At 45.3% G+C, this 204,348-nt stretch overlaps 1 protein-coding gene across 2 annotated transcripts; it reads left to right on the top strand.

The window, feature by feature from the left end:
- Window positions 1-33,601: 33,601 nt before the first annotated feature.
- grid1a (glutamate receptor, ionotropic, delta 1a) lies at window positions 33,602-182,934 on the top strand. Of its 2 annotated transcripts, XM_084709488.1 has the most exons (17): window positions 33,602-33,825; window positions 35,642-35,797; window positions 127,269-127,553; window positions 137,245-137,450; window positions 155,274-155,327; window positions 160,388-160,561; window positions 162,055-162,216; window positions 163,920-164,039; window positions 171,095-171,196; window positions 172,484-172,681; window positions 173,501-173,831; window positions 175,650-175,788; window positions 177,947-178,142; window positions 179,230-179,396; window positions 179,688-179,928; window positions 181,154-181,292; window positions 182,500-182,932. In XM_084709488.1, the coding sequence occupies exons 1-17, from the start codon at window positions 33,747-33,749 to the stop codon at window positions 182,907-182,909; spliced, it is 3,159 nt and encodes a 1,052-aa protein (XP_084565614.1). In that variant the 5' UTR covers window positions 33,602-33,746; the 3' UTR covers window positions 182,910-182,932. The 2 variants fall into 2 exon arrangements, with proteins under 2 accessions (XP_084565614.1, XP_084565615.1); XM_084709489.1 differs by lacking the exons at window positions 33,602-33,825; window positions 35,642-35,797; window positions 181,154-181,292 and having other exon boundaries at window positions 127,280-127,553; window positions 182,500-182,934.
- The last annotated feature ends 21,414 nt before the right edge of the window (window positions 182,935-204,348 follow it).

Raw genomic sequence — 204,348 nt, 5'->3', positions numbered from 1 at the left:
GTGTGTTCTCCCAAAGACGACATCCTGAAGTGGCATCAGTCTCGTGTTGACAGACAGGGGTTTAATGGAAACAAAGGATGCCTTAAGGTGCTGCAACCTAACACTTATAAACCTACAGAATCCTAGAGAGGGGTAGGGAGAAAGGGGGGAATATTTGAATATCTGGCAACCCATATCCTCCACAGCAGGGGCAGAGCACAGAGATACAAGATAAACATGCTGCATCAAAGGGGAGGGGGGAACAGAACAGTGGAATGGAAGTAGGGTTAGGTCTGTGGGGTTTATACAGAGAGACACATTATAAAGGCGCGACAGGTTTATTTTATCTGGAAAGCAAGACATCAGTCAATATCACTGGGTGTGGATGCTCTCTTGGTTGCTGTGTGTGGTGGTGGGTTCTTAAATTAATTGAATCCTGTTCATTCCCCTTCGGAGTACCTGTTGAGACACGGTGGAAGAGAGAGACGAGAGAAAAGAGAGCAAAGGGGTGAAATGTCCTCCTTCCCCACCTGTCAGTCAGCTGGGTTCTGCGATGTGCCACAGCCTGAGGGGGAGATCTCTGCACCTTCTGTCCATCTCACTCACCCTAACTGGGGTTGAGTCTCTACATCTTACCATGTACATCTGCCCAATCCTGCTTGTTCCTCTTCGCTCTACTCTCCCTCCTCCTACGCTGGCTGTGAATCTGTCTGTCCATCTGTCAGTCCGCTTCCCTCTTTCTGTCTGTGTGCTTGTTTGTCCGGCTGCCTGTCTGTCTGTCTCTCTACCTTCCTGTCTGCCTGCCTGTCTGCCTGCCTGCCTGCCTGCCTGCCTGCCTGTCTGTCTGTCTGTCTGTCTGTCTGTCTGTCTGTCTGTCTGTCTGTCTGCCTGCCTGCCTGCCTGCCTGCCTGCCTGTCTGTCTGTCTGTCTGTCTGTCTGTCTGTCTGTCTGTCTGTCTCCCTGCCTGCCTGCCTGCCTGCCTGCCTGCCTGCCTGCCTGCCTGCCTGCCTGCCTGTCTGTCTGTCTGTCTGTCTGTCTGTCTGTCTGTCTGTCTCTCTACCTTCCTGTCTGCCTGTCTCCCTGCCTGTCTCCCTGCCTGTCTCCCTGCCTGCCTGCCTGCCTGCCTGCCTGCCTGCCTGCCTGCCTGCCTGCCTGCCTCCCTCCCTCCCTCCCTCCCTCCCTCCCTCCCTCCCTCCCTGCCTCCCTGCCTCCCTGCCTCCCTGCCTCCCTCCCTCCCTCCCTGCCTGCCTGCCTGCCTGTCTGCCTGCCTGCCTGCCAGCCTGCCTGCCAGCCTGTCTGTCTGTCTGTCTGTCTGTCTCTCTGCCTTCCTGTCTGCCTGTCTCCCTGCCTGCCTGCCTGCCTGCCTGCCTGCCTGCCTGCCTGCCTGCCTGCCTGCCTGCCTGCCTGCCTGCCTGCCTGCCTGCCTGCCTGCCTGCCTGCCTTCCTGTCTGCCTGCCTGCCTTCCTGTCTGTCTGTCTGTCTGTCTGTCTGCCTGTCTGTCCCTTTTTCATTATTCTGGGCTCGGCAGTCTTGCCAATTCTTTTTGTGCATTCTTTGTTTCCAAAGGGTTTGGGGCTGCATATCACCATTCCATTCAACCACTGGGGGAGGTGATAAACACACTGTTGAGACACTTTATACTTCAATGTGGTGCCCTGGGAGGTGCACCAAGACCCTGGTAGCACAGTGCCATGGTACAGTGGTCATGTCAGGCCCATGGATGCTTCCCATGTACACATCCAAACACCCACCCTGGGATGAGCTGCCTGCCAACTCAGGCTGTCATTACAACAACACCACCCCCTTCCCCAAATCAAGATGACACACACTGGCACCCACCCTGCACACACACACACACATCCAACCCCTGCTCTCTTTTGGCCTACTGAATGAAAATGTACTTTCCTCTGTGGAGGTAAATAGAAAAACTGGAAGCTGAGGCTGGCTTAGATGTGTACCTCGCTCTCTGTTCTCCGCCTGGCCGGTGGACGTGAAGACCATCCATTACAGTGCAGGTCACGTACGATCAGGGATACAGATGGGCTAGTGAGTCTTTCTGCTGTGTCAGTCAATGATTTAAGGTAGGAGATTAAACAGGAGCCCTCTGTGTGTGTGTGTGTGTGTGTGTGTGTGTGTGTGTGTGTGTGTGTGTGTGTGTGTGTGTGTGTGTGTGTGTGTGTGTGTGTGCGTGTGTGTAGGTGCCTGTTAGTGTGTGTGTGTGTGTAGGGTGTGTGTGTGCGTGTGTGTAGGTGCCTGTTAGTGTGTGTGTGTGTAGGGTGGGTGTGGGGCAGGGGAGGTGAGAGGCTTGAGAGTACACAAGCCGTGTGTTTTGTATCTGTGGGCTGGAGCCCTCAGGCTGTGGCAGAGCAGAGCTCTACACTACATCAGAGGTGTGGTGTGTTCCACATCACCACAGAGCAGAGGTGTGGTGTCTTCCCCCCATGGCTGGGGTCTCTCCTTCTCAGCAGATACAGTTATCCAATGAATACTAGTTCCTTTCTATGAATAGTGAGAGGTTTCCAATATAGTCTATCGATTCAGACTGAAGGTTTGAACTTCAACCCTTCTCACCTTGTGTGTGTGTGTGTGTGTGTGTGTGTGTGTGTGTGTCTATATACATGCATGGTGGAGCCAGTGTGTGATTAATGATGTGAGGGTTTTTAAATGATTTGGAAAGTCATGGTTCTTTTACTTAACTGAATGTGTATCAACGTTCAATCACAGTGATTGCTTTGGGGATTGCCCTTTTTCAATGCATAACAAAACAGGCGTAGGGCAATGTGCATTCAGACCACACAAACAGTACATACGCAGCACGTACACTCTCCATTCAGTGCATAGACAAACACATTGATATTCAGTCTGTTACAATCCCAGAAGTTTTACACATTGTATTGTGTGCTCTCTATTCAGACAGAGGTTATGTATGTGGGCTGCCTCTTAATTCTTGAGGGAGGGACTGCCTCTGTTCAGAGGTTAAGGGTGGAAGGTGTTCCAACCGAAATAAGCTTCACATCGAATTCCTTAGATCCATTGTAAATTAAAACATTTCAGTCTGTTTAATTATTTTGATTGAGAGAAATATTCATGTCAACAATTTAACAGTACCTCTCTCTCTCTCTCTCCCTCCCTCGCTCTCTCTCTCTCCCTTTCTCTCCTTCCCTCTCTCTCCATCTCTCTCCCTTTCTCTCTCTCCATCTCCCTCCCTTTCTCTCTCTCTTTCCATCTCTCTCTCTCTCTCTCTCTCTCTCTCTCTCTCAGTGGTTCTGCTTATCTGTGTCTTTGATCTTGCTTCCGTGTTTTTCTCAGTCTAACCCGGCATCACCCTTGCCCCAACCCTAACCCTCTCCCTAACTCTTGGGTAAATCTCGTGTTTTGCTGTTTCATAGGATGTACTCCGACAAATAAAACATAGTTTCTCTTCATTCTGTATAGCACAAAAATAAATCGGAAAATCGTGCTCTGGGACACGATTCAATAGACATGTTTCTTTTTGAGTCTATGAGCATGAAAAGCATGAGTCAAGATTGCTTGATCTACAGTCAGAGTCTATACCTCTGAGCTATACCCATATCCATTGATCTGATTTGCTGACATCAGAGGGGCTTTTTTGCCATGTTACTGGTGGAAACACCAGTGGCTCTAGAGGATTCGGGAGCAGTCGCTAACATCCAGCTTGTCAGAGGAGCAGACATGCCAAGCTCAAAACAATCCTCCAAAGGACTCAAGTCTTTGTGAACCAAACACTCGAGCAGGCACATCTTCCGTGAGCGATGTTGAAAGATGACAGTCAGAGTTTTTGATATTGGGGTTGTGTTTGAAGGCCTCATCGCAGGGGGCTCAGTTGGATTATGTAGCATTAACAGTGGGGTGGCTGTCCTCTCGCGATGTCCAGCCCTCATTCATTCAGTCTCTGCAGCTGCCGACGTCATGGCTCCCCAGTGTCCAACACGAAGGTGAAGAGAAAGTGCGGGCCAAAAGGAAAACAGCCGTCAGAGAGGGTGCTATTTTAAAATGCGGATTCTTTGAAAGGGAGAAAAACAGACCTGAAAGACCTTCTATTTGCATTATCTTGCATAATTGAATCTCTGAGTAATTCAAAAGGAATTAATATTAATCCTAGCTTGTGGCGGGGTGCCGGTAAAGCTGCCAAGCCTGGAGGGGAGAGGGGGACTCACAGGGGAAGGCTGCCCACAAGTGTATCAAACCAGGGAAAAGTAGACCAGCGCTCTTGGGAGGGTTTGCTATTATATGGATGTGGACCAAAACTACCTTTTGTGTCAACTGACCTGGTTTTCCCCCAGGGCTGGCCCTAGGCATGATGAGGCCCTTAGCAGGTTATTTTAGGAGCTGGACTTGGTTGAATTCAACACAAGGGAGGTCTGAGGGAGTTGGACTTGGCACAAGGTATAACAAAACAATAAGCAAGTTTGTGCTGTTATGTTTGTGTACACAGATTAACAGTTTATCAACGACTCACGTGGTTCACAGTGATGTTTTGGACCCAATGTGGTGGAAGTTAATTTAATTGTTCTTGACAGCGTCACTGTTACCTTGACCATGGCAAGGTTGCAAGGCTTAAAAAGATTTCAGAGGTCAACATTGTTAAGTCTTTAAGAGCAATGCGTGACTAAAACCTTTCCATGCAAAGCCCAAACACAGCCTGTCCTGTTTTGTCTTCTATAAACTCCCGGTAGGATTAAGTCTGCTTGGTAAAGTATGGAAAGTTCACTTAAAGTTCCTCCATCCTGTCTGGTCCAATTTACCTCCACCTTCAGGCATGCAGTTACACCTGAACTAGAAAACTCTCTCAAACGGAACAAATGAACCATCAGAGAGGGTAAATCCCCCTTTCCCTTCTCGTCCTTTCTTCTCATATTCCACTCTTTTCTTTCATAATTTTCCTTCCAGACACACGTTATGCCCTGAACCACAGTAGGCCTACTTAGTGGTTATATTTATTTGTCCAGTACCAGTGTTGTAGAACTCGAGACCGTTCTTGATCTCACATTTTGAAGGTGTCTGTGTCGTCTCGGAATTGACCCCATTTTCATTCGGTCTTGACTCGGTCTCGGACACAGAGGACTCGGGATTTGAGGTAAAGACCGGTCAAGACTGCAACTGGGGCAATATCACTAAATTGCCTGTACATTGTTTAATTTATGTGTTTATATATATTATTCCTGTTATTGGATGTAAAACGTCATGCTTCAAATGCAACCAATAATTTCACAAATGTACATGAAAATTACCGATCACCCCTTCTCGCAGCCCAAAAGTAAATGAGGAAGATAGGTGAAACAGTGGCTGTCTGAAGATGTCGGCCAAATCAGATAAAATTTGACCTGGTTACCTGAACCCAGTGCCGTCGTTAAGGGGTGAACGGTGAAGACAATTCGGGGAGCCCACTGCCCAGGGGGTGGCCACAAAAATCCCAGTAGCCTATTATGTAGGCTTCCTTTTGTATGATTAAATTATAATGCATAGGCCTAACTAATACTCATAGGAATGCATGAGAGTAAAAAAAAAAATACACAGCCACACAATCAAGCAAACTTGAAAAGAAAAGTTTCTATTTTCCGAGCAATAACACCCTTCTTAAAAAAATGGTTTGGTCCATGGTTCGCTCGTCTTTTGAAAATGTTCGCGTTACGTTAATGCTGCTCAGTAACTGCAGCAGCAGCCAGGTGGTTACCTGTATAGAACTGACAATGCCAAAACAGAAACATAAATCGGAACGCCAAAAAAGAGAGGAGAGGAAGAAAGGAGAGGCCAGGAGCACATCAGGAGCCCAGAATATCAGTGAAGTTTTTTCGAAGACAGGTGAGAGTGTTAAGCTAGCTGCACAGGCGCCCTGTGGTTCACGAGAAATAGCATAGCTCGCCTCGTCCTAAGTCACGATGTTTGAGTGACTAATGTTAGGAACTACCCAGCTAACACATGACGTTGCGGCAACGTTGCCAGTAGGTGCTCAGTTGGTAACCCGTGACGTTACCTTCTGGCAACGTCGTGGCAAGGTACGTTATAAAGGGAATGTTGCCAGTTGGTCCCATGGACAACGTTGCCACGACGTCGTTCCTTGGTCGGCTGGTTGCGTTATTTTTTAGACCTATAGGCAACGTTGCCGCGACGTCGTACCTTGGTCGTCTGGATACGTTATTTTTAGACCTGTGGACAACGTTGCCGCGACGTCGTACCTTGGTCGGCTGGTAACGTCATTTTTAGGTCCGTGGGCAACATTGCCGCGACGTTGTACCTTGGTCGGCTGGTTACGTCATTTTTAGGTCCGTGGGCAACCGAAACGAACGTTCAACGTTACGTGTGGTCAGCAGTGTAAAATAATCGCCTGAACAGGCTGACATTACAAAATTATCCACTAAATATAATCCACAGAAAAGGTCAGTAAGGTTATGATTCGCCAAACGTTATAATATGCTGTCAAAAAAATTCCATTAGGAGTAGCACAATTTTCCATTCATACATGAGTGTTTATTAAAAAAAAATACGAATTGGGTGCATTGCATCAGTCACTGTCAAGAACATAGAGAAACAGAAAAATAAATAAAAAATACACAGTCTAAGAAAAAAAATGGTGTAAGATTGGTCTTTGGCGATAAAGTCGGGGGGGTGGGGGCCCACACCAATATTCTTTCAGGGGGGCAGAATTCCTAGCAACTGCCCTGCCTGAACCACAGAGTTTAGAATAGTGTTTAAATTCTACAAAGAGGCGCTCACTTAGACGGCTGGGACTGGGACTAGGCCTACATCATACCTTTACCGGCATTTAGAAAGAAAACATTAAAAAAGGTAAGCTAAACATAAGTGACGCTAGCTAACATAGCCACCGAGGCTAACGTTTGCTATCTGCCTCTACCAAAACTCTTCAGAAATCCCCCCCTCCCTTTACACAATGAGATTTAGCGAGTATAAGCTATGTAACTTAATCAAAAACATTAATTAAACACACTTTGAGCACAAGTACTGTAGTGATGGAAATCTACGTCCACCCCAATAACTGTCATTGCTGCTTGATTTAAACATGCACTTAAATAACACTCTCAACAAGTTTCACAATAATGTAAAATGCTTTCTTTCATGCTAATCAAATCATGAAATCATGGCTACAGAAAGGAACTTGTCTCGTTTGTGTGTGTTTATTTGTACAAAGTCCTGGACCCTCCTGTGTGTCTGGAGTAATCTGGGGATGCCAGTGATACAGCATCAGGGATTCTTATAAACTTTACACCCTCTTTCTTCGTTTCCCCCCCTCATACACTATTAATAGAGCTCTCTCACTCTCTCTCACTCTTTCTATCCCTCCAGTTGTAATTACCCTCTCCATCAGAGCAGTTGTGAGGCAGCCCAGATGCAGGTTCCCCCCCCCCCCGCTTCCTCTGGGCGGGAAGGGGGCTTCTAATTTTAGGTCTGCTACTCAGCCTCACAGGAATGTACCACAACAGTGACTGTGCACTGTAGTCCCCCGCACTCGTTTTTGGGACAGTTTCATTGGCCTTTGGATGGTGCTGTGATCTCTGTTTCACGGTGTCTGGGGCAGGCTGGGGCTTTCATGGATATGGACACCAGAGATGGCGAAAGTATACACAACACACATCGTTCAGTCAAGTAGAAGTACAGATACTCGTGGTTAAGAAGTTAAAGAAGTATAGGCTCTGGCATTTACTTAAGTAGCCACTAATACTACTGGATGGACCTCACATCATATTAATGCAAAACTACAGTATTGTTACGCAGCACATTTGCCAGGAATTCGAAGCCAGGCAGGCTGCAGTGTTTCGACACAGACAATTTTAAACATCTCCCTCATGTATGACCAATATTTTCTGAATTTTTTTTTCAACCCTTCAAAACAAAACCAAAATATGTTTCAACCTTTCAAAACAAAACCAAATTAAGTTTTCAACCCAAAAATATTTTCACTTTTTTTTCCCTTGTAGCCTTGTTCCTTGCTCCATGGCACAACAAATGTTTTCACAGACTCACTGGTGAACATGTTACCCCTTTGCCAAGCTTATAGAAGAAAAGCAGTATATTTTATTCAATCTTGCTTCTGTAGTTTTAAGTAAGTCATTAAGATTGATTTGACAATTGTAAAATGTGATAATAAGAATATGTTGTTTTGTCTCATGTTGATCTACTTATGCCTCTGGTTTTCTACTGTGAGGATAGGAGGGACTGTTCACGGAGGGAAGATGACTAGAAGTCTCACTAGTTGCCATGGTGTTGTAGAACAGACTGAAATCCAACTCATACATAGAAGTATCGATAGCTCAGTGCAAGCTGTTTCTCTCTCTCTCTCTCTCTCTCTCTCTCTCTCTCTCTCTCTCTCTCTCGTGCTCTCTTTCTCTCTGTTTCTCTCTATGTTTCTGTCTCTTTCTTCCTCAGTTTGTCTCCTTCATCTCGTATTTTACATTTCTCTCCTTCTCCATCAGTCCTCCCACTGTGGGTGCCGACTGTACCTGCAGCAAACCCTAAAAAATAAAATGTAAGTCTCCAGTCCAACCCTTTGAAATGCATTGTGTGAGGCAAAATCCAATAGGCATCAAAGATAAAAAATATATCTTTCAAGTTGATACTTCTGAGGAAGCAATAATAATTTCCAGCCTCCCGTCAATGGGAATAGGACTGAAAATCCACTCTAATGCCTCTCTCTCTCTGTGTGTTGGCTGTGTAGAATCAAGTTCAGGGGTCAGGGAAGGATGCAGGACCTCATGTTCCCGTGCTGAGCGGGGAGGGACAGGGTTATTAAATCAAACACACCCTTTCTCCCATGACGAAACAGTTAACTCCATACTCTTGGAGGCTTAAGGGCGTATGTGAAGCCCTCTGTGACATGCTTGCGTGTAAAAAGGGCTATACAAATAAATTTGATTTGATTTGATTTAAGGCATGTCAGATACTTAAATCATCATGGTGCTTTGTAGTAAATTACCAATGTCCAACACCTATTACATGACAACACCCTGCACCCGAACAGTCAGAATATCATGACTGTAATAATTCATAACCATTCAGACCATTTAGTTATCGTTAATATATTTAATACACCTATTTTATGGTATCCATTTTCATTTAATTATATATCTCAGTGATGTTCACTATATCAGATATAATCAGAGGCTGAATATTGGATCTGATTAACAATAATATCTAATCTAGTTTAGGTAATGAAATGCAAATTCAAAGATTTCTAAAACTCTTCACCGTACGTGGGGGCCTGTGTACATTCCCTAATGGCATCTCAACGACTTCAACCACCAATACTCCCCAGCATCATTTGCAAGTCTGATTCATAAACTTTGCCTGTGGAAAATTGGAAGACTTTGCAGAAATCCCATCTCAACTTCTTCATTTCGGTTTGCACTTCTACAAAGAGACGGTTCTGAGTGTAGCCAGAGCAGCCTATGCACTGTCAATCACTGACAGCCTCTGTGTCTTGGTAGATTGGTGTTGAATCCATATCAGTGGATATAACAGCAGGCTTATAGACATGGCCATGTCTCCCCCCTAAAATCTAAAAGCCTTTGTTTTCCCCTTCAGTTTCAAGCTGTTTTATAGCATCCTCCCTCTGATCATGAGCCGCCTAAGTAAAAGAGCCACGGCAATCTCCGGCCTCATTGGCCACCGGCGCCTTGAGGGACTGTTGGTGGTAATAGTCTGGGCACGCATTTTCACAGCGCAGTTACCTGACCCAGACCGTTCCCTGGGTGCAGAGCAGCACATGCGTGCCCACTCAAGGGCCTCTCTCTTGGGGGGTGGGAGCGAGGTGCTTGCCCCCTCTGGAACAACATCTATGGGACATGTCGATTTGGCAGGATGACAGCCAGGTGTGGAGGTCTCAGTGTTGGAGCGTTGCCCACATGTTTGCCAGCCTGCATGTCAATGATGAGTTCCTGGTTAGCTGTTTTCTAATCCTCTATCCGTCCTCCTATTTGATCTGCATGTCCCTTTCTGTTTAGGACCCTGTTACTATCTTTTTATATCCCTCTCTTTCTGTGTCTCTTTTTTTAGAGTTCAGATGTGCTGTATGTTTCCACTGTCCTTCTTTGTGTATGTCCACCTCTCTGTCTCACTCTCGCTATCTCTCTTTCTTCCTCTCCTGTCTGGTCTGACTTTCTCACCTCAACGCTCTCTCTCATTCTCAGTCTCTCATCCTCTCTCTCATTATCTCTCAACCTGTGTCTGTAAATTTCCATCTCTTCCTCTCTCCCTCTTTCTCTCCAGCTCTTGTGCCTTCTGCAGTGCCCCCCCCCCCCTCCCCCTTCTCCAATGATGTTCCATTTCCTTGCCTAATTAGTAATTCCCATAGGTTATGGATCAGTGTTTACTGAGAGTGGTTCAGCTCAGGGTTTCTGGGTCATACCAGCAGAAAAGGACGGGGACAAGCTTCAGATTGTGCTGAACCACTTGGTAAAGCTGCATTTGTCAGGATCCTTTTCACGCAGGGGCGCAAGATCTGTTGTCTTTTTGCCTCCTCACCTAGCAACAGAGTGTGTACCAAGGAACACAAAAAACCGCAAGCGAGGGATGATAAGAATTTTGGTTAAGCACATTAAACATGTGCTTGTGCAGTAATCAAATGGTAGGGTCAACTCGAGGACATGTATTTAAATAATGGACACGTACAGAAGTAAAGAACAGAGGCACTTACGGTTCTGTTTTGTGTACACTTTCACTGATTATTGTGTTGTTGAGGTATCAGGAGAAAGTGAATCCTACCAACGGCAAAGAGAGCTTGGAGAGTCCGTTTGCTACAGCGCGTTAATCATTAATAGAGGAAGTGCAGGCGACGGAGCCAAGCTAACTAATGTACCCAGTGTGTATTTATTCAGATAAGAGACGGGCGACGCGGGTTAAGAGCACTGTCAATTTGATCAACACAAATTGAATGAAGCCTCCATTCCCCAGGGGCACAGGAGCATGCTGCAGTCGGCAGGTGATGCAATTAAAGAATTCCCAGCACAAGCCTTAGGACGCGTTGGCTTCCCGGAAAACGAGGTATCAGGGAACTGGAGATGGGGAGAGCCTTATTTCTCCAACGTGGGCTTCAATATCTTTCATACACCTGAAGGAACTGTGATTTTATAGGTATGTGTCCGGCATGATAAAGACCTGATTTAAAATTGGGTCTCGTACTTTAGGTGAGTGTCACTTACAGGGGCTTTCAGCCCTCTGGATGGTTCCGCAGGGCATGCAGAGTGTTTGTGTATCCAGTCTTCTCTGTTATGAACGAGATTTAAGTTTAAACATCCACACTGCGGGTGCTCTGCAAGCTCAAGAGCTATGTGGTTTAATCATACCCAGTGTAGGGAAACATTTACATTTAGTCATTTAGCAGACGCTCTTGTCCAGAGCAACTTGCAGTAAGTACAGGGACATTCCGCCGAGGCAAGTATGGTGAAGTGTTTTGCCCAAGGACACGATGTCATTTGGCACCACAGGGAATTGAACTGACAACCTTCAGATTACTAGCCGGATTCCCTAACCGCTCAGCCAAATTTGGTTGGGAAGTTGGGTCCGGAGGGTCTCGTATTGGGAACAACTACATAAAACCAGGATCTCGCAGACCAATGAAATTGCCAGGGCGGGCTTTATACGATGATGGACAGATGATTAACAGTAATGTAATCAACAACGTCACGAAAGAGCCCTTGGGTTGAATTAATTTTCAACAAATAACATATTACGTTGCTCTGATTGGTTGTAGGTCTATCCAATTGAGCGAAGAGGCATTTGTTTTACGAGTTCGGTTGAAACACGCCCCGTAGTCACAGCCCAACGGAGAGTTTTCAGACTCATATTCTGACTAGAATTAGGAGTATGACAACGTCAGTGTAGACAATTGCAATACTTCACACAGGTAAAGTAAGTACACAGGAGAAAAAAAGCCCTCCAATGTATTAAGGTCCGTCTTCAAAATGCAGTTGCCAAAATTTCCTTTGTGTGCTCACGCAAACCGGGTGTCTATTAGTATTGGTGCGTGCCGCTGCCGGCTCATTCACATCGGAGAGACAGTGACCTCCATCTCCGAGAACACATCTTGGAGTTCCTTCAGCATGCAACAGGTCGAATAGGACAGCCAAACTCAACACATCCATGATACTACAATATCAACGCAGCTCCCAAAATAACCCAAAATTACTAAGACAGTTAGGAATTTGGGCTATTTGGCACCATGATAGTTTTCCTCAGGACTGGGGGAGTACTGTAGGCTCTGGAGGCTCAGTATGGGGCTTGAGGGGGGCGGAACATTTTGCCCATAACGCTAGGGAGTCAGATGGCTGAGCGGTGAGGGAGTCGGGCTAGTAATCAGAAGGTTGCCGGATCAATTTCCCGCCGTGCCAACTGACGTTGTGTCCTTGGGCAAGGCACTTCACCCTACTTGCCTCGGGGGGAATATCCCTGTACTTACTGTAAGTCGCTCTGGATAAGAGCGTCTGATAAATGACTAAATGTAAATGTAAAATGTAAACGCTACAGCACCGCAGCTTTTAACTTGCTGTGGTACAGCAGATCAACAACGTGTTGTTTTGGGTAGTACAGAGAAGGTTGAAGACAAGATAATGGAGTTCTGTTGTGATCCATGTAGGTGTATCATGGCAGATTTATGCCTCATCTATGGAAAGAGAAGGAAATCATGTTACTCACCAAGCACACTGGCCACCATGTTGTGAATAATGCAACACCCCACCGTATGTTGTATTACATCCTCGGGCAATGGTTTCCCTTCTGGGATTCCACTGCGGGTATTTGCATTTCACATAGATGCTTTCACATGAATCATGGACAGGGCTTGAAAGGAGGGTAAAACCAGATCAGTGATCCTGCACAGACTTTTTTGTGACTAAATGTGTTTTACACGTGCTCGCAGATAATTGTGCTATGTGTTTGAGATTATAGATATACTTCCAAGAGTTTTAATCTCAATAAATAAGTTTTATAGTTGAGGAAGCACAGATGGATCAGATATATGTTGGACCTACATCTCTATCATGGATACAGGCAGATCATTATCTGGGGCCCGTTTTCCGTACAACGCTTATTACATCCGAGATCAAATGACACATCCAAGAAGACATTATCTTGCTAATCATGAGCTGGCTTATTCGGTTCTTCCAACACCTTTGTTGTTTGATTAGTATAGCTGGATTGAGTTATGCGTTGGTGTAAAAGGGGGTATGTATCGATAGTAGAAACCTTGATCAGCAATGCTGCTATTGGCTTCTCACATAAGTCTATGGCTGCTCACCATGGCCAAAAAGAGCGCCCTGTGTTTTCCGCAACAGAGCAAGAGCTTGCCCGAAGGCTACTCCAAATTGGAAGATTTAACCAAACTGCAGGGAACACCTCAAAGTCTGCAAAATCCAGGAGAGGGCTGAAATTCGACACACAAATATTTCAGATCTTTCATATTCAAATTCAGATACTTTTGTCAGCTTCCTAGCTCCATAGTAAAGCCACAATCAAATCCTGTTTACACAAAATAAACCTGCTCCCGAGCAGGTACAAGCTTAAGGACCTGTTGCTATGACAGCAAGTCCAGGATGAGCTTCGAAGAACCGAACAATCCAAGATCATGACAAATCGTCAACAATCAAATGCAGCTCACTTGAGTTAGCGACGTACGGAGAACGGGCCCGAGGTCTAAAGGTAGCCTCCATCTGTTGCATGTTTACTGAAACAAGCTTTGCGATGTTCACCTGCTATAAAAATAAATAGTAACAATTCAGTAGCACTTTACTGGAAAGGCAGTCTACATGTCCAGCTTCATCAGACCATTCTTGACACCTTTGTGTGCATACATGAGCGAAGCAGGTTCAGGTATGGCACTCGGGCAGCGCGCGTCATACCACCTATCGCCGTGCGCTCAGGCTATAGGCGTAGCTCGATAGGCGGTGCTATAAAGTGGCTCCATGCACGCACACGCATTGTCGAACCTGCTGTCTGCGTTGCTGCCACCCACCACCGTCCCCTTCACCCCCGTGTGGTCTGTCTGTGCTCCCCGTGAGGGATTTAACTCGTTGCTCCCTGCCTCATGTCTTGCATATGCAGTGAAGGCGGGGAGCGCTTTCCCATGTACATCCATTGCGCCAATGTTAAACCATTTGTCACGTGTATGAATAAATGGTGAAATCAATCACGTGAGTGTCTTGACTGAACTGCATTCATGGCACTTTCATTCAGTACAAATTCAAAGTGATCCTCAAAATCAAAGCTTTTAAATCTGAAGTGGGGCTTTTCTGCCTGAGTACTCAACTGGTGATCAATCTGCAGTACATTATTTTTAACAATAAAACCCAATTGCACAGCTTGATTTTTGGCCACGCTACCACTATGTTGTGCAGCCTGTAGTCTGAGAAACAACAATGTCTCCCTCAGATCAGCAGAGAGCCTTCAGCGTTTCCTCAGAATACTGAAGACGATTCGCTGTGCAGCCAATCAGATGTTCTGACAGTTCTGGCAGGACTGTGAGGGGTAAACACCTAGTCGTTTCTCCAGGAAGCCCGGTGAGGACACATTAAATATACTTATGTAAAACAGGTCTAGCAAGCATAAATACTAAATAATATATTTGACTGTGTTTGCGGTCGATGCGGGACAGAGGGTATATTTCAGCTTGCGTTTGGGGCACGTCACTCTGAGATGGATAGACAGACAGGGTGCTGGAACGTACCTCTGTTGAGCACATGAAAGTAAACAGTAGGGGAGGGCGGATCGATCTTTCAAGCTCACTTTGCCCCTCCCCAACCTCCCCCACCTCCCCTGCTATGCTGGGGGTTGTTTCCGGCATGCACGTGCAGTAACACAACACACAGCAGCACACTATACTAACAGTATTTTAGACAAAACTCTTTGTCCTGTGTTTCATTATGATCATGATCAATCAATTAAAGGAAAAAATCACAAAATCATTCAATGATCATGAAAATTCAAATTTTCAATTTTCATTTAAATGTGCATATTGATGATGCAATCACTTCATAAATTATGGAGCATTGCTTTCCCCCACACGAAAGTAGATGAGATGATTTTCAAAGTAAAAAGTATGGCTATTGGCCATACTGGCCCTGTATTTACTTGGTATCGGATGGATACCAAATCATGCAGTATCGCACACCCCTAGTAAACACTGTTGCATGGTCATGCGGCTCCACTAGAGCAGGTTGAGACAGACATAATGCATTTGATTGAGAGCTTCCATGGAGAACAGAGGGGGCAGAATTGAATCACAGATACTAGCCGAGGGCTGAGTAAGTGTAAAGATCTCTGCGTTTTCCTGGCTGAATATTAATATGAGCATCCTTTCCCCTCAGCTGAGCTGCTTGCATTGCAAGGACGAACGAAGAAAAATAGAGGGGAGAACATGTTTGATTCTCTCGTTCTCCAATCCGAAGGTTTAGTCAAGCATTTTTCGTGTGTTTCCAAGCCTGACCCTGCTGTAGTCTGCCATGCCTGACCAGGAATGGTGCTTACTGACATCCGTTCAATGATATTCGAAGTTTGCTGCGTTTGCCTCAGAGATGACACTTGAGGGACTCAAGCTACCTTGCTATGGTTTTACACGATAGGCTTCAAACTTCTTTTGTGGAAAAAACATCACACTGTTGTAATTATGAGGATAGGTAATGATTATGGATTTATGATTTAACCATGTCAGTTCACTGGCTTGTGAGCTGTTATGTGAATAATGTATAGATTTCTGTTACACCAGCATACTTGGTTTTGCTCTTCTTAAATACAACTCTCTCCTACTAATTTCTCTGACCTGGAAGAGATTATGTAAGAATAGGACTCCACAATTTAATTTATCTTAACATGACTTTTATTGAAGTTGGACCAGGCTGCCTATTCTCTAGAACCTAAAGCCTTTTCATAGCCTCTGAAGAACACAGTGCGTTTGACAATGGATACAAATCCTTTGAGGACACATGGATCAAATGACTGTTCAAGTTGAGTCAGATGAGGACTTCCTTTGGAAACATTTAATATGCAAATAAGAGAGTTGGTTTGTAATTGTTAAACTGGTGTAATGACTGGGGTGTGCATGAGAGTGTCATTCAGTATGAATGTCACTGTAGAGTTTGACATTTGAGTGCATTTTTACAGCAAATGCATGATGCATGAACACATTCTTTATTGTTCACTGTTTCCTGTTAAACTTGATGTAGTAAATACACAGCTTTCACCCTGATTGATGCTCACTGCATATCAAATAGCCAGAGCAACAGTTGGGCTCCAAAAAAATTATAACATTACATTTGTTGACATTACATTTGTTGACATTACATTTGTTGACATTACATTTGTTGACATTACATTTGTTGACATTACATTTGTTGACATTACATTTGTTGACATTACATTTGTTGACAGTACACACATTTGTCTGGCGTGTTTGGTTCTGCTCTCACCTGCTCTCTGTATCGGAGTCTATTACATAACCAGTAATAACCATAACCCCCCCCCCCCCCCCCCCTTGATCTTAAACACGTTTCATTGTTTGGGTGGATTGTTTCAGCGGGATTCTGCCTGCAGGCCAAAATGTTCTTAAACTAAATTTTAGCAAAGTTTACTATGTGTGTTAAAGTGCTGTGCTTTGAGAAAATAAAACAACTCCTAAACCATTATTTTCCAGAGAGAGGCGATAACAGTTGAATAACTTTTATGGAACCAACACACAAAGGTAGAATCATTTCTGATATTTAATTTTAGTATAAATACTTTACCCTCTTCTCTAAGAATTATTGTAAATTATGCTTCAGGTGGACACAGGTTAGGTTATGTGTTCCAGGCTAGCAATCTTTTGTTAGAAGAATGATGAAACTCACATGTCAGGGTTGACATGATGCTTGACTAAAAAGATCATCTGTCCATCTGAGACACTGTATGTCTCCCGCTTTAACGAGCGAGCACATACAGTCCTCCCATGGTCATTACACACGCCTCTGAAAGACTTCCTCACCTCTAAGTACTCGACAACCCCAGAGGCTATACGTTCACAGTGTGTTCTGGCAGTCCTCAGTGTGCATTGGTTTGATAAGGGTCATGGTGTCCCTTCCTCTATTGTACATATAGCTATGAGGGGTTTATTTCTCTTCTCCATTAGGGAGCTGGAAATTGCATTATGGCTCTTTGATGGCAACACATTGACCACTGACGGTCTGACTTCATAATCAGGGCTCCATTATTCTTTGTCGGCTCATCGGGGACAGTCTGAGCCCTGCTTAGATCATCTGTAGATAGTTTTCAGTACTTCCGTGTGCTATTTTGGGGTTAGTTGTTTCCGGTAATTACCACAACGGCTGGGGAACAGTTGCTGTGTGGCATATGTTGTCAGAAAGAAAAGTATTTTACAGCACTTCCGGGGCGGGAACATGTATATTTGTGGGAGATACTTTCAGGTAATGGAGTTTGCATTACAGTAATGGGATATCAATGCTACAAGAGCATGTGATTTCACAGCATTTATTGCCCTCGCTGACTGGCCCATGCTTTTAGATATAATCATTGTGTGTGCGACTAGACGATGCCTGACCTCTGAGTGATCGAAGAGCATTCAACAGCAGGCTTCTCTCTTACCTCTGCAATGGTAATGGTTGTGGTTAAGACATTAAAGGTGATTGAGAGAACAGGCAGTGTCCTCAAGGCCCAGAGAGAAGCCTTACTTATTCAATACACCTCCCTGGGCTACACTCAGCAGGGTGCTTTGGGGTTTTTTCTCTTGTCGCCTTTTGAGCGCTATAATTTTCCAGAAGGAGTAATGGCGATAATAACACAGAGGAGTGTTGTCCATGCGACTGCCGCGTGGACGAAGGGAGGAAGACCGTTTGCTCTCCTCCACATCGCCAGTGAGGCTGGCTGTGGACGAAGGGAGGAATACTGTGTGCTCTCCTCCACATCGCCGGTGAGGCTGGCTGTGGACGAAGGCAGTAGAGCCACACACAGTAGCAGACAGAAGATAAAATGGATGTAATGACTGGCCTTGGGAGAGGAGAGCGACGCAGCGAAGGTAGAGAGAGAGCAAGAGGAAGAGAGAGACAACGAGAGAGAGAGTTTGAGAGGGGGTTGCTGTAGAGGAAGTCAGGGGAGACGTCACTGAGAGTTAATTTCACAAAGTGGCAGCATGAGGACGCAGGGATTCCTCAGACTGCGTGGAGCTACGAGTTACAAAAGAAGGGGCCGAAACTGCCTCACGTGTAGCAGAGCAAGTGGACCCAAACAATGTGTTAATCATTGTGCTACAAATTATTGCCAGTGACCCAGAGAGACATCTCACCAGTGTTAAAAAAAAATAATCTTGGCCCGTTCTTTATCTAATTTCCTACCTGTGAAGCTGTACCACTGTACACTGGGTGGTTCTCCTGTAACACATAGGTCAAACACATCTTTTAAACAATATATTAGTGACATTATGCCTACAATGCAAAGACTAAAACAACTCGCACACAAATCTATTTAGATAACGTTGTCTCTAGATCTCTCTTTTCATCATTTGGCTGACTTGGGAAATCAAAATGGCAGACACTCAAATAATAACTGACATGTTTTTGTGCTCTGTTATGATCTTACCCGCGGGTTGCAACTACATTCTTCCTCACGTTGCCTCTCACGCACTCTCTACATCAACCACAGACATCTTTAACTTATGAACAGGTCAATATGTTCTTTTGAATAATGACAAGGTAGTACATGATATGAGTGCTGGTCTGAAAATCAAATAACCTGTTCTGCAATAACCTCAACGTGTTTAGACGGGTTAACACCACCCCAGCAAGTCAACTTAACCATCTCTGTTACACTGACCTGGAGCTAATAAATAACTGATAAAGCCCTGTTGACGTGCCATGGAACTCTCTGGCTCTCTTCATTATGGGGTTGTAGATCTCCTACAGTAGATATACAGCTGGAGGTGGAGTAGGGTAGTAAGTCTCTTAGCCTCTTGGGAGACATTGTCTCTGGAAAGCCAGACTCTACCTCCTGTATCTGGCTCCACGAAAGGAAAGGAACATCTTATTGGCACCTTGCTTCGGTTGGCAGTTGAGCCTGTGTTCAAACTACCCAGAGGTTGTTGGTGTGCTGACGGAAGGAACGGCATGGAAGATGGTTACGATTGTGGTTGTGATAATTATGTACGAGTGAATGGTATTGTGTGTTCCTGAGAGGAAAAGCACGTTGGCATCCAGTACCTTCTGGGCGACCACAGAATGAGAACATGGATCAAGATGAAAGCACCTTGGTTCTCAAGGGAAATCGTCTCTCTCATTCCATTACACTGAAAACTGACTTTGTAGCTCCCTGGGCCGTAGGGCAGTCCTTTTATGAAGAGAGATATATCATTTATGCAGAGATTCTCTCTCTTTTCAAAGAATACAACGTTTATTGCCAGACAGCTCATTTGCTTTTACTTCTGGTGTTTTAAAAGCTGCCCAGTCTACCATATCAAAATCTATTGTGAAACTACTTTTTAAATATCCCTTGAAAGGACAAGATGTGTTGGGAAAATATGTAATATAACAAAAATAAGAAGAAATAAACCACAGGTACTGTACAACCTTTTATTTGCAACTCAACTCTGTTAGATCATTATTTACAAATAGAGTGTAATTTTTCCACATAATCCCTTTAGAATAATCCTTCTTTATAATCCCCTTGTATGATTAATAATCCCATGTATGCTTCATAATCTCCATGAAATCCCATTTATCTTGTTATACTTTAAAAGCCCACTTGTACATTATACTCCTTTCATATATTTGTAAACAATCCTTTTGTACTGTTTTTTTTTCCCTCCACTTTTTAAAATGTCAATATTCTATTGTGATTGGTGCTTGTTAGTGAGTTAACTATCAAACCCAGTGACATTGTGTGAAACCTATCGACAATGTGTCTGCACAATCATATTTAGAGTAGAACATTCCTCTCTGAAATGCACCTCCTCATATTTAATCCTCCAGAGACGTTTTTCTTTTCTTTCGGTCTAGGTTAGATCCATGTGTGGCATTTGAAAACGGTTCTACAAATAATGTTTTTATTTGATTGAATTTGCAGTGGAAGCCAGATCAATTTACAATACAGATAGGGCTTGTTCCATCTAGTGTTGTACAATCGTTTTTCATATCTGGCAGAGACAGGTCTTCGTGCAAACTATTCGCTGGAGAGAATGTACAGTACTGTACATGACTATCAAACGGCAAGGAACCATTTTCTTAGTTTTATTGGTCTAATATATCTTTTTCCTGGAGCTTAGAGTTGGAGAGCCGCAGTTTAGGATTGGCTGGATGGTTAAGCTGTGTTTCCCCAGGTGAGCTAAATAGGAAAGCCACAATGTTATCACTCCCCTCAGACTCTTATGAAGCCTGGCCAGTGCTGAAGCTTCATGGAACATAGTGCTGTCCCATCCCCGGTTGCGCATCAAACATTGTGAAAATCACTTTTTACCAGGTCTTATACAGTAGTTCATGTACATGATGTATTCAGCCTGATTGAAAAGTACCATACGTTTGTCTGAAACAATACCCTCGGCTATTCAGGATTCTCATAAACTGCGGCCTGGGCCCAATTCAGGAAGCCAAGGCCACTGTTTCTATACTGTAAGGACAGAGGACAGAATGTTGTTTTCCTTCTGGTTCCTAACATAGTTTCTCCGGTTGAATACACTGTTCATGAATTCAATCTGAAAACGACTCAGGAAATGCCCTATGACTGTCTTAAGGACTGCTTCAGCTCTGGTCTACAAAAGCACAACAAAAAAAAACAGCCTGGTGAAAGATTTTCCATTTTCTCTGAGCTATCGACAGGCATGTCCTATATTTCCTTGTAGGCGACCTCTCACCTCTCTTCCCCTCCAGCGAACTGGTCCTTTCTGTTTCTTTCCCCTCATCATCATCTGGTCACACTGCCCCGTTAGAAGGAGAAGAGGAAGAGTTGTTGTAGACCGCTTCCCTCTAAAGCTCGTGCAGCTTTGACCTCTCTAGTGTTCCGCACCATTGGTCTATTGATTTTAATTCCCCCCTCTCTTGTTTATTTTAAGTAGCACTTCATGATTCATGTAAACATTCGACTGCCAGATCCCACCGTGTTGGGCTTCTCATTAGGACTGGTGATGCATGTGTGTGTATGTGTTGGAAACCAGGCTTTAGTTCTCTTTAATTTTCTTCAATGGCCCAACTGACAAATTTGTTTGTTTTAACCAATCAAAGCACGTGTTCTCCTCATTCATTACTCCCATAAGTTGTGGACGATAATGGTTAGCTTGTGCAGTACTATCGATTGGCAATGTTTACACAAGCTCACAAACCAGGAATATTTATGTTCTTGAGCTTTTCTTGTCCTTAAATAATCAGATGTATAACCATTTTAATGTGTTAGATGAAAAGTGTGGGCAGAAGGGTGGGTCAGTTATTAGAACAGAAGATACCATGAATCAGAAGCTAAGATTATAATTCTGCAGTATTTCGGGAGGTCAAAGTCAAACAACAGTCTGTGTTTACTAGCCTTATCACCTAGTAACCTCATCCCATCTGCCACGCAAGGTAAAAACAAAATAATATTACAGCAGAGCAATAACATCTGAAATACTTAAATACAGTGGGACAATAACATCTCGATCACAGTAGCCATCTAATCAAAGTATTTTGAACAAAAAACCCTAACTAGATGGAATTGCATGACTTAACTGGAATTCTGAGCATTTTCCCTCACGGTTTGGTCGTCTCGATCAAAAATCTCTCTCTGAATTCTGATTGACATCACATACAAACACACTCCCAATGTTTTTAACATTTGGTAATTTTTCCATTCTGCTTCAGAACCAAAACTGGTGTTATCTTCACTTAAGACTAGACCAGTGAATGAGACTGCTCTGGAGCGTTTATATCTGTGCATGGAGACAGTTTGTATGTGAAATTGTTGGAGTGCTGAGAAGAATACCAATAGAGTCAGAGCTTTGGTTGGATATCTACTGAGCAGCAGCAAGCGGAGAATTACATTACCATGCCCTGTAATCACAGCGTTTACTGATTGTATTTACCTACTTTGAAGCGACGTATCAAGCCCATAGAAGCCCACACAATTAAACACAGTCATACACACACGCTCACAGTCATACACACGCACTCACACACACACACAGTCATACACACACACACACACACACACAGTCATACACGCACACAAACACTCGCACACTCACATAGGGTACATGCAATATCTGCTTTGTGAATATTATCAGCAAGCAGTTGAATTCAAACTTCAGAAGATGGGTATACCCATAATATTATGATTGCAATATTTTAGTGTTTCTACAGAGGACATGATCTCTGCAATATGATCCCGCATGCTTTACGTTTTAGAAAACCAAAATCATAGTTAACGTCTACGACTCACAAGAGTACATTTGTAGTCTTGAATGAAAGGTGGCACTCTGCAATGATGTTGGCTGTCATCATATGCAATTAGGTTAGATGTTGAAATATGCTATTGTGAGTGACAAGGACAATACTGTAACCAGGCAAGGCACTGAAGCGAGACTGCTTTCATTGAGGTTTCATTTACAGTAAACAGCTATTTGTGGTTATCACAGGTTATACATTTACAGTTAGTCATTTAGCAGACGCTCTTATCCAGAGCGACTTACAGTAAGTACAGGGACATTCCCTCCGAGGCAAGTAGGGTGAAGGACACAACGTCATTTGGCACGGCCGGGAATCGATCCAGCAACCTTCTGATTACTGACTCCCTTACCGCTCAGCCATCTGACTCCTCAGGTTATTTAAAGAAGCAACCGAACAGCCATGTTATTCTCTCATTCAAACTTCTTAGCGATAGACCACAGACCTTTCCCCCTATGTACATTCGAACATGTCTAACACTCTAGCAAGTTTACATTTAAATACACAGTCCAATAAAGGCGGTTTTAGCGATGTGCTGCATCGAAATGAACCGCTTTATTTTTCCCTCTCATGCGTGTATTATAAATGAAGGCCAGGAGACATCCGAAGCGCATATAAAGCAGACAATGTAGCCCATTATGCATGTCGAGAAGCATCATTTATTGATGGGGAAAAGGGAACAACCTGCTTATTTAAGCTTTTCTGGCTCATTTAAGATGAAAAGGTTAATCACACAAAATATCGTCTTCCTGCGAAATATTCGGGGGACGGGTGTGAGCGAGAGTGGTGTTGAGGTGGGGAGTGTTACTACAGAAGAACAATTACCAGTCTTTAAGTAACCCTCAGGACATGAAAACTCATTTCAGAGACCATCCACAGGACACGGACAAGGAAGGAGGAAATTGCTTGCCCGGAGACTCGTTGAGTCAGTGGTTTCTGTCGTTTTATTGGATGGCAAGGGTGGTAGGATGTGAATATTTTGAATTCCCTCATATAATCTTCTACAGTAGCCCATTTCTCCTGGCAGAGGTCTGGTCATGTTCATCGCCATGTTCTTGTGTCACACTATACTGAGTTTCCCTGGTGTCCAATTTGTTACAGTCTAATTGGGTGTACTGTATGTCTTATGATGTGGACTATGGTAATATGCTTAATTAATTTCTGTGGGGTTTCTTTATTTAAGTATAACATTTTTGTTCTATTAAGAAGTAGGCCTGGTGGAATTCACACAAACTGTGACGGTGTTTGACTTCTGTGGAGTTTAGAATTTCCTCAGCATTCGCTCATTAAAAGTTCTGCAAACTCCACAACAGCACTTAATGAAAACGTACTTAATGAATTGTGCCTTGAATCATATGAATCATACATTCCTTTCCATGTGTACAATAGCGGACAAAATGTATATCACTATGACTTGATTCTTGGCAATGCCAACCCTGTTTCATTAACAAACTCATTAATGTACAGACAAAGCACAGACTGCTACACTTCGCATTTGGCATTTTTATTTCATTTTTATTATTGTGAAGATAGATCTGTAACAAGCCTCCTGAAATAACTCATCCTGGCATCCATTCACTGGTTGGCGCTTCATCTACAGCGCAGATGAGCGAAGGCTGGGCCAGTGCAGCACTAACCCTCCTTGAGACTGGAGTCTTTCTTTGGAACCACGGAATGCACGGACATTTTTTGTGTCCACCGATTCATCTTTTTGCGCCGACTGCTACTTCTCTCATAGTGACCTGTCGTCCATCCATCTTGAAACATAAAACATGGTTGACTGAGCTGAGCCAGAACACCAAGGATAAAAATCAATAGTCTTTGTCACAGTTGTCATCCTTCTCGATGTAAAACCATAGTCCAGAGGGTCTTCTGATCCAGATAATGGAGTGATGATCCTCCTGTGTCTTAAAGGGTTCAAACTGGGTTTACGGAGGTGCAGACAAGCCAGCACAGTGGTGGATGTCTCTGTTTTGATGGCTGTGTCCATCGATATGTGTGTTTGTGTTTGGAGAGCCTTCTGCACAACTGTGGGTCATCAGAGTCGGATGCTGTCTTGCACTGTTGTCAACCACTGACTGGATAACGAACACACACACACACACACACACGTGCTTTACACACCACTGTGAACCACTGACTGGATAACGAACACACACACACACACACACACGTGCTTTACACACCACTGTGAACCACTGACTGGATAACGAACACACACACACACACTCACACGTGCTTTACACACCACTGTGAACCACTGACTGGATAAGGAACCCACACACTCACACAGACAGTGACTGATCACCTCTTCTCAGTCACGCTAGCCTGGTGTGATGAAAGGTCTGGAGGTGGGGGTGAGGGTGACAGGGTAGAAAGTAGGGTTGTACGGTTCATCAATACACGTCTCTGACCTTTTCCAAGACCACACTGACTAACTGATCTCCCTTCAGTCTCCTGACTAACACGCTTCTCTCTTGTAGAGTGTGATATACCCACATGTACTTCAAAGAAATGGTTAATAGATGCATGATTTTTCATACGTCAGTTACTCACTGATGTGTTCAAGTCTGTTTTAAATGGAAGAAACCTTGTTGTGCTTGATTGCAGTAAATGATTTTCATTCAGACAGAACACTACAGAGAGGGTGTTCCACGTGTCCAGGGAGAGGGCACAGTCACTGGAGAAGCTCTGCCCCTTGGCCCCTGGGGAGAAGCTTGGATTGAAGAGCCAGGTGGTGTGTAAGGAAACGTACCCCCATCTGTGATTGTCTTCTCTGACTGCAGCCCACAAAATAATCAAAGTGCCTGGTCACCCCCGGCAACCAAGTTAAACTGAGAACTCTTAAGTCTGTTTTCCTCTGTATATTTTTCACGGAACATTCATCTGCCCCAGATTCTATTCATCTTTTGGTCGTATTGTACGCGGTCTGTGTTGTGCGTCGGTTATTTTTCTCTCCAGGAAATACAGTGATCATGTTTGTGTGTAAAGAATTATAGTACTCGACATTTGGTGTGTTTTTGCAATTGTGCAAAAGCAAGACTTAAAGAGCAAGAGAGAGAGAGAGAGAGAGAGAGAAAGAGAGCAAGAAAAAGAAAGATAGCATGTATACATTCAGCAACAAATTTGACCTGTGCATTGTAAAGTTGACAACTTTCAGTGTGTGTGTACACCGGAATCTAAAATTTTTACATTTGGTATTTTTACATTTAGTCATTTAGCAGACACTCTTATCCAGAGCGACTTACAGTAAGTACAGGGACATTCCCCTCGAGGCAAGTAGCGTGAAGTGCCTTGCCCAAGGACACAACGTAATTTGGCATGGCGGGGGAATCGATCCAGCAACCTTCTGATTACTCCCTCACCGCTCAGCCATCTGACTCCCGTTTATATATATATATATATATATATATATATATATACATACGGGAGTCAGATGTTTGTTTGTTTTTGCTCGTGATGCCACAACACTGTGCATCAATTACTGGCTGAGGTAAGTGTTTGCATGTGAAATAGTCAGATTGCACAATCCTGTGGATCTGGCAATGTCAAGGCATTGGAGCAAGACCAGTCTGGGCCCAGAGCTGGTTAAGGATTCATTAACAGACACACGCACGCACATACATACATTTTTGTTTTCAACTCTAGAGGCAAATTTGACTAATGCTCTTGTTGACTTAAAGTACTGGGGGAAATCATACCTGGCTGTACCCTTTGTGATTGCAAAATGATTTGTCCTATTCAGAGAATGAAGCTGTAAACCAACCCAGAAAAGTCTGGTCTAATCTGATGCCTACATAAGACCCTCGTCATTTCTGCTTTTTTATCACCAGAGTGGTGATAAATCATTAACAGTATGTTTGCTAAAACGAGAGATTATATTGTTGATAAAATAGTGAAATCTCACATGCACAGTTTAAAATAGTTTAGGATTTCAACTCATCAGACGACATTTTTTATTCCATGGCAACCTTTCTAGCAGCATCTCTTAGTATTTACTATTGATTAGCTAAAAAGTCTAAATCATTCCGAAGAATGCTCTGTCTCCCTAATGTGATATTTGTGTCAATTACAGAAGCAGAAGGGTTCTCTGAACTGAATGTGAAAGGTCTGTTTCAGCAGACCACACCCTCCAAATAGCAGTACATCTGGACTGATTAAATCTCATTCCCATTTATCAGATGTCATGAGGATACTCACTCATTTACCTCAGATTTGAAGGATAATTAGCCAAATTGTGGGTGCTCATATCTGCAGGGATTTTATATGTGCTCTTTAAGGAAGGAAGTGGTGCATATTCCTACATATTTTTCATGGATTATGACAGATTGATGGGGGCAGTAATTAGCAGTGTAGAAGCAGCCAACAGCAGGACATGTAGAACGGAGTCAGTGTTGTGCCTTCTCTGAGTCAGTGTCACATGAAGGTTTATTCAAGTACAGATATGAGCCTAGCATTCAGATAAATCACACTGAAATTCAATGTTGGTTTCTGGGTCTGGGTAATTTTGGGTGGAATTTTGGGTCTGGGTCTGGGTAATTTTGGGTGGAATATTTGAAGCCCTGGGGTTGAGCATACTGGGGTGAAAGAAGCTAGCCTTTGAACCTAAGGTTTGTGAGGACAGGGCCAACTGTTGAGACAGCCTTCTCAAATGAAACGAGCATTAGACACGGATTATCAACTGTGAACGCTGCGTCAACCACGCTTCCAGATGTCCAAACCCCTCAGCTCCTAAATAACTCTCTTGTTACGGTAAATGTTTAAATGACCTCAGATATACCGACCCTCAATTGTATATGATGATTAACTTTGGTCTACAATCCATGCACTGGATAAGGGGCGCCGCCAGGAATTTTGGCCCCCATGAAAAAAAAATGGTCCTAACTTTTCCCCCCTATACGGCGCCCCTGCACTGGATACAGTTCATTGTAGATTTACTGTGTTCTTAGTGTGTAAACAGTCCGCCTGCCCGGCATATTGTTTCACGGTAACTAGGCTAGAATGTCCTTTGATGGACTTTCATGTCACAACGACCGTATTCCCAATTAGCGGGACAAATAGGTTGTCATTTGCATGACAGCAAATGCGTGAAACAACTGGTTTCATTATCAGACAATTAAGTGAGCTTTGCTGAAGGTCGGGTGATTGCTTTACGAAGTCGCCATATGCTGAAGTCGCATTTTCAATCTGAATAAAAGTGATTTGAACCACATGATAATGTTGCTGTCTACGTAGCCTATTTGATGAACAGCAAAACAACGAATACTAGGAAAGTTTATTTTCAAAAAATGTAAGTAGGGACTACAATCTTTGTTTTACACGTTTTCCTTTGACGAATTCGTTTAATAGGCGGATTTAATTAAAAAGGTAAAAAACTAGAAGTAGGTGAGCCTTCTATTCAGTTCCTGAACATTTTTTTCTGGCTTGGATAGGCTCTGCATAGATCGTCAGTGTGTTACAATGAACTGGGCCCCTTCCACAACCTCATCCAGTAATTACAATCGTAGGCCACAAGAACAGTTGGATGGATATTTTGAATGCATAATGTGTTGCCAAGTTCATATGGTCCAACCCTACTGCTGTAAACCACAGCAACAAAGGCTCTGGCACTCTTTGCGATACTGTATGCCTCCTGGGCAAGCGAGTGAGGCTTTGATATCCGTATAGGCATTGTAGAACATTGTTTGTTATGGTAACAACATACACGTTCATACAATCTAAATGCTACTGTGTTCACAGATAATACAACCCAATTTAAATAAACAAACATGGTTTTATTAATGCAGGTCTGTCAACACAATTGCGTCTGCACTTCCTACTTGGCGTCATGTCAGTCAGGCATTCATATCCTATCTGTGATTAACTGCTGGTAGGTAGCTATGTATGAAGGAGCCTATGGATCACTTTTGTTGACGCATAATCAGCACCATCTTGTTTGCTTGCCCTTAATGAGCGAAGCGGGTTCATACGTGACACTCGGGCAGCGCGCGTCATATCACCCATCGCTGTGTTCTCAGGCCATAGGCGCTCGATAGGCGGCGCTTTAAATTCGCACCATGCACGCGCACGCATCGTCGATTGCCTGTTCTGCGCTGCTGCCACCCACCACCGTCCCCTTCTCCCCCATGGGCTCTGTTTGTTGTTCTCCCCGTGGGGTATTTAACTTGTTGCTCCCTGCCTCATGTCATGCATGCTGCAGTGAAGGCAGACAGCGCTTCCCTGTACATCGACATCGAAATCAATCACTTGAGTGTCTTGACTGAACGCCCCACCCATATCCCTCATTTCAACATAGGGGCTAGCATCTCCAGCTGTTTATCGTAGCGAGTATGTGTATGTGTGTGCACATGCAGGGGTGTCAATCATGATGAAGGCCATGGTCAAAACAAATTCAGAAAATTCATCAAACATTCCTGTGTGTGTCTGAATTTGACATGTAAGGCTGTAACAACATTTGAAGTTGACTTCCCTTTCAATAAATATTTTACCCTGGTTCAGCACTGAAAAGCTGACACTTGAAAATAATACATGCCCCTGAAACATTTATCGACACCTATTGAAATGCAGAGTTTGTAGAGTTTGTGCTTCAATCCATAACATAATTATTGTTTAATGTTACCTCAAGCTCATTGCTTGAAGTGAAATACTTACTGCATACTGCATATTTTTCAGGTAAGTTGATATTTGATGCTTTATTTGTTTCCTCACAAATACATGTCTGAGAAATATTCTAATTTGACAAGACGTTTTAACCAACAACCTATGTAACATTAGCCCCTACAGCCTTCAGCTCACCTTTTAAAGAGAATCTTATTGGCAGGCGCGGATTAATGCACAGGCTTGCCTATAGGCTGCAGCCTTAGGGGCCCATCTGTGCAGGGGCCCCCGGATTGGCCGGATTGTTTTTTAATATTTTAAATGTACTTCAGCGGGAACAAAATAAAGACCCTAATTGGCCCATAAGAAACTTTTTTTTATAAGCAAGTGATTGGGTAGATGTGACTTGGGTCACATCTGTCCAATCAGCTGCTGCTGGTCAAATCATGTCAATCATATTCAATACTCACTGCTATTGCTAGATGGCATAGTGGCAGAATGAACAAAAGAAAGTATTTAAGTGGAACACAAAAACGCAAAAAACAAAGGTTAAAAAAACATGTTCAATTTCGGGCCAAGATATCCCGAAATTGAATGTATACTTCAAGGCTGGTGAATCTTCATCCAGTCGAAGACAAGATCCACAGCAGGAGTAATGCCAGCTAGCATCAGCCATCAGTAATATTTCAGCGAATTTGGGAGAGTTACTGGTATTGGTACTAGTGTGTGGTATTAGTACTTTTAAGGATCTGAATACTTCTTCCACCACTGATGTTGTGACTTTCCCTCAGTAAAACATGGTGTTCTGCACTGATACAGATGCTGTAGCCTACCTTTTGGTTAATAAAGCTAAAAGTGATTATCAGCTTGCAGTTGAACTGTGAATGCAGGGTATTCTGTTGCTTTGCTGTTCATAGTTACATTCCGTTCATAGTAATTGTTTAGAGGCTGTGGAGGCAAAGGGTTATATCTGGTATTCTTTCCACTTACATATCTTATATACGTATATTGAATATACGTTCTTTCCTAAAGCTAGCTAGCTTCCGTTTTGCAAAAATAACTCACTCTGGAGGAAGCGTCGGATATATTTAGAACTCACGCATTAGGGCTGATTCTAGCACTGTAGGAATGTAAAGAAAACACTGTAGAGTTGTCTGTCTCAATGTGTGTGCATGTCAGTTCACCTTATTTGCATGTGGACCATTTCTAGTAAAGCACAATATTTAAGGGGGGGGGGGGCTCACACACAGAACAGCTTAGGGGCCCCTGACCACCTTAATCCGCCCGTGTATATTGGTATAATTTCATAGCTCAGTAGTCGTTTCATGAGCAAAAGTCATTAATTAAAAAGTACTTCATTAAATTACATTACTTTCTTGTTTCCTAGCATTAGATGAATAATGGGACCAGCTTGACTATTAAGAGCTATAGGCTACTGTGTGATCGAGGAGAGCACTTGAGAAGAGAATGGACTTAATCACTGAGTATAGTCTTTCACTGTACAAAATCAAAAGTCGTTTTAGTCCACTAACATGTTTCACCCCGAGCAATAACGAAATGACTATCATACTGAGATGGAAACTGAAAAAACTGCTTCATGACTCGGGTTTGTGCGACATTGAATCACCCTTTTTAGTCTAGACTGAAAGCTAATGCAACATCGCTAGCTTCAGAGCTCATTGAGTGAAGTTTGACAACCTTTGAGATGTGTTAAATATGACGAAGAGGTACGCAGCATATTTTAAATTTCCTCAAACTTTGAAGATGTCAGGGGGATTGGGGTCCAAGAGCTCAAAGGTATGACTAGAACACACAAACCAAAGCGATCACACGGATAATCAAGATCCCTATGGTGCAGACCTACTAGTGGCTGTTCACAGCAAGGCAAGACACAGCATGCAACATTTCAAGTATCTAAATCTACCGTCATCATAACACTACATATGCGTAGTTTGAGTCTATTATGTAATATATCTACCTGCCCTACCACTTATTCCCAAAAATTCACCAGCTAATGCAACTTATTTAGTTCACTGCAATAAAGCAGTGTCCAAAATACAAGTCTCTCGGTCTATTGAAATTACATTCAAATAGAATGCACACAGTTTGGGTGCATGGGTGCCAGATATCTTGCGAGACTGTAATATCTCGTCTTTGACATGCTGTTTAAAATTCATAGAGGAGCTAGTATTCAACCAAAGCCAAGAAATGTTTGAAATGTTTTGTCAGTTGTTGAGGCAAGGGTGTGAACGATTAAAAAAGGGATTATAATAAGGAGTCAGATGGCTGGTAATCAGATGGTCGCTGGTTCGATTCCCGGCTGTGAAAAAATGACGTTGTGTCCTTGGGTCAAGGCACTTCACCCTTCTTGCCTCGGGGGGAATGTCCCTGTACTTACTGTAAGTCGCTCTTAAGCGTGTGCTAAATGACTAAATGTAAAATAGTCATCCATTTTGCTGACGTGAAAATATGCTAAACCACTGGTTGAAATGCATGGAGACTGTACATGATTTGTACTTGTAGGATCTGGAACTTTGTAGGCTACTGACAGTATATTGAAATGCCAAATGCAATCAGACCTATTTTAGTATCCATCTCTAAACACACTGATGTTGTTTTTTACTCTGCATGTGCTGTGGGTAGGAACCCATGCTTCCGTTTTTCCCAATATTTCCCACTAGCTATGAAATGGTCTGCAATGCTTTCCTTCTTAAAAAAAATCTTTGGGTTTCACAGTGTATGAGTTGTTTATTAAAACAACTCATACACTCCAATATGCTTGTAGGGAGATGTGAGACCCTCTGGGGGTCAATCTGACAAGTGAGGACGGTGTGAGAAGAAACCACGCTGATCATCAGTGGTCATATCTACTTGTGTCCAGCAGGGGTGGTATGTGAACAGTGATTTGTCAGAAATGCGGGGCACGGATTTGTGTTCAGAGTGGAAGAGAAAATCATGGGTACAAAACAAAAATGTGATTAGGATTAACGTAAATCATGTAAAATGTGTTTCTTTTTGTTGTGTGTGTGTGTGTGTGGGGGGGGTGCAATATGTTGTAATGCTGACAGCGTCGCTGGGCCCACCGATGTATGCATTTATGTCTTACTTCTTACTCAACCCCGTCAAAACCCTAGGCGTCTGTCTCGTTCTTTCGCCCCGCAGTCGTGTCCAAAAAATGTGTGTCACAGAACTGTCGATTTCAGATACGATATCCGTAGTTTATGGCAGGTCACACTACACTTTAAGTAGGCTTTAAACTAACACGCACGTCTTTCTGCGTGTTTTATCATCGCGCTACAGGTGAGTGATTCCACATGTTGCTAAGCGGTCGGGTGAAGTCTTCTCAAGATGAGCTGTTCATCCCAGTGGTGCTGAAAGCTTGCGACCTGGTAGGCTTAATCAAACAATTAAGACATATTTCCGTTCATTCACAGTCACAAGAAATATCCTTTAATTGTAAGATTATACCTATCATAATACTGAGTTGAACTTGTAGATTTTCCATTCTTCATCTATTGGCTACTCTTACAGCAGTTTAAAGGAAACCTAGGTGAGCATCAAGCCGCCTCGTTGATCAACTCGGGCAACAACAAAAAAATACGTGCCGATTAAGCTACAGCTGGGATCGATTCTGTATGAAACCAAATTGTCAAGTATCTCTAACTAACACATCGGCATAGAATACAAATTGTGACAATTAGTCTACCTTAACAGCTTGTGCCGCCGACGGTGGTTATTCATTCGTTGTTCTGCATTTTTAAATCAATCAATCTGTCAAGCACACACAGACATAGGCTTATCAATCCATCAATAATACTTTGTTTGCTTCATGTTTGCAGTTTCTCTCGAGCTTCAGTTGTGAAATACAAGTCTTCCGAAATCAATTAAGATTTCAACAGTTTGGTCTGTCATCCATCACCCGGCAACACGCTTAAGGATGTCCGTTATTTGGCAACATCTGTAGTCTGCATAGCTGCCATAGCTATAATTGCATCGGCGTTGCAAAATATTCCCATTGTCATATTCTCATTTTCAGCTTGTGGGAAAGAGAGGCTAAATGTATCAAATAATTACTTTCGACTTTTCAAAGTAACATCATGGGCTTCAGGATACTTTGTCCGTTGACATTTTGCTTTGAGAACCTGCAGAATAGAGCGGCTGCTGTCGATTATATTCGGATATATTTCCGACGTTTGTAGTTTGTTTCGTAGCTCAAACCGAAGCCAATCTCTTGTTGCCGACCAGCCTCCAGGTGAACTCCGCTGTCCCGCATCTTTCTCCGGCTAGAACTAATTCCATTTCTACCCGGCTTCTTAGGACAGCACCAAGACGTAAAGTCTGCAGTCACGTGGTCGGATGAACAAACTAGAGAGCAATTCAGTTTGTGCTGGCCAATGTATGTGTATGTGAGTGTGTGTCTCTGCCTGGTTAGGGGGGGGGGGGTACCTCCTCCGCGTTTTTGCAGCTTGCCATGCTTTAGACACTGAGCGCTGGAGAGAGCGATAGTGAGACGGAACGCCCTGGCTTACTGCCGATCATTTTATTGGAACCTCCGGTTTCACTACCTTTCTCTCTCTCATACCCCCACTTATCTTCACAATCGCCTTTTTTTCCTCGAACACCAAGTACAAGTTTGACTTTGCGTTTTTGAAAAGCTGTTGTTTCTGATTTGCGGCATTGTGATCATCTATTTTGTGGTGCCCGTCTGGATTGTAGGATAGTCGAGAAAGCTTGGATGAGCTGCTTCACCGACACCCGGAGATGGAGTTGCTGTTGATATGCCTTTCCCTGTGGATATTGCAATGCAATTCTGCCAGAGCGGACTCCATCATTCACATTGGTAAGGATCCCGGAGGAACTATGTGGTTATAGTGTGGTTGTAGAAGCAGAGCTCTTTCACTTGCAAATATGTTTTGAATGCAATATCCGCCTAAAACGTCAGGGTATGGACTGGAAAAATGTTTGAAGTGTGGCTGGTCGATTTGGGGCTATATGCGGCAAATGGAAAATTTGAATCTGGTCAATTAGGCAACATGTCTTTCTTGTAAAGTTTAAAGTTTAGGTGCGCAATATAGGTGCGTTTCTTTGATTATATATCCTCATTTTACCTTTTGGCATTATAACTTGTTTGACATTTTCTTTAACATTGCGTTAGGCGGGCAGGCAACACACTGACCAACATTGCTTCTGAATCATCGATAAGTCCCAAACTGATCCAATATCACAGTTTGAATTAGCTACAATCTCCGCCGTATATATTACATCATATTTTAAAGAATCTATCTCCCATATCTGAAGCCAAGCCCCCCGCCTTAACCCGTCACAAGTCTGAACTTTCAATCCAACGTGACCGCAATATCAATACAAATTGTCATGTCAATGGGTTTTCATTGTACGAGATTCAAACGCATTTTCATTTTCTAAGTAATAGAATAATAGTTTGCTAATAGTCAGCTACACCTTCAATTGGATTTTACAAGTTTGTCAAAAAACAAGAAATTATATTGCGGAAAGGTACGGACAAAAACGGGCCAGAAATATGATTTGACTTTGGGCTATTCGATGGTCTAGAAAACTGGCGACGCCTATACAAAAAACACACCATCGAAACATATTTTTAAATAGTTTGGTTTGGTGTAAAATATTCTCGACAAGAGACATCGCAGTGTTTTTTATTCAACTCTCTCTCTCTCTCTCTCTCTCTCTCTCTCTCTCTCTCTCTCTCTCTCTCTCTCTCTCTCTCTCTCTCTCTCTCTCACATGCACGCGCGCGCGCACACACACAGATATCTCCATCAAAGACGAGAGAGGGACAGAGATTGAGAAATCGATCAGTTGCACAGGCATTCAATCCAATACATTATGTTATTAGGGTCATTATAGCTTCATGTATTAAATAGACTATGACTTGGAATATGTTGTCTTTAATTCACGTAACATATTAGTGTGTCACGCATATCTAATTAGATGATCTAGTCTCACTTGGTTGCAATAAGAGCAGCAAGATCACACATTATGGCAATTATCTGGGAAATTGCGTTAGGCCTCGGTAAACCCGGTATTCACGTCACCAGTTATGATTACCTGGATAATAGCGCCTCAGATAGTTTGAGGTTATTTTCTGTCGTAATTCCCAACACTTCGAGAGACGATGTGCAGCCATCAGGGAGGATTCACGTTGAGATGCATCTGTCTGAATACTTAATAGTGCTGAGTTAAACCGTTTTCACAGTTGCTGTAAGTCTGGCTCTGACATAGAGTAGGACACGTAATTCACTGAATGATAACTGGGCAAGGATAGCCCTCTCCAATGTGCTGAAATAAAGGTCATTGGAACTCACTCAAAGGAAATAACAGATAAACTCTCTGTCATTCATATGGCTGAACTACAGATGGCCAGTCCCATTCACAATATGTATAGGCGTACTCAGATTCTTTTTGCCTTTAACCTTTAAATTGCCCAGGGAGTCTTTACATGCAAAATACACAGTATGTTACCCTTATACCAACCTCACAACACTGACAAATGGCGTGGGCTGTAAACTGACTGTTCTATTGGTAGTTTAGTGGCTGAAGCTCCCTACTGTTTAACAAGAGAGTGTATCTAATAACTAAAGTCAAACTTAAACCCAAAGACAATGGCTTTTTCTCCAACAGGTGCCATATTTGAGGAAAACGCAGTGAGGGATGACGAGATTTTTCAACTTGCCATCTCAGACCTAAGCCTCAACGACGACATCCTGCAGAGCGAGAAAATTACCCACTCTGTAAAACTTATTGAGGCCAACAACCCCTTTCAGGCGGTGCAGGAAGGTAAGTGTTGTCCCTTGGAAAATGATTGACTCACGGGTTTCTTTTATTGTGGACCAGTTCCCGCCATGTCACATTTAATTTGTCATGTTTTTCTGTCAAATTATCGGCAATTTGGCCACACTGGTAGCCTACTATTAGAATAAATGACCAGAACCAGTCCATTAAACAAATAACATGCCTTCACATTTAACAGTTGCGAGTTATCATTCGTTATTTGGTTGAGAAAGTCTGAATTGATCTGCAGTAGCCATGGTCACCTATATGTGAAAATGGCAAAACCATTGGGGTGGACTAAATGATCCTCCAAACCTGTTTGATATCTGGTTCTGTGTGTGTTCATGCGAACACTGTGCTGTGTTGTCATTACGTGTTGCCCCTGCCCCTCTCAGTTATTCATGAGTTCCAGATATATGAAGACTACTTTACATGCTGATTGAAAAGGTCAGATTCTACCAAGTCAATGTGTTGATTCACATCAAGAATGGGGCATGAAAAGTGGGACGTACAGAGACCACCTGCAGAATCTCCTCACCTACGAAAGCTGATGGGAAAACGGTGTCATGATTGTGAATTCGCGAGCAATGACAGCCATACCAATGGAAGACACACACCAGATAAAGCACTTGCTTGGGTGTATTTAGTCTGCAGCTACAGCTGAATTTCTATCCAGCTTCTGCATGATGGCCTCTGAGTAAATGTTTGAGAGGGAACACAGTTACGTGCTTCATCCGTTCTTCCAAGGTCGTTCAGTGCCATTGAGCTGTGTTTTTGTACAGTGCTGATTGCTGTGGCTGGCGGTTTGAGAAACGTCTGTTGAACTAAACCCTGAATGAGTTTCCAGATGCCAGGGCCATCTACGGTCCTCTGCTTTGTCAACCTGGCCTGTTCCCTCCTTCCCAGCTTCTTTGAAGAGGTCCTCGTATTCAAAACGCTTCTTATAAACTAAGGCGTGTAGAAACATTCTTTTGACGGTTCCTGACATTTTAATTTGACCTTTTCCTGGTGCCTAGAAAAACACTCATCTCTCTCCGCATATTTAAAAAAAAAAAAAAAATCATATACTTATGGTTTCATTAACCACAGTATTCAGTAAGAATGCAGCCTTAATACTTACAATAACCTAATAGACGTTCAGAAACCAATATCTCGTCTTTCTGTGGAAAATGTCACAACTTCATTTCTACTGCTGGTGACCACCCCAGTTGGATCAGATGTGTTTTATAAATATTTCAAAATGTGAATACTACTGGTTTGTTTAAAATGCACATCAGTAGACTAACAGTATTCAAATGCCAACAATTAATTTGAAACGCCTGATGCAGATGCTACCGTAGATCAGGGGCGTAGCCAGAATAATATTTTTGGGTAGAAAAATATAGACAAGCATCTTTTCAGTTTTTTTCTCTTATTTACTTTGCGATGTGCATATTTTAGTTTTTGGGTAGGCCTTAGAACAAATTGGGTAGGCCTGGGCCTAACTGTGGCTACGCCCCTGCCGCAGATTCAATAACTTACTTCTACAAATACCCAAGGGAGTTCTGTCACAGAAATCGTACCACCTGTATGAAATTGTTTACAATGTTCAGTCGTCACCATCATTACTCACTGTCAATTTAGTCACCCCCAATTACTCATCTTTAGTTTTGAATTTCAAAAGAGTTTTGGCATTGCAGTGAAGATTGACAATTTGTTGAATTTGAGATGTTATGAAACGAAACCTGATTCTGTCTGTGAAACCTTTCGGTTGGTTCTGGGGGATAACTTGCTAGCTGGGAGACTAAATGAAGGAGATGACAGCAGATGTTCAATTCTGGCAGCCAACCAGACAGATCAGAGCATAGGAGTTCATATAAACATGCAACAACAACAGGACAGTCTTCTGGGTACCAAGGCTGATTAACAACAACTTCCAATCTACTGAGCTGATTCATCTATTTTGCTGTTACTGCTCGACTTGCTATATAACGTTTTATAGTTGTCCCAGTCTTTATTGGTGATATACAGTACACACAGACGTTCAACACACAGAAAAACAAAGTTGATATGTACCAGTGGATTACGTTTTGGGATTAGGGTTAGGGGAAGTTTATAGTGAATAGTTTCTAGTGGATCAGTATCAGTCAAGCCTCTTTAAACCTGGTCAAAACTTGACCGACATCAGCTCTCCTCTTACCTTGCTTGACATTCGTTTTGACATTCTATAGAAGGGCTGGTTTGAGGGTGGCAGGGCTCGGGGGTGGCAGAGCGATCGATGAGACCCCAGGATCGATGAGCCTCCCTGGGCCAGGGTAGTGTGTGAGATGGGGGTGGGTGGGGTGATGGAGGTGCAGCGGGTGGGTGAGTGACAGTAGGGTCTCCTTGACCTTTGCTGTGCTCTTTTCCTCACATTCACCCCACTGTGAGTGGCAGCTAGACCCCTGCCAACACATACCAGGGAGGAGGGAGCAGAGAGATGGGGGGCTGGGGGGACGAGGGACGGAAAACAATGAGAAGACGAGAATAGCCCGACGGAAACCAAGGAAGAGTGCTGAGAGGAGGAGTTTAGGTAATGAGGATTAGAAAGGCCTGGAAAGTGGAGAAGGAGAAGGAGGAGGGGGAGGAGGAGGAGAAGGAGGAGGGGGAAGGGGGAGGAGGGGGGAGGAGGAGGAGGGGGGGGGGAGGAGGAGGAGGAGGAGGAGGAGGAGGGGGAGGGGGGAGAAGGAGGAGGAGGAGGAGGAGGAGGAGGAGGAGGAGGAGGAGGGGGGGGGGAGGAGGGGGAGGGGGGGAGGGGGGAGGAGGAGGAGGAGAAGGAGGAGGAGGATGAGAGGAGGAGGATGAGAGGGAGGAGGAGGAGGGGAGGGGGAGGAGGAGGGGGAAGAGGGGGAGGGGGAAGGAAGATGGGTACATCCTGTACCATCGCAGAGCAGAACAAACATTGGTCAGGTGTGGATGATCAGTAAAGAGGAGGGAGGAAGTGGGCTCACACCCTGAGAGGACAGACCTAACATCAGGTCTGTTTTGGATCCTTCCTCTGAAAAATTGAAGTAACATGAAGTAATCTGTTGAGTGCTTCGTCTGTAGCCCCCCTTTGCACACACACTCACACCCCAGCCAACCTCTACTGCCCCTCCATTTTCATTCAACCCCCTCCCAAGCTAATGTCAAGGACAAACTAATAACAACCCCCCCTCCTCTCTTACCACCCCCCCCTCTCTTACCACCCCTCCTCTCTTACTACCCTTCCTCTCTTACCACCCCTCCCCTCTTACCACATCCCCCTCTTACTACCCCCTCTCCTTCTCCCCCCTCCTCTCCCTCTCCCCCCTCCTCTCCTACTTCCCCCTCCTGTGCCACTATGACTTCTATAGTCAAAAAGCACCAGGTTCCATTTAAATATTAAATCACAGGTGAAACGTCACTTTGTGGATAATGTTCATGGCAAAGATTCAAATCTCTTTCACAGTCTAACCCAACACTTTCCCACCTGAGCCCCCACTCGAGACAACTCATTACAGCGCGCCCTCTCCACAAGAAGGAACACGGTTCTCTCACCAGTACGGTCCTGCTGCTTAAATAACCCCTGAGTAAATCTCCATAATGGATTTGTTTGTGTTTTCGTGTCTATTTACCGGGCGTGTAGAGCGGAGAACAGTCGGCCATTTTTCTCCAACCTGTTAATTACCCGATGGTTGTTTTGAATCCGTCATAAGCTCCCAGACCCTGCTGAGCTCCAATCAGCTGAATGAGGCTGCAGCAGAGGTATACCTTTCACCGTTTAATCCTCGTCAAACGCCAACCCCGGTAATTATCCGGCATGGCGGTCCAGGGACGTTGTCCCAGCCGGGTTATTGTCCGCCGATAGTGTGGCGTCTTTAGCCTGAGCTACGAGTAGGAACAATCGGGAGATTGCTAGCCAAGAGTCTGTATGGGTTTTCCGCGATAAAACTAGAGCAGTTCTCAGACTCTCATGCAAAGGTGCGTTGCGCCCTGAAAGTGTGTTTTGGATCCGTCAATACGCTGAGCTGGCAGTTCGTGACTTAATCCGTATGCACTGTGTGTATGTCTCCACAAGATTATTGAGCTGTTTTTAACTTTGCATCCAACTTGCCCACATGTCAGTGCTGGAAATATATTCACTGACTCTGTTTTCCCCCATATACAGCAGCTAGACTTTATAAATCCATGTTGTGCATCCGTCCACACTGTTGTTGGTTTCAAATAAAGAGGGAATTAGACATCTGACTCGTCAACCTCTTGTTCCCTGATGTATGAGAAGCAGTATGCAGATAACATGCTGTCCATTATTCCTTCTGGATAAGAGAGAGTCATGGCTGGAGCATGTCAGAGCTAGGGAGAGAGGCGATATGATCCCTAGGGTCGGGTGTGCGTGTGCCTGCATGTGTTGCATGTGTGTGTCTCTGTGCGGGTCTCTGTCCGCTCCTAAATGTCTGCTCTGTCCTCCTCCGCCTGTGTGCTCGCCAGGGGAAGGGGTTTGCCGAACCCTCCGAGTCAGGCCGCGGCCTCTCTTCGTCACTTTGCTCTGGGAGAGTTTCTGTCACCCAGGTCAGTGACCCCAGGTCAGTGACCCCAGGTCAGTGACCCCAGGTCAGTGACCTCAGGTCAGTGCCTACTCTGGGACGAGCCTCCTTTCAGGTTCTCAGACAATTCTGAAATATCTCTACGTCTAGCATTAAGTTATTTCCTTCTTGGAAATCCCCATAGAGGCCGTTACCACGGTGAATGTGATTGGACTCTGTAGTGCGTGCCTCGGTTCTTAAGTTGATTAGCTTCATCTTCCGCCAATGAGCCATAGCTCTGATCTGTATTCAAAGACCCCATCAGCATCTTTTTAAATGTCACCGCAAGCTGGGATTGTGGTAAGCCTTTAATATGGTTATCTGAAAACAAGCTGGTCTATTTGAAGGGTGGCACTAAGTTAGGGTGGATGGTAGCGTTGTGCCAGCTTCTTTTTCCCCCTTCGTTCCCTTGATATCAGCACAGCTTTAATTGCCAGTTTTTTAAGAAATGAAGAAGTAAATATGTTTGGTTTCTGATGTAAACAGATGCGCTGTAATGCTCTAATGAGGGTGTCTATTCACACCAGCCTCTTCTGTTTCAATTCATCACTCTGACTCCCTAACTGACTAAGAATTCCCAGGGACAAGGCTTTGAAAGCGATCGTGGCTCTTTTCATGTGGCAGTATAAAAGGTTTGTCAAGATTTTCGGGTACTTCCCTTCCCTTCCCACTTACCTTTTATAGGATATTGAAACTGTTCTTGAGTTGATCTCTTTCCAGCCTCTCAGTCAATGCATAACTAACAATAGTCATGTGGGCAACTAGGCTAGGGCAGAGCTTATAATTACCAGAGGAACCCTAAAGATGCTTAAACCGTTGCGTGTCTGCCTTTGGAACGTTGCATATGCTGTAAGGAGGCACCTACGCAGAGTGGTGAAGTGTCAGGGAAGGGAACGCAGTCGTAAGTGTCGGGTAACACAAAGCTATCGCGATTACACGTCTCCAAGGACAGCTCCAGTTTTCCCCCCAGTACGCTCTGGTCATCTTGCTGAGACAGTTTGACAGAGGGCTGTGTGGGTAAGATCAGTGTGACAAATGCTGTTGCTGTGCCGTGACCCCAACCAGACCTCCAACCACCACGGATTGGATATCAATACCACTCCACCTGCCGGAGTGATGTAGCTGCAAAGAGGGGATGGAGGGGCTGATTGGATGTGGCTCAGATGGTCTGTCCAATAGGACAGACGGCGATTGGCGGTCTCAGCATCCACTGTTACAACATGGAAGACAGCCAGTTTCTGGCGTCGTTTTTTTCCACGACTTGATATGGTTCGACTGCCCACAATGTGCTCGAGACTGTGGGGGTTGGAGGAGAGTGGAGGAGGATGGTGAGGGGTGTTGGAAGGCGGAGGGGGTGGTAGGTGGGTAGGAACCCTCCGCACACCCCCACCCTCCTCAAGCTGAAGAGCTTTGAGGGCAGTGTGTATAATTGACTACCCACCACCTGCACACCATTGGCGGAAAACGACTCCATTCCAGAGCGGAAGACAAGGAGCGCAAAATAAGCCCTGGAGTAAATCCTATTAGAGTATAAACAGGAGGCAGCCTAAGGAACACTGCCTGGCTACATCCCACCTCTCTCCCCTTCATCTCATGGAGAGAAAGAGGGAGAGAAGGAGAGAAGGAGAGAGGGAGAGAGGGAGAGGGAGAGGGAGAGGGGGAGAGGGGAAGGGAGGGGGAGGGGGAGGGAGAGAGGGGGAGAGGGGGAGGGGGAGAGGGAGAGGGGGGAGGGAGAGGGAGAGGAACATCAACAGGAGCACGACAAAAACAGACAAAGTCTTTTGAAACAGTAACTGTTGGCTCGGTTCACAGCCACTGTTCCACATTCACTGCAAGGCAAACGACACACTGTGTCGTCGTAGCATTGTCTGTAGTATGTCCCAGTAACACAGAGCAGCTCAGCATCCCTGAGTGGGACCATCTGCTCCTTAGTGGCTCTCTCTCTCCTCCACACAGCACAACCACCTCTCCTGCATCGACAGCACAGATAGCTCCTGCTCGCTGACAGGTGCCGTGTTACCTGCGGACACCAGGCGATGAACAGATTCTAGAAGTGTGATTCCCCCAAAATGGAAATCCAGCCCGACTCACTCCTGTTGTGACACCTGTTGTACTGATAACGTCCAGGGGAGGGATATTGCATTTGAACACTTTCGGACAGAGCCTTCCAGCTGGATCGTTTGTCAGCGATGGAAAACAATAATGTTTTAATGCGTTGCTTCATCTCTCGTGCATCAAGTCAGTATTGGAGAAGAGATTGAGCCTATTATCTATTCCTGTTTAACCATCTGCTCAGGACAGCGTGGGCCTGGTCCTGGAGATTGTTGATGAATTACTGATGCATTGCTTTTGACACAGCTATTGATTACGCACAACATCGCCTAACCAAACAGGAATGCCCTCTGCATCCTTGCGACAATATATGTTTGTACGTTGCAGTTTTAAACGGGTTGACAACGTCAATCAGGTGGCTGCATGGTAGCGAGCAGCTGAATCTCAACGCGGGTCGGGTGTGTTTTTTCGGGAAGCAGGAATGTCCAGGGACGATATGAGGCAGTCAATCGGAATAGAGGTAAAGCAACACGTCTCTGAGCAGCACGTAAAGAGCTTGCATCAATTATGAACCTGCCTTGGGATAGGCCTATACAGACTGGACGGGGAGATGGGCGTGGAATGTACATCCTCTGGCCCTCTTTAAGCTCTAGTCAGTGTGAATGATTCATTATTCCTCTATGCTCTGGCACAGTTGAGTAGACTACTCATAGTCCATTATCCAGTCACCGGCGGCTGTGGCCTCATTTACACCAACTCAGATATAGAATCAGTTTCTATATCGCTGGGCAACTTACTTGCCATCGCCGGTTTACCCCACTTTGCTTCCGCCGACAGGAATCAAAGTGCTGCCTTGGAGTTTGAGATGTGCGTATAACCATGCATGATAAATTGTTTGTTTCGTGGTTTGGCCAATGTTGTATGTCCTAATGCATGTTGTGTGTCCTGTTTTATGTGTTCTGCTAACTGTAATGTGTACAGAGAGCAAAGATATCTGACCCGTAAGAACTACACATTGTGTGTGTGTGTGTGTGTGTGTGTGGACAGTATAATGGGTGTGGACGATATGCATGCGCTTGGATACATGAGCTGAGAGTGACAATCTGGATGGCTTTGCTAGGAGCAGTGTAGTAAGCCAAGTCAGGTGGCTGAACGGTGAGGGAATCGGGCTTGGAATCTGAAGGTTGCCAGATCGATTCCCGGCCGAGCAAAAATGACGTTGTGTCCTTGGGCAAGGCACTTCACCCTACTTCCCTGTACTTACTGTAAGTTGCTCTGGATAAGAGCGTCTGCTAAATGACTAAATGTAAGTCCTCGGTCATCATTCAGACCGCCCCCTTGCATACACCAAAAGACGACCTTTAGATACACAATACCCCAAATGCTTCATACATAATAAAGCCACTTTACTAAATAAACATGTAGAACACAGCATTATTTATGTTCGCATGTATTATAAATACATGCAGGCTGAATTATTTAATGTTCTGCTCCCCTGTGTGATTATTGACAGGGATGGAAACAATGGGCATGCTGTTATTAATTAGGCTCATGGATATTTCAGATGGATCTCAGTGTCCACAACATAAAAGCACAGACTGGTCTGATCCACCTGTGCTATACTGAATTAGCAGGAGGGAGAAGAACGCTAAACTCTCCCTGGCTACAGCCTTGAACACTAGACAACTTCATAATTATAAGCCTTAGGGTCGTCGAATCACATCACACTTCACCAGATTTTAATTTGGCAGGCCACATTCGACTGTGCATTAAATTGGTGAGCGATCTACTTTACTAACACATGCACAAGCCTTTAAGCAAGAAGAGAGAAGAAGAAGAAGAGTTAAGTTCCGGATCTGATTTGTTTTGAAACAGTGGCGTATTGAAATCCTCCCGGTCGCTTAAAGCCATACGTTTTGAACAACAGAAGGAGTAGGAGGGGATGAGCGCTAGTTAGCTGGAGGGGAGAGAGAGAGGCGGATCCATCTCTAATCGTGTCCGTCCTCCTCACAGCGGGGCGGATGTCTGTCCTGCCTGTTTACACCAATGCCAGCTTTCTCTCAGCCAACACACAGAAGGGACACATACAGGATAGAGATTCTACCCTGAATAGCTTTCTTACCATGTTCTTCCAAATACAGTAGGGACACTATCAGCACGGAAATTTATGGCAGATTGACGAAGGCAACTTTATTTTCCGTTCTTGTAATTTCTTTATGAAATTAGCGATATCTAGCGATCATTATATATCAGTGACAACTTCCCTTTCTGACTCGGTGGTCATGTGACCTGATATTCGCGCTAGTAGGGAAAACTGCCTCTCGCTTGTAGAGTCATCCACTAATGATCATCATTTGATGCCCCTCTCGTGGTTTATTGCGTTTAAATCTATCAGTACCATCACAAAACTAGCTCAACATTGCTAATATGGAAAGACCAAAGCTGATGAAGAATTAGCTAACTGGTAGCTAGCTGAAGCTGGCTACCACCAGCTAGTCCAGGGGTAGGCAACCCTGGTCCTAGAGAGCCGCTGTCCTGCATGTTTTAGATGTTTCCCTGCTCCAGCACACCTGATTCAAATGAACGGGTCGTTATCAAGCTCTGTGGAAGCCGGGTAATGACCATTCATTTGAATCAGGTGTGCTGGAGCAGGGAAACATCTAAAACATGAAGGACAGCGGCTCTCTAGGACCAGGGTTGCCTACCCCTGAGCTAGTCCATACATCCGATCCTGTGCTTTTGGAGAACTGGATATGAGATAAAGAAGAGCACATCCGCTTTCAGGAGCAAGACGCACATTTAGGGTTAGGGTGTGGAAAAAAGAAAGAAAAAATTATATGAAATCAATTATGCTCTGAATTTATTAAGCAACTGGCATCATTCTTTTACCAAACACAACCCAAAGAAGTGGGTCTAATGAAGATCATGTCTGCAGCCTCGGGGACTAGCTCTGGATGTTCCTGCTGCAGAGTTGAAGGGATCTTCATGGACTGTGTGTGTTGGCTAGCCGTCCATGACTGTTAACGTTCTCCCATAGAGAGCGATGCAGATTTCTTTCTCTGCTCCCCTTAACGTTTCTGTCTGAGGGTCTTGGGGATGTTTTCTTTATCGTGGTCAGTCTCCCAGACCAAAGTCTGTTGGCCCCGAAGCTACTGCGTTTTTCGCTAATAGAGAGAGATCTGCTGTCTTTCTGTCGTGGTCATTGTTAGGGTCAGCTTGCCAATATGTGATTATCTCTAAAGACCTCCAGCTACCCAGCTATTCTAAAGCCACCCTGTAATAGCTTAAACAGTTTCAATACACTGTTAAAGTAATATGGTCATTGTTTCCTTCAAAACCAACCCAACTCCCTAAAACACCAAAAATAGCGATAGCATAAAAAATAAAAAAAATTATACGGTAGCAAACCTATCAAGATAAAACCCGTTCGCGATCAAGGAATTTCCTGAAGGAATGACCCATCCAGGAGTGCATTGTGACTGAGGCCGATGACAGCTTTAGTGTGGAGCATGATCCAAGTCAGATATCAGTGAGTGGGACCTCAATCCTCTCCTGTCTGCCTGTGCAGCCTAGCAGCTTAGCCAGCGTGCTTTGTGAGTCCTCTCAGTCATCCCCTCTGAAGAGGTGGAAGCCATCAGGATTTTCCCTAGCAGACTGTGTTAATCTCTGATTCTGACTCAGGAGATCCAAACGGCAGTAATGCAGAGAATAGACCTGGAGGGATATTATCAATAATCTCGGGTTGTCACATAATGCATGCCCTTGTATGTTACCATACTTATGCCCGATTACATTAATCCAAACACAGACCCTTTTGATTTTTTTCAGATTTTATTTTTTTTGTTGCGTTGTTGACGAAAACATTTCTAACTTTAAAACTTGGCTAGGAAAATACCCCTCCCACCTGTCTAAGGTAAAGATCAATGGAGGTTTGAAAGAAAAGGGTAAACCATTAAACTGCAGCCCGTAACAGTGATTGTGTGCTTCAGCAGGCAGATGCCAGGCCGATGCCAGGCAGAGTGAAGGCTTGTCTGTCTGGTGCCAAACCCTGGCTCAACTTGAGCCTCAAACTAACGATCGACGCATTAAGACAGATCAGCACAATTTGAGCAGCGGGGGTTGAAAAATCTGTCAGAATTGACGATTCTCTCGTTTAATCCCCTGCGGAGAATCTAGGCCCGGGTTTCTGAATTATCTGGACAAACTGCCGTGATCAAAGGGATGGGCGTTTCTCTTCCACCCCTCAGGAAACCACTGACTCCTGTCTTCCTGGTGTCAGAGGGCAGTCGCCATGTTTGGACTGGTGCCATCAACCCCCCCCTCCCCTTACCCCCCAAGTACTCAACCAGAGTACACTACGTTGTATCATGTGAAAACCCCTGCATTCCACACTCAGGCATATAAGGATAAGGATAATTTGTCATTCCAAAAGCATGTACATGAGCTGGAACAAAATTAGGTAATGAGGTCCAGTTGAAACCACTCACAAATAAATAACTAAACTACTCATCTTAAATAAATACAAAAAATACAGAAAACCAGTCATACACACATGCAGCACATTTAATCTTGACATCTGGGTAGTTTCGGTGTCCAGACTCCTTCCACTGTGGCAGGCTGTGTTAGCTTAGTCCTGACAGCGCTCCAACCCTACAATTCCACCCACCACGATGAATTTGGTTTTATATCTCATCTCCCTGTCCAGATATAACAGACTGGCAGTCAGGGAGATAATGCAGGACAATCCCTTAGGTCATAATTACTTTGCAATTTAACATATGGAGAGGGTGACCTTATCCTAACCTTTCTCAACTATACGGAAAAACCCCCAGAATGCTGTTCTGCCGTGAAAATCGTTGAGGGGGGGTCTCAGCTCAGCGGGAAGTTGAGACATTTGAGACGGAGATGAATTGAGCTGTGATTTATTTTGGAGGAAAAAGCAATTATTTATTTAAAAAACGCAATCTTCAGCCTAATGTCTGGTTGAGAGTATTGATCCAACTTTGGGGGGGAGGATTTGTAAACGTGTGTGTGTGTTGGGAGAGTGTTCCAGCATTGATTGTTGGTACCCCTCTCTGAGCACATGCAGGATGCAGAGATGACTGACCACATTTTGAAAAGTAAACCTTGGAGAAGGTACAGATCCTCTTTCTGTAATATACTCTACTTCCACATCCCCCTGCTCTCATCCGAAACCCTTCTGCTGTTATATGGATCGGCTCGTGTGGTCGATTTCCCTGAGGATTGCAGGTAAGGTTGAGGCTCTTACTGGTCTCACCTGGGCACTTTCTCCTAATGCCTGCTGCCAATTGATCACTCGGCATCGATTCCAATTTATCTTCCTGTTTTTTTTTTGTGTGTATTTCTTTTTTTTAGGTTCCATGGTAACTGACAGAGATTCATGCGATCCTGTCAATTGTTGATCCGTTGGTTGCAGATTTACAACCTTTAAAAAGTACCCACTGTAGTTTCTGGAGAGTGCTAAAGTCTAGCGGTGCGCCGCAAGCTATCCATGGAGACAATCGTGAAAGACTGACAGAGACACGTCAGGATGTAAGAGAGATAATGTGGGCCTGGAAAATGAACTCCCATTCCTCTCGATGTAGAATCAGAAGCTTGATTTGATTAGGAGAGAAGCCATACGTTAGGGAGTCAGATGGCTGAGCGGTTAGGGAATCGGACTAGTAATCTGGAGGTTGCCCGATCGATTCCAGGCCGTGCAAAATGACATTGTGTCCTTGCCTCGGGGGGAATGTCCCTGTACTTACTGTGAGTCGCTCTGGATAAGAGCGTCTGCTAAATGACTCATTGTAAATGTTATGCCGTGTTTGGCTACCGTGCTCCTCGTGTGATGGCTGTGCCCTGGCTCGTATATCAAGCTGCCTTGAGCAGAATGTAATATGGTAAAGTAGCACACTGCTGTACCTGCATCTTTAGACAAATCACTCACTGCACACGAGACCAGGGCTAGAAGAGGGGGACGTTTGTGTGACAGCATACCCTTGATGGGGGTCGTTAAGATGACACGTTGCAACGCCAACAGTATTTATGTTCCCTTTTGTTCATAGCTCATTGTGCCATTGTCTGGGGCCAGACTTACGTTCTGTTCCCACTGGTCAATCAAGGGGTTTTACTACTGTGGCTGCCCCACTCCTTCTCCTCTCCTCCCCCTAATCCCCTCCGCACCCAGGCTGATCAGCTAAGTGTCCGACTCTCTGCAGTTAAACAACTCACTCAGAGAGGAGGACCCGAGTATCCTCTCCCCTCCTCCCAACACCTCCTCCTCTCACCTCTCTTCTCCCCCTTCTCTTCCCTCCCCTCTCTTCTCCTCTCCTTTCCTCTTCTCCTCTCCTCTCACCTCCCCCTCTTCCCTTTTCTCTTCTCTCCCCCCTCCCCTCCTCCTCTCCCCTCCTCCTCTCTCCCCTTCTCTCCTTCCTCTCCCCTCCTCTTGTTTCTTCAGTTCTCTTCTCTTTTTTCTTTTTATCAATCCCTCTCTCATTCTGTAACACCCACTGCCATGCTGGCTGCAGTTGGGTAGTATTGATGGCTGTCGGTCCTCAGACAGACTGCAGGCTCCTCAGACTCCTCCACACCTGGCAAGCTTCCAGAGTGGACTGCAGTGGGCCCCCCTAGCCACACACACACACACACACACACACATACACACGCACACAAGCATACACACGCACGCACATACACACACATACATACATTCTCATACACACAAATATGCATGCACACATAGACATGCACACACACATAGACATGCACACACACACACACACACGTGTATACACCCATTCTGTATTTTCCTCCCTGTCCCTTATCTCACACACACACACACACACACACACACAGTGATAATGACATGATGCCTAGGTGACGTGTGGAGATGAGATACTGTGTGGTTGTTGGTGCGTTCCTCCCTAATGCAGTCACTGGAGGCGTCTCACTCGTGTGCCGGCTCTACAGAGCAGGAGCAGTCAGGTGACTCAAATGCAATCAAAGACTAAATAGGATGGAATTAATCTACATCTGTTTAAAATACCTGAGTTCTGATTTATGAACAGATGCAACCATTGGATACGGGCTATTATCCTGCACATGATTATCATTATTTTACTTTTATTTTCCCTGTTAATCATGCAGATTCTCTGAGAACGCCGTCAAGGTGATCACATTTAATTTACTTGCAAAAAACTCATTTTGGTGATTCTCATTTGTAAGTGAATACATTATCCAAATGAACGGGCAGATGAAGCCAGCCTGATTCATCGCACTGTGTTGAGGGCGTCAGGATTTCTACGCGTCAGTTCAACAACAACGAGCATGTCTTCAACATCTCACTAGGACAATCCACATGGGGCTGGCATATCATTGCTCATGTAGCAGGATGGATTGGTCTGACCTGGGGAAGAGAAAGGGTCGGTCTTTTCAGGACATAATGGCCCTGAGCATCTCAATTAGAGAAAGGCTGAAGTAATGACCTCAGGACGGTATTTGAGCCACAGGGAGTGATCAGTTCAGGCAACCGGACTCCCCCTCTTAGGGAACCTACATGGTACGATCCTTTACCAACAGGGGAGGTCAATAGACGCGATCTCTGGGGTGTGTTGATTAGCCTACTGTGAGCCTTCACGCACCACAGCCATCCTTAATGTCACACAGGTGGTGGATAGTTGTCCCCACCACTAACCCCACCCACCCCCCGACTACACACACACACACACACACACACATACACACACGCTGCACGCTCCCCCTCACACTCCCCAAGGACCATTCATACCTGCTGACAGGTGTTAGTTCAGACAGGATTTTCCACATCGACAAGCGTGGCGCCAATAGGCATGCCCGGTACTGGCGCGATGCAGTCCAGAGGTGAGGCGCCCCCTTCCAGCATGCCATGGGGGGCTCAGAGATGCCACGGGAAGCAGCTGGCCGTGGAAACGAGCCATCAACACCCAGGGAAAGCTATTAACCCGTCAACCTTTATACTGTGATTACCCAGCTGTGCTATCGACCCCTCTGGGCACTGCCAAGAAGACCACCCTCGTGGTGTTTTGTTTGTATATTTTCACTTATCTTATTTAATCCTTTTTTTTTTTTTTGTGAAGCTGCAAGAAAGACGTGGGAAGGTTTAGAAGAGAGATAGCAGTGTCTGGTTTACAGATACTCGGACAGACAACTTGGTCAACGAGTGTCCTTTCAGGAGTTATTCAGTGGATGTTCCGTATACAATATATTGATTGTGAGCAAAGCTGGTCAGACGTTGATCTGAAAGCTCTCAATAGGTGAATACATCAGCTGTGTACTTTAGTTATTGATGCATCTTGAAAATCAATACTCCTTTCTGGTTGTAGTGTCCGCTTCCCTTGGGTGAAATGGGTAAGTAGTCAATGAACTAGTGGAGTCACCACAAACACCTGCTCTGGGAGACCTGTAATGCAAGGCTTTAACAAATGATGCCAGTCTGCAGTCTGAGTATTACTACTATAAACATTCAAGCATTAGACTCTTCTTCTTGGGATGTTAAGGTGTGTGTTTGTGTGTGTGAGAGAGAGAGACATAGAGGGGGAGAGAGAGGGGGGAAAAGAGAAACTTTTGATTGTATGTGAGTGTATGTTAGTAATCCCAATGACGACCACAGGTTGTAACAGAACCGCTCAGGTTGATCGTTGGTTCGGCTCATGTCTAATTGTCAGTCTGGAGTTGTTGTTGCTTCTGAAAATGAGGCTGAGGCTATGTAGGGAGACCCTGGGGAACTTTCTAACTGTGTGTGTGTGTTTGTGTGTCCTATCAGAGAGGGCAACACCTTAGAATGTCAAAGCAGCAGCACAAACAGGCCTCCAAACATCTGTACCAAGCGATGGACATGAACAGTAAACAAACATTCTCAGAGGGTACACTAGTTTGCATTTTGTACATTCGTGGGAAGAGAGAAAGAAAAAGCCCCCCCCCCCCCCCCCCCACTCCCCTGGAAATATATTTTCTCATTTGCCAGTGCATGATTAGGACACTGAAGTGAGGCATGTTCGTTCACTGTGGGGGCTTGCCTCCCATAGCCTGTGTAACATCCCTCCAGGAATGAAGAGACCCAAACCAGCAGAGATCGAGAAAGACCACTGGCCCATCCTCTACTCTTACCAATTCCAACAGCTGCAATCCAATGCTGCTCACCATTTAATCTGGTGGATTGATGGATTCACATGGATTAACCTGTTGCCAACAGTTTTCACGGTCACCACACGCATGTGTGCACAACCACAAGAGGCTACACGGCTACTGTGTCTACCCCCTTTCATATTTCAGTATTTCTAATTTAATTTAATCTCCATTTGAATTAGTTTGAGAGACACAGTGTTCATATTTGCTTAGAGTTCTGTCAATAAACTATGATTGTGCAAATTACAGGTTATCCACGTATCAGTTCAAATATCATAAATTGTCCCAAAAGAAGGACTGCGGGTCTGATTGAATGTTTCTCTCTCTCTCTCTCTCTCTCTCTCTCTCTCTCTCTCTCTGTCTCTGTCTCTCTCTCTCTCTCTCTCTCTCTCTCTCTCTCTCTCTCTCTCTCTCTCTCTCTCTCTCTCTCTCTCGCCCTACGCTGGCACAGAGTCCAGCCTCTAGGATCTGTACGGCTCACTGAAAGTGTGTAGGAGGGGCTGCGATCAGACAACACATTTTTCCCCCACTAGCCATTGCTATGTAAAGAGGGCTTATGTTGAAACGACTGCACATGTAGGCCCGTGTGACCACGACGGGCCCTGTGGACATCAGTCTCGTCTCCGTGTCCTGTTCTGGAGCTGCAGAGCACCACAGGAGACAAACAAGATGGAGGATATCCAGCCACAGCAGAGACAAACGTTTTTTACGTCTTAAAAGGAAGGTTAACTCCATATATCTTTATACATCACAGTCTATTGTCAATGGCACGGTTGGACCTACATCGTGCAGCTGAGAGTCGCTGGCATTTACTAAACTAAAGATATTTATGAAAGAATTGCCAACCTTAGTATTGTTTCAGAAACGCCGGACAGCTCATTCCTCTTCTATTCCCTTCAGATGACATTTATCTCAGTTCTGACCTTTACAAAATGGCCACCGGATTTTTAGTTTTCCCGATCTGAGACTCTGCTGAGGTTCAGTTACAGGCTCAAATGAAGGGTTCACACCATGCATGCTCCTCTTTGCGTGGGCAAGCCTCCAGGACAGAGAACTGGACCTGTTCTATTCCTGTAAACGTCTTCATACAGTAATGTGGTCTTTAACCAGGAGAAATGAATAGCCCCCTGGTGTGCTGTTTTTATTCACTTTCACAGCTGGCCGAGGCTGGCTGTTCTTTACAGAACACAGCATTAACTGACTGAAATGTAAGGTTTGAGGTAGTACGCATATCTTTATTTATTCGCTGTGTTACCAAACAAGCTTCTGACCCAAGCTGGCGAGATGAGTGGATCTGCCAATTATGCCCGGTGGGGGATATGTGTCTGTGTGTATAGATTTTTTGTTTGTGTGTGGGCTTGTGATTGATTGGATTCTATGGAGATGCTGAGAAACACAAACACACACAGAATGCACTTCCAGGAGTACTTAACTTCCCCAGAACATACTCACACATGCATGCACACCTACACATACAAACCCGCCATGTGCAGCTTGGGGAGGTAATGGATCACTGAAATCAAATCATATTTGATATACATGACCAGTAGGGGTGGGGGAAAAATCGATTCACATTTGAATCGCAATTCAGTCGTCTAGCAATTCACATCAATCACTTATATATATATATATATATATATATATATATATATATATATATATATATATATAATTTATTACTATTGTTTTTTTTGTGATTAAAATTCGCAAGAAAACATGAATCGATTTTTTATCGAATCGTGACATCAAGAATCTATTTGAATCGTGAGGTAGCAAAAGATTCCCACCCATAATGACCAGTCCACCTGTGGTGACATGTTTGGCATGATGATGAGAAACCTCGTATGGACCGTAGCATGTGATGCACAGCCTGCCTGGTACAGTATGGGAGCCCTGCATTAGGGACCCCCCCCCCCCGCCTCCCTCATTCACACTCTCACATACACCTCAGGGACCAATGTATCAAATATTCTCACTATTGTGTGTGTGTATGTGTGTGCGCTGCTCCATAGAGATGCAGCTGCCTGAAGCTTGGTTTCTCATATTAGATCATGCCGATGGTGAGAGGAGACCATCTGATCTTCAGCCCATTAACGCCAGAGTCGAAAATCCGTCTGGTCATTGAGCTTCAATCCTCGCAGTCTTGTTCAAACCCCGACGTTAACGTGCAAAGTTGAATCATTTCTGCTCTCAGGGGTTCACAGACAAGAGATGGTGTATGTCGAAATAGATTAAAATAAAAATTAGTCCTCTGAACTGAAATATTGAACCTTTCCAATGTCTACAGAAACAGCTGATTTGGGCTGTAATTAGTGATGACCCTCCCATAAGGCAGGCCTTTATTTTTTATTTTAGTAAAAATAAAAAATAAACATTCTTTTACATTTTTTTTTACAATAGAACAGTTTGACCTTTGCCGTATGTAAGGTTTATAATCCTCCATGTCTATGAACCGCTACACATTTTGCAGCCTGCGTCTTCTCACAGGGCATGCATCACTCTTCAACTCAGCTACCTGTTTGGTTTTTGCTGTGAATACAGAAAAATACTAGCCTAGTCTAACAGCATGCCAGCCCTTTGAAGTCTGTTGGCTTCCTGCTTCACTCCTCCCGCCCAGCCTGGCTTCTCCCTGCGTCAGCCGTGTCAGATGAAAAGGGCCGTGTTGTAGTGGGTATTAACATGGTAGAAGGCGCTCAGGATTTGGTGAGGCCCAGCTGGGCTCAGAGTGCCTGCTTAATTACCTGCTCAAACGCTGCTTCTCCCCCCGGTCTCAAAGGCTGCGTCTCCCCCGGTCGAGGCAGCGCCGCCGGACCGCCTCAGTGGAGAGGAGCGACGAGGGCAGACATGAATCACCCCCTCCAGTCCCTCTGATTTAGCCCTGAGCACACAGACTTTGCTACTGAATACGAGCAGGGTTCTGAGGGAGGCACAGCTGTTCCACCTGCAGCCGAAGGAAGATGTCAGCAGGGTGCTTGTGTGTGTGTGTGTGTGCGTGTGTGCGTGTGTGAAGGCAAAGGCAAAGGCGGGGGGGGGGGGAGTGGGGGTATTGGATAGAAAACCTGGTAAAATGATGATTCATGCTGTCAGAGTCCAGTATGAAGAGTCAGACTGTAGGTGTAAACAACTGAAAACATCATGAACATGATTCGTGCTTCAACACATAGAGAGAACGTACAACAAGAGATGAGGCCTCACATCCAATTCCTTGGTGACGGTAAACGAGGAACAGACCTGCTATTTCATCATGAATTAAACATTTTGTGGGAAATCTTTTTCACTGTTGTTGACAGCATCGTGTTGAGCTGGAGAACAACCTTGTGATGCCAAAACACCAACTCTCCTAGCGCCCCTAGTGGTAGAGGGTGGTACAGGATTGGGGGCTATAATTCCCAGCCAGCTGTGATTTGTCGGCAGTTGAGACACAGGAGAGGAGCTTTGCTTCGTTTTATCGGCTGACCTATGCCTGTAATTACTAGAGGGAGTTAGCTGACGCACTCTGGCATAAATGTCGTCTCGCGTAAGAAAAGTTTAATCGAAACACAAACGTGGTGTGATCGGACTCATCACTTGTAAATGTGGAAGACAGAGGATCTGTGTGCAGAATGCTGCCAGTGCTTTTTGAGAGGCAAAACAGGGAACTGGTTTATTTTCCCTCCCAAATAAACATTTGAAGGCAACACGGTGAAAGAGAAAGCTGACGTGAATCTAATGCAAACTACAATTTTGTACTGAAACCTCGTCAGTGTGGATCAACACCGCAGCTGTTGACCACAGGGCCCAGAGCAACAGCGGTAAGGCAGTAACTGAACACATGCACAGCACGTATTTGATAGGTAACAAAGCTAAAATAATAGAGAAGGGCTGACTGAAAATATGGGTGGGTTTGGTTGACAAGCTAACTAGATGTTCTGAACTGTGTAATAACCCCGATCTGGGGACTACACGGGGCAGAAATGCAATGCAACTAGAAAACAGACAGAAGTAGTTGGTTTATGCAAGCAAGGACGCTCACCAGTCGGACAAGGGTCTGGCTCGAAGGGCAACTTGAACTTAATGCCCTTGTTGCTAGCACAAGGCATCAGCGTTTTAGGAGAGGTTACATTTAACTATAATAGTAACCACTCAATGTGGATGTGTTTTAGAATAATGATATTGGTACAACTGTAAATAGAAGTCAGGTGGGCAGCAATGTGTCATGGTTGCCTGTAGATATTTTACACCCACCACCTCATACCCACTGTTCACCCAGAACTCACTCTCTTGTAAAAATGCTCATGAATAACGTTCTCCATTGTGCCATCTGTGTTTGGAAGGAGAAGGTTTTCTCTGTGAAAAACAACAACTAAACTGACCCCTAATGAATATGAACGGTAGCCATGGATCTGTGCTTTGTAGAGCATTATACATGAGTACTCAAGTTATTCTCAGGCACATCAGCAAGGTCTTGATACAAGCTTGATCAATAGATTTCCTTTTCGTTTACAGATGCTTTAAACAAATGTCAAGTATCGTTGTCTCTGTATCCTTGAGCAAAGAGCAGATGGCTTAGTAGAGCTAGAGTTTGGGCATCATGACTCCCTTCTGTCATGTGTCTCTGGGTACAACTGCAGAATGGTGGACACGATTCTGCATCTTTCCTCGGTCAAGACTGATGGGAAGTTAACCCTGAGAACATGACAATAGATCGTCCTGACGTCCCCGCAGACAGACCAGAGGAACTTGTGTCTCTCTGCTCACACAAAACATCTGTTAGCCTTAGAGCATCGTAGAACTTCGTTGTCCAGTCACAGACTCTCTAGTGGAGTCAACGAGTGATGGTCAAGTGGGTTGAGAGGAGCTGTTTAGTAGAATCCAATCAGACAGAGCTGTCGGACTGGGCTCAAAGGCTGCTGGGAAGTGGAGCGAAGGACAACCCCTCATTGGTTGATTTCACCCAATCTTGACCTTTCTCAATAGGGGAGCAGAGTCATCCGAGCACAGACACACAGAGACAACACGACTGCAGGAAAACACCAGAGAAGAACAGTCTCTCTTTTCTTTTTTCCTCTTTTTCTCCTCTGTCTCTCTCTCTCTTTTCTCTCTCTCACACACACGCACACACACAGGCATATTGTGACTTTCCTTGTCTCTCTTTCTCTCGCCCTCCATATCTCTCTGTCACTCACTGCCTTTCACCCAGTCCACTGCTGCCATGTGGGGTCAGGCTGAGGGGGAAATGTAGAAACAGGATTTTGAGAGAATCTGAAAAAAGTAGAGGAGTGGTTGGGCCAATCAGAAAGAGAGAGACAAACAGAGAGAGAAAGAGAGAGAGCAGAGAAAAGGGACCGGGTGAGATGTTCAATTCTTTTGTCATCTCAACGACTGAGCTCAGGCTGTGCCTAATGCAATTTGCTGAAGCACTGCTCCATTGTGGAAGAGCTGCGAGCCGCACTCTCCACACAGAGATGATTGGGACTGTGTGTGTGTTACCGTCGAATGTCACACAGAGAACCCCCCTCTCTCTTCTCCGACATCAGCTTTTTCCCAGTGGTGCCCCTCCCAGGACTGGGGGGTGTTGGGGCCACTGTGGTGGTCTTATGGGATGTGGTACACCTTGGCAATTAGGCTGGCAGGCCGGGGGGCTTGGAGGCTGGCTGGCAGACTGGGGGTCTGGGAGATTCGAAGGCCGTGTGGCTGAAAGGCTGGGGTCTGGAAGGCTGGGGGTCTGGAAGGCTGAAAGGCTCGCAGACTGGAGGTCTGGAAGGCTAGGGGGCTGGCTGGAAGGCTAGGGGGCTGGAAGGCTAGGGGGCTGGAAGGCTAGGGGGCTGGAAGGCTAGGGGGCTGGCTGGATGGTTGGGGGCTGGAAGGCTAGGGGGCTGGAAGGCTTGGAGGCTCGCAGACTGGAGGTCTGGAAGGCTAGGGGTCTGGAAGGCTAGGGGGCTGGCTGGAAGGCTAGGGGGCTGGCTGGAAGGCTAGGGGGCTGGAAGGCTAGGGGGCTGGAAGGCTTGGAGGCTCGCAGACTGGAGGTCTGGAAGGCTAGGGGGCTGGAAGGCTAGGGGGCTGGCTGGAAGGCTAGGGGGCTGGCTGGAAGGCTAGGGGGCTGGCTGGAAGGCTAGGGGGCTGGCTGGATGGTTGGGGGCTGGAAGGCTAGGGGGCTGGAAGGCTAGGCGGCTGGAAGGCTAGGGGGCTGGCTGGATGGTTAGGGCGCTGGAAGGCTTGGGGGCTGGCTGGATGGTTTGGGGCTGGAAGGCTAGGGGGCTGGCTGGCTGGATGGTTGGGGGCTGGAAGGCTAGGGGGCTGGCTGGATGGTTCGGGGCTGGAAGCCTGGCTGGCTGGATGGTTCGGGGCTGGAAGCCTGGCTGGCTGGATGGTTCGGGGCTGGAAGCCTGGCTGGCTGGATGGTGTGAAGTCTCCCTCCCTGAGCCTGACACAGCCTTGGCTCCTGCTGGAGTCTGATAACAGCTGTCTGCTGGAGGTTTACATTTGCTTTATTGAGCGTTAGATTCCCTATTGTGTATTCAGTGTTGATGGCTCATGAGCTTCATGTGTTTGACTCTGAAAGTGTATTTCCTGCAGGGGGTGGGTGTTGTGTTTACTGTACTCTGTAGATGAGAAGGAAAGTGAAATACAGTTGATATTACCTTCTTTGTAAGTACAGTACATTACATCCATAACATGAACTTCCAGGTGTAATTTGTTTCATAAAAATTGAATCTGGCATAGACTTTCCAGCCAGCCTGAAAGGCAACGTGTGTTGACTTCTATCCCAGTCTGGAGGCGCAAGATAATCATATCGTGTCATAAATTCCGATCCTTCTTTTATCCCGTTAGACTCTTTCAGCGACTCTCCTTCATCCTTTCATTTCCACCTGGTATCAGTTGTGTTTGTGTGGCTGTTTAATTTCCCATCTCATTTCTCCGTAACCTGACTTTACAGTTGGTCGCTGTGCATCAGATTTGACCATTTTCTAACCCGGAATTCATTTTCTTCACCTTGATCCTATAAAATTGTAGAAACGATCAGATCATCATCTTTTTAGACCTTTATATTTTTTACGCCTGTTTTGACATTTACTAGCGAGAAATCCACCGAAGTCTCACCGAACCAACATGGATGATGATCTGCCCACTCTCCAGACATCAAAATCACAATTAAACACCAACTGTCTGTCAACATCACAAGAGCAAACTAATCCATCCTTTCATGACCACACACACGCGTACAGTAAACTGCAAAAAAAAAACACCTTCAAGGGTAGGGACATTGATCCTATCAACGTAACTCATCAGACTTCATTAGCTGACTCTTTATGCTATGCGCGTAATGTCGACCGGCTGCTTAAATGCGCGAGATAATTTCCTCCCGGGAGTACGGCCTCAGGTTGGTCCTGGTCCTGCGCCAGCTGTCCGTGTGCGCGTTTGGAAGCGTTAGTGAGGCTTGACAACAAGTATGTCTCATCGGAGACCTCTGTCTTTAACGCTGCCTGGCGCTTCGCTAACCTTCGTCCGTCACATGGGAACTTATTAGCTGCGTTGCATCACGTTAAAACCGTGTGATTATCAGTCGGATGGTTACTCCCTGCAGACACGGGTTGTGCAGTAGGCTATTTAGCCCAGGCTAGCCCAGTGTCAACTCAGCGTTGTTTTTCCACGTCTTAAGATTTGTTGTGTGATAATTTCCTATTTTCAGTCTCCTTGTGATGCTTCATAGCCTGACGTTGTCATACTCATAATTGTAGTCAGAATATGAGTCTGAAAACTCTTCGTTGGGCTGTGACTATGGGGCATGTTTCAACCGAACTCGTAAAACAAATGCCTCTTCGGTCAATTGGGTAGACCTACAACCAATCATAGCAACGTAACATGTTGTTTGTTGAAAACGAATTCAACCCAAGCGCTCGTGACGTTGCTGATTACGTTACTGTTGATCATCTGTCCATCATCGAATAAAGCCCGCCCTGGCAATTTCATTGGTCCGCCCAGCTCCTGGTTTTATATAGATTGTCCCCAATACGAGCCCCTCCAGACCCAACTTCGGCTAAATTGGGCTGGAAACCAGGCTAGGGAAGCCAGGCTCGATGCTTCACATAAAGGCTCCCAGAACACGTCTTGTTGGAGCGCCGAGGGAATACATCTCAACTGTGTTTTTATGGCCACGACACGGCTGACATTGTTGATACTGAAGTAACTTAGGCTAAGCCTTTTATTTTAGATTCATCTATATTTCATGGTGAGGCGCTTTTGTGCTTTTAAGCTCTTTGAGATGAATGAGCTTCTACACTTAGAGAGCAGCGTTTTCTTTAAATATATCCCTATGAGCATGTCAGAGCCTGTAGCAAAGTGACGTAAACATTGCCCAATGACAAACAACATAGTTAACGACATGCAAACCGTTTTTGACACTTGCCTTTCTGGGTGTGTGAACGAAAAGAAAGAGAAAGAAGGAATGAGACAGCTGTATTTCCGGACAACACGTGTTCTTCGCTGAGCGTAAACACACGGCAGCTATATTAATCTGACTTTGTGGCTTAGTTTCATACCTCGTAATTCCTGCAGCTAATCTGTTATTAATTACTGTCACACAGATGCCAAGGCCTCTCAGGAATTCTATATGCACACACACACACACACACGCACTCAGACACACACGCACATGCACCCACACACACACGCACTCAGACACACACACACACACAGACACACACACGCACTCAGACACACACACACATGCACACACACACACGCACACACACACACACACACACACACACTCAGACACACACACGCACGCACACACACACACACACACACACTTCAGTCCCCACAGTGCCAGAGGGCTGTGGCTTTCAACTTTAAAACCTTCTCATTTCCTCGTTACCTCTGTGGGCTTACAAGCGGCAGACTCAGTCTGTGTCCGAGGTCAAAGGTCAATGGCTTATGGAAGCCGTCTCACAGTGATGACACGCTAGCCCACTGCACTCCCAGTAACTGTCAGACCGCTGCAAGATTTTATGGGTGATATGCCTCGATTGTGCCCCCATTACTTGGAGGAAAACAGATTTATTAAAGGCACTTAGTCTCTTCATGTGTGAGACGATCGTAAGCTAGGACGACGACCCTGCCAAATGCATCTGTGTACCGGATCATCTTGCAGCATGCAGTGTTTACAAACAACACTGGTCTTAAGAGCTAATCATCTGTCAATGCTTTGGATATGCAGAATATGAAGCTCCTATGACATGTTTTAACTGGCAAAAGAGTTCCGCTTAATCTGCCGGTTCGTTTTCTATTACTGGCGTGTTAAAAATGGAAATCATCAGACTGACTTGTTCACAGAAAAATCTCAAGGCCTCTGAGGGTAACAGCGTGCGCTACAGCGTGCGCTACAGCGTGCGCTACAGCCCGGTGTGAGTGTAAACACGCCTCGTCACGCACCGTTAGCTTGGGTTTGTCGCACAACTGAAGATGCTGTTTGGAAACAGAGTGCAGATCACACCCCTGTCGCTGAGACAGAGAGTGGAACGAAGCCCTCTGGCATCTGGAAACAAGATCAAAGAAAACCTGCTGTGAATTTCTACACTGGTTAAGAATACGTTTCCCGCAGGTGCGTTTTGGTAAGGTTAGCAGTTGTGTACGACCTCCATGCACGTTACGTCCAATCTATAACACACTCTGCATCTCTGCAAAGGGTGTCCAGCATTCGCTGCTCGGTTCTAGAGTGCGGTACATCCTTGACGTTCCCCAGTTCTACAGCGGCCTGGCTTGAGTGTTTACACAGCACGGTGCTGTCATATGGCCATGGCATAACTCGCTCTCCTCTCAACGGGACAGGCTCTTAAGGCTAAGCAGTCTACACACACACGAGAGAGAGAAAGAGAGAGAGAAAGAGAGAGAGACAGAGAGAGAGAGACAGAGAGAGAGAGAGAGAGAGCGAGAGAGAGAGAGAGAGAGAGACAGAGAGAGACAGAGAGAGACAGAGAGAGAGGACACAAGTACACCCATTGTACAGATTAGGCTAATTTATCTAATGCCTTGAACTGATGATGGAGCTCTGATAAACAAGATTAATATGATCCCATTAATCCTTTACTCTGATCCCACTGTAACAATTGTGTTATCAGTTTAATTATTCATTATTCATTCATGTGCCCATCTATTTATCTTACTGTGCATCCATTTACTATTTTTTGATCACTTCAAGGAGGACTAATGAATAATTCCTGTATCGGCTCTCCAGCCTTAATCTGATTTATCACTAATCCAACCCAGCCTTCATACACACACACACACACACACACAGAAACACACACACACAGAAACACCAAACATCTCTGACCTTGGTCCAGCTGCTAAGCCGAATCTGTCCCTCTAAAAGAGAACCTCCAGCCTGTTGGCAGACATAACTGTCATTCCCTGTTTGAAGCCAAGGGCCAGATCCCCCTCTCTATCCACACACTGCAAATACACTTGATATGAGTTCTTTTTAATTGCTCTGGAGAGACTCCGCGATGGCAGCCTTTGAAGTTCAGAGAAGGGGGAGAGACAAACCTGGAGGGGGTGGAAGATGTGAAGTGTATCCTGCATGACTGTCACAGCGCACTGGGAGATAAGCATCGCTTTTGGCACCAAAACAAATGAACAGCTACCCTACAAGTCCCACAAGCTCAGTCCGCTGTGCGTCTCCCATCACGCCACGCTGGGAGGTGCTGATCTTTTTCAAGCTTTTAGTTTTTCCCGAACTTTCAGAGAAGCATCCTGGTCCGGTGTTTTGTTTTTTTTACCCCCCAAATCTCGCGTGCGACTGGGGAGCGTGTGATTGGCATCACCCATGACCCTCCTCCTCCCTCCTCTGGTCTGTTTAGACCTGCAGGATGCTGATTGGGTTCAAGGGCTGCCCTGCATCTGATGCCAGTCGATGATTGCTTTTATCCCCCAGAAACGTTGAGAGAGATAATGGACACAGGTAGACACACTCAACAGTGCACAAGGATGCACAAACACACACACACACAAACAGACACACAAATGTGAGCACTTCAGACACAAACACACACACTTATACAACACAAACACTTACACACTTCAGACACACACACATACAACGCACACACAAACAAGCGCACAGACTATTATGTGCAGATTGTGTTTGTGTTGTCTGTTTCAAGGCTTGGTAAAACATGGTGGAAGCAATGAAGGTGGAAGGCCCTTTAACTCCTGGGCTCTGCCATCTCGCTATGCTGTCTTATCTCCAACATACAGAATGTTAATCAGACTGCTTGGCCTTGCTATCTCTCCAGAGGATCAATAGGCCTGTTAAACCCTCACCAACACAGGAGGCTTTAATTAGCGAGCACTGTGAAACTTCAGTTGATGAATGCTCAACCAGCCAATGGGTTTGTTCCAAAAAATAAATGCGCGGGTACGGTTGGAAGAGCATGTTTGTGGTTCAACTAGCGTAATTTCCACCATCTAACGGTTATGTTTCAGCCTTATGTGGTTTCTTGAAGGGGGGATGGGTAAGCACCCTCAGCTCCAATGCTAGCCTATATCTTGAAGTTGTAATTATCAACAACTAAGCAAGCTCCTGACGAAAGGTTAATGTACTATAGGTAAATGAGTCAACTGTACCGAAGGTAAATGAGTCTACTTCACAGGAAGTTTACAGACTCTGCAGCTTTCCCAAGCTGGATCGAAAGAAGCCCTGAGAATATAGATACTTTTGTACTAGAGAAATTAAAAGTGTAAAAAAGTGTTAGTGTAACATATGCATCAAAGAAGGTATAATAACTATCGCATCAAGCATGTCCAGCGGTTCATTTTCTTTGAGTGTGCCTGTGGTGCGAAGCAAACTCTCGTTTCCCGACGTAACTCTCACTATCCTGTGGCGGCCGTGCGTAGCGACAGAGGAAGAGGCGTGCGCACAGTGCAGCTGACAGACTGATTTTCCCGCCTTTCTAGGGGGCTCACGGCTCTTTGAGCTCCTTTCAAAGCCGCCGCATTTGCCGTTTTCAGTGGTGCGGCCTGTCGCGCTGTATCAGTGTGTGGCTGACACGATGTCTCGGGTGTTGTGCAGGGCACAGATGGAGAGAGACGGAGGGTGGACATGACTGGAATTTGGGAACATCTGTGGTGACAGTCATATATTCCTGAAGGAGGCCTTTTACTATACATGAGCGTGCCATCACTTTCATCTAGAGCTGAGCTGTCCGTCTGTCCGTCTGTCTGTCTGTCTGTCTGTCTGTCTGTCTGTCTGTCTGTCTGTCCTTTCTCTCACTCTGTCTCTATCTCTCTTCATTCCTTTATAGCCACAACTAGCTCTAACAATTCATACCACTACTTTCTATCTTCATTACCCAATTTATTTCTTGTTATGAGTCCATCTCTTCCATCTTCCTTCCCTCTCACTCTTTACGTCTTGCGGTGTGTGTCACTTATCTTCTGGGACACTTATTTGGTATCCATCTAACCCTTACGTTTTCCCTCTGTCTCTCTATCCCTCCTTTGCCTTTTTTGTTATCACTACAGTGATCAGGGAGGGAGAGAGAGGGGGAGAGAGGCAGAGATCTAATTGAATTCCGATCCCTCCTGTGAGATTGAGAAGCAGGTCTGAAGCATGGATCAGTGGTCCTTATCACATTAATAGTGTTCAGTCTGGGGAGTGGAAGAGCACCACGTGATCGCTGATGTGTGTTTCTCACCATAACGGCCCTCGCTGTCCCAGTCAGAAGTGACAAATGCTGCCACACATTCTGGAACCCCAGCAACAGCTCAATCAACCCAGCGTCAATGACTTCCTGGATGTGCTGCGCAAGGAAATATGTGAAGACATTTTTACCAGATATTTTATGCATTCATGTATGCGTTGTGTATTTGAGACGTGTTTAAAGATGATGTGTGCAGATGTGTGCAGGTGGGAGTACACACAGATCTGGTACGTGTGTGTATGTGTGTCCATGCTCACTGTACCATCTCGCCTTGTCAGAAAGCAGCGGGCTGTTCATGTGTTCTCCTCATGCCCCAGTCTCTAGATGGACTCTCTGTCTTCTGCTCTATTGACAGGCTGGGACCCAGACGTTACTCTGCCCTCCCTCCTCCTTTATGAATAATTAAACCCTCCTTAGGCTCTCTCCTCTCGTTCTCTCCTTCCATCATTCATTCCCCCATCTACCATTCTCTCTCTCTCTCTCTCTCTCTCTCTCTCTCTCTCTCTCTCTCTCTCTCTCTCTCTCTCTCTCTCTCTCTCTCTCTACTCTCTCTCTCTCTCTCTCTCTCTCTCTCTCTCTCTCTCTCTCTCTCTCTCTCCCTCTCAGGGAGATCACACAGCTTTATCTTCTCCCCTCTCTCCCTCTCTTTGTCTCCCTTCCCTCCCTCCCTCCCTCCCTCCCTCCCTCCCTCCCTCCCTCCCTCCCTCCCTCCCTCCCTCCCTCCCTCCCTCCCTCCCTCCCTCCCTCCCTCCCTCCCTCCCTCCCTCCCTCCCTCCCTCCCTCCCTCCCTCCCTCTGTCCTCCACCATGGAAGGGAGGGATGCTGCTGTGCCCTGCCCCATCACACACAAGGGTTGCTTCTTATTTAATCTGTTACGCTTTATTGAATTTAATTATTTCTAAATGATTAACTTGGGGTTGGAGGAGGGACCGGGGGCCAAACAGCCCTTTGTTATAAGTTGTGAATGGGGCCACAGAGAAGATGGAGGGGCTGCGTTTCATTGTTAGGGAGGCAGTGTGAGTAAATAGCTGGGTATGCACAATCATCACTCTTGAATTCCATTACCGGCTTGTTCTGCAGATGCATACACAAATAATGTGAGTTTGTGTATTTTGTGTGTTTAGCACCTGCTTGTGTCTGCTTGTGTATCCAGGGTCTTTCTGTTTGTGTTTGCAGGTGTCTGGTGAGTTTTCATGTTGTGTGATGGGTGAAAAGGAACATGGGGAGGTCCTGTTTGCTTTTTCTGTTCCACTGTAAAAGGTGTTTATTACATTCTGAAGGGATTCTAGGTCTTGAAAGGTAAACAATAACAATGTCTGACATAGCAGCAGGCTCATTCACAAGGCTACCAGGTTCGCAAACACACACTTTTCTGCTCTCCAAATCCCTGTGTAAATATACTCACATTGGAGGTCCTATGAGGAAGATTCACAATGTACCTTTTGTTACCAGATATGTGTAACACAGACACACACACACACACACACACACACACACACATTGGAGTGTTGAGTAGGGGGGTAGTCCAGAAAGCAGGTTATGCATTATAACCAGGTAAGTTAACCCACCAGCTGATTCACAATGTTGCAGCAACCTACTGGCAATGTTGCTACAACGCTGGGTGTCAGCTGGGGAGTTAACTTACCTGGGTATGTCACATGACCTGCTTTCTGGAAAAAACCCACTTGTGTGCTTGGGTACTTCATGTCAAAACAAGCAAACTGTCAATACTGCCATGGTTACCCTCTCGGTGCATGTAGCGCTGCATCTCACCATTAACTTGCAGCTGGTTAAGGCTGCTTAAAAATAATTAAGTCAAAAGAGAAGAGTAGTTGATTGGTAGAAAAAAAAAATGTTTATGACATTTTCAAACGTGAACTAATTAAGCCTCCTTTAATTAACATGAAAGGCTCTCTTTGATGAGTGCGTCGTGCCTCTCAACTGATTTCTAAAATTCCTGACACAGATGTGTGCACGCACAAACACACATATCAGCTGTTCAGGTTGATAAGAGTCGAATGACCAAAGGACAACGTGCCACAAGAAGAGATTATGCCTTGATGGGATGAAAGTGAACGTGTGTGTGTGTGTTTGCACGGTCTGTACGTGTGTGCTCTGATGCAGGTGTGTACAGTATGTGTGTGTGTGTGTGTGTGCCTCATCCAGGGGCATAGCACGGAGGAGATAACAAAGGCAGTGAAGCAGTGAGAGATGGGAAGCGAGGTCGAGGGTTGGAGAGAGGTCAGACTCACCCTCATGGGATGGGGTCACAGGGTCACGGCGGGGGGAACATCACTCTGACATGTATCAGAGAGGCCACTTCGCTCCACGTCCCTGAGAGGGAGGGACACTTGACGACGTGGACGATGGAACTGACACGGAAAGCCCATCAAGGTATGGACGTACAGAGAGAGAGAGAGAGACAGAGAGAGAGACAGAGAGAGAGACAGAGAGAGAGACAGAGAGAGACAGAGAGAGACAGAGAGAGACAGAGAGAAACAGAGAGAGACAGAGAGAGACAGAGAGACAGAGAGACAGAGAGAGAGAGAGACAGAGAGAGACAGAGAGAAATAAAGAGAGAATGAGAGAAATGGTAAAGAGATAGGCATACCAAGAGAAATGAGGAGAGAGAGAGAGAGATTGGAAGTGAGTACAGTATGAAATCGGGGGGTCTTCTGTTGCATAAACATGTAAAACCCTCTCTTTAGAGGGCATCACATTGGGGCATTATAAGGCATGAATGGATAAAAAACAGATAGATTAGTAATGGTGTGACTCATCATGGGCTGTCTATTCCTCGTGTCGTGGGGAAGGAGGCGAGGGTCCAGTTGAGACAGAGCGTCCTGTGGGAGGGCGTCTCTTCAACACCCGTAATACTAGCCTGACGTTGTCATACTCCTAATTCTAGTCAGAATATGAGTCTGATAACTCTCCGTTGGGCTGTGACTATGGGGCGTCTTTCAACCAAACTCGTAAAACAAATGCCTCTTCGCTCAATTGGATAGACCTACAACCAATCATAGCAACGTAATATGTTGTTTGTTGAAAACAAATTCAACCCAAGCACTCTTTCGTGACGTTGTTGATTACATTACTGTCGATCATCTGTCCATCATCGTATAAAGCCCGCCCAGGAAATTTCATTGGTTCGCCCAGATCCTGGTTTTATATAGTTTGTCCCCAATACGAGCCCCTCCAGACCCAACTTCCCGAGCCAGTTTTTGTTGTGGGCGGGGCTAAGTTGGGCTGGAAGCCAGGCTACCGTGCAACGCCAGTCATTGGCTGATTGGGATCATTCACCTGAGTGTGGAGAGTGTCGTGCTTGGAGCCTTTCTCAGAAGCGGCACTGCCTTGTTCGCTGTCTGTGTTTCTGACTTGTGATTGTTTCGGTAAATGGACAGACTTTGTTAGGATTCACAGGGCGAAATGCAGCGGTGTTGAAATGAACGTTTCACACAATAGCGAGTTTGACCGAGGGACTACATGGATGAAAGGCGTCTTGTTCTACCTGCTGTGATTCGGATGGACTGTATCCACACAGAGACAGCAGACTGGCACAGTTCAGGTAGTGTCCCCCTGAAACCTCCTCTGATTGGCTGGTATTTACCTGATTTCCCTATACCTGTGTGGGGACAGGTATAAGGAGAGAGATTAGATAGAAAGAGCCAGGATTCTGTCATCGGTTTCTATGGCCTCAGCAATGAGTTGATTCTCTAAAATGATAAATCCATCTCCTTTGATTATGGGCAGAGCTACATTTACATTTAGCAGACGTTCTTATCCAGAGCGACTTACAGGAAGTACAAGGACATTTTCCCCGAAGCAAGTAGGGTGAAGTGCCTTGCCCAAGGACATGACGTAATTTGGCACGGCCGGGAATCAAACCAACAACCATCTGATTAATAGCCCAACTACCTAACCGCTCAGCCATCTGACCCCTGCTAAAATCTCAACGACAATTTGTATCGCATCTTGCAGTATACATTTGCATATTTTTCCTCTTTCTCACTCACTTTCTGTCTCTCTCTTCCACTGCATATCCCACTCAGTTTCTCTGTGTGAGCTCACCTTCACTTCACTGTGTGAGTTTGACGAGCATCTGTCTCACCCTTAATCAGAGTTGATCCCTGTCTGAGTCAGAGGCCCTGTCCCTGCCTCTGCCCCCCCCCTGCCAGGCCAACCTTGCCCCCCACCAGGCCAACCCTGCCCCCCGCCAGTCCAACCCTGCCCCCCCACCAGGCCCACCCTGCCCCCCCACCAGGCCCACCCTGCCCCCCCGCCAGGCCCACCCTGGGGGTCTGGGCTGCTGAGAGAGAGGCTTTGACTCGGAGCAGCAGACTGATGCACTGGAAGATCATATTTCACCTGGAATGACACAGGAGGGACTCTGCTAAATGTCAGCCGTTCAGCTGGTTGGTTTAACGTGACGCCGCCATTCCATTAAACCTTTCTTAACGACTTTGGGTGGGATGAAAAAGCAGCGTCATTGTGCCATGACTCATTCTTCTGGGGGACGAGGATACACAGTCTTGTGGATCTTTGCACCACATTTAACTCTGTGATTTGCTCTGCTCCTTGGCCAGTGAATCTTTCAACCTTAGTTTTTCCAATCAGTTTAGGAAATTCTATTTGAACTCCCATCAATGAATGTTTTAATATGTAGATGAATATGTGATCTACTTGATATTAGATTTCACATCTGATCTATAGTCTAGGGATGGCTGGTCCATCTCACCTGCACAATGATGTTCGTCTGTCTAACCATAAGCTATTGACTGAACATTTTGATTTAAAATGCAGTTACCTCCAAAGGCATGATTCAGGTTCAAGTCATTAATGAACATGACGGTGCTAGATATCGACTGCATCGTAGCTAACGCACACACGCACACACGCACACACAGACACACACACAGACACACGCACACACGCACACACAGGCTGACTTGAATGTGAATGTGCAGTAATTATTTATCGGCTTGTAAATATGTGGTTAAACAACTTCATAATAAGTGGTTTACCTCATTATGCCAGTGCCATACAATGGAATAGCAAGCCATTAAAAAGCTATAAACAGGAAAATTTACTATTAATTGTCTCTGTATACTTCAGTGATTTTTTCCATTTCAGTTCTGCATGAAGACATGACATTCAGAAGCTAATGGCCTTAATTTTCACGGAGCAGTTTTTATAGTTAAAATCGAAACATTTATTTTTCTGTTCAGTTTAGTTTTTCACCCAAAAAGGCAGCAATAAGAGATGTAGCCTTGCTAGCTGGCCTTTCACCAGGGGCCACAGAGCTAATCCAAGGGCGCAGCTAGCTGGGGCACAGCCACTCGTAGCGTGGGGACCATTAGGACGCTGCATGTTGTGCTACCAGGAACCCGGTGAGCCTCCACACTGACAGGCCCGTTTGTAAGGGTCTCTGTTTTCTCATTATCACTGGCGAGCTGGAAGTCTGACAGGGGCTGAAGATGCTCCCTCAGGTGAGCTCTTATTCAGCTGCTGCTTCCTCTCTCTCTCTCTCTCTCTCTCTCTCTCTCTCTCTCTCTCTCTCTCTCTCTCTCTCTCTCTCTCTCTCTCTCTCTCTCTCTCTCTCTCTCTCTCTCTCTATCTCTCTATCTCTCTCTCTCCCTCCCCTCTCTCCCTTGTCACTGGGAGGCGACACTCCCAGCAGCTTGGGCCTTCCTGTAGCACGCTGATACTTCATCAGAGACCAGAGGAGCTGTCCAAATATTTACGCAGAGGGGTGGAAAGCGAAAAGCAACTTTGCCGGCAGAATACCAGGGACCCTATTAATCTGATGAGACCCCCTGGGCATAGACACACACGCCCCTGTGTGGCTGCAACCTGTGTGTGTGTGTGTGTGTGCGTGCGTGTGTGAGTGAGTGTGAGAGATAGTTGGGAGTAGGACTACTGCTCCTGAGAAACAGGGCTGTATCTGTGTGTGGGTGTAACGCCAGTATTGAAAAGGGGGAATAATCTCACTGTTGAGCATCTTTCTCTATGGAAATCCACCCGCTGGAAGGCCAGGTTCAAAAAGCTGTCTGTTCTGTGTCCGTGGAAGTAGGGCTGTAAGAACAGAGAATCCATTGAGCTAAAAGTCCTGTATGTCCCAGCCTGTACTCCGTTAAAAACAAGGAGCAATTGACAAGCACTTAATGCAGTCTTCAGATGGATTTTGTTCTTCAGAGTCAGCATATCATTCTGCTGGTGTCCAGTCCATGTCCACGAACAATCCCACCGTCCAAGACTCCTTTTTGCGTGCATTTGCCGCCTGTCCATATGTGAAATGGCTGTACAGCATGCGTTATGTAAGCCCCAGTGCCCCAGGAAGTTTCTTATACTACCCAGCGTAGCAACGGCAGTAAGTCTTGGCAGCTTGTCCGCAGCAGGTTGTTGCGCGAGAGCCGTAATGAAGAGCAGTATGTCACTGGACATATGGCCCATGTCGTGGAGTTAGGACTGCATGGCTGTGCCAGGAAGGTTGTCAAAATGGCAACTGCGGCTGTGTGGGTGGGTGTGAAGGTGTGTGTGTGTATGTGAGTGTAGGATGGGTGGTTGTGTGTGTGTGTGTGTGAGTGGGAGGGGGCGTTTGTGTGTGTGTGTGTGTGGGAGGGGGTGTTTGTGTATATACATGTGTGTGTGTGTGTGTGTGTCTCAGGCCAGCGTTTGCCAACAAAGCTGGCTGGAAATATCAGCCAGACGGCTTGGTGTTCCATGCGGGTCAGCGGTTGCGATGGGGGATGGAGAGATCCCTCCAGGTAGACAGACTGTGGGCCATGTGGCCTGAACAAACATGGCCATGAAGGGCATGTCAGTGTCCAGATAGGTCAGAGGTCATTAGCACATGGAAGGAGGCCATTAGAGGATCAGAGGTGAGACCCCATCCAAGAAATGTGTGTGTATTTGTGTGTGCGACCGTTTGAGTGTTAAAATGCCAAAGCTGGTCGAAGTGAGGCGCAACTTCTGCCCATTTCTAACACGTCGCATGCGCTGCTGTATTGGAATGCCACTCCTGAGCTCCAACTGAGCCTTAATACCTGACAGAGTCCTTTGCTATCTTTAATTCCAGTTAATACGTGTTCACTTCAGTATAATCCAAATCCAAAAAGAGTCTCTATCACTTGAGGCAGTGTTGCCAGTATTAAAAGGCTGTCTGTTTGTATGTTTAAGTGGTTCAAATGATGCTTTACTCATTGTGCTATAATCCCAACATTGCCTTGGTGCATCAAGGACTTGACAAATAGGCTGTAATACCCCTAAAGACATTATAGTAATGACCTCATTTATTTCACACCACTACAATCAGCTAGGCCGTAGGCTGGAAGATGTCTCTCTCTCCATGTCCCCCCACCATTCCAGCTCTCTCTCTCTCTCTCTCTCTCTCTCTCTCTCTCTCTCTCTCTCTCTCTCTCTCTCTCTCTCTCTCTCTCTCTCTCCATGTCCCCCTACCATTCCAGCTCTCTCTCCCCCACCTCTCCCGCACCTCTCTGTCTCTCTCTCTCTCTCTCTCTCTCTCTCTCTCTCTCTCTCTCTCTCTCTCTCCCTTTCCCCAATTCCCTTCCCCCTGTTTATATATCTGCCTTTTTCTCTCTCCCTTTCTGTCCATGTCCTCCTCCCCCTTTCTCGTGGTCTGTCTCTGTCTGTCTTCCCTCTCATCTCCACATTGTGTCCCTCACTTTCTCTCCACCATCTTTATCTGCATCTCCCTGTGTTTGTGATCAGAACTGCATGATCACCATGACAAACATTGTACTTAAACGCAGACACTCATGCCAAGCAACAACGAAAATGTTCCCTGCAAAATACCTTCGGAGATCATTCAAGGGAGCTTCTAATAGCTGCACAAAATTACCGCAAAACTGAACAGAGCTAATTAGCAGCTGTGCCGGCGAGGGATGTAGAGCGAGGGAAGGAGAGAGAGAGAGCAGCATGTTAACTGATGATCTAGCTGTACCCGGAGAACTTCTCCACAATAAACCCCCATTGAGAAGAATTATGACTGTAAACAGGAACATGTATCTCATAAATGCATCTGCATGGATTTGTATCGACGGCAAAACCCAGGTCCCACGGTGTCCATCCTTGGCAGTGGGTGTGGACTCCGCTCTGCAGTCGGGAGGGCCAAACTCCAGACCTGCCATCTGCCGAGGCCTCACGGGGCTTGTGTCTGCGACCTGGCTGTCCTCACCTGGTTGTTTCTTCAAAAACGCTGTGTCACTTTCAGGGTGGGAGGGCAGGGAGGGGGGAGGATGTGTCTTCATGGCTGCAGACTCATAAATATTCAACAGGAGCTTCTTTGCCGTGGCAATCAGTCCTCGTAATGGCAGAGGTGCCGGGGCAAACCAGCGGCACGGTGAGAGTTTATGCAGAAGACAGAGGTCTCTCTCTGCACAACACCCTCGTAAGTCATTGGCTTGCACGATGCCACACCATGCATTAGAAGAGTGTGGTGGATGAGAGAGAGAGAGAGAGAGAGAGAGAGAGAGAGAGAGAGAGAGAGAGAGAGAGAGAGAGAGAGAGAGAGAGAGAGAGAGAGAGAGAGAGAGAGAGAGAGAGAGAGAGAGAGAGAGAGAGAGAGAGAGAGAGAGAGAGAGAGAGAGAGAGAGAGAGAGAGAGAGAGAGAGAGAGAGAGAGAGAGAGAGAGAGAGAGAGAGAGAGAGAGAGAGAGAGAGAGAGAGAGAGAGAGAGAGAGAGAGAGAGAGAGAGAGAGAGAGAGAGAGAGAGAGAGAGAGAGAGAGAGAGAGAGAGAGAGAGAGAGAGAGAGAGAGAGAGAGAGAGAGAGAGAGAGAGAGAGACACAGAGACACAGAGACACAGAGAGACAGAGAGACAGAGAGACAGAGAGAGAGAGGTTTATGTGTGTGTGTCTTTGTGCCTACGTATGGGTGGAGTAAGTTATTCTTTGCTGGCGATTCCACCGCTGTGACATCAGGGATATGAACACAGCTGTGGTGTAGCGTGGTCCCCCCCCCACCCCCCCAGGAAGTTCATAGAAACAAAGTAAGTCAGTCAAACATGATCCTTGTGAAATAAGGCATGTCATTTATTCATAGTGTTTCTTAAGCGTTGGCTGGGTTGATTGTAGCATTTCACGGGTCTTCATACAGCTCTCAGAGGGAGGTCTAGTGTGGTCATGATGTCATCCATTTGCATCATAGCCAAATAACCGTCCATTATACCTTCAGCCAAGTAAGACCCCTTCTATTTTCCCTGGTTTCGAGCTGCACTGGTATTGAATAGCAATAACACAATAAACTCCCCCTGAAAATCAAACCCCTGTAAATAAGGTTTCCATAAACAATCAAAGCCTACTTTTCCAGAACCCATTGATTCAAACTCAGTCGAAAGCATTCCTAAATGAGCTAATTGCATCAGGTTGACTGTGTGGCTGCTATTCCAGCAGGGGTCTACTCTGTTAGGACTGCAAGTGCAGGTGCAGGGGCTCTGACTCTGCATGCCAGACTGCCTTTCCAGTCACACGCTGCTTATCATTTCCAGGAAGCTTGGAACAAAGAGCTAGCTGCAGTGAGGAGGAGCTAATATCACATACCCATAGAGAGAGAGAGATAGGCTGGATCCCCCAAGCTTGCTCGGCCCTCGACCTTTATGATGAACCAATTAGAGTAAAATAAAAGTTGTTTACAAAAAAATAAGTATCAAGATTGGGGGGGGGGGGGGGGGGCATGAGCTTCAGTGCCCAGGGGCCCTTTGGGGTATTGATCTGGCCTTGCATAGATACCCACTGGCACTTTCACATCCCTCGTTAATGAGAGACAGAGAGTTGACAGACCTGCAACAAGTGTCCATTGTGGCATGTTGCTCATGGTATGTTCCAACGCGATTGTAATGACATCTCTAGAGCTAACTGGGGCGATATCATAAATGATGGAGTGCCATGCTTCTCTGGTACTGTGTTAATGTTTCACGCTGCATTGCATGTGCTTGACATTTGAATAGAATGCTGCGAGCAGCGACTGAACACAACAGAAGAATTTGTCAAAGTGCAGTTTTACCTGAGACTTATCGTTTGGTGTTACAAGCACGAGGGTAATTGTGAGGTGGGTGTTATGGTGTATGTGTGCTTGAGTACTGAGTGCTACAACACTGACGTCAATGACTTTGTGGTGTTGTAGAAGCCCTCTCATTTGATAAACATGTGACAGAGCGTTCTTTTGCATCACAGATCCAATTTAATCATTATCATCAATCAGACTCCCGAGACATACTTTTCAAAAATCACCAACCCTCAAGTGCCCATATCTTTTCTTAGAAACAGAGACAGACATGGGATGCTGTCTGTCTCAATCGCTCTCTCTCTCTTTCTCTCTCTCTCTTTCTTTCTTCAGACTCCCTTTTCAGGGAGATAAAAGCAAAGAAAACAATGGGAAGTAATCTGGTATCTTTGCACGAGCGCCAGGCTGCAGTAATTAGCTGGTCTGTCAGAAAGACGCAGCTAGATGAACGAGGGCTGCCTCAAGATGAGATGGAAGTGTAGCCAAGGAGAAAGTTCGATGAAGTGACTGTCTCAGCCAATCAGCCGGCTCGGCTTGGGTGACATGGGAGTGCGTCATCGCGTCCTGAGACGACCGCGGGTGAAGACAAATTCATCGAGGTTGTTCGTTCCTTAAAAAAGATATGCCACGCATATTGAAGTATTTTTAAGGCTCGTCGCTAATTTGAGTCGTGTGTTATTTGGCTCAGGGAATGTTTTGCTTTTTCAATAGAAAACGTTGTTGGTGATAAGCAGCGTTGTATGCCTTTGAATGCCTTTTCGAAAAGGTTCTTCATTCATGGACCTGTTTAGAACCATCTCATGCTTTCAGGTATTGATTTATCTCATGTGTGCAGAGTAGCTCAAACTACATACTTGAACTCAGAGATGTCAAGCCATATGCATTTGAAAAAGAGAGAAAAATTGGTTACAGGCAATTCTGCTCCACCCCTCATGACATGTTCTCAATAGTCTCTTCAAGCTCCAGGCCTCACGCGAAAACATCATTTTGAGTGGGTGTTTGATTCTGTCAGAAAAGGACATTGAGGGATCACAGTCTGAAAGGATGCCAAGAACACCAAGCTTCCAGAAATGTCCATCTAAAATATCAGCAGTGCTGCTAAGTGTTTCAGAGGAACGGAACGGTCTCACCGCCAGCTTCGCGGGAGCTTCTGAAACAAATCCTCCAAAGAATTTGCTAATCATTTGTGGATGCAACAGGTTTTTTTTTCTTCCTGAGATTATTCAAATGAGGCAAACTCATATCCCTAATGCTGTTTAAAGTATAACAAGGAAATAATTAGGCTAATTGAATTACAAATTCATATTGTAAGATATGAGAAAGCTTAGAGATGGGGAGTTCTCACCTGGTATGTTTCGTATAAACAAATCAAAGAGCCTCAAGTCATTTTCATAATTATGTCCACGGAAAGAAGCACCAACATCAAGGGTGCAAAGAAACATTAGTATTTTTATCAAGTGATTTGACATTTATTATTATTATTATTATTATTATTATTATTATTATTATTTAGCAGACGCTTTTATCCAAAGCGACTTTACAAAAAAAACCATTTGAAACACGGATCCTTGCATAGGTTTGTCAACAGCCAGCAAGATCACATGACCTGTAAGAACCCAACACACCCAGGTAAACACATCCTCAGCTTTGATTTTATCCTGTTTCCAAATGTCATATTGCGAAAAATGTTTATGACAGCAATGCACAAACACAGCTTGCTACACAGCAGGCACCTCAGTCAGTGGACAGCCGACAAAGTCCCCACCGGCCTTGGGGAAATCTCAGGCGAGTCCCTGGCTGAATTCTGGGCCCAGAAAAGCAGACTGTCCTTTAATTAAACAACCTGTCGAATCAATTTGTTCCATAGAGAGAGAAAGGGATTGGGGAATTGGCCGTTATGACAGAAAGACTACAAACACCATGCATTCTGGAACAGTACTGTGGAATCATGGTTGCCACAGCAACATCATTGTACATTAAATTGCATGGAGGTACTTTCAAGCCTTTGGGTTTTCATCATGAATAATTCATGACGAGCATGGTTAATCAAAGTAGCATTTGTAGTCCACGTGTCAATATGTTTGATGCTGTGTGATTGGACTGGGCAAATAGAGATAGTGGTCATTCAGTGTCCATTATCTGTAGCAAAAGTAAACATGTTGCTATGCACAAATCATTGAAGTCCTAGGGCAGCCCAAAGGTAGTCTCTCTCTTCCTCCTAGCCTCTCTCTCTCTCTCTCTCTCTCTCTCTCTCTCTCTCTCTGTCTGTCTGTCTGTCTCTCTCTCTCTCTCTCTCTCTCTCTCTCTCTCTCTCTCTCTCTCTCTCTCTCTCTCTCTCTCCGTCTCTCTCTCTCTCTCTCTCCGTCTCTCTCTCTCTCTTTCTCTCTCTCTCTCTGTCTCTCTCTCTCTCGCTCTTTCTCTCTCTCCGTCTCTCTCTCTCTCTCCCTCCATCTCTCGCTCTTTCTCTCTCTCCGTCTCTCTCTCTCTCCCTCTCTCTCCTTCTCTCTCTGATAATGTGCTACAAGCTTCCCCCCTGTCAGGTACCTCAAGGTGTTTATCAGATTGGCACAAACACAACTGCTGAAAAGGTCACATTCAGGGTAGGCCTAGGCCAGGGTACACCTGCCAGCATGGGCTCACATCTCTCCTGTCTCTCCTCTTCCTCTCTCCACTCCTGCTCTCGCTTGCTCTCTCATTCTCTCTGTCTTTTTGACCCCTTTACGGTCCTTTCAACTCTTTAAACATACGTAATGTGTGACCCACTAAAGGTTGAGACAATGTTTTAATTTCTTCTTTTTTTCCGCTGACTAAGCTAAGCGAATGCTGAAGGTGAGTGCTGTCTGATGCCGTCCTCTCTCTCTCTGTCTCTCTCCCCCTCCTCTCTCTCTCTCTCTCTCTCTCTCTCTCCTGCCTCTTCTCCCCCCCAAGGGAACGATGGTGCGTGTCAGTACTGAGACAAGCTCACTGAGTGGAATGGAGCTGTTCTCAAATCTGCATTGTGTGCATTGTGTGTGAGTGTGGGGCTGGGGTGATGTGGAGGTCAGGCTGTGGCCGGGCTCATGCCATGCGGGGTCAGGCATAGGTTACAACTGGGCTTTAATACCGCATCAAAGAGTGTTTCTCTTGGCGATAGTAGGGTTAAAGGTCATCCATGGTTCTGATCAGCTTGATTGACCTTTTTGGCACCATAGAGACTGACGGGTCATTGTGTTCTCCTTGTGTGAACCGTGTTCACCTTGTTTTTTTGTGCTGTGGAAGTTGATATCCAGGGCAAACATTATTTATACATAGAACATTTTTGCTTTGAGATCCATTGATGAGTAGGGGTGCATGCTCCTCCTCCTGCCGCCTCCTATAGTCCACAATCATCTCCTTGGTCTTGCTGATGTTGAGGGAGATGTTATTGTCCTGACACCATGATGTCAGGGTGTCAACCTCCTCTCTGTAGGCTGACTCGTCACTGTCAGAGATGAGGCCCACGATGGTAGTGTCGTCAGCAAACTTAACAAAGAGGTTGGAGACTCAGTGATCAGTACAGCACAGGTAACCCCCAGGGCTGTGTGCTCAGCCCTCCCCTGTTCTCCTTGTTCACTCACGACTGTGCGGAAACGCACAAGCTCCAACCTCCTTGTTAAGTTAGCTGACGACACAACCATCGTGGGCCTCATGTCTTCTTCTCAAGTCATGCATATTGCAGTTGAAGAAATTGCACCACTATACACATCCTATCGTCACCAAGAAGATTACTTTCCATATCACGTAAAGAGGGGACGTTTTCACGGCTGTTTGGAAACACAACGTCGTCTTAGCACTTGGTCTCTGCCTGATTGCTGTCCTTGTGTGATAAGATTGATTTAAACATATCCTTGAAGCTGGTGACTAGCAATAAGTAGCCTATATTGCCATCTAAACATTGTGTAATAGTTGATGTGTTGCCCCGTGATTGAAATGCCTGCAGTCAAGATCGCTGTTATTTGACTGCTGACAGCTTCTCACATATTCATGATTGTCATTCCAACGAGAGGGCCTCTCCGCCTCTGTCCTCTCCCATTTCCACCCGTACATTATCAGACACACACTCAGTCGCAGACAAAATATAGTATGGAGGCGCGTATGTCTTGAGTTCAACTCTTTTATCAACAGACTGTCAAATGCATCAGACTCTCTGTAAAGAAAGAAAATCCGCACAAACAACTCAGTCGTTACCTCGTTTCCTTTTGATAACAGGGAAGCCTGTTTTGGGGGACAATTTCTGTCAGAATTCATAGGGGAAGCATTGAGCGGCTAAGCGTCACCACAACTGTCAATCATTCGTCGCTACAGACCGGGAGTTGTTAGCCACAGTCAAGACTTGAACGTAAGTCTAGTTCGATGGTCGTCATGCCAAACGGTAGCCTGACGTTGTCATACTCATAATTCTAGTCAGAATATGAGTCTGAGAACTCTCCGTTGCGCTTTGACTACGGGGCGTGTTTCAAACGAGCCTGGAAAACAAATGCCTCTTCGCTCAATTGGATAGACTTACAACCAATCAGAGCAACGTAATATGTTGTTTGTTCAAAACAAATTCAACTTAAGCGCTCTTTTGTGACGTGGGTGATTACGTTACTGTTGATCATCTGTCCATCAGCGTATAAAGCCCGCCCTGGCAATTTCATTGGTACGCCCAGATTCTGGTTTTCTGTAGTTGTTCCCCAATACGAGACCCACCAGACTCAACTTCCCGACCAAATGTTTTTGTGGGCGGGGAGAAGTTGGGCTGGCAGCCAGGCTAGCCAAACGGCGCTACAGTTGGCAGTTTGCAGTCCCCGTTAGCTGATTCAGTAGCACCGTCGAAGTATTTCCGCTTGTCAGATGTGCAGTCTTGTGTTCCGCAAGCGCACAGAGTTGCACATGCCTTATCCATGTCCGGGTGTTCATGACCAATGACCACCATGTGACTCGGGCTGGTAAAGAGGTCTGTATGTCGGTAGTCTTCAAATCGCGCTAGCCGCTTAACTTTTTTTTTCATATTACAATTGTTAAAAAGTCACTCAATGTCACTCACATGTTCTTAATCACTGAATAACCTACTCTTAATTAGTCAGCAAAGTACACTCGTGAAGGCATGCTTTATAGTTGGGTTTGCATAGAGCTATCAATAGGTGTGTTCGACTTCATGCAGCGCCGGCGGCGTCGACAGTCGGCTGCAGCCGGCTGCAGCCGGCTGCCTTGAAGCTGAGAATGCCATTGGCTGCTTCAAGTCAGCCGGGCTGCAGGTGACGCCGGCGCTGCATGAAGTCGAATACACCTAATGTTTGATGAGTCATTTGAAAACCTACAATGCACTTTCATGATTTGTAAAAAAAAAAAATATATCTAGGCCAGGCTTATACGTGGACCAAAACACCATCACCTGTCACAGCCTATAAACCTAAAAGCCGGGGGTTGGGTGTAGTAGTGAAAAAAAAAAAAACACTTTTATCATACATTTCCATTAGGCTACCTTTGATCGAGCAAAAAATCATCACACCACTTGACAAGCACATTATCCCCCTGGTCTGATGGTAGGCTACTGTAGTTACCTGGGTTAATTGGACTGTCGTGGAGTGAGGTTTAATTCCCACTGAGCGCCCCAGTCTAATAGGGAAGTGAAAATGTTTTGGGCAGCCCTCCCATTATCTCAACTGTGTCTGTTACCACGTTGTTTTCACACTACAGCTGTGGGATTAGGAAATCCACTGGCCACGGAGGCACCTGGCCAGCAGCCAGACTGGAGACGTCTATTTCTGCTCTCCTAGTTGTTTCTCCTCACTCCAGATAATCCAGCCTGACAGACTGGGTGTAAAACCACGTCAAGCCCACAACCGTCCCGTCTCTCGCTAATTAGCACTCCTTGTTAGCCATTACACTGTAGAGAGCAAAACACACGGCACACAAGCTATAGCTAAAGGGCTGTTGTGAAATGTAATCAAATGTACCCCTAGCAATGTGAGAGCGCATCACATTCCCAGGTAGGTAATCGCAGCTGGCTTTTGAAGGTTTTACACCAAACACAGTTGTCGAAACTTCGATCGTAACCCAAAACTGTCATCTGGGTCACTTCAAACTAGGCCTATGTTCTACAAACCTGTTATTGTGAATGACGTTAAGAGGCTAAAGTAAAGTTTTCATTTTAGTATTCCAAACTCCTCTTCTTTGCTCAACCAGGTTTTTTTCCCCCCACTGTCAAGCTTCAAACAGCTGCGTCGTAACATCTCCTCATCCAGAGGGCTTTGAGTAGGTGGATTACGAGAGCAGAAAAACAAACTTCAAAAACAGCCCTGGTTGTCACACCGCACACTCTCCCTCACACTCGACACCAACCCCCCGCGTCCTCGCTAGCTCCCGATCTACCTACCACTGTGTCAAAGTCATTTACACCACCAACATCTTGCCTCCTTCTGTGACAGTCTACACAGGAGGTTCTGTGAGTTGGTTAGCTCTGGAACATGAATTTGCAGGACATTCAGTAGTGTGCTGAAGTTAAGATGGCTGTTTTTAGTAGTTTGTTTTTCATGAGGATTTCCCTAGGGGAAATTACATTTTATTCAGGCTTCATAACATTTTACTCTTATCGTTTTACAATCACAATATCCTGACATATGTTCTCTTCTTCAGTGATGAATTGCATTGTCAGACATTGTTATGTTGAGGCTACGTTACCCACAAAGACCGCAGCTTTCCTTGTAAGGTGAATTACGAAAGACAAGTGTGGACCTCCTGAATGGCAGCTCATAAAAAGTACAGCAGCAGCTCATTCCTCATCCTTCCAGCTCATCTAGTCCCAATCTAATCTGAAGGAGAATTGTGGGTAAAACTGGGTGACAGCTGCCATACCCGTGTCATCATTTCCTGGGAGTTGCAGGAGACATGACACGAATAGCTTCCCTTGTGGCTTGCCTCATACCCCTCCAACAGCCAATCACATCTCAGAACAAGGGCTACATTAACCTGTTTGATAGTATTAGTGACAGACTGTGGCAGGCTAGACACGCAGCAACACCACACTAGACAGTTCTCTGAGTCACTGTGTCATGGAATATACCAAGAAAGGGCTGAGGTAAAACATATCATAGCTTCTGAGTGCTGTACTATTGAAGCCACAGCTCTCATTTGTTACCCAGTGTAGGATTGACATGACATCATATGTCATCATATTTAATCTCATACATTCCTTAATATGATGTGGAATTTAAGTATGGCTTTATCCAACAGGTATAAATCCATCTAAAATATTTCACGGTTATGATGAAATTGTTGAGATATTATGCACACAATCTGATTCTGCAGTTTGATTCTACACAATCTGACTCTGCACAATCTGATTCTGCAGTTTGATCCTAAACAGTCAAAGTCTACACATTCTATCATTCCTTGGTTATAGCAGTTGTTTTTTTCACTAGGAAATGGACAGCAGAAGGAACGTTACCAGCTGTAAGACTCCTATCTGAGTATACAGGTTAACTGAATCGGCATTGAAATCATGAATAATAGACATGGAAAGATAAACTCTACTAGGGTCAGAGGAACCCCCACTGCGGGAAAGCAGAGAATAGCGGCCGTGTCGGAGTCTGTGTTTACGTCTTCCAAGGTGCTGCACCAAGCAGCGAGCTTTCAATTGGTTTGAGACAACACCATTTTACCTCCTTTTGTAAACTGCAAGAGAAGAAAGGTTATTGAACAGAAAACCATAGAGAGAACCATGGAAGAAGAGAAGTGAGATGCGGACAAGAACACAATCTTTTAAGCTTGAAGTTTATTCGAAGAAATTCTTTACTGAACAATAACTTGACATTTTGTTCTTTGATTATACACAATACAGGTTGTTTTCCCACTGCAGAAGGGAGGTGCAAGGTTAAAGTTCATACCAAGGCTGTGCTCAAGAACCGTCAGCCATGGAAGCGCGGTGCATAACAGGAAGGTCTCATTTCTCCAATGTTTCAATGGATCAGCCCACTGCAATGTCCTCCACATTCATTTTTTATAACTGGACTGTGGACGTACCTCTATAGGTTACAGTAGAGAGTGGAATGATAAGGTTTGCATTTCTGAATCACAACAACCGCCTGTTGAAAATAGCCCGCCCCTCCTGTATTAATAGTCTGCCAGATTGGCACAGGATGAAGACAGCACTGTTGTAGGAGAAAGCAGAGAGATTTTCTTTATAGCTTGAGGATGCCTGCAGCTTCCCTGAGGCCGTCTCAAAGGGGAAATACACACCAGAAATGTTAGGGCAAATTTAATTGATATAATTCTCTTTATTCTGAGTGTTTGTGACAGCACACTCGGGCTAATAATGCAATGCAGCTTCCCGGATGAGAATGACCATTTTGAAGATCTTCGTTCACCTCAGGTTTATCAGAATGAATGAGCTTTGAGCGACTCTGATGTACTATTCCAGCCGGAGGGGAGAAATACTCCACCTCCAAACTAATTCAGCGTTAGCCCCTTGGACTATAAATTAGGGACCAAAGCGTGAAGCTAAGGAGGTCACTGACAGCCGTTAGCACCCAGAGACAGTAGCAAAGTGGAAATTAAGTCTGCCAAATCCAAATGTGTCTTTCCTTATCTCCTTTGGCCTTCCTTATCTACAGAGCCCAGGTTTTGTCAGTGAGTCATTCTCTGTTGACATCACTCTCCTTCTTCACTCCCCTTGCAGGATGGACTCACCCTATCCTACAGTAGCTTAGCTCTCGCTCTTAGTTCCTAGCTCTTAGCTCTAGCTCCTACAGTAGCTCTTAGCTCTAGATCTTAACTCTAGCTCCTAGCGCGTAGCTCCTAGCGCTTAGCTCTAGATCTTAACTCTAGCTCCTAGCGCTTAGCTCTTAGCTCTAGATCTTAGCTCTAACTCTTAGCGCTTAGCTCTTAGCTCTAGATATTAGCTCTAGCTCCAAGCGCTTAGCTCTAGACCTTAGCTCTAACTCCTAAATCTTAGCTCTAGACCTTAGCTCTAACTCCTAGATCTTAGCTCTAGACCTTACCTCTAGATCTTAGCTCTAGTTCTTAGCGCCATCACCTGTGGCAAACTCTGGTCTCAAAAGCATGTTTAGCACTACCTTGCATGTGTGGAACACGTCTCTGTGTGTAATAACTAATGATGTAGACTTCCCCCTGGTTCTGCCTAGCTGGCTCCCAGGATGTGTGAGGATAATTAGAAGAAAGGGAGGTGAAATGAGCAGGACCCCCCGGTTGTGCTAAGTGCCTTGGCCTCGGCCTGACTCGACTGACCGACTGTACTGTAGCTTTTGGGAGTTGAGTGTAAATATTCAGGATTGTTGGCCACCTTTGGACCGTTGCTGTCTCAACACAGCTCCCCACCCATATGTGTGGTAAAAACACACCCCTCTGCTCAGAGCAAACAAAGATAAGATGCAAATCTCCTAATGAATACAGTTAAAATCAAAAGAGTTTAGAGTTTAAAACTCTTAAATCTTAGGCAGGTTGTTGGGTATGTTGGTTGAAAGGAATTAAAAGTCATGCTTATTTATGTTTATATTCAAAGGAGATGCAAAAACACCCAACCTGGACTTAAAACAATTTTCCAATTGTTTACATTTTGTGCCACATAATTGGGATTGGCATGTGCCGTGATCTACCGCTGCAGAGTGAACGAAGTAGCCCCTTCCCATGACCTCTTCCTCTCTCACAGGGAAAATGTACTAAGTATAGGCTACTATTGTGTAGGGCTGCAATTCTGGACACCAAGAGGTGCTGAGAGAGAAGAGACAGGAAATGATTGTGTGGGAGTCATCCAGTATGCATGAGGCTGAAAGAAAGAATACAGGGAGCTGTTGGGGTTCACAATGTAGCGCTGGTAAGCTGGTTTATTTAGACTGGAGGTAGTGCTGAAACAAGGGTGTTTGGAACAAAGAGATGGATGGATGGAAGGAGGGATTTAGAGAGATGGGGAGGGATCGATGGATGGAGGGATTTAGAGAGAGAGGGAGAGAGAGAGAGAGAGAGAGAGTGGGAGAGAGAGATGGAGGGAGGGATTTAGAGGGAGAGAGAGAGAGATGGGGAGGGAGGGAGGGATTTAGAGGGAGAGAGGGTGAGGCGTAGGCCCAATGCCCTCTGGCACTTTGTGCTAAACCTGTCCCTCTGTTGGCAGTACCAGCTGGCTAAGATACCTGCCCCTCCTCTCCAATCATACCCCTGACGCTAGCCTGGGCCACCACAGCGCCTGCCCCCCCCCCTCGCCACCTGGCCAACACATGCTGACCCCCTCTTGAACAATGGCAACCAGTTTGGTCTCAGCCACACAGTTGAAAATTCACTCTGGTTCCAGTGCAATTTTGATGCCAAGCTCCACAGTCAAATACCCCCCGAAACACATGTAGGAAACCACCTACCTATAACCAACAAACAAAGGAAATGGTCAAGCAGTAAAAGCCTCGTGCATCTGTTTCCAATCAGGCTTTCTCTTTCTAAATAGCCAGCACAGCACATTCCACAGTTTGAATTTCAGCTTCTCATAGGGCATTTTTTTGTTGTTGTGGTTATTATAAGATGTAATGGATCAATTTAGTTAAGTGGCACATCCTTGCCTGCTGACAATAGGATCAGGTGTCCCTTTGTTTTTCCAAGTCTGAGAGTAACAGTGTGTGTGTGTGTGTGTGTGTGCATGCCTTGTGTGTGTCCCGGGCGTGTTTGTGTGTGTTCAGCTTTGATGTTAATGATGTAGGAGGCGCAAAGGGGGAATACGCACTTGCCTACAACCTTTCCTACAAACTAATAATAGTTGTCCTTGAGGAACATTTGAATCCTGTGCGGCAATACATCATCCGTTTAAATGAGCACCCCGTAACTTGCCTCCCTGATGTTGTATGGATCTAACCACTGTAGTACGTTTCTATTTACAGTTCTGTAATGTCGGCCTTAAGTGGATTTTCTGTGTTTTCAGTTTCTACATCCTCTTCAGAAGACGTGTTCCTGATCAGAGCTAGAGTTTTCTTTCTCTCTGTGTCTGAAAAGCAAACTGGGTTTTCTGAGTGCTGACAACATTGTTCTCTCACGATCTCACAGGAAGGAAGAAGGTTGAGGAGAGGTTCTCAGAGGTTAGCGAGTCACTGCAACACTCTCTCCCAGTCCCTCCCTGACCCCCCCCCCCTCTCTCTCTCTCTCTCTCTCTCTCTCTCTCTCTCTCTCTCTCTCTCACACACACAGTCCTGCAAGCATAAAGGCAAACATTTAATAACATTTGAGGTCAGAGATGTTCTGTCTTGTGGGATATCTCTCTTTTATCTGTGTGTGTTCATGCGACGGGCGGGTGTCCTTTGGTGTGTGTGTGTGTGTGTGTGTGTGTACTCTGGTATTAAATTCTTGCATTTGTTCATGTGTGTGCGTGTGTGTGTGTGTGCATGTGCACTCGTGCGTGTGTGCGCGGTAACAGTCTTATTACCTGGGGCCTGTTATGGCAGCTTGTCAGGCCCCAACAGCCAGCCGGCAGAGAAGCAAAGGTCACTGTGAAGGTGGTCGGACTGGTCTGCAGGGAGGGCTAAAACTTGCCTGGATCTGGGCCCTGCGGGGTCTAATGGAGAGCCACAGTGACAAGGCAATATCTCTGAGTGAGCAGGAAGGAGAGAGAAATGTCCCGCGGGCCTTTTACTTTCACACCTCCCTTTCTAAAAGGGTCTTGATAGGACGTGACGATAAGGGTAAGCAGCGTAGTCGGCTTCAAATGGGCCGAGCGTCTTATCACCGCTCAGAGAGAGGAACCCGACAACGAGGGGGGGGGGGGGGGAGAGAGATTGGGGGGGCGGTGACAGAGACATAGGGAGCATAGGGTTTGTCAAGGTTTTATTTGTGTTTCTATTTCTCTCTATTTTTATGAACATTTGCAACAATTCAACCGTGTAAGGTTGACTTGTTTGGTGGGTAGATTACTGACACACTGCTTTACCTTTGTTAAGCACACAGTAATTATACACAACTACATAATACGTATGTATACATCATGTAACATGCAGGAACATTGTACTAACCCACTTCTACAGCAGGACAACGCAATTAGCACAATTAGCATATTCCCTAGCCTGACGTTTTCATGCTCATAATTCTAGTCAGAATATGAGTCTGAGAACTCTCCGTTGGGCTGTGCGTATGGGGCGTGTTTCAACCAAACTCGTAAAACAAATGCCTCTTCGCTCAATTGGAAAGACCTACAACCAATCATAGCAACGTAAGATGTTGTTTGTTGAAAACAAATTCAACCCAAGCGCTCTTTGGTGACGTGGTTGATTACGTTACTGTTGATCATCTGTCCATCATCGTATAAAGCCCGCCCTGACAATTTCATTGGTCCGAACAGGTCCTATTCGGACATAGTTTTTCCCCAAACGTGCCCCCCCCAGACCCAACTTCCCAACCAAATTTTTGTTGTGGGCTAGGATAAGTTGGGCTGGCAGCCAGGCTACATATTCCCATGAATACCTTTGAACTTGAGCATTAGCAACGTACCTTACCTACAGCCAAGCTGGAAAGGAAAATCACATCTTAGTCAGTCTAACTTGGTGATGTATACGTTATTGAAGAGCCAGGTTTATTTGCTAGCAAGGGCTACTGTATGATTACCCAGGGGTCTCATGGTGCAAAGTGTTCTGTCTGTACCAATCAAAATCAAAGCTGGGACTGTCATGTGTCACTGGGGCCCACATCACTCAGGGCTCGTGATTAATGACTGGTCAAATCTGGAATTGTGAAATCTTGACATTGATAGATGTCAGTCTGCCAACCGTGGTTTTAACTTACTCCTTAAATTGAATTGAGTATGCATGTATTAAACATGTTTTGACACTAACCAACTAACTTTATCTGTTCTGTTTTTTCTCTCTCTCTTTCTCTCTCTCTTTCTTTCTCTTTTCTCTCTCTTTTTCTCTCTCTCTTTCTCTCTCTCTTTCTCCCTATCTTTTTCTCTCTGTCTCTCTCTCTCGTTTTTGTTGACCATGTTCATCTTATGCTGGGATTCTGCAAACCAGGTAAGAAACTGTTACAAGATGAACAAGCTATGTTTGTTATGCAGCTCACATACACACACACACGCACAAACACAGATACACACTCACAAACACACACACACAGATACACACTCACACTCACAGACACACACACACACACACACACAAACACAGATACACAGACACACACACTCACACTCACAGACACACACACACACAGACACACACACACACGCACACACAAACACACACTGATATACACATGCATGCCCTGCCACACACAGTGCTGCATAATAAGTGCTCTTATGTTGACTATGCTTCACTCCTGGTCATGTCCTTGTTTGTTATTATTGGAGAGACTGAATAGAACTACAATGGGTCTAATCAGGGCTGAGGCCATATGTCCATATAATCAAGTCATCTGGTATAATATGTCTATTTCAACAGAGAGAGAGAGAGAGAGAGAGAGAAAGAGAGACAGAGAGACAGAGAGACAGAGGGAGGGAGGGGGGGGGAGGAGAGAGAGATTATGATATTTGAGAGAGAGTGTGTACTGGCTGAGATTGCTGGTTCAGCCATTATTTTTCTAGTGTTTTGTTGCCTTGGATGTTGATGCTCAGGAATGGTACGTCTAGAGCACTAGTCTTGAGGAAGAGGCGGTCTGTTCTCAGGTACACATCAGTTTCATTGTCAGGAGTTGCATTTGTTTAAGTCCACAATAAATGGTGCATGTATGAGGACCCTCCTGTGTCGCTCGCTCATTAAAGGAGCTGCCCTAACTGAGACGGCTAATGTGAGGGACTATTCATCGGTCACATTGCCCTGAGAGAGGAATAGAAGAGAGAGAATAGAAAAACATGTGAACAGGTAGGAACTATGGGCCGGAATAATCAGGTAGGGCACATGGAAACGTAAGAAGGAAAGTGATGTCTGCCAAAATTGATTGGAAGGAACATACACCTAGAGGGAGAGAGAAGAGAGAGAGAGAGAGGGAGATAGAGATAGATGTAGGGAGATAGAGATAGATCGAGGGAGAGAGAGAAAGAGAGAGGGGGAGAGAGAAAGAGAGAGGGAGAGAGAGAAAAAAATAGGGGGAGAGAGAGAGAGAGGGGGAGAGAGAGAGACAGAGGGAGAGGGAGAGGGAGAGGGAGGGAGAGAGATGGAGAGAGAGAGGGTGTGAGGGAGAGAAACAGGGTGTGAGGGAGAGAGAGAGAGGAAAAGAGAGGGGGGAGATAGACAGAGGTAGCAGGGGAGAGAGGCAAATGGGGAAAATAGGGAAATGAGCGAGGCAGTCTGGGAGAAGGGAATAGATGGAGAGATAAGGTGCTGGGAGCTTAGTGCAGTGTGACCACTGTGGATCTCTCTATCGGTAGGCTGTCTGACTGACTGAAAGCAGGGGGCCCTCAGCAGACAGTGCCGTCTTCCTTTCCCCCAGCTCTGTCTCTGCCCCGCTAGCTCTCTTGTTCTCTTCTACATCCCTCTCTTTCTCCTCCCCATCCTCCCCTCTCTTTCCCCTCCCCTCTATTTCTCCTCCCCTCTCTCCTTCTTGCTCTATCTCTCCCCAGACTGTAGACAGACGTGAAAGTGAACCACCAGCCTCCCACTGTAGATTTAACTCTGAATCAGACATTTGGATCTAACTACGTTCTTTGGATTATGCAAAAACTTGACTGCTGGGATCATAAATAATCTCATGGATGAAGATGTTGCTCTGACAGTTTTTGGGGCTGTTGGATTATAAATAGTGAAAAACAGCTTTGTTTATTAAGCAGATGTTTACCAATGCAAATGTTTATTTTGTATTTATTTATTTTTAACGTCAGACGGCTTGTATTTACAAAAGAAACAGAAAACAGCTGTATGGCAGCTGGATCAGAAACCTTATAAATGTATTATGAAAGTACCACTGTACAATCTGAACTGCAGGAATCAAGTGGAAGTGGGTGTAATTGGGGTTGTTGCTGTGTGGATATGACTAGAGCTCTCACCAGTCTCTCTCATCTTCCGGTAGCTTCTGTCACGGTGCCTTGCTGGCTTGCCAGCTCAGGATTGATTGCATCTGTGATTGCCAGTGTGATTACTACATGACAGAAAAGAAAACCAAATAAAAGCTCCCCAAAATATTATACCCGGTTTCCAATTGTACAATATCTTTTGAATCGCAAAAATAAAAATCAAACCATATTTCCTTTTGTGTCACACAATTAAAGTGGATTGTATGTGACAGCCAAAAGCAACAATATTTAAATAATTTATTCATTTAGTTATTTTATTTGTTACCCTGTGATAACTTTAAAAACAGATGTTGATGTATAAACTTGTCATAAAGAACTAGCGCCTTTTAATGTTTTACGACATACAATTTAATTAAAAAAAGTATTCTACTCAACTAGAATAATCTTCTTAACTGAATACGACATTATTCATTTCAAGTAATTTACATTTGACAAGGTTTTCCATAAGACCATCTTAAGTAAAACATGGTGTTGGCTGAGCACGATGTATATCCCATGTGAAAGACAAATCAAATGGTTTGGTTGTGTCTGAACACCCCAACCTCTCGCATGAGCTGAAGTTACCCAAGTAGACAAGGATGAGCCACATAACTTAAGCTCTGTCAAAGGATGCTGATCTTGAGACTCGACAGGGGCTGAAAGCTCTGGAAGACAGGGGTCAGGGAGATAGGGGTCAGGGAGATAGGGGACAGGGGAAGACAGGGGTCAGGGAGATAGGGGTCAGGGAGATAGGGGACAGGGGAAGACAGGGGTCAGGGGGACAGGGGTCAGGGAGATAGGGGACAGGGGAAGACAGGGGTCAGGGAGATAGGGGTCAGGGAGATAGGGGACAGGGGAAGACAGGGGTCAGGGGGACAGGGGTCAGGGAGATAGGGGACAGGGGAAGACAGGGGTCAGGGAGATAGGGGTCAGGGAGATAGGGGACAGGGGAAGACAGGGGTCAGGGTGGCAGGGGGAAACAGGGGTCAGGGGGACAGGGGTCAGGAAGATAGGGGGAAACAGGGGTCAGGGGTCAGGAAGGCAGAAGTAAACAGGGGTCAGGAAGGCAGAGGGAAACAGGGGTCAGGGGGAGACAGGGGGCCAGGGAGAGACGGGGGACAGGGAGAGACGGGGGACAGGAAGAGACAGGGGACAGGGAGAGACAGGGGACAGGGGGACAGGGAGAGACAGGGGACAGAGAGAGAGAGACAGGCGTCGTCTGAGGTCAAAAGGAGGTGGGACACAACGGTGTTGACACTACAGTGACAACATTTTGTCAACATCTTTAAGTAAGAAAGAAAAAAAGTTGCCCAGGAGCTTTGAGGTGTGAGATGCCTCACATGGAATTGTGAACAAGGACCTGGCATCTCTCCTCTATGCTCCAAAATATACCTTGCCATTTCTACAAACCTTTTATGGTTTGCATTTCAATGATGATGCAAGATTTGTCTAGTGAGGTTTGAAAGGTTTAAGAGGTTTAAGGTTTTTGAAGACTTCCTATGCTTGGCCCTGGGGGGGTGGGGGGCAGGGGGCAGCGGGGTGGGGGGCAGGGGGCGGGGGGGCAGGGGGGGGGGACTTCAGACTGCAGCCACTCATCTGGAGAAGTGAAGCTTTAATGACTAAGTGAACAAAACACCACTGAAACACTGGAACCATCTTCAGAAGGATCTTCCACCCAGGCAGTGACTCGCCTCACTCTTTCAAGCTCTGCCAGAACCAATATCAAGGTTCAACAGAAAGCTTCTGTTGGCTGTTTATTCAAAAACTCCTGGCCATCTGTATATTTCACAGAACAATGTGAAATAGAATAACAGTCGCACTTGCGCGCACCCCTCTGCGTCGTGCCATAAGGTCATGGTAAGGTTTGTGATGACGGTTACAATTAGGGCTGTCCAAAAGATCCAGCTTAGCATGGAGCATGCTGACAGCTCCAACCTTGCAGTAATTGGACAGTAATAACTCCCTCCCCTCCTTTCTTAGTTCCGCCGTTCACATATGGGATATTAAAACTAACAGTGTGAGTGACTGTCCAGGCATAGCTGTTCTAATAATACCCCAGCTCGTGGGTGCAGTCATTAAAAGTGCAGATCTGTGGGGAATGGTGTTGAAGAAAAGCAGTTAGATCAAGCCATTTGGATTTAGCATGTCATCCGTGTAATTGACCATGTCACTACTTCTCTCCCTTTCTCTATCAGTTTCTCTCTCATCTCTCTGTTTCTGTTTCTATCTCTTCACCTTTCATTGGAGACATCCTGGTCGGCCAATACCACAACGATACTGAAGTGTGAAATTCAATCTAAATTTGCAAAGAAAAACACAAACTGTTAAACAATAGCCAGCCAACGGGATCTATTAACTAACTCTGTAAATGAAAATGAATCCTCAATTGGCACATGTAAGAACACAGTTCAGAAATTCCTCAGAATAGTATATACACTTCCCCACTTCTCCTCCAAAATGCATGTTTCCTAAACAAGTGAAGAAGAAACAATGATTTTTTTTTTCTTTTTCCCTCAGAAAAAAAGATTCCCATTACACACTTGACTGCATCTGCAATCTAATTATTGACCCTAAATTACACGTTCATATTTCATTTCACTTGATGCTTTCATTTACGAGCTGTCGACAAACAGTCGTACCCCCACACTCTTGAGATGCAGATTGCCCTGATGAAGCCAGATCTGGTGAGCTGGTTTCGAGGGTAGGAGGCTAAGAGGCTCCATCAAGCTGCACTATCCTTGGGCGTGGGGTTGCCGAAGGGAGCCGTTGCCATGGATACGGTAAGGGGCATCTGCCACTACCTCCCACTTGGCCGCAGCCCCAGTCCAAAGCCAGCCTCTCTTTGTGACAGATTTCCGTGGCAGGGTTTGTCACAGGGCTAAATGATTCATTTTCCACTCGCAGCCCTCCTCCTTGAGACAGATCCAAAGTGCTTTCACAGATCAGAGGAGAGCAAGCGGGAGAGCGTAATGGATTTCAACTTCATTATCAAATAGGAGTCTTCTGTTGAGAAAACAAACACAGTCACAAATGTATGAATAAACAACCAAAATATGAGCTAGGTGTTTGAGAGAAGATTAGGCTTTGGTTTGGTAGCTACTTTTAAAATGATGTGCACTGTTTTTCTGTTCGCTCTCTCTCTCTCTCTCTCTCTCTCTCTCTCTCTCTCTCTCTCTCTCTCTCTCTCTCTCTCTCTCTCTCTCTCTCTCTCTCTCTCTCTCTCTCTCTCTCTCTCTCTCTCTCTCTCTCTCTCTTTATCAGACTGTGTTTAGACAGTACTTGCGCTTGTGTCAGAGACTGCGGTGAGCTTTTCTGCGTTTGTGTTCGTTGTTTGACAGTTCCCGCATCACCATCTTCTACCTCAGGTTCACCCCTGTGCCCCCTCTTCCCGCTAAACGTGCTCGTTCGCTCGTCTCTCTGGGAGTCAGCAAAGCACACAGACATGCTAACCTCGTGACACTGCACAAGCTAGCATGTCTCAGGGAGAGTACAATATTCACTGTTGGTATTACCAGTTGACGTGTGTATTCCTGTTGGGTGAAATGGGCCTTCTAGGGGTATTTGGATTCCTTCTATGCCCCTGAACGGCTTTACTTTTCTTCCCCCGAGCGGTGGTGTTTTAATGAGGGACTTGGCCGGCCTCCGTGTCTTGTTTACCCGATCGTCCGGGGTTAGGGTTGTGTTTGGATGCCTCCTGCTGTCCCTCTCAGCGCGGCTCATTTGCAGGAAGTCATGATCTCATTTGCAGAGCCGGAGGGTCCATTAGCTCAGCACGACACCGACGTGCAGAGGCCGGTCAGACGGCTGACTGACAGACCGATGTGGATGGGTGCAGATGCTGTCAGAGTGTGTTATATGTTGATGATGTCGCATAGTGTGGATGCATGGATGTGTGTGTCGGTGTGTGTGTGTGTGTGTGCGTGCATACTGTCCGCACTACGTTAGCTGTGTTTGCTGTGTTCGGTGGAAGCCAGTGGGATCTGGCAGTGTGGACCCACAGGGCTCCTGTGATGCCTGCCCGCTCTGGTCCAACAGTCTTCTTGTTAGTGGTGACAGTGAAGGTTTCCACTGGAGAGAACCCACAGCAGGACTGTGGTACCAGGAGGGCTGGTGGTGGCTTGCATCCCGCTTCCGAGCCCTCTTTCCTGGGTACTTAGGCTGGCCTCCTGGTCAGTGTGGATGAACAGGCCGCAGGGTGTGGAGTGTGGGGGCTTCATTAACACTCCACATCACAGCTGGAGGGGTGAGGTACTCACTGCTCCTAAGCCACTGGACTAATGGGTGTGTGTGTGTGTGTGTGTGTGTGTGTGTGTGTGTGTGTGTGTGTGTGTGTGTGTGTGTGTGTGTGAGAGAGAGAGAGAGAGAGAGAGAGAGAGAGAGAGAGAGAGAGAGAGAGAGAGAGAGAGAGAGAGAGAGAGAGAGAGAGAGAGAGAGAGAGAGAGAGAGAGAGAGAGAGAGAGAGAGAGAGAGAGAGAGAGAGAGAGAGAGAGAGAGAGAGAGAGAGAGAGAGAGAGAGAGAGAGAGAGAGAGAGAGAGAGAGAGAGAGAGAGAGAGAGAGAGAGAGAGAGAGAGAGAGAGAGAATATGTGATTAGGTGTGAGCCAGGGCTTCTATGTGTATGTGTGAGGGACAGAGGGAGAGAGGGAGAGAGAAAGATGTGTATGTGATTAGGTGTCAGCCGGGGCGTGTGTGCAAGCACCACGATGGTCAGGCCAGACTCAATAGTCACACAGCAGCATGTCTGCAAGCACCACCAGCACCTAAATAGCTTTTTAGGTGCACTCAAAGCAATATACTCCTGCATCTGCCATCTGTCAGTTGGCTAATATGAAGTGAGTAGAGTCTCGGAGGAAACACACTCAACAAACCAACACACCTCGTATGAGAAATGGCCTTTTGTGTGACAGAGATCCCAGATCGTACATGCCACACAGACAGACCGTCTGACAAACAAGCACTCCTGTTCTTGACTGATGAGCACATGACAGCACAGTGCCATGCGTGTGTGTGTGTGTGTGTGTGTGCGTGTGTGTGTGTGCGTGCGTGAGTGTATAATGATGTCTTTAAGGCCACTCCCATCCGGGCTGTCCTCGTCAGGTAGTGTGCCGCTGATATGTGGGTTCTGCTGGCGCTCGCTAACAGAGAGCTGTGTCCATCAGGACCAGGGGGCAGCCTGTAGGCCTACTGAGGCAGTCTGATGGTAAAGTTCGATGAATAATTGACCGTGGAGGAGATGGAGCTGGAGCAGAATGCCTTATCGTTGGCGCCGGGTTGAGGTGAGCTGGCGTTACCCCCATTAAACTCCTCCATATCTGTGGCAGCGCGAGATAGAGGGAGAGTGATAAAATAGGAATTGGCGGGGGATCGGTAGAGGGCCCCAACTGTAGAATTTGAATTCGAACACTGGATTGGACAAACTGACAGAGGATGGACAGTGAAGTCGATGTCGAAGGGAGACTGAAGGGATTAGTTCTGTTGTTGAGGGAGGTGAAAAGACACGGTTTTCACGTGAGTAATCGAGCTGATAAACAACTTTATCACCGGAAATGTGTTTAAGTTAAGAGTGTGTTTGAGTTAAGAGTGTGTTTGAGTTAAGAGTGTGTTTGAGTTAAGAGTGTGTTTGAGTTAAGAGTGTGTTTGAGTTAAGAGTGTGTTTGAGTTAAGAGTGTGTTTGAGTTAAGAGTGTGTTTGAGTTAAGAGTGTGTTTGAGTTAAGAGTGTGTTTGAGTTAAGTGTGTGTTTGAGTTAAGAGTGTGTTTGAGTTAAGAGTGTGTTTGAGTTAAGTGTGTGTTTGAGTTAAGAGTGTGTTTGAGTTAAGAGTGTGTTTGACTTAAGAGTGTGTTTGAGTTAAGAGTGTGTTTGAGTTAAGAGTGTGTTTGAGTTAAGAGTGTGTTTGAGTTAAGTGTGTGTTTGAGTTAAGAGTGTGTTTGAGTTAAGTGTGTGTTTGAGTTAAGAGTGTGTTTGAGTTAAGAGTGTGTTTGACTTAAGAGTGTGTTTGAGTTAAGAGTGTGTTTGAGTTAAGAGTGTGTTTGAGTTAAGAGTGTGTTTGAGTTAAGTGTGTGTTTGAGTTAAGAGTGTGTTTGAGTTAAGAGTGTGTTTGAGTTAAGAGTGTGTTTGAGTTAAGAGTGTGTTTGAGTTAAGTGTGTGTTTGAGTTAAGTGTGTGGTTGTTTTGCTAAAAAGTCAGCGGCAAGACCCTCAAGGCGGTTGATGCGTTGCTATAGTAACCAACAATTTTAAGTGGCGCGGTATAATAAATCATTCGAAATCTTTCTCAGTCAGGTACAATAGGGCATGAACCTAAATAGAACATTTTCTAAATTACAATACGTGGATAGGAAAAAATATTGTACTGTAGAAAAAAAGATCTAAAATGGGCATTGACATTTGACATTATAAGAATAGACTGTATTGCAATTAAAGAACTTCTTTGTGTTGATTTAAGCAGGCGCTTTTATCCAAAGCCACGTTCAGGGCACTTGGGAACCTGGGTCCTTTTTAACGGCTGTCAAAATATCTACCAGTAGGGCTAGGTCATACCCGACCCCACACAAATGTACAAATGTGTGTAACATAGGCTACATTTATTATTAATCAACAAACTTTTCTTTTTTTTACTGAAATAATGAACCTTCGAGCTTGTGACCAAATAGAACTCAGACCAAAGACCAGCTTGCTCCAATAAGGTTTTTTGGGGGCGAATATGGTCGAAATGTTGAAAGCAACTAAAAACATGCTTGTCCACGGAGCCAGTCCTGACCACCCGTGAGAGAAAAGCTATAAATATTGATGAGAAACATTCAGCTCATAAACGGCCTGGATGAAGATAAAAAGACATTAATGAATTTCCTTTAAAGTTATTAATTACAGCTAAGTTATCATAAAGACACTCATTGAACTGCAACTAATTCACTTTAGCCTGACTAGGCAGAAAGCACCTAGGGGAAGCGTCTAGACTCGAGACAGATGAGGCCTTTAGAGAGTGTTAGTCATAAGGTGAAGGGAAACATTCCCCAAACAAACCTTTGGAGGATGTTTGGTCTGACTAAGGTCCAGCACATTTCACCGGTGTTCATTAGAAGACCAAGTTTGCTTCCTGCCTGCATCGGATTCCTTTTGTCTCTTGCTGCTGCAACTGTGCTGTTGTGAGACACTGATACAGCACTGACACGTGTGGTGTTTTCAGTTTAAATAAAGATCCGAATATTGATTGGGATGTGGGATAGGTCACAGATACAGTCCATGGACAGGTTAGTATAGAAGGAGGAAAATCTGCTGGAGGACTTCTGTGTCAGCAGCTTAGTCTTTGGGACTGCATCAAGCTAAATCTGCTGTTTCTCTGTGCGTGTTTAAAGTGGGTGCTTCAAAGGCTTTGAAAAGTGATTTCACCACTTTTTCCAGACCAGTGGGAAATGTGTTGCCTACTTTGGAAGCAGGTAAGAGTAAACATTGTAAAATCACTTTTGGCTGGGTTGCAGTGTTTTCCACACCTTCGTTTGAGTTAGACTGTTTTTATCCACAAAATAGGTCTAAAGATTTACGGAAGAGAAAATGGATTCAAGCGGATTTGTCTAGCTTTTGCAGGTGAAGAGAAAGTGAAAGCTGCAAGGTTGGGTGGGATCTGAGTCTAAATCTTCCCCATGGTCATTTACTGTATGAAATAAAGTATGCAAGGAAACCAGTACAGCATACTGATGAAGGAAACCAGTACAGCATACTGATGTAGGAAACCAATGCCAAGGTAGTTGTAGGAACGAAGAAACGTGTGTGTGTTTGCACAAAAGTGTGTAACTTAACTTTGCATTGTCTTTCACACTGTGAGACCAATGCTAATTTGTGTTGGCAAGGTGTAGAATCATCGGTCACTGTTTTCGATGTGCAGATTTCCACATTCAGCTTCCTGTACAAACAAGGCGCATGTTGCAGTGCCACGCTGTTATTCATCTTAGGTAATTAAGCTAGACAACACGTTAGTCGCAGTGACGTTTTATATCAATCATACAGTTGGTCTTGGAGATTGGGGGGTGGTTAGAAGAATAAATGATGGATGGATGGTGTTTGTGGTGTGTGTTTGTGGTGTGTGTTTGTGGTGTGTGTTTATGTGTGTCTATTTGATGGTGGCTACCCTAGCCGTTCGGGTTGCGTCACGTTGGGAGGGCTAGCTGACTTTACTTGGTGATTCAACTAGTTTTTAGTAAAAAAAAATGTGTAAAGATGATGGAACCGCTGTCAAATTCAGGGTCTGTGTAAAAAATAAATTAATAATTCTTTCAAACCTAGCTCACCTCTCCCTGACTGCAAAAAAGTAAAACTGTAAAATCCTCTTTAGTTGTTTGTGAAATACTGCCTTTGTTTTCCTGGAAAGCTATTCACACTTGCTTTCAATGCCGTTCTGGACACGCTTAGGTATAAACCCCTAAGAGTGTCCTGAAACTATTTTTTATTATGTAGCCCTAGAGTTCTATGCAAATGTATTATTTACTGTAGGCATCCTGTTTATGAAGTTTACAAAATCTACTGCCCATGGCCTGTATTCGACTTTTACCTGAGCGTTAATCCTTTAATTTAACTGTACGATATATACCCTGAGAATTCCTTCAAGGAGTTGAATGTCTGTACAGAGACCTTTCCTGAGGGAGTGTCGTTCTTGCAGCAACATAGTGTAAATTATTCCTCCAATCTGAAAAACACTCATGGGTTTTTCCATCACTGACACATTCATCCTAGTTTGACATATTCTGTACTGCCTGGGCAGACCTTGCGATAGTATTGACTCAGAAGCTACTAATACTTCAAGTTATGGTGGAGTTGTGTAAGTACCTGACTGACAACCACCCCTCACAACTTGTTCTATTGGAAAAATCTAATTTAATATTGACAGACACATTCTATACTGTACATGTACAGTACAACATTCATCTATATGTATACAGCTCTAGGGAACTGTACTGCATTTGAACTAGGTTTCCCCCTAATCAGTTTCTATGGCTCTCTCTAGATAGCAGAGGAAGATCAAAGGATGATGTTGTGTAACCTCCGTGTTAGTTGACCAGGTGAATGTTGTGAAGACATCTGTCTCTCTCCCTGTTAGCTGAAAGACGAGGAGATAAACCCGAAAACAAAGCTAGCACTGGAGGTACTGAAAACGTACGAGTTAACTGAGTTTATTCACGCCTCCGTGTCTGTTTCCTGTATTGAGGATGGACATTTTCTGCAAATCACTGCTGTTGCTGTTAGTTTTTAAAGGTCGGAGGCCCGATAGAATAAAATCTATTTTGCAACCCACGTGTATTTCCCACGACCCAACCACCCTGCTTCTAAGCCTGCACTGCAGTAACTTCCAGAGCGCTGCCTTTTATTCCTGCAGGTAAGCTAACGATTAGCATTGGAAAGCGACCAAGAGGCGAGCAGAGAGAGAACGTTTCTAAAAGCGCCGGGCAGCATGTACCCTGAAGCCCCCCAAATGAGAGGAAGATTGAGTGTGGAACACTCAACTCCCACTGCACGCCACTTTACTCTTCCCTGGCGCGCCCATTTAAAAGTGAAAGGTTATCTGAAGAGTACTAAGTACACACGGGAGGAGAGAGGCTGAAGGGAATCGGAAAGCCCAACTCCTAACACAAGAGTCGGGCTGGACGCTACTCATCCCTGACAATTAAAGGAGAGATGGCGTCACCAAGCTGGCTTACAATTTCCCCCTCAATTGACTTTGAGATGAGGTGGTAATTACAGGTATTTTAAGTATTTAAGAGGGCCCTTCATTGCTGGGGGGTTAAACTGAGGGGGTCAGATGGGAAATGGAATGTCGCCCTCACCCACTCTCTCACGTGCGTGAGCGCGTTTTTTTGGTCCCCGTCCTTCCTCTGCTTTCTTCCTCTGAAGGGCTATCAATCCTACACAATCGGCTCAAGGTCAGTCCTTCAACTGTACACTCAAAAGAGACAGAGAGAGGTAGGAGTGACGAAGAGAGGGTGATAAATATAGGAGAGAAAGAGAGGGGATTGTGGTAGAGAGAGCAATAGAGAGATTGAAGTAAACACAAACGGTTTGGCGAACCAATGGGGGAATGAACTGGGAGAGAGTGACGGGGAATCGAGTGTTAAGTGCCGTGCTGTATCGTGTCATAGACTCTCTCCCCACCTCTCACATGAATAAAGTGACCAAAACAGCTTTCTTTCACCTGAGGAATATAGCAAAGGTATAACCTTTCATAAACCAAAATGATGCAGAGAAGTTAATTCATGCTTTTATATCCAGGTGGATGGACTACTGTAACACACTTTTCGCTGGTCTTCCCAAGAAAACCACTGAAAGACTACAGCTCATTCAAAATTCTGCAGCTAGATTATTAACCAAAACTAAAAGGAGAGAACACATTAGTCCTGTCCTAGCCACTTTACACTGGCTCCCTGTTACGTTCAGAATTGACTTTAAGGTTCTTTTCCTCACATACAAAGCTCCACATGGACAAGGACCTAGCTACAGGGGGAGAGAGAGGGAGAGAAAGGGAGAGAAAGGGAGAGCAGGTCACATATACGTCCCACATAGGAGGGACAGACCCACTCCATCCATCACAGCTTAAGTGTGTCTGAGACCCACTAATATTTCACTAATTACCACGGAGAGTGCTCCGCCATCCATCACTCACTCCTAATGGCCGAGGCTGTCACACTGGTGTGAAGTGGCATTCACCGGCTGACTGTGCGTGGGTCCAGTGAAAGGGCTCCCCTTCCCCTCCGCCCATCTGGGACAAAGGGCCGGCGACCGGGAGGAGTGGTGTGGTTTAATGCAACGGACACAGTCAGGTCAAGCCCTGTCTGTTTGACCCTGTAATGGACCGATCGTCTTTTACCCTTTTTTATTTATTTTTTACACTGAGCACTAACTACTTACCCTTTGTTCTTGTGTCATTGACCATTATAGTATCCTCCTAATAGGATAGTGTCACTCCTGCAATTCTTCACTGACCTTTTTTTTTTTTTTTGTGAAATTGCATTGCCCTACCTTATCTGCCCTCTGCAGCTACTGCTGCGTGGAGTATTGAGATGATTCGCTTGGGGGGTCGCCACCTAGAAAGTGTAGCGCTGTGAATCCCTTTGGAGAGTGCACAGCTTGCTGGTTCCTGCCAAGCTCTGATGTGCTGGCTTTGTTTTAGGATACCCTCTGTGCAGCTTCTTCCAGAAATGAAATGGGAGTTCGCTCAGACTTTCATACTGAAATCCTCAGCTTAGCATCCACCTTTATGCCCTGACACAAATGAGAGAACAAGAAGAAGACGTGTCTCATCCTTTAAAAGGAGAATTTTGAGGGCGTAGAGTGTGAAATCGGAATGAATTCATTTGTATTGCAGCCATGAAAATTTGTGATTTATTTCAGTAATTGTTTCACTGTTAAGTGTAAATCACTTTCCAGGTGTGCAGCTTATGAAGTCTATGCCGCATGCTTTTTTAGACACTACGTGACTTCTCAAATCACATTCAAAACCCTCTCATGTTGAACAATCTTTCTAGCAATGTTTTATCTTGCTAACGTAACGGTGCACATAACAAAAAAACAAATGGTACAAGATTTTTTACAAGCAAGCATTTGACAACGCATTGGTCGTACAGTTTAAATCCTGAAACAAAACAGACTGCGTACCATGTAAAACAATGGAAGTTAACAGTCATGCTGGCCTCACTTGATATGTGTGCAACCATTTGGCAGTGAAGAACAGAGCCAGATGTTGGTACTAGTTCAGACAGGTGAAACCAGGCAGCCACGGCCTGTCCATCTGACTGCAGGCAGGAGGGCGCTGCTCTTTGCGGTGACCGGTAGCAGGTGTCCGCCTCTGCTTGTTTGTTCGCTGGTCGTCGCTTTAGGCTACCTAGATTGAGAACTGGTCGTGCCAGAGATTCCTTCATTCCTGTGGCTATTAGGAACCTAAATTCACTTGGCTGACATCTAGATTTTGTAGATTAATTAATTAATTATTTATTTCCTGCCAATGGCCATTACTGTCCCAATTGGACCCTGTCATGGGGTTTGGGGGAAGGTGTGTCTCTATTGTGTGTTCTGTGTTGTGTAATGTTGTTGGCATTTGGCGCTGTTCTGTGTTTCTGACCCCTGCTGCACACTCATTTCCTTTGAAGGATAAATAAAGTTGAAAGTTGAAGAAACTGCTCGCCACCTTTTGCTTGTTCGTGGTATTTTAAAGTGCGATTCGTCTATACAAAGTATCACCAACAACCATGAGGTGCTCTCCACATTCAAGATGATTTTGATCATTTTATATTCTGCCCATACCTCACACTTCAAGAGAGTTTGGGGTTTTGTGCTGATCCCTTTGGGCCATCTGACTCATCGAAGCCCAACGACTGATCGTCCTGAGCCCTGACCGTCTGTCCCCAAGCGTCTGGAACGGGCACACGCCTTCAAGAAGAATCTTGTGTGAAATACGGGTCGACATCTGAGTTAGCAAACATCCCGTGGTGTAAACTCACTTTACGTGACTCGTTCCTTTGCAGCCATGGTATCACAAGCTTCGCAATGACGACATCACAAGGGTAAATTGAGTTTGAAGACGACATCAAAAATAATTTTAGCAGTAATTACTATGCCTCTCTAAAATTAGCTGCTCTTGCTTGATTCATACCTCGGCCCTTTCCACCCAAAAGAGACCCGTTTTAGTTGTTCCTAAAAACCTATTTAGTGCCTTCGCTCCACATGGCTCGTCGTAATTGTCTCTCTCAGCAGGAAGGGAAACTGTTCTGGAATGTTGTAAAGCTAATTAAAGCCTAGTCATTGGAGGGAGTGACTGTCTGTGTTGATTGTTCGACCTCAGGTTCTGTTCTAATTACAGGCCTATTGTAATTGGAATTACAGATAACCACAACACTACTGTGTCTTTATTGGTCTGGTGAATGAGAGTGGAAACAGAGAGGGAAGGAGGACCATTCATTGTCTGTTGTCCCAGGATTGGCTTTCGACTTTCAGCTACCTTTCTCACATTTCTTTTTTTATGGGGTGCAGATGAAAAGGAGGCTGTTTGGTGTATTTCCATTCTGATCAAATAAAGACGTCTTCAGAGGGAGAGGGGGAGGAGCAGGCATAGAAAGGCCACGATCACATGAAACTAATCTAGAGAGAGTAAGAGGGAGGGAGGGAGGGAGGGAGGGAGGGAGGGAAGGAGGGAGGGAGGGAGGGAGGGAGGGAGGGAGGGAGGGAGGGAGGGAGGGAGGGAGGGAGGGAGGGAGGGAGGGAGGGAGGGAGGGAGGGAGGGAGGGAGGGAGGGAGGGAGGGAGGGAGGGAGGGAGGGAGGGAGGGAGAATGCTTCTTGGTCAGATGAATAGAGGAAAAGAACTCCCGCTCAAACAGAATGAACCCCACTATTGTTTTGCCTTTATCAAAAAATGCTTTTAGCTGGTCGATTTTCTAAACCCCTCTTCTAATCCCTTGTACCAACTCAAAAGAACAATGTATGGGTTTTACTTGCCATTTCATTTTCTTTATTATGTTATTGACAAACTCCTGGACAGAGGAAGACCAACAGGGAGACCAAAATGAGAAGAAGTATTCCGGAAACAAATCATTTATTTACCCGCCCAAGGGCCTATGTCAAACCACCTGTCAAACAACACTAATGTAATATCTGTCTTTAGATTCAATACAAGCAGCTTTACTCTAATGTGTCATCGGGCTTGTTACTTTAGTTCTAATCTATATTTGGTGGCATTTCTCTATCCTCTCCTTTCCCTGTGAGTGTGAAAAAAGGTTTTGAAAAAAGGTTTTGCAAAGGCTGAAAACATTTTGGGAAAAAGTTTTTTTTAAACTGGAAACTTTTTTTGTGTCGTGTTGTGTTGTGAAAAAAGTTCAGTAAAAATATTTTTCCCCCAAAAGTGAGAACAAAAAGTTTTGAAAGGTTGAAATAAAGTTTACGGAAATATTTTGGGGAAAAAAATGTTTCAAAAGGTTTCAACGAAATAAATCCAAAAAAGGTTTCATAAAAACTCGAAAAAAAATTGTGTTGTGTTGTGGTGAAACCTGTTTGAAAACGTTTTTTTTTTTTTTTGAAAAATACATTTAGAAAGGTTGACAAAATCTTTTGGATTTTGAAAGTCCTTTTTCCATTTCTAGTGTGGATGACAGGTGCACAACACATACCAGCCTTAACCCAAAACTGCAAACACAACCTACATACTCCCACCCATCCCACCCAACATTCTGGAGAAGAACATTTAGATTATCTTTTCGTACAAGCTTTCATCGACAGTAGGGTAGTTTTGAACCTTGCAGCTAAGTTCTCTCACCACTGGCACACATCCCTTATACTGTTTGTATGCTCATGGCTGATTGCTATTGGATTACTCATATCAGAGAGCTATGATCTACCATTGAACCGATGTTCCTATCTGATTGAGGGGATTCAATACCACGTCATCAGTCCTGGTGTCCTCCTGTGAAGAGGCGGACGGGAGGAGGGCTCAGACACTGTCCTGGTGGACATGGAGCCGTACATCAACACCGCAACGGTTCTTTAATGTCCACCCGCTCCTATGTCTCCTCAGCACATCAGCAGCAACATGCCATAGAAGTCAAAAGACGCAGAGGAGGAGATTAATGGCAGAGATTTGCCTGGGCAAAGACCTGTAATTTGATTAAATGAGTGTGTGTTAGTGTGGGGTTGTACTGTGTGTGTGTGTGTGTATCAGGTTGATGGTGGTGAAGTTATGGATTTTGATATTAATGTGACACACCATCAGAGCACTACTGCCATTCAAACTCTGAATGGCTGCACGTGATTGGCACCAGATGAAATTTCCCTCCCAGGGTAATGGCTTTCTAGACATAAGCCTTGAAGTACAGTAAGTCAAAGTTTAATTTCAGGCTTTAGATGTGTCGGGGATGGAGGGTGGAGACCATACTTGAAGCATCAAGAAGATGAATCTGGTCTCCACAGAGATACTCATATTATTATTCATATTATTCATGTTATGAAGGATCTAAAAGCATCATAAGGCCAGCTGGGCAGCACTGAAAGAGCCCTTGTTACGTCAGTTAATGGAAGTCATGTAACCTTACATATCTTGTTTGTATTGACTCCCCTGAATCAAATCTACTAACAGATGCTTCCCTTTTGCTCATCCACTCACCGTGACAGAGAATCTTGGAGTTATAACTACAAATTAACTGACCATCACTTAAAGTTCACACAAACCTGGTGTTGGGATTAATTATATGGTTAACAACCAGTAGCTGTCCTTTTCACTTTGCAGATTCATTATTGGCAGGGCACGAGAAAAAAAGGAGTCCTGTTGGTACTAATGGTCTGCTTATGTGTCTAATCTGAGGTGGTTGACCTTTAAAAGGGACCTTTTACTGCCCCTCTCCCACTGTCGCCCCTGGGTGCTGTTGGCAGCATGCTGATGTGTTTCCCTATGAGTCTTATTCCAGTGGTAGGCTGGCACTCTGATTATACATTGGATGCACATAGATGTCCACAGAAAGGGGTGGACATTGAGAATCATACTCATCATCTTGTCATTCGCTTTTTGGCAAGATCGAAATGGAAACTGCGTAATAAAAGTTCTGAATTTCCTAACGTACGCAGCAGAGCCGATGAAGCCGTGAAATATCAATTTTAGAAGTTTTGCATATCTGTGGGGTGTCGTGAACAGGGAGGTTAGACTGTGGCACCTCAACCCATATGGAGAATGTGTAATTGTGTGACTAGATGAAACTGTAATTGCATTAGAATTAATTTAAGACTCTCATTTTGGTGCGGAACAAAGTAACTCCACAGCCTGCAGGGCATTCACAGTGAATGGTTTTTAGAGTCAAACTGCTAAATGAATGCCTATTATGGGTCTTTGACTCTTTATGAAATGAGGAAGAGGTGAGGAGAGTGCCTTGCTGGCTGATGGGAGAAATGATTTCAGCTGCAGTCCACTTTGCTCGGCCGTGGACACATTTTTCTCCTGCTACCCCTTCAAAATTTGCACTTGTAAGTCCTTTAATTAACTCCCGTTTGATAACTGAAAATTATTATTAGAATGTAGGACCTCAATTTGACTCGGTTCCACATTCCAAGATATAATTTCAGGGTACAAACTGGAGTGAGGAAACCATCTGACCCTGAGCCCCTTAGTATCGTGAATCCCCTCCTCCATAGTCTCTATTGGTCATGTACATATGGTGGTGTGTCATTATTGGAAAAGCAAGGAAGTGTGACTGAAAAGTGTTCTTTATTTTGGGATATTGAGATGGCTGTGACATGTAATTGGTGTCACGTAACTACGTACAAGAGTTAAGCTTAACACCTACTTTACTCCTGACAGCTCGTGGCTATTTTTTATGTGCTGAAGGTACTGTACGTGGACTTAAATTGTCTTAACGAAAGATCGAATTGTGTGGAATCTTATCGATCTAGCCATACCTAGCATGTCTATATTGACAAAAGTTTAAACATTCAAGATCTTTATGCAAGATTCTTAGCCTCTCCGAACTAGCTACACCGGTGATGGGGTTTCACATTGATTCCTTCTCTTTTCATTTCAGTCTACTTAAAAAATTATCTAAATTATGAAATTAAACATGTACACCCCAACAAACACCACACCCGAGGACAGAGCAAGGTAATGTGGAGCCGCCCTGTTCTCTACCAGCACCGCATCAGCCCCCAGCGTGCGGCTGCTTCCTGGGCCTTCAGAACAGGCAGTGCCCCAGGCTGTTATTGGGCCTTGTGTGTATACCTTGCTCCCTTTTAGAAACATCTTTCTAAATTGATTTTCTTTTTTTTGCCTCCCCTGTGTATCTTTTGTATAAGCGGCCTACCTTGCGAGCCCCCAACTCCCGTCCCCTCCTTCTGTCTCTCTGTCTGCCTGTCTGTCTGCCTGTCTGCCTGTCTGCCTGTCTGCCTGTCTGCCTGTCTGCCTGTCTGCCTGTCTGCCTGTCTGCCTGTCTGCCTGCCTGTCTGTCTGTCTGTCTGCCTGTCTGCCTGTCTGCCTGTCTGTCTGTCTGTCTGTCTGTCAGTCCGCTTCCCTCTTTCTGTCTGTGTGCTTGTTTGTCCGGCTGCCTGTCTGTCTGTCTCTCTACCTTCCTGTCTGCCTGCCTGTCTGCCTGCCTGCCTGCCTGCCTGTCTGTCTGCCTGTCTGCCTGTCTGCCTGTCTGCCTGTCTGTCTGTCTGTCTGCCTGCCTGTCTGTCTGTCTGTTTGGGGAGGCGGCCAGATGCTTCCTCCCTTGCATGCAGCATCTCCTCATTACAGAACTTTAATTAGGTAACTGTGTTTTTCTTCGGTTTTGTTAATAAGTCTTTTGGTCAGAGTCGAGTTTTGTGTGTAGTGCTTGGAGCTTACCTAACTCAGATGTGAATGAGAAAACCTCATTGTTGAGTCACACCTCACAGCCAAAGCATCTGATGAGAACGTCCCTGCTTATCAGAGTTCACTTCCTGGTTGTTTGTGATAGTTCTGTCGCCCTGACCATTCATCCATTCATCCTTTTATCTGTCCATTCATTTGTCTGTACGTCCATCCATGCATCATGGCTCATTCTGTCTGTGCATTTACACTTTTAACTAAATGGACTTCTTTGTCATAATGTCATAACCCTCTCACCTCTAAGTACCTGTAAAAGCCTGTTGATCAGTGCTACACATCTTGCATGTGCTAAAAATGGACAACCTTTCTTTTAATGTATTTTGAAGGTAAAATGGTGTATACCACATGCAGAATTAGTTCAACATTAGCTGTACCAAGAGCAGCTACTCAGGAACAGTTTGGGCGTTTTGATAGGTTCTCATTTGCTTTGGGCATGCACCCCACAATTCCTTGTCAGTTGACAATGCCCAAGAAGAAACCAAGCGGCAGGTTAAATGTAGATAATTATTTGTTCAATCCGAAAAGAGGAAATCCAACCAGTCTGGGGTTTGTGCAGACATGTTTGTGTTGACAATATAATGAGGGCCTTTCCAGTCTTAGGTGTCAGATTTTGAGTCTGGAGTTTTCCTGACAACTGACCACGTACAGTATATCATTACCAACACAACTAAACTGTTACAACACACTAACACACACACACACACACACACACACAAACACCATCTGCGTCTTATCAGGGATTGGTCACTTATGGGTAAACATTTTACCATAGAAAAAACTCTGTTTGATGGACAGTGTTGATCGATGACTATGTCAATAACTTGCGTCAATAACAACCTTGCCATGCATCTAGCACTGGAAATGATGATGATTTTCCTTGAACCACCATTACCCTGTACTATCTCCAGCACAGGGAGATCAATGGTCTGTCCTCGGTTTTTGATGGAGATCGATGTGGGCCGCTAACATGAAATTGAAAAGGCTCAGGCGTGGGCTTTGATCCAGGTGCTGAGAATGATCTTGTCTGTTGACATTCAACCTCTGGTTCTAAAGGCCTCTACCCAGAAGAGAAGGAGATAGAGGGGAAGAGAGAGAGAGTACAGAGATAGATAGGAGCAGGGAGAAAGAGAGAGGCAGAGAGAGAGAGAGGTTAGGACAAAGGCTGAGAAGTGAAAGGGAAGATAAATAAACAGCGAAGGGGAAATGGGTGGATTGAGAGCGAGGGAGAGCCAGATGACTGTCAGACTGTGGAGAGAGTCCAGAGAGAGAGACTCATTAGAAGCGTCTTGATTCGAGTGGAGGTGCCTTTCATCTGTGAAGCACAGTTTTGATCTTGCTTTGTGTGTCCATGTTGATGAGCCTGTCAGATAAGATGAGTGAGCCCCCTTCTCACCAGTTGAACACACCAGTGGCACCGCTGTCATCAAATCTAATGGCTGTCCTCCTAGTACTTGTTGTGGCCGCACTGACTCAAAAAGAAAATTGTGCATTTTTGTGCGTGTAAAGTCAATTTACAGGAACAAGACGAGAATGATATATCAGACATCGATGGTGTCTCCCAGCGCTGCCTGGCTGTGGGATGAGGCAGCTCTTCAGCAGACTCCTCACCCACATTCAGCTCCTCGACCGTTTCCCCTTCACTCGGCCCAAGGTTGTGATGGCGACGGGGCTGTCAATCAGTCCACGCTTGATTGCTACTGATCCTCTGTCGTGTCTGATTGTGTGTGAGAGTCTCTGTGTTAAGCTGCCCCCACGTCTCTGGATGACCACCTCCACTCGCAACCTCGCACACACTCGCAACCTCGCACACACTCGCAACCTCGCACACACACAGACTGTACTCACACACTCACATACGTACCCACTCACTACTTGCACACCCGCACACAACCCTAACAAAGTCACCAAAGCCTCCCTAGCCTTCACAGATTACAAAACCATTCACACTCATCTGGGTTTAGCACCTATTAGGCTAATGTTCTGTTGCTGTTTTAATTGTCTGCAGAGGTGTGACGATGAGCTGGGGTTTGAGGTTTGGTTTGGTGGGAGCTTACCCCCCTGGTGAGCTGTCAGTATAGTCAAGGCGTGTTTCTAGACGTGTTGACGAAGGATCGGAGCCTTGAACCTTCTCATTACAGGGAGCATCTACGATGCTCATGACATCAAAGAACATTCCCAGAGTCGTCTAACTCCCCAACTCAGCGCCTGTCTGGGGCCTGTCACCACACTCTGCCTTCACACTCAGCTACCAGCTACCCTATCTGCATCAGTTACAACCTTTTTCTGCTCCTCTTTGATAGGTGCGTAGTGAAAGGCTCCGACACCACGAGAAGTTTGGCAGAATTCACTCAGAGCACAGAAAGGCACTCTCTTTAAATAAGCATTAACACTTTCTCAGTGGGAGCCCCGACCAACGCGTTACTTTACAATGTCCCTCCCCCTCCGCTTAACACTGTCTTTGTGAAATAATCAACTTTGAAACAATGAATCACATCGTTCATCTGTCGCGGGCTCCTCTTTGTTCATCGCGTCTAAACGTTTTGAAGTCCGTCCGCGTGCGTCTTCCTGTTCCGGGGCTGACGTTATCCCAGCTCAGTGCAGAGACTGAATCCTTTGAGGTGGGGGGAGAGCGTAAAGCGCGTGACACGGCAATGCCTCTGCTCTCAGCCTGTTCACACTGGATGACATGTTCCAGTACTTACCTTTCACCCCTCTCTTTGGCCTCATAAATAAGGGACTTGCTTACAAGGTCAAAATGGCCTTGGTGTTATTGCGTCGGTCCATTCAGCATTTATTTGACAAACTCCAACTGCATAGCATGTTTAGCGGGAGAGCTCTCTTCTAGATTAGCGATGGAGGCACAAACAAACATTTCCCATCATCTTTCTATTTACTGAAACAAGCACAGCCAACAACATTAACTAATGGTTTACTGTTTGGACAAGTCTCGTTCTCTTCCTGTAATTGTTCTACATCATTTGACAGGTCCTACAAGTTCCACGATTTAATAACTGTGCTGACGCATGAGAAGTAGGGGGTCAGTTTATATTCAGACTCATGGACGGCAGTCCATTATCATTTATAGTCTCTAGGCATTTGTTTTGGCCCCCGCAGATGAAAAGGTCTGGTCAGTGACTGGGGAGGAGAGGAAACATGTCACTCTGTCAGCCTGTGTTAGCCTGTGTCAGCCTGTGTCTGCCTGTGTCAGCCTGTGTCAGCCCCACCCACTTAAGCCAGCTGTCACAGCTGTGTGAGAGAGAGAGGGAGAGAGGGAGGGAGAGGGCTTGCCTATTTTGTCTGACTCTTTTCTCTTAAAATGTATATCTTTTCTGATATAAAGGTGTGTCTGTGCCTTCACACACAATCCCCCACTGCTAACACATATGTGTCCCTCCATCTGGAGTGCGTGTTTGTGTATCCATAGGTTTGCCTCATATACCTCCAGCCTGGTTTTCTAGGTCCATCTGTCTGAGTGTGTCGTGTTTCTGCTGAGGTGTGTGTGTGTAACAGCAGCAGGATATCTAACAAGGACGTATGGCCCAGAGTGCAGCCACCTCAACGCTCTGCTGGAGTTAAGATTTCACTCACGTCAGTCTTTTCCTTTCTCACAACTTTCTCTCTGTAACCACTCTGTTTTCTCCAATCTATCACACACACACACACACACGCGCCCACGGGCACACACACACACACCCACACACACAGTCTTTTTTTCACATACAGGCCCCATCATTAGTGTGGTGCTGGTTACCAGTATGATGTTCATGTGGGTAGGGAAGGGTATAGGTCAGAAGAAAAGAATAATCTCTTCCCCTCTCTCTCTCTCTCTCTCTCTCTCTCTCTCTCTCTCTCTCTCTCTCTCTCTCTCTCTCTCTCTCTCTCTCTCTCTCATACACACACACACACACAAACACACATCCTGTTTCTCTCTGTCAATCTCTATTCTCCCTCCCTATCATTGTGCGATCGATTTAACAAAATGCAGAGCTGTGGTTCTGTCCTATGGGGACAGCTATTTGACAGTATATAAATAGCCAGATTCAGTGTGTGACACTGTGACAGTGTAAACAAGAAAACACAGTAGGAAGGGGGAGAAGGTAGATAGTCACTGACAGCAAATGCCTGTGGGTCTTGAAAGGATAAGATACCGTGGTCCTACATGCATTAAGCGTCAGATTGGTACCCAGATACAGCTCGTGGCCATCAACGGATGAATGAACACGGTAGATAGGCCAGATATCTTAACAGCTGCTGTGAGAGGCATTTCAGAGGACTGGATGTGGAATGTTCTTTTCCCAAGACTAGGACTCTTTTTGTCTAACCATTTGTCACATAAGGCTGAACCAAAGACCCTGATCTGTATCTCCTAAAGGCAAGCCCAGGGCGACACTGGAGAAGTCTAAATCTGCCACACCACACCAGCTGAAGATGAGTGACGATGGACAATCCTGTTCTCCTCACCCCAAAACTGACAAAACAAAATGGCGGGACTGTCAATTTTTCATCCTAACACAGTTTAATCAAAATGGATCCATCCCTACTTTATGCAGGGAACTGCCTGTACCTGAATGAAGACTGAGGCTAAACTAAACAAAGGCTGCCCTACTTTGAAGCGTGTTGCCGTGCGAGTGGAGATGGATCAGAAAGGTGCCGTCTCGCGCCTCGGAATACTCAACATTCTAGGTGGAATCAGATGAATGGAATCCTGGATTTGTCAAATCAAAGTCGGTCACCCATCAGAGGGAATTGACAGATATGCCCATATGTACGTTGAAGGCAAGGTAGCAAACTCCTAAATGGTCTACATAGCATGCAGCCGCTAGTTGAAGATATATGCTGTGTCTGCCGCTGTTATTAATGGCCTTTTCTTCTCTTAACACTGGCAGTCTCACTACACAGTAACCCCCTACCACCACCAAAAGCCATTAGCTGGAGATCTCTAGCCAAGCCAAAAGTAAGTGCTCGCTATTTCACTCCTGAGAGAGGTTTATACTCCCTTTATAGGGAATGTTCCTTTTTTCTATCTTCTATTTATTTTTTCATTTTTTTCTTCTTCTTCTTTGTAAAGATAAACACCAATGGCCTTTTCCTCAATCTGAGCCAGCTGCTGTCAGGCCGCGATAAGGGCACCAAATCCTGTCAATATGGGTAGATAAACCGGCTGTCTCTGCTTGTTCGTCTGTGGAGTGTTCAGCTGGTGCTACTTACAGCTGGACGTGTCATGTGACATGTCGCGGGATAGGCAGACAGGTGGAGTAGAAGATTGTTCTGCTCATTCTTCATTTTATCGAGTTGAAGTATCCGTTATTGATTGATTAGACAAAAATGAAAATAGGACTTCAGAAGCAGGCGCCCATGTCAGATTTCGGACTTGTTCCACGTCTCCCACCCAAGTACTATTCATTCCCACATTCAGAGTGTTCTCATCTGGTCAAGTCTCATGTCAATTATTCTGGACGCCCATAGATGACACCCCTGTGAGGGACCTTACATGTTCTTTGGTTCCCTGGTTTTCTTTGGAATTAACTTCCGAAGAACCCCCCTAAGAAGGTTGCAGTAGCATAACCCTGTCCTTTAGCAGACGCTCTTATCCAGAGAGACTTACAGTAAGTACAGGGACATTCCCCCCGAGGCAAGTAGGGTGAAGTACACAACCCAAGGACGTCATTTTGCACGGACAGAAATCGAACCAGCAACCTTTCGATCAATAGCCCGCTTACCTAACCGCTCAGCCAATCTGACCACCCTCAGAGGTGACTCTCTTTCGTCTGACTTCCCTCTGGAATAAACATGAATGCTCTTGTTTGTATTCTCGCTGCGTGGTGAACACACAGGCCGTTTGTCTGATTCCTGCGGCCTTCGTAAGTGCTACCTGACCCAAGCACACCCTGTAAGGAGGCAAAACATAGGAAAGCAAAAAAGCAAAACATAAGGAACTGTGTCACAGGATGCAAAAAACACAAGCCCGCTCCAGAGACTTGGTTAAATTGGCCGGAAAGAGCTGGACTGTTTGTTGACGCTGTCGCTGTGGAAAGAATTGTCTGTTTTCTTTGAGGAAATCAAGCAGTGTTTTTTTTTTTTTGTGCCTGTCTAACGCCCAGGGATGGGATAACCTCAGTTTGAACTGGGGAGGCATATTTCTTTGGTACCCAGACAAAATGTGAAAACATTCATGGATTTCTCGTTTTTGTCAACCAAAAACAGACTATTCCATTCAAGGTTTGTTGACAGAAATCTCTTCTGGCATCAGTATTGGCTACAAGACAACTGCCTGTGACTCAACAGTTACCAGGGCGATTAATGCCTGTTAGGTGTGACTTTCTAAACACATGCTCACCTGGGTCTCCGATCTCAACTCTGCTGATGGAACTCAAAGTCATTTCAGTGTTAGTTCAGTGTTTTTAATGTTGTTTGTGACCAGCACTAACTTTAAATCTGTTTATGGGAAACTTGACTTGAACTTGGGTTTTTATCACGTAAAAACCATTACTGTCTTGTTTTCCTCTCGACACCCAGTCGTGATGGAACAATACAGTACCATGTTTTCTGCTCTCAAGGAGTTAGCATAAACCATTAATCTGGGGTTCCCCCAGGGTAATGTGGTCAATCCAATGTGCTGCAGTCCTTTGCATACTCAAGGACATGTTTTCCCAGACTCTGATTAGCGGTTTTAAAAAATGACTGTGTAGTGTTGCCAAGTAGAAGGTGCTCTCTGTCGCTGTCTGGTGCTGCATTAAAATTGGGGTTTAAAGGGAGACTAGCACCCATTTATCTGACACCTGCTCAGGCTTTAGGATGATTGATTTGGACTGTGTTATTGAAGTGAGATTGGAGCATTGTCAGAGGATAATTGTAGCTCCTGATCATCCTATCCCATCCTCAGCATCGTGTCTCTTGTTCTAGCTGAAATTAGGAAATGTTTTCAAAAAAGCGTGCGCGTGTAGCTCATAGTTCAGCGACACTGAAAAGTTTCCTTCTCACAGCGTGCCCTTAGCTTCTTGTTCAAAGTGTTCCACTCTGCTCCTGCAGAAGCTTTCTCTCTCTCTCTCTCTCTCTCTCTCTCTCTCTCTCTCTCTCTCTCTCTCTCTCTCTCTCTCTCTCTCTCTCTCTCTCTCTCTCTCTCTCTCTCTCTGTCTCTGTCTCTGTCTCTCTCTTTCTCTGTCTCTCTCTGTCTTTCTCTGTCTCTCTCTCTCTGTCTTTCTCTGTCTCTCTCTCTCTCTGTCTCTCTCTGTCTCTGTCTCTCTCTTTCTCTGTCTCTGTTTCTCTGTCTCTCTCTTTCTCTGTCTCTCTCTCTGACATTAGCATCGTGTTGGCAGCAGTAGATCAGGAAGGCCGTTCTGCAGATAAGCAGGCATGAGTCATGCGCTCCGGTGTGAGCGGGGGGGTTGGTTTTGTGAGGGCGAACAGTACCCTGCCCAGAGGAGTCCTTGCCTGGGGCCATCAGTCGATGGCCTGCATGGCACTGCAGTACTGAGAGCTGTCCTGTAGCTTTGGCTGAGCATCCATGCTGATGTGGATCAGTGCTGACCAGCTCAGAGACCGGACGTCCAGCTTAAGGGGTCTCCGTCATCATGGTGGGGACGGGTGGCAGGGAGTGCCTCAGCGGAGGCTCGATGAGTCCCTGACATCGCCGGGTTGCTGGAGTGACTCCCAAGACCAAGAATGTTCTGATGAACGAGACTGGGAGTGCAGTTTTATTGTGGGAAATCCCTGCTTAGTTCTTTCAGTGAGTGACTGAAGAATGCCGTGTGCGAATACGATTTTTGTCTGGAACTTTGTTCTTTTTTGCTTGGGGTAAGGTTTGCTTGTGGTTCTGTTGGTGCCCCAGGGGAGAGATAGAGGTTGTAATCCCTCTCCTGTAACAATACTGAACCTGACAAGCTTTATTTGCTCTTGCACACTGGTCTTCAACCCTGGTCCTCAAGGCCCACTGTCCTGCATGTTCTAGATTGTTTCCCTGCTTTTACACACCTGATTCAAATGAGTGTGTGTGTGTGTGGAGATGTTTGAGAAGAAGAGGACACCTCTACTCTACCTGACACCTGAGAGGAGGGCAGTGAAAGACAGTTTCAATCAGGTGTAGGCTGAGCCCTGATGGACATTGACTACATAAATAGAGACCCCAAGGTCTCACATTTCTACTGCAGTGAGCCTGTCTGCATTGGTGACCCGTAGGAGTGCCCGCATCCCAGAAATGAAACATGGTCCTGAGGACGGCTGCCAAATGGATCCTGCCTAGCGCAGTGCTAAATTTAGCCCCGGCTCTGGCCGACGCTGCGTTTTTAAGGATCGATGGGCGAGGGGAGCCAGGAGGGCGGAGCCAGGCCTGTCAATCACAGGCTAAGTGGAGGGAATCTATCAGGAGCACACTGCTCTGTGTGTGTGTGTGTGTGTGTGGGGGGGGGGGGGGGGGGGCTGTGTGTGTGTGTGTGTGTGTGTGTATGAGAGAGAATGTGTGTGTGGAGGGAGGGTTGTGTTTGTGTGTGGGGGGGGGTTGTGTGGGAGGGGTGTGTGCGTGTGTGTGTGCGTGTGTGTGCTGTGTGTGTGTGCTGTGTGTGCGTGTGTGCTGTGTGTGTGCTGTGTGTGTGTGTGTGTGCATGCTGTGAGAAATGATAACAACAAAGGAATGACTGAGTTGTGAAAAGCATGACTCCTGACTTGGCTACAAGGGAACCTGCTGTAACTAGCCATGAGGTGTCAGTCTGTTGACCGACGCTCCCCAGGGATCTGCAGCTGTTCTTTCCCCTCCAAAAACATCACATCTGTTTATGTTTCGTCTTGGTCGAATGTAAGACACATTTCTGATTTGCGAGAGTCTTGAAATGAGCTTGAAGGTCACGTGATTTCTGGTGCTCACTGGGATACCCAAACATCTGCCTGAAACTGCGATTTACAGTTGGACAACAAACGTTGGTGTACTGTAGGTGGGTGGGGGGGTAAAATACTGATTGTGAATACAATCACAATTAAGATGGGTAACTCTTACCAGGGAGCCAAGGCAGTTGAGTATAGCAGCGAGAACCAACCACACACCATATAATGACAATCGCAGTTGTTTTGTTTTAGATTTTTCTGCTAGCTTGAATAAAAGTCTGAGTCTGCAGGGAGCTAGGAGTTGTTGGACTTTGTTTAGTAATCGACCAGCATATCGATGCAGACTGTGTTTGTGTGGTTCCACTTGCTGCGCCTCTCTAAGGGAATGATCATCTGTTTTAAATTCTTACTGTCAGCAGAGTGAGCAGACTATTGAATATGAAATCTTGGTAATCTTGTTTAAAGCAGCTCTCTGGCTTAAACATACATTTGAATGCATCTGGTGTTTGTTTACCGCAATAAAGATCTATTTCCAACAACAAGCGTTGCTGTTTTAAGACCCGATCAGCCAGCCATTAATATCCATCACCCATCTGCTAGGTGAATGAATACCCAATTAAGAATGTCCAGGTTTAACTTCTTAACAACCTCAAGCTAAGTGCGATTTTCCAGGACGTTAAACTCTCATTTGTTTTTCTCCATAAAAACGAGATCACATGGAGGTATGTTGTATAGGGTGGACCCAGTCACTGGACCCAGTCAACCACTTGTTTTACCAGTGTATCGAGAAGCATTTCACCAACATAATCAGGCATTCATCCGTCAAGTTTCAGGACCAAATCCCCCCCTGGCGGTGCCGGTCTCTGTGGTGTGGGATGACACCATTCTCACCATCCTTTACTGGCCGGGAGACGATCCTTTACCGGCAAGGAGACGATCCTTTACCGGCCAGGAGACGGTCCTTTACAGGAGAAGCAATCATGCTGCGGTTGACACTAGATGCACATGTGATATTCCCTCCTTGATAGAACTCACTGCTCATAACTGAATGAGCTCATCAAACTGCCGGGCTGGGCACCTAGGGGCAGTCGAGCGCATCGTGCCAAGGCTGGTGCGAATGTTGCCAGGCTGAGAATGTCAACAACATGCTTCCTTTGAGCTCCCATTAAACACTGACTGTAATTGCCGACGCCAGACGCAGACCTATTATCAAGTCCATTAGGACACCAAAGCTGTCACGAAAACACACCGTGCGTGTTCAACTCGTCAGTCGCTGTTTTGATTTGGGGATGGAAGTCCCATCTGAGTGCAGAGTTTCCACCTTGTCGTAAGGAAGCCGCCACTATTAAAACGTCAAGGTGACTCCTTATGGTGTTAACGACCGGCACCCACAATGCTCCCTGTTTCCAGGAAGTCCTTATTGGAGGTGACTAGTATGCAAAGCCCTGTTCTAGTGAGGGCGTGTGGCGTGTGAGAGGAATATGATGGGATATTTGCTGGCACTTGAGCACAGAAACTGCACACTAGCGACTTCTCCCTTATGAATGCTGATGGCTAATTACGAACACAATGCCTTGGTGCTGCTGCGTCTCCCTCCCTCTCCCTCTGTTTGCCACACCTCTGTCTCTCTCCCTCTCTCCCTCTCTATTTCTCCCACTGTGTGTCACACCTCTGACTCTCTCTTCTTCTCTCTCTCTCTCCCTCTCTCTCTCTCTCTCTCTCTCTCTCTCTCTCTCTCTCTCCCTCTCCATTTCTCTCTCTTCTTCTCTCTCTCTCTCCCTCTCTGTCTCTCCCTCTGTGTGTCACACCTCTCTCTCTTACTCTGGCTCTAGCTTTGTGTCGTCTACAGTAACTCTGTGCTCTAGTTAAAGTTGTCTGCTCCTTGTGTTAGCTGCAGAGTGTCTCACTCTGTTTGTAACATGTTGACTTCCTGGTATATCCTGCAGGTCCTTTTAGGAACATAACGTTTTCCTCTGAGGCATCTGGAAAGGAACAACCTTTTAAAGGATCCGCTGCACTTGATCACACAGTAAAGCAATGCGGTGGCCAAAGTCCACCAGATGGGTTTACAGTCAGATATACTGTATGTATGAATTAAACATACGTCTTGTAGTGTGTTCCAAGTTACGTCAGAGGTAGTTTAGCAGACTGCATGGGTGAGGACTTAAGGGAAGTGACATTCTTGCAGACTCTGCTGTCTGCTGGGCATGGCGTTTTGAATACGTATTTAACAGTTGTTTGCACAGGCCCCCAGGTCCCTGAACAGACATGTTATGTCTGAAAGAGAACACAGATGGTGTACGCTGTGAAGAAACATTTAATTATTGCATATATTGTTTCAGATCACGAGCGTGAATGCAGGTAATGTTTTTGTGCATTGAGGTTAGTTGTCATATTAGAACAACTTAGCTGTTTACAAGGTGTTAACATTTCACGTAAGCCATAAAGAGCAAATCATTTGTGTGTTAAACCGTTAATAAATATTCTCATGACTCATTGTTTGATTTTAAATCTCATTTCCTTATCCTCACCCTACTCTTCTGCATCTCGGACTTTCGTTTTGTTCATTTCCTCTTGGCCGAAGCGTTAAGCAGTCCGACAACAGGCAGTGGTGAGAGAGAGGAGGGGGGAGAGGGAGAAAGAGAGAGAGAAACAGAGAGAGAGAGCGAGAGAGAGAGAGAGAGAGACAGAGAGAGAGAGAGAGAGAGAGACAGAGAGACAGAGAGAGAGAGAGAGAGAGAGAGAGAGAGAGAGAGAGAGAGAGAGAGATAGGCCCCTCATGCATGAAATGAAAGGAAGCATTCACTTTCTATAGGAGAGATGACACTGACTCATCTGTAGACTTGAAGCTGCCATTCGCTCCAGACACGTCCTGCTGTGGGCTCGAAGCAGGCCTGCCAGAAACTCCACCCTCCCACGCCGCAGGGTGCACTCCTCTGACACCACAGACCCTTCACGCCGTCCACCATCGCGGAGGTAACAAGGCCTGACGCGGCCCGGTCTGGTCGTTCACATGGGCCTTCAGCTCTGCATGCAGACTCGCCCTCCTCGTCACCACGGCAACACGCCAATCACTCGGCGACCTTAAACGACGGATCATGCCTTGCGGGACAGGGGGGATGGATGGCTCAGCGGTGGGCTATGCATGAGCCACGTCAGAAGACACTGACCTTTTGAATCAACACCTCTATATCCAGTTCTGTACCGCAGGTGTGATACTGGCGCTATGCGCACTGTGTTAAGTAGAAACGTGGGCAGGAAAAGCACATTACTGGCTTCACCATCTGCTCAGACTCTGTGAACTGAGCTAGATACAAACAGACAGAGGACTCAATGGATATATCATTTGGTTTATGCGGTTCCTAAGTAAGTTGTCATTCCCAGTATTATATGACGGGACCCTGGTGTCTAGCTTGGCAAACCTCGTGTAATACCGTGTTGATAACATCAATTTAGGGTGTCAGAAGGAGGTGAGCTAATTTCTGGTCTCCTCATCCCTGCCGGCTTCACAGTTTCTGATTAGATTTAAATCCCCCATCCTGGTTTGGCCCCTATTGATTGACGTTTTTTATTGAATGGGAGGGTTGTTTCTTTCATTCTGTCGTCTCCCAAGTAACTCTACTTCCCTTGTCTTACTTTCTTTACCCCACTCTCGTGCTCTCTTTCTCTCTCTTGGTCTTTCTCTTGTTTGCTCTGTCATGCATTGTTTCTCAGTATAGGGCTCGCTCTCTCTCTTTAACTCACTCTCGCTTGCTCATGGTCTCAATCTCTCTCATTCCTGCTCTATCAAGCTCAGTTTCTCTCTCGTCATCTTTACCTCGCTCTCATTGCCACTCTCCTTTTATTAACGCGGTTGGCGTAGCTCACAGTTGGAGAATTTCGGTACGAATTCTCCGTACCGTTTGAGATGCCACGGGGCAAAACGTGTTACTCGCAGGGATATTAAAGTGTGATTACAGCCAGTGGCGGTCCTAGCACATTTGGCGCCCCGGGCAAGGGCACAAACCACAAAACGGGCATATGACGTTTCGCGGTTGGCTCCCTCTGCTGGTAGTGCGTTTGAATCTCAAGGATAGCGGCAGGGTTAATTTAGTAATTTATTAATGCACTTAGGAATTTGCCGCCCCGGGCGGCTGCCCGGTTCGCCAGTGCCAAAAACCGCTACTGAGCAGCCATGACGACGGCTGCTGGGAAGTCTGACGTTCTGAATCGCTGTCGACCCCCGCAGCACCCCTCTCTGTGTGAGAGCACAGCGGACTTTTGAACTCAGCGCACAGTTAACTAATCTGTGCAATGCCAGAAAAAGACGATGATTTCATTAGCTAAGGTGTTCTTACGATCTTGAGGATTATGCAGAGCTAGCAAAACCATGGCCTCATTGTATGCTTGTGTGAAGCCTTTTTTCTCAGGATAAAGAATCCAGTATTATAGTTTTTTGTGCATTGCCATGTAGGTCATAAAAATTCTTCATTAAACAGACATACTCTAAATGCTTTATAACAGAGCATAGTCCTGACTTGGGGTATACAATACCATAGAGCTAAAGCAACAGTAATTTTGTACCTAAGAATTGTGTTATGTTTGTGTGAGAGTTGCTCAGCTAGCTAGAGTAAAAGGCTGCATGGTGTTGTGGTCAGAATCTGCCTAGACAGCAGTGGGCCCGACCTACTGCACAACTCATAGAGACTAGTGACTGTTCTTGGTCTTCCAAACCACAGGAGGGTCTATCTATCCTCAGTGTCCCACCTGCTGTTATCTCTCTCTCTCTCTCTCTCTCTCTCTCTCTCTCTCTCTCTCTCTCTCTCTCTCTCTCTCTCTCTCTCTCTCTCTCTCTCTCCTCCAGGGGTGCAGTATAGGGGGGAATAGTTAAGACAATTTCAAGGGCCCCTGACTGACAGGGGGACCCAAAAATTGAAAATCAAATAGAAGTGGGGCCCAAAATTCCTGGCGGACGCCCCTCCTCTCTCTCTCTCTCCCTCTCTCCTAAACCAACAAATTCACCTGCATGGCATCATGCCTTTATCTTCCTCTGTTAGTTTGCATTCATATAGCCTTGCCCTACCACACAGTATCAACTAGAAATAAGCTCTCATTAGCAAGGCAAACAGTCCCGTCCCCCGTCCCTACGCGAGCAGCACACCAAGCCGTGTTGTTTTCTGTTGGGATTACCATGTAGGATGAGGCAGGGGGAAACTGAAGGGCATGATATCTGCACTTGTAGCCCACCCGGGGTTTCATTAAAGTAAATTCCTACATGATTTCCTGATCTGTGCATAATGTCGTCACAAGAGACTGGCTGATCCCACAGATGTGAGAGAAAGCTGATTAGCAATGCAGATATTCCTGAGAATTGCAGGACTTTTTCTGCAACGTTTTCCTAGCCCTGTCTTTCTTATTTAATTGGGCTTAATTAAAGAATGTGGCCTTTGTGAATGTCAAAGATATTATAGGTTACAGAGCCTCCCTAACCTGTCTCTTATTTCATCTGCTCTGTGCCTCACCCTACAAGGGCTTTTCTGTACTCCGCACCCTCAGCATGGAATATGTAAAATGTCTTGAAACTGAAGGATTTAAATTAAAAATGAAAGAGCTAGAGACAGATTCCTGAAAATGTAAATGTTTTTAATGTACCTGGCTACGACACTAACTCCTATATTTTGTCTCCTTTTGTATTTGTGTAACTATATTTGTATGTATGCTGCTGGCTATCTTGGCCAGGTCTCCCTTGAAAAATAGATTCTTAATCTCAATGGGCCTCTCCTGGTTAAATAAAGGTTATAATAATAATAATACGTCCTGCCCCCCCCCCCCCTCTCTCTCTCTCTCTCTCTCTCTCTCTCTCTCTCTCTCTCTCGCTCGTTCGCTCTCTCGCTCTCGCTCGCTCTCTCGCTCGCTCTCGCTCTGTCTCACTCACTCACTCACTCCTCTCCATCTCTATCCTCTCTCTCTTCCTCTCCTCTCTCCATTCAGCCACGAGGGATATCAATGCTCTAAAGCCTTCATAACTGTAGTACAGCAGTTGAGTTCAGAGCCTCACTGGATATGGTTATTGAGGAAGAGAACCAGGAGAAGTTTGATCTTAGCAAGGTTGTTCGATCCTCGTGGGGTAGAAGTGAGATCTGTGGGCTCGGACTCCTCCTTTATCAGGCGGCAGCAGTGTCCACACAGAAGGCATCCGCAGGAGGGCTTGGTTTCATAGATTAGAAAAACACGGGATTTATGTATTTGACATAAAGACGCTTTGCAGAGAAATAGCCTTTGTACACTTCTCTATAGCAGTCCAGTGCAGGAGTTGAAAGCTCTGGCCACTATATTAGGTTGTCTGGATTTGTTATTATACCATCCAGACAGTTCCGACCACATTGTAAAGTACCACGTAACTGCACGCAACTCAAAGATAATTCTTCACACATTTTCTGAATGGGTTGCACACTGGAAGCGCATTGAAGATAATCACCATATTATGTTGAGGTTTTCAGACCCTCCACTTACACATTCTTACCTCAACAAGAGCAGGAGATGAAGGCCTCACATTACAAAAATAATTCCCCCAGGGTCGTGGAAAGGCCTTGTAGACGAGATGCCCTCCTCCTCTTCCTCCTCCTCCTCTTCCTCCCACATCTCCTATTAAACTGACACACTCCTACCGGCGTCTTTATGTCGTTCTAGTGTGTCTAATTGGTCTGTCTCATGAGACGATGCTCGTTTGAGGCAGCTGAAACCACGGGGGAGACCAATCAAAAGCTTCTGATCCCAGAGAGCCACTGGACACTTCACAACCAACAACTTTCATCATTAGTCTTGTACACAGCCTGTTGCTTGAGAAGCCTCCCTTCTTTTGATGCTACGTGGACTATGCCCTCTCTACTTGTAGCGTCTACTTATGCCGTTTAGATGATTATTGCTGAGTTATTGTAACATTTCCTGAAACTTTAGGCTCCAGTGAATCAATAGATTGGGCTGGAGTGGGTTGGACTGGATTTATCTGGACTGGGCTGGGCTGGACTGGACTGGGTTTATATGGACTGGGTTTATCTGGACTGGACTGGGTCTATCTGGCTTGGGCTGGGTTTATCTGGACTGGACTGGGTCTATCTGGCTTGGGCTGGGTTTATCTGGACTGGACTGGGTCTATCTGGCTTGGGCTGGGTTTATCTGGACTGGACTGGGTCTATCTGGCTTGGGCTGGGTTTATCTGGACTGGACTGGGTCTATCTGGCTTGGGCTGGGTTTATCTGGACTGGACTGGGTCTATCTGGTTTGGGCTGGGTTTATCTGGACTGGACTGGGTCTATCTGGCTTGGGCTGGGTTTATCTGGACTGTGTCATGGAGAGGAGAGTCCACCTCACCTGGTGACCGTTTATGACATGGAAGAGCCGAGACAGACCCAGCAGGTCATGGAATCTTCCAGAGGCCGGAGGTGACACGGATGACAAGGAGTTTGTTGAAGATTCCTGAAGCATGTCGACTCCACGTATGCAACTTTAAATGACATTTAAATCTGTTAACCTGTCTTCGCTGATCATGCCCTGCCACCAACACTCCCTAGTTGGTTTCAGAGTCCCGGTCATGAGTAGTGTGGGAACATTCTGGAAAAAGAGGTGGAAACCATGTTAATAAACAAAAAGAACATGTATCAAACGAATCCCTGTGTTTTGATGCAGTGCAGAAGTGGCCATGAAAAAGGTGTAACATTTCTATCTTGGTTACATCATTGCCCCACAATGCAGAGCATGGGCACAAACCCAGTGTTTTTTCCCCCTCACAACTAAAGGGGAAAAGGCTTCTCTGTAGCAGTAAGGCGGCATGACATCAGAGGTTGTCTCCGCAACGCCGTCCCCCTTTGAATCCCTGCTTCAAACTCAGGGACACGAACCAGTGAAATTAGACCATCTCATTTCCACTGTGAAATTGTTCAGACAGACCAATTTATATCATACTCAGCGCAGCCATGACGACACTGGGGGAGGGATCGTCAGTGTTCCGTTCGCTCCGCTACAGTGATGGATGTACACACTGATGCTCTCCGTGTACCTAGCACCGGTTTGCTGCTCCGCAAAATGTTCCTCAGCCCTGCACCCAGGGTGACCTGGTGTGTTTGCTGTAATTGGCTGTTTCTCAATACCATCACCCAGAGCCAGTCTTACGTGGCAATGTCGCATCTGCCGGAAAAAACACTCTCGTCCAATCACAACGTTTGTGTCGATTGGCCTTAATCTCCGTGGCAGATGCCTTTTTAATGTTTTCAATTACGGGCTTTAGAAAACAGAAGAGATCTCAGCTTATAAACCCCAGATTTACTCTCATTTGAATGACAATGCCATGCAAATGCATGATCTTATTGTGGTGATAATCATGTCAGCTGCTAATGATATGCAAAGTGTTGATTAGGTGGGTTTGAAATTCACCTCCATGAATTCATCATCCGAAGCAAAATACTGCATATTAGATTGGTACCGTTTTTTACTCCTGTGCCGGAGAACATTATTTTCATCGCTGTAACCAAACAGGATACGTGATGCTGCTCAGCCACAGGCCAGAAGCTGGCCTGGTGAGTCGCTGCTTGTGCTGCTGAAAGCTACGTGGGGATGGAGGGAGAGGAGCCTGGGTGTCAGACAGACAGGTGGGGTGGAGGTGGAGGAGAGAGAGGTTAGCTTGGGTGTCAGACAGACAGGTGGGGTGGAGGTGGAGGAGAGAGAGGTTAGCTTGGGTGTCAGACAGACAGGTGGGGTGGAGGTGGAGGAGAGAGAGGTTAGCTTGGGTGTCAGATAGGCAGGTTGGGTGGAGGAGAGAGAGGTTAGTTTGGGTATCAGAGAGGCAGGTGGGGTGGAGTTGGAGGAGAGAGAGGTTAGCTTGGGTGTCCGACAGACAGGTTGGGTGGAGGTGGAGGAGAGCGAGGTTAGCTCGGGTGTCCGACAGACAGGTTGGGTGGAGGAGAGGGAGGTTAGTTTCGGTGTCCGACAGACAGGTTGGGTGGAGGTGGAGGAGAGAGAGGTTAGCTTAGGTGTCAGACATACAGGTGGGGTGGAGGTGGAGGAGAGAGAGGTTAGCTTGGGTGTCAGATAGGCAGGTTGGGTGGAGGAGAGAGAGGTTAGTTTGGGTATCAGAGAGGCAGGTGGGGTGGAGGTGGAGGAGAGAGAGGTTAGCTTGGGTGTCCGACAGACAGGTTGGGTGGAGGTGGAGGAGAGAGAGGTTAGCTTGGGTGTCCGACAGACAGGTTGGGTGGAGGAGAGAGAGGTTAGCTTGGGTGTCCGACAGACAGGTTGGGTGGAGGTGGAGGAGAGAGAGGTTAGCTTGGGTGTCCGACAGACAGCCACAGATGACTGATGCTCCTTGTCCACTCCAGGGAGAACATTTAGGAGTCATTATTCTGTCATTATCATCCCTGCCAACGACTGTGGAGCTCTGCTCTCTGCCCGACACAAGCCTGTCTGCTGCCTAATGGAGCACCCTGTCTAGAGGCAAACGGACAGAGCCCCTCATCCTCGATGGGCCGGGATGGAAGGAGCAGGGAGGACGAGAGAGAGGCAGACACAGAGCCATGTCACCAGATGTGTGCTGTAGTTAAGGACACATTGTCTGCATGCGCCATTAAGCCTGGGAGTGCAGGAGAATGGTGTGGAACAGGGAAATGATTTACGACCGTGACACCAGCGTGTGGAGATGTTTTTGCCCTCCCTGTGTTTGTCTGAGCAGAGTGGTGTGCCGTTGGCGCTAAGCAGCCCTTTAGGAATACAGTTGACCCGCGGGGACACCCTCCATCTTCCATCATGTTGGTTAGTTGCCCCAGGCCTGTTGATTCACAGCGTGTTTGTATAGTCCTGTAAGGGAGTCGGAAGATCCGTTTCACATTTGTAGCAAATTGTATTCCTTCTTCAACCCTTTTTTGGTTCCTTAATACTTTTTTCTGCTCCTCCTCTTCCTTCTCTTTCCTTCTCACATCCTGCCCCTCCTCCCTGCCCCTCCTCACCTGCCCCACCCCTCTTCACCTGCCCCACCCTCCTCACCTTCCCCACCCTCCTCACCTTCCCCACCCTCCTCACCTTCCCCACCCCTCTTCACCTGCCCCACCCCTCCCCTCCTCCTCTTTCTCCATCCTGTCTCCATTACTCAGCCCTGTCTATTCATCTTGTTCTTACTCGTCATCTCTCTTCTTTACTTTCAAAAGTCCTTTAATTCCTCCTCGTTGAATTTGTCACAACGAGGTTCTTAAAATCGCTCAGGAAGTGCATTTGCAGCTTTATGCATTGACATGAGTGGTATTTCATTACTTTATGCACTGTGGGCCATGAGCATAATTAGGTGATTATTTAAGAACACCGTAGGTGAACATTTAATTACTGTTTCACTCAACTGTTTATGCTTAGATAAAAGACCTGTAAAAGTGGCTTTTACTGTTAACTTGAATTCTAAAATCTTTTTGTCCTTGCCTGAAACAGGATTAGATATCTTTCCCCACATTGTATGTGATTGTATGTGATGGTACTATACAGTACACAGGTCATACAGATCATGTCTCTGGTCATACATGACTTGTATGGACAACTCTCAAGGTCTCTTTGGTCAAGACGTCAAAGTGCTCTGAAATTGGACACACTGATATCTTGCAGTCATGGATCTTCCCTTTGCACACTGGTGATCACAGGCTTTTTTTGGTGACAGTCTTTCACTGATGTCTGTTAGTATTTTTTATAAACAGATTTATAAAATTGAGAGTATTTTGAGGTTGGGCTCACTGGTCAAAGCGATTTATATCTCAAAGAAAATTGCTGTCAAAATAAAGTTTGAAAACTAACACATGAAAACAAAATTCAAGCGAACACATCTGCTATGAAGTAGAGCAGTCAGTTATCGCCAAACAGTCCCTTCACTCATTGAGAAACAGGCCCTAGTCTAGCATGATGACCAAGGCCTCGTTCCTTGCAAAGAAAACAGGTGTTTACGATCAAAAATCTGGAGAATCAATCACCACGAAGCGCTCCTAGGTTTGTTTGCATGAATCTATTTTGAACAGCGTGAAAGTGTTTTTCGGCGAGGATTTAGCTCACTCAAGTCATAAAAACATTCATGTATTCATTCGTTAGTGGAGATCAAAGACCAAAATCTCATTTTGAGGATTCACATCTTATTACAGTCTCTCTCAATGCTCTGAACCAGCATGTTACCTTAAATTATGATATCTTACAGCATCTCATAATTTTACCATAAGGTCTAACTCCAGTAGCTCATAGAGACTTGAACCATTCATAAGATATTTATTACCACTTATAATGGACAGCTTTTCTAAGTTTTTAAGACTGCATTAATATTTCAGTGTGTTTGGGGGAACTTCTTACACTTTAAACACTTCTTTTAAGGTCCCCCCTACATAAAAATACACAGCCATGTAAACACACCCCAAAACAGGAAATAGGGGCTGGATGAACAGACGTTATCTGGATTACTCAGATCGGCAAGAAAATGTGTATGTGTGTGTTTCTGTGCAATAAAAATGATTGATCAACATGACATGGCATATTTTGACAGTTTTGACAGTCAAAAGGATGGCTTGACCAAGTTCCCCTCCAGGTTGTAGATTCCTCCCCTCCTGCTGGTGACTCATCCATTAACAGCAGTTTACTGCTGGTCGGTAAACAGTGTTCTCTTCTCAGAACCTCTCTGTAAGGACAGAAAACATTGTGTAAATAACTCTGCCTTTATCTGTTGTTGGGGATAGAAGTATAACTCACCACGTTCTCCCTCTCCTCTCTTCTTTCTCTTCTCCCCTCCCGCTCGACTCCTCGTCCTCCCACTGTCCTTCCTCCACCCCCCCCCCCTCCCCCCTTCCCCCCTCCCCCCTCCCTCCCTCCCTCCCTCCGCAGCTTGTGAGTTGATGAACCAGGGCATCCTGGCGCTGGTCACTTCGACGGGCTGCGCCGCGGCCAACGCCCTCCAGTCGCTGACAGACGCCATGCACATCCCCCACCTGTTCATCCAGAGGGCCGGCGACGGCACGCCGCGCACCGCCTGCCTGCTCAACCCCAGCCCCGACGGAGAGAGCTACACCCTGGCCGCGCGGCCTCCGGTCCGCCTCAACGACGTCATGCTCACCCTGGTCACCGAGCTACACTGGCAGAAGTTCATCGTCTTCTACGACAGTGATTACGGTGGGTTTGGAGAGGCGAGCGATCAAGGCCGCTGTTTTTGCAGCCTGAAACGCGGCGAGTTGATTGTCCCTGGAACGGAGGTGTTGAGTGCCACGCGGGACAGAAAAGCCCGGAGCTGGCAGAGAAAGGTCTCTCACTGTAATCAAATCAATTCCCTTCCTGAAGAGACAGTCTTAATTAGGTACCCTTGAGAGAGGGAGAACATGGAGAGAAGGAGGGGGAGAGAGGGGGAGAGAGACAGAGAAGGAGGGGGAGAGAGAGGGAGAGAGACAGAGAAGGAGGGGGAGAGAGGGGGAGAGAGACAGAGAAGGAGGGGGAGAGAGGGGGAGAGAGACAAAGAGAAAGGGGGGAGAGAGGGGGAGAGAGACAGAGAAGGAGGGGGAGAGAGGGGGAGAGAGACAGAGAAGGAGGGGGAGAGAGGGGGAGGGAGACAGAGAAGGAGGGGGAGAGAGGGGGAGAGAGACAGAGAAGGAGGGGGAGAGAGGGGGAGAGAGACAGAGAAGGAGGGGGAGAGAGGGGGAGAGAGACAGAGAAGGAGGGGGAGAGAGGGGGAGAGAGACAGAGAAGGAGGGGGAGAAAGTGTGTGAGAGAACAGATAGAGAAGGAGGGGGAGAGGGTGAGAAACACAGAGAAGGAAGGGGAGAGAGTGTGTGAAAGAAAGTGACACTGGGTGTTGAGGGGACAGGAGGGGGGTTTGCGGGCAGTGTATGATCTCACTTTTTATTTCACCCATGACAACCAGAACCCCCTGTGGACTGGACCTTTACCAATCCATAGCATGAGGTGTGAGCCTGCCTGTTAGAACACCACAGCCTAGAGTCAAAAAACACTCTTTATGTGCAACAAATGCTGTCAAGTCAGCATTACAGAAGCCTTCTCATGGGTGCTGTGTTGGCGTGGTCGTCCTGACCGACGGTACAACCATAAAACAAGTTCCCCGAAGAAGTGAGATTCCTGAAGAAACGTCCTCACGTCTGCGGCAGGCAGATGGAGCAGTGGTCTGCTTGTTGAACGGCGTCCTCAGATCTCGCAGGCTCTCGTCACGAGCAGCTTCCTCTGCAGGACACAGGGAACCTCTGATGGGGAGAGGCCCTCATCGTTCCCTCATTTCGAACCCTAAGAAGTGAGGGAAGAAGTTTCAGTTTAAGAAGTGAACACTAGAGCACTCGTGCGACTGGGTGATGTTGCCATGGGTTGGGGGTCATTAGGCCTGACACGCTGCAGTGCCACTGGTAATGGCTTGTGTCCTGCAGAGAAAGGTTTTCATTGTATTTGACTCTAGTTAGAGGAGACAAAGAGAGAAATCGACCGGTAAACTTGTCTTTTGGATTGACGTATCTAGTAACCATGGCTTTAGTGGCATTATGGCGACCATAATGCCATTTTCATCAGCTGTGAAGATGCAGCTGGCATGAAAAACGTCTACAATTTTGCATGGCTCTCAGACAAGGTTCTTTGGATAAAAGGCAATGATATCAGGATAGAATGACGCGTGATACTGGAGAGGGAGGATCTCAATGATCTTTAGTAACACGGCACTATTAGTGTGAAATAATAATGAACGGGATATCCAGTCCTGTAGAGGCAAGCTATTTCAGGCCTGCTAAATGAGGCTCTATGAAGACAGCAACCATGACATTTGCACTGCTGTTAACAGTGTTTAACTCACTACTACTTTAATTAAATGAATGTAGAAGCTAATTAGGATCCTCGTCACAGAAACAGGTTCCCTAAAAAACCCTCCCTGGCTGTGTGCCTCCGCAGTAGGCTAGCTAGCTCCCTGGTTCACACGCGCGCACAGGAACGGCTAGCTGTTTAGCGAATAGCATCTGAACAGCACCAGGGAGTTAAGTCAGACTCCTAGACTGGAACTCTGACTCCTGGTTAGCGAATGTGAGCATGCTCTGTAGAATGGTGTAAATAACAGAACTTGTTTTTTTGTAAGACTGACTCCAGACAGTTCTGTAGGCAGTGTTGTGTGGTACTGTATGCAATGTCCCGACAACATTTGGAAGGGTGAGATGGCACGAGGGCACCTGTTAGGAAACAGTGATCGTATAACCTTTCAATACAGCACATGAGAAATCAGACCAGCACTGAAAGTCGACATTTGCAGATTGGTTATAGCAACATAATTCTCCGTTTACAACATCTATTTCATGCGGGTGAAAATAAGAACAAACAGCTGTGGAATTTGTTCTAGAGACCACTGCACCTTTTTCTTTCGTAAAAAAAATTAAGTTGAGAAGGACAAATTTGAGGGAGGGACAGAACGGTCTAATTCAAGGTTATTCAAAATTACTCAGAATTGTCCTTCTCAACATAAAAAAAAAGGTTGAAAAAAGAGAAGGTGCAGTGGTTTCTCCTTTTAGTCCAGAGCTGTATAAGTGAGACCATAGAGGTTTACAGTGGTGCTTGTATTAGTATGACAAGTCTCTTGTCATGTTGTCCAATAGAACAAAATTGAACATGCTATATCTGCTACATATTCTAAAGACATGTAAGTTGTAACTCGCGTAGTAGTTTTGACGTACAGTTCTCTTCAGACAGACGTAGCGAGATAGCACACAGAACTAATGAGTGATCACAGAGATGTTGGGCTCCTAGGGAAATGCCAGGCAAGCCTTGTAGAAACAGATGTAAAAGCACCATGTTACGAATGCAGAAACTACAGATCCCATTAGGAATGGCAGAGGGTGGATTTGTCTGGTGTGAGTGGAGGTGACCATGGAGACAGCAAGGTCTTTGTGACTACACAAAAAAAAATAAAAATGAAAGAAAAGGTGATCTCTCAATTTTTTCCAGAGCTTTACAAGTGAGACCGTTGAGGTTTACAGTGATGCCTGTATTAGTGTGGAATGTTTTCTTGGAAAAATCACATCGAAGCTCAAGTTTTTACAGTCAGAAAAGGATAGCAGTGGTAGTGCTCTCTGTGTCATTTCTCCCACAGAATCGATTTGATACCCGCTTCCAGACTGAACCATGTCTTCCCCTGTACAGATGGGATGAATTGAACGTGTCATGGAAAGATTAGCTATAGCCTTACAGATTACTGTAACACAGGGATTAGTTATTAAAGTAGTACAAAAAAGTAGGGCTATAGGCCTACTACAATCCCAAATGTGGAAGACAAAGACAAAAGACAAAAAACCTTTCAACTGTAGGCTATGTCTTACATTTACATTTAGTCATTTAGCAGACGCTCCTAACCAGAGCAACTTACAATAAGTACAGGGACATTCCCCTGAGACAAGTAGGGTGAAGTGCCTTGCCAAAGGACACAACGTCATTTTGCACGGCCAGGAATCCAACCGGCAATTTTCTGATTAATAGCCCGATACCTTGATGTATTGAACAATATGGATTACAATTCTTTGTGAAAGAATAGAAAAATAGAAATAGCCTGCTTTTGTATGTGAGATATTACATATATAGCATCTAATTGTATGCATCCGTTACATTAACATTTTAATGGTCTCTTTTCATGTTGTCAAATAGAACAACATTGAACATGTTATATCTGCTGCATACTATAAACAATCAAAGTTGTAGCTTGCTTAATAGTTTGGACGTACAGTTCTCTTCAGACAGACGTATCTAAATAGCACACAGAACTAATGAGTGATCACAGAGATGTTGGGCTCTTAGGGAAATGCCAGGCAAGCCTTGTAGAAACAGATGTAAAAGCACTATGTTACGAATGCAGAAACTACAGATCCAATTAGGAATGGCAGAGGGTGGATTTGTCTGGTGTGAGTGGAGGTGACCATGGAGACAGCAAGGTCTTTGTGACTCCACTGATTGGCCACATCCTCACAGTCGACTACTTTACCACCTTCATGGTAGCACAGAACACTAGGGACTGATTCTGCTTGTTATAGATTGGAGGTTTTACGAGTTTCCTGTGAACGTTTTTTTTTTTACAATTTGTAAATATAATTTCTGTATTTTTCCAAACAAACAGTGATATGTTTAGAGACGTCAGTGAGTTTAGGTTGAGTTAGCAGTGAGTTTGTCTGTTTTGTGTGCTGTATTACACAATCTGCTTAGTCCACAACTCTACTCCTAGTTTCTGCTCTCGTGCAGACAGATGTTAGCCAAAATGCTGTTCTTCATCCTCTGCTCCAGGCATCTGTCGGCACACACAGACACTGCATGCCACTGCAACAGTATTAACTAATTACCCATCCAATTCATGCAACTATTACAAATGTAGACTTATCATCTGGAGTGTTACTGTGTTATTGCCAGAAGTGGGAGTCAGGTGGCTGAAAGGTGAGGGAGTCGGGCTAGTAATCAGAAGGTCGCCAGTTCGATTCCCGGCTGTGCCACATGACGTTGTGTCCTTGGGCAAGGCACTTCACCCTACTTGCCTCAGGGGGACTGTCCCTGTAATTACTGTAAGTCGCTCTGGATAAGAGTGTCTGCTAAATGACTAAATGTAAATGTAAATGAATGTAAATGTAAAGCGATCGTGCGCTTTGTCTGTCCATGTAAACACTAACCCTACTTTTGGCAGAACTTGGACATGGCAGTTTGTTAAAAGCTGTTGTTTCCAGGGTTGCTTAGATGCTTTGAGAGCGGACATAGGGAAAAGGATGGGGCTGCATCCTGGGTTGGGTCTGCTGTGAAAGTGTGGTTAGTCACGGCTAATGTTGTCATGCGGAAAGTTCCTTCGCTTTTGCTGTTATCAAAGCTTAAGCAGCTGGTTGTTTGCCCTTGGGGTCACTGCCAGACAGGGTTTAATGAAGTGTGCCAGGAATGCCCATTTACTCGCATCACAACAAATGTATCACTGGCCGTCAACCATCTCCCTTTGCTTATCTACTTCAATTTGTCATTTGACGGTTTCAAGTCATTATTTGAATTTACGCCTCGCGCCTCCTGAACTTCTTTGTCGTATAACACACACTTTGTCTGTCAAGAGCTTAAGGGAAGCTGCTGAATTATCATTTGAACATATTAAAATGGAAAATATAACTTTCGATGCCTTTGGGTGTGAAGAAGGTAATGAAATGCTAATCCTATTTTACACTTTGAGGCAGCACATAATAATTACCAACTGACCTCAGTTGGTTCAGGATGTTTTGGAGAATATTAGTGCATCCTCCTCACATGGAACCACAAGGACACTTTCTTCATTTCCAATTCAAGGACAAAATTACAGTTCTCACCTACGTTCTTAGTTGAAGTCGGTGAGCTCAGGCTCCTCATGTATTTGTACATCTGAAAACAGATCGAAAGTCGGAGAAGGAATGTGGTTAGTCTTGTGAACTGCAAAACAAAGGTTCCCCTTTACTGACCCCCCTAAAGATGCTCCAGAGAGGGCGAGACGATATTTTGAAAACAAACTGAATCCTTAGACTACAAACCCTCTCCCTTGACACCCTCGGTCTGAACCTGCTGTAAGATGACATTGACAAGCGCAAAGTCAAAGGCTGACGTCACGTGGAGAATTGAATAACGTGTTTACATTTGCCGTTTGACCGTGACCTGGCCCAGTCAGATCCCAGCGTGGGTCTCACAAGGCTGTGCAGCGTATCGACAGGACGAGTGCACAAGAATAACACCGAATCAAATGAAGACAATCAAGGCCGTGTTTATCTTGCGTAGCAGACGCAGCGTCCCCAAACCATTTAACTGGGCTCCCAAAACCTGTCCAATAATTGGCCGTAAGGATTTAGCCTATGATGCTTTTGTGTGTTGGTGTGGTTTCAATTCCAGCCTCAGCCTCACACCATCGAGAAGTCCAACCGGGTTGAGGTGCGGATACGTAACACCCCTCATGGGGTTCTGGTGAGCTTACCTGGGCTTAGGAAGGAGCGCGGAGGTGGTACATCCGTCTCTGACCTGCTCACAGCCGGCTCCCAACAGGAGGAAGGAATTAGACTGGTATTAGGGGAGAGATTGATTTAGCTGCCTCAGAAAAGTGAGGGGTGGTTTCTGACACAGTCCTTTAGAAAACAAGGAGCCGAACACATGCAAACTGAGAAGAATAGGCCAGAGACCTGTGTCATGAGAAAGGTAGAAATACAAAGGCAGAGTGGTGATGGTAGGAGAGAGATAGTGTACAGAAAGTTAGAAAGAGAGAGAGATAGATCGGATAAAGCACAAGAAACGACCGTGAAACCTTGAACCTTAACTGTGAAAAAAGAAGAAGAGAATAGGATTTACTTGGTGGCAGCAGCAGTTAAGTCTATGTTTAGGACAACGTTAGTTTCAAGGCTGGTTCTGTGTGCTCTATGCCTGTAATCATATTTTTTTCGAACTACATGCAATCCTTCAGGAAAACATACCTGTCAACTTACACACTTCCTGTTTGAGTTTTTCTTGTTAGGTCATTCGTAACATGAAAAGCCATATGACCCTAGCTTATTGCCTTGAGGAATATCAAAGGCCTTTTCTTTCTCATAAGGAAAATGTACTAATCCTGTACTAATGTACTTTTACTCTGTGTTGACATGCACTCTGACCACAGGTCAGTCAGAGAGCTGTAACTGTCCTTTCATCACTTAAAATGTGTTTATGTTATATGAATATTATCTAAACTAAGATTCTGCTCTTTTCTCTCATGTGAAAGCTCTCACCTGCGTTTGCTGTTTGAAAAGAAATAAGCCTTTGGGGTTTACTTTCATCTGTAAAAGTGCAAGAAATAACCTGCAACGTTGAAATATTATTGGAGCAAGGCGTCAGCTGTGTAATTCCAGTCCATTAAAGTAATGCACCTTCAAGCTACTGCAACTCTCTCTTCACCTCCACATGTTTCAGGGTTCCACAGTAAATCTATCCCATTTACTGCTACGGATGAAAAGCCTTTCTTCTCGTACAAAACAATGCAGTCGTCATCAATACGTTTGATTCAGCTCAAACCGCATCGATCCAGAGTCTCTGCCACTCCTTTATGAAGGGGTAGCTGTATACCAGGGATACAATCAGTGTCATTGTCACCGGACTACAATGTGCAGTGTCACTGACAAGGGAATAGGATGGACAGGTCAGTATTTCTAAGAAAGCCAATTGAAATGTTATTTGTTTTTAATTCCTATGTAATGATGTGATACCATGAAATTAGCACTCATTTTTGTCCTAATATAGCAGAACCATTTCTTAAAGAATAATACAACACAATAGAGACACACACATCACTTACACATATCACATTCACATCACAAACACACACGCACATAAAGGACAGCTTGCCAAAGCAGCTGATATGAAAAAGAGAAACTAGTTAAAGCCTAAAAGTAATCTACATTGCCTGCATTAACCCAGGGAAAGGTCGATATGGAGATGGACAGCAGTGACTGAAAGGAATAGTTGGATTGGAGACTTAGAGTAGAGCAGTTCTTTGTCAATGTCTCTTTCATGATTATGCTACTGTCTGACAGGTGTGGAGTTAGTCTTCGCTTTTGATTAAATGTTTCATTGCAATCATATTTTAATGCTTAAAATAGCGTGATAATTGCCATGACCTCCCCTGTAGCTGCACTCTCTTTGAATTGAGATGCTGAACTTAAGCTGCTTCTTTTTTTCTTTTCTTATAATTCCTTACCTTTTATCATTCACCCACTCTTTTCAGCTGCAGTCATTGTGAAAGGATGTCTTTGGTTCATCACATTATCGCTGTCAGAGGCATTATATTAGTCAAGATCATCACCCTGAAATTCTGCAGTTAATCCCATAAACATTGTGGTATGTTGGTACAGTAGCACCTTTGGAACCCAAATGAATGGGGATAAATCCAATTAGCAGCTTTTTCTTAAATGTTTGCTTTGAAATGAACCAAGCAAATCAATTGATTTAGTACAAAAACGATCTCGTAAATTTGGATGTTAAACTCACTTGTAGATCAACACAGAACAACTCCTCTCTTGGTTGAGCCTACTTGAAACTATGCTCTTCACCAGAAATGGAAGATGTAACTTACATTAGCAGAGCAGTCAGTGAGACGTTCAATACAACCTCACTTTAATTTCTGTTAGAGCAGAACACACTATGAATACCCAATCGCAGAGATTCCAGAAACTAATCTCGCTTGTCACAGCAGAAAAGCAAATATGCTGGACAAATGGGGAAAATATGTTTCTAGCTGGTAGCAGTGAGGGACAGTTGGGAAAGAGCTATAATTAAGTTTTCTATTGTTCTGTTTGCCTGAGGACAGGTGGGGATTTCCGGCCGGTTTTGCTGTTAGACAAAACATACATTATAACACTATCCAGGGTAATCATAGAATGCTTCTCTTTCTGGAAACAATCAGAAAAGTAATGTGTTCTCACAGCTATTATCCCCTGAGAGAGTGACTGTGTCGGCAAGGGTGGATTCTAAAGTGAGCAACTTTCTCTGGCTTCAGCATGATGAATGTTTTTAATTCCCGGGGCCTGTTTAATGGTTAGATTTAGAGAAGAGACAGCTTGGTAAACCGAAGAGATTATATGTGGAAAAAATGCATCAGGAATATCCATGTTTTCCTGCAAACTTTGTGTTTGGGAAAGAAATTGTGTATCTTTTCTAATATGTGATCCCTGTGTGTTGCTTTGAGAAGGTAGATGTGTGTGTGTGTATGTGTATGTGTGTGTATGTGTGTGTGTGTGTGTGTAAGGACTATTTGTTCCGGTGTATGTTGTACGGATAGGTCCTTGATGACTCAGAAAGCCCCCAGAGGTGCAACAAGAAAAGTTGAGAAAGAACAAGAAAAGAACAAAAAGGCACTCAGGCACACACACACACACACACACACACACACGAGGCACACACATACACACACACACGCACGAGGCCCACACACACGAGGCACACTCAAAGCACGACAGTGCAGTTTGCCACAACTCCTGCTGTGGATAAGGAGGCGAGGCACTTCCTCACCTACAATGGCTCAGTTCACCTCTCCAGAACAACGCGGCCTGACGTTTGACACAACTGCTGCTGTGGCTGTCTCGCAATAACCGGAGGGGAAAGCTGCTCCCTGGGAAGAGCCCCTCTCCCCAGCCCTTCTCCCAAGCTCTCCATCCCCTTTGATTTGCTCTGAGTGCTCCAGCTTCACTTCTCAAACAACGCCACAGAGCGGCAAGGCCCCCCTGCCTGCCTACTGAAGCTACCAAAACCCTGAGACACTGAGCTCTGCCTGTCCTCTGTAAGTGAAGTTCTGCGCATGAAGACTAAAACACGCACTGTGTAAACCTGGCAAGCCTCTGGAAACCTTCAAAGCCACTGTTTAGCTGTGGAAGAGTTTGTTGTTGCTCTCGGCAACGGTGCCGTGCTGGGTTCCGGGCTCGCTAAATGTTGCCTGAATGCAGGTCTTACCTGACAGACAGCTGCCTGAGGCACAGTGTCACCTCAGGAGTTAATTGTCCCTGAGATCTCCCACCCTGCAAACTCCCATTCAAAATGATATGTTCCAGTATCTCAAACTCTCTCTCTCACACACTCACCCTCTCTCTCTCTCTCTCTCTCTCTCTCTCTCTCTCTCTCTCTCTCTCTCTCTCTGTCTCTCTTGCTCTCTCTCTCTCTCACACACACTCACCCTCTCTATCTGTCTAACTCTCTTTCTCACACACTCACCCTCTCTATCTGTCTAACTCTCTTTCTCACACACTCACCCTCTCTCTCTCTCTCTCTCTCTCTCTCTCTCTCTCTCGCTCTCTCTCTCACACACACACACTCACCCTCTCTCTCTCTCTCTCTCTCCTCTCAGATATCCGCGGGCTGCAGACGTTCCTGGACCAGGCGTCCCGTCAGGGCCTGGACGTGTCTCTGCAGAGGGTGGACCGAAACGTCAGCCGTGTCTTCAGCGACCTCTTCAGCAGCATGCGCACCGAGGAGCTCAACCGCTACCGGGACACACTGAGGAGGGCCGTCCTGCTCATGAGCCCCCGCGGGGCGCAGGTCTTCATCCACCAGGTGAGACGCGCACCACACGCCACAGTCACACGCCACACGTCACACGCCACAGCCACACGCCACAGTCACACGCCACAGTCACATGCCACATGTCATACGCCACAGCCACACGCCACAGCCACACGCCACAGCCACACGCCACACGCCACAGTCACACGTCACACGCCACAGTCACACGCCACAGGCACACGCCACAAGCTACAGTCACACGCCACAGTCACATGCCACAGTCACACGCCACACGCCACAGTCACACGCTACCCGTCACCCGTCACGGCAAAGCCGGTAAAGTCCCAAACCTGCTGATGAATTCACTTGTGTTTGTCTCATCGTGATTGGACTGTCGTTCGAAGGGGGTGTGGATAAGTGGATGTGGAGGAAGGCAGCGTGATTTGATGATTTTTTGGTTGGACGAAGTGCGGGTTGTATTGGAAAAGCAGGCTGAATTAATTTTGTTTGAATTACCAAACACAATCAGCAACGATTTTTGGGGGAGTCTAACAGTAAATATTCCTTTAATTACGAGTAAAACTCTATTGCTAACCCATACTCAATTACTACAAGGCCCCAGTCCTGGATTGATCTATCTTTTACCACATTTATGCCTTGTTATTATATTTAAAAATGAAGTATTCATAGGCTAATAAATCAATACGCTGGTGGTGAATACACCAAGTCTTTCAAGTTTTATTAACGAACCTGGGCTTTGATCTTGCTCTATGTGAATGATATTGCTTTTTCACTCACACATTCACACACACACGCACACACGCACGCACACACACACACACACACACACACAAGACAGGCGATTATGCTGTGTATGCTCTCTTTTTGCCAATTAACAGGAGGCTCAGAATGAGCCCAGCTCAGGCACTTTCAGCACAGCACCCACACGTCCTTCAGTCACCCACTGTAGCAAGAATTATGCTAATGTATTAAAAGTAGTGAAATGTGTTAATGCACAAGAGATTTCATTAAACACCATCAATATCATCATCAAAGGGGAGCTAATCTCAGTTTGAAGACCACAGGGAGCAGGAGCGGAAGCCAACATGCTCTGCTACGTACGAGCAGAGAGAGAGGGCCATTCTGCTGCTCGAGACACCAGGAACCCTTTCAGCTCTGGGCCACTCCCGCTACCATGGAGATCAGGTCCCGCTACCATGGAGATCAGATCCCGCTACCATGGAGATCAGGTCCCGCTACCATGGAGTTCAGGTCCCGCTACCATGGAGATCAGGTCCCGCTACCATGGAGATCAGGTCCCGCTACCATGGAGATCAGGTCCCGCTACCATGGACCATGTCATCCGTCGGCAAACCAGCAGAACACAGGGCCTTGCTGTGAATCAAATCAGTATTTCTCTGAGTGTGAGCCAGTCGGATGGAAGTAGGAGTTGAAAGGAAACCTTCCGGAAAACATACCAGAAATGGGCTTTTCACAATCCACACTCAGGAACAGGACTGGGCGTTCAGTTAGGTTCAACCTTTAAATCAAATGTAGTTTGGTTTGTGATGCTTTTTGCTTGGAGAGGATGTACAGGAGTCAAATCCCACCAGCTCAACTCTTCTCGTACTTCACTCCTGCCCCCTTGGCCTGGTTCACTTAGATCTCAGGTGGAATCAGACTTTCACAGGCAGTTACACAAAACTTTAGGTTGGTCGTTGTACTGGGGAGCCTTCACCTTAACTCAGCAGAGCCTTTACTGTACATTCCCCTCTCCTGTGCCCCTGTCCTGTGCCCCTCTCCTGTGCCCCTCTCCTGTGCCCCTCTCCTGTGCCCCTGTCCTGTGCCCCTGTCCTGTGCCCCTCTCCTGTGCCCCTCTCCTGTGCCCCTCTCCTGTGCCCCTGTCCTGTGCCCCTCTCCTGTGCCCCTGTCCTGTGCCCCTCTCCTGTGCCCCTGTCCTGTGCCCCTGTCCTGTGTCCCTGTCCTATGCCCCTCTCCTGTGCCCTTCTCCTGTGCCCCTCTCCTGTGCCCCTCTCTGGCTCTCAGGATTACTGCTGCCTCCGCCCCCCCCTCCTCCCCCCTATACACCACCCCTCAGGGCTTGTTGCCGGGGGAGACAGATTGAGTGGTGTCTGTCGCTTTGCCAGCTCTGCAGGACAGTGATGGATAGCCCTGGTGCCTGGGTAAGGGGTGCCAGGGAGAGTGAAAGCCTCTGAGTTTGGCCCGCACCAGGGAAGAGAGAGGAGGAAGAAAGGGGAGACGGAGTGATAGGCGTCCTGGGGGGAAATGTTAAACCAAGGAGGGGAATTTGCCATGAGGGGGGGGAGATAGACTGGGTAAAAGCTGCAAGGTTGGCCGACTGAATGAGTTTTCTGTAAGAGAGGTTCTAAAGGTTTGCTTATGAGCAAAGGGCTTTTTGCATCTTCAAACCCACACACAGGGTACAATCTGTATTTGCTAACGGCAAATATAGTCAGCCTCTTACAAAGAGATCTTATCGATCAGTTCTTCATCATTACGGTGACCTATAACAAGCTCCTTACCACCCAGACTCAACCACTTCTCTTTTCTCTTCCATTTAGTTTAAACCCAATTTGGCTTCTGATGCTATTAGAAGTAGGATCAATACCTTCTCCCACTCACGACTGTAAAAGTCAAATCATGACATTTTAGAGCTGGATGATATGCAATCGCTCATAACTGTTAGCCAGTTCACACCGAAAGTGTCTACATAGCCCTTTACAACCCTTGACAACCCTTTACAACCCTTTACAACATACAACTAGTGTTCTGTTGTACACAATGTACAGTTGTACTATGTCTTTTAATATGAAAGAACACAAAAATTGCATTTTTAAATGCACCACTGCTGATTACAGTAGAGCCTAAACATTTTAGGCTCTACTGTAATCAGCAGTGGTGCATTTAAAAATGTACAAAATACTATTACGTAACAGAACTGCAAACATTTTAACATCAAATAAAACTGAAAAGCAGACATAAAATCGTGTATCCGGGTGCTGAGTGTCTCAGTCAGTTGGCACCTGGGCGCCTGTAGAAAGGAGTCTGGACTCTTCACCCATGGATGGGATAAATTATGCCTTATCTCAATGACCTTGACATGCCTCTCGGTCAGTAGATTACTGCTCAGAGACTTGGGTACTTTCCTCATGCCCCCGTGATGAACTGCAGTCGCCGCTTTCAACATCTTGCTTTCTTCGGATGGATGCGTCGTAAATAACCGTGGTATTGTGGCAGAAGCGTCGTCGCCGAGGTAAGATTCGTCTCATTCGTTACTGTAACGTTCACAAGATTGTGTCACTTTTTCTCCGTCGCTCGGAAAAGAAACAATGAACCTGAACGACGCTCAGGCGAGATGGATATCAGCTGAGGAGTGAGCCAGTCTGATGCTTGTCATAGTATCTGATTTGACACAGCCGTCATCGGTACAGCGTTGCCGGTGGACCAGGGCTGGACTGAGAAGACATGCTGTGGGCAGTGTCTGAGACACTTCGGCTGGGTAACTCTGGCCCTTTCAAGGCTTTCACAAGGTATCTGCCAAACTCATTTGACAGAGGCCGGATGACTGCTGCGATTGGAAACAGATTCACTTGTCAAAGAAGGAGAAGCAATATAAGCCACTGATTAAAAACACAGGCATCCTGATGTTTGGTGTGCGAGGTATCATAAACAAGTGTGTCCTTGCCGGGAATGGTGTTTTGATGCCAAGGACTCCTCCGTCTGCCTGACTAAAGTGGATCTGCGGATTGTGTGATTTAAAAGTGATCGCTCTGACGTGCCATTATGTGGCGCTTCGGACAGACAGCAGTGATGACTTGTCAGGTGAGGAGAGTCATTGCCACGACGACCGCGGGCCGCTGCGCACACACGTCCTCCTGTTGAACAAGAACGTGAAGGATTCTGTCAGTAACGCTCACTCTGGAATATGTGTGTGTCCTTGATATGCGACTTTACGTCAACGTTAGTGAACTCCTGATGACAAATAGAGCTAAGGAAAAGGTCTCTTGTTTACTCTCTTTCTTTCTATCTCTTTTTTACTGTTCCCCTCCTTTTCTTTTTCACTCGGTTTACCACAGCCTCTCTTCCTATCGTCCTCGTCCAGCTCAGCTTTATGTCAACTGCACCTGGACCTGGTCAGGTCATTTGAACCGGAAACAAGGTCACATTCAACTCAGGGGCTGTAGAACAAAGACCACACCCGCCTTACAGCAGGGAAAAGAGGCACCACCAGTTGGCACAACTGTTTTCCGCTCAGTCCAATCCTGGGTTCCCCCTAATCCATCATTGTCAACTCTCCCCCTTCCCCCCTCACAACTAATAAGAGGGGCCAGGTATAATTGGGCAGGTCCAATTGTGCTTTCAGCAAGCATGGAATGAGAAAAGGGCTCCAGTTCAATTAGACAGGTGCAGAATGATAATGAGGGTCTCTGGTGTTGATTGCATAAGTGCTGTCATTTGGAGACGCTTCATATTTCAGGCCCCTGATGTAGAACTTTCCTGTTGGCTTGTGTATCCTGCAGTAATACATGTGTTAAGGAGGGCAGGAGGATTCTAGCAATGCTTCCATTTTGTCACAATAATCACAGCATCGTAGTAAATAATAAAGGGCACCACAAATAAATAGTGATTTAGATTTCCCCTCACAATTGAAATTGTCTTGTGTTTATGTCCTCTACATTTGGTAATTTAACTAGGTAAACATTAACATTTAAAATGTTTTGTAATAGATGATGACAAAATATTGACCCTATCAAGTTCCTGTACAGAATAATCTCAGAGTTTGGATCTAACGGGAGTCAACAGCCGTGTAGGATCCAGATGTTCCTTAAGACCAGCAGTGATCAGCTGGCTTCCACTGACCTTCCAGTCATGGGACCAACATTCAAACCAAAAGGTGCCAGGTCTGTTTCTGAGGCTTTAAAGGCCCAAGCATGACATTATAATCAGAGTAATGTCCTTTCACCACTGAGTCCACGTAAGGTGCTACAGGTTGAATCCTCCAGGGACTTGATCTCGGTTACTGTCCACTGGTATCACTCCCCTCTGGCTCAAGAGAAGCCTCCCCTGCCCCTGTCCTCTCTCTTTGACCCACCTATGTAACTCTTCAATTCCATTTTCCTCACTATAACATCATGACAAATTGAACCTGTCAGACAGTGATCTATCATTGTCCTGTATCTCTTCTTCTTTTGCCCTCTGCTCTCTCCTTCGTACAGAACTCCCCTCTATTTCGCTCGCCACACTCTCCTCTACCCCAATGGTTTATTTTCTTGTGTCTCTGCTTTTTCCAGTTTTTGCTTTTCTTTTTCTCTTTCTGTTTGGCTCCATCTTTCTCTCTCTCTCATTCTCTCTTTTACACACTAAAGTTCTTCATCTATTTGTCATTCCTTCTGTATTCCATATCTTTATTTCTCGACTGGTCTCTATAAGGACATTATGATACACTGTCACATTCTGTGCCACTAAACCATCTATTGTATTCCACCCACATTCTGTAATAAAAAAAATTGCTGACTTTAGAGAGACAGACGCACACACAATTTATACATACATGCTGAAGTATATCGAGTTGTTTTGAATACAAAGTCTCAGCAATACAAAGGCAGATTTAACCAAGACGGATTTCGGAGGGGAGACAGTTGCAATGTCCATATGTCAGGTATACTGTACACCCAACATACCAAAGCTGCTTGACCAAAATGCAACAGCACGTCCTCGCCCTTAATCTATCTCCCAGTACTGGCTGGAAATGGCAATTCAGTTACTTGACAGGGGCATAATTGTGTTGTTGCTGTTTAAATTTGAATCTTTCACGTAAATTGTTTGTTCACATGAAGGGGTCTGAAGCACATCAACAACTCATTTCTGCTAGGATGTTTCAGCGCATAATTCGCATTTTAATAGAATGGGTGGAAGTCATGCAAAGTTTATTTATGCAGAGGAAATAGAGAATGGGCAAAACACTTTTGTCGGGGCACCCTGCTCTAAAAATATATAGGATTGGAACACCTCTGGAGGTGAATAATTCACAGCAGGAAGGAATAATCATGAAAAATAGCTTCATATTACATTTCTGTTATTAAAATGGAAATGCATGAAGTTGGCAAGCTTTTTTCTTGATGGTTTGTTATTACTCATGGTATTATGAATCATCTAAGGAAGTTTAAAGGCTTTTCATAAATAATTTACCTTTTCATAAGTAATCTCGCGAATTAAAACTGAGAAAGTAGTGTATTCTTAATTTCAATGTTTTGGTAGTCTAGAGTTTCAGAGGCCCTTCAGAGGACAGAGTAACTATTCACCGGTCGGATGACGATGATGAGGAGGATGATGTAGTTGATAATTGTGATGATGAAGATGATAAACGACAGACAATATTACAGTAACCAGTTGTTTCCATCATGTGGAAGACTTTCAGTATCCTGATACTGAATGTGATGTTGCCACACACCAGGTACCCCACAACCAAACATACCTGAGCCACAGTCTCATAAACTTTACTACCACAAAATCTATAAATGTGTTTCTGGCACAAAATGTCAAATTTATTTTATCATTTACAGCACTGCTCAACACAGAGAGGAAATGCTTTTAACTCACGTCCCGTGAATTTCATTTGTGTTTTGCCATTGCATTCCCCAAAAGGTATTCATGACCTGACGGAGGGTGATAAACTTTGATGGATGTTTGTGATTTTCAGACATCCTTAGTGTTATTGAAACCGTAAACCTCTTGGGCACGTTTTATTTCTTTTAGCCACCGTGCAGTAGGAGACTAAATGGTTAAACCGTAAAAGGCGTGTAATCAAGTCCATCTCCTTTATCTTCTGACCTCTAAACTTGTCCATAAGTGTCACGTGTGCAGCGTCATGACCCACGCTGTTCTGCGTTTCACCTCTGTGATTTATACGGTCTTTACCGTAGGACAATAACACTCTTCTGCCTGTTGATGTGACCAGAAACAGCAGAAATCCTTCTTGTCGTGTCATTGAGATGCTGTGGGCTGTGTGCATCGAGACTGTGTGTGAATAGCACACTTTCAATTGGTTGATAATGCCTGATCCAACCACACACGTGCATAGACGTACTACATCCCCTTTCTGTAACAGTTCATCAGTGTTGTTTACCTGTTGAGTAACGCTCATGTTTTGAATAGTGAAGCTTTTTCATTTAGTCAGAATTAGGCGGCAGCTGCAATGGAAACTTGATCACCCAATCTGTGATGTGATTTAACAGAATATCTGATGCAACTCGAGGATTATTATTTGTGTTGGATGTTCTACACTTTTCAGTTTTGCCAAGAAGTTCTGAAATGTTTTAGCAGGTGAATTATTGCACTGTTCTCAAGGGAGGAACACCAAATAGGAATTTGTTGGATAATTGCAAAGCCAACCATTTGGAAAACAGGTACTTGCTCCCAATCCACATCGCATCACACACTCCGCAAGTTCTGTGGAGAAAAAATTTCAACCACCTTGGTCTGCCATAGTTTAAAAATGTAAAGCTACAGTCAATACAATCACTTTGAATTTCCTTATTAACTCCCTACAGTTAGATAAACTGATGTGGACACGTAATGTAAAGCATTATTTTCGGTAATCTGTATGCATATCTGCTACATTACCCCTCTACGGCTGAAGACGTGTACAGGTATCAATTTTGAGATTATTGTAATTCTTTGATTTCACTTCTAGCCTACAATGGACCCAGCAATACTTAGTTTATTGCACACACACGCACAAACACGCACACAGATGGTATATCATGACGTGTATCTAAGCTGTGTTCAGTGGTAGCCTCAGTTCAGAGCAGAAGACTATAAGAATCGTATCTAATCTATTGTCTACAAATTGTAGGGGGTTGACGAGATCATCTGTTGTTGTAAATGTGAGTAACATCTGTGTGACGTCCGAGTCCTACACCCCTTCCACACCAACAGGGGTAAAACATGGGGAAGTTGTTGGTGTGAAAAGGTCTATGTGTTCACTGACCCCAGCACTACACAGCTTCTGAAAATGCATTTAGTAAAGGATGCATTTTTCACTCACTCATTAACTCCCACATTCAGATACTCATTGAGTCAATTACTCCTCTGAACCTAATCTCATCTGTATTTCCCTTGGATTCATTATTGATTAGCAATTAGTTTTACCCAATGATTGTAGACAGAATTCATGAAGGGTTTTATAATTCTTGATATGCTTCATCACAATGGCCTTTGTCTGTATAGCAACACTTGAGATCAAGTACTTCATATTACAGCAGTTGCAGTGCATCACTGACAACCCCACAGAGTGTGATTTCAAGCATTTGACTTTGTAGGGTTTATTGATCATAAGATCAATCTTCAAGCTAAATTGAAATGCAGTATCAAATAGTAGAGTTCGGTAGAGTACAGCTCATACAATATTCATCATGGAGTCAGGGACTAAAGAAAAACAGAATGTCATTGTTGCTGTTGATGATTGTTCATGTCCGTTTGTTGCTTCATATTATGACTGAGGCCAGTCTGCTAGGGGTGGTCTAGTTGTGTGTGTGTGTGTGTGTGTGTGAGGGGGGGGGGGGGTTTGGCCGAGCTGAGCCGAAGGCTGGCTGTGGTCAGAGAGATGGATGAAGAGGAGGGATTGTGCTGTCCAAGATGCCCTGTAGAATCTCCTCCAGATCCTTCTCTCAAACAGGCCTTTTCAGAGCCCCTATTCAGAAAGCAGTAATTGCATCATTTTTCAAGGCCTTTTGCTCTGTCTGACGACTAGGCCAGGCCCATTAATCAAGTTAACGGAGAAGTAAGTGATTTCAAAATATAGAAATTATATTATAAAATATAGGCTTTGATCAGGCTCTCTCACACAACCTCTTCCATTACCTCCAGCTTGCACAGTGCATAATGCCTGTCGTTATGCATGTGTGAGAGTTGGATAATTTTGTTGTTGTTGTTGCTTTGTGCAACTTTATAGGGGTCTTTTTAGCATCCGTATGATTGCTTGCTTCTCCACCATCCGTTTCTTTCTCCCTTACAAGCTATTACATACTGAAGTCACTGCCAAATAGCTGGTCCCCTTAGAAAGCCTGTGCTGTATGAAAGAGCTTGGTAGTCCCCTGAGCGCACAGTTGAGACATTTATTGTGTCTTGATGTGAAAGATTGAATTGAAGTTCTCAGGTGTATTGGAAAGCTTTAGCTGGCTATGAAGCTGTGCAGTCATTACTTGCAGTCAATACAAGAAAACACTGGAAATTAGATTCCGTCCACACTGGAAACAGACCACTTCTCAGTTACCCTCAAGTCTTCCTTGTTTGTCTGTCTCTCTCATACACACACACACAGATACATTTTTACAGTAAAATATGTAATTTATATAATTGTATGTTAACTAATTTTTTTCTGAAACTAGCACTTTATTTCAAAGATTTATATGATGATGTGTAAGAGTCTTCAAGCAAAGGCTGTCTAAAAAGCACATCTCCAAATGTGAAAACAGGTCGACATTTGTGATGAAACAGTTGTTAACTTATCCCAAGGCATAAAAACAAATGACCTTCTTTGCGAGATTCATGAAAGTTTATAATATACTATCTACAGTCCATATACATTTGCACTTTGAAACTTTAAAAGCACAGTACAGCTTTCCACCTCCCACTTCAAAGCCAACATGAAGCACCAAGTGAAATGCCAGGCACAGCTATGGGCCATATCTCCTGACTTTCTTAAGCATTGGGGCTGGCAGAATGCCAACACTTGTTTATCTGCCTGCTTCATACCAACCTACCTGTCAGCTCTGCTCACAGAACACGACTGTTATGAACTGTACTGTACTCCCACCCTCCCACACCACTCCGATGCTCTTTAATGTAATTAATAGTATACATTTAAAGTTAGTCTCTGGGCCTATACAGGAGCCCCTTCCCCTCCCACCCTGTGAGGTGGTCACCACACTCGTGCAGACCCACCCAGCTACGACCAGTTGACCTCTGTTCATAAGAGACAAACAAAACAAGTGCAGAAGCGGCAAGGCCACATTACAGATTCATGGAACCGGATATTTCTTCAATTCTTTTCCAGGTCTTCATTTTGTTCCTGTGTCTAATTTTTGAATTATTTAAGTGCTGTGTTTTGTTTATTTGTTTGTTGTTTTTTAGCTGAATGTCCCTGTTTGTTACCTTATCGGATGTTAAGACTCCAATAGGGTACTTTTTTGAAGTTACTGGAATGAGTGGGTTTCTGTAAATCGGTTTGATTTTTGATTTCATGATGGCTACCCTAATTTTCTTTAGAAACAAGTCAGATGCATTTCAATCAAGATTATCCATAGTCAATCTCAGCTTCAGAAAATCTATTTGTAGGTTACATCTTAACTGTGACCAGCTTTACCATCAATATGTGAGTGAGCAGAGGCGCTATGGCACTGATACACTCGAGTGGCCCAGGAAATGTGTAAACCTTTAGGCTGCAGGTGAGGAGAAGAGGAGATAGGAGTTGACTTTGTTCTTGAAGCCTGTCTGACAGTTCGACTCATCAAATCCTGGCAAGCTGTCACATCTTAATACCCCTTTCCCACTTTCAGGGGCATTATTGTTTCCCAGCTCCTCTCTCCTGACACCTCCCTGTTGGGCTCCCAGTCTCTGGCAGTCTCTCCTTTGTGAGTGTTTGAGCCCCGAAGCCTAAAACATAGATAAGAGCTCTGGGAGTGGGTGTGTGTGTGTGTCTGGGTAGTGTCTGTCTGTGTGTGTATCTGGGTGTGTGTGTTTGTCTCTGTGTGTGTGTGTGTGTGTGTGTGTGTGTGTCTATGTGTCTATTTGTCTGTCTCTGTGTGTGTGCTTGCCACTACCTGGTGGGTAGTGTTGTTGTCTCAGAGGCAAAGTGGAAAGAGGCCTCTGGTGCATGATGGGACTGATAAGCTTGAACAGCCTTGAGTGTTGCACAAGGACAGAGCATGGTGGAGGGGGGGGGGTGGAGGGGGGTGGAGGGGGGGGGGGGTGGAGGGGGGGGTGTCTGAGATGGAGAACCCAAGTCATCGCCATCCACTGTGTTCCCCCATGAAGCCTCTCTTGATGCGCAAGCACAGTCTCACAATGTAGGAAGCAACTTTGACAGCTAGCTTCAACTGTGGCAAAGTCAGATAAATGAGTTTCTTTCTGAGCCACCCATTAACATCTGAATACTACCTACCTGCTCTTCCTGCAGAACAAACGCTGAGACACAAATTTGTACTTGGTTGTTCTTCACTGCACACCTTTAGTAGAAGTTTCAATTAGCTTTCCACGTCTCTACAGGATTCTGAATAACGGTTTATTCTTTAATACAGATTCCTATGAGGCTTCTAAGCTATATTATGCAACCTGCCTTGAAGGTAACAGTGTCTGAAGTGGTATCTCAATTATTAATGTGTTACCCAAATAAAAATGACTTTTAAAGGGTCTCCAAGATGTGTATTCCAGGTTGGGAGGTTCAAAGCGAACTCAGAACTCTGCGATCCATTATTCTAGGCTAATGGTCTTAAAACAGAGTGCTGCTGAAAACAAATAACCATGGGTATTTTAAGCACTCTAGTGCTATAACTCCAAATACTAACACTTGTGTTGATTGTGACCAAACATGTACCTTTGCATGTTATGTATATAATTATAGATTTTCTTTTTTTTATGAATGGATGCATTGCTGCAGGAGAGCCTCAATGATACATTGTGCCCTGCAAATGGGCAATTTAATTATTACAAATCTGGATGCAATACAGTGACCTTGCATGTGGATACAGTATGTTGTGGACCAAGTTTCTGGTCTGACAACTTCTTTTTTTCTTTGTAAAGTCAATTACATGGGTTATTACATCCATCAATTAGGCAATAAACATTCGTCTGAGGTAGCATCATTGTGGCCAGATCCACAACATAAATCGCTGGCAGGTGCAGGGGCAATGTTAGTGTACCGGCAGTATATAAAAGGCACCTTGTAGATATGTAAAGTAATGTGTCTTTTCTCCGTGCCAAAGACACTTAGCCGATTATGCAAGGTGTGTTCCCTAAGGCACCTTGTTAAAATGCAAAGTTGCTTCAATACCTCAGCGGCCATACATACCAGCAAGTTCCTTCAGCCTTAAGAAGTCAATGTTCAGCACTGCACTCTTCGCCCCATTAAGTGTGTTTTACGTCCGCAGGTGATCCATATCCTGCTGTCGGCATATGCGCCTATCGGCTTTGTTGTGGTTAAGGTTGTGTTAGTTGCACCAAAAGCTCCGCATAGGAACTACACTATTCCGAAAAACTCAAATTTCCAAGCTCCTTCTTTAGGCCTACTTCCTTTGCTATTCATATGTTTGCTTGAATACATGATGAGAGCTTTCCATAGGCCTGTTTGATTATTATGCTTAGGAATTGAAATGACACCATTACAGCTGACTGCATTGGTATGAATATTCAGACTCTCGGTCAGGAAGAGGGTAAACAAACTAGCATTTACCGAGTCTGTAGATTTAGGTAGATTCAGATTTTGGTTTTACTGACACAGTCGTACACAGGGTTTAACTATTGGCTACTTTCACTCACAGCGGATGCTCAGACCGATTTTTCAATGGCTCTCTACAAGTCTTCATTTATAGGCAGTGCATGTACATTTTATGTGTGCGTCTGACCAGCCAACGGTATAAGCTCGTAGTCGCTGCATTGAGAGGGGCACATTAGCGATTCTGCTCAGGGCTGTGGCTAGCTGTAGGAGGCTAGCCCCTAGCTGTGAACGAGCAGCGGCATTGCCGTGACAGATGGGAGCTGTGATTCTGTTTAATGTCACACGTGGTCTTCCAGGGAGGGCTGGCCTGGTCTGGAATGCTGACAAGAAAGGACGAATATCATCAGATGTGAGATATTTCTAGATAGATATTTACTCTTACCTGTATGCACGACATCTGCCCACGTCTGGGTTTAGCTGCGCTGACACTTCAAAAGCTTAAATCGTGCAGTTTTTCCTGTTAGCTTTCTCGATACCCAGACTTGACCTTAACGGTAGTAAGCAGGTACGGTCGGCCAGACAGTCACAATTTACGGCTTTCCTACCTTGTTAGTTGGCATAAACTTGGACTAAATGTTACTTCTTAAGTACCTATTGACAGTATGTGAGTGCGCGTATGTGTCAACAGGTGAGATTTTTAGCCCCAACTACACCTTTGTCAACATCCCTGCTAATATGGATGAATACGTCTGGGCTGGAAGTTGTTTCCACAGCAACAGACCACAGTAGGGAGTATAAGGCACAATGGCCCTTTCCATAGTGAATATTTCATGAAGGTTCTCATTACAGGTGGTTTGGCTTTGTGATGCCGAGAACCTCAAGATGTGATGCTTCAGAAAGACCCTTCATGGTCTGTCCTTTCCATATTTCACATTCATATCCCTTTCACCATTCAGAGCACCTTTGAGGCCTTTGTTACCGCCAGGAACTTAGATGCTACATGCTACACGTATACCGTGTGATTAGCTACTGAGCTGTAAAAATAAATGTTCTATTCACATGTTGTCATTATCACCTCCTGCCCATAAGAGAAGTAGCTAATACCATGCATTGTACCATGTTATTTTAAGTAAAACAAACCCTTGAGGCCGTCCTCATTCAAACTTTATCCACAAAACACTTGAAATAAACGGTAGGGTGAGTTCAGGTGGGATGTGGGACATCAGGTAAAGTGGGACAGTTATGCATTTTGATGATTTAATATGTGCAAAACCGTCATCCAATCACCACAGCTGATCTTGACTCATAAATACAACACTTCTAGTCACTTTGCAGTGGTTTTTATTTGTCTGACATCAGAGTATGCGTGATCTGGCTTGACAAGAGGTCTATACAGAAAAAAATGCATTTTCAGCGTCATATGACATTATATTTCTCAATGATAAGGCTGTCAAATGAATTTAAATGAAGTTACAATGAGTACTATTGCAGCATATTGAAGGGGTTTAACCACTGATTGAAACACACACAAAAATGTGTGAAATAATGCTTTGTTAAAAGAAAAAGAAGAAGAAAAAAGAAAAAAAAACGTTTTATGTGACTGTCCCACATTACCTGATCATGTCAGGTAATGTGGGACAGCATTTTTCAGGTAAAGTGGGACATCAAGTAATGCTGTGTTTATGCTATAAAAGTAATTTAATTTGACAATTCTCAAATGTTTAATACCAATGCATCATACTGCACTTAAGTTACTAACTAAATAACAACTTACACTGTCATCGAATCAGCGCTTTCAGACTTGTAAGCGTGACCGCTAACGCTAGTCCAACAAAATGCTAACGCAGCGGGACTAGCTAGCTAGCACATAGACTGCAGATCCGTAAGGTTTACATCAGTTACACTTTATGCCTATTGTATATGTCAAACCCCACAACTAAATGAATCTTGCCACACCCTTGCACCTAGCATTGTTGTATATAAACAAATTATTATTATATTAGCAGACTAGGGTGACAGACTACGACTGTCCCACTTTACCAGCAAGCTGTCCCACATTAATGCTGCCTGAGTGAGAGAGGGGCTCATGTTATGTTTGAAAGTGTGTGACTTCTAAAATATTGTGTATTCCCATTTCATTCCAACATGAAAATGTTCCTAAGCCCTAACGATTGACAGAAACACCACTGGGGTGAGTTAACGGTTATTTTTTAAAGTTTACTGGAGCCTCTAACAAAAAGTGTCCCACATTACCTGAAATCACCTTGGTACATCTACCCTCCTCTGAAAGCTTCTCCACTTATTTTGAAATAGTATCTAAAAGCAATGGGTAAACAATGTAACCTTAGCAACATGTTCTGGCAAGGCAATACTGGCGATCATCGATACCCAACCTGTGGTCCGCGTTAAAGCAAATTGTTCGGCTCCCGTGTTGTTGTTAAATGTGTGTGATCAGCACAAATTAATTGAATTGATGTGTGGCCGCAAAAGTAATTGAGCTATGCAAGCGGGCAGCAAAGTTGAAAAGGTCCGGAATGACTGTTGTAGATGACATGAACAGTGTGTGTGTGTGTGTGTGTGTGTGTGTGTGTGTGTGTGTGTGTGTGTGTGTGTGTGTGTGTGTGTGTGTGTGTGTGTGTGTGTGTGTGTGTTTCATATTTAGAGGTGACAGTCACCAACAAATGACTACATCTAGTTTGTTCATACACCTGTGGTTGGTAAATACTTAAGCGACACAATGCATACATATCTCCCTATAGAACACTCCATCTTGCTGTACATTTTCAAATCAATTGAGTGCACATGAGTGGACAGGGAAAAGCTCACAAGCCATTACTGTAACAGCTAACAAGATGGATGCTCTCACATTACCCTAAATTGACATTCAGTTCAACTACATTACATGTCCAGTATGAACTGCAATGGGACATTTGTCATCAGGGATGGGACAACAGTGACAAACTCAGGTTCTCACAGTGAAGAGAGTGTACAACGGTCAGAATTTAAACTTGTGCATTTGTATTAATTTCACTATGTAGTCTCACATCAGTGAACCCCTCAGTGAATAAAGGGTCTTGACTGTGTGAGGACTTCAACAAAAAACATTGTGTGCCGTTAGTAATTCATCTTATCAAGTACATAAGCAATATTGGTCTTTAAATGACTGACAGGCAATAAAAGCTGTTGTCTAGTTCCAAGGGCAACCATGTAAAAAAGATAGTCATATTGCAGTTTTTTTTTTACAAACTGCCATTCTGTTAAAACAAATGACTAAATCATGAAGGCCAGGCTGGTGTGCCAGCTGAAAAAAACATGTATTTATGCAGGCTATGAGACAACAGAGATGCAAGGGGTTTAGTGTCAGTTCAAGACCAAACATGAGCTGAGTAGACTTCAGACAGCTGCATCAGCCTCTTAATACATCATCTTGTCGACTAGGAACCAGGCAGCACACAATGACTAGTAGTTTTTGAATAACACGGTTCCACAGTTCATCTTCCATGTTTTCAGTTATAATAATAGCATGTTTATTCAGTAGATTTTATCCTAAGTGACAATACAGTACAGGAGGAGGTCAAATGCTCAATTTTTTAAATTTAATTAACCTTTATTTAACCGAGAAAATTCCTTGATAATGAGATATAGTTCATAAATAATACTCATGCTTTCAACATCACTGGGCCCTTCTCCTGCATGCCTCGACGGAACTATGTATGTTTATGTCTGCCGTTGTCCATCTGGTTAGCAAACATAGTCCCAATCAGTCATTTTGTCTCTGTTTTGTATTTTGGTGAGAGAGTGCAAAAAGTAATCATGCCTACAAATGACAATTGATCCCTGCCTCACATGCTTGAGTGAAGACTTGGGAACAGTTAATTGCTAGTCAATGCTTCTGGAGATCCACAACTTGTTTGTCCCACCCACATCTCACCTATGCTGTTTACACATTAGTTATTTTTTCTTGAAACAAACAGCAATATGTTTATCATTAACCCTAATGAAGGTTTGTTGTGAATCTTGTTGGCAAAGATCTATTATTCGACTACACACAAGATGTACTTGATATAAAATTGTAACAGTTGTTATTTTCTGAAGAATTTTGTGCCACTTATTTATTGTTGTGAAATATCTGTAATACACAGTGTGGTCATTCATGCCTTGTCAATTCTTTGCTACTCTCTCATTAAGTCTCCCCCAGCTTTCATTGACAGAAACCCTCTCATTATTTTGTAGCAAATAAATTGTAGGTCTACAAATCTCTTATTGCCATTGCTATTTTCTAATTCCTTTTGGTTGATTATTCTGTACTATATTACCGTAGCTAGAGTACATGTGTAATTGAAATACATCTCCTGCGTTAACACTGTCATAGAGAACAGGCTATAAAGCCTATATTAAAAGTAAAGTTATATTATATGAGGTAAATTAGGGTGTCACGAATTATGTCACTATAATTGTTGTGTTTTGTACTGTGTCATATACATTTACATTGAGGCATTACAGTACAAAGTAATGACCTGGGATCAGTCCTCTGCTAAACGCTGTTGTCTATATCTGTGTGCAGGATCACATGACATCAGACTTGGTCTAGGGGATAAGAACCACTTCTCGTTGTTGAATAAATCTGCATGGGGTTACTAAATACAGCATCTGTTTGGTTAATTTTTGCGTTTCTATCAATAGCGGACGACTATCTGTTTGAGTGCAGTTTGAAGGCATATGGCCCCCTTTTATTCTAGTGTGAGTAAGAGATGAAGCATTTCAACCATGGAGGTAAATATTACTCTTCTGTTCAGGGGCCTGGGCAATTTGATGAGACCAAGCTCGAAATGAGGGGGCATTAAAATCAAATCATGACTCTTCCAAGGTTAGACGATCGATCTGCCGGGTCCGGTCCGTGCCATCTACTGTTATTGATGAGCAGGCTGTGGTTAGGTAGAAATACGGAGGTCTTTGCTGTTATGCGTAAGGATAATATAGAGCTATCTGTCTCCATTGCAGATTGTAATAAATGCCCATTTGGAAACTAATGAAGGCAATTTAGAGGAGAGCTCAAATGTAGAGATGGTAAGTTTGAAATATGTCACGAGTGAATGGTCAAGTGACAAATGTGACAGCAAAATACCTCTTTTGTACATCCGGCTATTAGTTGCAGAAAAGGGTTTTCAATTATGGACAACCAGCCTGCACAATGAAAACTGTGGCAGACTGGGAGCCAGTGTGGCATAGGGTATCACAGGGAATGATTCATACCTGCTGTATGGTTTCTATGGTAATGGAAGGTTGTCCTGCTCTGTCCCATGTTTAATGTTTCCCTATGTTTCCTTCTATCTCTCTCTCTCTGTCTTTCTCTCTCTCTCTCTCTCTTTCTCTCTTTATTTCTCTCTCTCTCCCTCTCTCTCTCTCTCTCTCTGCAGGCGGTGGAAACGAACTTGGCCTCCAAGGACAGCCACTGGGTATATGCCAACGAGGTAAGACCTAAATCTTCTGCATTCAGATTTCCTCCCCAACATATCAGCTGTAGAGGTAGCTCCCAATAACAGGCTAATCTGTCCTCACTTGTGTACTGTCCTTTACTGCTTACAAGACAAGGTGTTCATTCTCTGTCTCTCGCTCTTTCAACCTCTCTCTCAAGCTCTCTCTCTCAACCTCTGTCTCGTTCTCTCTCTCTCTCTCTGTTGCTCTCTCTCTCTCTCTGTTGCTCTCTCTCCTGGTGTCTCAGTCTCTCTTTCTCCACTCGTTCTTTGTGGTTCTGACATTGGTCTAATGGTCCTCCAAAGTGGCTTTAACAGCACTAAATGCGAGGCACTTTGTGAATAGCAAACAGCGCACCCTCTCTCCCCCAGCTTTAACGCAGGCCGCGTTTGCATTGATTTAAGATTATTTGGAGATAAGGACGGTAAGTCATCTGATGTCCCCATACTAAAAGCATTGAATAAAAACATGCTTCTTCTTCGCTCTCAGCACCTTCCTATGATCTGCATTAGATCTCGCTTGATCTACTAGTGAATGTGGGCTGAATTAGCTAAAACACTGACACACCCTCCAAGTCCTACAAGCAAAAACAAAGTTACTACGCTTCAAAGTTGGGTACTTGGATGACATGAATACATGAATGACAGGCTTTTCCTCCTAACCATGCAGCAGGCATAGATCTGTTATGAACCCAGTGTCTCTGATGACTGCATGTATCTCACAGCACCGGAGGACGAGTAGCATACTACTGCTCTGATCAGAGTAAGGTGGTGGGATGGTCAAATAAATCTAGTGTTTCATTTGTTGCATACAAACACATTCCTTCTTAAGTCAATTACCAAGGAGTTCCACTAAGTAATTAGCTTTAATAGCATCAAGCTGCTAATAGTTTGAGCTAATGACATGTTAATTTCTTGCCACCTATCTTAATGGTTGACACGGTCTGGCACATTGTGGGATATCATTTCTGTTACACTACAGTATGTTAATGACTGAGACATGACTGTGTGCTTTCGGAAGCACCCTTGCTTCAGTCTTCCAGATCTGCACCCAAGTCGAAGCTTTCATGTTGATGTTCAACAGTCAGAACAACAGAGAACAATAAGCAGTAATCTGTGCTAGACTGGATCTTTACCAATTTCACACTCGAATGAATACTCATAAAGAGTGTGAAGGCAGTGATATCAGAAAATCTAGTTGGTTTTTTTTCTCTTTCAAATTTGATCAATTATGCTGGATTGGCTGTTGAGACAACCATCCTAATTAAGGCAGAAAGAGGTGTCTCCTGTATCCATGGTTACATGGGTTCCTGTGTGGACTGTTTCTTCATGCCTCCGACGCCCAGAGGTGGACTCGGGGGCAAACAGCAGAGGGATGCCTACAGATCGTGACAGCCATAAGGCGATCGTTTTACCCAGGTAATCTGCAGGGCCTAGGGGGTCTCGCCAGGGAGGTCCCCTTGGTCCCTGTCATGCCTGGGAGCCTGACATCTGGAGAGGAGGGGCAGGTTTCTCCTGCTCTCGTCCCCCCCCTGGGTCTCTGCTCGCTAACTAGGACATGGAGGCGCAAGGGAGGGCTCCGGCTCATTCAACAGTTATGAAATGCCGCCGTGCTAATCTGCTGTAGGGAGATGGGTAGCATGTGGCTCCATGAAGAATTTAAACCTTCTGTAAGGGAGGCAATGAGACAGTGGAGATGAACGGGTTTGGGGAGGGGGGGAGGGGAGGGAGGGAGGGAGGGAGGGAGGGAGGGAGGGAGGGAGGGAGGGAGGGAGGGAGGGAGGGAGGGAGGGAGGGAGGGAGGGAGGGAGGGAGGGAGGGAGGGAGGGAGGGAGGGAGGGAGGGAGGGAGGGAGGGAGGGAGGGAGGGAGGGAGGGAGGGAGGGAGGGAGGGAGAAACGAATGTCGGAAGCAAGGGGGAAAAAAACTGAAAAACTGTCCACAAAGGACAATGACTATCCAGTAGTTGATCCCTCTTCCACATTCAGAATTCAAGCTGGATCAGTCAGCAGTCACTGATGTGTGTTTGCTGGGAATCTAAGCAGACATCCCTCTCCCTAAATCATCCTCCAGAGCAGGGTGATGTTGGCACAGAGGAGGGTGACTGACACTGTCTGTTGGAGGTTCAGGATGGATGATGCATCGAGGGACGATTTGTTGTGTTTTTTTCCCTGAAAAAAGGGAGGTGACACCAGACAGTGTTTGATGGATGAGGCGGAGGTGCGGGTGGCGCTGTGACGAGCAGCGGGGAGGAGGACAGCCGTGATATGACGGATGTCCAGGAGGAGTGTCTGTCCAGGTCTTACATGGAAACAGATAGCACCATCACTGTCTCAGGCCAAGCCACACCTAGGAGACGCCAGGACAACTCAGGTGTTGATCAGTAGTGTGCGGTTTAAGAGAGATCAGCAAAAATCATGTGAAATTTGAACACAAGCAAACAAATTCATTTTAATGTAGATTATAAAATAAGATTTTCCTTCTTGTGCAGTGGATCCACGAGGGACTGTGGTACAGTATTCAGCAGTTACAGCCTTACACGCTGTGTCACGGCGAGGTCAAGATTCTGCAGATGAACGATCTGGTGTTTGTTCGAGATAATATCAGCCTTGGACAGACTCCAAGTGCATGATATATGAGAAGCTGCACTCTTCAGCATAGATCCCCTTATAATGCCATGGTAAACACCATACAGTAGATACACTGCCCAACAGATGTTGTGTGCCTGTGGGAGTTGAGGAGTGAACTCCAGGTGTAGGGCTCTGGGCAGCTTGAGCACATCACACTCTGAGTTCTTCCCACAAGTCCTTTCCTGTCTCCAGGTCCCTTAGCTTCTCAGTACACAGGCCTCAAGCTTAAGAAAGCGCCTTAACTCCTAATTAAATCTCCAAAGTGATTATGGAGGATTTTTTTATTTATTTTTTCTCCTGAAAGATTAATAACATTGACTGAGCGGCGCGCTGATGATAATTTGTCTGTCAGGCAGGCTTGATTTGATTAATGAATTTGGAGTGTTGTCTGTCATTGAAACATTGCTGGGTTGTAGTCGCTGTTTCCGGAATTAAGTGGGTCTTCCGAGGACAGTGTCGCGAGTCTTGCTGGTGTTGTCCAGCATCGCGTATCCATGACGACGGCAGAGACCTTTGTTCGCTCACATGATCACGAGCATGAGGGGCATGTCACGATACTGCATCCCAAATCCAGCAAATCAATCCTGCATAATCTGATCAATAACCATGAACGGTAACGAGGTTTTACCGCATGATCGTATGAAAAGGGTTAATTGCGCAAGCGGATTATGACTTTAAGATGGCTCCTTAGGTGGATTCAAGGTCAACAATCTTTGATTATGTCACTCGGCTGGCCTGGGAACGCCTCGGGGTCCCCCAGGAAGAGGTGGTGGAAGTGGCCGGGGAGAGGGAAGCCTGGGCCTCCCTGCTTAGGTCGTTGCCCCCGCGACCCGATCCCCGGACAAGCGGAAGATGACAAGGAGACAATCTTTGATGTTCTGCCAAATTGATGCTAGACTATGTTCATTTTTCTTCCAATGGTGCCTTCTACCTTAAGAGTCTACAAGGTTAGTCACAGTTTCCTGAATTAGCCATGTGAGGGGCCGGTCTGACAGGGTGAGATAAGGCATGACCTCAGGAAATGAGGTCACAGCTCTATGAACCTTGTGGCGAATGGCATCTAAATAATATGCTGCAGTGACTAATAAAAAGGTCCTTGTTACCATCTGACACAAAGGGGCAGAACAGTATGTTAAGACTCAGAACTTAAAGGTACACACACCAACCATACTGGTGTTTTTTGGGGGGTACCGTATCTGTTATAGCCTGACGTTGTCATACTCAAAATTCTAGTGAGAATATTAGTCTGAAAACTCTCCGTTGGGCTGTGGCGTGTTTCAACCGAACTCGTAAAACAAATGCCTCTTCGCTCAATTGGATAAACCTACAACCAATCAGAGCAACGTAATATGTTGTTTGTTGAAAACGAATTCAACCCAAGGGCTCTCTCGTGACGCTGTTGATTACGTTACTGTTGATCATCTGTCCATCATTGTATAAAGCCCGCCCTGGCAATTTCATTGGTCCGCCCAGATCCTGGTTTTATGTAGTTGTTCCCAATACGAGACCCTCCAGACCCAACTTCCCGACCAAATTTGTTTGTGGGTGGGGAGAAGTTGGGCTGGCAGCCAGGCTATATCTGTTAAACAAGAAATGTTGTTTATAACAAAAATGTATTTGCTGAGACTGGGACGTAGAGGGGCAGGGGGGGGGGAGGGGGGGGGGGGAGGGGGGAGGGGGGGAGAAAGTTGTGGCAATAGGGAGGAAAAGAAGGATAAAGTTAGAGAAAAACAGGATGAAGGGAATGTGACAGAATATTTGAAGGGGGCAAGGGGCAAGGCAAAGAAGACAGATTTGGAAAAGATAAAGGGACTTAGGCAGGTGCTGAAAAAGGTAGGCCAAGGATAATGGATAATACAGGGAGACACACGGCAGGAGTGAGGGGATATTGGAACTGAGAGTTGACCTGTGACCCTGTGTCTTTGTAGTGTGATCCCACGACTGCAGAGGCTGTAGTCAGGATGCTCATCACTATTGATTTGCCCATGCCCAGGTCTCACCTCGTCTGGCCTTCCACTCAACCTCTCTCACTCTCTTTCAACTTCTCTCTCTCTCTCTCTCTCTCTCTCTCTCTCTCTCTCTCACCTCTCTCTCTCTCTCTCTCTTTCAACCTCTCTCTCTCTCTTTCAACCTCTCTTTCTCTCTCTCTCTCTCTCTCTCTCTCAACCTCTCTCTGTCTCTTTGTCTGTCTCTCTCTCTCTCTCAACCTCTCTCTCTGTGTCTCTCTCTCTCTCTCTTTCTGTCCGTTATATTTGATCCAGGGAGAGAGGGAGAGCACAGGTGGTGTGCTAAAGCACACACTCTTCACTCTTTGACCTCAGTGCTGCCTAAATCCCCACCTCCGGCAACGAACGTCTCGATACTACTTCATTTGTTGTGTGAATAAAAAATTGTTTACGATCTTTTCACGTTTTTGTGGTTTGTGTAGGAGGTGAGCGAGTCAGAGATCCTGGAGATGGTCCACAGCGCTCTGGGCAGGATGACGGTGATCCGCCAGATCTTCCCCATGTTGAAGGACACCAACGTCCGCTGCGTGAGGAACAACCACCGCATCTCCTCCCTGCTGTGCGACCCCCAGGAGGGCTACCTGCAGTCTCTGGAGGTCGGTGGGACAGAGGGGAACGTTACCTAAACAACCACACACACACCGAGGCTAAATACCGGTGGAGAACTCGACCATTTCCTCAAGTCTGATCCAGAATGCGAGAGGGGGCAGGAGGTAGGAAAGGGCCAAATGTTTTTGTGGCTAAATTATAAGCACAGCTTGATAGGATATCAGGTACTATCAAACACAGGACGGCTTCAACCATCACTGCTCTCGCCACCTGTTCCTCGGCGCAAACACTCAATCTGTCTCCGCAAACTCCCGCAGAAACGTTGTCATTCACCCTACACCGCCTCACGGAATGTCACAACGACAATAACTTGTCTGAAGGTCGGGGAGAGTGGCATACCCCCGGGGTCTGTCACAACACCGATGTCACCTCAGCCCTGCGTCCGTCCTCACGTCCGCCCTGCTGATAGCCAGCATGTCCTGCTACCCTGTCACAGTGATTACCCCAGACTCCTGAAGAGGCATTCCTCATGCCGCGGCCTTGTCTCGGGAAATGTTCCAAATATTTATCCAGTGCGCAATGACCGTGATTAGACTTCTGTATTCTTGTTAGGGCAGATGGTTAGACCATTTGGTGGTTGTGTATGAAGTTCGTTTTGACATAATTTATTTCATGGAGGGTTGAGTGCTGGCTGATGTTCAACCGTTTAGCAGCAAAGATTATAGGTGCGTCTTTTTCAGATGCAACATTTTGTTATTTTGTTGGAGGAGTACTTGCACTTGTGTCAAGTATAGTTTATGTCTACCGACCACTCGCTATTAATTGAATATCCAATCCATATAAGACGTTGTGAAATGAGGATAAAAGCATAAAGCAATTAAAATTGCTGACAGGATAGACAAGTGTTGAATAGAGGAATTGGCAGAAAGAGAGGCTTGAAAGCAATCTGAGAGGAAAGTTGGCCTACTCTTTGGTGTTGTCTCCCTCCCATACAGGTAACATTTAATCCTTTTGTCATTTTATCTTCCAATTCATGTCTACCGATGTCTATGTAATAAACAACAGACATCCAAAGGAAACATACAGAAAAACATCCAGTCATTTGCTCATCCAATCATAAGATGTAAGCAAGATTTTCATACTGTGAGCCGTCGACAAATCCAACCTTATTTCCATCCAAAGTTTGAATTGAAAGGGATATTCTTAGAGATCAACTGCCCTAAATGCATCCATTTAAGCATGTCCTTTTCTAATGGATCAACCTGAGGACCAATGGGAAACCAAGCTCCTGATTGTAAAGTGCTGTGGTCTTGTAAAGTCTCTGTGGTAAGTGGTGGTTTGACAGCGCCCGGCTGGGTGCTATGGAGGGCTCTCTGTCTGTGTCTGAGCAGAACCTCTCACACTGAGAACTTCAATCCCATCATTCCCCTCTTTCACATCTCCGTTGTCATGACAGGGTTACGGTTATCTCTCCAGCCAGGGCCTGTCGTTACTACTGACAGAGAGGCTCTTGATGTTCTGTGTTTTGTTTTGTTTTCAGGTGTCAAACTTGTACTTGTACGATAGCGTGCTGATGCTGGCCAACGCCTTCTACAGGAAGCTGGAAGACAGGAAGTGGCACAGCATGGCCAGCCTCAACTGCATGAGGAAGTCCACCAAGCCCTGGAATGGCGGCTGGTCCATGCTGGACACTATCCAGAAGGTACCAGTACCCACAGTGTTGCCTGGGGACTGAATAAACACATCTTGAGGTTACATAGCGGATGATTGAGGATGAATGTTACTGGTAATGGTCCATGAACGCTGTCGTCCACTCTGCTTCGAATCGTCCTCTGCTATTCTCCTCACCATCCCCCCCTCCCACCTCTGCTATTCTCTTCACCCTCCTCCCCTCCCACCTCTGCTATTCTCCTCACCATCCCCCCCTCCCACCTCTGCTGTTCTCCTCACCATCCCCCCTCCCACCTCTGCTATTCTCCTCACCATCCCCCCCTCCCACCTCTGCTATTCTCCTCACCATCCCCCCTCCCACCTCACCTCTGCTATTCTCCTCACCATCCCCCCCTCCCACCTCTGCTATTCTCCTCACCATCCCCCCTCCCACCTCACCTCTGCTATTCTCCTCACCATCCCCCCCTCCCACCTCTGCTATTCTCCTCACCATCCCCCCTCCCACTTCTGCTATTCTCCTCACCATCCCCCCTCCCACCTCTGCTATTCTCTTCACCCTCCTCCCCTTCCACCTCACCTCTGCTATTCTCCTCACCATCCCCCCCTCCCACCTCTGCTGTTCTCCTCACCATCCCCCCTCCCACCTCTGCTATTCTCCTCACCATCCCCCCCCTCCCCCTCTGCTATTCTCCTCACCATCCCCCCCCCCTCCCCCTCTGCTGTTCTCCTCACCGTAAGCCCCCCCCTCCCCCCTCCTCTCTCTCCACCTTGGTAATGGCTCAGGTGCTACTGTACTGAAGGTTGTCTAGACTCTCGATCTCTCAACCACATACACCAATCATCACGCTGTATGGTTTACCGTTAAATGTTCTTCTTATAATTGGCTTACACTGTCCTTGATTATAGAGAGTATTTCTCCATTTGTAATTTAAGCATGTTTAAATTATTTAACGTCCTCGTTTTTTTGTGTTTAAACAGACAGCTTTTCTCAACTGAGTCATACTGTAATTTCAGTTTTGTGTCTGGAAAATACGGATATACCATACATTTATTTTCAAATCCTCACATTTTCATACTATATTCCCTGGTATCTAAGCTGAATTAATCAGTTCATTGTGTTTCTGACAGACAGTGCATTGGGTAATTATCATAAAACAAAATATGCTTCAGCACCTCCCGCTTTGAGTGTGGGCACAAGCACTTAAAGCTGTGAATCACATATGACTAATGAACAGAAACATTTTCAGAAAATGTTCATATGAGGAGGAAAATAAAAGACAGAGAGAGAGAGAGAACTATAGAAAGAACAAAAACACAATTCACTCCATTGTGTTTATTGATCTTATTTGACATCACATGTTTGTTAATTCTGTAGGTCATTTACTTGAATCATGACATCATTTCAGTCAGCACAAAAGGTGCGACCATGTTTTGAGTTAGAATAGACTCGGCCACATAGTTATTCAACTTATTCTACGGGAGATTTATGTTGATTAAACTATATTGATTGAGACTGATGTTGGATCTGCGACAAAGTGGTATTCCTGCCTAAATTATAGGTTGTGCCTAAGTAAAGCTCTTCCTAATGACAGTGCACTCTCACTCGCTCTCTCTCTCCTCTCTCTCTCTCTCTCTCTCTCTCTCTCTCTCTCTCTCTCTCTCTCTCTCTCTTTCTCTCTCTCTCTCTCGCTCTCTCTTTCTCTCTGACTCCCTTCTGTCTTGCTGTTGCCATAGGGACATATCACGGGCCTCACTGGGATGATGGACTTCCGAGCTGAAGGTTCTAATTCTCATGTCCAGTTTGAGATTCTGGGAACCAGCTACAGCGAGACGTTTGGGAAGGACGTCAAGCGGGTCAGTGCATTTGTCTTCTGCATGAACATTTCTCAGTCCCACTCTGTTTATCATGGTAATAAAGTGTAATCAAGTAGCCAGGAGGAAGGCAGCCCTCTACTGGTGATCCTGTTGTACCTCAAGCTATTCTCCTCAGCGAATACATGCCAGATCCTATGTAACATGGGTGGTAAACAGACAGGCCTACAGGTGCATGGTACTGCTGTAGTGGAGAGTTAGTGGCAGTATAGATTCCTAGTATAAAGGACTGAGAGTAGTAGAATAGAAGAGAGCCTGTGCATGTGTTTTGGTCTATAGATGCCTGTGTGTGTTTTTCATTGCTTCGTACGTGTGGTACTGTATAAAAATGGGGTGAATATTTGTGGAAGTCTATCCTTGTGTACCTAGATATCGTGTGTGAAGGATCGGGTGTTTGTGTTCCGAGGTGACTCTGTTTGTGTTCAGAGGTGACTCTGTTTGTGTTCAGAGGTGACTCTGTTTGTGTTCAGAGGTGACTCTGTTGTGTTCAGAGGTGACTCTGTTTGTGTTCAGAGGTGACTCTGTTGTGTTCAGAGGTGACTCTGTTTGTGTTCAGAGGTGACTCTGTTTGTGTTCCGAGGTGACTCTGTTGTGTTCAGAGGTGAGTCTGTTTGTGTTTAGAGGTGACTCTGTTGTGTTCAGAGGTGACTCTGTTTGTGTTCAGAGGTGACTCTGTTTGTGTTCAGAGGTGACTCTGTTTGTGTTCAGAGGTGACTCTGTTTGTGTTCAGAGGTGACTCTGTTGTGTTCAGAGGTGACTCTGTTTGTGTTCAGAGGTGACTCTGTTTGTGTTCAGAGGTGACTCTGTTGTGTTCAGAGGTGACTCTGTTATGTTTTCTGTCCTGGTTCCGTCAGGGTGTTCCAGTGGAATTAAGAGAAATTGAGTTTCCTTGGAATGTATCTGGAGCAGAGAGAGACCATAGGAACAGTAATGAAGATTTAATCACTACCCAGACTAACTGGAATTATGAAGACGATGCATCATAATACGGCTATTAGCATTAGCTGAGAACACACAGGCACACACACACATGCACACACACACCCACACACACAGAGACAAACCCACCACTCAAATGCAGGCATGTATGTGTTGACTGTCACATGGTACTGCGGTCCACTGTAAAAACAAGCATCACTAGGAACACCAGGACAGAACAGGCACTGATGAGGTCAGAGAGACAAGCAAAGCACCCATGCGGTTGTTTCGTTGGAATCGTAAGTGCCACGGCAAAACCAGCAAGTACACCACATAATGCGTTCATTGTTGTTGTTCATTAATGGACCTTCGCCAGTCTGCCTACTTCAGGTGTGGCTATTTAAAGGTGAAAAATAGACAGCAGAGCAGAAGCACCTCTCTCCTCTGCAACTCGATTCCTAATGGGTTGTTCAAATGTTGCAGGGGATTGTGGGATTGATGTCGTTATCCTGCATGTTGGCTATCACAAAGGCCGTGGTCTCCCTGCTTCACGGGAAATAATCATGTCACCGCGCTGGCCTGTCACCCCCCTGGGCCCCCTCCTCCCCTCCATCCCCATCCTCCACTTTTCTTTTATTTTTTCATCTCCTCTCCCCCTCTCTCCCTCCATCATCGTTTATCTGCATTCTCTCCATTTCTCCCAGGCCTGATGGCTTTCAGATGAAGTGTCTGTTTGGTCAAAGACCAAATTAAGACTGAAATACTGTTTCCTGCTAGTCGCTACAGCTAGTGTGCTTCACTGCACATTCTCCTCAAGTGATACATCTTCTTCTTGTTTTTAGTTCCCCCCCCCCCCACCCCCCATATGTCAAGTCTGTCTCACTAGAAGATCCAGATGCATTCACATGATCTACATAAAAAGCCAACTTATGTCAATCTTATCATCTCATAATGTGGAAGCAGTTTCAGTACTTCCTTTACAGGGTTGTAAAGCAAAGCTACGCGAGACAGAAAAAATTTAGTCTCAAAAGCACAAATGATATCGTTTGGTGGAGGATTGCTCCACGGGAACAAGTCGTTCTGAGATCAGAGAGTGTAGGAGGTCTGACCAGGCTTCACAGACATATCACTGTCTGCACCCTCTTCAGCTCCAACAGGATAGGACGCTATCTTTACCGCTCGTTTGAAGTTCTGCCTCTAAATAGTTAATTGAACAGATTGTTTAGCAGAGAAAGCTGCTCTGTGTCGGAGGCAACCATCTCTCTCGGTGAGGATACTCACTTAAATAAAAAACTTTAAAACGATAGAGGTTCAAAAAGTATTTTTAGGTATTGTAACTGAGAACTTCCAATCTCAACACCTCACATGATCTCTGGGATTTTATCATCCCAGGGAGATCAACTCCCTCTCTGTTTATATGTGTTCCTCATCCCCACCATTATCTCTCCCTCATCCCCTCCTTCATCCCCACCTCACTCCCCCCCTCATCCCCTCCTTCATCCCCACCTCACTCCCCACCTCACTCCCCCCCTCACTCCCCCCCCTCATTCCCCCCCCTCACTCACCCCCCTCATTCCCCCCCCTCATTCACCCCCCTCATTCCCCCCCCTCATTCCCCCCCCTCACTCACCCCCCTCATTCCCCCCCCTCATTCACCCCCCTCATTCCCCCCCCTCATTCCCCCCCCTCACTCACCCCCCTCATTCCCCCCCTCACTCACCCCCCTCATTCACCCCCCTCATTCCCCCCCTCATTCACCCCCCTCATTCCCCTTTCCATCTGACAGGGAGACCAAAATGAAACACAGTTGCACTCGTCCACCTGTCTGTCTTTCTGCCTGCCTGTCTGTCTCTCTGGCTCCATCTGTGTTCTAGTAGATGCGATAAGACCCCAGCAGCCAGGAGCTGGCTTTGGTGTCTCAATCCTAATGGTGAGCTTATTTATCGTTGCGCACCAGAGTGCACAGATTAGATCTAGGGCTCAGAACCATCATGTCCTTAAGAAGAATGCAGGATGGATGGTTACGGAGGAGAATCAGGCTCAACCAATCTCCTGACATGTACTCATCCTCAACACACACGCAGACACACACACACGCACACACACAGCCATGAATAGACGCAAACATCTTTGTGCACGTAGACGTTTGTGAGATACAGTGTTTTGGTCGGTAAGGAGATTGGAAAGACGATGGGCTTGACAGCGTATGCACTTCAGACTGCTAACAACGTCTCTGTAAATTGTGGAGAAAAATTGCTTCAACGAGGGACTTTCAATCACAAAGGAATTATAGAAAAGGGAACTTGAACATAACAATTGTGATCCATATGCAGGATTCATCCATCGATTTTGTCCTTCAAGTTTGTGCAGTTTATGTTGTGAGAAAGCTACTGCAGTGTTTCATCTCAGACTTCTGAATGTACTGAAGCTGTATAACTGAATGCTTTAATGATGCCTTTTTTGGGGGAGCTGTGACGCACACTGTTACTAATTGTATCCTACTTTCGAAAAGGTCTCAGCTTGTGTCCCAGTGTGCCAGGGAGATTTGTGCAATAGATGACCATCTTTAGTGTCCCCGAGAAGGCTCAGTTTGGCCCCCTGAGGAATAGGCCACTCATGGGGACAAAGGCCCCTGTGAAGCAGGGGGGTAGTGGTGACATTTATCCCCCCCACACACACACACACACACACACACACACCCACAAAAAACACACGCACAAACAGTACAGTACACCCAGGAGGGAACACTCTCGCCAGCTCGCCAATGAACACACACTTTGGAGGTGTGGAAGAAAGTTGTCTGTCTCCACTAGAAAGGTGTGATTAAGTCCTGTGTTTCTGAGCATTAGACAAACAAGCGCAGCTAGTTCAGGCAGGGCAATCGGGCAGCGCGCGTCATTCATTTATCGGGGACGTAAGGCGTCTTACTCCACCTTCCTTACTCCACCCACTACCACACCCATGTTAGCAGCGCATATCCATTGGGCCTCGTCCGATAAGGCGTCTTTAAAAAGACGCGCGGATATGCACACACTCACCCCGGTTGTTGTATGATCAGTGGTGCTGCCACCGTCCACCGTCCCCTTCTCCCCCATGCTGTCTGTATGTTCTATCCAACAGAGTGCTTCCCTTAGATCATCCACTCCGTCAAAGTAAATCTACATGTCCATGTCATGTAACAAAAAATGCTCAAATCTAATACGTGATTGTCTTGACTGAACTAGCTGATGGGAGAGAGTTTAACACATATTTCAAATGAGCAGTTCAGACATACAGCAGTACTAGCAAAGTCTCTCAGGCATGAAGGTCAGAGGACAGAATTTATTGTCGAAAGGGAAAAACAGCGGTAACATGCAGACAGCTGGTGTTTGTTATTCAATCCGGCGTATACAACATCATAGATCATTGCCTGTTATTATAACATAATACTTGTTACAGCAGAAACACATAAACATAAATGAATAAGTCAGAATACATGATTATGTAATAAATGAATGACAATCTACTGATTGTGATTAACATTATCGCCAAAGAAATCCCAAATTTCTCCCACAGAGACCAACAAACAGACATGTTCTCTCTCTTTGCAACTAGTGTAGAACATACACATTTGATTTACTTTTTGTGGAAAGTGGGTCATTGATCATTATGATCTTAAAATAATAATGAAGATAGGATTAAAACTCCACAGGGCTTTGGCAGATAGAAATAAACATCAAGACAAAAACTCAAACAACTCATACATAAGAGTATAATTATTCATTGGTAAATTATTAACATCCGTGATTATTAGTCGGTTTAAAGATTGAATTTCAGGTTGTTTTCTTTAGACCTACTCTTTGTTGTACTGTTTATTTTCTGATTGCAACGGTATGTTATACGATATCTTAAGAACTGTTAATTCTGCAATTTCTTTTTGCACAATGGAATTATATGTTTTTCTCCATGATAACCTTGAGCACTGGTACACATGCAGCAAGCAGATCCTTGCTTTTACAGTCCACAAGGACGGAGTGCAGTATTCTTATTTCTCCTCTTTCCTGCTCATACTTTTTTCCAATAGCAAACCCCAACAAAGCTCAATTCAAGGGAGAGAGGGGGGGGGGGCGAGAGAGGGAGGGAGGGAGGGAGAGAGAGAGGGAGGGAGCTTTCAATATTTCATAAAGCTATCAGCTTTCAAGGTTCAGCACAGGCCTGTGATGAAATCGAGTCTTAAAATAACTCTTAAAACTTTGGTTCAGGCATTTGATCTCCAAGCCCTCTTTCTTGATCACCTGCCTTTAAAGTCACACGTCTATCATTATGTCCATCATTGAACATAGACAGCCATGGACTTCAGATCAGACCTTGAGATTTCAACTTCCTTGAAAGACGCCATGGTTCTTGCATGGCTCAAGCATGGTGTTCACTATTGTCTCTGGTCCACGATGCATTAATATTAAATACTAATGTTATAGTCTGTCTCTGGGGAGGTGATACCCAGGTAGAGGGTCTGTCTCTGGGGGGGATACCCAGGTAGAGGGTCTGTCTCTGGGGGTGGAGTACCCAGGTAGAGGGTCTGTCTCTGGGGAGGTGATACCCAGGTAGAGGGTCTGTCTCTGGGGGTGTGATACCCAGGTAGAGGGTCTGTCTCTGGGGGTGGGGTACCCAGGTAGAGGGTCTGTCTCTGGGTGTAAAACCCAGGTAGAGGGTCTGTTTCTGGGGGTGGGGTACCCAGGTAGAGGGTCTGTCTCTGGGGGTGGAGTACCCAGGTAGAGGGTCTGTCTCTGGGGAGGCGATACCCAGGTAGAGGGTCTGTCTCTGGGGGGTGCTGCTCTGTAACCTGAGTCGTCTACTGCTCAGCCCCAGGCTAGTCCTCTCATCTTGTCAGCCCGCTCTCCAGCCTGCGCCCAAAGATGTGTCACTTATTGGATATTCTTTGTCCTGCTAGAAGCTGTGATTAAGAATTTAACACAAGGAGAGGGGAAAAAAAGACATGTTCACTTCACGAGTCATCGGTGCCATTGGTGCCGTGCTGGATATAGGCAGGATGTGCAGACGATTTTGATGATATTTGACATGTTGGGTTAGGGTTAGGTTTCATTAAGGTGCTTACAAATCTCCTTGTATGTATCCAACTCTGCCTAGCACGTCAGTAGGTGAGTTGGAGGGTTAGCAGTGTGTCTGTAAGAGAACACTCATGGAAAGTGAAGGTGTATCAGGTATTGAGATAGGGTTTTTGAAGTTCTAGGGGTCTATGAAGTTTCCATCTCAGTCTCTCACATTTGTTTTGCAGCATGGTATCATGCTGTAGTCTTTGCAGGAGCGTCTTCAATGTTACTTCAGTGTCTACATCTGGGTCATCAGCGTCGCTGCCAACACCACCCTTATCCTCATCATCTACTCCTCCTCCTTGTCCTCCTTCATCCTTATCATCATCATCCTCCTCCCCATCATCATTAGTGGTCACCAACGTCAAGGTATTTTTTCTTGATTATCGGAGAGCAGGCATTTCGCTAGGCAGTGTTCGCTAGACATTTTCCTCGTGAAGTCCAGAGGAATGACAAATAGGATTAAGAAGGGGCTTAGCAAATGGCTCCGCTCCTGTCAGGGTTTAACCCTCGACGAGGGAAGGCAAGCAGGGAATGGTTACGACGTGCCGGCGTGTTTCTACACATTCACAATCTCTCGTGTGTGTGAGATGACACTGCACAGAAAGAAAGAGAGGGGATTGGTTGAAAGACCCTAGCTCCGATCTGCAGGGCAGCACTTGTTGCCTTGGCGACAAGCTCATAGGTTTGCTCGGACAGTGTCGCCATCTGTGCCAGAAACACTGATTAGATTAGTCAACCCCTTTATGTCTCCACTGAATATAATTGATTGCTTAATTGCATCGTCGTTATGTGTCGACGAGCTATGTGCCCTGTCCATGTTGTTAACCCTCTTTCTCTCTGTCTCTCTCTCTTCCTCTTGCCATTGCTCTCCATGTCTCTCGCCATCTCTCTCTCTCTTTTACCCTCTCTCTTTCTCTTTTGCCATCTCTCTCTCTCTCTTTTGCCATCTCTCTCTCTCTCTCTCTCTCTCTCTCTCTCTCTCTCTCTCTCTCTCTCTCTCTCTCTCTCTCTCTCTCTGTCTCTCAGCTAGCAACTTGGGATTCCAGTCGTGGTCTGAATGGCAGTCTGAAGGAGAGCCGAATAGAGAGTGGGATGCAGGGAGTGACATTAAAGGTGGTGACATTACTGGTAAGCTGAGCACACACACACTCTGTCCAGCAGAAGTCACCCTAACCTGCCCTCCTCGCCATGGCACCTGACGACTTCAAAACAACTCATCAAACTCAAAGCAGTTCAGGTTTAACATTTAATTATTTGTAGCTAGCTTGGCCAACTCCTCACTTAAGGTCCTTGTCAGTCCAGAAAGGCTTATTTATATATATATATATTTCTGGCACTGTAGTCTAATTAGTTAAACAAATGTTAGCAAATGTCACAGTGGTCTCCCCTTCCAGAGCAGTATGCTACTTCTCTTCATGCCCAGTGACCGCATGATTGGTGTCAGGCCGTATTCCTTTTAATAGGTAGATAATACGCTCTCCAGAGGCAGTTGTGATTGCTGGGCAGCAGTGAGTGGATGGGGCCTGATGAATGGAGATCATCCACAGGGTGACAATGACCTGCTGGGGAATCTGGGCCTGCAAATCCAGCACCCTCTGCCTGGTTACTGTGGCCCATGTAGTGTGTCATTACTCAGGTCCACCTCTCCATCTCACTCTGCAAATCTTCAACAACCGGTAGACTTTACAGGAAATCCAAGCGTATATTTCAACTCTTCCTTGACTGCTGGTCCAGAAGCTTCCATTCTGCTCTCCCTTCTTCACACAAGATTTACCTGTGCCATATTTATTCACATAAGTTCTGCCTGGCTCCTCTTTTGGCAGCGCCATTTCATCATGTCATTTTTCCCCCTTCAGACCAACCCTGCAGCCTCCCATTCAACGCTTTTCTTTCCCTCCCATTCAATTCTGCCTTGACACTTCCTACCCATAAAGAAGAGCCATGGTTTGCTGCAGTAAATTTAGAGGGGTAATTTCCAGCTGATGAAGTGTCATGGCGGACCGTGTAACAGGTCAACAGCCAGTCTGGAAACTCTTTATGAAGATGAAGTTTGACTTCGACACTGCAGCTGCTCTTCATAAAGATGTCACCTGAGTTCTAAACATGACCGAATGCTTGCCTGGAAGTGTCAGTGGATTGCAACTAGATCACAAAGCTCTGTGACAAATGATGCGTGATTAGATTCTAGATGAGATCTTCTCCCATTACAGGTCCGTTTCCCTGATGCAGAATAAACATAATCCCTGGAGTTTGTATTATAAATGCTATCAATGATAGCTCAACAACTGCAACCGTTTGTTTGCCACAGAGCTGCAGTGCACCGTCTGCAAGTCTTAATTATAGTTATTATAAATATTTTGTTTACAAAGCTGAACACATGGACCCACAGGAGTTTTTATTTTGAATGTTTTTCAGGAGGAGCCCTTCGTCATGGTAGCAGAAAACATCCTTGGACAGCCCAAGAGATACAAAGGCTTTTCCATCGATGTCCTGGACGCTCTTGCCAAGATTCTGGGCTTCAAGTACGACATCTACCAAGTAGCCGACTCCAAGTACGGCTCTCCTCTCCCAAACAGCTCCTGGAACGGTATGATAGGAGAGCTCATCAGCAAGGTACGTCCGTTACGCACCTTACTCCCTCTCAGCGTCGCCATCGGCCATAACAACAACAAAGCAGAGCTCTTTTTGACTCGGCAGGTGCCCTGTTGTGATTTGTAGTGGTTTGGGCAGGCTGATGCTAACTCTTGGAATGAAGCAAAAGGTTTTGATTAGCGTTGATTAGCTAGTTGTATGAGAGGACCTTTCAACTCTGTACTCGTTCGTTCCTGTAGGTTACAATATGGGAGCTGGCTGTGTGGAAAGTCACCTAACGCCATGAGATCTCATTGTAACTACGCTTTATCCCAGAGGCGGTGCCCCTTGACACAATGACTCCACATCCTTGATGAGGGCGTTTAGAAAGAGAGTAGGTTAGCTCACCATTGTGTCTTAAGTTCTCTTCAGCATTAGGTAGTCTAATATATCTCAGATCTAAATGATACCTATGTGGTTTGGTGGTCTCCCTGCTTCAGCAGAAATGATCAGCTACTTTAGCACGTCATACTTGACCTCTTCAAGTTTGAGGAAAATAACTGAAGCAATAGTTGAAGTTTTAAAGGGAAGTGGGGTATCGTCTGTAGGAGGTAGATAGTTCAGTTCAGGGGGAATGTGACTGACAGTATGCACCAGTGCTCCCCATTGCCAACATTTGATTTCACTCTTGCCTGTGCACAAATGAGTCAGGGAGCCACCAGGGAGTTTGTAAACGGTTTCTTATCACCACCATAGAGGAATATTGCTTAACTGTAAATGATACTCAAATCCCCAGTTACGTAGTGTTTCTTTACAGACCTGATTAAACCCAACTCTGTCTGAATGTCCGTGTGTTCACAGAGGGCAGACTTGGCCCTGTCTGCTATCACCATCACCCCAGAGAGGGAGAAGGTGGTGGACTTCAGCAAGCGCTACCTGGACTACTCCGTGGGGATCCTCATGAGGAAGTCGGAGGAGAAGATCAACATCTTCTCGCTCCTGGCGCCGTTCGACCTGGCCGTGTGGGCGTGCATCGCCGCGGCCATCCCCGTGGTCGGCGTCATGATCTTCCTGCTCAGACGGATCCAGTCCGTTCGTTCCCACAATCCCCCAGGAGCTCATCAGGTCCCCTCTGCCTCCACGTCTCTCCAGAGCGCCATCTGGATTGTGTACGGCGCGTTCGTGCAGCAAGGTGAGATGACTAACGCGGAGCCCTGGAGAGTCAGTAGAGTGGCACCACCTGCTGGAGTGGAGTCAGATGGCTGAGCGGTGAGGGAGTCGGGCTAGTAATCAGTAATTTGTCGGATCGTGCCAAATGACGTCGTGTCCTTGGGCAAGGCACTTCACCCTACTTGCCTCGGGGGGAATGTTCTGTACTTCCTGTACGTCGCTCTGGATAAGAGCGTTGACTAAATGTAAATGCTGGAGCTGCCCAGAAGCTCGTCTGGTGCAAGGAAACAACGGGGAGAAATAAGGAGAAAAATGTGGGAGTCCATCATTGAATGGGTCTATTATATGTTGGACAGGTGGGAAGGACACAAGCTCTTAGATAAACCCACACCTGTCTAATATGTCATCAATCAAAAGGGAAAGTTGACAGTTAAATGTGACCTTTGTTACAGTGTACTTTCTTGCGGTGGTGCCGCTAACCCGAGGTGGCTGTATTGCACTGCAGCACTGCATCCAGATGGATAGATACTGTACTATGATAGATGGGAGGACAGAGCGAATGTAATAGAGAAGCATGTCTCTGAAGTCCCTGTGAACGTTCCACACGGCGGCCTGGTGATTGCATCTCATGCACAGAACCCAGTGAGGACGTTTTTAAAGGTGCCTTTGACTGAGCAAAATATGAAGTCTTTGAGTTTGGTGAAGATCCAGGTATCTCAGATGTAGATAAATGACGACTTCAGTAGTCTCAACCTTCAGTAGCATCTATCAAAGTCTGGCACGCTGCCCACTAGCCTTTTTAAGCTTAACACTGTATTTCAGGAAAGCTTTTTTCTCCCTTGTTTCAGATGATGCCCTGGTTTTCTCAAGGGCAGTGTATTTCATCATCAGTTTGGTACATGGATATGTGATTTGGTACATTGGTACTCTTTTCAGAGAGTTACAAACTCGCCCTCTCCCTCTAATTGAAACCTTAAGACCCACTTCACTCAAAAAATCATATTTATGTTTATGTCCCCAGCCATGTATGACTGAATCTCTATTATGGTTCCTCTAGCCAGGTTGTGCACTGCAAATCTCTCTCAAATATTTCAATGGGGTGGATGTGCTTCCAGACCTTTATTACAGTAGTTAATATTTTATTTATGTATACATATGTAAGGGGGGGGGGGGGGGGGAACCATGTTAAACAATACATTTATCATAGAAAAAGGAGAACTTGAAGTTCAGTGCAATCAGACACTGATTCAGTCCAGGGAGACAGGGTAGTAAAAGGCCTCAGCCAATCAGTGGCATTTACTTATTTAGGACATCCTGGAATAGAGCAGAACCATCACCACAGTTGACCTCCTTGACGTGGGGTCACGCTCCCCCGCAGCCTGAGGTACTTCCTCCCTCACGGCCACCCTCCTCGGCCTCCATCGATCGACTGGAGCGTGTGTGTGAAACAAACCGAGGCGCCCTCTCCATTGTTTTTAGTTCCAGCTGGCTGTCCTAGGGGGCAGCGTCGATCCTGACCCTCGGACATGGATACGCGTTTCATCTTTCATTTCACGCTCCGTCTCCGATTACACTGACAACCTCCAACTATTTTCAAACGTAAAATCTTTATTGACGTCTCTCCTTATCGTGTGTCTCCTTGGGTTACATGTACGGTAGGAAGAGAACCTACTCTGCTGTAGAGGTTGTTGTCAGCATGTCTTAGTGAGCGCGTGGGTGTGTGTGTGGTTGTGAGTGTGTTATCTGACGACCTTTGTGTGTGTGTGTGTGTGGTTGTGAGTTTGTTATCTGACAACCTTTGTGTGTGTTGTGATCTGATGACCTGTGTGTGTCTTCCTAGGTGGTGACTCCATCTTGGGCTCGGTGGCGTTGCGGATCGTCATGGGCAGCTGGTGGCTCTTCACTCTGATAGTGTGTTCCTCCTACACAGCTAACCTGGCAGCCTACCTCACGGTCTCCCGCATGGACAACACCGTACGGTATGGCTCTCAGTCCCTCAGCATGTGTTCCTCTTCATCAGGCATAGAGCCCGCTGGGTACAGTGAACTGAGGGGGGGGGGACAGTATATTGGTGCGACACACACACATCACACACTTGCGCACGCAGGCACGAATTGTGTGGTTCCTGACCCAGTCCTTAACAAGATGGCTCCTCTCAGTCCAAATGTTATTTGTCTGTAAATCCAATTTGGCACTCTCTCCCCCTGAAGGGCGTGCGAAGGGGTTTTTGATTGCATTGGGCCTCACTGACGTTGAGCAAATAGCGCATGTGGACTCGTGGCTGATAGGAGAGAATTCTAACCAGCACCTGGAATCGGTACCTTCGACTGGTTCAAAAAGTTCAGCTTCTCTGGTGAAAAAGGATCCCGAGAAAACGATCCCTTTCCAAAATGTGGACATCAGGAAAAAAACTGTCAAGAGAAAATTCGAAAACAATTTGTCTTTGAGTACCTCATGCTTCAGGGCATCGTTCATTCGAAATAGTTTGTGCTGTGTGTGCGCACGCGTGTGTGTATGTATGTGGTTGAGTGTGTGTGGGACAGAGGGTGTATGTGCAGAACATGTTTGAAGTATATCGTCTCACTATGTTAAACATGCTTAATCACTGTTCTATTAGGGTGCAGCTTAATGGTCCACCATCTGGTAAAGAGGTTGGATGAGATGACTGGGATTCAGATTCCAACATCAGATTTCCCTCTTTCTAAAAAGCAATCTGGGAGTCCTCACTTTCAAATACAAATTAACCAATTGGCCATCACTGTGTCTGTGTGTGTGTGTGTGTGTGTGTATGAGTAGTCTGAACAATAATGTTCAGTCAATAGTAAGATGAACAACATCAACTGTGACTATAGTTCTAAACTGTTGCCTTCTCCTCTGAATGTGCTCAGCCATCTTTATGCTGATGTGCTTGCTGCAAGCCCCTGCTTTGTGGATGGATAACACAACTATAGAAGCACACACACTGCACACAGGAACAACACTCTTTACTTACCCTCCGGAGGCTAAATTAAATAGAAATGGACCACGAAGGCATGCAGCTTAAGTGACTTTCCAATAGATCTGTCTGAGGAGGAGGAGAGGACAGGAGACAAACCTACATCCATTTTCTGACGGCCTTCCTAGATAGGGTGCTAATTAAATGGATGGATTATCCTAATGTTATCTCAAGATGCGCCATTTTGATTCTCCGACTTTTAGGTAATTGGAGGGAGACACAATTTGATATCCTTATCGGAGCTAACACGATTCAACGTTTCAGTGTTTTGTTATGGTACAGCAGTTTGAAAATGCAAAATGTGTTATTCAAATGACCTGATCTTATTTCAGTAAATGCAAATGGAGGCTAAGAGAAATCACTGGAACATACATTTATTACAGAATAATTCCTGAACGAAAGGTTAAAGAAATATATAACAGTATATATTATTAAGGGTAATTGTAATGCTAGTAAAGGCACACCCTACAACCACAGTTAGTCGGTGGTTAAATTTTAGTGTCTTGTGGGTTCAGTAGGTTATAACCTGTGACTTTTCACCAGGTGTTCATTAGCAGTGTTGATGGGGCCTGACATAAGTGGCCTTAGGGTCAGTCAATACTCCACAAGGTTCTTGAATGTTCTGTGTCCGTGATTGGAAGGAAATAATTTATAACTATGCAATACCTGACAGCCTCTTCAGAAAGATCAATACTCTTAATAAGGTGCTGTGGGCATCATTTATACTACACAAATGAATTCCAATCTCTGCAAACGTCTATCAAAACTTCAATTTTAATCTAACCCTTACAGTATACTCACACAGAGACATGAAGGTAGCAATGTCATTTTATTTATTTTGTCGTTAATTTACAACGTAAAAAAAAAATAGCGTCTGTCTATCACCCTCTCTTTGTTTACCTCTCTGTGTCCACCTGTCTCGATCTCCCACCGCCCCTCTCTCTGTGTTTACCTGTCTCGATCTCCCACCGCCCCTCTCTCTGTGTCCACCTGTCTCGATCTCCCACCCCCCCTCTCTCTGTGTCCACCTGTCTCGATCTCCCACCCCCCCTCTCTCTTTGTCCACCTGTCTCGATCTCCCACCCCCTCTCTCTCTGGGTGTCTCTCTGGGTGTCTCTCACCCATGGCTTGTCTCCCCCCAGGTCGTTCCAGGACCTGTCCAAGCAGATGGATCTGGTCTATGGGACGGTGCGAGACTCAGCCGTGTACGAGTTCTTCCGAGCTAAAGGCACCAACCCCCTGGAGCAGGACAGCACTTTTGCAGAACTCTGGAGAACCATCAACAAGAACCACGGCCACGAGCACTCGGTCTCCAGCCCCGCAGAGGGCATCCAGAAGGTGAGAGAGGTGACCCAGGGCAACCAACAGTGTGTCAGCCCAGTAAGCTAAAGCCAAGGAATTGTCAGTCAGGGAAGAACACTGTTTACAGTGGTGGTCTCGGGGGAATGGACATGCTGCTGATATCCTCGGATGGTAGCTTTTTGTAAATGAACTCATTTAAATAGGTGAACGTTTACTGATTCCATCTTTTTACAATAAATAAAATTGTGCAGGGAACGCAGAGTCCAGCCAGAAGCAATTACTTGTCCTGAATTAGTAAGGGAACATGGTGGAAAAATTTAAATTGTTAATCTATGGAACTGTGTTGTTTTAATTGTGCTTGATTACTCGAACCTCAATGTGCCTCTGAAATGAATATTTTATACACACACAAACCGGTCTGATAGCTCACCCAATAATTAAACTATTAGAGACAGCAGAGTCTGAATGCACACACATCATTAAACCTGAGGAATATTTAAGCATCTGACTGCATTTAGAATAAATATTGTGCGGATACTGGATATTTATTTAAATGTAATATAGTCATTGTTGTTGGTAGTAGTAGATACGGGACTTGATTCAAGTCATATGGCCACTTTCAAGTGTCGGCCCCTTGTGTGCAGATGATAGAAAGCGAAAATAGATGAATCAGTATAACATAACCCCTTCACCCTGGCTGCAGAGACCTTTTCCATGTTTGTTCTAAGTAAGAGACAAAGCAACATAAACATCAAGGCCTTGTGCACTGAGGTACTTGGCTTTTCACTGTCACACCTTTGCAGGAATATCACAAACATCCAATGTCACCTTGAAATAGCTGGGTCCTCAGAATAGTGGCGGGATCAGAGAAGCTAACTGCACGGTCTGTCAACAGGCTGTTGTTGTGAGAGACAATTCCAGAAAACAAGTCTTTCAAAACAACCCTTTTGATCTCAGCCCAGTCTAAATGCACCTGTCGCCAAGCTGATTTCTCAACCGTTTCTGTCGTTAACACAACCCTACCCAATCCCCTTTTTTCAAAATGGTTAACTCTCAACCAACCCATAGATTGCTACCACTCCCTATCCTCATCCCTGTGTCTTCTGTTCCCTGGTGTGCTCAGACGAAGAGGGGCTCCTATGCCTTCCTGTGGGACGTGGCTGTGGTGGAGTACGCTGCCCTAACGGATGACGACTGCACGCTGACCGTGACGGGCAACAGCATGAGCAGCAGGGGCTACGGTATCGCCCTGCAGCACGGCAGCCCCTATCGAGACCTCTTCTCCCAGAAGTGAGTGTAGAAGAGGACTGAGGGACCTTCTCGTCTCCTACCCTGGAGCACACATCGCTAGACCCACGATCTGCCGTGTGTGTGTGTGTGTGTGTGGTCTTGTTTAACTACCGTGTGGGGACCAGAAGCTATTTCTAGGGGGGTTTGGTGAAATGTCGGTCTTTAATAGGATTGTAAAACAAACCTCTGTGTGCGCATTTGTTTAGTGTCATGTGTCGGGGCTCATTCATAGAACCACTCTCTCCTTCCATTCTCAATCTTTCTCTCCGTCTCTCTCCTTCTGTCTTTCAGAATCCTGGAGCTGCAGGAGAAAGGCGACCTGGACATCCTCAAACAAAAGTGGTGGCCCAGAAAGGGGCGCTGTGACCTGGACAGCCATGCGGAGGCCCAGCCAGAGGGAAGGGCCCTGAGGCTGCATAGCTTTGCCGGAGTCTTCTGCATCCTGGCCGCCGGCCTGCTCCTGGCCTGCCTGGTAGCCGCCCTGGAGACTTGGTGGAACAGCAACCGCTGCCGGCGAGAACAGCCCAAAGAGGTGACCGCGAGCGCAGGGCCAACCCAGGCCCAGCCCCAGCCCCAAGCTCTGGCCTCGGGTCCTCCGCGGCCCCTACCCCGGCCCAGACCCAGACCCCCGGGGCCCCCGGTCCTGCCCAGAGATGCCACACTCTACTTTATGGATCCAGGCTCTGACGCCAGCCCTGATTTAGTAGAGCTGCAGTACACCCAGTTATAGGTGTGCCCCCTGACCCGTCTAAAAACCTCATGTGATCTCTTTCATTTCTTTTCATTTCTTGGGAGAGGAGTTGTGTCGTGTTGTAGTGGAGTTTTACAAGAGGCGTTTCTTCTCGCTGGATAGTTTGTGTTTGAACAGCATCTGAGGGATTTGTAGAAATTGCATCGAAGCAATGCAATCAAATTTTGCTTGTTTTTTTGGGTGGAGGAGAAAGCAAGAATTATCATTATCGTCGTCACTGATGATAACAATGAGAACTACAGCACCAATGATGACAGCAATCATTGTAGCCCGACTGATAATCCAAGAAAAATTGCACTTCTGAGTAAATGTTTGCCTCAGTTGCGCAATAAGCTCTCTTTAGCTCCATCCATTCAAGTCTTAATGCTTGAGAGTACAGACTCCATCCGGGTGCTGCGGGCCCTGTGTGCATGTGACGCCCAGAGATCTAAGGCTTGACATGGATCCCTAAACTAAAGTGTGAGCACAGCAGATGCTAGTGTTGACCCGTCATGACTGACTATATAGGTCGAACCTGCAATAAGGGTGTTGCCTGGGGAACTGAAGGTAACTGGAGATCCACACACACAGCTCAAAAAGGCATAGACTTTGTCCACACAGTTTATGTGAAAGTGAGTTGCGTGTGTGGATTCGATGTGAGGATTTAGCGCTTATTTTTTAAGTAGCTCTCTCGTAGTAATGGCCCACATAACTTAGTGTCATAATACTGATTATGTATTTGATTGTGTGGAGTGTTCGCTCTAAACACCCTATAAAATGACATGCTCGGTCGTAAATGTTTGGCTGATTGTCGTAAACTGCCGTGACCTTCTATGTTTTCTCAGCTTTATGATAGCCACAGTCTCAAAGTGTGTCGGCATGACGACGGCCACTTCAAGTCAAGTCTTATCTATCCCATAACCCCTTGGCAGTTCCACTGAGTGACGTCTTATTGCAATTATATGTCAATGTCCAGATGCACAAGGGGCCATGTTGGTTATGTGTGGTTCTCTGTGATCATATGCAGGTCACTAAGGATTACAATCTGGAAAGAGTTTCTGGTCCATTGACATATAATGAGATACCAAGTGCTTCACCAGAAGGCAGGCGGGACTTTGGGCCAGACAGACAGAGACACTGGGAGGAGACAGAGGCTTTTGATACAGGTCAGGAGAGACCTGAGACCCAGGATGGGGATTGGCTGATAGAGGGGGGCGGGGCATGAGTTTGTTGGGGGGGAGGGGAAGGGGGAAGGTAGATAGTGATTGCTCATCTCATCTTATGGTCTTTCCTGTTGTTTCGCTTTTTGTCTGTTTAATATGATTTCCAAAGTCATTGATGCATGAGTGAGTGTGTGTGGGGGGAGACAGACAAGACAAGGAACAGTCAAGAGGCTAATGATGCTTCAATGAACCACAGGGTGCCGTGTGATTGATCTCCACACATCTATAGTAAATGATTATTGAGATGTTTCTTTCTTTTCTTGCCTGTTCCTTCTCTTGCTGTACATGTGGGCCCTTGAAACACCAGTTTTCGATGAGAGATCTGAGAATATTGGATCTGTTTTAATTAACCAATATGATATAAATCTTTCGGGGTCGTTGCCGTAATGACAGAGACCTTAAGAGCAGCAGTTCTCCATGCCTTCTTCCTCCAACGATTTCTCCATTGTTGTGTTTTGCCTTTGTTGTTCCTTCATAGCTTGCATCGTCTCATGAAGTGTCACATCACAATTGTATGCACGTCTGAAACGCAGTCTGTTATGAGAATCGCAGGTTCTTCATGCAGTAGACAGTGCTAGCAGCAGCTTTGCATAGACAGATGTACTTCTGATGTACAGAAAGGCCGTTGGGCACTTTCTACTGAATGAAGAAACGTTGTAATCGCATCTTTTCAGAGGCATTTATTCTGGTACATCTTATGTTTTCCGACAGTGTTTCAGAATTGTCATGTTTCCATTTGTATTTGCGCTTTGTTGTTCAATCAGAAAACAAAAGTGACACTTGACAGTGTTAGCGCAGTGGTGGATTCTCCATTGATCAAGCTGAAACACATTGCTAAGTGGACTGCATGATATCAAATTCTACAGTGACATTATTGCTCAATACAGACTTATCTTTCTTTGTCTCTTTCTTTCTGTCTGTCTCTCTTTCTCTCTAACTCTATGGTCTTGTCTTTCTTTCTCTTCTCTATTGCTATAAATTCTTTCTGCCACCTCCCTACTCTTCCCTGTTTCGGACTTTTATTATTCTCTCTCGTTCTCTTACTCTATATCTTTCTCTCTCGTTCTCTCACTCCATATCTTTCTCTCTCATTCTCTCACTATATCTTTCTCTTTCGCTGTCTCTTGTTCCTCTCTCTCCCTTTCCCCAGGACAAAGAGGTGAATCTGGAGCAGGTCCACCAGCGTTTGAACAGCCTGCTGGACGAGGACCTTGCTCACAAGCAGCTGCCAGGCCAGTCTATCGAGATCTCTGCCCTGGACATCGGCAACATCCAGCCCAGCCAGTCCCTGGAAGGCCTGTCTGTGCGGGACTACCCTGGCCACAGGGGGGCGCCTCTCTCTGTGACCACCTTCCTCCAGGAGGGTCGTGGGGCAGGAAGGACTCTCGGCGCGGCAGGTGGCAGGACCCTCCCCCTGCCCCTCAGCAGTGCCACCATGCCCTCTATCCGCTGCAAACACAGAGCCCCCAACGGGGGCCTCTTCCGGCAGAGCCCCCTCAAGACCCCCATGCCACTGTCCTACCACTCAGTGTCCGGAGGACACATCACAGAAGCCATTGAGCCTAGTCACGGGACGTCCATCTGAGCCGGGGGGGAGGGAGGGGGGAGGGGGGGGGGGGGTCACAGACACTACAGCTGCCTGGAGGGGCCCTGCACCAGGGGGGAGCGCTGCACTTGGGGGAGCGCTGCACTGGGGGGGCCCTGCACCAGGGGGGGCCCTGCACCAGGGGGGAGGGGGAGGATATCCTGAGTGACAAGAGGATACTTTTTAATACCTGTGTGGAATTACAGGGAGAATACGAGAAATGAAAGACTTTTGTGTACATATTTGTAAGTATTGAGAGTCAGAAGTAAGGTTAAAAAAAAAACTAAAACAAAGAAGTGTATTTTGAATATTCTCATAAATTGAGTTTATGAAAATCCTGATTTAAAAAAATGACTGTTTGAATGGCTTTGTAAATTTTGTTCTAAATGAATAAAGGTGACGATTCCCTGTGGTTGTTTTCTAAGTGCCAAGTTCAGAGATGTTTTCTTTCAAATGAACAATATATGAAATGAATGTACTCAGTGAAGTCCTGGAGTACACCCTTCACACTTCAAAGACTGAAAGAATCAATCTGTTTCATATGAAAAAAAATAAAATGGATGATAAAAATCTATAAAGCGTCGTACTTGAAACTGTGTTCCAACATCACTTTCATTATGCTGTTGACCTGTTTTCCTCTCATAACAATTATTAAATTGACGTAAGGGCCGTCAGGGTGTACAAATAATACACCACAACCCAGTGAATATTTAAAAAAAATAACATATAGGCAATAATCAATTTTTTCTTTTTTTAAACAAGTTAGATTTAAAGTTACTTAAATCCATAGTCTAACGAAACCTTGACCAAAAAGCATGAAATACAATAAGCCTTTATCAATCATTGAATTATGTTTTGAAGTACAAGTCCCTCTAAATACAGAATATATGTACACAATCACACAACATGGTCAAATACAGAAAGATGCGATAATAAAGAGATGACTATTCCAAGTGTGTGTATGTGTGTGTTCAGGCTGACTTGCCCTCTCTCCCTCAGGTCCTTCCTGTCAGTCCACTGCGTTTCCTTGCCTCTGCCCTCAGGGTGTAGCGACCTTGTGATGATGGGCAGGATGTTCCCTGTCAAGACTTCTTGTCTGCTCGACAAACAAACGCTTCCACACCACCTCTTAATGTCAGGAAACCATTTGGTGACATGTCCCCTTGCCTTTCTAAAGTAGGGAGCAGAACACCATCACCACAGCCCACGGTCAAACACACAGGGGAACTGCGAGATATAGTGTGACTTTTGAAAACTTTTTAAAAGTCACTCAGGAATAGAATACATCGTATATATAAAAAACCTCACTAGATTCACATTTTGTCCTAACCGGCGTGCCTTGGGCTTGAACAAGCATCATAAGTAGGATATATTTGTCCCGTAATTATTCAGCCTTGCCATCCTCCACTGGCATGGCTGATGTGTATAATTTGCTTGTGTGGGCAGTACACTCCGCAATCTGGTGTACAGTATGGTCAGAGCAGTCATCATTTTAGGAGGATCACCTGCCTTTTGTCCATCCTATCTAAATATGACCTTCTCATCATCCCTCCTCCTACCCCCTGCCATCAACCCATGACGTCTCCTGGGGTAACCAGGGGAGACCAGGGATCACTGTGGAAACCGAGACTGGAGAGAGAGAGATAGTCTCTAACGTCAAGTTTGACTAAATAAAGATTTGTTCATCTTCGTTGATAAAGAAATGTTTCGGAGTTACTAAAAAGTGAATTGTATTGATTCAGTACTGAGTCACTACTCTGCACAAAGGGAAATGAGGCTGATTTGCAAATACCTCTGGAGGGAGGCTTGCATAAGTCTGCTGTACAGTACATTGGCATCTTTATGTAGTGTTCTGTCCACCTGTGTCAACTCTCACAGTCTCCTCTGAGCCATTATCGCAGGCAGTACACAGTTTTCCTTGCCGGCGAGTGTTATTGCTCTGGAAAAATCCAGCGTGATCAATCTCAATAAGCCTCTCGGATATGGAGGGCTGGCGAGCAGGGTGGTAAATGTTGCCACTGAGAGAGAACGCCGCACATCTACCAGAGATTTCGAGGGAGCTATGGTGTTTATAACCATACATGCTGGAGTGGCTGTGTGGCTGTTGTGATTGGCTCTACTCTCTGTATCTTCTACTCTCTCATACATTCTATCTCTCTATCTCTTTTCCATGTCTCTCTCTCTCTTACTCTCCCTCCTAAGCCTTCTCCCTTCCTCTTCCCTTTCCTTTTCCTTTCTGCCTGTATAACAGCAAGAGCTTCTTGTTCATCACACACGGACAGGATCTCCATTATTAGTGACTGACTGTGGTGATATTCAGTCTTTCTCTCATTACAAACCCAAACAGGACATTGACTTAATAGATACAGCGATCGATGGTCACTTCTGGCCGACCCACAGTCTTGCCAGCACGCTGGATAGCTAGTCTGACCTGTATGTCGTGCCTGATAAGGTTAATGAAGGGGAGATAATCCTATTGTCGGAGTGTCCCCATTATGCCCCCATGGCTCATTAATGCCAATTAACAAATCTGTATCTATCTCATTACTAACTTAAATAGGAGGCATCCTTGATGGCCCTTTTGTTTCAAAATCATTCCCTCCATCCATATTGACAAAAGAAAATTACAGGAGGGAATACATGTTTTACCTTCACCTTCACCTTCCATTCAGTTTTACAATAGTATACAGCATGATTTACTTTCGTGTAATAATATACTCTAGACTCAAATTATTTTTCAATAGTAAAGCAAGGTTTCCCAAGCAGACCCCAGTTTTGTCTGCATCGTTGAATTTGGTTCACCTTGTCACATACTCCACTTGGTCACATACTCCAGTTAAAGTGACACTTTCGAATGAAAATGGAGGCCATAATATATGTGATGTCACCCCACATTCGTAGCTGAACAGGTATTAACTCTGTGATAAACAACGTCTTGCTATTTTATAAATAATTGAGGAGCAACACCGCTCCCTGACAGACAGACCTATTAAAGTTTGATACTCTCTTGCAGAGAAGACCCACCAAATACCACATCAAAGTGAGAAAACCAAAAGAACACACATTTTTCCTCAGATACTAGCGGCACACAAACTGAAGATACTCGTATTTGTGCTAACCAAGATAGAGGATGAAGGCTGTTTTCGGATAAACGTTTCCTATGATGCCTCTCGTAACAAAATTAGCATATCATTTTATAGCTTAACATGTCAGACTGCAGGTTGTTAACTTTAGAGGAGTGAGTTCTAAATATTACCGACGCTGCCACCAGAGTGAGTTATTTTTTCAAAACGAAAGCTAGCTAGCTTTAGTTAGCTTCCGTTACCTAGCAACCTAGCATAATACTCGTAGCAATGCTACTACCTGCTAGTGTTACTTGTTAGCCTCCTAATTGTAAATTTTGAAGCCATACTATAGCGTTTGTCATATAGTTTTTGTCTATCGGAAATTAGTCGGTTGGAATGTTCAGAATCACATATGTGTGACGGTACTCTGTGGGGCACTCTGTGGGGCCCGCTTTTGAACGATCACATATACGTGACACTACTAATTAACGGGTTAAAGAAGAACATGTTGAGGAAGTGGCAGATGAGAAGGAGCCTGGACAGCTTTCACCTGTGGCCCTTTCATCAACATGAGACTTTCAATTAAGTTAAAGTTTAGCTGAATATCCACCAATTAACAGCAGAAGCCAGACAACAGTGGGTCAATCTTTGCTTTAGTCTGTCACAAGCCACTTAAATGTCTACTTAAATGATGACTGGAGTTGTGTGTGTATGATCATTTTGAAATTAAAAAGTCACACAAAAAGTTGAGTTACTTTTCCAAGCAAGGATGAAAACTGTGCTACTTCTTACAAAGATATTAAAAACTTTCTAACCTTGACGCGTTTTGGCCATATGCTAGGTTGCCACATTGACCGAAAAACATAATTATTTGAATTCCCAGATTTCAGCTAGTTATCCTGTCACTTCTAGTGGTCTGGGTTTCATTCCCGGTGGTACATTTAGGTCAACTCACCAGCTGGCAACACAATGAAATCCTGCCAATAAGTCCCAAACTTTGCCAAGACGATATATTTAACCCACAGCATTCATTGAAAATGTAACTATCGGGGGTGCTCATTTGAATGAGTCGAGCGGCTTTACAACTGACTGTTAAAGTATGATTAACCTGTTAACCTTTCATCCTAAAGATGCTATAGTGTGTGAAATAAAACTGCATGTCCATTTGTTTTTAGATTCTGAGGGTTAATTTAATGCTGTCACCTGAGGGTATTATTTTAAAGGTTAGACTTTTCAAGGAGACCGATTTATTACGTATCGCTGTTGTGGTAGATGTGAGAGATCATTAGTTGGATCACTTCAACCCCTTTTTGGTTTGAACAAATTGCAAAACACTGGCATCTATTTTTTCCATCTGTAGCAGAAGTTGATGGTTATGTTGGGAGTCACTGCAAAAGTGCGACAGACCTCCATGCAGTCTATCTCTCTCTCTCTCTCTTCCTCTTCCTCTCTCACTCTCCCTCTTCCTCTCTCCCTCTCTCTCTCTCTCTCTCTCTCTCTCTCTCTCTCTCACACACACACACATGCACGCTCAAGCACACACACACACACATGCACGCCCAAACAGTGTGCGTGCTACATTCGTCCTTCCTATTGTGACAGTCTTGCCAGTCAGCTGGGTTGCATCTGTGTTCCATCCATGGAGACTCAGAACCTTGAGTGGACCACACAGAGAGGGAAGGTAGGGGAGGGGAGAGGAGAGGAGGGAAGGTAGGGGAGGGGAGAGGAGAGGAGGGAAGGTAGGGGAGGGGAGGGGAGGGAAGGGAAGGGAAGGGAGGGGAGAGCACAATGAGGGAGGGGGGGCATCCTGTCGAGTGTGCAGACATTTCCGTGTGGCATCAGCAACCAATCCTGGCACGCCAAGCATGCCAGCGTTGCAGAAGTGAACCAAGCTACAATAACTGCTATGGTGTGTGAATTTAGGTAAGAGGAATTTGGATTAGACACTCACACGCTGCACAGTGACATAACAACTCCTTTGGACTTCAAATCACGTAGCGAATCCCTGACAAAAGACGTAACATTCTCTCTACCTCTACATCAAATCATGATCCCAAGCATAACACTAAATTGTGCTGTGTCACTTCAAATCTGTCTTGCTCCTCCCAAACAAATCCATACAGTGCCTCCTCATTGTGCCACTTTGTCTCGAAGCAGACAAGGTCCCGCATGGCAGTTAAGAAAGCTTCGCCTGGGTATTTGAACGTAAAATATTTGTACTTGTCTGGGAAACAAGCCTTTAATCCCCCTGGGTCCTCCTCACTCGTCTAGTACACACACACACACACGCCTGAAGCACAAGCCATGTTCAATACGTGAATACCTCCACAGACGCCTGGTGACAGTGATATAATTCAACCCAGGATGCCGTGGGCAGGGCCACATGTCCCCATGGCTCTGGCACAGGAGAGGAGACAGGCTACGTCTCATTACCACATGGCTGGAACAGCCGGCATCCACCCCTGTCCCCACGTGTCCGGCCGAGGCAGTGTCAAGTCATCACGTCTGTCCAGGAACACTGTCGCTTCGTGCAATGAGAAAATATAAAAGGGTTTCTCAATGGAACGACAGAGTCATTGCAGCTTCTGTATTTGATGAAAGGCTGTTCATATGAACATGCAGGAAGCTTCCAAACACACAGCGCTGTGCTCCGAAACCTCTCACTCGACTTGGGAGGTGTGTGTGGCTTTGGGGATGTGGGATCTGTGCTCAAGGAGGATGTTGTCCATATGGTGAGAATGATGAATGTCACTCAGCCTTCAAACATGCGTGCAGAAGCGCTCTCTAGGCATGATATACCGTGCGCACGCCTCCCCAAAGCTACACACCACAGCAGAAGTGACACACTCAGACCGGATCGGATTGGTGCTTTTTGTTTAAGTGCTTGTGGTGTGTTATCTAGCATCCTGTGAGAGAACGTTTGTCTTCTCATGAAGAATGCATGTACTCAAGGTTGACACGTGTGGTCAATTTACTGACAGTGGACGGCCATGGGGATCACATTTCTACTCCTTAACTTAATCCATTAAAAGTAATGGTCTAAATTGATATTTTACACACAGTTTCATAGATGCTTTTTAAAATCTTTTTTTTTAAATCAAACATTGAGAAAATCCCCCCCACCCCCCTCAAAAAATGTTTATTCATAAATTCAGTCTGTTTCCTCGTTTGTATGTTTGCCTGTAAACAATAAAGCCATTTACAAACTAATCCACAGCTTTCCATACCTTTCATCAACCATTTATGTCAAAATGATTTGGCTCCTTGCCAGAGATTTGCCTGGGTAAATAATAGAATACAAAACAGCATTATAGATTCAAATTTAACTATCAAGCTGAAGTGAACCATCATTTGTCAATTCATCCACAGGATGAGATAAATCAGTGTGTACATCTAAACTTCTCTCTCCCTCCCTCCCTCTCTTTCTCTCTCTCTCCCTCCCTCTCTTTCTCTCTCTCTCTCTTTCTCTCTCTCTCTCTCTCTCTCTCTCTCTCTCTCTCTCTCTCTCTCTCTCTCAGATATTTTACCAATAGTCCCATTTAACTATTTGACAACATATAATAAAGAACCATGTTTACTTTTGGATTTTTATCTCTTTATTTTTCTCTTCCAGTATTATTGTCTCCAGAACAATTCCAGTCACTTACCAGAAGATTGTACCTGACCAATGCTTTCCTATTTGGTCAAAAACATTTCCTTACGTTCACAGCTTCAAAAAAAGACAGTTCAACTGTAACAGGTGAACTAAATCTTATTTTTTTTGGTGAGAATTATTGTGACACCAAGTTCTAAGCATATCACTGGTTGTTTTTCTATCTCACTCAGAACTCACTGGGGAAAACGTGTATTTGCTACCAATTAAGAAAATAATTGCCAATAGTGGTCTTCATGTTCTGTTCCTATAAGACGGATCCTCTTCTTTCAAATAAGTTTCATAATGAAGCCTGTCAGCCATCCGACTTTGACAGTTTTCTCATTACGTGATATTTAATTAAAACATAATTGCATTTTCATTCATCAAAAGAATATAGAATCTTCATAAATAATTGCATAAAGTTTAAGTGTTATTTTCAGGTACAAAGGGATACGTTTATTCAATTAGTTAAATGCAATTAAATCCCTTTTAGTTTGACAGTTTAGTGAAATAAACACAGTCTCGTAAACAATCATACAGGTTTTTCCATTGCATGATACACAGTACCTTGCCTTGTCAGCACAATCTGTGTGGAAATGTCTGGTGTGATGAGGTGTTTATAACACAGAGGCAGTGGAGGATGATGGGTAAACACTGTAACTGAGACTAAAACAAAAGGCTCAGAAAACACCCCCCCCCCCCTCTTCCCATCCACATGTTGTTGACCCTCTCCCCTCCCTTCCACACATTTCTTTTATTATTCACTCCCCCGCACCTGGTCATGTTGCCTTGACAACCAACACCAGTTTTAGTTTTTTAAATAATTATCCTGGACCTGTGAAAGGCGACATACAGTATATACCCACTGATTCCCTTGAAGAAAAAAACAACAACATTTGTTTCCCTTAATTGATAGAAATGGAGTCTTGATATCTAACTAATTTAGAGAGGGAGACACTATTATTCCTGGGAGAGTGGTGACAGCATAGAGCAACCACCTGCTTTTCAATGGACAGATGTTCCAATGTAGAGAGGGTATTTATTTTTGGGGTGTGTACTATGTATTTTTTTCCTCGCTGGTCAGATGCTTGTGAGATTTTACTTGTGGAGAAACGGCGAAACAATCGGCACAATTGCAGTTGAACAAGATTGATTTGAAACCCTTTCCATGCCAGACTATACATAGACCCCCAAAAAGTGGAACTTTCAGGGAATATGGGTCATTTATGTGTGCGCTGGGAAAGCAGTAAGCAGAGGTTGTAAACATCCACTTGAAAATGTTAACAAATGATTGAATTCTAAAACGCTATCTTAGAAATGTGTTCAGAGACCATTGGACCCCTGAGCTACTGAATAATGAATGCTGTTATGGTCACATCAGTTCCCTCCACACACCCACACACTCCACACACCCACACACTCCACACACCCACACACCCACACACCCACACACCCACACACTCCACACACCCACACACTCCACACACCCACACACTCCACACACCCACACACCCACACACCCACACACCCACACACTCCACACACCCACACACTCCACACACCCACACACCCACACACCCACACACCCACACACTCCACACACCCACACACCCACACACCCACACACCCACACACCCACACACTCCACACACTCCACACACCCACACACTCCACACACCCACACACTACACACACTCCACACACCCACACACTCCACACACTCCACACACTACACACACTCCACACACTCCACACACTCCACACACTACCCGTGGGTCATCAGTTGACCATTATTTAAGTAAAAAAAACAAGGATGACGTTCTTGCCGTGCAAAATCTCTGTTCCAACCTGAACAGGATGAAAGCAGACAGCTGTGTGTAGCACAGCACAGGGCGCTCCCCTGCACGTCCCCTTAGTTACTCCACGCGTCACCAACGACAAGAACGTTTGCATATTTATAAGAGAAAGACTCACAAGGACAACAGGAAAAACGTCCTGTGTTCTTCCAAACTTATGGAGGCATCGACCTATCAAAATGTGTTTCAATGGTCCTCTTGAAACTCATGAGACCCCTGCTTGGAGGCTGTCAGTGCTGTCTGTGGATATTAGGGACCACTCTGCAGTGGACAGTTTTTCAAGACAGGGGGTGGAGGTTTCAGACAACAGAGGCAAATGTTCCTGGCAGTTCCGGTGGGAAACATTGTGCACCTTAAGTAACCAAATACACAATTTTGTTCATGGGGAGCGTGTGTATGTTATACACCTTTACTGTTTTAAAGCTTGAATGGCATTCCTTAGAAATGCGCTTCAGTTAGGAATTTAGATGAATATTTTATGTCTAGCCCCAAGCTGTGGGACGGTACGTGTGTGTCATTACTAGGTTAGGATGTTTTGATAAGATAAAAATAACACATTACAACTTGATTTACTTCTTAATGACTGTTTTCTTTTTCCTCCTAGTAATGTAATTTCCAGTTGGAGAATGACTGAATCAGATTTGGTTGTAATTAAATGTTTGAATCCCATATTTCGGTAAACAATGTAGGGTATTTGTTCAAATTTTCCAATGGGGACATGGGCAATCTTTTTAGAAATCAGACAAGCAGAATACTTTGTCTTCTAAGTGTATGCTGGCAAACTAATTTTCAAAACCTATAATCAATGTAATTTTGTTTGCATGGGGTACACAAATGGAAGTGTCCTTTCAGAAACATGTTATCTTCCCACAGACTAGATCATCAAATGTAGACTGTCAATCAAATCTCCAAAAGGCAGCCTTCTCACACTGATGTGGTTTCAAACCAGGGCCGGCGTTTGCTACAGGCGAACTAGGCAGCCGCCTAGGGCGCCATGAAGAGGGGGGCGCCAAATACCGAAGTGCGTCCATTAATTAACCGTCTCGCACCACCAGTAGAGGGCGCCGAGGCTGGAGGTCCCGGGGGGGGGGGGGGGGGGGGGGGGGGGGGGGTGAATGTACTCGCGCCGGCCCTGTTTCAAACCACAACGTTAAGGGAGACAAACAGAGTTCCTTTCCTGATACAATACACAGTAAAAGTAGCTGCTGACATGACCCGCTCTGAACTAAATAAGTTGAATTTAACGTGAAACTCTTGTCTCAAGTCAGAAGGTTTATTAGCAAAGAAACCGTCTCAGGCGTCTATGTACAAATAAGTGTTTAAAGCATTTTAACTGAAACCTTCTGGTTGAATGGAGACACCACAGCAGGGGCCTGGGTGTTATTTTAGATCAAAGGGAATGAGAACACAGTAAATACAAGTTCCCAGAGACATAGGAATGACCAATTATGAAACAAAATTAACAACTAAAAGATCCCTAATATTCTTACTTCCCTCAAGTAGATTCTATACCTCAATAGTTTTAGTATTTCAATGAATTTGTATTGACATGGCTTATTGCAACAGTTCAGTGAAATAGTATATGATGTCAACTGGTAATATTGTCCAATACTGTTATGTGGAGTCCATGAATTATTTCTCAAATATAATCACTTACAAGCATTCATAGTGTTAAGTGGGAAAGGACATTCAGCATTTGAAGGCTTATCGGGCATTATTATTGTGGCCTTATTGTTATCTTTACCCAGCCTTTTTGAATGTCTTAACCTACACTATCAAAACACATTTTTTCCGGAGGTATACAATTTACAAATTAAATAAATTATTTTTCAAATCATTCCAAATGTAACTCGTTATTATTCAACACAAGAAAGCATGTATTCACTTTATTGACTTTTTTTTTTTTTCTCATCTAGTTCCTTTAGAGTAATACTATGTGTACTGGGAGGATGGGCCGATCTCTAATGAACATCCTCTGTCAGTGTGCGGTTTTTCCGGGGGTACGAGCCCTGCTGCACATCTCAGTATAATGTTCACACGTAGCCTGGCTTGATCTGATGTGTTTATTACCATAGAAGCAGCAGTGGCGGTTCTAGACTAATTTTACTGGGGGGGCCAAGGGGGGGGGGGGCAGTGTTTAATCAGAGGGGCACATTAAAAAACGGAAACAAATTATATTAAATACTTTAATTTCGCTTTACATTAAAATCATACAAAATGCTCTGGCTCTCCCTCTTCCAGATCCTCAACTCTCTCAATACCTTGATATGTTTCTCTAACCTTTTTATTTACTGGGGCAAAAAAGGATGCAATGTCCTTTCTCGTTTCATGATGACTACTAGGAGAAGAAACAGCTGAGGGGGGCCACAGGGGGGGCCAGGGACATTTTTACAGGGACACTGGCCCCTGTAGGCCCCCGTGTAGAAACGCCCCTGGATATGAGGCCAGATCTTCACCTGTGACTGATCTATTTGATAGTACAGTAATGTGCTAGCAGAGCTATCATTCCAACAGCCTTGTCACAAGGTTCATGTTAGGCATCAATAATGTTTATGAATTATAAACATACAGTATGAGATCACGGCCATGCTTTGAATGGCTGCAGTAATAGATTCAGGAAGAACTCAGAGAGAAAACGATTTATTTAGTAATAATGCAAAATCCTGTGGTTGTGAAGGTGGAGGGGGAAGGATGGACTGTAAGTAAACAACAAACAATATATATTTAAATCAGAATAGTCTCTCTATACATGATGTTTGTGTGCCTGTCAGATTCAATCTGGTTTTAAAGAAGACCCCCCATTTGATAGATGTGTTGAATAAATTATCAAATGTTTCACTACTGACCTTTGGACATGGTCTGAATACCTTGTCTAAACTAATCAGTGGCACCATATGGGAGCAATTAAATTCACGGGAAATGCAGTATGTCTGTGGTATAGCTGCAAAATGTAGGCTATCCTTCATGTTGCATGCAAATGGTTGAATGCATTAGCTAAATTATGCAAAATGATGTGGAGATGGATGCTGTTACAACTCTGCACTAGTATGTTGTTTACTGTACCATCGTAGGCCTATAGGCCTATATATCTAATCTATACATAGATTATCTGACGAGGTTTGGGGTGAGTGTCCTACAGGTCCATATCCATTATAACATTGTGGCGTAATGGCCAAGTTTATAGGTGATTGAGTTACACTCTCGTCTACCACTATTCCACGATAATGTTAGACAATACTACTAACCCATGGGAGGGAGACGGGGAAGGTCAGTACGCTAGTGGCCATAACACTGGTATGATATCAGTTGGTCTTGCCTACGATTTAAAGTCGCATCATTTCTTTTTATGCCGTAAACGGTGCGCACCTCAGCACCCACAAACATTTAGAGTAGCCACTGATTAACACGGAAACGTCAACAAGTATTTTCAGAAGTTAACAACTACCACTTGATCACTCTATGCAATTGTGCGCCTTGTGCGTGGATCCAGCCAGCAGAGTAATTTTCTATGGCAAGCATGCATAACTGCCTGTGTGATGCGTGGGTAACCTTCAGCCTCATTGGCCGTGCAGCTCATCAACAGCGGCAGCACAGGCAGAAGATTAGAGGGGAACGGTCTCTACCTGACACGGGTGACAGCTTCCTTTTGCTGCCTGATGCGCTCTCCCAACCCAGTTCTGACTAGCGCAGTCCTGCAGTGTTAAAGTCAGCATTTTTTATGCAACACCTACACAGTCTAGGCACAATCCGCGCTCAAAAGGTTTTTCGACAATCACTGCCCCAAGGCACTGGCATCTATTTGCAGTTTATTCAATTAGGCAGAACAGTTGTTCTCGGATGTTCGGAAACACTGTAGCGTACACATAATGGTAAAATCAGGTTACAGTACATGATCAGGATTCTGATTGCCTGCGACCCAAGGGATTGGATACAGTACATATTTTTAGAACTACCAAAGTCACCCTGGCAATATGCATTCCGGTGGATTCATTGTTACCTTCACAGACAGGTACAGTGCTATTTCAGATACATTGGCCATGCATGGTGGTTGTGGCAGTAGCAAGAGTAAAATGCCCTTGCTGTTAAGCACTGATGTCTAGGAAATTAGAGATGTCATTTTCAGAATTATGGAACCACGTTTCAGGGAGGTTACAGAAATAGATTATCTAGGATACAAATTACTACTGGATTTTGGAATATGAGAATTGTTGCGTGGATAAAATGATTGTACAGTTGATAAACCCCCAGATTTATGTTTTATGAATGTTTCAACTCAGATCCATTAGTTGTGGCTTATTATGAGGAGCGTATGGGTGACATCATGTCCCACGTCACCAGGCTATGAGGCGCTGAGAGGGATTTATTACCTTGGCTGTAATGGAAAGGTCATTAGCACTGATCAACTGTGGAGCACTGCAGCAACAAGAGAAGCATGAATTATCATCTTTAATTTGTTTGGGCATAATTATCTTTTAACCATCCCAAATTGGTTGATTATATTTATAATATAAACATATTTTTAACTGAATGTAGTTAAAATATATTTATACTATTAGTTAAAAGTATAAACAGTATAAAAGTCCATTCATTGGTTTTAGGATCATTGTCATGTGTTGAAGAAGAGGCAAGACATATGGCAAAGTAACATACACTAGTCACATGGAGACTTGGAGGACAGAGGAAATCAATCAGGGAAGGGAGAATGAGGAGCTTGTAATGGACCAGTGTATCTGAGCATTGTGATGTTGTCCAACTGTCAAAACATAACGTCATTGGACTCTAAACTAATGATTCAATTACTGACAGCACGTCAGAATAAGAAAATTGTTCCAGGCCCTAAGAAGTGTGGAGGATTAGACTGAAGGGGGTTTCAAATTTTTATATAATAAAAGGTTTAAATAATTTTGTGTCACCTATCTTAAATGTAACTGATTACATTTGGTCCAGTTGATTTGGAAAGAAGAAGCTCAGCTGAAGCCTATGACAGACTCCCTCCCTTTCCACTTAGGGATATGAGTTTGAGTAATTCCCTGAGTCCTCAGAAAGATTTATTCAGTTGTTAAAGAACAGCAGAACTGTTTAAATCATCCTCATATGAATTGCTATCAAGCCACAAAATTACAGGTTTGTTTATCTAAAGCAGCATGAGGATTGATCTAATCACAACACAGCACAGGATAAATGATAGGTTGACTTGTTATAGCACAATACTATCCACTGGAGAAAAAAAAATGGGCACAGGACTAGAACACGCCTTCCTGACCTCGTCATCAAGAACGATTACTGTGTTCATCCGTGATCACTCCTCATCAGCTTAATTTAAAGGACATCCTGGGTGATAACGTGTTTGCTTGTCGCCCCCAAAAAACAGTGTCACACTTGTCAGGGTGACAAGAAAAACGGCTCATTATAATGACTGTCTGCATTGTTAGTCTGTCTCGTTCATCAGTGGTGCTGTGTTATTACTGTGAGAGACTCCTCCTGCATGCTGTCTGTTGAGGCATCACCTCAGCCTCCATCTGAACCAGAGTGTCCTTCCCAGGGTTGGCATCACAGCCCCCGAGACTTCCTGAGACTGTCGCTCGCATTCAGCCTCTCTGACTTTTTATGTTTTGAGTGATCTCTACAGCATACGCAGTAGTTATGAGAATCAGAATCAGAAAGTGTTTTAATCGCCATGAAAGTTTGCACAGACACGGAATTTACTTTGGCAAGAAGGTACATTTATTAAACCTATAGGAATCTTAAAAACTTAAATATGTGGTCCAACTATACTAAAGGAACATAGTCCAGCAAATTACTAGGAGGATTTACAATTAAAATAAAATAAAGTACTATAAACTATAAATCAGCCATAATTTACAAAGAAAAATAAATATAGTACAAGTATTGTAGAACTGTGTCAGAGTTACTACCTTATCAGTGCCGCTGCTAGCCATTTTGGTGCCCTACGCATAATTCATCATCTCGCAGTTTATTTCTTTTTCTGCCCCTGACTCCTGTTGTCTTTTTGAGGCCATTTTCGAAAAGTTTACTTGGCCTACTGTCAAAGTTCGTCAGGCCACTGAGATGGGAAATGGCACCCACGGCGAGCTTGGAAAGTTGAGTGTGTATTTATTTATTTATTTATTTATTTTGGGGGGGGGGGGGTCACCATCGTAACGTTTTTTGAGCAATTAAATATATTTCTTGTTTGCCTGTTTTGTGATATACATGCCTAAAAGGTGCGTGATATTTATATAGGCCTACTGAAATAATATCGGCATTATAATTATAATAACTATGATTATTTCTAGTATGTATACTAGGGTATACATATAGGGTATATAATATGGGTAGTGCAGGCAGGCAAAGAGTCGCAATCCAGAGAGTCATGCATCGGGTGATACAACACCGGCATGTACAGGGGGGCAGGCCAAAACCGCGAAAACTAGAAGAGTGACACAGCGAACATGCTGGCAGGTTTGATGAGACAAGGCAATCCCGGCAGGCAGAGTCAAAGGCAGGTGTACGTCGCTCTGGATAAGAGCGCCTGCTAAATGACTAAATGGAAATGTAAAAGGACCAGGGACACAACGAAGAAAGGAGAGGGGGGAGGAGTAGAAAGCACAAGACAGGTGAAACAGGTTAGGATGTGATTCTGCACATTAGTTGGCCGAGGTCAAAGATAGAGTTTAAAAATAATAATTACTAAGTCGAATGTTCTGTAAAAGTTACTTTTATTTTTCAGTTTTTGTCCAGAACTGTCATTGTCAAGCTGATATTCTCTAATAATGGGTCAAACCTGAAAAACTTTTACTAGCACACAAGAATGACATGCTAACTCTACTGGAGTCGTAGCTGCTAACTCAACATCTCAATTACTGATTTGTGACAAAAGAACAACAGTGATTCTTGTTCAGAGGGTATTACATGTAGGGAATAATATGTTTGTGCATCCTTAATCATCAAGTGTGTGCATGAAATACAATTCAGTATTTGGAATGTATGTTCATGGATATATTCAAGAGAACAGAATTGTTCCAAGGCTAGGTACAGCGTTGAGGAGAGTAGAAGGACAGAGCAGAAGTTCACAGGTAAGTGTGATGTGAAAATATGGTATGGGAATTCGACTATACCCTTGCAAAACAGGTTTGATTCAGTAAACCAAGCTCCCAGTCCTAAACAGTAATCCATTTAGCAAGGCCACATGTTAATACAGCAGACTATGAATTATGAGTTCAAAAGAAGGAAGAGATGAGTTCATGCAGTGCTTTCACCCTTATAACGATGCTTGAATATGAATATGGACAGTATTGTATGTTCCACTCACTGAGCCTGAAGTGTAAGACAATCTCTTTCTCTCAGGAAGCACTGAAAGTATTGCAGGACAAAACGATCAGACACTGGCATTCACGTTATGAATCTATATATGTTTGGGTGAACAAGCACAGGCACCACAATGTGACACAAAAATCAACAGGTCAGTGTTTCCTCTCTCTCTCTCTCTCTCTCTCTCTCTCTCTCTCTCTCTCTCTCTCTCTCTCTCTCTCTCTCTCTCTCTCTCTCTCTTCACAGACCATACTGCTGCAAGGGTTTCTCGCCGCTGCAGGTTCCTGTCACAGTGGTCAGCTTCTGGTGGCCGCCAGAGACTAAATATAGCTTTTGTCTGGTCCCTATGGATGTGGCAGAGCTGGTCCAGGGACTCCCAGCCCAGCGACCGGTCACCCCCAGGCCCTAGGGGAAGCACTCTCCCAGCAACATCACCAGAGAGGGACCCAGCTCATTAGGCAGACTGGGTATAATCAAGCTGTCCCTGGTTCCTCTCCCTCATAAGAACAAAAGAAGAAGAGAAAAAAAAATGAACCCACACAAGACAAGCAGTGTTAACTGACAAAGCGTAAAATGAACAGGGAGTGCTGTTAAAAAACTGGAATTAGTCGCCTTTCACGGAGTGGTAATTGAAAGTGCTGTGAAAGTGGTGTCGGCCGTTTGCAGCTTACGATTTCATTAGGGCTGGATCCGTGTTCAGGGCAGGATGGACAGGGTGGAGGGCAGTCTGAGCTGGACAAACACTCACAGGCCCTATGAGGCTGCTGGTCACCGAGGGGAGTGGCTTATCCTCATGTAAAAGGCTGACCAATTAAATCCTTTCCTTTTCACTCCACTTATTCGGTGTAAAACTGTTGCAACACTCAGCTGTTTTGGATTCAACTTCTAGTCTCCAATGTTCTTGATTTCTAACACTACTAGACAGCGTTTTACGTGTCACCTTAGCCAAATAGACCTAGCCCCCTGCACTTTTAGAGGAGTACAAAAGTTGTGAATTGGAAGACATCACTTAATGCACACTGGATAACTTCCATCTCGCTGCCTTGCCCTTTTGCAAGGAGGGAAGGTGATGGAGGTGGAGGATGGAGCTGAACGAGGGGAGAAAGGAAAGAGAGAGGGAAGAGAGAGGGGAGAGAAGGGAGAGGGAGAGAAGGGAGAGGGAATAGAGAGGAGAAAGAGGGGAGAGGAGAGAGAGAAGAGGGCGAGGGGAGGGAGGGCAGAGGGGCAGTTCCTCAGCTAGTGTTGATGAATATTTCAGGTGGAGAACTGTGCCCTGTCTGTCTGAATCACTTCACACCTGACAAGATGCTTACCGTGCCTCCAGAACCATCCGCTTCTCTGCTGCATCCTCATCCTGCTTGTTCACACGCACACAGACACACACACACACACAAACACACATAGCTGCATTAGAGAACTGCAGTGGACAGGTAACCTTCCAGTCCAGTCTTCTCCTATTACAGTTGGGTCAAGTGACTCAGCCAGACTTTGCCTGACATAGTGTCTGGGGCGTTTAGTTCTCTAAAGAAACTGAGATTGAAGACTGACATTGAAACCCCCGCAGCAGTGTCTCCTCTGAGAGTCGTAAAGCTGTCAATGTTTTGACTGAAGAAGTAAGTGGTGTTGTTAAATGAGGGGATAAATAGAGAGGAATGATAAGACATGAGGTGGGAACAATGGATGGAGAAAGACGGACGTTTGGATGCATTTTGACCCACATATGCAGCAAGTTGTGTCACCCTGCATGTCAGATAGTTGTGATGTTAATCAGCTCAGGCATTCTCAGTCTAACTATTTGGCCTCCCTGCTTGCACTTTCTTCATGGGTTTCTAAACCAAAAAAGTCTGAAAAATACCTGCTGTACTTCAACCTCCAAACCATTCCAATATGTCAATTTTTTTGGGGGTGTAACTGACAGACTGGTTTCAGCATCAGTAAGAGGACAGAAGGATTCGGTTCTGTGCTGAAGTGCACTACCAAGTCTTCTTGTACAGCAAAGAGCTGGAATTGGCTTGTGAGAAAGACAGCAGGTGAAAGTAAACAATTACCCTGTATTTGTTAAAGCTGTATCGCTGGCAACCCTGGATTTCACGTTTGGATGAACCCAATTGAGCAGCAACTAGGAACATGCCAGTCTCCTAAGATTCCAAGAGAGGGGAGGGGATTTCTTGGAACACAAATAGATGTTGCCTCTGATTGCAAAAGTGCCTAATCTTCCTGAGAGAGGAGAGGAGTGGAGAGGAGAGGAGGGTGAGAGAAGGCCGTGTGAGCAGGAAGCAAAGCTGTATCTGGTCAACCTCCACTGAGACAAATCTGCTGTCTTAACCGTCTGGAAAAGAACTGCCTGGACGAAAATGCTTGTGCAACCAAGACACTCTTTGAATGCACGTTTTGACATATGGCAAAATGGTGAAAGATAATGGAGGCTTGTAGAAATGTGTACAGCTCTCAAAGCCCGTCTTTAGAGACAGAATGAGTTGTGGGAACAGCCTTACACAGTACATTTCCAGTCCCTCTATCCTAGTGCTGGCCTGGGGGCCAGTGTACTGTGGGCTGTCAATGATAAATGTAATTCTCATCCAGGAAGTCTTTGAGTGGACTGGGCATGTGTGTTCCATAGTCAGAGACAACGCTTTTGGGATTTAAAACATTTGACAATGTTACAGGCTGTGTTGTGGTTGACCTCTTTCGTCCACCTGGAGTTGTGCATCTGATGTGACAAGGAGATGTTCTCTTGATGGAAACTGTCCGCACAAGTCCTCGCTGCGCCTGTCTTACCTGGCAGCTCAGTGTGCGTTACAGAAACAGGTCTGGATGTCAAACTGCTGGGCTGACGAGCAGGTCCTGTTCCCTGTCTCAGCCTGGCAGTCAGGACCGCAGTGTGAAGCCATTGTTTGGTTTCAACGGTTCCTGGAAACTCTTTCGGGACCGACGTCAGCGTTCCGTTCTGGAATGCTCATGCTTTAGATTGTATATTGTGCTAAACAAACTGGTTACCACGGCTGACAGAAATGAGACACATACGTTTTCACAAAGACAGCTCCTGCCTCTCTGAGTGAGACAGGCGTGCTGCCCCGCAGGGGTTTCACAAGCAAAACAAAAACACGTCCTGTAATAAACGATAACCCTTGGACATAAAAATGCCACGTTACCAATTTTTCTACTCTTGTCCTAACCTTCCTCATAGTGCATTCCTAGGTGTTCAGTACCACAGTGAGCAATCTGTGTTAAAACCCAAGAATTCTGGTCCATGATGGTGGTTGGGTATGATGATGTTCAAAAACTGTACTACACCTGAGAATGTCCTGAGAAAAGCATGTGGAACCATTCTGGAACTTTCTGCAGGTTTGAGTGTTGGTTCACATTCCTGAGCCTGACATAACATCTCGCGAGCTGTCTTCTGGCATCTCCTGTTTGGTTGTGTTGGTCCTGGGGGAGGAAGGCTTTCAGTCAATTCACACCCTGATTTAGCATGTGTGTTGCATCCCCCATCGATCTGTTTGGCCTTACCAGACCTACTGGCTGGCGATGTCATTAGAGCGCTGCAGTGAGGAGCTAAGTGTTAGCGCACAGTCAGTAATTAGGGCAGCTTTAACAAGACTTGACCCACCCCTCTTCACGTCCCCTCAACTTACCTCTTGTCACGACCGCCTGTCTTTGCCTCTCTCTTTCTGGCCCTCTTCAACACTCTTCTCTGGTTCAGTCTTTGTGTAAGCTCTCCTGTGTGGGTATTTAATCTGCAAGAAATGGAAACAGAGAGAGCGAGAGAGCGAGAGAGGGGGGGGGGTGAAACTTGAAAGGAGGAGGGAAGGGCGAAGGGAACAAAGCAGAGCTGGTGATGGAAAATTGCCATTTCCAAGAACAAATGTCCCAGTTCTCTAATCTACTCTCCATAGACTGATCTATAGGTAAATCAAAGAGTATTCCTTGCATTTAGACATTTAGCAGACGCTCTTATCCAGAGCGACTTACAGTCAGTACAGGGACATTCCCCCTGAGGCAAGTAGGGTGAAGTGCCTTGACCAAGGACACAACGTCATGTGCACCGAACTGGCAACCTTCAGATTAGTAGCCTGATGCTCTACCCGCTCAGCCACCTGACTCCACCCCAACACAAATTGAAAACTTGCAAACTGGTAAACTACTTTCCAGCATCCATGAACCACAGATGTCTCTACAGAGCTGAGTTTGAGTTTCTTTAGTTCTGTAGAATAATATCTGTGCAAGAACAACACCAGAATTAGGCACTTACAGTATGTGTGTGAATCCAACACAGTATACCTCACACTTATCGTACCACCACTATTTTACTTCACTCTCTCCATGTCATGACATCGGAATGACTAGACCATGAAAGGTCACAGGTCACGACCTTGGGAAGAGAGGACACATGTCAACACCATGATTTGAAGAAGGGGACCGGGGTGAAAAAGAGAGTGGGAGTGAAGAGGAGACAGAGAAGTGAGGATTGCATGTTTCTGGGAGTTATCATGGTGTTTGTAGTGATTGTGATGGTGGAGTGTGTCAGGGGGTGGAACAGATTTTGATTTCTGGACGAGCCTCGGTCCTGCAGGGTGAAACGAAGACTGCAATGACCGCTGGGGTTTGACAGGTTGTGATTTGTGTGTACGAAATGTTCTGTCTCGTTTTGGAGTCCTCACACGTTCTCACACGCTGTAACAAAAAAATAATCTTTTACGCATCAGTGTCCCTGTAGTATCATGCATTATCTTCACTCCTTTATCCCCAAGACCAGCCTGGCCTAGCCTGGCCTGGCTTAGCCAAGCTAATCCCAGCCTTGCCTAGTTTAATCTAGCCTCGCCCAGCCAACCCCAGTCCAGCCCAGCCCGTCCCGGTTGTTAAAGAGCTACTGGTTGGACATCACTGCCTCTGGACTGCTGTTAGCTCAATGCAGGTGGGCGGGAGGTGATCAATGCAGGAGGAGGGAGGTAGTCAGTCCAGACACCATGGGGCCAGTGATGGAGTTGCCTGCCACCGGGGCAGAGCTCTCTGATCTGTTTCTGACAAATACGCTCTCAGAGGCATGAATCTCCCCAGATCCACCCAGCTGAGCAGGGACAGCTGGGAGAGGGATGGGTCCTGGGCAGGGGGATTTCTTATGAGGTGACACATGTGGAGAAACAGTGGGAGGTGTGGAAGTTAGCCCCTAACCAGTGATAGTGCGGCTGATAGATCCATCCTGTCCATCCTCTCACGGGAAGGTAGCTAATGCATTGGTTGGGGGTGTCGGTGGGGGGTGTCGGTGGGGGTGGGGCAGGGGCGGGGGGCAGCTGTGAAGGATGGAGTGAGAATGCGAGGTGGAACCGCGACGTGAGATAACAACTGTTTGAAGATGGGTCGACGTACCAAGGTGAGGTTCTTACTCCATGAACCGTGCCAGGGTCAACTCTTCTCTCAATTTCCATAGAAGGAGACGCGGTTGCCATAACGTTAACATTTGACCCCTCCTTTACTTTGGAGACCCTTTTGATGTACAAAGAAGAAGTCGTGTTTGTTTGAAATACCGATGGTAGAAACATTGCTGTGA

Source organism: Hypomesus nipponensis, chromosome 11 (assembly GCF_054491055.1).
Source record: "Hypomesus nipponensis isolate SF chromosome 11, ASM5449105v1, whole genome shotgun sequence".
Taxonomy (NCBI): domain Eukaryota; kingdom Metazoa; phylum Chordata; class Actinopteri; order Osmeriformes; family Osmeridae; genus Hypomesus; species Hypomesus nipponensis.
Note: the sequence above shows the minus strand (reverse complement) of the source record. Positions and strands in the feature narration are given on the sequence as shown.

What these genes read in the sequence shown, in the direction of transcription:
- grid1a (XM_084709488.1), top strand. Translation starts at nt 33,747, where the DNA reads ATGGAGTTGCTGTTGATATGCCTTTCCCTGTGGATATTGCAATGCAAT. An exon ending in TTGGGAAGGACGTCAAGCGG is followed by an intron (nt 164,040 to 171,094) that starts GTCAGTGCATTT and finishes TCTGTCTCTCAG; the next exon opens with CTAGCAACTTGGGATTCCAG. An exon ending in CGCATGGACAACACCGTACG is followed by an intron (nt 175,789 to 177,946) that starts GTATGGCTCTCA and finishes GTCTCCCCCCAG; the next exon opens with GTCGTTCCAGGACCTGTCCA.